The 273509-nt window shown below is 37.6% G+C and overlaps 5 protein-coding genes and 1 pseudogene across 8 annotated transcripts; 3 read left to right on the forward strand and 3 right to left on the reverse strand.

The window, feature by feature from the left end:
• Positions 1–22827: 22827 nt before the first annotated feature.
• Positions 22828–88463, forward strand: LOC127634774 (suppression of tumorigenicity 18 protein-like). Of its 2 annotated transcripts, XM_052114452.1 has the most exons (22): positions 22828–22973; positions 37435–37550; positions 40323–40371; positions 46954–46984; positions 49078–49271; positions 54587–55273; positions 65557–65691; positions 66489–66579; positions 67057–67149; positions 67448–67647; positions 69072–69271; positions 72735–72983; positions 75094–75200; positions 75416–75478; positions 76932–77000; positions 77510–77572; positions 77960–78040; positions 81285–81506; positions 83278–83366; positions 83611–83714; positions 83809–83952; positions 85288–88463. In XM_052114452.1, the coding sequence occupies exons 3-22, from the start codon at positions 40323–40325 to the stop codon at positions 85426–85428; spliced, it is 3012 nt and encodes a 1003-aa protein (XP_051970412.1). In that variant the 5' UTR covers positions 22828–22973; positions 37435–37550; the 3' UTR covers positions 85429–88463. The 2 variants fall into 2 exon arrangements, with proteins under 2 accessions (XP_051970412.1, XP_051970414.1); XM_052114454.1 differs by lacking the exon at positions 76932–77000.
• A 5995-nt stretch (positions 88464–94458) lies between these two features.
• Positions 94459–114761, forward strand: LOC127635282 (protein-L-isoaspartate O-methyltransferase domain-containing protein 1-like). The gene is made up of 6 exons (XM_052115194.1): positions 94459–94621; positions 98184–98688; positions 99964–100066; positions 106570–106741; positions 109082–109205; positions 110747–114761. Exons 2-6 carry the CDS (start codon positions 98382–98384, stop codon positions 111118–111120), a joined length of 1080 nt encoding a protein of 359 aa, XP_051971154.1. The 5' UTR covers positions 94459–94621; positions 98184–98381; the 3' UTR covers positions 111121–114761.
• Positions 114762–120456: 5695 nt separating this feature from the next.
• Positions 120457–190130, reverse strand: LOC127635086 (gamma-1-syntrophin-like). Of its 3 annotated transcripts, none has more exons than XM_052114867.1 (19): positions 190102–190130; positions 151557–151669; positions 144255–144304; positions 140440–140574; positions 139672–139728; positions 139521–139578; positions 139391–139434; positions 138269–138310; positions 137935–138037; positions 136946–137028; positions 135759–135889; positions 135136–135265; positions 132385–132423; positions 131861–131977; positions 127590–127661; positions 126458–126610; positions 123466–123558; positions 122403–122513; positions 120457–121479 (listed from the first exon to the last, which is right to left on the reverse strand). In XM_052114867.1, the coding sequence occupies exons 3-19, from the start codon at positions 144279–144281 to the stop codon at positions 121297–121299; spliced, it is 1578 nt and encodes a 525-aa protein (XP_051970827.1). In that variant the 5' UTR covers positions 144282–144304; positions 151557–151669; positions 190102–190130; the 3' UTR covers positions 120457–121296. The 3 variants fall into 3 exon arrangements, with proteins under 3 accessions (XP_051970827.1, XP_051970826.1, XP_051970825.1); XM_052114866.1 differs by lacking the exon at positions 190102–190130 and adding an exon at positions 166877–167150; XM_052114865.1 differs by lacking the exon at positions 190102–190130 and adding an exon at positions 160883–161630.
• LOC127635088 (zinc finger protein SNAI2-like) lies at positions 171742–174994 on the forward strand. The gene is made up of 3 exons (XM_052114868.1): positions 171742–171987; positions 173162–173674; positions 173884–174994. Exons 1-3 carry the CDS (start codon positions 171909–171911, stop codon positions 174063–174065), a joined length of 774 nt encoding a protein of 257 aa, XP_051970828.1. The 5' UTR covers positions 171742–171908; the 3' UTR covers positions 174066–174994.
• A 61895-nt stretch (positions 190131–252025) lies between the features above and the next one.
• LOC127634769 (ubiquitin-conjugating enzyme E2 variant 2-like) lies at positions 252026–264096 on the reverse strand. Its single transcript, XM_052114446.1, has 4 exons — positions 264042–264096; positions 260395–260543; positions 258640–258765; positions 252026–252874 (listed from the first exon to the last, which is right to left on the reverse strand). Exons 1-4 carry the CDS (start codon positions 264055–264057, stop codon positions 252728–252730), a joined length of 438 nt encoding a protein of 145 aa, XP_051970406.1. The 5' UTR covers positions 264058–264096; the 3' UTR covers positions 252026–252727.
• A 2339-nt stretch (positions 264097–266435) lies between these two features.
• LOC127634768 (DNA replication licensing factor mcm4-B-like) lies at positions 266436–271634 on the reverse strand (annotated as a pseudogene).
• Positions 271635–273509: the final 1875 nt, after the last annotated feature.

Here is a 273509-nt window from a genome sequence, read left to right on the forward strand (position 1 = left end):
TTTCCCGCATTCAGATTCCTCAAGCCTCTTTTGTATGATGTTTGACAATGTTTTTCACTGTGCTGGACCTGCCCGGACTGCTGGAGGTATGTAAGCTACTGTTTTTATTCTTCATAGAGACTTAGGTTACTATTAGATCATTAGCTGGGTTACGTTGAGTAAACACATGAGGACAGGAACACAACCAGTAAAACGTTTGGATACACTTGAGTTGTTTCTCTTTATCTTAATAACCTTTTGACCTAAAGGCTTACGCTTATATGCTTGGAAGTTATTTTTAATTGTGCCTATGTGTGCATTTCTTTCAAACTTCAATGTTTTATTTAAAAACTATTTTTTTAAATGGATGAGTTGGACCAATTAGTAAAGGAAAAGCAGCAAACAAGTGTCCAGCATACATGGGAACCCCTTCAATGCTGTTTAGCGTCCGAGGTGGATATCTCATGAAGTTGATAAGAGGATGCCTTTGTTAAAGAAGCTAAAATGTAAGGTAGATTTGCTTTGTTTAACATTATTGGTCACTACATACATACTACAATACTTCCTTTTATGTCATCTCATAAGTTTGGATGACTTAAATGTAGAAAATAGTAGTAAATAATGTGTAGGTGTCCAGACTTTTGACTAGTAGTGTAATACTGTATGTACTCAAATCTGTCATTTAGTGGTTGTCAACTCATGGGTCACAACCCAACAATGGGTCACAGGTCAGTTTTTAAGGGGCACGGACAGCAGGAAAAAAAGTGCAATGCTAAAAGTGAATAATTTAATGCAAAAAACAATATAGTTGTGCATTAGTTAAATAAAAAGGTTCAATTGTTTTTTTAAAGAGTGGAGAAATCACTTCTCAATTCTTTTTATTGTTTACGTTCAACTTGAGAGTTGTTTTGCACAAATTCGATTCACCTGTCTCTATAATAATGGTAAATGGTCTGCACTTATATAGCGCCTTTTTAACTTTAGCAATATTCAAAGCACTTTACACTGCGTCTCTTTCACCCATTCACACTCACTCACATCTTATGATGGCAGAGCTGCCATTGGGAGCAACTTGGGGTTCAGTGTCTTGCCCATGGACACTTTCGGCATATGGAGTCATGTGGGCTGGGAATTGAACCACCAACCTGCTCTACCACCTGAGCCACAGCCGGCCCGGCTGATATTAGTTATACATCTAATACTAATACAATATTTGGCCCAGTTTTTCTATTTGTTAAGATGGTAAATCACACTTCTGCTGTTGTTTGTCATTTGTATTTACGTTATTGACGATTTTTGCTATTTAGCCTATGTCATGGAAATTATTTGGGGGTTTATGCAGTTCATGGTAATAGTAATGGATTTCAATGTTTGATTTTAGGTACATTTGTCTGTACTTTTGTATGATAATAATTTTTATCATAGTTGGGTCTCTATTGGATGTCCATTGTAAAATCGAGGTCCTGATGGAAGACCAGCTGAGAGTCATTGATTTAAGATTCAATCCTGTGTGTTTTGGATGCGGATATAAATGATACGGCTTTTATCTGATCTCTGACTAAAGCAAAAGTGTTTCCTTGCGAATTCCTGGCACTTCTTTAAAATGACCTGAAGGCAAATGGTACAGATTTATACTGCACAAGTTATATACAACCGCAGCCCAGCCATTGCTCCGAAAACTAGGATGCAGATCAAAGGATTGTTTTGATCTCTGCTTGGCATATTTGTTTAACCTAGCCAGTGATTCTGCAAAGTGCACAAGCTTTTCGGTGATATGCAGAGTACCCCTTTATCCTTCTTTCTCTTGTGTTAGCTCTGGATTTAAGTACTTTCTGTATTTAGGAGACAACTGGATTTGCTAGCTTTTGAAATTTAGTTGCCCACTGCTTGCAGTCTTGGCACTCCAAAATAGATAACTAGGTATGTAGCAGAGCTAATCCTGATCGGCCTTGTAATAGTATTTGTGGACTACACTGCACCCAATTAGTGCATAATGTGTTATTTTTTGTTTCTGCTAAGTTGGATTAAATATGAAAATGTGGTTGTTTTTCTCTCTCTTTGAGAATGTTTACTTTTTAATCTGCATATTTATGTTTCCCACTACCCACCCCTCCACCCATTTTTGCATTTCCTGCCAAATTCGAGCAAGCTGCATTCAACTAGCTGTTAGTTGAGTGTCAATCGAGACGGTGTAAATGGGAAACTACTCTATGACAAATAGCCATAGAGAAAAATAGGGTGAAAATGTGCTGAGGAAAGCCGGGGGGGGGTCTTAAGGCTGGCGAGATGAACGTAAGTTTAGTGGCAGGAGGAAGAGAAGAAGGGTAGATGGTTCACAAGAGAGATAAACCTGGAGAGTCATACTGCAAATGTGTTTTACAGAACACAATGAAAAGAGCGGACAAAGCCATTGTGCCAAATTCTTTTGGAAAATGGCAAAGCAGCTCTCCAAGGTCCAGCACCATGGAGAAGCCGGATGAGCCTTCGGAAGTGGCAGAGGAGGCGAGCCTTTCCAACAGCACCTGTGAGTTGCCCAAGAACAGCAAGAAATGACCACCGTGACTAGGGATGCGCAAAACTACAAGTTTCAAAATCGACAAGGCTGCTAATGAGTCTTTAAGGAATAGTTCACTGAGCAATTACAATTCCCTCATCATTTACTCATCCTCATGCTGTTCCAAATCGAGTTTCATTCTTCTTTGGAACACAAAAGGAGATATTAGGCAGTACATTAATCTCAGTTACCATTCACTTTCATTGCATCTTTTCCCCTTACAGTAAAAGTGAATGGTGACTGAGGTTGTCACTCTGCCTAATGTCAACAGAGAGAAAGTCATACAGGTAATGGAGAGAGTTTTTGGAGGAGGAAAGAGCTTTTCCAGTGTGGATGAGAGGCGTAAACGTAGAAAAAAACTATATCTTTTATAATGATAACTTATTACTGTGGACGTGATGACCGAATTATCATTTTTGGGCGATGTCTTTAAGGAAGCCCTGTATATTTAGGCTTATTTTTGGGTCACCTGACCCCAGTTGAAAAGGTTTCTTAGGGCATGTGTACAAAAGATGTGTTTGTCTGTTTAAAGTCAGTTAGGCCATGTCCACACAAAAACGCTTTCGTTTGAAAACGCATTGATTGCGCAATTTTTATGCTTCAACCGAAAATCAAAGCATTTAGAAAACACTCTCCATTACTGCATACTTTAGAAAACAAAGATGCGAGAAAACTGAATATGTTTTTGTTTGAAAATGCATGCATTTTGCTATGTTTTAGCATTTTGTGGCATTCTTAAGGGAATGATGACTTTGAAAAACTACAAAATTAGTTTTCACAGAAAATGGATTAGTGTGGCTGTGACATTAGGCCAAGTCCACACTAAAACATTTTCGTTTATAAGCACATTTATTTTGCTAGGTTTTCACCTCTCATCTATACTAGAATGCTGTTTTCCTCCACCAGAAATGGAGCAATGAATTAGTGGAGAAGGGTCTGTCTACTTCCTGTAAGATTCCTACAAGACACACCCACTACAATGCACGCCCACTAAAAGTTATGCCCCACCCCCTTCAAATAACCAGTGAAATGCTGAAGTTTTGCAACCATTGGATGTCACATTCATACCCTGTGTTTGTTGTGTTTATTTGAAGTTATGTAGCAACCCTACAACTACAGCTATCCTTAAACCTAACCACAAAAATTTAAAAGTGTCAAATTATTAAATATGCCACAACTTTCTGTTGAAAAGAGCCATACCGAAATATCACTAGGTGGCGACAGAGTGGAGAAATGTGATGAAAATTAAGAGGAGATTAAGCTAGTTGTATGCTAAGCTAACAGACTAACCGGTTAGCTTGTGAGCTAACTGGAGAAAACAAAACAGAAAAGTGTCAAACGCTGAGTTCGGAACTACCCATACTACTCTTACTACTTCTACAATATATGTCTATGGCAGAAATGGTATTTCTGAACTCGGCCAAAGTCTTTTTAGCAAGTCAGTCCACTGTCGGCCATCTTTGGAACGCAATTGGGAGCCTATTTCCACCCATGCAAGTGCAACTCCTATCTACTTACATGATTTTAAAGTTGGAATATATTGCATAATGTCTAAATTCAATAATGTGGATGCTCAAAAACGATGTGAGACATGACACAACAGCCAAAAATTTCCATTTTAAGATGCACTGCTGTAGCAGCAATGCTTTAAAAGGGAGGAATTTGAAAACACAACTTTTGTGAGAAAGTTTGAATGTGCAAACTGTCTAAGAGCTAAAGAACAACACACTGTTAGCATGCTAATTAAAGCACAGCTAATAATAATAATAATAAAATATATACAGTATAAGAAAGAATCTAGATAAATTAGTTGTCCTCACTAATCAACTACTTAATTTTGGTCCACTTTACAACCAAAAAGTGTGATGCATCTTTGCTGTCTCATGGAAACTTTGCCCATTTCTCTTGGCTGCTGGTGTAATTTACCACGTCATGTTTTTTGGATGCATTCATAAGCCTACCTCCCCTGGTAAACACACAAACAGCATTGTTAGTGGTTTGAATTCCTTTTGAAAGAATGCAGAGAGAGAGAGAGAGAGAGACAAAAAAACGGAAAAACAGAGTAAATGGTAACTGAAGTCCCGCAGGAGGTCTTTTAACAGAAGCCAGTATGATGATTGGACTGTGTGACAAGGATGTTTGTTGCGAGCCAGGTGGAGTGGTTTACCGGGCGCGCTTCAGTAAACTGTATTCACACGTTAATGCAGCTGCGATGTAACTTTTATTTGTCTCGGTCTGGTGCCGAGAGCAATAATTATAGAGCACTTTTGCCAACGTTAAGACCAGCGACATCAGTAGATCAAGCAAATGTATAATTTCCAAATGGATGAATGTGGATGGTTATGAACATAAGAGTGTGCTTGTTGTTGGTGATTTATTTTATAGCTGTTTATATGAAATAGTCTATTTATTCATCCAACAGCACAGGGGTGGATTATGACTTGCAAAACTAGGGCCCCGGGGCCAGTTCTCTTTTAGGGCCCCCATTCCAATTATCTTTTAAAGTTCAGATCTATGCAATCAGTGTTCATTTAAGTCTCTTTTACCTGGTCTGCTATTTACAGTCAGATTCATTCAAACCGCTCACCCGAAACATGCTCGCTGAACAGCCATTGTTCTTAAAGAGACAGTACCATTTTAACGTTTGTTATACATAATGCAAACTCAGTTTAAATACTACAAATTATGCACACAAAATGCATACATTTACAGGGGCCATTATAAATGATGACATATTTTAACTTCATTAAACACTTTAAATATTGATGAATTTAACAAATACAACAGGCTCCTACAGTCTCTATGCAAGGGTTGGTTGAAATTTGGCAAAGAGTTCAGACAGTTGTGTTTTCTAACTCATCTAAATGATGGGGTGTGTTCCATTCAGAGATAATCATCCCAACACCCTGTTTCCTTCAAAGACTTGACCCTCCGTTGTGAGAGCTTCAAATGGCTGAAAGGTGTGGGGCTCAAAAATAGTGGTCATTTTGTCATTTTTGGGGAAATACTGTTTGGAATGATCCAAGAGCTTGGCTACCATTATTATTCTTCCATCAAAAAGCCTGGCGAAGGCATCATTTAAGCCTTTTTTAAAGTGTCCAGAAATCCCCTAGACTACATTACACTGACAGAATGTTTAAATGAGCTGTCTGTTTTTCAATGTTCATGATCTCAAACTTTAGCTGTCAAAACCTACACAAAAGCCCTTTAATCTGCTTTAAGATGCTTTCTTTTTTATTACTGTAAAACTGTGGAAACATTTCTAACTTAAAGCATTTAAAACCCATTTAAAACTTCCAGACAATGTTTTGTCAGACCAACATTATAGTGCGTCTCAAAACACTTGACCTATCTAGTTTAATCAGTACTTTTGAACCACACAAAGTAAAATATCAACATTTTATTTGTCCCAACCACCTAAACCAAGTTATTTTTTGTAATGTATGGCAAAAATAAGGTTAAAGAGTTGATCACAAATTTAATTAGAAACATAAAGGCAAAAGGCCCTCATAGTCACAGGGACATGTTGAGGGGCCCTTGAATAAGCTGTGGGGCCCACATATTTACAACCTGGCCTCATAGTGAAAACGTGACTACTGTATATACATATTTGCAAAACTTGTTATACGTGTCTCCAAGTCAAATTCCCTGATATCGACACACTTTTACTCAAACACATTTTTTGAAAAACAACAGATTTGAATGCTTGTATTACAGACTCACCTACATATATACACTTATTCCAACATAGCTTTCATGGTAGCTCACTTGATAGAGTGTTGGACTTGGAGTCAGAGAACTGTAGCTGAAGTCCAGCCATGAACTCAAGCTGTCATGTGACATTACAGTCATTGAAGCAGCACAACATGGGGTGGTTGCTTCAGAAAATGTGCTTTTTCATTTTGCTTCTGCATTTTAAAACACTAATGGTTACATTTAGTCATTGATTTGGTAAGGATAAAAATTCACCATAAAACCGCGTCTGAATACGACACCATGTTACTTGCTTTTGGCGCCCCCAGCTGGACATTTCACTAAAAACCTGCAGCCAAACGTGACATACAGCACATACATTTTGAATTGCAAAATGTTTTGTCATGTTTACGTAAATTACATGAGACCAGGCTGCATATTTAAGAATATATAAACATTTGTTTTCAAAGTTGATGGGCCACGATACCTTGCAACCCAGGTAGACAAGGGTCCCTGGGCACTGGCCCTGTTGGCCCAGTTCATAATTCACCTATGCAACAGCTCTGTTTACCACTTTCCCTTTATCCGAGGAACACTGAATTAACATTACAGCTTTCGCTGTATTAATGTCAGCTCAAATTTCAAAAGGTTTAGCGTTTGCTAAAGTTAACAATGAGAGAGCGTACTATTCATAAATCTGTTATAACTCTAACATCACAACAAATTACAATTTTTTACATTTCATTAAAAATGTATTGCAGCTGGTATGTTGCGGGTCATTCCACAACATCAGTGCATTTCCTTTCTTAAAAAGGATATTTTAAATGTAATTTTAAAAAGATTTTAAACATTCTATCAGACAGATAATGTATTTAAGTGTTAAGAAATTGCACTTTGCCATCTCAAGAAAAGTTTTACATTTTTTATATTATGTATTTTGGGATGTTGCTATGCCTTTAAAATGGTAACAGTGTTGACAGTTTTACAGTTAATTTACTTTAGATATAACTACATTTTTCTCAAGGTCCTGACATTAAGAGGATTATTTAATGCTGATATTTCTTCAAATATCCACTTTTTTTAATTGTCATATGTTGCTGAAAACCATAGTAACACGAATTACAATTTAAGATTGTCCCCTACTGAAACAAAATGTAAGATAAACTGATCAAACAAAACAGAGAGGATGATGATGTCATTTTGACAGGTTAGATTCATTTATGTATTTATTTATGGAATTGTACATTATTTTAATGAGAGAGAGTTGATGGTAACAGGGCTGACACATAACTTATGTCTTTAAAATATTTACTGTATATGTCCACTAAATCTTTAAATATAAATAGAGAGAATAAATAATATCACTATTTTATTTCCAAGTCAAAATGTGAATATTTGCTAATATAATATAAGCCCAATAGAAATCAAGTTACTGGATTTAGCTGATGGGTTAAAAATGATAACTTATAGAATAGAATCATTTATTTTGGTCACACAGCATACACACAGTTTTTTTGCATATATACAGTGAAATGTATTAGTTTTCACATATCCCAGCTAAGCTGGGGTCAGAGTGCAGGGTCAGCCATGATACGGCACCCTTGGAGCAGATAGGGTTAAGGGCCTTGCTCAAGGGCCCAACAATGGCATCTTGGTGGTGCTTGAACCCCCAACCTTCTGGTCAGTAACCCAGAGCCTTAACCGCTGAGCCACCATTGAGCCACCATTGAGCCACCACTGCCCCTATACATAGCCCTTATACATAATAACATGACAAAAAATGGCATCAGCTAATCATTGTTGAAGTCATTTTTACAGATATGTTAATTAGAGACACAAAAGGCAGAGATTTTGCAGAATAACCCTGTTTATTTTGCACAAAATGTCTTTTTTTTTTAAGAAATGATGCATATTGGTACAAATTCGGCCACAAAATCTGTGCTGAATATAATTTGCACAGCACAGTTCCGACCTTGCTTGCCAGTTCTGAGCACTGTAAAGCTAAAAACACAGCTGACCACCCCGATCTGACACATTTTGCCAGGATTGTAGAGCATCACTCCACTACTGTGATCCAGACACAGCAATCATTTCTTTAGCATGCCGAAAATGCACTCGACTTCACCTCACATCTGGATATGTGCCAGGTTATAACGCTCTTCTCCATCATTTTATCATTTGAAACTGCTGCCATGTTCAGTCTACTGCCTGCTTTCCTAGGGTGATATTAGGGTTATTTGTAGCAGTCAAACAGTATTGAGTTTTTTGGGAATCAATCAAAAGCATAATGTGCCTAATTTATTCAAGTTGCATCCAATGTTTCTCATGCCTCCGAGACACAGGTTCGGAAAGATAATTTGGGTTTAGAAAGATGTCTTAACCATTATCTGTCTCGATTTGTTTGTCTTATTTTTCTTTTGTGTCTCTTCTTTCAAACTAGTAGCCTCGGCCTTCATTTAGTCATCGGATCCACCGCAGCATATGTCCATCCTATCACCTGGGTTGTACATTTCTCAAGGGTCTCTCTTGTAGCTCTGGGGAGGCCCATTTCAATGGCTAGTTATCTGCTCTGCATTAATAGCAACAAAGCCATTGTCATCTGCACATTTTGGATTGCCATTCTGAGCCTATTGAAAGCGGCTGTCCCCTGAGACAATGCTCCAGTCACTGCCATCACCCTGCATTACCAATTGTTCTGTGCTTTCAAGAGAGTTGCCAGGTTGAATCCAGGAATGGATGGCAAAAAGTGAACAGAGCAGACAAACCATGTTCTGTCAGGAAGAGATAATTCCAGAGAATTTAATAAACTGGACCCTGCATGGATGTTTTAAACTTTTGTAGCACAGGGTTCCAGCTACTTTTCCAGTCCTCCATGATTACGGCACTGTGATGTTTAAAGAACAAATATTCTTATAGGGGTTGGACTCACAAAGATGCAAATGATAATATGCAGCTGTTCAAGCATATAATTGGCGAGACCAATTGTTGTGCGATTAGCGTTTTTACTTGCTGGATGAAGCCGAGCTAGAATATCTAGGTCTGCTAGATGACTTTGCAAAAAACAAACTGATACGATTTCAGTCACACCAAAGCATTTACATGACAAATTATTCCGTTTTAATCCGTCTGCAATCTAACTTCAGTGCATGCAGCTGTAATGAGTGTTTGTTTATCCATTTACAAAATTGTCAATTTGCCCATGTCATGTTCATAATTTTGCATATTCTTGGGCCCATGGGGTTCATGGTAATATTAGTGAATTTCAATGTCACTGATCTGAAGGAAATATTTTGGATGAACAATTTCGGAACGGTTTTAGGTTGCCACTTGATGTCTAATGTAAAATCTGTGTCCAGAAGCAAAACAAATTGAAAACCGCTAATTTAATACTCATTTAATCCAGCATGCTTTAGCGAGAAAATACTATAACTTACATGGCTTTTATTTGATCTCTCTAAATAAAGCAGAAGTGTTTCATTGCGATTTCCATTTTTTTTCTCTCCATTGTTGAGAATCACGACCTTCAGTATGGATTACAAAAACTGGTCAACTCTTGTCAACTGGATCTTGGTCAATTTTGGTTTAACTGCTTGGATTGATTCGGTTTTACTGGGCGGTAGCTCATTGTGTTAGCTCTTCAAAGAGTGCACCATCTTGTTTTCTAACTCAAAAGTTACTTACCCAACATCCTTTAGAATCGAATAGTTACAAAATGGAAGAAAGTGATGTTGTATAGTGTTTCTCTAGTTTTAAGCCTGTTTGGGAGATGCAACTGAGCAATCCAGTAGTGTAAAATCGTATCCGGCCTTGGTTCTGTACTCAATTTCTTAGACTCTTGTTAAATGGTTTACTTGCCACTTTTGGCAGCATTGGCTGAAGATAGCGATGGCATAAAGACTGGCCTTGATCCGGATTAGCCATGCAACAGCATGATGTAACTCTTTGTTTGCGTGGTATGTTCTATGTATGCCACATATCACTAAACTCCCGATTTAGGATGCTTTTGACCAGTGTGCAAAAAGCCAGACTTGGTGGAGAATTGAATTGTTAAGACGAATTAATGGAGGTCTCAGTGATGTTTCAAATATCAACATTGACGTAGATGTTTGACACAAAATAGACACAGAGACAACTGTTGACATACAGAGAGCGTATAAAGCTATCAAATTAATGTGTATAACAGGGCCGTTTCTGAGCATTTGGGGCCCTAAGCGAAATCCTACATCCCCATCCGGATCCAGGCCCACCCAAGAATGACACCACAATACAGTACAGATTGTAGTTTGTGCCTTCATGAAGACAGTAAGTACACAGACTCTGTAATGTTGCGATTCACCTCGGCGCTGGTTGGTTTGGTTCTTGGTTTTCAACTCTTTAATGAAGATTTTTTTAAAAAGTGTATTGGAAGAAATTAATGGGAAAAATACTTCCGCAATCCAGACTGCTGAAAAAGTGGGTGGGCACTGTTGTGCTCTATTGAGCCATAATAGTGTCCTGAGTCTTACTCACAGGTTTTTGAATATATATATATATAGATAATAAACACTTTGCTTTGCAGGACCCCCTGGTGGCTCGGGGCCCAAAGTGGCCGCTAATATCCCTTATAGCTAGAAACGGCCCTGGAGCATAGCATAATTTAAATTCTTTCAAAATCAAATTATATGTCGAAAAATGTTTGTTCATATTGACATCTTTGAATTGACATTAGCATGACATTAGCATGTCACACACTTCAGAAAATAATTATATATCAAATATAACAACCCACCTAACAACAGTTAACAGTTGAACGTTGTGAATACGCAGTAGTTTACATTTCATGTTGTTGCAGGTTGACAGCTGTGACCATAGCAAGCCCTATTTCGCCTCTGTCTTTAAAAGTAGAAGAAATGTCTGCATTTTACTGGAGGTTTAGATGCTTGTTTATCACTTTTAAATACCATCATCTTTGCCGAAATCCCCTCTCAAAAGAAGCTTTCACTCGCTGGAATAAATTCAAATTAAAATTTAAATCCCTCTTTGCATTCCTTCAGCCTCTTTTAAAATAGCTGGCTCCTTTTAGAAAGCTGTTTACGTAGTGATCTGTTCATAATCCAGTTTGTTTCTGAACGGCGAAAAAAGGAAAAAGAAACACTGAAATCGTATTATCAGTGTCTTGGAGAGATGATGCGAGAAGTCAGAGAGGGGTTTCAAAGTACTAAATCTGAGAAATGAAATCTGTTGCAGTACTTTGATGGAACACGTGCATTTGACTTGCAAATGCTAATAGTACATTGTATCAGCGAAACTCTGATGTATCTGATGCTTTTGTTGTGTTGCCTCAAAAAATGTGACAATGCCAAGCCTGAACAAATCAGTGAAGTGTATCTGAATATCATCGAGAGGACACATTTGCCATGATTCCTCTCGCTAAAATTGGTATCTGAACTTTGAACGCCATTATAATTCCCAGTCACCTCAGCAGACGCACGTTCGTCTGTTCAGTCTAGTTTTCCTGTACTAGGCTCCATTTTGTTTGGAAATACTGTTCAAACACATTTCAAACAAACAAATCAACACTGTCAGGCGACCCACCTGTTTTTTTCCCCAGCTCTCTTCAGATGTATTCATTTGGCTGTTGAAAGGACAAATAACACGAGAGACCTTATTAAGGTTTTCTTTGAGTACACTAGATTGGATTTATTGTTAGCGAACAAATTATAATTGTATCTCCTAAAAAGTTAGCAAAGATCTAAACAAAGGGAAATCAATGGCACAGTCCGATTAATCACACCAAGCGTGCTACTTGTGCCGAAGAAACTTACCTCATAATCAATGTCTTTGTTTTGCTCAAAGGGCATTTGCATGCTGATTCAGTGTGCCATATTGGATGCAATCAAAACATTGTCATCCACATTAATAAGAGGGTTATTTGGACTCTCAAGTATGCCATTGAAAAGCACGGGCACACTATGGCATTATAGCGCTCCAGTATTAAAGACCAATCTCGGCATGATAAAACTACACAGTGCATGAAGGGTTTAGGGGGTTTTGCCAAAAATATTTTTCATATTTCATGATCATATGGTGATTTGAAAATGCCTTGCTATAGGGTTCAGATGAATGTATGTATTCATATGCTTCATATGTGACAGATTTAACTACTGATGTTGATGCAGTCTAAAACCAAAGTTGTGAATAATCCTACTGTTATCCCGTCCCACACAGTCAACATCACAGAATTCTAATTTACATTTGTTAATCCTTGTCATCCACTTCTGTTATTTATTTATTGTTTAGGTGTAATAATCTTAGTTAATGTTAAAGCAATATTCCTGGTTCAATAACATTTTAAGGGATAATTCAGCCAAAAGTGGAAAATGCTCTCATCATCTCTCATGTGTATGAATTTCTTTTCTCTGCTGAACATAAAGAATGATTTTTAGAAGACTATTTCAGCTCTGTAGGTCCTTACAATGCAAATCAACAGGGTCCAAAATGTTGAGGCTCCAAAAAGCACATAAAGGCAGCATAGAAGTAATCCATAAGACTCCTGTGGTTAAACCTTTATCTTCAGAAGCGAAAAGATAGATGTGGGTGAGATCAATTTTTAAGTCCTTTTTTACTAAACATTCTCATCCTTGCCCAGTAGGTGGCGATATGCATGAAAAATGTGAGTCAATTGTATGTGGAGTGGTGGTGGTGTAGTGGTCTAAAGCACATAACTAGTAAACTGGTAATCAGAAGGTTGCTGGTTCGATCCCCACAGCCACCATCATTGTGTCCTTGAGTAAGGCACTTAACTCCAGGTTGCTCCGGGGGGATTGTCCCTGTAATAAGGGCTCTGTAAGTCGCTTTGGATAAAAGCGTCTGCAAAATGCATAAATGTAAATGTAAATGTTGGTACCCATTCACTTGCATTATGAGCTCTGTAGGACCTCACAATGCAAGTGAATGGCTTTGTTTGTGTTCAGCAGAAGAAAGAAAGTCATACACATCTGGTATGGCAAGAGGGCGAGTTAATGACAAAAGAATTACAATTTTTGGGTGAGCTGTTCCTTAAAGCTCAACCGACAGCATTTGTAGCATAATGTTGATTTCCACAAAACAATATTTTGACTTGTCCCTCCATATAGAATAGTTCACTCTGGAAACTAAGTAGCTTTGTTCCTAAATCAGTTGAGCTACCTACATAGATAGCAGAAGCATGCTCCCAACGCGACGGCTTTTCAAAAAGATACATAGCTAAAATATGCTGCCTTCTAAGATGCCATTTTAGCCAAATTCTGTGGCAGCATGATATGCATCCTTCAATGGACTCCGTGAATAAAATCCAAGATACCTTATGAGTCCATAGAATATCTGGTTATACATACAGTATATACCCTTCAATGACAAAAAATAGGTATGTACATTTTTTAACCACTATTTTAACAAATATTTGTCTGTGCTGTATTGCCCTGCATTTATTTCTATGTGTATTAGAGTATTGCGTTGTTAGCTTAGCAACATGTTAACATCAGACATAAATATGATTAATAAGTATGCAATGTGCTTCATGTAGAGAGTGATGTATGTTGCATGTTGTTGTTGACTTTGAAGACTGTTCCAAGATCTGTGAGGTTCCATATATGATAGGATGATCCCTTAGAAAGCAACTGCATATGTCGGCAGTAGACAGCAAGGCAGCTCATTGGGTTTGCTCATTTGACTAGCTGTCATACCAATTTTTTTTTTGTATGTACTGCTAAATTATGATTCAGTCTTTAATAGTGTATATCTATATTTTGTGTCTTCATTTTGCTGTATTATCAAGTATTTTGGGCATAGAGGATGTAAAATACATTGCATCTATGGACAAACTGGCATTGGATCTCTGTTATATGTGCACACATCTGCTATTCTGCCAACAGGTCCATAGAGGGACCTAGTTAGGAAGGCATAGATAATCACTCGAGGCAGCGCTGGAGACCACCTTGTTAACAAGGTCTCACACATTCCTGGAGGACATGAGGTCGCACCTAAGTTTCAGAGTCCAAAAGGTATGGCATCTCATATGAAATACTGAAACCCCCCTAAAAAAAGGAGAACCTTGTTGTCAGTGTCTCTGACATTTTTTATCTGTGAATCTGTTACTCTGAACAATCTGTTCTCCTGGTATCGGTCAGCTTCCTATAATTAGCACTTGCTCGGGAGCGTTGATTGAAAGAGCAGGCATAGACCGGTGAGTCTCACAGGTGTTTTTAAACCATTTGATACACTATCAGTGACACAGATGGAGTCCATTCCACTTATTATGCACCTTGATAAGACTATTTGCAACACCTGAGCTTAGCTGAGTGTGTCATGACAATGGGAGTGATACATTTCTTTCTAGGCAGATTTTGTCATTTGAGGTCTGTTTTAAATATAATTGTTCATCCAATAACAAAATCTTCTTCTCATCCTTTTATGAGCATAAGATGTATAGAAACATAGAAGTACTCTAAAAGTAACAAGCACAATATAACAAGTCTTCTGAAGAAATACAATAATGTTGTATTAGGAACAGAATGGAATTTAAGTCATTATTCACTGAAAATCTTGCCTTCTGCTGTATCTCTCAAATCTTATAAATGAAGATGTCAATGATGGCAAACAACAAGTTAAAGTGAAACAAATCATGATGTGCCAAGCTGAAATATGCAGAAAATAATGAGATTAATGAGAAAAGTTTGCTCTATTCCTTAAACAAAGCTATCATATGGCTACAGAAGAATATATCGCACAATTAATATGGACTACATTTATGGTACTTCTATAGTGCATTTTACAACTTCTTTATGGTCTCATAGAAGTGCGTTACATTACCTACATTTTTGCTAAATTATTTTGATTATGCTCCTTGTACTTTTTGTGGAAATTTCCTGGTAAAATGAACTCTAGAGGTGCTACAACAACAATGATTTTTATTCCCTTTCACACCGATATTCAGTAAAAGGGTAGATTATCAGTTCATAAACACTTTTTTCTTCGTTCCTCAAACAATGTTATCTTATGACATCTAAACAATTGTAATGCAGCGCATAACTTGTAAAGCAATACGTTTTAATTAGGGATGTCCCAATACAGATACCACGCTCGTGCACTGTTACTTGTACTCGTAAAAATGCTTTCATCCCACAAATGAAAACCACGTTATGTCCTAGTGAGAATATTTAACCGCAAAAGCTGCGATTAATAAGATAAATATATAGTTTGCATGTAATTCAAATGTGAGCGCTTGTGAATTTGTGGAGAAATTGCTGTGCTGACGCCGGCTGTTCATACCTTTTAAAGCTCTTCCTTGGCTTATTTAGGGAAAACACCATAATGAGTGTTGTGCGCACTGTTTGTAGCAGATGACAGTAAACAGATTGCAAATTCACATTGTAGTGTGAAGCACATACAATGTACATACTTATTTAATTTAATTGTAGCCTTTTGTGGTTTAATAATCACTTTGAGACACATAGCGACCAGCTTTTCCAGAGTGGGAGGCTACTGTCATAATGTCAGAGCGCCTTGGACAAAACAACACAGAAACACTTCAAAATAAAAGCTCCGTCAAAATAAATGCTCTGTCAAAATAAAAGTTCAGTCAAAATAAAAGATCTGTCAAAATAAAAGCTCTGTCAAAATAAAAGCTCAATCAAAATAAAAGCTCTGTCAAAATAAAAGCTCTATCAAAATAAAAGCTCAATCAAAATAAAAGCTCAGTCAAAATAAAAGCTCAATCAAAATAAAAGCTCTATATCACTGCTGTAAAGTTATGTAATCACTGTAATACTACTACTAATAATGATAATAAAGTAGTAATTGTATTATGATTAAGCATCTTTGATGCTCTGTTATGCAGCACTTTATTTGACAGAATATAACTCCAATGTTGTATTTTGGATTGTGCAGTGAGGTTCTGTATATAAGCACTTCATTTGATAAAACATAATACATTAATATATTGAAACTTAATTGCTATATTTTCATTTGAATAATCCATCCATCCATCCATCCATCTTCAACCGCTTATCCAAAGTCGGGTCGCGGGGGCAGCTGCTCCAGCAGGGGGCCCCAAACTTCCCTATCCCGAGCCACATTAACCAGCTCTGACTGGGCGACCCCGAGGCGTTCCCAGGCCAGTGTGGAGATGTAATCTCTCCACCTAGTCCTGGGTCTTCCCGAGGCCTCCTCCCAGCTGGACGTGCCTGAAACACCTCCCTAGGGAGGCGGCCAGGGGCATCCTTACCAGATGCCCAAACCACCTCAACTGACTCCTTTCAACGCAAAGGAGCAGCGGCTCTACTCCGAGCTCCTCACGGATGACTGAGCTCCTCACCCTATCTCTAAGGGAGAAGCCCGCCACCCTTCTGAGGAAGCCCATTTCAGCCGCTTGTACTCGCGACCTAGTTCTTTCGGTCATGACCCAACCTTCATGACCATAGGTGAGGGTAGGAACAAAAATTGACCGGTAGATCGAGAGCTTTGCCTTTCGGCTCAGCTCTCTTTTCGTGACAACGGTGCGATAGAGCGAGTGCAATACCGCCCCTGCTGCCCCGATTCTCCGGCCAACCTCCCACTCCATTGTCCCCTCACTCGTGAACAAGACCCCGAGGTACTTGAACTCCTTCACTTGGGGCAAAACCTCATTCCCTACCTGGAGTACGCACTCCATCGGTTTCCTGCTGAGAACCATGGCCTCAGATTTAGAGGTGCTAATCCTCATCCCAGCTGCTTCACACTCGACTGCCAGCTGATCCAGTGAGAGCTGAAGGTCACGGATCGATGATGACATGAAGACAACATCATCTGCAAAAAGCAGCGATGAGATCCCCAGCCCACCGAACCGCACACCTTCCCCACCCCGACTACGCCTCGATATCCTGTCCATGAATATCACAAACAGGATTGGTGACAAAGCGCAGCCTTGGCGGAGACCAACCCCACATGGAATGAACTTCGACTTTGTGCCGAGGACCCGGACACAGCCCTCGCTTTGGACGTACAGGGATTGGATCGCCCTAAGAAGGGACCCCCACCCCGTACTCCCGCAGCACCTCCCACAGTCTCTCCCGGGGGACCCGGTCATACGCCTTCTCCAGATCCACAAAACACATGTAGACCGGATGGGCATATGCCCAGGCCCCCTCCAGGATCCTTGCGAGAGTAAAGATCTGGTCCGTCGTTCCACGGCCAGAATGAAAACCGCATTGTTCCTCTTCAATCTGAGGTTCGACAATCGGCCGAACCCTCCTCTCCAGCACCTTGGAGTAAACTTTACCAGGGAGGCTGAGAAGTGTGATACCCCTGTAGTTGGCACACACTCTCTGATCCCCCTTTTTGAAGAGGGAAACCACCACCCCGTTCTGCCACTCCTTAGGCACTGTCCCAGATTTCCACGCAATGTTGAAGAGGCGTGTCATTTGAATGATATTTTAATAAATTTATGTATTTAATGTAATGTTAAAATAAAAAAACTAACAAAAAAACAGGTATCTGACTCGGTATTGGCGAGTACCAAAAATGAAATTATTGGTACTCGTACTCGTTCTCAAATGGTATCGGGACATCCCTAATTTTAATGTTTGTATTACATAAGCAACTAAATTTAGAAGCTTCTTTAAGTGTGATGAAATTGCAAAATAGCTCAACTGATAGAGCTTTGCACTTGCTATATTGCAATTCCTATAGTGCATGCAAGTAGATACATGGGTCTGAATGTCAGCGAAGCACCATAAAAGCACTTAGTTGCTCCAGCAGTTGCATTTTTTATATCACATTGGGTTTTATAAAATTGTCAGTTAGGTTTAGGTTTAAGATTTAGGGTAGAGAGGTTGGTTTTGGAGTCTTATGGATATTTAGAACTCAATACAGAATTATCCTTCAAAACATCATCTGTTTGGGAGAAAATGTAACTCACTTTTAGCGCCACACATTGGACATTTAACCTCAGAACTGCCGCAATACATGTAATGAACCACGTAATATCCCTTTGTTGCTACTGTCATGCAGTTTTCATGAGATCAGGATGCTTCTGCATCATGACATCCCCTGGCCACTATCTACTTTCAATGTTTGGAAAAGTAGTGTGAACATTTCACAAAATTACTCCTTTTGTGTTCCACTGAAGAAAGTAAGTCGTGCTGTTTGGAACAGCATGAGAGTGAGTAAAAGACAGAATTTTCATTCTTGAGTTAACTATTACAGTAGGCGCCTAATTGGCCATAAGAAATAGATTATCACGGACCAAAACTGCACAACTGAGCTCTTAATGTGTTTGGAGCGTTCTTCAAAATTCTGCAGGAAATCTGCATGTAAGCATTTATATCTAAAGTGTAGAGTTATTTGTCATGTAGTACATGTAGGATTGACTAAGCCACATAAACAACAGGATCCAGATGCATTTAACTTTGCTTACATAATTGGTGGACTAATGCAAAAAGCTTTTAGACATTATGTGTGACCCAGTGTGATACTTTTATAAACGCAATCAAACATTTTCTCCAAACATGCCGTGTACTTTGAAAATCGTGGACCTTTGTGTGACATGTCATTTCAATTTGCCCACTTTAGCTCTAATTTTCCCTCTAATATACCCCTATTGTGGGATATTTTTTCTATAAAACCCCAAATCAAACTCCCAGAATGCACTGTTATTCTCTTGCTGTTTTTCCAAAACAACATGCCCTTGATGGAAGCGTATGTGGATGTGATAATATATGCGACTTTAAAATACAGAATATTCAAGGATTAAAATTTTTTTTGCTTGTCCAATGAGATTTTGATTTATCAAGACTGTTGTTATAAAGTTGATCCACTTTAAGACTTATTTAGGGGACATGTTCTTGTCTTTTGCCAGCTGTCACAGTACATAACAAGAGATCAGCGACATCTTGACCAAACACGCTTGAAATCAGATTCCCGCAGTATACTGATCTTTAGGAACACACAAGACAGGTTTTCCATTAAATAAGATGCTTGTAGCCAGGACTCCTTAGTTGTGTTGCAGGAGATTACGGAAGAAAGAAACATGTCGTTTTATGTCATAAGTGCGTTTGACGGCCAACCAATCTGTCCGCTCGCACATATAGAAGTGACAAACCTCCTTGAAAGCAGTTGCTGAATTAGACTTTCAAATGAAATCTACAACAAGATCAACTGCCAAACCTTTATAATGACTGTCCCCGTTCCTCAAAATTCTTGCTCGGCTGATGAAAAAAACTTGCCGGACACTGAGCTCATGCCTTATCCTCTGGAGAAAAGAACAAAACAGATATAAGCTGTCTCCGAACTGTGTGTGTGTGTGTGTTGGGGGTGGGGGTGGGTGGGGGTGGGGGGGGTTGGCAGGCACACATGCAGAGACACATCAGATGGGAGCATCTTGCGGGCCCCTCGTGCGTTTTCACTCATTTTGAGGACTTGGCCAGGGACGTCCCTCCTCAAACCCTCTCCTCGCCCCCTCCGCCATCCGCCACCCTCCCAAAAGTGTGGCGCTCTTTGTCATTGTAATCCGGCCTGTATTTGTTAAAGGCTCTCTCAGTGTTTGCTCTTGCAGATGGGCGTATGTTTGCCTGTGTGTGTGTATTTACAAAAGTCAGCGGGCTCGAGAGCGAGGTGACATCACTTAGGCTTTTGTCACACTGTGTAAATGCGATATCCTCAAACCAACCCCCTCTACCTTTCCCTAGAGTGACAGTCGAAAGGGAAGAATTACACCTCATCACTCGGATAATTACTAGTCGCGCTTCTGGAAGTCATCAAACAAAATCAAACCCATGGGCGGGGTCATTCTACACAATGGCTGCCATTTGTGTCCATCATATAAGTGTGTAAAAACTCTAAAAAATGCTCTTATCATTAGGAGGCCTTTTCTTGGCCTTTCCCCAGCCCCTTTACTTCTTATATAATTAAATATGCACATAAATAATAATAATTATAATAACATCATAATGACACCATCCTTCCAAAAAGTAAACTCATCAAGGACAATTTCATGTCTCCTTTCTTATCACTTTGTCTTATGTTTTGTTGTGATTATGAGTGGGGGACGCTCTTAAAATGTCAACACTGTTACAATCATTTTGTATAGTAAATAATTGACAATTAATCATTAGATACCTGTAGAAATACTAGCATAAGATTATCTCTCTGTGAAACACCTTGGAGTTAAGTTGTCAACCCTGTGGACAGCAGTGAAGCACCATCCCCCACCTGTCAATCAACCGCTGTGCTAAAAAAAGAGTGTACTCTTTGCCAGTTATGAGTGGCTTAAAATAGAAATAACCATCAGATCGGAAAATCAATCACACATTCGTTTTGAAGCGCGCAGCACACGCACACTATATATTTATTTAAATAAATCACAGCCTTTGTGGTTTGATATTCAAACTTCGACATATCGAGAATTTAATTAGATTAATCATGCATTCAAACATACATTTTCATCCCAGATATGTCAAATTCTGTGACATTCCTCATTCTATATCTAATGCAATTGTTAAGACTGGACTCAGTGATTCCATCCATGTTTTCCTCATCGTCGAAATCATACAGCCCTGTATCTGTTAATGGTGATATAAGCGGACTATGATCAATGAATTCTTGAAAATGTATTTACATACCGAGGTGTAAAGTCCGCATCACCATGCTACCACCTCAAGGTGTGAATTCATAAAAATAAAATGCTGTCCGACTGTTGTCGTTGTCTAAAGTTTGCTACTAAAAAGGTTTTGTTGTTAACACTACAGCAGGGTTGGAATGATTTTTTTTTTTTGCAACATATCAATACTTGTACATGTTACAAAAACCTTGTCAGCAAAACATTTAACAGTTTTATTATACTAAAATATTTTCCAGGACAAATAAATATTTTCCAGGACATTTAGGCATTTTTCTAATTTTCCATGACCTTTCCATGACTGGAAAACTGCATTGCAAAATTCCAGATTTTTTAGGATTTCCAGGGTGTGTGGGAACCCTGCATAATTATTTCCAGACATGTATTTATCCACATTAATATTTCAAATGATCTCAAAAATGTCCATCCTGTTATCCTGATTTTTTGTATCGTAAAAAATGTATAATGGGAAATTGGAGTTTTATAGAAATTCTCCACCAGTAATATTGTCAACCCTCTTACCATCAATCACGTAACCTCCCAAAAAGCAACATTATGTCACAACATATATTACATTTCATTAAAATGTACATTCTTAAGAATCTTAAAATTTCAAGTTACCATTTATTTTTGCATTGACAACTAATCATTGAAAACTGGATATTTTTCTAAATACCTCGTCAGCTTTGTAGTAAAGTTGTCAATTCTGTTACATCAACCCTGTTACTTCTAAGAAAGCATAATTATGTCCCAACATGTATTTAAATTCATTCAAATGTATATTCTAATCTTAAAATGTCCGCTCTGTTACCATGATTTTGTACAGTAAACAACTGATTATTGAAAAGTGGATTTTTGCACAAATACAGCATTAAATTCTCTCGACCACAAAGCTATTTATGTCATGTTAAACTGTAAAACTGTCAACACTGTTACCTCTCGTAAAGCATTATATATTAACATTTTGCTCGAGATAGCAAAATGCAATGTATTAATTAGCTTAAGGAAGATTACGCACATCTCAAAGGTGCAGATGCACTGTTATACATCAATGTGTATAGAAAAACAGGGAAATACGATGGTACACTGCTAATGTTCCAGTTAATTGACAACGTTTCAAACCTCAATGGGTCTTCGGCAGGTCAAACAAACATCCCATGTTTTAAATGTTTCAAATGCAATGCATTAACACTGAAACACACTATTTATCTTACAGAACTTGTTAAATGTGCTTATTTACTTAAAAATCACCTTGAAAAGGCATTTCATCCCATTTCGTAGAAAGGCACAGCAACACTTCAGTCGTGAAGCAATTAGACCTTAAAAGCAGCATACAACCTTGACGTAGTACATATGAACAGAAAACAATGCGAGATTCGATTTGAAAAGGCCAAAGAGTGCGAATAAAGGGGAAAAGAATCCACCAGGTCGACCTCTCATTACATATATTTCTGCTTTTTGTTTCCGTAGCAATAAAGTGGCAGACATTGGAACTGGTCTGTTGAACCATTGTTATCATCTCTGACCATCTGCTACTGAAGGCTGACATTCCATCTCATTTGCATGGTAACTGATATGGGGGGAGGAGAGAGAGATTGTGGGTGGAGTGGGATGGGGTGAATAGGGGGGGTATTTGGAAGGGCATATGCCCAAACACCCATAACAACACTATACAACAAGTGAAAGTTTTTCTTTTTAAATTTGTATTCAATTTTTTATGTAAGTTATTCCATGCAAGCATGCACATAAATGCACATGCATGCATGCACGGTCAGGATAAATCAGTGTGTACATGTACAGAAAAGGTCTGGTCCTCCCCTCTGTGCACTGGTTTTTATGTTTTGCGGATGTGGGAGTGGAGTGCGTGTGTGTGTGCGTGTGTGCGTGTGTGTGTGTGTGTTTGTGGTAGTGGAGGGGTTGCTGTTGATGTGCAAATGTGCATCATATTGAGTGCTTGTGAATAGGGAGGTGTGACGTAGAAAGGGAGCAGAACGCAGGTGCTTATCTCCAGGCTGTCACAGACATAGTGTTTCATATTCCTGGGGACTACCTTTCAAAAGCTACCGGCTCCAGCGCTCCAGCATCAACTGAGCAGGCACAGCAAAGAATCTGCAGCTAACTTTCAGCATCAGTAAAGTAGGTTGGTTTACCGGATGTTTTTTGATATGACAGTAGCTGTTGTGTGTTGTCTGAGGTTGGGTCTTATCAAGCTGTGTGTGCTAAACTTAAAGGAGATGTGATTGTGGTGACAGCTTAGTACAAAAGAAAAGTTTTTATAGACTGGAAATTTCGATTTTTTTTTTTTTGTGTGTCAAGCTTTTTAAAATTCGTGCACATTTTTAAACTCTCTTGTTTATAATTTTGTTAGTAAAATATATTTTAAAATGTATAATTTCATATATATTTCTCAAAGTTGTCCCAGTGTTTACATATTTGTTTTATTTGTTTGTTTAGATTAGCATTTTTCTTCATTGAAAGTGAAATTGCATGTGAGTTTTATTCGATCTCAGACTTGCAAGCACAGATTAGATAGCACAAACTGTTAGGGAAGATGAATGACCTATTTTTTAATCACACAGATAACATTAGATGTTGTCTAAATGAAATGCCCCGTGTGGGGTGGAGGGTTTAATCTAGTCTTAGACATGTTAGCAGCATTGTGTGTTAGCACACAGCTTAGACAGGTTGTTGGGAGCTTTCGGTAAAGCAGCTGATCATCACACACAGCCCTTCCTGTCTTTCCTCTCAAACTTTCAGGCTTCAGGTTGCGAGATGGAACTGCCTTTAATGTGGTGTCTTCAGGTTTTACTGCGTTTGGTTTCAGTGCGCTTTTGCAGTGACAAACTGAAATATAAGCTCAAATAATGTTTATGGAATACAGATAAGATGCGCTTTATCATTGTGCATTTCCTGAAACTTTGATGTGTGAATGGGAAACTTTGAATGCAACTCGCTGAAACAGAGGTTTGTGTAAGTATGCATGCAGGATGAGGATATTCTTTTTAAATATTAATCTCAGAAATAGTCAATAGTACTACAGCAGATGTTTATTCTGTTTGGGATCAAGGCAGGTGACGTTATGACCTCACTAAGTCGCACTTAAGTCATTGTGATGTCTTTGCAGTCTGAGCAGAATTACATTTTATAAAGCATATCTGTTATTATGCTTAAGTTGATAATTTAACTAAGTTTTTAAAGGTTGCCAGGGTTTTTTTTAATTTTATTTTTTTTTAGGAAAACATTCACAACAATAACTTGGATGCATTATTTTCGGTTGGAAATATCCCCTAATATCTATTCACTTCAGTCAATGTTTCATTCTCATCATTGCATTATTAATAACAATCAGTAATACGTCTCATACTACATTGTGATAAATATATCAGCAGATTACGGTGTAACGTTTGACTGTGCTCTGTGAATGCATCTTTTTGAAGTCAAAATGTTACAAATAACTTAATGCTAGAAAATGTATTAGTCAAACAGACCATTTACCTCCCGAGAGGATTGCTGTTTTATCAATAAGTACAATTGTTTTATGTTTTTTGAACTAAAAGCCCCATAGAGACGTCAGAGAAAGCGATACTTTGAAAAAAGTTGCGTTGCTATTTTTTTCATACTCTATTAAGAAAAGTTCTACCTTAAACACAGACTGTATATTTCAACTGAGCTTTTGAGAGGCACATTGTTTTGAATCAACAGAATTACGTTGATAAGCAAACTGATGAACATTTGATGCATCTAATATGGAGATTCTAGCTCAGTTTGACAGCAGCAGTTTTATCCTCTAGTTTGAGAGGGAACTGTCCATGGTGCTGTTGAACACACTGAGCTTGGTTCAGTCCTTAACAAACGCTGGTTCTCAGATAGATGTTCAAAAATAGGCCTGGATGGTTATTATGACCCTGTTTGAGGTTGAAAGTCATCTGGGATCCGCCTTAAACTTCCTGACCTTTTGACCCGCTGTTTCACAGCCATTCTTAGAAAATATCTGATAGTGTTGAAACACAACAGGATTAAAACTAGAATCACACATTAGAGCATGATCAAACATTCGGGTTCAGTGTTAACTCGGATTAATACTGAAACATCAACAATCAAGGATTTTTGTAAATACAACCGTATAAAACCCTCAATAAATGTACAAACATGAAACCAAACATGAACATCGCAATTGCGTATCCATGTAACATCTTGTTACCTGTTTTGTTTTTTCCTCTCAATCCCCCTTCCTCAAACCCATTCATGCACAAACTTCACTTGGTTAATCCAGGCAAATGAATTTTGTGGGTTTAATTCAACAAGGTTTTAAAAATGTTCCATCTGCTGTGGAGCAGCTGGTGATATGTAATTAATTACTTAACTTTTGAACAGTAGTCCAGGAAAACAGAGCTGTGTGTGTGTGTGTGTGTGTGTGTGTGTGTGTGTGTGTGTGTGTGTGTGTGTGTGTGTGTGTGTGTGTGTTTGAGACATGAAACTGAAATCAGGTTCATGACATGGAGATTACACACAATAGAGCAATGTTAGAATTTTCAGCGACCGTTTGGTGCGATGGCTTCAGAATTACATTTGCAATTAACGTAAAATGTGTTTTCAGAAATTGTAATTAAAACAAAAGGCACAAATGCTCAAACAGCATCATAACTGGAATAAATTAGGCATCGAAAGCACCTTCTGTTGTCGAATCCTCAACATCTGATTGGCTTCATCATTTGAAAGAGATTTGAAGTGATGTATAAATTGTTTCTTTGATGAACTCCAATCTTTAAGCAGATATCAGGTGCAATCATAGTGCAAGCTTTCATTGGACAGATAGGACTTAAATAGGACTTAAAGACTTGGCAGAGGTATAAATAAGTGTGAAACTCTGCCATTAAGATTCATTTGAATTCTAGCCATTCAAACAACAGTATGAGTAAATAAATATAAAAAAATGTGTGAAAAGTAAATATTACAATTTGTGGGGAAAATTCGTTTATAGAAGCGTTAAACGATTAAAATGGCAAAATCAGTGTCATCTCATATTAGTTTAAGATGAGCTTAGTAAAGATTTGAAGTGATAGAAGAATATACATATAATGATAAAGAAGATGAAGTTTTGTTAAAGCTTGAGTGGACCACTTTACCTATATTCACTCTTAACAAATAGATGAATAAATCAAATGTGTGCAAAGTAAAGGATTCAAGCTTTTGCCCTGCCACGAAAAGGTAGGGAGCCACGTTGAGTAATAAAAATGACATGGGCCTTTTTAACACTCGTCACCCCCACCCGTGAATATATTTCAGCATCTACCTTGATAGCAGTGTTACCTCATTGGCTGCGGGTGTGTTTGTTGGCCTAACTATAAAGGATCTGACTGTACCCTTGTGGGTTGTGAAGAATTAGGATTTATGAATTTATTTCCTCTGTTGTATTGTTTAAACAGCTTTGGTTCAGTTTTGATCCTTTCCTCTTGCCTTTGAGGCTGTTCCATGGTGTCAGCTGTTGACTGATAGTAAGAGAACTGCCTCACAGTGTGAATGAAAGAGAAGTAGTGGTTGGTAAACACTGATAAGGGATAAATAGAAAGCGGTCAGGCAGAGATAGTTCGGTGGGAGCCCTGATTGTGTGCGGTCTGGTAAAAAGAGATTCTGAGCCTGTCCTTTTTTATTCTTCTACCCATGTGCTTAATGTATTCATGTCTTATAAGCTTAGAATTTAATAATGTTTTAATTTATTGTTACCTTAAGCTTTTTTGTTTGAGTAATTTACATGATATTTAATATGCATTTTATAGTGCACGTTATTTGCAATTCTAAGTCACTTTGCTTCTTTAGTGACACACAAATACATTCTAACATGTATATTTTGCTAATTGCATTTGCTAGTTCCATCTTCAACAACTGAATATTTAATGACACAATTGTATGTTTTATTGACACTTCATATAAAAGCAGCCTCCTCCTCCTTTATTTATTTATTTTTTGACCTTTGCTTTACCACCCCTGAACATTATTTTCCAATCCGTCTTTTATGAGATTAGACAGACCTTCAGAAGTCATACCTTGAGGGTCACCATGTGGGATATTTCTACTGAAAATACATTGTGCGTCGCTGTCTAATGAGATTGGTTGGTAAATGAATGACACAAAGACTGAAGGTGTGTGGGGGTGGGGGTGGGGGGGGTGTAACGACGGGGGGGACAAAGCCAAAGCACTCAATTTCCCCCTCTCGCCATGCGACACAACACCAAGACACAGTATTAACCTGATCCCACCTCCTTGACTCTCCACAAACAATACCATTCATGTTGCTGTGAAAAGCTATCGTGGACGGGGTAAGTCAGGTGGTCTTTCACTGCCCTGCTGACTGTGTCTTATTCTATACGTACATCTGTGTTTGCTAAGACAGAGAGTGAGTGAGTGAGTGGGGGGTGTATGTTGGAGAGAAGGATGTTTTGGTGGAAGGAGGGTTTGATCTGTGAGATGCATCAAGACAAGTGCGGTGCTTTTGTAAGCTGTCATTTCCAGGGTCGTGTTTGAGAGCTCTGATGCTCGTGGAAACACATTTAAAAGTCACAGTTGAGACACTTAGCTTCGGTTTATTGTCTTTGGATATTACTCTGCACTCTGATTAATGCATGGTTTGTCTTGACTTGTGTGCTGTTACTTTTGTGTTTGCTTCTTGTTGTGAACTACGTTTATTTGGGAACTAGTCGTTTTTGTTTTAAGAACTTATTTTTGGATGACTGACTGTCATTATCTTTTACTCTTTGAGTTTTGTGGCATTGAAAACTGAAGTAGATTCTTTAAAATCTGAAGTTGTCCAAATTCCCGGTGGCTTGTTTCGTCTGGCTAATTTAATGGACTTTATGCTGTATGGGTTAAACAGGTTTATTTTTCCTTCAGTGTATAGTTTGATTCTGCACTTTTGCTTTATTAAAATTTATAATTTTTATTTATTTATTTTTTCTCCCCTTTTCTCCCCAATTTGGAATGCCCAATTCCCAATGCGCTCTAAGTCCTCATGATGGTGTTATGCCTCCGAATCTGAGACGTCAATCCATGCATCTTATCACGTGGCTTGTTGAGCGCGTTACCGCAGAGACCTAGCGCGTGTGGAGGCTTCACTCTATTTTCCGCAGCATCCACACACAACTCACCACACACCCCACAGAGAGCGAGAACCACATTATAGCGACCACAAGGAGGTTACCCCATGTGCAGGGCTGGACCGGTAATCTGGCATACCGGGCATTTTCCCGGTGGGCCGAAACACTTTGGGGCCGATCAGGGGCTGACTGGCCATCGGGAGAACCGAGCGGGCCGGTGGGTCGGCCACGAAATGGCCTGAATTGGCCGCGATAAGCTAAAACGAGCAGCTGTGTTATGCAGAACGGACCACAAAACGGCGCCGCAATATGTAGAAAAGGCAGCGAACACCAGCCCACTCAACTTTTGGCCCAGTTGCTATGTAAAATCACGGGCCGATTTCTCTTCCCAGTCCAGCCCTGCCCATGTGACTCTACCCTCCATAGCAACCGGGCCAATTTGGTTGCTTAGGGGACCTGGGTGGAGTTACTCAGCACGCCCTGGATTCGAACTCGCGACTCCAGGGGTGGTAGTCAGCGTCTTTGCTCATTGAGCTACCCAGGCCCCTAAACTAGCAGAATTAAAGTAAAACTTTTCTATAGGTTATCGTGAGCATGTTGTTAGCTGGAATGTTTTTACATTCAATATTTAAATTATATACATTTTTAAATATTACATTTTTCTTCTTGTCTTAAAAGTTTGGCATGCATTTTAGAGATTGCGTAAATATAGATAAACATTTAGTTTATTATTTTGGGGGATAGTTATTCATAACAAGTACGTGTGGTTGTGATGTGAAAACTCGCATGCTTTAAATGCTGCTACAAAATACTGTAACAGTAAAAACAATATATGAAGTTGTGGCCAGTCATATTTGTGAATATGAATATTCACATTTAGAGATTTTGAGATATGCATATTGAAATAGTTGTAATTTATATCAAAATTTATATAACATTTGGTCCTTTAAAAAAAACAATACGGCTATGAAAAGATGGGTTAGGAGTGTTCAGAGACCATCTTCTTTATTAAATCCCAGGTTTAGGTCAAATTTACATTTTGTTAAAGATTATTCATTTCATTGATGCATATACAGTAATCATATTCAAGTTCCATCTGCCGAACTGGCAAGCTTGTTTTAAACTCATAATGTGGCTTTTTTTGACCTTTAAAGTAGAAAATAGCCTGACCTCACTGTCAGGCCAACCATGTGTGTTTGTGCTGTTGGGTGATGCGCTTCTTAAACAGGCATTAGTTACTTATATAAAATACCACAATAATGGAAATGTTTGAAAATGGTCTTGAAGTTTATTTCTTACAACAGACATTATTTCAAACAATATTTTTTACAATACTGATAATAGCAAGCTTAAGTTTATGACAAAAGTGTATGCGTCCATTCTATTTATTAGAGGATTACAGAATGAGATTTCATAATTCCATGATCCCTCCCACCCTGCACCCCTTTTGGACATTTTAGTTAAATCAGAATTCCCCAGTAGTCATGTTTCTAATGCATAAAATACTTAGGCTCAACTCTTTCCAAAACAAAGCTTACTCAGAGTGGGAATTCCTATGCCAGAGGTAAATCCGAGTTAACATGGATTTAGACTGGCATGAGTTAAAGAACTAGAGTTTTTAATCCAGGTGTCCAGAGGATTTCACCATACACTGGTAAAAATCACTTCAGACTCCCCAAACAGCCTGAGCTACAGAATCCAGAGTGCAGACACCTCTTCCTGAAATGATGACAACATCAGCAAAGATGTGCTGAAACAGAGGTCTGCGGTGCTTGTGTTTGTTTATATGCCAAAGATGACTCTCCGCTGAATTATAGACCTGCTCATTTTGGTTTAAATCAGAATTTGATGCCGTTTTTGTTCGATCAAAGGTTTTTGCTTTCTCAGCTTGAGTTATGAGCAGTGCCGGATCAAGTGTAGCATCTTGAAAAGACTTGTTTGCTAACTTTTTCTCACAACATGTTTATAGTTGTTTACTTCTGAGGAAAGCAATTTATACAAGTGAATATAAATTTCAAGTGCAATTCACCCTCACTTGCAATGCCAGATTTTTTGGGGTTAAATTTTGTAATCTGAGCTCAACAGTGTCATTGGCCGCTAGTTTTCAAACATATGCCTTGAAGGGCAACTTTTGCTGTATTCCCTCCATCTCACACCCCTGATTGGAATGATTAAGCAAACAGGAGGGACATTGTTTGTGGAAGATGAAGAAGCCATGGTAAAAAAGAGTTGTTTAATGACAGGAACAGCTGACTCATTAGGCAAGAGCAGTGAAAGGTAATTAACCCTGGGAAAAGTACAGCTGCCATGCGAGCTGTTCATTTTAGTGCAATCTTATTAGGAATCAGGAGTTTAAAGGGTCTTCTCCTTGTAAACCCAGCCCGTGATATACTTTCCCCCCCTCTTTTTAATATATTTTTTTTTTAACCAAAGGGCTTTAGAGTCTAGAGTCCTGCCTTTTGTGTTCCAAGATTAATCTCAAATGGTAGCCAAGGCTTCAGCAAATTAAATGACCACCTGATAGTACTCATGCATCCTCTGTATTGAGATACCTTCCCTGGTCTGAAACAATGGCCCAGATCAGTCTGTGCTGATAACAGAAAACAGGCATGGAAGTTGTCCCTGCTATCACGTGACCTTGATTGTGACATCTCATTTTCTTTTCAGATCCCCTTTTATGCTTCTCTCAAACCACATTAAGAGAAGATGATATGTTTGCTTTATTTAAAAAACAAACAAACTTGAATTTAAAAGTAAAAGGCTATGCATTTGCCAAGCATAGTTAATGTATTCACATTGCTTAATATGTTTTGTATATTATATAGACAAACTTTTTAAAACATCATTAGAAAAACTACAAACCACTCTGTCCTCTTATAGGCATAGTTTAGCCAAAATGGTGTGGTGGTGGTGTAGTGGTCTAAAGCACATAACTGGTAATCAGGTAATCAGAAGGTTGCTGGTTCGATCCCCACATCCACCACCATTGTGTCCTTGAGTAAGGCACTTAACTCCAGGTTGCTCTGGGGGGATTGTCCCTGTAATAAGTGCACTGTAAGTCGCTTTGGATAAAAGCGTCTGCCAAATGCATAAATGGAAATGGAAATGGAAAATGATGCCATTGTTTACACATCCTGATGTTGTTCTAAACCCATATTATTTTCTTTATTCCATATAAAGCAGAGTGTTAGCCTCATTCACTATTCACCTTATAATTATATGGGGAAAAGATGCAATGAAAGTTAAAGGTGACTGAGGCTAACAGTCTGCCTGACATCTCCACAGAATAAAGAAAGTCACACAGGTATGGCACTTTCATTTTTGGGTGAACCATAACTTTAATAAATGACTTACTTTGACTTAATCTGATAGCAGAAAAGAGTTCTACCACTATATAACATCACATTTCAGTGCATGTGCTTGCTTTAAAGTCAAAAGATTCAAAGGTGTCTGACTCCGTTTATGCCATATTTTCCATATTATGAACATTTTCCATCTGCTCTTTTTCCCATCATTATAAATAGCTAAAATGGCTAATGGCATTTTTCAACTGCATATTAAGCATTTTTACGAACTCTTTCAAAATGATAGTATTTACAATGTCATGGGCAAATTATAAAAAACATTTTGCCATTTAATTAGGCCCAAAACGTGGATGCAACTTTTCAGCTGTGTTAAAAGAGCAACTATAATACTGAAACCTTAAAACATCACATAGGAAGTTCTTGAGTGTGTAATGTCTTTCTCTGGCTTTTTATTTGCCTTAGAATGAGTCGTAACAATCTTAACTTAAACTGTAAAAGCTGTGTTGATCTCACAGTGAATTCAAAAACAGTAGAGTTGCGTCTGAATATCCATGCTTCTCTACTGTATAGTATTCCAAAAACAGTATGCCAATAGAGTAGTATGTCCAAATCCACAGTATTCATGAAGCAGTAAGCGAGAAATACCAGGATGACATATTATTTCCGGCGAGATTCTGAAGTGTGGATCAACTGGGCACTTAATGATCCCATAATCCCTCGAGAGCTGAGGCGATGCCACGTTCAAGATGCTGGATTTAAAAGAACGGCGGTATGTTGCGAGTTGGACGACTTGTCTTAACCTTAAGTGCTATATAGTATATACCAATATAACTGTTCCTTGTACTTAAATGGTGCTTGTTTAACAAAACCAAAGCAGACAGTTTTCGTGGTTGTTGTTCTTGCGTCATATATTCGGGTCATGAGACAATGCCCACGCCCCGGATGTAGTATGTCCGAAATCTATTCATACTACTCGCATGCATACCTAAAAGAACGTACTGTTTTGCCAACAGATAAGTACGTCCTTCATCACATACAGTAAATACAGTGAGAGTACACAGTTTCGGATGCAGGGCAAATTTACTTTTCTTTAGCTAAACTTGGTCTGTGCTTACCGAAATTTGAAGCACTGCCCCCGGTGGCCGAAACATGAAGTGTTTTTGGACACATGTGAGCTCCAGATTCCGCATGAAATGCAGCAGAGGGCTATCAAAAGTCAGTTGTAAAGTGAGTTGTTTTTAGCTGCAAAGAATACAGAATACAGTGAAATGAAATGCACATTTCATTAACTCGACCCCCTAACCCTAAACCTAACCATCAATGGAGCAAACATGTATTCTTTAGAGGGAAAGTTAAACCTCCTGAATCCCGCTGGTCACTTTACAACTTATTTTTATAACGCGAGTACTAACTAGTTTCAGTGTGGGACGAGAACCCGAGTCTACCACAAGGCTGACGCAACATGCTTCCGTATCGCCACAGGAAAATGTAAACATAGTTGAACCGATGCAAAAATGTCAGGAGAAACGGGAGATGCCGCTTGTCAGTAACTCTGCATTATGGGGAAAATGCCAGAGTATTGGAACATTCCAACTTCCTTTGTGATCATGTTGCTTGGGGTGCACCTTACCTAATTTAGTGCTCTACTAAATGATTTATTTTATTTAGTTTATTTATTCATTTATTTTATTTGGTCACTTTTGTCTAAATGTTTGTGAGTATTAACTTTGCAGCTTTACGAATGCTTGATTTTATTGCGAACAGCCTTTTTTATCATTTGTTTTGCTGTCAGATTTCTCATCAAATAATTTATCAGATGAGAAATGCTTAAAACAGTTGGAAACAATTGTATCTTTGAAGTTCCTCCCACATTAGACCTAGGGATAGATGATGCACTTTAAGGTAATTATGCTGAAACTAATTATGCTTGCCCTAGAAAGAAAACATGGCTTCATATTCCAGGAACCAACAGAAGTTAAAATAGCAGCTTTTGAGTTTTTAAATTTCACAGTTTAAAGTCTCTGGCACGAACTGTGGGAAGTGAAATATTGCATTTACACACACACACACACACACACACACACACACACACACACACACACACACACACACACACACACACACACACACACACATACACACACTCACAGACACACGCACACACACACACACACACACACACATACTCACACACACACACACACACACACACACACACACATACATACAGACACACTCACACACACACATACACACACTCACACACACACACACACATACTCACACACACACTCACTCACACACACACACACACACACACATACATACAGACACACTCACACACACACACACACACACTCACACACACACACACACACACACTACACACACTCACACACACACGCACACACACACACACACACACACACACACACACACACACACACATACATACAGACACACACACACACATTGGTGCAGCTATCCTTATGAGGACTCTCCATAGACATAATGATTTTTATACTGTACACACTATAGATTCTGTCCCCTAAACCTAAAACTAACCCTCATGAAAAAACTTTCTGCATTTTTATATTTTCAAAAAATATTGTTTAGTATGTTTAAGCAAATTAAATTATGGGGACACTAGAAATGTCCTCAAAAACCACATTTATAGTACAATACCCTTGTAATTACAAATTTGTAACCTAAATAATTGTCCTGGTAAACCACCCAAACCCACCCACCCTCAAACACACACACACACAGAGACACTCACACACATACACACACACACACGTACACACATGCACTCACACATACACACATACATACACACACCCTCTCACACACATACACACACACACACACACACACACACACACACACAGAGACACTCACACACACACACACATGCACTCACACATACACACACATACACACACCCTCAAACACACACACACATGCACTCACACACACACACACACACACACACACACACACACACACACACACACACACACCTCCCACCCCTTTAAATCTGGTGTTTTTAGGCAGAAGGCCTATAAAATAAACATACAGATACAATTTAACTATATATGCACATAATCAACAACAAGCACAAGCAAAATCAACCAACTTTTTTGTCAACATCATGTTTTTGTTTAGATTTCACAAGTCTTGTTTTAACTGAAGCTTTGATGTCCATTAAATTTGTTTTCATTAGAGTTGACAATATTTGTAAACAGTGTAAAAAGTATCAACGCAATAATGTAATTGATTCACCACAACTCCACCCAGTTCAGACAGTTCAAAGAACAGCCTTGATAGGGGACAAATTGTAATACATTTGTTTGTTTCACACCTTTTTATTTCAAAGAGAAGGTAAACAAAGCCCAAACCAATGAGCATTCAATTACAATTATTTTCTTCTTTTTTTTCCTTCAACCCCCCCACCAACAGTAAGACATGTAAGGGGTTTGAGGGGTAAAAGAACAAAATAATTTATTAAGGTGCAACAGAAAAATACTTAACATGTAAAATGAATGTGGAAATTATTCCTGGAGTAAACTATAAACACACAAGTTACCCCTCCTCTACCCCACCACCACCATCCTAGATCAGAGTGTAATTGCCAGTAATCAGGTCTGTTTGCAGCTGATAAAACCTCTCTGAATGCATGGAACCATCTTCGTGTGATGACTCAATTACGCCCGAAGTGGCTCATCAAACCTGGACCATCAGCAGCTTTAATAAATAAGGAGGCACAAACTTGCTGCAGGCGCATTGTGATTCCATTCATTCCATAATTAAATCCATTCCTGGCTTAACCCTTTTCCAACCAGATGCTGCAGATGAACAAAAAGAGGGTGAGAGAGAAACAGAGAGAGGGAGAGATAGAAAGAGAGGGAGTGACCTTGCAATGAGACCCGGTGTCTTCATAACTCTCTATGTGCGATACTACCCGAGACAGGTGATTTAGAGAGAAAGGGAGGCAAAGAAAACAGGGAAAGGTGATTGGAAGGAGGGAGAGAGAGAGAGGGAGGAATCTGGGTGGAGATACAGCTCAAGGTCTTTATTTATTCAATGTTTAGTGCCACATAGCGCTTATTACATAATTACACTGGAAGTACAATCTAATCATAACAGTCATTCAGGAAGGACAAGGCTATTGAGTGTGTTTTGAACGTTTATTTATTTATTTTTTTATTTTTGTACATATTATTTCAAAATTGTGGCATAACATCTTAATTTCATGTGTGGTTATATATATAATTTTTTAGGTTTAATTATCAGTAGCTGTCCTTTGTGCAGCTAAATAAGATTTCAAAGAGTGATTGTGATGCTTTGTTTGTTTGTTTGTCAGGTTTTTATTTATTACAATTTTTTGTTAGCTTAGCATTCATTGACTAAGATTGCACTCAGTCTTAATGAGTGTGTGTGTGTGTGAGTGTGAGTGTGTGTGTGTGTGTGTGTGTGTGTGTGTGTGTGTGTGTGTGTGTGTGTGTGTGTGTGTGTGAGTGTGTGTGAGTGTGTGAGCGTGTAGTTATCACTTTGTGGGTACCAAATGTCCCCATAAGGATAGTAAAACCCAAAATTTTTTTTGAAAATGTAAAAATGCAGCAAGTTTTCTGTGAGGGTTAGGTTTAGGGGTAGGGTTAGGTTTAGGGGATAGAATATAAAGTTTGTACAGTATAAAAACCATTATGTCTATGGAAAGACATACATGGAAACACAACGTGTGTGTGTGTGTGTGTGTGTGTGTGTGTGTGTGTGTGTTTCTATTAGGATTAACTTAATTATTGGAAATTTCATTAGCTTCAAAAAGGAATCTTTTTGTATGGCTTTAAGGTTTACCATGAAACCTTTGTTTTGAACAAATAATGCCTATTGACGTTTAGAAAAGTGCAACTTTCTCTTTTAACTTAGACAGGGCTTTGGGAAAAAGAGCAGATGGGTTAGGGCAAAGTGCACTGTCCGCATATACACACACACACACACACACACACAGACATACACACACACACACACACACACACACAGACATACACACGCTGCATCAGGAAGCACGATCTCCTTGGAGACCAAGAGGCCATGCATAATAGCGGCCCAACCCTCAGAGGGACACTGCCTGCGTGCAGAAGAGGCAGAGAAACCCCCTTGTAATGAGTTAGCAGATGACGGGCCACTCAAGGAGTGGGCCGTCTTTCTTCTTATGCTAATGAGAGGGGCCCACTCCTCGTCCCCGGCCCCTGTGCTCGTGTGGTGGTGGGGGAAAAAGACGCTGGGAGTTTTTAGCCATAATTACCACAAAGCTTTCTCTCTCTTTCACAGAGCCAACAGGCATGAATGGCTCACCTATAGCCAAGCTCAGGCGTTGTGTAGCGCAGTGTTAAAATTGTCCCCGATGCGCACAATCACACAAAACTCTTCCCGGATTAACCATATTAATTACACACGAGCTATTTGATTTTTGTCGAGCAATTCATTTGCATCTTGTTAAGAAAGCCACATGAGGTCTTGTCTGTTAATTCGCTCCCAGGCTTCTCACCAGCTCCGATTAGGGTTTTTGCGTTAACTCCTAAATCCAGTTTTCACCAAGAGAAATTGTTACTCTTCAAACCGCATGCACTGTAAAATGTTTCGTCAGGTACCACAAAAATGTGATTTAACTGGTTTTATATTCACAAATATATGATTTAATATGACTTGTCAACCTGACTACATTGGGTTGTATCAACGAAATGCACTTTTAAAGGGCAAAAGTTCAACCCAAAATGAAAATGCTGTCTTTATTTACTCACCCCCATGTTGTTTAAAACCCTCATGACTTTCTTCTGTGGAACACAATAGGAATAGGAAATGGTCCTGACAGCATCAAACCCACTTTACTTTTATTGTATGGAAAAAAATATAATGTGAAAGTGAATGGCGACTGAAGCTGACGTTCTTTGTGTTCAAAGAAAGATCCTATACTGTAGGTTTGGAACGAATTGAGGGTGGGCAAATGATGACAGACATATTTTGACTTTTGCAATTCGTCAGAAATGTCGATATAACCACAATAACATTTACTGTGCTTCTTGTGACTTGGTGATCATGCGTTCACTCCAGGACACATTTGTGATTTAAAAATGGATTTATATTCTGTAAACATTACAACATTACAAGAGTAATACTTTTGTCATTTTCTGCCCTCAGAGCATGAATGTCACACCCACGTCTTAGAAACGCTGAAGAAAAGTGTGTGCAGTAGTCGGAGCGGCCCACTGGGACCTTTCAGAACATCTTATTCATTACAGGGCGAAGGAATAAAGGTAAAATTAGTTTTTGTATTCCTGTTGTGGATAGACATTGTATACATTGGTTCGGTCAGTTTAAGCATTCTTGTTCATGGATTGATTTGTATCAGTTTGTGGACTGACATTAAGGTTTATATTTACTTTCTTGTTTATGTGTATTTACTTCCTGCATAATCATTTTAAAAGTCATTTTAAGTGATGTACCACACTGTAAAAACTGTTTTAAACTCAAGTAGTTGGATACATAACAGATTTTTCTTTTTTAAAGTCAACATTTTTAAAGCAGGAACACAGGAAATATCTTTCTCTAGTTTTTTTTATTTACCTTGTAATAAAGTATTTATCTAAATTTGTAAAGAATAAAAATTATGTTCAGCCGTTAGGAGGAAATTACATGTATCTTATATGCACCACACTAAATTATGATGTTGTGATTTTTTTATTTTCATTTTTATTTATTTTTAAAATAAAAATATTAGACACAATGGAATTCTATGGGGCAACTGTTACTTGCCTTTATGTGTATAACTGTCAAACTATATTATATTATTTATTTGATAAATATTTATATATTGTTTACTTTTTATTATTTTTATATTTATAATATATTTTCTATTTTTACACAATTTCAAGTAAGAAAAATATATTATAAATATTTAATATGTATTTTATATTGTTTACTTTTTTATTATTTGTATATTTTATATTGTATGATTTATTTTATATTTTTAACACAAATTTAAGCAAGAAAATATATTTGATAAATATTTCATAGGTATTTTATATTTTTTGCTTTTTATTATTTTTATATTTTCTAATATATTTTCTATTTTTAACACAATTTCATGTAAAAAATATTTGATAAATATTGAATATTTATTTTATATTGTTTACTTTTTTATTATTTTTATATTTTATATTTTCTAATATATTTTCTATTTTTTAAACACAATTTCAAGTAAGAAAAAATATTTGATAAATATTTTATATGTATTTTATACTGTTTAATTTTTTATTATTTTTATATTTTTTATATATTTTCTATTTTTTAAACAATTTCAAGTAAGAAAAAAATTTGATAAATATTTTATATGTATTTTATATTGTTTAATTTTTTATTATTTTTATATTTTATATTTTTTATATATTTTATATTTTTTAAACACAATTTCAAGTAAGAAAAAAATTTGATAAATATTTTATATGTATTTTATATTGTTTAATTTTTTATTATTTTTATATTTTATATTTTCTAATATATTTTCTATTTTTTAAACACAATTTCAAGTAAGAAAAAATATTTGATTAATATCTAATATGTATTTTATATTGTTTACTTTTTTATTATTTTTATATTTTCTAATAAGCTACACAGTGCATGTTGACATATGGTTTGGTTTTGTAGGGTGGTAACGGGGGTAATTCAAGGGATTGCTACAAGCCAGCTATTGCCTGATCACACTGAAATCTTTCCAGCACGTTTAGAAAACATAAAATATCTAATTACTTAACCCTCAAAATCTGTGTAAACCTCATCTCACATTTTTTGGATGGCAGTTTTTGAAATAATGCCTCATTCTCATCAGGCTAATAAAAGAAGTCTTTTTGATTTGCACAACGAATTTCAAAATGAGATGAAGCCAAACAATACGCAAAAGCCTCTTATTCTCAGTTTTTAATAGTTTTAGTTTCAAGAGGTGGCCAAAAAACCCTGTACGGAAGTATCAAGCCACTTCTGGCGTGTTGCCTGAGTTAGCATCTATGTGTACATGACCGCTCGAGTGTAATGAACTAATCAGGTACATTAGTTTTTACAGAATTTAATCTATAGTGTTTGGGAGTTGTTTGTCTCAATAGGGGCCCCCAGTAATCAAAAGTAATGAAGCTATTACGCGTCGGGAGCTGGGAGAGGGCCGGCGTGGCATTAAGAGTGGGCCACATAAAAGGTTTATTAAAGGAAATTAGGGTCCATCAGTGCCACACCTGCTCCCCCTATTATAAATGTATGACAGGTCAGTGGCTTCAATCACAACAGCCAAGCCGAGAGAAGGGGAGAGAGGAGTCGTGTTTCCCATTATAAGTGAAGTAACAGCCTAGCCAGTGACTCACCGAGCTCACCAGACCCTCCGACCGCTATAGAGCGCCATCAGCCCAGAATAATTACATTTAATAGGTTTTATTTGGGATCAGCATGGCACTGCAGGCAGAGAGAAACACACAGAGAGAGAAAGTGAGTAGGTGCAGCGGTATTAACAACGCTGTTTGTCTAAACACACAGTACTGCACCACACTACTTTTGTTAGTAGCGTGATTTTGCATTATTATATCGGAGTGACTGTCTCACCCTTTTAAAAGTAAAGCCCTGTCTATCTGTACTCGTGGATTTTGTTATGAACATGAAGAACTGCTTTTCATTTGTAGTAAAGTTCAATGACCTTTCTTTTTGTGACGATGCCACACTCCAGAAACTGCTGAATTGATAGGATTACTTCTGTAACTACTATTATTTAAAGTAATCCTATCATTTTAAACTTGCCCATTTGTTTACCGTCCTGAAGTTGTGCCCCTGTGCAGATATGGTGTTTGTGAAATAGCATCCAAAATAAAGTGCTTGCAATGTGATAAACTCTTGCATGACACTAATCTACTTGTTATTAATAACCTAAAGGAGTGTGGCCATCACTCTAATGATGAGATCCTTTTGAGATGAGTTATGAAACAGGATTATACGTCTCTCTAATTGTAAATTGCTATCTGTTATTAACTTTTTGTCTGTTTTAATTCCAGATGGAGTCTGACAGTGAAGAGAATCGAAGTGAAACATGTGATAGTGCGAGTAAGTACTTTAACACAACTTGCAGTACAGGCTTCTAAATCTATACAAAATAATTAAAGTTTTAATATAATATAATATAATATAATGTAATATAATATAATATAATATAATGTAATGTAATGTAATGTAAAGTAATATAATATAATATAATATAATGTAAAGTAATATAATATAATATAATATAATGTAAAGTAATATAATATAATATAATGTAATATTATGTAATATAATTTAATGTAATATAATATAATATAATATAATATAATATAATGTAATGTAATATAATATAATATAATATCATGTAATGTAATGTAATGTAATGTAATATAATATAATATAATATAATGTAATAGTAATATAATATAATATAATATAATGTAAAGTAATATAATATAATATAATGTAATATTATGTAATATAATATAATGTAATATAATATAATATAATGTAATATAATGTAATATAATATAATATAATATAATGTAATATAATATAATGTAATATAATGTAATATAATATAATATAATATAATGTAAAGTAATATAATATAATATAATGTAATATAATATAATGTAATATTATGTAATGTAATATAATGTAATGTAATGTAAAGTAATATAATATAATGTAATATTATGTAATGTAATATAATATAATATAATGTAATATAATATAATGTAATATTATGTAATGTAATATAATGTAATGTAATGTAAAGTAATATAATATAATGTAATATTATGTAATATAATATAATATAATATAATGTAATAGTAATATAATATAATATAATATAATGTAAAGTAATATAATATAATGTAATATAATGTAAAGTAATGTAAAGTAATATAATATAATGTAATGTAATATGTAATATAATATAATATAATATAATGTAATGTAATATGTAATATAATATAATGTAATGTAATGTAATATAATGTAATGTAATGTAATATAATGTAATAGTAATGTAATGTATATGTAATATAATATAATATAATATAATGTAATGTAATATATGTAATATAATATAATGTAATGTAATATAATATAATATAATGTAATATATATGTAATATAATGTAATGTAATGTAATATAATGCAAAAGTAATGTAATGTAATATGTAATATAATATAATATAATATAATGTAATGTAATATGTAATATAATATAATATAATGTAATGTAATATAATATAATATAATGTAATGTAATATAATATAATATAATGTAATATTATGTAATATAATGTAATGTAATGTAATATAATGCAAAGTAATGTAATGTAATATGTAATATAATATCATATAATATAATATAATATAATGTAATGTAATGTAATATAATATAATATAATGTAATATGTAACCTTAATGACACTAATTCTCTTTAATGAGATTATCTCCTAAATTTAATTAAAGGAATATTCCAGTTAAGCTCATTCAACAGCATTTGTGGGGTAATGTTCATTACTACAAAAATATATTTTCACTCGTTCCTCCTTTTCTTTAAAAAAAGAAAATATCTTGGTCCCAGTGAGGCTCTTACATTGTAAGTTAATGTGAATTTAAGTGCTTTTATAAAATTATTATATGTGTTTAAACCCTCCAAAAATTGGTCCCATTCACTTCCATTGTAAGTGCCTCACTGTAACCTCCATTTGTGCTTTTTTAACCACACCTATCATTTCTAACGACAATTACTTTGTCTTCGGGATTACTTTTATACTGCCTTGTGGCAGCGGGGGCGTGGTCAAGTGCCCGTCCGGAGGGAGAGGAGCAGTAAGGGCACTTACACCTGAGCCAAATTATGATTAACACCTGTCTCTAATTACAGTGAGCACGGGGAGAGAGACATACACAGAGCAGCTGCATGTCATTCTCTCTCTCTCTTTAACCAACGTCACCGGCTGTTATCCCTCAGTGCGCCCCAATAAGGCTGATTGGGGACCGGGTGTGCGTTGTTCCAGCCCGGCCCCACCCTCCTCCGCTCTACATGCCTTTATGTGCTTTTTGGAGCTTCAAAGTTCAGGCCACCAATTTATTTGCATTCAATGGACTTGCAGAGCTGAAATCTTTGTGTTCAGCATAAGAAAGGTGATCTGAAGAATTCTAGGTGAATTTTTTGGGCAAGTTTACACTTTATGACAAGATATAAAGGCTTATGATAATTAAAACCACACTCCCAGACATAAAGTATGATGAATTGTATTGTAACTCATCAAGAATGTTAAGAGTGCAAATCATTTTCTCCTGGGCCAAAATTAAGGTGCAATTAGGAAATGTATTCAAATATAAGTATGTAGTGTAAGACTATACACATTTTGCATGTGGGAATATACTGGTTCACTTTAATAAAAATAGTTAACAATCACAGCTCTAACAATGTGATATATTCAAAGCCAGACTGTGAACTTAGTCTCAAGAGACACACAGACAAAGAGAAAGAGAGACAGGGAGAGAAGGAATGTGTGTAAGTGTTAGAGAAATCTCATTCACACCTTCACCTCAATCCCACGGTAAAGACTCAATATAAAAACCATCATGAATTTTTATCGGCATATTAAAGGGCCAGGCACACATGAGAGGTACAGTACGACGCTTTAAACACTTGAATAATGATGTCCCCAGTCATGCTTTCCATTCAAAACGGCCTCCTTAACTCGTTTGAAAGAATATTGCCACATAATGAAGTCACTGTCTCTGCATAATGCATCGCCGCGGCAACTGCGCCTCTCTCCAGCTAAATAGGATTAATATTAAAATTGACAGATCTGACATGTGACTGTTAAACTAACACTTCAGATCAAATGTGCGTAGGGAAGTGGATGCTCGTGCAAGGAAAGGAGGGTCATGTGAGGAAGTGGGCCATGAGAGTGACAGAGTTTGAATGGCTGAACTGTGGTATTATAGGAAATGTGTTTACCTTGTTTGTGTGAATCAGTACACAGCAAATTATATGCATACATGTTTATTAACAAGCGCTTTAACAACAAACAGCTAAATGATAGGAGACTTATAATATGTATTATAATACAATATAATATAATATAAAATTTAAGCAATATCACACTCACAACCGTGCTATATGTCACTACATCAGCACTGCTGTGATTCGGCCACAGGCCGAGTGCTGTAGGTAATCACAGCAGTGCTGATTTAGGGCCATATAGCACGATTGCGAGTGTGATATTGCTTATATACGACAGTTCAATGAACAAGTACATTTAAAAAAAATTGGAAAAACTCTGTACGGTCATAAAAACGAATATGTGCATGAATCCTATCAGAATCTGCGGTTGCTGGTTCAAAACAATGATGCGTCCAAGCCTTTGTTAGCAAATCAAAAAGTTCACTTCAGAAAAAGTATCACGGCTTGTGCTGTTTCAAACAAGTTATTGGATAAACAAGGATAGATGTGAGTGTGTGTGTATGTGTGTGCGTGTTTTTGTGATTTACGAGGACAATTTTGTAAGTTACAAACTGGTAAATACAAGGTTATTATGCTATAAATGTGATTTATGAGGACATTTCTAGTGTCCCCATAATTCAAATCGCTTAAAAATCATACTAAACAATGTTTTATTGAAAATGTAAAAATGCAGCAGGTTTTCTGTGAGGGTTAGGTTTAGGGGTTGTGTTAGGTTTAGAGGATAGAATCTATAGTTTGTACAGTATAAAAGTCATTATGTCTATGGAAAGTCCTCATAATGATAGGTAGACCAACATGTGTGTGTGTATGTGTGTGTGTGTGTGTGTGTGCGTGTGTGAGAGAGAGAGAGAGAGAGCGAGTGAGAGATGGAGCATGTGTGATCCCCTGTTGTCACTCCCAAGCAGAGATGCTGTCAGCCTTCTGAAAATCAGCTTACTCAGTTGGAAAATAGTGGTCCAAGCGAGGGTATTTCTCCCTATTTTGCGGTAGCCGGTGCACAAGAGTTGATCACTATAGAAACCGCAATGTCCTCCGCCATTTTAAACAGCACGCATTGTGTAATTAATCAGTCTGTTGTGTCTCTCAGCTGTGATGAGCCGCAATACTGAAGTTGTTCACTTAAAGCCATTTAAAGCTATTTCCTAGCTTTAGTAGTGTAGTAGTAGTAATACAAGCGATCACAATGAATAACAGATTCCCTTCACGTCGCCAACTGGCTCATATTACATACAAAATGATCTTTTGCCACCACCTGCTGGCTAACATATGTAATGTAAATAAAAAACATGTAAAAAAAGACAAGCAGTAGCTCTTAACACATATGCACTGCTCTTACACTTTAGTATAGAACAGCATGAACACAAACGGAGTGATACACACACACGCAGTGAAGCGTCAGAGTGCTGATGGAACCATCAGAGCTAATGGAACGTCTCTCGTCCAATCAGATTTCAGGAACAGAACTAACTGTTGTATATAATATAACATGATATATATATATATATATATATGATATAAGTAAGGAATAACGACGGAGAGGGGTGCTAGGGTGCTTTCCAAAGCAAGATTAATTATTTGTTTTGGAGTGCAAGGGCACTTTTAAACAGAATCTGAAATAAATGTAGGATATTATAGACATTGTTTGTTATTCTTTTCTGATGTGCTTATCCAGTGTCACTGTTTTAATTGGTTATTTTGTTGTGGAAGCCTGTACTGCTCTTTGTAATAACTAAAATAATTTGGCAAAGTGATATGAAACCATTATGCAGTCAAGAACTGGAACTACTTCATGCGTTTACTGAAAAATTATTGCACACATTATTGCAACTAGGATAAAGCATTCAACAGACCCATAATATAATATAATATAATATAATATGACACAATATATAATATAACATCATTTCATATAATATCAAATAATATCATATAATATAACATAATATATATTCATTAATAACATTTACCAATATTATTACACAGTAAAAATAAATGTCTGTAACCTAAAACATGCTTTATGTGGTGAAATCTTGAAACCAAGATAAAAATCGATCAAATAAATCCATAGTAAGAGTTATGGTGCAAACATTAAACTTTATATAATATAATTCATTTTTGCAGTTATTGCATTAAGGATACTCTAATCTCACCTTAAAGGAATGTTCCAGGTTCAATACAAGTTAAGCTCAATTGACAGCATTTGTGGCAGCATAATGTTGATTACCACACAAATTCATTTCAGCTTGACCCTCCTTTTCTTTAAAAAAATAGATAAATATTGAAGTCCTTTTTCTTTTCTTTTTTTTTACTATAAATCTCCACTTTCAAACAGCCCTCTTGAGTGCTCTTCACTCTGAAAAGTTCTTCTTCTTCTTTTGTTTTTGGTGAATTGTATTCTTCGTGCATACCTTGCACCTTCTGGGCAGGGAGGAGAATTTATAGTAAAAAAGGACTTCTGTTTCTCACCCACACATATCATATCGCTTCTGGAGGCATGGATTTAACCACTGGAGTGGTATGGATCACTTTTATGCTTTCATGCTGCCTTTATGTGCTTTTTGGAGCTTCAAAGTTCTGGCCACCATTCACTAGCATTGAATGGACCGGCAGAGTTGAGATATTTTTCTGAAAATCTTGGTATATGTTCAGCAGAAGAAAGAAAGTCGTTCACATCTGGAATGGCATGAGGGTGAATGTATGATGAGAGAGTTCAAAACATTTTGCTGAACAATTCCTTTAAGTCGTTAATCACTGAAAATCTAAACTTCTGCCATAGCTCTCAAATTGTTCAAGAATATGCATATTGAAACTTGGCATCACAAGGTGCATCTCGCCACGTTTGATATCAAAGATAGCAAACGCCATTGATCCTCATGTGTCTTGTAGCTTTATACACACAAGCTCTCTTTAGCACACAAGTTTGAAGCTTGACAGCATGCGATCACTATATGCTTTCACAGTATGGAAATGAGCTGCATGAACATTCTCCAAAACATCTTCTTTTGTGTTCCACCATGCAAGGACAAAAACAATAAAATCATAGAGTACCATAATGCATGAGGGTGAGTAAATGATTAAAGAATTTATATTTTTGTTCAATTGAACTTAAAACAACCCAACTTTTTCTTGTTTTGTGATGTATTGTATTGCATGCAGTCACCTGGACATTATGGCTACAAACCCAGCAGGACTTTACAAAACCACTAATCTTTACAAAATAGGGCAATCTGATATTGGACAAGGCCAGCTGCATCCTCTCATCTGGCTGTTTACAAATACCTGAAACCAGGCTTATTTGCATCCATGTCAAAGGATGAAACTGGCATGGGTCTTTTGTATAGATTTGCATCCTTTTTGCTACTATCCATAACCATATTTTCAGAACCCTGATCACACAAAAGAAGGTAAAGGCGTGGGATTGGGGGGTTTATTTAGGTTATTATATTTTTAAGGATTTGATGTGCCACGAGAGCTCTCTCCTGACAGTGTCTATCACAGAGTCAGCTAAAGACTTGTTGTGTCCGTTTGAGTGTGACATTTAAGCGAGAGGTGTGTGAAGGACCATAGACAGGTGGCGGAGGGGCCGGTCTCACCGGTGGAAATGTAAACACATGTGTTTACTCTTCTCTCTCTCTTTCTGTTTGCAGTTCTGCCTGACTGCATTGCTGAGGCTCCCAGGTAAGGCAGAGTTCACTACCCGCTTTTGAGTGTCAAGTCGTTCGTCTTTTTTTGACTCCCTTTGAGAATGTGTAAAAACTACATTTAAGAAATGTTCAGATTATCAACAGTGGCTCCAAACAAGTATTTGTACATTTCAGCTTATTTTAAATGTTTGAATAGTGCATTAGAGTGATATCTGCAAGCATTAAGATGATAAGATGCAAAAAAAAAATAAAGAAAAATTATTATTACTATTACATATGTGTGTGTGTGTGTGTGTGTGTGTGTATATGTATATATATATATATAGTTATAGTCTTTTTTTCCTTTCATTTATTATTACTATTACGTGTGTGTGTGTGTGTGTGTGTGTGTGTGTGTGTGTGTGTGTGTGTGTGTGTGTGTGTGTGTGTGAGCGTGTATTTATCACTTTGTGGGTACCAAATGTCCCCATAAGGATAGTAAAACCTGAAATTTTTGACCTTGTGGGGACATTTTGTCAGTCCCCATATGTGACATTTAAGCGAGAGGTGTGTGAAGGACACACACCTCTTGTGGGGACATTTTGTCGGTCCCCATGAGGAAAACAGCTTATAAATCATACTAAATTATGTTTTTTGAAAATGTAAAAATGCAGAATGTTTTCTGTGAGGGTTAGGTTTAGGGGTAGGGTTAGGTTTAGGGGATAGAATATAAAGTTTGTACAGTATAAAAACCATTATGTCTATGGAAAGTCCCCATAAAACATGGAAACACAACGTGTGTGTGTGTGTGTGTGTGTGTGTGTGTGTGTGTGTATGTATGTACAGTATGTATATATGTATATATATGTATATATATATATATATATATATATATATATATATATATATTAATTACTATTTTATTTATTTATTCTTTGACGTGCACCTTAGATCTTTTCTCTGAACTGACATTTTTGCATTTGATGTCCTAGCGGTGTAACTAGGTGCAGTTTAGCACATTAACTATGAACGAGTTCCACTAATGTTTGAGAACCAGAAAGAGTCCTAATAATTTTTTTGTTAATTTTGAGCTCTATGTCTATTATTTAAACATCAACAAACAACTTTTGGTGAAAAAAGAAAAGTTTGTGCAAAAGTGTGAAAAGTGTGCTTGTGCATCTTTCTTCAAAATAAATGTCACTTGTTTGAGATCCTGTCGTCTCATGCAATGAAATGTGTTTTTTTGTAGCTTAATTGTCTAAATACTTTTTTGGGCCACTGTACTTGATGTGAATAGTTACATTCCTGTTATTGCAAATTGAATGCATAATTTTCATGCAAGTAATTTTGTGTATATCACAAAACAGCGTTTTTATGATATAGAGCTAAAGCAAACATGTAACTCTCTGTATCATTCCTTATTATGCAGCGTAATAGCTGATAATAGCAACAGATTTCTCATTGAAAATAATGAGCCGGTTCGTTTTTGAGTGTTATGGACACTGTGTTCACACATAAGTTCACACATGAGGATCTGTGATCTGAATTTCTTTGTCACACCTTGAAAGAAATTTCAGATGTTGCTCTGATGAGCTTCGAAACAGACTCATTGCCTCAAAGCATTTAAAGTCAACATGAAACAGATTTCATCCCATTTTACTTCCATAATGTGACATTTTTCCAAATAAAATTAGATCAAACTTTAACTATAGCATATGCTGCTTCCATGGTTCCAGTTAGAGTCAAAAAGTGTCTCAGGCCACATCCACACTAATCCATCCAAATTTGAAACCTCTGTTTTCAGTTTCATAACATCATTTTCCAAGCATGCAGTGAAGGAGAGCCTCTGTCTTTCGGTGGACGAAAACGCAGTTCCGCTGTGGATGAGAGGCGTAAATGTAACATTTGTTGAAACAATGAATTCATTGTTGACTCCCCCAAATTACAATCCATTCAGGGCCATTACTAGTGGGGTGAAAGGTGGTAACGATTCTAGGGTCCCACAGATCCAGGGGTTCCCCCAACAAATGTGTTAGAAGTTTAAAGATTGGATTTCAACCAATCACAGACTCAGACACAAACAATTGAACAAAGTGTTTTGCATTTTTGATGTAATCCAGCCAATAAAATTACACCCCTCTTGATCAGTTTGCATCTCGTAGTGGGTAAAAAGCGGGTGGCTGTGGAAGGAGCCCGTGGGGCGCCAGTCAACAAGAGGAAATTGCTCCTTATGAAGCCCCGGCATTACAGTCCCAGCCCCTTCCCTAGCGAGGGGGATGGCAAGGAAGACCTGGCAAACGCTCAGGACAAAGACGCGCCCAGGAACACTGACACTCCAGCAGGTAGACAGATGTCCTGTTGTTTTGTCTGTTTTGATGAACAATTGACGCTGAATTTTAAACTACCATCTGTTGCATTCATATATTTGTTTCCCTCCTCCTCCATCTCCATCTCCTCTCCCCCTCCTTTGGTCCCTCAATCAGTCCACCATGTTTGTCTATCACATATCACAGCTGATCTGTCCATACTTTCCTGTTCTGCCACTTTTTGCTGTTGTCTTTCCGCCGGCGTCCAGATTAAGCAGATTTCCTCCGCTTGCATCGCAGCTTGTATGTTACTTCTTTGGATTAAGACTCGCTGCCGTTAAAGTAGCTGCAGCCTGGTTGATTATGCAGCCTGCAAAAAGTGCTTTTTTATAAGCAAGTGTGGTTGCTTGCATAATTATGCAAATAAAGCAACTGAGAATAGAATGTACCAAATGATATTGTTCCTCGTTGACAAAAGCGAGCGATCACATCCTCCAACAACAAAACATTTTTGGCAACGGTGGAAACGGAAACTTTAAAGTTGATATTACGCTTTAAAGCAGTCACTTTCCTGTGAAAATAAAATGTTGCTATTTCCTAATGAATCAAATTATGAGCATGTTGGAAACTATACCCATGCTTTACATGTGTACCTCCACACCCCTATAATCTGCACTTATTTGGAATATTTTTAACGATGTAACCAAGCAACTAACGTAATTGTCCCTTTCGAAAGCTTTTGTTAGACCATCGCACGCAGCTCAAATATACATAATTAGGCATAATGTGCACGGCTCATTATTGGACACATGTGGGTAGTTAAATAGACAACAGAAAAGCTCAATAAATTGAAAAGGATCATTGGAAACTGAATGTATTTGTTTCCCTGCATCCATATTATCCACAACAATCATAACCTTGTTTTTTAATTGTGGAATGATTAAGGAAATCTTGTTTGTCATATTTCCCTGCAGTCTTGCATCATGTTTACTTGCCAAAGAGCTATTGGAAAATGTATATGCCTTGAGGAGCTACTTAAAAAAGAAAGAAAGAAAGAAATAGGGTTTAACGGACATTTCAAACAAGACTAGGAGTGGATGGGGACTGGGACCGAAGCAAAGGAAAGTGACAAAATGAATGGATCTGGATGGGGATTGATGGGGAATTTCATGACAAAATGAAACTAAAAAACAAGAGGAATGAAATGGGTGTAAGGCTTCCCTTTGTGCTGTTCTGTGCGTGTGTGCGTGTGTGTGTGTGTGTGTGTGTGTGTGTGAGACTCCAGCCAAGCTTCTGGTCTCCATACACACAATGGTAATGGCTATTCTGGAGTATAAACCATTCACCTGTTCCAAAACACAAACCATTCTCTGCATCCAAGCATTTCGCCCTTGTTCGCTCCAGTCTTTTTTTTTTTTTTTCACTGTTCTGTTCTGTTTTTTTTTTGTTTTTTTTGGTGAGGCCTGTGGCTCCATCTGGATAGCAGAGAACTCCTAATCGCCTGCACTGTTAATTGTGTCTTAGCATAACTGGCGAACTTTTCATCTGCGCTGGACAGGATTGCAATTTCACACTTGGAATTCAAACTGCTGACAAAAGTGACAAAAATAAGGAAAATCAGCTACTTTTAAGTGTTTTTGCTGAGGAATATGCTGGGATTTGGTTTATGCATACAGAAGCTTAATTACCCCGCTTCATTAGTTTTTTTACTATAGGAAAGAAAACATACAATATCGCAAAATTATATTAAATGGAGAGCAACTGGAGACTTTTGCCCAAAACATTTTTCTGTCAATAACAACTAACCCTCAAGTTGTTCCAAACCCTTATGACTCTCTTTCTTCTATGGGGCACAAAAGGAGATATTAGGTAGAATGTTAGTCACAATTCACTTTTATTTTATGGAGAAAATATGCAATGAAAGTGAATGGTGACTGAGGCTGTCAGCCCTTAAAATTCCTTTTTTGTTGTACAGATGGAAGTATAATGACCGAATTTGGATTTTAATTGAACTATCATGCTTCCCATATATAGAGTACAAGACCCCAGTTTCAGAACAGATCTCTACAATATTTCAAATTGTGGTCCGATTGACCAAAATACCAGTCAGAGATTTTAATGTGAAATATTCTCACTAAATTCAACCAAGACCAAATTATCTGAGCTAGGCCATTTACATTAAATACATATTCAAGGTTTAATACAAGTTAAGCTCAATTGACAGCATTTATTAATAACAATAATAATAATAACGTTTATTTTATATAGCGCCTTTCATCAAACTCAAGGTCGCTTTACAGGATGAGAGTAAGCGCAAAGTAAAAAAAAACAACATTTTAACCGGTTGAAGAATCAGAGAAGCATAGGTCAAGAGATATGTTTTGAGATCGATTTTGAAATCATGTATGGAGGTGAGATCATGGAGGGTCTGTGGAATAGAGTGCCAAAGTGAAGGGGCAAGTGTGCAAAAAGCCCTACCACCTAGTGAGGTCAGTTTGCAATGTGGAATGAATAGTAGGTCCAAATCAGAGGACCTGAGTGAGCGGGATGGGGTGTAGTGGCAGATGAGATCAGTGATGTATAAGGGGGCAAGACCATGTATAGCTTTGAATGTTGTAAGGTGAATTTTGTATTGATACGATAGGAGACAGGCAGCCAGTGTAGCCTACAAAGTATGGGAGTTATGTGAGGGGATTTCTTTGAGTATGTGAGAACCATAGCTGCTGAATTCTGGATGTATAGAAGGCCAGAAAAGAAGGCATTACAATAGTTATGTCGAGAATTAATAAAGGCATGAACAAGAGTTTCTGCATCTCTGGTGCTAAGAATGAGGCAGAGTTGCGCAATGTTACAGAGATGATAGAAAGCAGTTTTTGTGAGAGAGATGTGTGTGTGGAAAGAGAGTGTGGGGTCAGTGTGAATGCCAAGATTACGAACAATAGCGGAGGATCTGACCAGGGCATCATTTATATCAACTAACTGATCAGGGAGACGAGATAAAACACTTGGAGACCCAATTATCAATGCATTAGTTTTATCAGTGTTGAGTTTTAGAAAGTTACTGGTCATCCATGAGTTGATGTCCTTAATACATTCAGATAGGGAACTTGTGGGGAAGGGGGCAGTGTGCTTAGAGCTGATATAAAGTTGAGTGTCATCAGCATAGCAGTGAAAGTTGAGGCCATGATGGCGAATGATGTGAACTAGGGGAAGCATATAGATGATGAAGAGCAATGGACCAAGTACAGAACCCTGGGGGACACCTTGAGAAACAGTAAAGTAAAGTAGATTTAAACTGATGTATAGAAATGTAGTGTTGGTGGCCAGAGAGATAAGAAATTAACTAGGGCAGAGCAGTGTCTGAGATGCCATTTGTGGCATAATGTTGATTACCAGAAAAATATATTTAGATTCATCACTCCTTTTCTTTAAAAAAAAAGAAACAAATATCGAGGTCACAGTGAGGCATTTACAATGGAAGTCAATGGAGCCAATTTTTGGAGGGCTTAAAGGCAAAAATGTGAATTCTATAATTTTATAAAAGGACTTACATTAATTATGTTGTTGTAAAGTTGTTTAAATGGTTGTTTTTGTGGGATTACAAGGTTTATGGTGTTATGTCGTCATGACAACAAAGTTGTAAAACTGGATATAACTTTACACAGAAAAGGTTAGTAAGTGGCTTTATCAAAATGCAATCATGTTATTGTTAACATCTTGTGACTATACTTTTGAAACAATGAGTATTTTGATGTTTACATGAAAGAGCAAACTCTGAGCTGTATAGTAAATCTGAGCTCTGTTATAGTAACATTCAAAACTTATACAATTGTGTGCCATTCCAAAAATAAAAACGGACAAGGTTAACCACCCGTCCCTCATACAGCAAGCACAAAAACTATAATTATCAGCACAAACAGAATCAAAATTGAGTTTCCATGCAAGCATTGTGCCCTTGTATTTGTACAGTGCCAATGCGACATTATGCTCAAGTTTGGCATGGTGTGAGCGAATCAGAAAGTGCACTCTAACCCCTCAAAGCCTGGTTTCCATTTTTGGCAAGCAGCGGGTGAGATTGTAAATGCCACTGAGCTCTATATCCCCCATTTAGGGATGTTTTTTGTGGGGATTAAAAGCAGAAATACTTTATACGCTCTTTAAGACTAGCAACTGTTTGGTAAGGCAGAATGATCCCATTAGAAGCTCCTGAAACCGCATGTGGTGGCAGCCAAAATGCTCTAATATCTAATCAACTCAGCAGTTGCATATGGTTTGGAGTGTGGCGTATAAGGCCCTGTAAGAGGATAGATGTATCTTGTACTTATTATGTATTTTGAACTTTAAACCCTGGTACCCAAAGAGCTTTAACCTCAGTGGGTAAGTTTTAGCGAGATCAGTATGGGATTGTAAATCGGTCCAGCTGACAGTTTTCTATTGTTAATCATTGACTCAATTACTTAATGTAATCGGGTCTGTTATGATTCCAAAAAGTCATTTAAAGGTGATTTTAAGGGATAAAAGGTCTTAGATCTGTCTGATCCTTTAAAAAAGGAATTATTCACTATATAAACCAGTCAAAAAGTCAATAAGCTTTATGGATTTCTTTTTAAATGTAGTAGTGTAGTACAGCATATCATGTTTCTTTTATGATTGGCATTTATATCTTTATATTACAGTATGTATTCTTACTTTGATCCAATATGGATGAGCAGTTGGATGTGAGGACATTCTTTGTTTTCATTATGTTTAAACATTTTTGCAGTGCCAGTTTGAAATGCAGTTATGAAACGTGAACAAATGTACAGTTAAATTATACATTTTTTATTTTTGGGTTTCATGCATTTACTCGTGTTTATGAATTATCTCATATATAGTGTAAATTTGTAAGGAAATTAGATTCATTAGAAAGAGATGATGATAACTAAAATATCCTTGTCCATAGAGTACATGTCCTCAACCTGCCTAAATATTGAAAAAAAATTATATATATATATATATATATATCAGCAGGCTACTTATGAAATTTCAACATTTATGAAAATTATACATTTCTGCACTCCTCTCCTGACCAAAATTAGCATACCCCATTGATATCTCAATGTGTCAAAAATCACACAATTTTTTCCCACTTCCACTACCAACCTCAATAAAATTTTGCAGAACTTGAAAACAGTCTGTAAATATAATCTCAATTGTCCTCAATTACTTAATGTGTTTTTTACTGAGGGGAATCTTTTTTTAGTTTTTTTGTTTCCACTCTATCAAAGCATAAAAAAATGTTCTTTTCAACATCTGTGATGATCTCATTGGTCAGTAATGTCTCACAACTTTCTCTTTCTCCTTTGTCTCAGATGAGTACCTTAATGGTGGTGATGTCCTGGAAGACACTATCTATCACAATGCAAAGTCCCACCACTTGTCATGGTCGGAACAAACAAGCGAGGGTTCACCAGACCTGGTGGCTCAAATGTCTGAACACCAAAACGAGCAAGAGGAGGAACAGAGCCTAGACTTTGAAAACAACCAGGAGGACATCAGAGCCGGTTATCACCTGTCCTCAGACCAAGCTGTAGAGGAGTGGAGCAGTCCTCCATCTCTAACTAAGGTCAACGGCATCCATCACAGTCCCAGTCCACCTGCAGAAGACACCCTTATAAAGAGACTCCGATTAGGGCACCAAATCCATGAAGATGCCCTTTCTTTGTACATTAACAAAAACAATACAGGATCTATGATGGAGGTGTTTGGTTTTTCGAGGGAGTTCAGCGATAGTGAGGAGGAGCTCCAGACGCCCAGGATGGAGGAGCGAGGAGGTGTTTGGGGTCCAGGTCTAGTGGCCAGGCATTTGGAACTGGACAGGGCCCGACTGAACCTCAGTCTTCTAGAGCAGGCCATGGTGCTACAGTCTGAACATAGACAGGTCCTCCACAGTGCCTACAAAGACATGGACCGCTTTCTCTTGGAGCAGATGAACCATGAAAGGAGGCAGCAGAAGATGCTGGAGATGGACAACAGAACTCTGTACCACAGCAGCAAAGGTGAGATTCACTAGAGCTTTGGTGCTGCTTCACTGCAGTTTCACTAGAGATTCTTCACAGATTTATTACAGTTTTAGTTCAGGCTCTAAACAGTATGTTTAATTCCAAATGTACTACAGCTTCACCACAGCTTCAGTACAAAATCATCACAGGTTTACTGCAGATTCATCCTAAAATAACTATTAATGACAGATTAATTACAGTTCTCTTACGAGAGGTTCTCTCGTACTGTGTAAGCTAGCTTACGCTACGGGAAAGATTCATCTTTTCTGAGATATTGAAGCCAAAAAATTATCCTTAATTTTGTATCCATTGTCAACGCAGTGCGGCAGCTGCAGACCTTGAGCTAGCGAGCTCATTGGTTGCTCTGCGGCAACTGCTGCAGCCTATAGACGAGCTTGGGCGAACTCGCATCCAATGAGAGGCGTCCGCGCGCTCACTGCATCAAAGCCCGCCAAAAAGGGCATGACTAGAGTGCATATAAGCGTAGTGCGTAGGCTGGAACCCTGATTTTCATCTCTTCAGCGAAGCTCTTCGCATCACTGAACCGGAAGCCGCGTCGCCGTTCGAGGGGCATCAAGCAAGCGTGGACAGCGCTCGAAGAAGCCGGCCGTCTTCGCCACCTTCAGCCGTCCTGCGAGCTACGCCATCCAGCGACGTATCCTTTTTAAAAGCAAGCTAGTTTTTAAAGAACTTCACAAAAGAGTACGAGCGTCTTTTTTAAGATGCCTCGCTCCACTTGCGCCTCATGACACGCTCCTCTCAGCACCGGAGACCGCCACATCATCTGCGCTCTCTGCCTGGGACTGGGGCATGCAGAGCTCGCCCGCCAAGGCGGATGCGATCTCTGCGAGGAGCTGCCGATGTCGACCCTGCGGGCTCGACTCGAGCGCTCAGGACCGAAGCCGCCGCGCCGCCTTCCGTTCAGCCGCGCAGAAAAAAGCGCCACTCTCAAAGGCTGCCGGAAACAGTGGTAGAAGCGACTGCCTCGCCGGAGCCCATCCCCACCCACCCGGGACGCGCAGTTGCCGCCGAGCGGCTGCTCTGCTGCCATCTCGGAGGAAGAAGCGGAGGATAAGGGCTGTTCCATCATGGCTTCAGACAGCGAGGAGTGGTCAGGCTCACACGCCTCCTCCTCGGCCCAGGAATCCAGCAGGACCCACGCCGGAGTCGAAGGGGAACAAACACGCCTCCTCACACAGGCCGTCGACCGCCTCTGGCTCGAGTGGTCACCGCCCCTTGAGCAGGCACCCAACAGACTTGACGGCTGCTTTCTACAGAGCCGCCGCCACGCAGCACCCGCTACCCGAGCCGCTCCCTTCCTGCCGGAACTCCACGCCGAGCTTTCCAAATCATGGAACGCCTTTCTCGCCAGGGTCCGATCCCACGCCTCCACCTCTCTTGCTTCGGTGGACGGCGCCACTGAGAAGGGCTACGCTTCCATCCCTCCGGTCGAGGATGCGGTAGCAGCACACCTTTGCCCGCCCTCCGCGAGATGGCGGTCTAAACCAGTGCTCCCGTCTAAGGCCTGCAGAACAACTTCCGCCTGTGTTGGCCGCGCCTATTCCGCCGCCGCCAAGCTGCATCTGCTCTGCACTCTATGGCCATCCTACAGATCCTCCAAGCGGACCTTCTGCGGGAGTGGGATGAGGAAAGCAGGCATCCAGAGGCGGTTGCAGACATACGGAGTGCTACGGACCTCGCCCTCCGCGCTACCAAAGCTGCAGCCCAAGCTATAGGGAAGTGCATGGCCGCGCTGACTGTGACCGAGAGACATCTGTGGCTAACGCTAGCCGACATGGGAGAAGCAGAGCGCTCTACGTTCCTCAACGCACCGCCTCTCCATCCGGTCTCTTCGGCTCCGCGGTGAGTGGTATCACTGACCGGTTTTCAGAGGTCCAAAAGCCACACAAGCCATGAATCTCTTTCTGCCTCATCGCGCTAGCTCCTCTGCAGGCCGCCCACGTGAGCCTCCTGCACGAGCCTCTTCACAGCGCCCAGCTCAACAAAGCCAGACTTCTCAGCGCCGACAGGGCAGCCGCCCTCGATCGCGCTCAGACAGCCGCCGCGAGACCGCCGCCTCAGCGGGCCTCGGACTAGAATTGCGCTGAAACCTGAACAACCGAAGTCCTCCTAGCTTTGTTGACAAAACGACGGATCAGTCCCGCTGTGGCCGGACCAGCGTCAAAGCTTCGCCCCCTGTCAGTCCCCTTCCTTCAGGCTACTACAGTGTTAGATTCAGCAGCCAACAAGCCGGTGATAATGCCCGCTTGCCTGCGCTCAAACACTGTTTTCACGGCGACCCAAATAAACCTGGTAAAGAGCAAGCATGCCATATGTGTAGAAAATGTGCCCACAACCCAGTGTTCACCTCTACACACAAGCATTACACATCCCGTGTCCATACCAGAGAGCAAACATGTCTTATGTGTAGAAAATGTGCCCACAATCCAGTGTTCACCCCTACACACAAGCATTACACATCCCGTGGGCTCTATCACGGCACACTCACATAAAGCGGTTACTGAACCGCCGAGTGTTAGGGTTAATAAACGCACCCACCTAATCCGCAGCGCGTGCCCATTCTCTGGCCGCTCTGTTACACGACCAGCCTTATGTGTAGAAAATGTGCCCACAATCCAGTGTTCACCTCTACACACAAGCATTACACGCTCCGTGTCCCCATCAGAGCACACTCAAAAGCGGTTACTGAACCACTCGAGTGTTAGAGTCAATAAATGCGCTCACCGAATACGTGCGCGCGCCCATTCTCTGCCCGCTCTGTCACACGGCCAGCAAACACATCTCTGTATGTAAGTCCCGTGCCCGTGACTATGCTTGCGTATCACTTAACAGACATGACTCTTTCCCCATTCACCTCAATCGGGAAGTCACTCACAGAACAGCCTGTCCATGCTGTCTGAGAGCAGTCCAGCATAAGCACAGTAAGCGGCCACACATTCTGTTCAGCTGCTGTGTGCGGCAATCAGAGCGATTTGGCCACTCACCCTCTAACATTACGCTTCAAAGCGTGGGAAGATATTCCAGGGATATCCGAATTGGTGTTAAGCACAATAAAACAGGGCTATTTGCTACAGTTCGATCGCCGTCCTCCTCGCTTCAGAGCGCGGCTCGAAACTACTGTGAACACGGAAGCAGCGTGCATGCTTCGTTCAGAAATAGCAAACCTTCTGTGCAAAAGGGCCATAGAGAGAGTGCCGCCTCCCCTGAGCGAGTCGGGGTTTTACAGCCGTTATTTTCTTGTCCCCAAGAAAGACGGCGGCCTCAGACCGATATTAGATCTCAGGGTTTTGAACAAAGCGCTTGCAAAAAGACCGTTCAAAATGCTTACAACCAGGACTGGCCCAACCGCCCGCTTTACGCCTTCCCTCCCGTCTCGCTATTGCCACAGGTAATGCAGAGGATCAGGGAAACGCGCCACTCGGTGCTCCTCATAGCCCCGCGCTGGAAGAATAAAACATGGTTCCCGGAGCTTACGCAGCTGTCACTGACAGTGCCGTGGCCCATCCCAGTGAGAGCAGATCTCCTCTCGCAAGCTCGCGGAACGATCTGGCATCCCCACCCAGAGCGCTGGGCGCTATCAACGACTACCCGTCGCTTTGCCAGAAGGAGTAATAAACACCATCATACACGCTAGAGCCCCCTCCACGAGAAGACTCTATGCGTCAAAATGGTCTGTGTTTTCAAAATGGTGCACCGACAGAGACCTGGACCCACGGACATGTGGGGTGTTGCCGCTGCTCGTGTTTTTACAAGAGCTGCTGGATAAGGGCAGATCCCCATCCACGCTCAAAGTGTACGTGGCGGCCGTCGCGGCGTTCGCTGAACCCCTGCACGGCCAGTCACAGGGTAAAAACGAGCTGGTCATCCGCTTCCTCAGGGGAGCTAGAAGGATGAACCCTCCGTGCCCCCCATCGGTTCCTATCTGGGACCTTTCTATAGTTCTCGAAGCTATGAAAGCCCCCCTTTCGAACCGCTTCAATCCGTGGATGTGAAACACCTCTCACTTAGAACCGTTTTTCTAACTGCCCTATCATCAGTTAAACGGGTGGGAGACCTTCACGCGCTATCTGTCAGCGCTGCGTGTCTTGAGTTTGGACCAAGTGACTCCAAGGTCATTTTAAAGCCTAGACACGGCTACGTCCCCAAGGTGGTCGGTACTCCTTTCAGAGCACAGATCATTTCCTTGTCGGCGCTACCAGCATCTGATAGCGAACGCGACGCCAATCTCCTTTGCCCAGTCAGAGCACTGAGATTGTATACTGCGCACTCCGCATCTTTCAGAAGCTCCGAGCAGCTTTTCGTTTCGTTCGGAGGGCGCACCAAAGGTCTCACCGCCTCGAAACAGACACTGTCCAGATGGATAGTGGACGCTATTGCTGCCGCGTACGCGTCAAAAGACCTACCATGCCCGCTAGGCATTAAGGCTCACTCCACTAGAGGCATGGCCTCCTCGTGGGCATGGTCCAGCGGGATTTCCATTCACGACATATGTGTGGCAGCGGGCTGGGCTTCCCCCTCCACCTTTGTCAGATTTTACAATCTGGAAGTACCCGCTCTGCAGGCTAAACTGCTAGCGGTTTAATACGCTACAGCTCCCCTGGTGAGCTGCATTAATGGGACACAGTCCACACAGACCGGCACCGCCGCTCTGTCTATGTGCTTATGTACTACACACACACTGGCCCGCACTCTTGCCGGCCAAATATTAATTCCCCACTCACAAGGGCTCCCCGGGTCCCCCTTAATTCCCTGGGGCTCATGCAGTGGATGCTTGGCGCGCACGGCGTTGACAAAGGGTTCCCGTGAGCGTAAGCTAGCTTACGCAATACGAGAGAACCTCTCGTAAGAGAACGAATCGGTTACTAACGTAACCTCGGTTCTCTCTAGATGAGGGAACGAGTAATGCGTAACCGGCCGTGCTCGCGCCACGAGCGATTTTTCGCTTCATTCAATGAAAACCAGAGTTCCAGCATACGAACTACGCTTATATGCATTCTAGTCACGCCCTTTTTGGCGGGCTTTGATGCAGTGAGCGCGCGGACGCCTCTCATTGGATGCGAGTTCGCCCAAGCTCGTCTATAGGCTGCAGCAGTTGCCGCAGAGCAACCAATGAGCTCGCTAGCTAGCCCGCTCAAGGTCTGCAGCTGCCGCACTGCGTTGACAATGGATACAAAATTAAGGATAATTTTTTGGCTTCAATATCTCAGAAAAGATGAATCTTTCCCGTAGCGTAAGCTAGCTTACGCAATACTCGTTCCCTCATCTAGAGAGAACCGAGGTTACGTTAGTAACCGATTCATTTACTACATATTCACTACAGTTTCACTGCAGCTTCATTCCAAAATCTCTACAGATTCATTACAGTTTCAATACAGATTCACTAGTTTCACGACAGTTTCACGACAGTTTCACCACAGATTCACAACAGATTTACTAATGTTTAATTATAGATTCACTACAGTTTCACAACAGATTCACTACAGTTTCACAACAGATTTACTAATGTTTAATTACAGATTCACTGCAGTTTCACAACAGATTCATTACAGTTTCACAACAGATTCACTGCAGTTTCACAACAGATTCATTACAGTTTCACAACAGATTCACTGCAGTTTCACAACAGATTCATTACAGTTTCACAACAGATTTACTAATGTTTAATTACAGATTCACTACAGTTTCACAATAGATTCACTACAGTTTCACAACAGATTCACTACAGATTCACAACAGATTTACTAATGTTTAATTACAGATTCACTGCAGTTTCACAACAGATTCATTACAGTTTCACAACAGATTTACTAATGTTTAATTACAGATTCACTACAGTTTCACAACAGATTCACTACAGTTTCACAACAGATTCACTGCAGTTTCACAACAGATTCATTACAGTTTCACAACAGATTTACTAATGTTTAATTACAGATTCACTGCAGTTTCACAACAGATTCATTAGTTTCACAACAGATTTACTAATGTTTAAATACAGATTCACTACAGTTTCACAACAGATTCACTGCAGTTTCACAACAGATTCACTACAGTTTCACAACAGATTTACTAATGTTTAATTACAGATTCACTACAGTTTCACAACAGATTTACTAATGTTTAATTACAGATTCACTACAGTTTCACAACAGATTTACTAATGTTTAATTACAGATTCACTACAGTTTCACAACAGATTCACTGCAGTTTCACGACAGATTCACTACAGATTCACAACAGATTTACTAATGTTTAATTACAGATTCACTGTAGTTTCACAACAGATTCACTACAGTTTCACAACAGATTCACTGCAGTTTCACAACAGATTCACTACAGTTTCACAACAGATTCACTGCAGTTTCACAACAGATTCATTACAGTTTCACAACAGATTTACTAATGTTTAATTACAGATTAACTACAGTTTCACAACAGATTCGCTACAGATTCACAACAGATTTACTAATGTTTAATTACAGATTCACTACAGTTTCACGACAGATTCGCTACAGATTCACAACAGATTTACTAATGTTTAATTACAGATTCACAGCAGTTTCACAACAGATTCATTACAGTTTCACAACAGATTTACTAATGTTTAATTACAGATTCACTACAGTTTCACAACAGATTTACTTATGTTTAATTACAGATTCACTACAGTTTCACAACAGATTCACTACAGTTTCACGACAGATTCACTACAGATTCACAACAGATTTACTAATGTTTAATTACAGATTCACTACAGTTTCACAACAGATTCACTGCAGTTTCACAACAGATTCATTACAGTTTCACAACAGATTTACTAATGTTTAAATACAGATTCACTACAGTTTCACAACAGATTCACTACAGTTTCACAACAGATTCACTGCAGTTTCACTGCAGATTTACTATGTTTAAATACAGATTCACTACAGTTTCACAACAGATTCACTACAGTTTCACAACAGATTCACTGCAGTTTCACATCAGATTCATTACAGTTTCACAACAGTTTCACTACAGTTTCACAACAGATTCATTACATTTTCACTACAGTTTCACAACAGATTCATTACATTTTCACTACAGTTTCACAACAGTTTCACATCAGATTCACTACAGTTTCACAACAGATTCACTACAGTTTCACAACAGATTCATTACAGTTTCACAACAGTTTCACTACAGTTTCACATCAGATTCACTACAGATTCATTACATTTTCACAACAGTTTCACATCAGATTCACTACAGATTCACTACAGATTCACTACAGTTTCACTACATTTTCACTACAGTTTCACAACAGTTTCACTACAGTTTCACATCAGATTCACTACAGATTCATTACATTTTCACAACAGTTTCACATCAGATTCACTACAGTTTCACAACAGATTCACTACAGTTTCACAACAGATTCATTACAGTTTCACAACAGTTTCACTACAGTTTCACAACAGATTCATTACATTTCACATCAGATTCACTACAGATTCACAACAGATTCATTACAATTTCACTACAGATTAACAACAGATTCACTACAGATTCACTAGTTTCACAACAGATTCACTAACAGATTCATTACAGTTTCACTACAGATTCACAACAGATTCACTACAGTTTCACAACAGATTGACTACAGATTCATTACAGTTTCAAAACAGATTCACAACAGATTCACTACAGATTCACTACAGTTCCACAACAGTTTCACAACAGATTCACTACAGATTCACTACAGATTCATTACAGTTTCACAACAGATTCACTACAGATTCATTACAGTTTCACAACAGTTTCACTACAGTTTCACAACAGATTCACTACAGTTTCACAACAGATTCACTACAGATTCACTACAGATTCACAACAGATTCACTACAGTTTCACTACAGATTAATTACAGTTTCACAACAGTTTCACTACAGAGTCACATCAGATTCACTAGTTTCACAACAGATAAAATACAGATTCACATCAGATTCATTACATTTTCACTACAGATTCACTACAGTTTCACAACAGATAAACTACAGATTCACATCACATTCATTACGTTTTCACTACAGATTCACTACAGTTTCACTACAGAATAACTACAGATTCACTACAGATTCATTACAATTTCACTACAGATTAACAACAGATTCACTACAGATTCACTAGTTTCACAACAGATTCACAACAGATTCACTACAGATTCATTACAGTTTCAATACAGATTCACAACAGATTCACTACAGTTTCACAACAGTTTCACTACAGTTTCACAACAGATTCACTACAGATTCATTACAGTTTCAAAACAGATTCACTACAGATTCATTACAGTTTCACAACAGTTTCACTACAGTTTCACAACAGATTCACTACAGTTTCACAACAGTTTCACTACAGTTTCACAACAGAGTCACTACAGTTTCACAACAGTTTCACTACAGATTCACAACAGATTCACTGCAGATTCATTACAGTTTCACTACAGATTCACAACAGATTCACTACAGATTCACTACAGTTTCACAACAGTTTCACAACAGATTCACTACAGATTCACTACAGATTCATTACAGTTTCACAACAGATTCACTACAGATTCATTACAGTTTCACAACAGTTTCACTACAGTTTCACAACAGATTCACTACAGTTTCACAACAGATTCACTACAGATTCACTACAGATTCACAACAGATTCACTACAGTTTCACTACAGATTAATTACAGTTTCACAACAGTTTCACTACAGATTCACATCAGATTCACTACAGTTTCACAACAGATAAACTACAGATTCACATCAGATTCATTACATTTTCACTACAGATTCACTACAGTTTCACAACAGATAAACTACAGATTCACATCAGATTCATTACGTTTTCACTACAGATTCACTGCAGTTTCACAACAGATTCACTACAGTTTCACTACAGAATAACTACAGATTCACTACAGTTTCACTACAGATTCACTACAGTTTCACTACAGAATAACTACAGATTCACTACAGTTTCACTACAGATTCACTACAGTTTCATCACAGCTCATTTACATCAGTTTCACTATAGCAAAATATTGTAGATTCTTAATTCTTGTTTCAGATGTATGAGTGTTTAAAAACTGTTCTAGATCCACAAAAATATGTCAGTCATGCTTCAGACTGTATCACATTATAGCATTGCATTTTCAGCACAAGAAAAGAAAGAAACAGAGAGACAATTTGAGCCAGAGGGATAGATGAGAAAAATCCTCTTAATGGCTAAAAACATTTTGGCAACAAAATGTTTGATTGTAAATAACCAAAATGTTGCAGAAGAAGAAAATCATCTCTGGAATATGGAATGATGGATTTTGATCGGTATCAACCAGATATTTGACCATGAGCATAAACTAAGTCATTAATCTGAGTAAGGTATCTCTGATGTGAGCTTTAAGCACTTTGATTCTTGTGATGACTGCTGTTTAATGGGTAATCTCTGATGATAATCTCTCTATGAATGAATGCTAAGAAATCAGTGCCCCTAGTAAGACCACATCCTTAACTAATGTTACAGATAAATACACACATTCTGTCTGCGTGATATTACAACATCGGGTTCAGAGAAATGTGACTGGTTGAGATTAAAGAGAAAAAATGAAAATTCTGTCATTATTTACCCTCATATTAATTCAAGCCTGTATGTCTTTCTTTATTTCTTTATTCACCATAAGTGGCAAGTATAGCCATCCATATGTGCGCTGTATTCCAAATCTTCTAAAGCCTATTGATAGCTTAGTGTGAAGAACAGACTAAAATTTAAGTCATTATTCACTGTTAAATTTGAAAAATGCTGCAATCAGACAAGGAGTCAATGAGTTGAATTAAAGTATCGAATTAGTGAACAGATCATATTTTTTGAGCCGGTTCATTTCAGTTCAACCAGTTGATCCAGTTCACAACTCAAAATTTTTGTTCACAAATCAGACTAATTCAATGATTCGGTCACAGCAGTTCTCCAGTTAAAGGCTCTCTGAAGGGGAAGATAATCAGCGAATAACGAATAATATGTCATATAGACTGCTTTTATGGTGCTTTTTGCTGCTTTATAACAAAATGAGCGTGAATAAAAAAATTACAGAATTTTTTTCAGGCAAACTATTCCATTAACTGCACATTCTTGAAGAGCACTGTCTTTATTGTTTATGTGTGTGTGTGTGTGTGTGTGTGTGTGTGTGTGTGTGTGTGTGTGTGTGTGTGTCCGTGTCCAATGAAGACTCTCCTCGAACGGAAAAGAAAGACATCAAATGTCCGACGCCGGGCTGTGATGGGACAGGCCATGTGACAGGTCTCTATCCACATCACCGGAGTCTATCAGGATGTCCTCACAAAGTCAGATTGCCCCCAGAGGGTGAGTGTGTTCTCACGTTGCGCATCACTTCCTGAGAACATTAGACACACTTTCCCCCTGTAGCAGTACAAGACAAACAAAACAGATACGATTAGTGATAACAACGCTGATCATTTTCTGTCCATAAATATTCATGCCACTCTAATGATCAAGGTCTAGTTGTACAAACACTATGGAAAAAATGTGAAAGAGTGATTGCTTAACTAACCGGCCTCTATTATTTTTAGCCTATTTCTGCATATCGACATGGTATGAACTATATTACATTTAATGTATGCTATGCAAATATCTGTTTATTTGTTTCCATTTTGAACAATAAAGAAAAAATACTGCAGAACTGATCTAAATTTGTCTTTTTTATTCTGAAGAATAAAGCGGCACTTCAGCACAGAACTACCTGTACATTCAATGCTCTGAAAAGTTAAAAAGTAACTGGTGAAAAGTTACTAAGGATACTGGATAGGACTATAACACATATGTGTGGGTCTCTTAAATGGTGAATGGTGAATACCAACAAATCATGACTTGTTTGTAGTCATGGTGTGTTTTTGCACGTTGATATTTGAAGGGAAAGTAGAATTTAAAGTGTTTTAGGAGTGCAGAACTGCATGTGAAAGTTCATTTAGCATGGAAAGTAAACAACTCCAGTTAAAGCTTATTTGAATGTGTTTATCCAGAATGTGCCACCTGAATAATTTCTGATTAATTATTGTTTATTTTATTTAATGTCTGTTCTTTAGCTGGAAAGCTTCATATGATATGTTCTTTTGTAAAAACATTATCCCTTTGTTTCCTAGTCCTTGCCATGCACGAAAATGTTCTGAAGTGTCCGACCCCTGGCTGTACAGGAAGAGGCCATGTCAATAGTAACCGTAGCACACATAGAAGGTAAGCACAATGAAAACAGCCTCGTAAATATGCTTATACTCAAATTCAATTTTCATGCAAACATCACTTTTCATTGTAAGCAGTTTTGCTTAGATATGTACATGCACATTTAGAGCAGCTGTAGGAAAAATATGTTGTTTATAATAATGTTACATAGACAAATACACCACCTTGGAAATTTTACCTAAAGAAGATGTGTGACTGCACTATTGTTGCACTTTTATCCACAGTAACACTGAATTCATCCACCTTAAAGGGTCACAGACACATTCATTTACCCTAAAAAGAGAGATGAGCTTGCAATGAAAATGTAGTTACTAAATAATAAAACATTAAGTTTGCTACTAACAATAAAGTAAAATGTTAATGCACCCAATTTCAATTAAAATATAATGTTAACATCCCAAAGGAGGCTTATAAAGAACTGACTTAGGTTTACTGTAAGACTTATTTGCGATGTCTTATTTCATATCTTAGTCTTTCAGGCTGCCCGATAGCTGCTGCAGAAAAGATCTCCAAACCGCAAGAGGATCCTACGAAGTGCAGGCCGACAGCGGAGAGAATGGCTAGGTAATAAACCTTCAATTTCTAAACCTCTATAAAGAGAACCTACAGGCAGATCATTGTCTTGAGGTCTTGTCACACTTATGAGCATCAAGCAAGATCATAACCAAGGTCCTGAGGTATTCAAATCACCTTTCTGAGAGATTGATTACAATTTGTGAATGGCAAGATAAATGGTCACTCAGCTGGAAAATCATTGCTAATAAACTTAAAATGTATCCTTTGACGTGGTTCGAATGATTTGTAAAGTTGTAATTTAACAACTACTTCTTTTCCTCGTTTTCTGACATACTTCTTCATCCAGACCTTTGAGAAACATGGAGAAATTTGACTTCACGTACAGATTTGCACATCCCATGGCCACGTTGCAGGCCAGTATGGCCAAAGACATGGAGAAGTACAGCAAAGGCCATTTCGATTATGCCAGTTTTGACGCCCAGGTCTTTGGCAAACAAGCCCAGATGGCATCCGACCAGAACCACGAATCTTCACACTTTCCTGACTGTGAGTGTCTATTTAATTTAAAATCAAATGTTACTTGGCATGCACTGACATTAATGTTAATATATATTCTTTACACAATCAAGAGTGACACCACTGAAGCAGTTTATGTTCAATCTCTTATTTGCATGATATCTCAGTCTTGTTAATGGTGTTTGCTGAGGCAATAAAAACACTCTTACTATTGTCCATAAAGGGATAGGGATTTTTCAAAAGCCCTAATCTTAAAAATTGGACTTTGATGTGTAACTTGTCCCCCATCATTTGTGCTATGGACAAGAATTGAGAGTCATGTTGAAGAGTATCAAAGGCCCTTTCAACATTTAATCATGTGTAGCACATGCCCAACTTTTTCCCATCATGTTTCCCGTCTCCATTATTAATATTTCCTTTAATACTACTGATGTCTTGCATTGATTTGCTCACGGTGACGGTCTGGGAGTTGAGAGAAAGATTTGATCCGGGTAAAACTAACTATGGTTTTACTATATTAAAATTGTAGTAACCTGCAGGTTTTTTGGTGGAAGCCATAGTTTAAATGCAGTTAACCATGGTATTACTACATAATATGGTGTTAATATAGTAACCATGATTAATTTTGTGGTTACTATTATTTTACTACAAAATACTAAAGTGATTCTAAAGTATGTTACTGTAGTAAAACCGTGGGGCTTTTTTGTAAAGGAAATGGTTAGAATTTAAATTTTACTAGTGCATACCTAATTACTAATATAAAAATAGCACTTTTTTCAATGCTGATCTCAAGAATTAGATTAATTTGTGTCCTGCACATGATTAATTGTCGAAAGGGCTTGTGAAATGAAGAGTAGGCACTCATATTTACAAAATTTGTGGCTGATAAAACAGGCTAAGAAATCCCAATGATTTTTTTTACTTGAGCCATTTAGCAACCACCAATGAATCAACCAAATTGCCCAAGCAACCACATAGCAACATGCTAAAAACCACTCAGAGCACCTTAGCAACTTAGCATAGCAACACCCCCTAAGTGGTGGTGGCGTAGTGGTCTAAAGCACATAACTGGTAATCAGAAGGATGCTGTTTCGATCCCCACAGCCACCCAAATTGTGTCCTTGAGCAAGGCACTTAACTCCAGGTTGCTCAGGGGGGGATTGTCTCTGTAATAAGGGCTCTGTAAGTCACTTTGGATAAAAGCGTCTGCCAAGTGCCTTTGATAATATATAAATAAAACACCCTAGCATCGTGATAAAGATTTTTCCACAAGCAAGCCCACTCACATATTCCTCCCAAAATATACAAATCTTGTTTTATGAAATTAAACTGTTTATCTACATAGTTGAGGGTTACTGTATTTGTCTCAGCATAATATGATTACTGTAATTTATGCCTCTCTATTTATGTCTCTCTATCTTTATCTGAGTACTTATTATATCTATCGTTCTCAGCTTCTGCTCAGTTTCCCTGTTTTCTGGATCCTGGTGGTCATTTGCTTGTGCCTGGAGACAACAGTCCTAATCACCATAAACCCCAAAGCAGCACCCTCCAGTCCAACATCGCATCCGCAGCCATACTCAACCTCTCCACACGTTGCCGAGACAACGGCAAGGCCCTGCCCTCCGGCCAGCCCCTGGCATCATCCACAAAGGTAATCAAATTAGATCACTCAGAAAAAGGTATTTAATGTGGTCATTCTAAAACAACTGTGATTTGTGTATGAAAAAGAGAGAGTAACATCAAAAGACACTTTTTGGCACAGAGAACTGTGTTGCCTCTGGTGGCACAACAACAAGAGAGACAGAGAGCTTTATTCTTTTCTTTTTTTTTTACCAATGCTGGCCCTAAAGCTTTAATGTACACAAAGGAGAATTTGTGTAATCACATTAAAAAGAGCTGGGAGGAATACAATAACAGCATCTTTCTCTATGACAATTCTAAGTCTTTTTGTAAAACATGTGGCCGTGCATTTGATTTCTACTTGTGCTTATGGTAATGTTGGAGGGGGGAAGGTTCTCTTGTCTGCTTTTTCCACTGCAGATGGTCGAAGACATTTTGCTAAGTAATATATTATCCTAGATAAGCTTGCGCAGATCCTTTGGCGTTGATCTCTAATGGGCGATCTATGAGAAGTTGGATTAAACCAATTGGTTAGGGGATTTATCGACACTACTCTTTTATTTAAATTTAAATATGGAAAGTCCGTTTCGGGCATCAGATGGCTTATGTTACACTGTAAAAATAGAAATTTGAATCAGATTTTCAAGTCTCTTTTTGGTACTGATACTTAAATAGAATATCAAACTATCACTAAGTATAAATGTGTTACAAAAAGTGTTACATTGTCAAGATTTTTGGCTAAACGTTCCGATGGAGTCATGTTGGTAAGTGCACATGCTTCAACACATTGAATTGGGCCATTTGTGTGGGTGAAATGTGTTTAACTCCAGCTTAAATCATTTGTCTTCTCTCAAATAAAAGTGGCAAAAGGCCAAACAATAATATTGAATCTTGATAATGAAGAGTATAAGAACAGAAGCACTTATGTTCAAATGACCCACTTAAACTCACTGAAATATAATATAAATATAATTTAACATGTTGCTAATCACTGTGAAAATTTGAATAAAAACTATTGATGTGCATCAGTTATACATACATATATATATATATATATATATATATATATATATATATATATATATATATATATATATATATATATATATATGACCAAAAATGAATTAATAACATAGTAATCCATTTTAATCATAACTGTAAGGGTCTTCTTCTGTTATGCATTATTTGCAACTCAACTGAAATTTAAAATAAATGTAATTTAATTTATCTGGTTAAAAAGTGCAAATACAAATCAAATTTTTTCTTCCAAGCCTTTAATAGAATAAGAAACCATACTGCTTATCAATTATAAAACAGAAAATGAACAACGTGATTCATTGTAAAGAATTAGTAAAATACATAACGGCCTATTATAATCCATTATACATTTACAATTATGTAAGGCCCTCTAAGAACTGAAGTTAAAATGGTATCATTGAAAGCATTCATTAAATTAAACTCACTGAAATAAAATATAAATGTAATATAACATCTTGTTAATCACTCTAAAAAATGCAGATATAAATAATATTTTAGTCTTATTTACTTTTGAGCCTGTAATATAATAACAAAATATTGATACACATAAATTCTTAAAAAAAAAAAAAGAAAAAGAAAAACACTGTCAAGAATTTATTAAATAACAAACTTTAATATTGGATTTACAGCCTAATGGCTAATACATATGCATCAATGCATTAAATTGTGATGCAATGTGAGCAATGTTTGAATCCGGCTCTCAACACTGTGTGACTTGTTTCTACTCTTTGCTATTTAAAATGTGAAAAGACCTTACTATAAGGACTGAACATAGTATATCATTGTATATCAATAGTATCATTGTAAGCACTCATTGCTGCAATGACCCACTTAAACATTTTAGTAACACTTTACAATAAGGTTCCATTGGTTAACATTAGTTAACAACATTAGTTATCATTAGTTAACAATGAACAATAATTATTGAGCATTTATTAATCTATAGTAATACCTAATACATTTACTAATGTTAACAAATGGAAACTTACTGTAAAGTGTTACCAACTTGTTTGGCAACAGTAATTACATTGTAATACACTAGTAATTACATTGTAACTAGAGACAGCCAATATAGTTGAATTTCTTTAAGTTTACCAGCTTTTTTGATCAAAATCACATCTTCCTCTTAAACACTGAGTGATAAAACTGAGAGAAACTTGCAGAGAAACTCACAGAAGTATGGTGTGAAACGCTTCACACACCTACACACCGAACAGATCATTCGTAGTCCCAGCACTCAGTGGGCAGAGAGCAGGTATACTGTACGAATTGAGCAAATGAATAAAACAGTGTTAACCGATCTGTCATCTGCTGATGTCTGCATTGAAATGTCTTTATGCATGTTAAGTATCTCCATCTCCCTGTTTGTGCCAAGTCCCTTGTTTTTTTCTTCTTCTAAGAATATGGCTTATCATCTTGCAGCGTTTAATGAAAGTGTGGGAGAAAGATGTCACCTCAGTTGTTTTTGGAGCTGGAGAAAATGTCAATAGATGAGAACAACTCTGTCGCATCTTGTGTGGGGATTAACTCGATAGGTGCGCCGTAGGTTGGTTCCAGCTGGTTAGGCAGAGTTAGATTTAGTTCCACATTTGGTTTTTATCGTGATTAATTCCTTTATAAGCTCTCTTTTGTTTGTTGAGCTTCTAAAAATATGTGTGGAACAATTGGGTGTCATGTGTTTTCAAGCAGTTAATGAGTACCATAACAAAATCAAAGCTTTTCAATTTATGCCTTAATGGTAGAGACCTAAAAGCACTATATGTGTCATCTAGAAACCAGATAGTACAGCTTTCACTGGAAAAAAAAGCAGAAAAAATACAGGATGATTATGCCATGTCCATATCTATGTGCAAAACTAGAAAATCCACATGTATTTATAATGTGAATTGTCACTTACATCGCATAATATGGCTGCAACATTCTAAAGAAGCTATTTAATTTACTAATGTAACCGTAAATTTAAGCGCAGCGTAGTTCTAGCGGGAAGACTAGCAGCTGTACATCATCACACCATTAGCTGGGTAATTCCTAGCCAATCACATGTAAGCCATAAGTCTGCTCACAATCTATCACATTGCTACAACCTCCACCACCCCACCACCACCAGTTGAGTCCCGTTCTGCGGGGGTAGGCTCCTCGCCCCTGCCTCCTATCTCCGGCAGGACATGACGGTTCCGAGTACAACTTCTTCGGACCGCCAGACGGGGCTTACGCCAAAGAGAGACATTACTGTTCTGTTTTATATTCATCAATGTCATCTTAAATTTTACTCAAGTCTGTGAGTCTTCCTGGTAGAAAGTACAGCAATTATTCTTGGCTGTAGTATCAGTAGGGAAATTTTAGGAATGCAAAAAAATGCATATTTTTGTAAGTTAGTGAAAAAAGAACCCTAGTTGTAAAACACTTTTGTCAACTATTGATATAAAGTTGGTTTCAAACTCTCATCCCTCTTTCAGGACACCCTTATTGAGGTAGACGAGAATGGAACACTGGATTTAAGCATGAAGAAGAAGAAGAGAGAGAAAGCACGGGACTCTCCTGTGATGCCAGCGTTAGGAGATGCTCTTTCAACCCCGCCTGAACCTTCCTTACCCAAAGCAGCGGGTATCCAGATCTCCCCGGCCATCTATCGTGTCCTCTATGAACAGGATGCCTGGGACACACCATTAAACTTTAGCAAAACACCCGTCCAACAAGACAAAGAGGTGAGCCAGATGGACTAGATGTTAAATTCAGTTTAATAACACTTACAGCAAGTGAATGTGGATATGCATAAAAAATGTGTATGAAGAGGAAAAATGTATTGCTTTGAGGTTGCTTTTTTAGAACTCATGGGACTTAATGAGGTTCTCAGTTATGCTTAATTTAAGTATAAACTTGTCAAGATGTTTCTCCTAAAATGCCATAGGAGAAATAAAGATAGAGACCAATGCATTAACATTAGCATGGATGGCTAAGATCATTTGTACTGAAAGATTTTGATGAGAAATATTTGAGTTTATATTTAAATTTGTGTCATTAGTGATTTTTTTTAAGCTCAGTCGGCAGCATTTGTAGCAATGTTAATTAACACAAAACTTCATTTCGACTCATTTTTATTAAAAAAAGAACAAACCGAGGTTACATTAAGGCACTTATTATAATAGAACTGATTGAGGTCATTTTCTGAAGGCGTAAAAATGAAGCTAATAATTTTATAAAAGCACTTAACTCAAAACCTGTTGATTATTTGAGCAGTAAAGTTGTTTAAATCTAAATTCTTACGGTGGACTGCTGTTCTAGGCTGATGAACTTCTAGTTATTTGTCACAATGTTTCATCGTCATGGCAACAAAGTAAGTATGCGATTTTATCACACTAAATATTGTTTATGTCTTATGGCTATACTTTTGAAACAGTGAGTATTTTAACGTTTACGGATTAGCCCCGTTTACTTCCATTGTAAGTGCCTCACTGGAATACAGATATTTGTTTTAAGAAAAGGAGGGACAAATCTTAATAATATTTTGAGGTAATCAGCATTATACCACAAAAGCTGGTGATTGAGCTGAACTTGTGTTGAACGCAGAATATTCCTTTTAGCAAAAATCTCAGTTTGCCCTTCATTTAAAGGGATATTCCAGGTTCAATACAATTTAAACTCAATCGACAGCGTTTGTGGCATAATGTTGAATACCACTAACATTTATATCGACTTGTTCCTCCTTTTCTTTAAAAAAAAGCAAAAATCCAGATTACAGTGAAGCAGTTACAATGGAAGTAAATGGGAGCCAAATTTTGAATGTTAAAATACTCACTGTTTCAAAAGTATAGTGACAAGGCATAAAGGATATGCATGTAAACATGCTTTTAGTGTGATAAAATTGTTTACTAACCTTTTCTGTTTAATGTTAGCCAATTTTACAACTTCATTACCATGACGATATAATGTCAACAAACCCTAAAACTCTAAAACGACTGTAAAAATGACAATTGAAACAACTTTACAGCTCAAATAATACATGAGTTTTAATAGAAGAATTAATGTAAGTGCTTTTATAAAATAATAAGCTTCAGTTCACATTTCAAAATTGGCCCCATTCACTTCTATTGTAAGTGCCTCACAGTAACCTTGATTACTGTTTTTTTTTTATAAGTGAAGGAGGACCGAGTCAAAATGTATTTTTGTGGTTATCAATAGTATGCCACAAATCCTGTTTATTGAGCTTATATATATATATATCTCATCACAGTAGTAACCTGAATGCATTTGGTTACACCAACAAAACTAATTCTACGTTAGATCAGGTAGATTAGGTAGAAATAGCTCCTTTAAGTAGCAATATGCAGGTTACCACTTTTTACAGTGTATATCTTCTATAGCTGATTGGTCTAGGTTGATGCCAAATTAAATGTCTAAATACTCTTTTGCTTTAGCATGTACATTATACAACCGCAAGAACATATTTAACACAATGCACATTAAATTGCAGAAGAATGTTTCTGAAAAGCTGACCATTTTTTATCCTCTTTGGAATCAAAGAACAAACCCAGACTGTTATCTGTTTGTCTGATTCTCCCTTCGACATCTGGTGCACAAAGATACTTACCTAGTAGAAAAATCCAAAGGTTTTACACCCAGCTTGACCATCATAGTACAAGGGGCTTTATGGTAGTTAAAATGCATATACAGTTTGCTAAGTATACTTAAGCAGCATCAAACCCTCTCACAGACTATTAGAGCTTGTGTGTTTACAGAATGCCGTGTTTGAGGGACCTTCGCCGTTTTTAATCTTTGATAATTGCACGTTTTGACATTTTGTCCCTTGTCTTTTAGATGGATGCATTGGAGAGGGCTTCACTCGAGGACAAAGCGTACAATGGAGATGTGAACATGACAAAAAACAAGATGCTCATAAGAGAAAACAAGAAAGAGCTAATGAGGTATTAACATTTTCTGGAGTGCCAGATTTGTACCTTTATTCTGTTTGGGGGTCTCTGGGTCACACTTGCGTAATCATTTAGTTACATTTCATTTACATCAAGCGATCATAAGCTCTGTGCATCTACAAGATACTTTCATATTCTGGTCCACAGACATCTAGAGACTGAAATGGGTTCATCTGTGCTCAGAGTAATACATCTTCTTCTCTTTGCAGTTGTCCGACACCAGGTTGTGACGGTAGTGGTCATGTGACAGGGAATTATGCATCACATAGAAGGTGGGGAGCCCTGCCTATGTACACCATTTTTATTTATGTTCCAATCAGAGTTGGGAATATGCAAACTAAAATTAGTGACTACCATCTGAACTAAAAAATGTCAGTAGCATGACAGAAGCTAAGCTATGTTCACTATAGTGAAGCTTTTCGGTAACGAGTTACATTTTACAACGAGTAGCACTGCAGAGTCACAAAATGCTACATTTGCCACATTGTATTGCTAACATAGCAATGGAGCCGAGGAAAATAAAATGCGTTACCTAAATACGTCCTCTCTCTTATGCAAAACCAAATCGTTTGAGTGAATCGGTTCTTTCTGACAGCTCTTGTAAATTAACCAGTTAAAATAAATGATTCCCTTATACTTAGCACTGGGAACTATGATTCATTTTTGGGAGGGAGTTGGTTCATTCGGACAGTTCATGTAAAGGAACTACTTCACATAAATGATTTACTGATTCACTTAAAGGCACTTTTTGTACATGGGAATTAAAGGGATAATTTGCCCAAAAATGAAAATGGTGTCATCATTTATTCACCCTCATGCCATCCCAGATGTGTATGACTTTCTTTATTCTGCAGAACACAAATTAAGATTTTTAGAAGAATATCTCCGCTCTGCTGGTCCTCACAATGCAAGTGAATGGTGACCAGAACACAGAAGGTCCAAACAGGGTATAAAGGCAGCATAAAAGTAATCCATATGACTCCAGTGGTTGAATCCATGTCTTCTGAAGTGATATGATAGGTGTGGGTGAGAATCAGATCAATATTTAAGACTTTATTTTTCACTATAGATCTCTACCTTTGACCAGACCCGACCAGTAGGTGGCTGAATGTGAAAGTGAATGTAATTTCCGCCCCAGAATGTTGAAGTGAAAGTGTAGATTTACAGTAAGAAAGGGCTTAAATATTGATCTGTTTCTCAACCACACCTATCATATCTCTTCAGAAAACATGGATTAAACCACTGGAGTCTTATGGATTACTTTTATTCTGACTTTATGTGATTTTTGGACCTTCTGAATTCTTTCTGGGTCCTTCTGAGTCACCATTCACTTGCATTGTGAGGACCTACAGAACTGAGATATTCTTCTAAAAACCCTTGTTTGTGTTCTACAGAAGAAAAAAAGTCATACACATCTGGGATGGCATGAGGGTGAGTAAATGATAAGAGAATTTCCATTTTTTTCATCCGATTGTTATATATAAATAAACTATTTTCATCTTTAAATAGCTTCAATGTAGTTAGCTACTTTATGTTAAGAGTAGCTCGTAGCTTGGGAAGTTACAGTTTCATAGTAGCTTCCCCTACAGTACACTGGTTCCAAGGGCAAAACAAAATATGAGCTATTTGTGTTGAAAATGAAAGACTGAATAAAATAAAATTAAATGTTGTCATTTAAAAGCACATTTTTGACAATATATGTGTCTCCTGTTTTTATTTTTTTAGTGTATCTGGGTGCCCATTGGCTGATAAGACTCTTAAGTCACTAATGGCTGCCAATACTCAAGAACTAAAGTAAGAATGACCTAAAGTTTTAATCCAATAAATATTATGCGCTGATTCTGAACGTGTTCATAAAGTGTTCTCGGATTTATTCATTTCAACCTAAAATTTTGATGTTGATTAAATATGAATGTACATGAATGCATATCAATTTTTGGGGTTTAAAATTAATGTAACATTTAGTTTTATTTACATATTGCATTCAAAAGTTAATTTAAAGTGGTTCTGTAGTACGAAAACTGAATTTTCAAAAGTATGAATATTCCATATAGTGCCTCAGTTAATATGACATCACTAGCTGCATACATAATGATTATGTAAGAATTAGCAAAATGTCAAAAAAATACTTTTAGATGTTTAGCAGGTCACACTGGAGGACATCAACTTTCCTAAAGCATTACATATCAACTACCCATATACATATCATTATGACTTTCACATTATGATTTTGCATATGCTATTATCTGCATATTTATCAACAGGTTCATTGTTAATCTCCTATCTCATTTTCCTGTAAACAGGTGCCCAACTCCTGGCTGTGATGGTTCAGGTCATGTGACAGGAAACTATGCGTCTCATAGAAGGTGAGATTAATTAGACAGCAAGACTCTCTCAGTAGAATAATCAAGAAGCAAAGACAATGGTACATAAACTGTAATGCTTGTATTATATAGTGTAATGTCTATATTCAAACAGATAGCAAAGTCTAATTATAGTCATGGGACTATAACTTACTGGACATCACTCAAACGGTTTAAATATTCATATTTAAAACAAATAACCACTACAGAATATATGCTTCGTGGTATTTCACGACTGCTGAGGTAATGACCTCTTTTCAATACAAACACGACAGGTGTCAAAGCCTGAAACATCACGCCATAAACTCCATGACCATATCATTCCCACGCACACGTCTGCACGCTTCAACTTCTGAAAGGTTCCTCACATATGTCATGTTCCTTTTCCAGTCTGTCAGGCTGCCCTCGTGCCAGAAAAGGATCCTTGAAGCTCACGCCAAGCAAGGAGGACAAAGAAGAGCCAGAGATGAAGTAAGACAGCACGCAAACAATGACAACCAAGTGTTAAGTGTTTATATTCAGACTTGTGTGAATCAACAAGTTCCTACTGCACATAAAATGTCTTTTAATAGAGCGTCATTTTGCAAAACACTTCTTGAAGGAATGTTTTGGGTTCAACACAAGTTGAGTTCAATCGAATGCATTTATGGTAAACTTGTGGGTTACAGTGAGGCAGTGGAAGTCAATGGGGCCAGTCTGTAAATGATAAAATACTCACTGTTTTAAAAGTATAGTGACTAGACTTATACATTATATGTGTTAACATTGTTTTAGTGTCCTAAAATCTCTGTTCTACATGATCTTTGTGTGATAAAACCACTTAGCGTTATGTTGTCATGGCAACAAAGTGAAATTTTGGACATAACTTTAAATAGATAAGGTTAGTCTGTGATTTTATCATGCAAAAAATATATTAACATGAATAATGTTTATGTCTTGCGGCTATAGTTTTGTAACAATGTGTATTTTAGGGTTTATGGACTGGCCCCGTTCACTTCCATTGTAACGCGAAATAAACCTATACATTTAAATCAATATACTCTATACTCTAAATTCTATATTTTATAGAATAATGTGTATCACTAGGCCTAGAGTAGAAGAATATTAAGAAATTTATAAGAAAAAAAAAGAAAATAAATAATGATATATTAAAGGAAATAAATGAAAGGGAATTTGTTTGCCCCCACTTTGTTTATTTCAGTGGCATTTTTGTCACTTTCGAGCCCCTGTTCATTTCTGACAATAGATGAAAGGGAGAAGTTGCACTGGCTAATGCTTTATATATTACGAAAAGCTAAATGCAAGTGTTTGTCAGTTATCCATGATATGTTTTTAAAAATAGGATTGTTGTGCATTTCGGAATGTGGGACATTATTTCCTAGAAATATGGTTCAAAAATATCATCTGTTTAATTCAGGGAGTTAACTGTTTACTCGTGTTCATTTAAGATCACATTTAATTACAATTAATGCAGCCGGTCGCTCTTTAAAAACATAATACTATGCAGACAAAAAATTATTTAATTGATTCCAGCCTTAATTCTGAAGAGTGATGGCTTTACTACTTTTGCATCTGGGCTAGTAATTAATTTTTAATTACTATTGCAAATACGAGAGCTTAGGAATTAGACAATAGCAGGTCCACACACATTATGGATGGATGGATGTAGAGAAATAGGAAAGTGTAGGATGGATGTAGGAAAGCAGACTCTCGTTGCATCTGTAATGTCAGTAAATTATTGTACATTTTCAGCCATATGGTCCATCTCTGTTGTTCGCCAATTCCAGACCTGGACTCAACAGTCATTGTTGGAGTTGTAATGTCCTCTTGTTTTAGACACAATATTAGAGCTAAAAACTGCCATTACAACCTTTCCCATATAGGCCTGAAGACAAGCTATTTGTACTGTCCTAGATATAACCTCTCACCTTTTCCAATATGGGCTATCAGAGAAAGGGTCAGCCACCTCCAAAGCATGTGCCCCCTCAACCAACTAACAACAATTATGTGCAATTTATGCCATTCCATTACTGCCCTGGGGGGAAAGTGAACAGCAAAATAAATTGGCCGACTCCACGCCGCTCTAGTCCTCAACGTCTGTGGGCACGTTAACCTCGCTGCCCGTAATTATTTATCAGAGTGCGCTTCTACGAATAGCGACTTTCCATGCGATAGCCCTTTTGTCTAGTTTGAATACATTTTAATCAACATTTCAAAGGATTAATCTTCTTAATGGTATTTGAAAAGTCTTCCAACTAAGCAAAATGGGGGTGGAGGGAATTTACGGATGTGTGCATGCTACGAAATCACAAACAGTGGTGTGGGGTGTCGAAGTTTTAGCCATCAAATGATTTAGTTTTGTGTTTACAAGAGATGTGTTTGGGCGTGCGTTGGGGGAATAAGCACCAAAACTAGTCCAGTTCTATCTCAAATAAGAGATTATCTTAGATAATTAGAGTGCTACTGTTTTGTGTTTTGGACAACAGTTGAGGACAACAAAAGGGGTCTGCAGAGGGGGTTTAATTTAAGCAGGTCGAGGGGTCAGGTCGCATCTGTGTGTGTTTTGGCATGGTGACCCAGAAATCTATACCAAACAACTGTTGTGTTGCAGATTACAATACATCATAATGACCTTGTTCCCCTTGCCACCATCCAAAGTCATTAAATCACAAAAAATTACATGTGCATGCATACTTCTTTCAGCCATATAATGAGCACCATATATTGTACTGAATATATGTAAGCTACTAGTCAAAAGTTTAGACACACTTTCTCATTATTTGTCCTTTTTTTCTTACAGTGAAAGTCAAATATTTAATCCCAAGTTTTTCCCAGCTAACTGAGAGCATGCATGTTACTCCTCAGATAGCCTGATGAAACAAACTACTTTTCTAAAGAAAAAATAAATGTATTAATTAAGTTAGTGAAAATATGTGCTTCATTCTTGGAACTGGAATTGGAAACACAATTCAATGTAGCAAAAAATAGACGGAATGTTTTTTACAGAAAGTTTTTTAATAAAACTCAATAGGAAATTGCTAACCTGATTTAATATTTTGTTGACTAACATGCATTTGTGGGGGAAAAGGAAATAATAAACTAAACAATAATTGCATATGTAACAATACTTTGAAATCGGCTATTTTGTAATAGGAGTCAATCAGTCGCCTTTTCAAAATTGAGGCTCTGTTTTGCCCAATGTTCACAATTGTGACCGCTTAAATGTTTACTTGTCCTGCGAGCATGATTTATGAGCCTGAGCAGTCTTTTAAATAATTAATTAATAGACCCTATAAACATTATCTGTAAACGAAAACATTGCAGATCTATGTGTATTATGACAGGTTTGACTTGCCTACTTTTACGGATCTTTGACACAGACATCATCTTTCCGAGGTGCGCGGTGGATTTAAATGGCTCTGATCATGTGCCTATTTGCACCATCCATGTAAACACGTTCACATGAAATCAAGACTGTCTGGACTGTCGTTTACAGTTAACATCTCTTTATAAAATACATCAACAACACTTTGTAGACCCTTCATTTTCAGTTAAGAGTAGGATCATAGAAGCCTTAAGATCAAGTGATTTCTAAGACGATAATAAATATACATTCACTTGTGTGTCCAGACTTTTCATTTGTAGTGTATATCAATTGGTTCTCTACAGAGAGATCAGGTTGGATTATTCTGTATTTCCTCTTGTGTGAATCTAGGTGCCCAGTGGCAGGTTGTGATGGCCAGGGCCATGTGTCGGGCAAATACTCATCGCATCGCAGTGCGGGAAGCTGCCCCATTGCCAACAAGCGGCAGAAGGAGAGTTCCATGAACGGATCGGCCTTCTCCTGGAAGGTCTGTAAGCAGGAGCTGCCACACTGCCCCCTGCCTGGCTGCAATGGGTTGGGTCACGCTAATAACGTCTTCATTACACACAGGAGGTGAGGATACTATATGATAACCATTAACTGCAATTCTGACTTTATCATTTACCTCATTCATTTTTGACAGAAAAGTTAACTGCCTCTAAATGTCATTCATATTTAGTATTAAAATTATATATAAATAGGCTGACAAATAGAGCCAGAGGCATTTGAGTTTGAGTATAATTTCAGAAAATATCTTTTTTTTTTTTCCCTGCAAATACTTTTTTTTAATTATTTTTATCCTGTCTAAGGTCACCTCATATGCTATAAAGTGCAATGAAAATAAAATATGTTGGCCCAACAGCCATAACATATACAAATGATTCATTTTAATTACTGTGTACGACAAAAAATACAAATTTTAAGGTGAACTTAGAGAGTTACATAAAGTAAATCAATAATCGTGAGATCCTTGAACTTCTTTAGCTTACAAATCCTTAAAATTAAGAATGAAAGTACTACTAAATCAAACGATTAAGTACAAAACTGAGGTTGTGTAGCTTGTTTAAAGGAATATTCCGAGTTCAATACAAGTTTAACTCAATCAACAGCATTTGTGGCATGATGTTGATTACCACACAAATTAATTTTGAAAAGCTAAAATCTTGGTTACAGTGAGGCACTTATAATGGAAGTGAATGGGGGCCAATCTGTAAACATGAATATATTCAATGTTAAAAACGTATAGCCACAAGACATTAACAATATGTCCGTTAAAATTATTTTAGATTGCTAGAATTGCTAACTAACATATTCTGTGTAAGTTAAAGCCAATTTTACAACTTCATTGTCATGACAATGTAATGTCAACAAACCCTAAAACCCTAAAATGACTGTACAAATTCAGAAACATTAGTAACTCTACAGCTCAAATAACACATGAGTTTTAACAGAAGAATTGTGTAAAGTGGTTTTATAAAATTATAAGCTTCATATTTCTGCCTTTAAACCTTCACCAAATTGGCCCCATTCACTGCCATTCACTTCCAGTGTTAGTTTCTTACAGTAACATCGATTTGTGCTTTTTTAAAGAAAAGGAGGAACGAGTCTAAATTTATTTTTGTGGTAATCAACATTATGCCTCTAATGCTGTCGATTGAGCTGAACTTGTGTTAGATCCGGAATATCCCGTTAATGCCTGGCCTCAGTAATTATTTTCTTTATAGCCAAGTTAATTAAGTAGAAACAGTGATATAAATGTTCATTTGAATTGCTATATGGTTGCTGAATCTTATTCATGTTTTCTAGTTGTGCTGACATAAAATGACCATAAGTTGAATTGGTAAATGTCTGCACTTATATAGTGCCTTTTTTAAACCTTAGAGGTTACCAAAGCGCTTTATGCTGTATCCCATTCACCCATTCACACACACATTCACACACACACTCATACACCAATGACAGCAGAGCTGCCATGCAAGGTGCTAGCCTGCCATTGCGAGCAACTTGGGGTTCAGTGTCTTACCCAAGGACACTTTGGCATGTGGAGTCGTGTGGGCCGGGAATTGAACCGCCAACCCTGCGATTTGCGGCCGACCCGCTCTACCACCTGAGCCCTGTACTTGAACCCTGTGCATGATGCATAAAATGCTACGTATATATTTTAAGCAATTCCAACATATTTTTTTCCAGTGTATTTTAAGTAAAGATAGCTCAGTTCAAATAATTGTGGTATCTGGGCATTTGTTTTAACTAAAAATAATTTATGATGTGTTATTGTAATTAGGGGAAACTACCTAAAATTGTAGGCACTGATCTGTAGAGTTTGTGTTTTCTCCCCTAACAGTTTGTCAGGATGTCCGTTAAATGCCCAAAGTATCAAGAGAAAGCTCTTAGATGAAGAGATGATGAACATCAAACTGAAAACCAGCAGTGGTGAGTGATTCAAGCACTTACAACAAAGCTAAATGCTGCTTTCTGAATGTTAGACCTGCTGATATTATCATAAAGAGTGAACTGTTCAACTTTGCTTTTCTCAAATTGATGTAACAAATAAATATCTATTGAAAGCTCCAAAAGTAACTAACAGAATTTAGTTCAAATTTAGCAAGAACTGTCTTTTAATCATGTTTATTACAAGTGTCAATCAACAATTCCTGGTTTGCGTCTGGTCATACAGGTATCGAAAACAATGAAGACATGCAGCACTTGGATCATGAAATAAAGGAACTCAATGAATCGAATCTAAAGATAGAAGCAGATATGATGCAGCTTCAGACACAGGTAAATAACATGCAGTGAACAACTAGAGATACTCTTTTATTCCACCTTGTCGCTGAGCTTAAGATCTTGTTTTTGCCCCATCCTGTCTCAACAGATCTCATCCATGGAGTGCAACTTGAAGACTATAGAGGAAGAGAATAAAATAATCGAACAGCACAACGACAGTCTGTTGAAGGAGTTAGCGCATCTTAGTCAAGCACTTATCAACAGTCTCACAGATATACAGCTGCCACAAATGGTGAAAATGATATCATGCAGTACCCACACAATTTCACTGACACACATCGTCATGCAGATTAGCCATTATTAAACTGTTGTTTTTAATCTCTGTATTCTAAAAGTCCGAAAGAAATCATTTAAAATGTCTAAATCAACCTGAATGCATTCGGTTACACCAATGAAAGTAGTTTTAACAGTCAGACCAGGTATAAATATCGAATTGAAGTAACAGCAGCACTTTTTTAGTTTTTACAGTGATTTCTACTCAGATACAGTTATATGGCACTTTTCCACTGCATGCTACGGTTTGACTCGCCTCAATGCTACTCACTTTACGTTTCTGAATTTGCATTTCTATTGCAGTTTAGTGCCATCTCAACGTGGGTGGGATTATAGGATGTTTGTCATAGTTGCACTGCCTCTACTGCCGTGACATCATCTTAAACACGACACAAACTGACCAAAACAATAACACGACCGCTAGCTGTTAGCTGTTAGCTGCTAGCTCATAGTGCTCCATAAAACAGTTGTAGCAAAACAGTCCAGGGCACTCTCCCTCCCATTGCTCACCGGTTTAGATAGCGTCCATTTGGTCGAACCACTTCCACTTTTCCTTGATGGTTCTGTAGTCTCTTTTAAGCTTTGTTAACTTTTCCCTACACTGTTGGTAGGTCCCGTGGTAGCCGTGTGCGGCCAACAGCTGAGACACTTCCTTGAGAAACTATTTTGTTTCGCTCATCGCTAACGAGTGGACCGTCTGCACCTCGTTTATTGACCACAGCGTGGTTTTGCGCACAGCCATTTCTTTTTTCACAATTCGAAAGTCGCGTGAACAAATGATACTGTTATCGCTGTTGCTAATTTTAAAACTAGCGGGTTGATGTCACGTGTCGGAAATCCAGTGACACTGGTAGTGACGATTCTCCCTGACCAATCAGCAGGATTTTGACTTCACATTTAATATCGGCTCGGCTCGCTTGGAACCTCGACTGAGGTGGTACTAAAAAAGTATCAGGTACCAGGAACTATCCACAGTGGAAAACCCCCCAAAAAGCGAGCTGAGTTGAGTCGAGTTGTCCCGTGCAGTGGAAAAGCCCCAATAGTTACTACTAAATTAAAACTGTGGTGACTTTGTATTAGCTGCTATTGTTATCAAAATAAATAAATAAAAATAAAGTGGCAGAAAGGATCTGAAAGACTGTTAGACTGTTTGTAGGAGATTCCATGTTAACTTGATATGATTTGAATGTAGTAACAGTAATTGTACAGACTATATGCTACAGTATAATGTATGGTACATTTTTATACTGTAAGGAGTCCTGTTTTCTAATATTTGCATCTTAATTTTTTCCAGGGTCCCATAAATGAACAGAATTTCGAAGCTTATGTGAATACATTGATGGATATGTACAAAAATTCCGAGCTCGAGTATTCTCCGGAATGCAAAGCCTTATTGGACAGCATCAGACAAGCCATAAAGGGTATTCATGTATAAGGCCAAACACTCTCTTTCCAAACAGTTTGATCATCTGCGGAGGGCTGGCTTTGTGATCTGTGCAAGACATATCTTGTAAAGAAAATAATAATAATTATAACTCCATTCCATGATGAAATCATTGCACTGAAAAATACCAGCCACATTTTCTAATGCTAAATATTTCCACTTGATATGTTCTTTTAAGTAAGATTTTACCTCCTTTTGCACTTATTTATTTCCTATGGTTTGCTTGACTTAATTTCGTAGTCGTTCTTTTGCGCATTATTATATTATTGCTACATATTATCTTTATTCATCTGTACTATTTATCACACAGCAATCGTATTTATTTATTTATTTATTGGTATCATAATTGTTTAAATATTTGATGCAACTCCAAAATGCAAGGCCAGTTTTACATATTGTGAATATATTTAGAGATCATTTGCATTTGTTGTACAATATTTGGGAGTTTTATTAGTTCGAAATATTTCACCTGCATTCAGTGGCGTTTCTAGCTTGTATGGCGCCCTGGGCGATTGGAGAATTGACTTCAAATGCAATCTAATGCAAAGCGCCCCGTGCCACCCCCAGCAAGCTGCCCATGTCGCCCATGCCTAAATCTGCCACTGCCTGCATTTTTGATTACTTTTATTAACAACTGATGTCAAATGTAAGATTAGTCAATTTGCGCCACCTGTTGTTGAGCAACTGTTATTGGTCTGTTAGAGCAGTATACCCCAAAGTTGTTATTTATTGATTTTTAAATGTGTTAAATGCCACTGATTAATTGAAAAATGACATAATTTGTTTTGAATCATGAATTTGTGTTCCAATTACTGAGCAAAAGAAAAATTTTGTATCTGAACTCAACTGTACAAGTACACTTGACCAGAGCAAAAATCACTTCATCAGCGTTGAAGAAAAACTAATTCATGATATCCTACTTTATTTCCTTTTCTGTTCATATGAACTGCCTTTGGTGTGCACATCCGTGTGTGCATATATGTGCCTAAATGTAAATGAGTACATGGAATATGATATGTTTTGTGGTAGAGCAGTATTATGTGAATGGTGAGTCATTTTACTCTGCAGTATTTTCTGAATGAAAATAAGCCTCTAAACTCTGTTTACCAATCGTTTATACACCATTTGAAGTATGTAACAATATTCTTGTAAAATGGGGATCAAGTGTTTTATGATCAGGCAGGCACAATAAGGTTTAGATTATTTGTATTAGCCTAATAGGCTTCAGAACTCCTTAACCTTTATGAAACAAACAATGGTCTCTAAATTCTCAAACATTTTTGGAAATACCTTGATGTTCCTTTAGTTTTATGAATAGTATTTTCTTAGCTGTTTCTCAAAGCACTTCACTCACTATTTATTCAATGTTATCAAAGCTTTTTTTCATGGTTATTATAGCGTATGCCTATTGTTACACCACTGCAAGCGATGCCACGTACTAGATCACTCCAATAGACTTTATTTAAAGTAGCGCCATATTTGATTTTTGACGGGAATGCAAGGGGGGGGGGGGACGTGTCCAAGATGTCCAAAATGTCCAAATTGGGGCCAATTAGCCATTTTCCCTCCCGGTGTCGTGTGACTCGTTAGTGTTACAAGGTCTCAGGTGTGAATGGGGAGCAGGCGTGTTCAATTTGGTGTCATCGCTCTCACACTCCCTCATACTGGTCATTGGAAGTTCAACACACCTCCAAGACGACCACTGCCTTGTTAAAGAAGCTGAGGGTGAAAGTGATGGACTGGCCAAGCATGTCTCCAGACCTAAACCCTGTTGAGCACCTGTGGGGCATCCTCAAATGGAAGGTGGAGGAGCACAAGGTCTCTAACATCCAACGTGAAGCATTTATCCATGTTTCCATTGATAATGGTGTAACTATTGGGGGGTTGTACTTGCTTGTTTTGATTGCCGGGCCTGCGTTAAAGACACAGACTATCCCTTGCGGCCGCTATTCCATTCCCGCCAAAAAATAAAGATGGCGCTACTCCGCCTGAAGTCTGTAATAACCAACGGCTCTGCCTATTCTGCAATTGTAAATCGAAAATGCAGTATAAATAGCTTCGTTGATTTATTGGGATAGATCAAATGTTTAAATTGCATTTTAAGTCAATTCTTTACCAAAATGACCTTAGTAGGCCTATCCATATTTTCCAATAAAATACAAGGTAGGCCTACTACAATACACTGTATTATGTTATTACAGCAACATTCACAATATATTACTGCAGAATAACTTTAATAGCAACCTGCTACAGTCCATAATGACTAAATCTATACCAGTTGATTTCCTGTTTAAATGCATGGGCCATTGCATCCCAGAATATCTGAGTGCTGTTACTGAAGGCATTTGTTATTTTATTACCAATGGCCTCGCAGTTGCAGCAGCTTTAAAACTTTTCCTAAAAATGCATTTTCCTAACCCCTTTGCACTTTTTCTGTTATTAGTGTTTATAGCAGAACAGGTTATATCCTTTATCAATTCTGTTTTCTTTTCCTGATCAGCACAGGTTGTTTTGAAGGAGTTTACCATAGTTTTACATTGTTCTTTGATGATGATTAAAATGCATAAGCAAATTTACAGGTCATCCCGAAGGAATAAAATCACTATATTATCTGATCAGAATGAGCATAATGAATTGTATTCTTAATAAACATAATCAAATCTTTTTTGTTACCATCCAAACTAGGGTATAATTTATAATAAATTCTGTTAAATTATTTTTAATTTATAAACCACAGATTGTTTGCTCAGGAAGTTTTGTGAGGAATATTTATTTTTTCCTTTTTGTATTTGATGTTTTGTAATGTGATATGAAATCTTTTTGTCTGTGAAAAAAAAAAAACAAAGAGTATAATACACAGAACTGTAAATTATATAGGTTGTTTTTGTTTAAAAAAAAAATTTTTCATTTTTGTTTTCAGTTCAAGTAGTTTGTATATCAGGATTTCCTTACACTTTTAAAATTTCATAAGCAGTTCTGCGCTGTGTTGTACAGTTTGTGTATGGTAGAAATAAACTATTGAAATGATCTGCATAGCACCCAGTGTACAGTGGCTCATATCAAGACTAGATATGAGTACAGATATTTAGTTTTCCTGACATGGATTTATTGAACAGCTCATAATCAATCTTTATACACAGACAATAATCAATTATGTAGAGAGTATGTGAGTACTTTTGTATGATCCACATCAAGAGTTAGATTCATTTTACATATACAAACTGTATAAGGGAAAGTGCATGCTTTCTGCTCACTTGAAACTGCTATGTGGAGATTTTCTGCATAGTTAAACAATATACGTAATTATAAGTAATTACCATTGGGCCATTCAAAATTATACTGTCTTGTCATGAAATGCTGTGAGGAACATTGTAAGCTATTGAAAAGCAATTTTCATGTCTACCAGTAGATGGCATATGGATGCAGCTTTGAGGCACAAAAGATTTCAGGCCTTCCTTAAAACCACACTGTACTGTAGTCAAGAAGGACAACCCTAGTTTCAAAGCAACAAAAAGGGTAAATATAAACACAGAAGTAGTCTGATTGGTTAACTCAGTGTACAATGAGATCATTAAACAGTTTTTAACAAACTTCCCTCACCAGACACCTCATGTGCCCATGTAAATATTGGTTTGTTACCCTTTATAATTATGATAGCATATGTTATGATTATGTGAGGTCTATGAGAGTAGACCTAATTTATGAGCCTTAGATGAGTTGCAAATTATATCTAATTATCTCAAGAGAGGCACAGGTTATCTGTTAAACCGTCACCTTACAAACAAAACCAACAATTATTATAAAGATCCATGACAAACTTGACATCAGGTGCGAATTGAGGTAGTTTGGTGTTGCTTTTTGAGTGAACTATCCCTTTAAGCCCATACACTCTACTGAATCTCACAGTGGGATGTGTTAACATGCCTTACTGATAGTGATCTAGAGCAAGATCATGAATATCCATCCAACTAAATCAGAGAGCTGGAGTTCTGGTATAGGGCACAGAACAGCTATAATGTATGCAAAAGCTCAGATGCCCCCTGGACTGCATACAGTGCTGACAGCTTTAACCCACTGTGAGAGTGATCTTTTAAAGGAACCTCAGGGCATATTATAATACTGTCTCTCCTCATTAGAAAATACTGCATTGGAAATAGTTTCACTTTATTTAAGAAAGTTTTCAGTTGACTATAATCCTCATATAGATGATGCATGAAAGTATGCTGTTGCTTTCTTGATCCTAAAATGTATAAAAAGTGTCCTGTGTGTCCATTTTTGGCCTAAATGTTATGCATAAAGTGGTGAATTGTTTTCGCAAATGTTTTGGCATTAAAAGGGAGATCAATAATTATTAATACAGTATCTCACAAAAGTGAGTACACCCCTCACATGTTTGTAAATATTTGATTATATCTTTTCATGTGACAACACTGAAGAAATGACACTTTGCTACAATGTAAAGTAGTGAGTGTACAGCTTGTATAACATTGTAAATTTGCTGTCCCCTCAAAATAACTCAACACACAGCCATTAATGTCTAAACCGCTGGCAACAAAAGTGAGTACACCCCTATGTGAAAATGTCCAAATTGGGGCCAATTAGCCATTTTCCCTCCCGGTATCGTGTGACTCGTTAGTGTTACAAGGTCTCAGGTGTGAATGGGGAGCAGGCGTGTTCAATTTGGTGTCATCGCTCTCACACTCCCTCATACTGGTCATTGGAAGTTCAACACACCTCCAAGACGACCACTGCCTTGTTAAAGAAGCTGAGGGTGAAAGTGATGGACTGGCCAAGCATGTCTCCAGACCTAAACCCTGTTGAGCACCTGTGGGGCATCCTCAAATGGAAGGTGGAGGAGCACAAGGTCTCTAACATCCACCAGCTCTGTGATGTCGTCATGGAGGAGTGGAAGAGGACTCCAGTGGCAACCTGTGAAGCTCTGGTGAACTCCATGCCCAAGAGGGTTAAAGCAGTACTGGAAAATAATGGTTGCCACTGAAAATATTGACAATTTGGGCCCAATTTGGACATTTTAACATAGGGGTGTACTCACTTTTGTTACCAGCGGTTTAGCCATTAATGGCTGTGTGTTGAGTTATTTTGAGGGGACAGCAAATTTACACTGTTATACAAGCTGTACACTCACTACTTTACATTGCAGCAAAGTGTCATTTCTTCAGTGTTGTCACATGAAAAGATATAATCAAATATTTACAAAAAATGTGAGGGCTGTCCTCACTTTTGTGAGATACTGTAAATATTATAATTACTCCTAGTTTTCATATGTACAGTAGGTAAAAACAATATATATATATATATATATATATATATATATATATATATATATATATATATATATATATATATATATATATTTATTGTTTAACTGTTTAGGTTTTACCATCTTTGTGGGGACACAGTTCCACTGAATGACAGATAATTTTACATTTGGACACTTTGTAAAGTAGTTTGACCATCATGACCTGATGTTCCCAGACCTCATTTGGCAAGACACAGCAGGATCCTACAAGAGCATTGTGACTATACAGTTCAAACTTAAAGGAATATTCCACATTTAATACAAGTTAAGCTCAATCGACAGCATTTGTGGCATAATGTTGATTAACACCAAAAATTATTTAGAATCGTCCCTCATTGTCTTTAAAAAAAAAAATAAAAAAAAAAAGCAAGAATCAATGTTATAATGAGGCACTTACAATGGAAGTGAATAGGGCCAATTTTTGGAGGGTTTTAAAACAGAAATGTCATTTTATAAAAGCACTTACATTCCTTATTCTGACAAAAATTGTTTAAATTGTCATTTTTACAGGACAGTCATTTTAAGGTTTGTTGACATCTTATCGCCATGGCAACGAAGTTGTAAACATGGTTAGTGAGTGTTTTAATGTTTATTAATTGACCCAATTCACTTCCATTGTAAGTGCCTTACCAACTCAGATTTTTGCTCCTTTTTTTATTTTAAAAAGTTAAAAAAAAAAAGTTTTTGTGGTAATCAATATTATGCCACAAATTCTGTCGATTGAGATGAACTTGTATTGCATATTCCTTTAATGTCCATATCTATACATTGGCTCATACTTATACCTATTACCCAACTAAGTAATTTCATAACAGTAAATTCCCAGCTGGACTAAGTCGATCCCACAAAAAGAGGTCAACAGAGTTGGATGGCCTATGGGAAGATATAAAGTTTCCAAATGTGTCAGCATTGTAAGTGAAAACTTTTCGAGTCTACTGTCATATGACAAATGCTTCAACGGATTTCTTATTCAGGACTATATTTATTCCAGACAGCAAGTAGGTATGCCTGCGTATAGTCTAATTTAGCATGCAATGGTGCAACCTTTTAGGCACATGGAGAGTGTTTGGATGTAAACAAGAAGGCATGAACATCTTTTTCTCCAACAGTAACATCTGAGGTGAATTATTTGATGTGCAGCAAATGCTGATCCAATTTGATTTCAACACAAATTTCAATGCCAAAAACGTAATCTTCATAAATCAGTCCACTAACACACTAACCTACATTGACTTCAGGCTTAAACCATCATCGTAACCTCAAATTGCTAAAACTTAGTAATAATCGGGCATATTTTGAGAGTTCTATGTGATTTAAACAGCTTGTGTAGGCGTTTTCCAAGACTATTTGGAGCTAGCCACAAGGTTTTAGGTTTTAGCTCCCAATTAATCTTGGGAAGGACAGGTTTTTCTGACCCATATTCCGAAAGTCCCGCCTTTATTTGCAAGCTGTTTGTTGTGCTTGCTACATCAAACTGAATGATTTCTCAGTTGTCCAATCGCTGAATGCTTGTATAGCATACTGTATCTTTTGTAGCATACTATAATAACTTATTGGAATACGGGTAGTGGAGAAAATAGCCGCTGCCTGGTAGAATGGCACTTAGCATGAAACTGTCTAAAGAAATGGGCGGAGCTTAAAATGAGTCAAAATAATGATCTTATTTTAGCATTTACATTTAAGCATTTGGCAGACGCTTTTATCCAAAGCGACTTACAGTGCACTTATTACAGGGACAATCCCCCCGGAGCAACCTGGAGTTAAGTGCCTTGCTCAAGGACACAATGGTGGTGGCTGTGGGGATCGAACCAGCAACCTTCTGCTTAACAGTTTAGTGCTTTAGCCCACTACACCACCACCACTCCATACACACTTCACTGTGTATTTTCATTTTATAACCTAAAGGCCACTTATATAATAACCAAGGTAACCTAAATAATCTAAAATAAGCCATTAACTGCAAACACATGTATAAAAAAGTCTCCAAGAATGCTAAAAGTTCAAGGCACTACAGCAGTCCAGAATCTTTTTGGCCTTGGTTGTACTTAACACCCTCCAGTGCTTCAATGTACTGATAAAATATAAAAATGAACTGTACAAAATTATGTATCTTCTTTGACCATCTACATTAATTAATAAAATATGTACTTAAAATACTAAATAAGTTAAGTTCATAACAAATGTTATTTTCTGAGGGCACCCCCTGCATCTGGGCAACTGAACATATTTTTGTGTCATGTGACCTTGTAAGCACTATTCATCATTTATATCTTGCTGTGAAAAGGAGAAGCCCATGGGAAAAGAGGTAAGTATATTTTTATACAAAAAGGTGTTTTTGCTAGCTAAAGTACATTTTGTTCATTTGAGGTTTACTGACTGTTGTGCCAAAGCAAATTTATGCATGTTTGTGTATATCCAGTGTATGTATAAATACCCATAATTTGATTAGCACAATATTAGCCCTGAAGTATAAGTGATTTTTCCAAAAATGATCACTATGGGGCAAAATGAACTGAACAGCCAGGGGAAATTGAGCCACTGGTTTTAATACAGAACTGTTCTGTTTATAATGTTATACTGCAAATAAAAGAGGACCTAAAAGGACCTTCGCTATAAGTTTTTATTGCAGCTATAGGTTTAAATCAAAACTAATTTGCAGTAAAAGAAGACCTAAAGGAGGGTTTTTTTGTTTTGTTCTGGCAATTAGGCATTATTAGAAAATATTATGTATTTAGGCTATGCTAAGTAATTTGTCCAGTTTGTTCCATCATTTACATGCAATAACAATCTTCAGTAATTCATCTTACCCCCATATGGTTCATCTTACCCACTGACCAGGAGTAATTAACCCCTGGGGCAAGTTGAGCCAATGGATCACATTTTCTATAATGGAGTGACCATTTGCACTAGGTGTAAATAGCACCTGCCACATAGCGTGGCTTTTTGCACTCAATTATTATAGTGGAAACACTCAAATTGAAGACAAACTATATTTTCAAGTGCCACTTCAATGGCGTAGTGTCTTTACACACTGTATTCTTGTATGGACGTCCCCATTCTGCCCCCGTTTTTTCCATCCTGTTTTAAGTGTCCACTCTTAATATTTCCTTTACTACTAATAATAATACATCAAATTAATTGATAATTTGCACTTAGTGCAAAGAAGATGCATTTTGGTTGCTACTTACACTTTTCTATCGAAAAGGCCATATGTTTGTGGCTTTCTGTCACATACTCATTTTTATAACATCAAGTGATAGCAGACATGTTAAAATAAAGGAAGCTCTTTTCCGTTTACCTCTGTCTATTTTTTCCTTATACAGGAAACAACATATGTAAACATTGACTCATCTTACCCCACTCTAGGTTACTTTCCTCTGCACTGGTCAAGATGTACTAATCACATGTTATTTCTGGACGTGCCATATTATTTAATAATTTTACAGAGATTACTGGTGCACGGTTTTTGTCTCACATACCGTCCTTAGAATGAATAGATTTATATGATTATACTTCTTGTTGCCAAAATGTCTCCAATAAGAATAAATGTCCTGAGATTTGAATGCAACTCAATGGAGGATTCGACTTTTTGAGCCTCCGAGCGCCCCCTAGAGGAAGAACCTTTAGCGGTCTCATAGGAGCCCGTTTTTAAAGCCCGCAGCCTCGTTTCCGTGAACCACGTGACGTGTGTTTACATCCTCTCAGCTGTTCCTCGAGAAAAACAGCACTGGATCTTCAAAGCCACCTAAATCTATACATCACACAACAGCCTTGCGTTTAAAACATCAACGCCAATGTGCATCCACTCTGCAGCTGCTTGTTTGGCTTGTGCAAAGCGAGCCTGATTCATGGCGTTAAAAAAAGGTCAGTGAACATTGTTATTTCTGCGGAAATGTTGCCGACATTTTTGTTTTGTTGTTTGCGCTGAATTGTGCAGCTTACCAAGATGTGCATGTGGCTAAATAGCTAAATGCAAACCAAGTGTCTTGGTTTAATGCATGCATTGTTTTTATTAAACAGTCAGCCAGGTCAAATACATCAAATCATGGGTTTCGATGAAGAACATTTTCAGCAAAACCATGTGCACGTGCTTATTTTGATCTGAAATCCACAACAGCCACTCACAAACTGGGGATGCAAGTTTACCAATACTTAAGAGAAAATAATAACAAACTGAAACATAATATCCTGCCACTGAAGCTCTTCATTTGTGATTAATTTGGCTTTTGCTGGTTGTTGTCGTAACAATATAACAGAAGGCCACACGCGCCGTTTCACAAAATATTATACATATATATAGCCTTATTGCATGACTGTCACAATGTATGGAGTTATTCAAGTAATGTATTTCTAGTGACTGCATGCAAATCCTGTCTCAGAGATTAGCCAAATACAGCTTCCCCCCTTTTGTTTAGCTTACATGTTTTTTTTTATTATTATTGTTTATGTCATCGCATAGTTTCTCAGATGTCATCTTTGGACTTTAGAAGTACCGAAACGGAACACTGCACACGTCGCAATATTTTTAACGCAGGACGGACGTCCTTTTAAGTCCTTTAGCGGGATCTGAACTGCGTCGTGAACGCTGCTGAGTTTTATTTATATGCTATACAACTGCACTTCTCATCGTCAGTCACCGTCCACATTATGTATATAGCGAGCGTGACGCACAGTAATGAACGCGTCGCAATGATGCTCTTCTGTTAACTATCGAGTGAAATATTACTATTTTGTGGCGTGTTGGCGCCATCTTTGTTTTGAGGTGAGAAACGTGGTGGTGCTGTTGCTTTAAATGTCCATCTTAAACTGGAAGATTTGTGCCTCATTAAAATATTAAGGGTTTTTAGGTATATACATTTACTGTATATCAGCGTGTACTAATACATGTAGAGACACCTATTTCAATTTAATATAATTATAACGTAAATATTATACAATTTAACCATAATCATAATAATATAAATAATAATCTATTATTATTAAAGACGACAACAACAATAATAAAATCTACAATATCTGTTATTATTGTATATTAATATTTGTATAATTATATAATGAACATAATATATGTTATTGTTTATTATTAACAAAAATGATACAAATGATTATTATTAACAACTTTAATAATAAGTATACTTATAGTTATTGTTGATTTTATTATTATTCATTTTTAACAACAACAACAACAATGATGTATTGTTGTGTATAATAAATAATAATATAATTTAAAACTTTTTCTTGTTTTTATTATAATTATTATCAATAATAATAATTAATACTATCTACAATAACTATTATTATTGTTTTTATTATTGTTAACAAAAATAATAATATGAAATGGGTGTATTATTGTTAATAATAAAAACAATAATAATGGTTATTGATGACATTATTATAATTACTATTTATTATTATTATTATTATTGGTGTGTTGGGTTTCTCAGTATTATAACACTCAATCTTTAGTGTAGTTGAGTTGATCTGAGCTGGTGTCTTCCAGTTTCACTGGGTCAGACAAACACATATCACACACAATGCTATAGACACATGAGTGCATGAGTCAACCAAGGGCATAGGCTTCCACTTAGACTATATGTGCAACATATGGCTTCTTGAAACTCAACAGTCTTAGATTTTCCAGGTTGTTGCAGATGTGCATTTCTGAAATCCGAAGACCCACATTTTTTTTTAAACCGTTTATGTATGGATCCACATTGACAGCACTATATATGTGGGATTTTACCATATAGGGCCTTATAAGAACCAGAATAAGGATGTTAAGATTTCTTTAATACTTCAGTATTGTGTACTCACACCATTAGCGTATAATGCAACAAGGGGTGCTGATGTCAACTGATTATAGTAATAGACCTACCTGTCTCTGTTCAAAAATAAAATAATGACGATGCCACCTTTTTAAAGCTATTTATTTGCAACAAAATTTTGCGGACATGTTCTATGTCAACTGCCCTATATCTTAAAATCGTACGATGTGTGCCTGCTTTTGTTTCAGGATTTGGTTCAATGCAACTCTAAACATTAAACCATATAAGGAAGATGGCTGTATTTTTGCTTGCCATCTTCTCTTGAAAATCTCTTTGTTAATTGGCAGGTTAGGTACAGAGAAACGTTTAACTGGTTTTTCCTCCAACAGAGCGTTTGGTGTAATGAGGTAACAGTGCAATGTTGCAGCCAGCATGTTTAAGCATGTTAATGATGGATCAGCACAGCTTTATAACGAACTCTTTCTGTTCCAGTGTGAACTTAAAAACAACTCAACAGTTGCTCAGATTGCTGGAATTGCAGTTTGCAATGAGGAAGAATCCATTAGTCCAGTTGAATACTATACCAGCTTTATTCAGATGTACTGTTTTTGTTTTTATAATGGGTGCTACTCTGTTTTGTGTAATCTGATGTACAAGGAATCTCTGTAGGGTTGCAATCAGGTCTTGTACAAAACAGAGTAGGAGGTTTGACCCAGTTCCCTCTCTGCAGTATTTTTAGTGCAGGAGACACAAAGGCCAGCAATACAGGAACAAGCTGAAAAGGAAGACAAATGCAGTAAAGAAAAAGGGAAGGGGGAAAAAACAAGAATCACTCACTAAAGCCAAGATGCACAGAACATATGAAAATGAGCCTGTTATGTAAACATGTTTCGTTACTAAATATGGTCCTTGGTATAGCTGTGTCAAGGAGTCCGCTCTAATTGGAGTACAGAATGGAGATAATTGTATTGTGTATATCCTTTTTGTTCTCATTCGGACACGTGCTCACTGAACCATTGCAAATAATCCTCCTGTTTGCTTGTTTAAATCCAGAAAAAGTTTAGGTCCAATAAAATTCTTGTAGTTGCAGCAATTCAGCTTAAGTCAAGTACCCATGGGCTGATGAATTTAAATGCATGGAAATTCTGAAACCTACAGACCCATTAGCAGCTCAAATGGCAGTTATAAACATTGCCTTGCTCTTACTTTGAAAGGCTGGTAAAGTAAACCTGTATTTTTAATGAAGTAGGAAGCAAATGGTTAATTGAGATTTAAAGCATGTTTGTATGCATTTATTAGTGGTGTTTTGTGAAAGCAAGCATATAATCACTATTTTTATAGTTTATACTAAGGGTTAGGGATTTGAACAAAGCCCTATGTAGTAAACTTTGACACGTAAAGACCATACTTCAGTTTACTAGAGAAAATGTAAAAAACATAGTTCTGTATAACTCTACATTTGGGATGCACAAAGGCTTTCCTTTGCAATATTAAAGCTGCTTGCAACAGTCAAGTAGCATCAGGTACATGCTACACCTACCTGTAGAATCAAAGCCAGCTGGTATCATGTGGCATGGAAGAACTCACACAGTATGGCTCCTTTTTCCTTGAAATGTTCAAGAGTGAGTTCTAACTGTCACCCTTTGTTTTTCAATTCTCAGATCTTGCTGTACACGAGAATGGTCTGAAGTGATTTGTGTGGGACACAAGACATCCCGAGTGGGCTTCACTGTGGAGAATCACTCAAACACTTCCATCTGGATGTGAAGACCGGACCTGTCTCTCACCTCCTCCTGCATTTTTTCTTGAAGTTTTTTTGGTTTCTTTTCCATTTTTTTTTTGGTGGCTGCGAGGGGATCATGGGGGGAGCCGTCAGTGCTGGTGAGGATAATGATGAATTGATTGACAACCTGAAGGACGCCCAGTATATCCGCACGGACCGCGTCGAACAGGCCTTTAGGGCCATAGATCGTGGAGATTACTACCTGGAGGGCTACAGAGAAAATGCCTATAAAGATCTAGCATGGAAGAATGGGAATATACACCTCTCTGCACCATGTATCTATTCGGAGGTGATGGAGGCTTTGAAACTCCGGCAGGGTTTGTCTTTCCTTAACCTGGGCAGTGGCACGGGATACCTGAGCACCATGGTGGGCCTCATCATTGGTAAGATGCTCTTTTGAATCTACAGGGTATAGATTAAAGCCTTCGTAGACTATGGTGACTTTAAAAGGACAGTAAAGGAAACATTATATAAAATATATAATTTATTTGAAACAATAGTTATTGTGGAAAGTCCTATACAAATAAAATTAAATTGGACTCATTTAAAGATACTTATTAAAATGGACCTATCTAAAAAAAAAAGTACTATTGCAATACCTTTTATCTATTTATATTTTTTTGGACAAGTAACATTATAAACAGAAATTTTAATAAATAAAATTGAAATACTATGGAAATATCTTGTTTTTTGGACAAGTACCATTGTAATGGTTTTTATTTTTGTATTTTTTGCTAATACCATGTTGCTGTTTTGTTTTTAAGTACCATGGTTATAACATTTATTTTATTATTTGATTTTTTTGACAAGTACCATGGCGATTACATGTTTATTTTGACATGGTATCGTAGTAACACCTTTTTGACAAGTATTGTAGTAATACCATGTTTTTTGGACATAATACTGTAGTAATACCATGTTTTTTTTAAAGACAGGCATATTTTGTGGACATGGTACCATTGTAATTACAATATAATTAACAATAAAAAAAAGAAACAAATTATGCACCATAATAATAACATGTTTTTGGGATATGTACCATGGTGATCCCACGTTTCTATGGACATGGTGCCATGATAATATCATGGTTTTGGATAAGTATTGTGGTTATACCATGTTTTTGGGATATGTACCATAATAATAATAACATGTTTTTGGGATATGTACCATGGTGATCCCATGTTTCTATGGACATGGAGCCATGATAATATCATGGTTTTGGATAAGTATTGTGGTTATACCATGTTTTTGGGATATGTACCATGGTGATCCCATGTTTCTATGGACATGTTACTGTGGCAATACCATGTTTTTTTGGACAAGTATATTGGTAATACCATGTAATCCTTTGAAGTACTTTAAAGTACCAGTATTAGGAGTATAAGTACAATGCTATAAATCAATGCTATATATTCAAATTCTAGTTGGTGGTATTCAGATTGGTAGGCCTCTAGATATACATTTGAAACCAGAGATATTTGGTTATTTGTTTGAATTAATTTTTACATGGTAATAGATTTTGCCTTTAAATGATTCCAAGAAGATAATATACTTGCAATGATTTAATTTAGTCTGCTATTACACATATACATTTTGTTTATGAAATTGTGATGTAATAGTGTAAAATACCAGTATTTTGATTCTGTTTTTAATTGCAGGTCCCTTTGGAGTAAATCACGGCGTTGAGCTCCACAAGGATGTTGTGGAATATGCAAAAGAAAGACTTGATGACTTCATTAAAAACAGCGACAGCTTTGACAGGCATGTTCACATTTTTCATTGTTCTTAAAAATTGTGTCATCCTGTACAGTTTTAAATTCCTTTGAACAATTTAGTGTTAACTTATAGACTCTAAATGGAGAGGCACCAATCTCGCCAAAAGTTATACACGTTTTGTTACCACAATATCAATGAAAGGGATTTCACACCGCACAACAGATATTTTATATTCCATCTACAGTGATGCAAATGACATTTGAATGAGTTTCCTTGAGGAAATCTTCCTTTGTAGAAAGCCAAAGTGTACCAACACATTAGCCCCTCCACAGTTTTTGGGTCAGGGGTTTCAACGTCAAAGTTTGCAACTTTAACTTGTCAGCCCTTCCCATTAATTTTCTATGTAAACCAGATGATCCATTTGCTTACCCACAACAGAAATCTCAACTGAGATATATACACAGTTCTGCAGACATACCTATCACAGCCAAATACTGTGAGATAAGAGAGTCCCCAACAATATTAGGCAGGCAACTGGGCTTCCCTGATGTCTCTCCCTTGCATTAGCTGCTTAAAAACATAAGTTTTGTCAGAAATCAAAGCAAGAAGCTTTTCACCACAGCTTACACTGTTATTGAGGTCAGAAGAACTGGTATGGCGAAACAGCTAATATGACATTTTGTACGAACTATTAATGCTTTCAAAGAATCCATAAAAGCCCTCTTGTTTTATAATAGAAAGCCATGTGCCAAAAGGTTGTTTAATCAAAGCTGTTGCTTTTTGGGAGCTCTCTTGTTTGGATCACTTTATTGGATATCTCCATGATAACTGATGCCTAGTTGCCGTAAGCAAATAAAAACAGTCAAGTGTCAGTGCTACGTATGAACCGATGCTAATAATGTAGTTCAATATCAGATTTCTCATGTCTTGGCATTTAATTAATGCTCTATCAGTGAAGAAAGAAGATAAATCCTTGGTTCATTGCACAACATTAAGCCATAGAACTAATTATTATATATATATATATTTTTTTTTTTTTATGCGAGTGCTTTCTATTATAATGCTAGGGTGTTGCTATTTGGTTGTTAGGGTGTTCTGGGTTATTGCTTGGTGATTGATTACTCGTCCTGCACCGTTTGTGCTACAAACTTGAATGATAAATTGTGTGTCTTGTTTAGGAGGATTGTATAACTTTTCTAAGCGATTGGATGTAATATTTTTAATCAGATTATAAAACTAGAAAGCATAATATTTAGATTTACATTTGAAGGAGGGACCCGAGACCATATATACTGCAGGGACCAGAATATAGTGCGGAGCTGTACACATACGAACACTGCTGCTGGTGGGGAAAAATTTAATTTTGGCATAAATTAAAATCAATTACAAAGAAGAATGTGGTCAAATTAGTTTTATTATTAATACTACAATTTGCTACAAAGTGGTAGCTCACCTCTGCTTCAAACAATAATCGTTAAAGTCTGCCTAAAGCGTAAGTTGCGCTCAACTTTACTTTCATATTGTGACATATTTCCTAGTGAAACGGCTTATTGAACAAGAACAAAATGTAGGGCGGAGATTTGATTTTATCCATCGGTTGCTGATTGGATTGTGAAAAGTGGGGGGTGGGGGGGGGGGTTGCATACCGGAATGGAGGCAGATCTAAATTCGAGTTTGCAGTCGACACAAATACACACCTCTTCTACCATGCTGCTTGAACCAGAGTCGGTTACCGGTGAATTTGAGCAGCGATCTCAACACATTGATGATCGAACTGACAACATACAACCCCAATTCTGAAAAAGTTGGGACAGTATGAAAAATGCTAGTAAAAACACCCTTTGCTTTATTGAAAGCTCTACAACTACACATTATATGTTGTTTTACCTTGTGAATTTCATTAATTGTTTGAAAATGAACGTAATTTCAAATCAGATGATTGCAACATGTTCCAAAAAAGTTGTGACATTCGAGTGTTTACCACTGTGAAACAGCAACATTTCATCTAATAACACTTAAGCATTTAGGTACTGAGAACAAGTTTAAGTTAAAATTTTCCCCTATTCATCCATTATAAAGGTATTTAGCCACACAGTTGTACAGAGTCTTTGTTGCCATATGGTGTGCTTCATAATGTGCCACACATTCTCAATTGGAGACCGGTCAGGACTGCAGGCTGGGCAATCTAGCACCCGCACTCTCTGTTCACACAGCCAGGCACTTGAAATCTGGGCAGGATGTGGTTTGAAATTGTTCTGCTGGAAAATGCAGGGATGTCCCTGTGAAAGACAGTGCTGGATGGCAGTATATGGTGCTCCAAATTTGTACATATCTGCATTAATTGTGCCATCACAGCTATGCAAGTTATCCATGCCATGGGCACTTGACACCCCTAGACCATACAGACACTAGCTTTTGGACATGATGCTAATAATGGCTTATTCCTCTTTGGCCCGGAAAACACGATGGCTGTGTTTTTCAAAACACTGTTCCAATGTTCTATTTTCCATCTAAGATGAGACCGAGCCCAGAGAAGTCGGCAGCGCTTCTGGACAGCGTTGATGTAGGGCTTCTGCTTTGCATAGTAACTTCTGAACTTGTATCTGTGGATGCAGCAGTGAGTTGCTTTGACTAACAAAGGTTTACTAAAGTAATCCCAAACCCATGTTTATGATATCCATGATCAGAGATCACGTGCATTCAGAAGCTGTTTTCGTCATGCCCTTTACGCACAGAGATTTGACCGTATTCCTTGAATCGTTTTAATGTATTGTGGACTGTAGAGGGTGAAATGCAGAAAATCCTTCCAATTTGTCTTTGGGGAACGTTGTTCTCAAAGTGCTGGATTATTTGCTGAAGCATCTGTTGGCAAATTGTCAAGTCTCGAATGATCCATACTCTTGAAGGACAAGGCTGTTTTCGGCTCCTTATATACTATGACACGATTACCTCACCTGTTAAACATCTCCTGTTTCACATTGCCTTATTTTAACTCGTCAAATTGTGACTAGTCTTAAATTGCCCCAGTCTCAACTTTTTTGGAACATGTTGCAATCATCTGATTTGAAATTACTATACATTTTCCCAAAAAAATATCAATGAAATTCACAAGGTAAAACATCATATAATGTGTAGTTGTAGTGCTTTCAATATAGCAAAGGGTGATTATAATTTACAAATCACAAATGTTTGTTTAAATTAGCAGTTTTCATACTGTACCAACTTTTTCGGAATTGGGGTTGTTCTAAACGCACGTGCACATCACGGTCTTTTCTTATGAAGAGGCTGTAGCAGCTTGAGTAATGAGTAAGTAAAAGATAATTTTTAACGGTTTGAATCCCAATACACTAAATATAATGGAAAAAACACTTACTCGTGCTGTACTTCCCAAGATACCTGCATGAAAAAAATATGAATAAACTGTATTCAGTAGTGATCACCCCTGCAATTCAGGCGTGAGATGTCTCGAACACATCCGCAAATTTGCCGTTATTCCTTCTCATTCTAAATGTAAATTCAAGCCAGCTGCCCCGTAACCGAGAGTTTGGGTTAAGTCAGTGGAGCTCACATCACTCATCTCCTTTGAGATAATGGTGTTGAGGAGATGAGGAAAAGTTTCTGTGAGCGATTTCACTGTTCTATACGATTCGTTATGTAACCACATACATGGATATAATAAAAAAAGATGCGTGGAATAGAAATTTCGGCATTTCGAGTTAGTTTAATTTGTACATTGATAGTTTGTTCATCTTATTCATGATATGATGCAATGAGCACTGTTGCAGTTCATATAAAAAACACTCCCCCCTATGAATGTGCATTTTTAAGGACAAAACTGAATTTTTTTTTAAATTCGTAGTTTTACAAGTAAAATGCCTCATCTGTGATCATATATGTCAAAAGACATGGCCAGACGTGCAGTCCACCAATAACTATACTGTGCAGCCGGAAAGTATTCACAGCGCTTCACTTTTTCCACATTGTGTTATGTTACAGCCTTATTCCAAAATGGATTAAATTCATTATTTTCCTCAAAATTCTACAAATAATATTCCATAATGACAACGTGAAAGAAGGTTGTTTGAAATCTTTGCAAATTTATAAAAAAAAAAAAAAATGAAAAAAAAAAAAAATCACTTGTACATAAGTATTCACACCCTTTGCCATGACACTCAAAATTGAGCTCAGGTGCATCCTGTTTCCACTGATCATCCTTGAGATGTTCCTTCAACTTGATTGGAGTCCACCTGTGGTAAATTCATTTGATTGGACATGATTTGGAAAGGCACACACCTGTCTATATAAGGTCGCACAGTTAACAGTGCATGTCAGAGCACAAACCGAGCCTTGAAGTCCAAGGAATGTCTGTAGACCTCCGAGACAGGATTGTATCGAGGCACAGATCTGGGGAAGGTTACAGAAACATTTCTACAGCATTGAAGTTCCCAATGAGCACAGTGGCCTCCATCATCCGTAAATGGAAAACGTTTGGAACCACCGGGACTCTTCCTAGAGCCGGCCGGCCGGCCAAACTGAGCGATCGGGGGAGAAGGGCCTTAATCAGGGAGGTGACCAAGAACCTGATGGTCACTCTGACAGAGCTCCAGCGTTTCTGTGTGGAGAGAGGAGAACCTTCCAGAAGAACAACCATCTCTGCAGCACTCCACCAATCAGGCCTGTATGGTAGAGTGGCCAGACAGAAGCCACTCCTCCAGTAAAAGGCACATGGCAGCCCACCTGGGGTTTGCCAAAAGGCATCTGAAGGACTCTCAGACCATGAGAAACAAAATTCTTTGGTCTGATGAAGCAAAGATCTTTGGCCTGAATGGCAAGCGTCATGTCTGGAGGAAACAGGCACCGCTCATCACCTGGCCAATACCATCCCTACAGTGAAGCATGGTGGTGGCAGCATCATGCTGTGGGGATGTTTTTCAGCGGCAGAAACTGGGAGACTAGTCAGGATCGAGGGAAAGATGAATGCAGCAATGTACCGATTGAACATCTCTGGAAAGATCTGAAAATGGCTGTGCACCGACACTCCCCATCCAACCTGATGGAGCTTGAGAGGTTCTGCAAAGAAGAATGGGAGAAACTGCCCAAAAATAGGTGTGCCAAGTTTGTAGCATCATACACAAAAATACTTGAGGCTGTAATTGGTGCCAAAGGTGCTTAAACAAAGTATTGAACAAAGGCTGTGAATACTTATGTACATGTGATTTTTTTTTTATTTTTAATAAATTTGCAAAGATTTCAAACAAACTTCTTTCACGTTGTCATTATGGTGTATTGTTTGTTGAATTTTGAGGAAAATAATGAATTTAATCCATTTTAGAATAAGACTATAACGTAACAAAATGTGGGAAAAAGTGAAGCGCTGTGAATACGTTCCAGATGCACTGTATATAACAATTAGCAATAATTAGAGCCACAGCAGTAGGAACGCCCACTGGCGACTTCTCAGTACAGAGACTAGCGACATGAAGCGACAAGGTCGCTGCATGTGTGTACATACAGGCTTCAGTCAATTCACCAGAAGAGCAAGTAATTGCATTTTGATTACAAAGATTACAAAAGGTAATTTTTTAAAAATGTTTATAAAATAGCCAAATTGCATCATTCATAATCGTTCATTAGACCAGTAACATGCATACATAAAATATATAGGGTCAATTTCTTATTTCATGCTGACTTTTAATATCTCACAAAGATTCAATGCAATGAACTTTGCACACTTTGGTTTTCCCCACCACAGAATTTATTTCCTTATTTCCTGCTTTGTAATAAAAAGCAATAACTTGACTTAATAAGTAACATATTAATTGTGAAGGTTTCAAATCAGACCACAGAAAATCCATCTAAATAGCCATTGAATGCTGCCCACTATGCTATAGTGACTATGGTGTTTAAATTTCAGGGTCAAAAGCTCTACTGTTTGAGCTCGACCCTCTGCAAATCATGCAACTAGACGCTCACAGAATTTGAGGGGAAAAAGTAACAATCTTTTTGGGTAAACAATATTTTTATTTTGCATCAGTTTATATAATACGTGACTCTGGAGCATGGCCACGTGATTAGCACAGCATATAAGGAACATTACCACGACCCTGACAATGCATAACATGGCAACCCTCTAAAGTTTAAGCGCTTGACATTTGGCATCAACAAAGCAGATGTCAGACTCTTTGTACATATATAATTTTTTTGCAACGCTTTTCGTCGGTGGGAATTATGTTTAACGCACTTCTGTGTGATTAAGTTCAAATTTGTTGTTGCATGTTATAATTTTTAATGGCGAAGGTGACCAAAAATGTCACTGCAAAGCCCTGAAATAGACTATTGATTTGTTGTGGGCTTTTTTTGACTTGAGCCAGTAAGCATCTACCCAGAACACCCTAGCAATCATGTAGCAATGTGCTAAAAAATCATTCAGACCGCCTTAGCAACCACATAGCAACACCGAAGATAGCAACAGTCCTAAGAACATTTATATGTGTTGTTACCAGAAATTGACATCAGATATATATATATATATATGTGTGTCATTTCAGGTTTGAATTCTGTGAACCACACTTTGTGGTGGGGAACTGCCTGGAGATTTCATCAGACAGTCATCAGTATGATCGTGTTTACTGCGGGGCTGGAGTCCAAAAGGACCATGAGAACTACATGAAGATCCTGCTGAAAGTTGGAGGGATTTTGGTCATGCCAATAGATGATCAGGTATGATTCATTGTTCAAATGGAGGTGATACTTGTTAGTTACACATGCATTTAGGAAGACAGAATTGTATATATGTTTTCATGCTTTTTGCTAGGGTTGCCAGTTGCCTACGATATCAACATTTCAGTAGTCTGTACCAATGCCTGTAAAAGAGTCTCAATACCAATTTTGATGCCACAGAAAATGGACAATATGCTATTGAACACACTCCTTTAGCCTATTTAACAACGTTTAATGTATTAATGCAGATATTAAATTAAAACTATTGCATGTTTCCCCTGAAGTTTCTTTATTTGTATTATTACATTAAATACTACATTGTACTATTCAGTATTTTACATTTCTGTCGCTATTTCTTTAATTCTCCCATTTAGCTTTTATTTTGACATGACGTCTTTTCCGTTCTGTGTTTTTGATGGTAGTTTTACACTTCCGGTTAAGAAATTGGTTATATGGCCCAGATTATTGAAGCACAAAATGCTGCGATTTAATTATATAAATATATAGTCTGCAGGTGCTGTGTGCTTTACAGTAAATGTGTGCTCTCTTCTGTCATCTACTACAACAAGCACAGCATGTGACACTCATAAAATGTGGTTTTTGATCAGTCTGTGTTTTCAGCTTATAAGTGGCTTCAAATAATTCAAATGTGTGCTGAAGCTCGCAGCACATGCAGACTATTTAATTAAATCACCGATTTAATAATCGCATGGTTTAATAATCCACTAGGCCACATCACTATTTTAATTTAATTAATTGTGCATTTCAGTGTAAAAGGAGTCACAGAAAACAAGGTCAAATAAGTGTGTGAGTATTTGAAAGCAGCCGTCTGTCAGTCAGACAGCTGCGCGGGGACCGAATTGAGTCGGTGCTCGGTACTGCGGAAATACTGGTATTGTTACATCTTTTTTTTTTTTTTATTTAAAAAAACTTTTATTTACTTTTGACGCTAATTTGTGCAATTACAATTTAAGATCAGTCAACTGAAAATAGAAAATAGCATTTGAAAGGAATAGTTAATCATGCATGTATATAGTGACAAGGGGGTTTCAAGCTATCCCTGCGTGCACAATATTCCAAGACTTCAGAAGCCATATGATAGATTTGTGAAATTTCGGACTGAAATTGAAGTCGTTTTTCACGAAAAGTCTTTCAAACCTTCTGCTTTTGTGTTTAATAAAAGAAAGTCAAACAGGTTTTTGAATGCACTGTTCCCTTAATTCTGAAATGCAAATACCAAATGTGTAGAATTATGTTTTCAAAACTGTGATAACACATATATATTGGAAGCCTAAATATTGATGGCCTATGTCATAATGAATAATGTATGAAATGTATTGTGTGTAATATATATATTATACAGGGTTGGAAGGGTTACTTTTGAAATGTATTCCACTACAGATTACATGCTGTAAAATGTAATTTTTAACCTATTCTGTAAGATTACTCAAGGTCAGCAATGTAATCTAAATACTTTGGAGTACTTCTTCAGCACTGGTAGATTTTTTTTTCACTTGTTTTGACTATAAAAACTCCTCCAGTACAGTAAGACAAAATACACATTAAAAATACATTCTCTGAAAAACCGAAATATCTTCTGCAGTGTTGTTTGTAAAACAAGATTAATCAAATTTGATCATATTTCAAGGATTTTTTGATATTTTTTACAGGAAAACAATACAAAAATTATTATCAAGAAAATGATTTTTGCCCTAATATCAAAGGCCTTACTAGAAAAAAAAGAAATTGTGATCCAACATGAATTTTCTTGATAAAAAAATATGATACGTGTCTGGTAACGTGTGCATGTTAAATGGCTAGAAATAGCATTTTAGCTTAGCATAAAGCTGATAATTTACACAAGGTTTATTTTATTTCTTCTGCTCCAAACGTACTTCAAACGTTCTTCTCTGTCTGCTCGTATGAATACATCATAAGAAAGTGTTTCACCACTGTTCAAATGCACTTTGTATCGCATCATTTATATGTATAAATGTTTTCCATCTGAAAGGACTAAATATTAAATTAAACTAATGACAATAAAATGCAAAGAAATCTCTTCAGTAACCAAAATCCTTTTTGAATGTAACTGTATTCTAATTACCAATGATTTAAATTGTAACAGTAGTGGAATACAGTTACTTTTAAATACATAATCCTGTTACATGTAATCCGTTACTCCCCAACCCTGTGTGTATGTGTATATATATATATATATATATATATATATATATGCTTGAGTATATCTATATACAGTATACAGCAGTATTTTGTCTCTTATTTCAAACATTTGACATATTTATTAGCATAAGTTCTTCCTTTGTGTTCGTGTTGTTACAGCTGACTCAGATCACTAGAACCAGTCAGAGTTCCTGGGAGAGTAAGAACATCCTGGCGGTGTCATTTGCTCCTCTTGTTCAGCAGAGCAGGACTGACGGCTGCAAGCCTGATGCTGTGGATCTACGTGAGTCACCTCCCACTTTTATGACTTCATACTGTTCTGTCCAATCAGCTGCCCCTCCAATAGTTTCCAAGTTAGCCATCTAGTAACATACCAGCTTCAGTTCATAACCCGATTGTGGTTTTGCTATTTGAGCAAAATTTTCCAAAAACATAATTAACCCAAGAACACAATGGATGTGGCAATAAGTCTAAATCAATCTATTATTGGTGTTCATTCCAAAGACTTAATTTTTCTGGCTAAATATTTAAATGCATAATAAAATGGAAAGCAATAAATAAGTACAATCATTAAACTAAATAAATCATTAAATGTTTATTTTAGCACTAGTTTGCTTCCATTTTAATTTGTTATTTAATCATCTTTGGGTTGACTTTTCATTTAAGCACAAACGTCATGTCATCAGGGGCGAAAATTTCATCAAAATGTTGATGACATTTTAAGAATATATCATTTTTATGGTTCTAGTTACCGGCATGTCGCTAAACGCCAGTGGCCGTCAATTTCAGAATAATTTTTTATTGTCCTTTTTCATACCACAACAATGGCTGAGCTTGGTTTAAACATTAAGATATTCCTTGTTAACTCTTGCAAAAAAGGTTGCCAGCCAAAACTTGCACAATGACTTAATATTAATCCATATTGAATATATAAGGGCCGAAATTAAACTTACATTGGCTAAGCAGTGACATGCCAATAGCCGCAATCCTGAAAATGAAAAGACACAAAGCTCTTGCTTGAATTACAAAAACAACCCAAAGACACACTAAAATGAAAGTGAATGCCAACTAGTGCTAAAATGAAATACAAGGGCCATTTATTGAGTTATTTAGTGATTTAATTATCAATTTAATGATTTTACAGTTTAACGATTTCATTATGTAGCCTATTTAATGATTTATGTAAATATGTATTTAACAAGGAAAAATGAAAAAGTATTTTAAAATCATACAAAAGACTTTTTCACAAGGGCATGAGCTAATGGCATAATAACTCTGAATGCCCCAAGCTGATCTGTTAGCCAATCAGCTCGCTCAAATATGGTATGTTAAATTTGCTCAGTTTGCAAGTAAGCTGGTTTCATTGCAGCATGCTGCAAGTTTTTTTCTGAAACCCTCCACCTCCCCAACTCTACTTGTCTAGATCTGCTACATGGAGTTTGTATTTGTCTGATTGTGCAGAAGCATGCCATACATGCTTGATGTTGCATGTCTTTTCTAACTGTGCAGCAGCAGCATGTCAACATGCTTAACTCAGTATGTCTGTGGATGTTCTAGTAGTAGCAAGTCTCCGTTACTCTGCAGCAGCATAGCAGAACTAGTCTGCCAAGATCAGTATGCTATTAACACCATACCCACATTAATGATTGAAATGACATTAATGACTAAGCCAATGACATCACTAACATTAAACCTGGCGGTATATTTGATTTGGAAGCTAATTATATTTGAGAACTCCGAGAAAGTCGTCCAACCAGAGTTGGACTCTGCATGGCTAATGAACAACAGTCACATAAAAAAAAAATTCTCTTCATCTGTTCTCAGCCCCTTTGACAGTGAGGAGTCTTCAGGACCTGTCACGAATCTACATTCGCCGAACCCTCCGCAACCCGACCAATGATGATAGCGGCGGCCGTAACACCACGCAAAGAGCGTCTCAGAAGCGCAAACGCAGGCGCTGTCGGCGCCGGCGCCGAATCAACACCTACGTCTTCGTCGGGAACCAGTTGATTCCTGAACCCATGGACAGCGAGGAAGACGAATGCATTGAAGAGGAGAGCAAAGAGGAAGAGCAGGAGAAAGACATTGAGCCTATCAAACCCGAGGAACCCCAAGTCAACCACCTGAGAGACAAAATTTTTAGTCTGCCGCTACCAGAGTCGTTGAAGGCGTACCTGCTGTACTACCGTGAGAAATAACAGCGCATATAACCGCTCATTCAGTCTACGAATTAATTGGTGGTGGTGGTTTTCCTTCTGACATCTTCTGGCCCTGAATTTCATCGTTTTTTTTTGTTCACATTTTGAATGTGATTTTTGAAGATGGAGGACCTAATGAGGACCATTGGTGGTTGAAAAGCTTCTAGCTCACCTTGTTTGTATTCAGAGAATGAGCTTGCTAAAATTGTTTGGCAAATGTAATTGAAGAATTGATATTTTTCATAGGCTTATCTTGTAAGACGGAATATTTGATGAAACCAGTAATGACAGTTTTCTTTGTTTTTTCCATTGTAGGGAGAATGAAAATCTGTAGTCATTATTTTGCAATTGATTTTTGCCTTTGTTTAGTCTCCGACTTGGGAGTTTTTGCTGTTTATGAAGCTAATGCTTTCAGTATTTCTTCGGACTGTTTTAGTGAAGTTCCATCTAGAGATGATTTCTGACCTGTGTGTCGCATTTGTACTTTTTTCACTTTCTAGTCACATTTGTAATTACTGATATTGAGCGGCCTCTTAATAGATTATGTAATTCTTTGGTTGTTCTTTATTTTGCCTGCCGGTCTTTCAAGGCAACTCGACCTGAAGACGTGAAGTTCACTATCTGCTTGTGATCATAAAATGTAAGAGACGTCACTGTTTGTTTCGGTTTGTAATCGGTGATTTCACACTGTCGTAACTACTTATTTGCAATATATTGTCAGCATAAGAAATCTGTGGCTTAATTTTAGTTATTGTAATGATTTGAAATTATCGCTTGACTCTGCATACGGAAGAAAGGAAACGTCCCGTCTGCCAGTGGTCATCAGAAAGATTGTTCTAACCCTAATTACCATGTCAGGATGTTCAAACAAACACCGTTCGAGGGAATCGGCCTACGAATGGTTTACTTATAGTTGCCTCTTCACATTAAACTAGGATAGAAGAAATTATTTAACATTGAAACAGCAACTGTAACATTCAGGCCAGAAACATACTTGCGTACTACGCAAGTACGTCAACACAGATGTGAGCGCTTGGCCAACACCAGACTGAACATGCGTTCTTGCGTTACTGTGGCGGTAACCAAACTCAGTGCTCAAGGGGACAGTAGAGTTACCTTCAAAAGTCAGTGCCATTACACCGGATGTGATAATATTCAGGGAAGTTTCTATAAATGTACTGACTTAAACTTGCTCCGCAATATTCCCTTCAAACTGGTGCTCCACCATGACAGTAGCTGACTTTAAATAGGAAACTCGCCATAGAAGTGGATATTCACACTGATGTGCACTATAGTGTCCCTTGCAGCAATGTTGAGAATGCAACGCTTCAAGTTATGAATTGCCATCTGACTAATTTTGTAAAGCAACAACACACGCAAATCGACCTTGCGTAGCTAGAAGTGTCTGCGATAACTACTTGCGCAAAGTATGCTTCGGCCATTATTAGTCATGAACAAAGCAGTCATTGCGTGAAATACTGATAATGATTATCAGATGACGATTTTGAAACATACAGTGTTGCAGGTAAATAATTACCTGCAACACATTGTGTCTCCCATTATTTATACTGAAATGACGGTGATAGGGAAAGCAGAATGTAAAATATTAGCCAAAATTATGCTTTAAATTTGGCCTTAAAGATGTCAATGTTTGTTGTAGTTTGTTGCCATTGTCTGTGGAATAAAAGGAATATTCTAGTTTCAATACAAGTTACGCTTAATCGACAGCAGTTGAGGCATACGTTTGATTTAACACAATTGTTCCTCCTTTTCTTTAAAACAAGCACAAATCTGGGTTACAGTGAGGTACTTACAATGGAAGTCAATGGGGCCAATTTTTTAAAGTTAAATGGTCTGCACTTATATAGCGCCTTTTTTTAACCATAGCGGTTACCAAAGCGCTTTACACTGTGTCCCATTCACACTCACATTCACACTCACTCACACACCAATGACGGCAGAGCTGCCATTCAAGGTGCTATCCTCCCATTGGGAGCAACTTGGGGTTCAGTGTCTTGCCCAAGGACACTTCGGCATGTGGAGTCGTGTGGGACGGGAATCGACCCACCAAGCCTGCGATTAGTGGACAACCCGCTCTACCACCTGAGCCACTTTTGATACTCACTGTTTCAAAAGTATAGCTACAATACATGAAGGTTATGCGTGTAAACATGATTTTAGTGTGCTAAAATCACTTCCTAACCTTTTCTGTGTAAAGTTAAAGCCCATTCGTTGCCATGATGATGATGATGTAATGTCAACAAACCCTAATATGACTGTAAAAATGACAATTTAAACAACTTTAGAGCTCAAATAACACATGAGTTTTAACAGAATAATTAATGTAAGTGCATTTATAAAATTATAAAGTTCACATTTCTGCCTTTAAAACCCTCCAAAAATTGCCCCCATTCACTTCCACTGTAAGTGCCTCATTATAACCCAGATTTGTGCTTTTTTTTTAAAAGAAAAGGACGGACGAGTCGAAATACATTTTTGTTGTAATCAACATTATGCCACAAATGCTGTTAATTGAGCTGAACTTGTATTAGATCTGGAATATCCCTTTAACATCTATCAAATACATATTAGATATTTTTTCTGTCATATATAAACATGCTATAAAATAGGCTATGAATTAAATGTTTTTCTTTTGTGTGCAAAATTCTTAAAACAGAAAAAAACCTACAGGGCAGAATAATTTTTTATATTGATAAACACCAGCAGAAATTCTAGAAATAATGTTTTGATATTTTAAAACATATTTCAAGGCTCATAAAAGGAACACAACAGAGACGTTTTTGTGTTTTGTTTGTTATTGAGAGAGCAGTACAACACATTTAAGTGTATGTAATACTTACTACTGACTTTAATGGGTCACTCAGCCTAATCTTGCCTCTATCATACTGAAATTCTTGGGCCAGATGGTTTTCTTTTTCCTACTTAAAATAAAAGCCGTGTCCATTTCTGTCATATTAAGTTCAGAACTCGGAAATAAAAATGTATCAAAACATTGAGGTATTCAGAGGGTAGAAACCGCAAGCAATAATAAAGCCACAGATACTAAATAGAGGATCTATTTTTCAGTGTTATTCACATTGCTCATCGATCCAAAAATGCACACACTCCTCACACATGTTGGCGTCTGGGGAACCAGTCCATTGAGTTTGTTAAATAAGGGGCTACTAGAACATTCCGCAAAGTTTAATTCCTTGAGATCAACAGCATGTTTTCTTACAGACGCTCCCTGCTGCCGGTACAGGGGAGTGTCTTTTTTCAAGTGTATCACTGACTGTTTGTAATTTGATGCTTTGTTTCTCAACCATCTTTTCATTAAATATATTTATAGCCAACCTATGATGTTTTTACTTAGCTGGTGTTTGTCATTTGAGTGTTACGTCACAAAACATTTGGAAGCTTCTGATATTTACTTTACAAACCACAAATCATTTTAAATCACTTTTCTTTTTTTTTCTACAGTTTTCCTCTCCTGGAGACTTTTTTTTTTTATTGTTGAGCTCAGATAATTAAGACTATACGGAGGACTTGGAGAAACACTTAATAATTAAAGTAAGAAATCAATGATCGATTTATTCATTCAAACATAAAAATGTTAATACACGAGTCACTTTTTAAGGCACAAATTAATAGACATTATAAACTGCCTGATTAATATTTAGAAATATAAATAATTGTAAGAATATAAAAATAAATATATTGACAAATAAATACATATTTTAAATGGTTTAATTACTAATTTAAAATGTGAATATACTATTTTACATATGCCTACTTATTTGTCCATTTAAAAAAAAAAGTGATTATTTACATTTTAATATTTGCATCAATAAATTGATCATTCATTTTAAATTATTTTTTGTCTTATTTTTATTTGTTGTACTTCTAATACTCCATACAAAAACACATTTGTTTTTAACTGCAAACTAATGCCGTGCATTGCATTTATTTACAAACAGTGGCATTGCCAAGGGTGGGCTGGGGTGTGCCCACCCAAATTAGACCCAGGCCCATCCAGAATAAGAGATTATTCTTTGACTAAAATTATTTTTATAAAATAGTTTAAAAATGCATAAACTCTGATTACTGAGAACTTTTTGAAAGCGCTGATTCTCTGTTGTGAAGGAAAATTTGGTAAAAACAAAACCCGATGGGAAAAGTTGGCCCATCCATTTTTATGGGGGCCCACCTAAATGTTATTTCCTGGCTACACCCTTTTTTTCAATGTGTGTTTTCCCCATCAACTTTAGAAATTAACAATACAGCAAAAAACAAACCGATAAGATTCCAATGAAAAAACTCTATATTATGAAACCTTTATAATCTATAAACCTTTATTTTTAAAAAAAAGACATAGTTTGCTAAAAAATTAAATAATACTTTTTGAACTCTTTACAAGTACCATCTTTTTCCAAAGATATCTCACCTTGGTTTAAATCACAAAGCTTTCTTTTGCATAGACTTTCACACTCAAGGCTTATTTAACATCAGGACAAACATGGGCTATGACAAAATATAAGATCATTTTAATACTTCTGTTTATGTTTTAGCAAATCTGAAGGTTTCTACCTTACATTTTGGTTGGCCATATGGTGCGTATTCAGTTGTTAAAACCTTCTGGAACTTTACCAAAAAGTCCAGATCACCTGTTTTCTTGTGTCTTAAATTTGGGTGAAAAATATATCTATATCTGTATATATTTTAACACGAACACACACATTAGCACAAGTTTTACATGTCTAAAATGAAATGATCGAAGCTTTGGCTATAATGTTCAATAATGTGTTTTCCTCGGCTCATGACACTAGAATGTGTTAGATGACAGTTAAGTATGAACATGAGCCAGTCATTTTTAAAGTCAATAGGAAATGGCATTCATAACCTATTTCAATTCCTGAATGTGATATACTTTCGCGCCAAACAGGATATTCAATAGAGGAGAAATTAAAAAGAAATTTATGATGAATTAATTTTATCCATGGGGAACTGATATACAGTGAGGAAAATAAGTATTTGAACACCCTGCTATTTTGCAAGTTCTCCCACTTGGAAATCATGGAGGGGTCTGAAATTGTCATCGTAGGTGCATGTCCACTGTGAGAGACATAATCTAAAAAAAAAATCCAGAAATCACAATGTATGATTTTTTAACTATTTATTTGTATGATACAGCTGCAAATAAGTATTTGAACACCTGAGAAAATCAATGTTAATATTTGGTACAGTAGCCATTGTTTGCAATTACAGAGGTCAAACGTTTCCTGTAGTTTTTCACCAGGTTTGCACACACTGCAGGAGGGATTTTGACCCCACCGGGTACCACTCATCTCCACTACAAATAGGAAAAAGAGGCTACAATTTGCAAGAGCTCACCAAAATTGGACAGTTGAAGACTGGAAAAATGTTGCCTGGTGTGATGAGTCTCGATTTCTGTTGAGACATTCAGATGGTAGAGTCAGAATTTGATCCATCATGCCTTGTTACCACTGTGCAGGCTGGTGGTGGTGGTGTAATGGTGTGGGGGATGTTTTCTTGGCACACTTTAGGCCCCTTAGTGCCAATTGGGCATCGCTTAAATGCCACGGCCTACATTGTTTCTGACCATGTCCATCCCTTTATGGCCACCATGTACCCATCCTCTGATGGCTACTTCCAGCAGGATAATGCACCATGTCACAAAGCTCAAATCATTTCAAATTGGTTTCTTGAACATGACAATGAGTTCACTGTACTAAAATGGCCCCCACAGTCACCAGATCTCATCCCAATAGAGCATCTTTGGGATGTGGTGGAACGGGAGCTTCGTGCCCTGGATGTGCATCCCACAAATCTCCATCAACTGCAAGATGCTATCCTATCAATAAGGGCCGACATTTCTAAAGAATGCTTTCAGCACCTTGTTGAATCAATGCCACGTAGAATTAAGGCAGTTCTGAAGGCGAAAGGGGGTCAAACACAGTATTAGTATGGTGTTCCTAATAATCCTTTAGGTGAGTGTATATATGTTGTATATACTAGTATACTATATATATATATATATATACTGTATATACTAATATACTATATATACTATATATATATAGTATATACTAATATCTATATATACACACTGTATATACTAATATACTATATATACTATATATATATATATTGTATATACTAATATCTATATATACACACTGTATATACTAATATACTATATATATACACTAATATACTATATATATATATATATATATATATATATACTGTATATTGTATATACTAATATCTATATATACACACTGTATATACTAATATACTATATATACTATATATATATATATTGTATATACTAATATCTATATATACACACTGTATATACTAATATACTATATATACTATATATATATTGTATATACTAATATCTATATATACACACTGTATATACTAATATACTATATATATACACTAATATACTATATATATATATATATATATATATATACTGTATATTGTATATACTAATATCTATATATACACACTGTATATACTAATATACTATATATATATATATATATATATATATATATATATATATATATATATATACAGGTGAAACTCGAAAAATTAGAATATCGTGCAAAAGTTCATTAATTTCAGTAATTCAACTTAAAAGGTGAAACTAATATATTATATAGACTCATTACAAGCAAAGTAAGATATTTCAAGCCTTTATTTGATATAATTTTGATGATTATGGCTTACAGCTTATGAAAACCCCAAATTCAGAATCTCAGAAAATTAGAATATTACATGAAATCAATAAAAAAAAGGATTTTAAATACAGAAATGTCGGCCCTCTGAAAAGTATAATCATGCATATGTACTCAGTACTTGGTTTGGGCCCCTTTTGCATTAATTACTGCCTCAATGCGGCGTGGCATGGATGCTATCAGCCTGTGGCACTGCTGAGGTGTTATGGAAGACCAAGATGCTTCAATAGCGGCCTTCAGCTCTTCTGCATTGTTTGGTCTCATGTCTCTCATCTTTCTCTTGGCAATGCCCCATAGATTCTCTATGGGGTTCAGGTCAGGCGAGTTTGCTGGCCAATCAAGCACAGTAATACCATGGTCATTGAACCAGGTTTTGGTACTTTTGGCAGTGTGGGCAGGTGCCAAGTCCTGCTGGAAAATGAAGTCAGCATCTCCATAAAGCTTGTCTGCTGAAGGAAGCATGAAGTGCTCTAAAATGTCCCGGTAGACGGCTGCGCTGACTCTGGACTTAATAAAGCACAGTGGACCAACACCAGCCGATGACATGGCTCCCCAAACCAACACAGACTGTGGAAACATCACACTGGACTTCAAGCATCTTGGATTGTGTGCCTCTCCATTCTTCCTCCAGACTCTGGGACCTTGGTTTCCAAATGAGATGCAAAATTTGCTCTCATCAGAAAAGAGGACTTTGGACCACTGAGCAACAGACCAGTTCTTTTTTCTTTAGCCCAGGTAAGACGTTTGACATTTGAAGCCCATGTCCAGGACCCGTCTGTGTGTGGTGGCTCTTGATGCAGTAACTCCAGCCTCAGTCCACTCCTTGTGAAGCTCCCCACACATTTGAATGGCCTTTTCCTGACAATCCTCTCCAGGCTACGGTCATCCCTGCTGCTTGTGCACCTTTTTCTTCCACACTTTTCCCTTCCACTTAACTTTCTATTAATGTGCTTTGATACAGCACTTTGAGAACATCCAACTTCTTTTGCAATTACCTTTTGAGGCTTTCCCTCCTTGTGGAGGGTGTCAATGATGGTTTTCTGCACAACTGTCAGGTCAGCAGTCTTCCACATGATTGTGAATTCAACTGAACCAGACTGAGAGACCATTTAAAGGCTCAGGAACCCTTTGCAGGTGTTTAGCTGATTAGAGTGTGACACTTTGAGCCTACAATACTGAACCTTTTCACAATATTCTAATTTTCTGAGATTCTGAATTTGGGGTTTTCATAAGCTGAAGGCCATAATCATCAAAATTATATCAAATAAAGGCTTGAAATATCTTACTTTGCTTGTAATGAGTCTATATAATATATTAGTTTCACCTTTTAAGTTGAATTACTGAAATTAATGAACTTTTGCACGATATTCTAATTTTTCGAGTTTCACCTGTATATATATTGTATATACTAAAATCTATATATACATACTGTATATACTAATATACTATACATATACTGTATATACTAATATACTATATATATATATTGTATATACTAATATCTATATATACACACTGTATATACTAATATACTATATATACTATATATATATATTGTATATACTAATATATTATATATATATGTTGTATATACTAGTATATTATATATATATATATATATATATATATATATATATATATATATATATATATATATATATATATACTGTATATACTAATATACTATATATATATGTTGTATATACTAGTATCTATATATATATACACACTGTATATACTAATATACTATATATATATGTTGTATATACTAGTATACTCTATATATATGTTGTATATACTAGTATACTATATATATATGTTGTATATACTAGTATACTATATATATATATATATATATATATATACTGTATATACTAATATACTATATATATGTTGTATATACTAGTATACTATATATATATATATATATATATATATATATATATATATATATATATATATATATATTGTATATACTAATATCTATATATACACACTGTATATACTATATATATATATATATATATATATATATATATATATATATATATATATATATATATACTATATATACTAATATACTATATATATATATGTTGTATATACTATATATATATATATATATATATATATATATACTGTATATACTAATATACTATATATATATATATATATATATATATATATATATATATATGTATATACTAATATACTATATATATATATGTTGTATATACTAGTATATTATATATATATATATTATATATATATATATACTGTATATACTAATATACTATATATATATATATATATTGTATATACTAATATCTATATATACACACTGTATATACTAATATACTATATATATATGTTGTATATACTAGTATACTATATATACACACACTGTATATACTAATATACTATATATACACACTGTATATATGTGTATATGACGGAAATAGGGTCAGTTTTTATTTCATGTTGACTTTAACAGGTTAATAGGGTGATAGTCCTTTATATTTCTTAGATGGGCAAGAGGGACATACAAATAAAAAAGGCAATTATTTCATTTATTAGCAAGTACTTTTTCCCCCCTCGAGAAAGGTCACATCATACACTTCCATTCATCAAACCCAAGTTCTTCATATTCACTTTCAAGATTGGACCTTAATAAAGGACTTAAAAGTATCAAAATAGGAACAATATGAAAATAACAATCACCCGTTCTCCAGTCTGTTGTTTGTCTGGGTAGTAAGACAGGAGTCAATGTTAATAGTGTTGTAAGTTTTAAAATAAAAAACCATCAGGAAAGAAAATATGCTAGAGCCATTAGATTTCTTACATTAGTTACAGATGGACATTCTGAAAGATTCATTTCTGGTGTGTTTATGGTACAAATAAGGTATCTGGTATTACTCTCATAAACTAAATAGCTATTTTACAAAAGTTTCAATAACATTTATAGTGGCACTCCATGGCAGTTTCACAAGAGGTTCATACCAATCGATAACCGGATTAAATAATATTCTAAAGTATACACGTAAAGAAGTGTTAATATCCTTTTAATGCAAACAGATATACCGCAATATCAAAAGGGAGGAGTCTAACTGTCTAATGTCCCAGTATCTGTAGCTGAAAGGGAGGTAAGGTCCATTTTAATATCGTAACCGTGTGGTTTCCTTCGACTAGAAACTTCAATATAACTCATAATTCAGACATTCATATTCCAGCTTGTTCGCATCATGGCTAACATTTGAGTCTGATTCTCATCCAGATGAAAGCATACAGAGGTTGTAAATGGATACTTGAATTGTCTTTTTGCTTTGCAAAGTGGACATCCATCATTTGCTCATTGTTTTACCGTTTGACTGTCTGGGAGGAGTGAATCTGAAACAAGAGTCTGTCAGCTCGTGTACTTTACTTTTGATATCTGTGATGTGGCTGTTATTGTGGGCGCTGAGGAGACCACTGGAGTCATGGCAGCGTTATGGCTGCTGACAAACATGGGATCCAAACAAGCCACCTTGGCAGCGAAGAACGCATGGATGCAGTGGAGAACCGCAAAGAGGTTGGAGAACTCCAGTTCCTGGACGTCACATGTAGACATGCAAACAAAGAAATATTCATGACTTAAGTGAATCTGTGCCCAGATGGCACATGCACATTTCCAACATGTCTGAGCGTTTCATCTGGAAAGCATCACATGCGAATTTGTGTGTATCTGATAAACACATCTAACAGGGACCAGACAATTATTTAACATGTATGTTTATTATGTTATGAATTATTCACTGCTACTTTTCTATTTCATATTGATTTTATTTTATTATTAAGAGCAATAATCTTGCTAAGATTGAGAATGTATTCATATTTATTAATGATACAAAAATATTAAATAAATAATAAATGTAATAATATAAAATGATTTATTTTACTGTAATATTTTATTATTATTTATATACTTCATTTTTATACAATAACAATATTATTATTTTATTATTGTAATGTAATTAATTGAAATAGTTGACATAAATGGATAACACATTGTGTGCTTGTATATTGTTAGAAAAAAAAATCCAACAAAGACAAAAAAAAACCAATAAATAAATGCCCCTCAAAATCAATTCCAGGTGGGAAATCTTGTCCCTTAATATAATTGTTCATTTTTGTCACTGGCCTATGGGGTACAAATTAATAAAATGTTAATCTAAATCCCTTAAAATCTACCTAATTAGCTTTTCTTTTTACCTGCTTCATAAAACGTATATTTTCCTGTGGCAAGGTTGTGATTTTATATCTTTTTTAATATGTTGTTAGAAATTAACAAGGTTGCTACACAGAGTATTATATAAGCATTCCTGGTAGCATTGCATAAATTCATAAAGGAATGTAATACATACTGAAAAGGATGAAAACATGTTTCCATTTTTCATATAATACTAAGTACACTAAAATGCTATAAAGCCCAGTGTTAAAACAAAACTTAAAAAAGAAAAAGAGCACATTTACCTTCGCTTCAATAAGTTTCGTATCCTGATTCTGGAACAGAAATTTGATTTTACTCTTGCCGTCATCTGATGATCCTTTAAGCTGAGAGAATTTATGTCGCCACAGCACCGCCTACAATGAGGTTTAAATTATGATTATTTATAACTCTACACACAAGAAAAAGTGGCTGAATGTTATTACTCAGATAAAATTCACCATCCCAATATTCCAATTTTGAAAATGTTTTCATGACATTTTTTTTTATTATTTAATTATCCTCAAAGATAATCTCATTAGATTCACATTGATGTAAAACAGTAAATGTTTTCATTATTTTATTTAGCAAAAATGAAAGGCAGTATAACAAATATTACCATGATGTAAACACTTTTTAAAAAATGTAAAAAATGTCCAAGCGGGGGGTATTTCTCCCTATTTCGTGGTAGCCGCACAAGAGTAATTCACTATAGAAACAGCGATGTCCTCTGCCATTTTTAAACAGGGTATCCAATGTGGAAACTCGGTACGTGCCTAGAGCTCTGTAATCAAACAGTGCTTCGTGTCTCTCAGCTGCAATGAGCCTTAATCCTGAAATTGTTAATTTAAAGCCGTTTAAAACAATGTCCTAGCTTAAGTAATGCAGTGGTAATACGAGCGATCACGGAGTGGTGTTCTATGTAAACAATGACTAACGGATTCACTTCACGTGAATCTTCAAATATATATATTTGAGAACCGGAACTAACTGTTGTATATATACAACAGTTAGTTCCGGTTCTCAAATCTGATTGGATGAGAGACGTTCCATGAGCACTGATGGTCTGACAGCATCAGCACTCGTGATGCGTCACTGTGTGTATCACTCCGCTTGTGTTCTTGCTGTTCTAAACTAAAGTGTATATATATATATATATATATATATATATATATATATATATATATATATATATATATATATATATATATATATATTATAAAAATATTTTTTGTGAAATAAATATTGTTGACAGGTTTTTGTGAAAATTCACCCAAATATGCATTTCTGTTGTTATAATTTTTCAAGTCAACTATTGGCTAGGCTCACCTTTGACGCGGCGTCGAAACACACGAACCCCATGCTGAAATCGATGGTGAGTCCCATGAGATGGCTTTCCACAATGCAAGCGTATGTTTTACACTGAAACAGGAAACACTTGGCAGCGTTAATAAGACGAGGAAAATGAGCAGAAACAAACATCTACATCTCTTAAGTGTTTAATTAGTAAATTAAGCGTTGTACATAATTATCTGGGGAGATAAATAAACAGAAGCAATTTTTTGGCACAAACCATGGTCAGGTTTTTGCCGCATTTGTTTGGTTTAGTGGGACAAATTGGCAGCGATTTTATTGGCGCTACCCAGTTGCCTATTAATGTGGAACAGTTTAAATATTCTTCAGCAGGACATTGCCCAGGTTTCATCTTCCTAAATTAATCTATGGAATATCCTGCACATGCATGCTGTTCTTGAAATATACATAATCAGATCTGATTCATAAATATAGGGAAGACCAGGGAGAGTTGTCAGTCTTTTTACTCCGGTGAATATTTCTCAGGGTAGGTTTATTTTTGAAAGCCAATTTCTGTAGTGACACATACCTTAAAGTCTAGGCTTCAAAAAAAGTGTCTGAACATTTGCACCAATATTTCTTAAGAAGAAATATACAGTTAATTGGGCATGTTGGGCAAAAATGTTAACATTAAAACAAATATGAAGCACAAAACAGTTCATGAAAAAGCTACACTTGAAAAGTAACATATGAAGAGGATATAAATGTAATAATTTGTCCTGAATGTAATGACTATTGGTCATGAACATAATAAAGGCCCTTAAATGTGATCGTATTTGGTCCTTATTGTATGCCAGGAGGGTGATTGTTCAATTTAAGGTAGTTTATGTTTGTGTTTGTAGATATGCACTGGTTTTTTGTATGCTGATGATAGTTAGTAACGTGATGCAAGTATAGTTGATTAAGGTAAATAGAGCAGTTATTTACTTTGCATTCAGTTCAGTATGGTTTAATGGCAAATGGTCTTCATTAAAGAAGTTCTTTATCATTTTAATAAGATAAATATATGGGGTTATACATTTCTAAACAATACATTTTTATTGGTAAAATGTTCACATTTATAAAGTGCACTAATCGTTAATCACCACACTGAACATCTCACTAGTCATTCATTAATAAATGGCCAGTTGGAGCTGTAAACACTATAACTGATAAATGGTTAATTGGTCTAAAATGTAAAAACAATTCATCATACATTTAGGAGCACAAAGAATTACATTCTAGGTCTTTATTACATTTATTAAAACTTTATATAGGACCAATAATATTACACTTAGGGACTATATTACATTTAGGACCAATAGATGGTAAATGGTAAATGGTCTGCACTTATATAGCGCCTTTTTAACCTTAGAGGTTACCAAAGCGCTTTACACTGTGACCCATTCACACACACACATTCACACACTCATACACCAATGGCGGCAGAGCTGCCATGCAAGGTGCTAGACTTGCCATTAGGAGCAACTTGGAGTTCAGTGTCTTGACCAAGGACACTTCGGCATGTGGAGTCATGTGGGCCGGGAATCGAACCACCGACCCTGCAATTAGCTCCCGACCTGCTCTACCACCTGATCATTTAGGACCACATTCAGGGCCTTTACTTAATTTAGGGCTATTTATTACATTAAGGACCAAAGGTTATTACATTTAGGGCCTTTGTTACATGTAGGACCATTATTACATTTAGGGCTTTTATTATATTTTGAACCAATAGTTACTACATGTAGGGCCTTTTTTACATTTAGGATCAATAAATATTACATTTAGTGCAGTTATTACATTTACAATCAATAGTTATTAAACTTGAGGCCTTTATTTAATTTAGGGCCATTTACTACATTAAGGACCCCAAGTTATTACATGTAGGGCCTTTTTTTACATTTAGGATCAATAGATATTAAATTTATGGCCTTTATTAGATTTATGATCAATAGTTATTCAATTTATGGCCTTTATTACATTTAGAACCACATTTTTATTACATTTGGGATCAATAGATATTACATTTAGGGCAGTTATTACATTTACGATCAATAGTTATTACACGTAAGGCCTTTATTACATTTAGAACCAAATGTTTAATACATTTAGGGACTTTATTACATTTAGTACCACATTTTTATTACATTCAGGGCCTTTATTTAATTTAGGGCCATTTATTACATTAAGGACCACAAGTTATTACATTTAGGGCCTTTGTTACATGTAGGACCAATTAATGCCTTTGGGCCCACAACAGACCCATGCCTGGATGGTGTTCTTATTGTGTTCAATCATTTACCCAACAATTATAGTAAAAATATGATGATATGATGAAGTCTGGAGCATAGAATTCACCAAAAATCAATCTAATTTCAGACAGTTATGAACTAGAGTTTAAAAAATCGACATAGATAACCACTGCTACAGAAAATATATATTGGTGTAATTGGACTTTTGACTCAAAACCTTACAGGTAGTGAAATCTAGCCCTTGTGACAACTTCCCAAAGTGACAACTAGCCCCAGTTTAACCTATGCCATGTGGATTGCTTTGCTTCAGCTTTAAATCTACAATTACTACAACACTAATGTCTCAAAACAAAAGTGAGGTAATGAACAATGTGTTTCTTTCTCTAAGCAAGTACTGAATCACAAATCAGATTTAAACTCTCATTGGCACGGCCCACATCACTCGGAGGTTGTTCCATACAGATGGCAGCCAACTTTGTCTGGCAGGTGCAGTTTTATTTGCCACAATCAGATCTGTGCCGTTTCCGTTTGCCGTGCCAAAAAGACGTGCATGAGCAAGCTAGCCTTAACATCTCCACTGACATTCCTTCATTTCATTTCACCGATTTTGATTAGATTTCACTCACATTCATTTTATTTCACTGTGTTTCATTTAGTTCCTCTGAGTCAAACTTAATTATGCTGAGTTTGAATGAAGTTAACTTAAGTGAAGCAGACGCTGGGGGTTTCAGTACCTGTATTCGCTCCACTTCAAAGAATGTCGCCATCTGAAACGCTTTCTCCCAGTGAAGCAGCTCACATTCGAGCTCCACGCTGAAGAAGATGTCCTCTCCAGAGTCCGTCTGAACGCTGAAGCAGTGCTTTCGTTTGTCTACTAGCTCATTGTCCTGAAGGAAATAATATATTATAGATATATATATTATTCGTTTTTTTTCCGCCAGCTCTGCATGAGAGAGCGAATTGGATTACTCCCTCGGCCAATGTGACAAATATAGCATTTTGTGATGCTACAATGCTACTTGTTGGAAAATGTATCATGTTACTGGAAAAGCAACACTATTGTGAAAATAGCTTAACCACTGTCACGCAACTGAGTAGTGTCGCTAGTTTTATTTAACTCCTCCCCAACACTGTTGCAGTCTCAATTATATTCTTGTCCCTAAATATGGCCCAGGTTCCAGCTTCAGTGTAAGTCTATGGAATATTTTCAGCTGTTTTGGTAATGGTAAATGGTCTGCACTTATATAGTGCCATTTTTTTAACCTTAGTGGTATTCAAAGCGCTTTAAACTGTGTCCCATTCACCCATTCACACACACATTCATACACCAATGGCGGCGGAGCTGCCATGCAAGGCACTAGCCTGCCTTTGGGAGCAAATTGGGGTTCAGTGTCTTGACCAAGGACACTTCGGCATGTGGAGTCATGTGGGCCGGGAATCGAACCGCCAACCCTGCGATTAGCGGCCGACCCGCTCTACCACCTGAGCAAAAGCCGTTTTCTCAATCGCCAGGCAAAAATTGTCAAAACAATCTCCGACTCCGAAAATAGCACACTTCGCCTAAACTAGTTGAACATTTTTAGGGTCTCATTCATGTCTGTAGTACAAGCAGTGTGGGACGAGTCACATGCCAAAGTTGAATACTCTTTTTAAAGCTTCCTTCAAATCTGTAACCATAATTATGAGCAATAGTAATAGCGATGTCTTTCATCAACTAAACATACAAAACAACCATCACAAAACAAGGACCATGGTATATTTTGAAGCATAGGTTAGCATCTGACACAATCACTGAAATATGGTACCACCACAGCACTTTTGGTAAGGGTTGCTGGAAACAGATGTTTCAAGTACTTTAACTCATACCTTAAGAATCTTAAACATGATCTCAAAGACAGTAAAGCTCTTCTCCGCTCTGGTCCAGTCCCAGGTAGTGACCTAAAGGAGATGAGATTACCGTGAATCCTCAAAAAGGTCACAGATAGGACGTTATACAACTCAGTCAGTGAACACATAATTGGCTCTGGGTCATGTCCGTAAAGGGATGAATCAAATGCTACATGAAGTAAACGATGTCCTGCTCAAAGATGAAAACAAAAAACTTGAGAGAACTTGTAAACAAGAATGAGTCACGCACAGAATCGGCAGTAACCTTTAATACCCAAAGGCCAGTGAAGATGGATTGGGAACTCCGGAGTGTTTACTGTTCAGACTCAAGTATCTCACAGCGGACTTTTGAAATGTCAGGATACCAGTCAAAAACTGTGCTAGAATAAACAGATGCATTGACATGGACATTGAGAGATCATCAAAAGAACTCCTTGAGGCTTGTAAGAAGACATACAGATACACTGTTTGGCAGCAGTGCATCAATTTCTTCTATTCATTGACCATTCATCAGTTATTCCTTGCTGAAAAGACCAGCTAAAGCTCCCTTCACATGCTATCGGGATTGTATCATGAATACCAGTTAATGACTACGAAGTAGCACATGAATGCCTCCTCAAATCGTAGTTATGACTGGGAATAAATAAATAATTTGGAAGACCCAACTATTAGTGGTTGACCAATATATCACCAAGGTGGATAAACGGCCGATAGTTGCTATTTTTAAAGGGATAGTTCACCCAAAAGTGAAAATTCTGTCAGCATTTACTCACCCTCATGCCATCCCAGATGTGTATGACTTTCTTTCTTCTGCACAATACAAATGAAGATTTTTAGAAGAATTTCTCAGCTTTGTAAGTCAGAACTTTTGACTCCAATGGTTAAATCAAAATCTTCAGAAGCAATATGATAGGTGTGGGTGAGAAACAGAACAATGTTTAAGATTAATCTCAATTTAACTTAATCTCCAATTTCAGATGGTAAAGTGAAACTAAACAGGCACCACATACGACTTTCAGATGTAAAAGTGAAAGTGGAGATTTAAAGTGAAAAAAGGACTTACATTTTCATCTGTATCTTAACGACACCAATCATATCGCTTCTGGTGATATGGATATAACCACTGGGGTCATATGGATTACTTCTATGTTTCCTTAGTGTGATTTTTAGAGCTAAAAAAAAGGTCTGATCATAATTCACCTGCATTGAATGGACCTACAGAACTGAGATATTCTTCTAAAAATCTTGTATTCTGTAGAAGAAAAAGTCATACACATCTGGGATGGCATGAGAGTGAGTAAATGATGAGATAATTTTCATTTTTGGGTGAACTATCCCTTTAAAGTATCAACATCAGGCAATACATTTTCCTGTTTACCAGATTAGTATTGCAAACCACAACAGCATTGAGAATCGCCTGCTTGCATGTGAAGGAGCCGTATGAGATGTGAATTGAACTGAATTAACATTTTTGACAATATTTACTAAATATCAGACAAAACATTTTAAAAGAAAAGAAATCCTTTTAAAAATATAAGATTTATGTGCATTTTAGATGGGAGAGAGCATCAGTATTATAGTGGTTTTATATCAACCTATCTGCCACCCTGATCTCTAGATTTCAGCATCTGCCAAAAAAACAACGGTTGACCAATACCAAGTATCATTCCCAAGAGTTGGGATGACTCAAAAGCTACAACATGTCAAAGTTACAACATAAGCAACACTTTTCAATATGGCAAACAATACTGTTTCAGTAGAGAAGGGTAATTATTCATTCTGAATTATTTAAGAAATATTCCACGTTCAGTAGTTAAGCTCAGTTAGCAGCATTTGTGGCATAATGTTGATTACCACAAAAAATAAAAAATAATAATAAAAAAAGCAACAATCTAAATTACAGTGAGACACTTACAATGGAAGTGAATGGGACCAATCCATAAACATTAAAATACTCACTGTTTCAAACGTATAGCCACAAGACATAAACATTATGGGTGATAAAATAAAATTGCTTACTAACCTTTCCTGTGTAAAGTTATGCCCAGTTTGTTGCCATAACGATAGACGACATAAAGCTATAATCCCTAGAACCCTCAAATGACAGCGAAAACGATGATTTAAACAACTCCACAGCTTAAATAACACACATGCTTGACAGAAGAATGAATGTAAGTGATTTTAGAACATTATTAGCTTTACAATTCTGCCTTTAAACTCTCCAGAAATTGCCCACATTCACATCCATTGTAAGTGCCTCACTGTAACCTCAATATTTGCTTTATTTAAAGAAAAGGTAATCAACATTATGCCACAAATGCTGTCGAATGAGCTAAACTTGTGTTGAACCCAGAATATCATTCTAATAAATCATAAAGGTAGTTTAAAAGTCAAATTTGATTACCCAATGGTGGAACAGAAAAAAAGAGCTTTTGTAATTGTTCATTGTGGATTAAGTTGCTTTAGTTCGGTCACTTCCATATTTTGATTACGACTTTAATGCATGCCATGTCATAATAAGTAATGCCCAAATCAGACTGTTGGAGCTTCCCAGATGCACTTAAAGCAGTAACAGCCTGTGACAGAACACATGCTAGTGATCAGCAATGCTAGTCTTTTCAGCAAGGTTCTCCAAGTTAACACTTGGTTATTCCATGAACTGGCTTTAAATTAATGTGTGAACTGCAATGTTCTTGATTCATGTCAAATTTTCTTTTTCAAAATGCTTTGAAAACCGACACCGACTCACATTTTCTAACCAACCCTTGCCCCTAAGGCAGCATGTCAAGTGTTTATTGCCGGGAGCGGAGAGCACCTGAACAAGCTGGAATAACCTAAGAGAGCCTTTTGGAGTGTTGTAAGAGTTCTCAAATGCAATTGTGCATCTGCGAATCCCATTATACGTTTTCGCATCCTAAACTTTTCATCTTCTTCCAACTCCGCAGTCAAATTACAATTAATGGCAGATTGGATGAAGCTCTTTGATGTCACTTCAGGATAAATGAATGAAGTGCCAACCACTACAACTGCCAAGTGCTGCAATTCGTCATTTGATCAGGACTGTACCATTGGATGTAAAATATGGGGGGAGTCCAAGTGTTAAAGACATTTGTTTATCATTTCATGATGAGTCATTTGTGAGGCTTCCATTTAAATCACACACTTCCAGGATTATCCTTCATGTTTAAATCCAAATTATGCCCCAGAATTATGATGGAGGTGTGTTTAAATTAGTTGCTGATTGCATGTGGAGATTAGATGTTAGTGAATGGAGGTGCTAGAGCCCCAGTTTAAGTGATTTACAGATTTCACTTAACAGATCTGTTAATTTTGAACGGATTAACAGATTTCATAAAGTCGATAATAACTCAAGCAAATAATGTGGATATTAACTGCTCAGTGGTGAAAAAACAACAACTATTCTTTACAGGAATAGTTCACCCCCCAAAAATATATTCTGACATTATTTACTCATCCTCATGTTATTCATAACACATGTGCTTAAAATCTTAAAATCAAACATGACAATAATTGCAATGTCAATGACGATTGGACATAAGAAACATGAGAACCAATGACATCTGATGATATCAATGAGACAAAATGTGAATAACTACTTAATATTTAGTCAGTTATTCACACAAAGCTATCATATGGCTTCAGAAAGTTTGGATTATAGTATATAAATAAAAAATGGTAAATATGGTTTTGTGGAGTTTGACAGACATGGTGACTATGAACTGTAGCTGCATGTAAAAGAGTTGGATGAAGAATCTTCAAAATTCTCCTTTTGTCTTTCACAGAAAAAAATAAAATAATGTAAAAAAAAAGGAAATAAAGATTTTTGTATGAACAATAATGTATATTTTTAGGCGAAATATTCCACAGTTCTTCAGATAAGTAAAATAGCTAACAACTGATGCTCAAATAAAGTTAAAACTGTAGTTAGATTAATTGTTTTTAGATTGTTTAAAGATAAAATTGTACATAGTGTAGAATAAATATATAGTATAAATGCACACATATACAGGATATATATATATATATATATATATATATATATATATATATATATATATATATAGTATAAATGCACACATATACAGTTTATATATATATATAGTACAAATACACATATACAGTATACAATGTATATATATAGTAAGTATATACTATTTATACTGTATAATCACATTAAATTAGCTATTGCAATGAAAGGCTGTTGATGTATCAAATCAAGCTAAACTCACTGGAGGTGCCGAGAATTTAAAGAGAGACGAACCCCTCAAGGCAAGAAACTTTGGTGTGTACATTAGATCCTGAACCGAATCTTGCTCTTTCTCTTCCACCCAGCCCATATATATGATCTGAATGACAGAAGAAGAAAAAACAGAGAGACAGAAATGTCATAGTGAACTCTAATTAGTCTGGGCAGAATCAGCCAAAAGAAACAATTCTCGCTATGCAAAAACAAATCAAACTTTAATCATTGAATTAAGCCCATTCAAAGTTTGATCATTACGAATGTTACAACAAGCTCCCTGCGTAGGGGGTCGCAGACTAAAATTGGACACTCCGGCCAAAGTTCTGTCAGTCAGGGTGAGTGCGTCATGCAGCAGGAAGAAGGGTAGCTGTCATTGTGTGGCTTCATTCATGTGTGCTGACCATGTCACTCACTCCTTAAGGGCTTTATTTGTGTCTCTGCAGGCATTTTGTCACCCTTTTAAAGTCCAATTTACAACTGGGATTCAATCCAGATTGGATGATTCCTTACCTGCTGGTTTACTGGAAAGTTCCTGTTTGTCTTCTTAACCTGCAATAGAATTATAGAGATTTAACATGTACATTAGATTTTTAAGATATTTTTAAAAGGGGCCATATTTCTAAAAATGCTATTTCAAACACCTCATAAATCATAACAAAAAGCCAGTGAAATACTGCAATCTGCTCCACAGACAATGACTGATGACTGACCAAAATAAAGCTCTGCGATGCTCACCGAATGACCTTTATAGTGTCTCAATTATTCAAGAAGCAGATAAAACCCTGGCCAAACATCTTACGTTTTTCTTCTAAACAAAGACACCAGTGTTTATCTAGAGCTCAGGTCCAAGAGTTGCTCCCACTGGGATGCTTTATTCTCAAATAACATTCGTTATAGCTTCATTCATTATAGCTTCATGACCGCCGCCTCACGAATGAGTCTAATAGTGCCATTTGAATGTGAAATGAGGTTCTATTTTCTTCTCAGGAAATGGATTGAAAGCTCATCCAGATGGTCTCGCTGCAGGATAATCCAAACTAAACAGATTTTAAAGAGCAAATTTATCGTATTTCAGAGGATTTGGGGCCAGATACACCCTACACTCAAAAAAGATGTCTGCAAGATGGAAGATGGTGGATTTTTGTAAGGGGACTCTCAAAAGTGACTCTTTATCCTATTGGAATTAAGGGTGAAACCCATCATTGTGCAGGAACTGCCATTTTAATTCCTTAATCTAGTGCAAAGAGGGGATTACAAAACATGGCCTGCCTGGCAAAAATAAAGATTTATGAAAAATAATGCATAATGTCTTGCCGAATTTACCTCCATCATTCATTCACATTCAAATTGAGCTCCCGTTGGTTCAATACACTCTACTGCATGCTCCCAAGAGCCAATGAAGCACTATAAATCTGTGTACATTGCACTGCCATACAGTGGCACAAGGACCTCTCAGTCCAAACGAACAATGAAAGCTTGCGTTGTCGGTGCAATTTATCAAAGAACTACAGTATAGAAGTCACAACATTGGAAAAGAAATAAGGGGGAAACAGGATCAGAAAGGCTAAGATCACACCGCAACTGAATGTAGCCCATATCAGACACAAGTCTGAACAGCTGACACTCATTAACTGACCTGCATGCATATAACACTCTCTGAGAATGAGTATAACAAACACAAGTTCATTATTTTAAAGGGGTTATGAAATGCTATATTACAAAAAATTATTGTATTATCCTCCCTGAGGTCTACTGATAATGTCAGTAAAGTTTATTTGCACAAAAACTATCATAAGTTTAGTAATAAATGATCATTTTCCTCCCTGTCTCTGGTCCTCTGACTGAAACACTCTGTTTTGGCCTCAGCGTCTCCTTTAAACTTATCAATGTAAACACCCACTATTCTGATTGTCTTACATTGTGCAGCCCCTCAAATTCAGCCATATTTGAAACTCCATCAGAAGAGAATAAACATGCTTTCTCCACAAGGTATGTGATCAACGAAATGTATATATCAACGTGTGCAGCTGTCGCTGTGGCACACTGTCTCCGTATTTATATCCGTGTCTCCCGCTGAAAAAATGTAGATGCACTCTACAATATAATATGAAACAGCCTTTCTGTGGGCACCTCACCAATATATATATAATAATTAGGGCTGTCGATTTAATGCGTTAATTCAGTGGGATTAACTTGACTAAAAATAACACGTTAAATAAATTTACGCAATTAATCGCAATGCCGCCCGGACCGTAATATGGAAGATTCCTGAGAAATGCAAACTTGTAGTACAACCTGTTTACTCCAGAGGGCAGTAAGTGAAACTTCAGCTGTGTGGGCAACGTACAATTTATACAGTGAAGAAAAACACATTCGTTACGTTCTTGCGTTCAAAACACTTGATGGAGCGCAAATTTGAATTAAGGGATCTCAAGATGTTTTCTAATTATGAAACTATATTTAACGTGACACAGTGACCTAAACATTTTATGTTTATGACGCAACGCACCCGAGACGCTACACAAGCATGTCTGACGCAGGTGTACATTGACGGATCCTCAAACAAGCCCTCATAATGAATCTCGAACTGATTGACAAATTCACTTGTGAAATGGATTGCTGTGAACTGTATGCCAATGATTGACTTATGATCAATAATATGGTAATAAACAATACATTGTATTCTAAAGCCTGCTTTTGTATTGTCTTATCAATGATTAACTCTTCTGCCACAAGAATGTAATGCACTTTAATTATCTGAATATCTTTTTATTATATTTATATATGTGTGTGTATATATATATATATATATATAATTTGTAAATATTTAAAGATAACTATGTATCATTATTTCATCATTATATATTTGCAAATATTTGTATATGCGATTAATCGGGACACCATGTAATTAATTTGATTAAAAAATGTAATAGATTGACAGCAGCAGCAGCAGCAATAGCAATAATAATAATAATAATAATATATATAAATTCATTTTAAATACATTTTTACAAAATTATAAAATATTTAACATATCAAATATGATTATGTACATTTAATGGTTGTTAAAGTTCACACAAACATGATGTTACATGAGAAATTCAGATTTTATTTCCACACTGTCCTTCCCAAATAAAGGTAAAAAGCCCATAAAATAATAATAAAACAATTTAAATATGATCACTTATGGTTTTGTAGGAAAAGGTCCTACCAATGATAAATTATCACACTTTTACCATGCTGAAACTTTAGTATACTCACATTGTGCTTGGTTAGAGCAGAAATGTTAGTAGCGATTGCCTGCAGCCAGTCAGTGCATTCTCCAGCACCGGGGCACTGAATTACCCCACTGCAAATGCCATCCACCGCAATCACTTGAAAGGCATTTTGCCTGAAGAAATTAAAATATGTGCACACGGGAGACATTATACAAAACACACACACAAAATGAACCTAATTCTCCTTTTCCAATTCCCCTTAATTCAAAGTAATTTAAAAAACAGATTGATTTAATTTAAACCCATTTAAGAGTTTTCAATTGCGTTCCACTTGCCTCATTTCAAAGAACTTAACCTCATCAAAGTTTGCATTTGGTATTAAAGGTCTAATGTGTATAATTTGGGAAAGGCTGTTGAATGATATAACCCGTAAAATACTAATCAAAGAAAATCCTGTGTGACCAGACTACAAACATTTATTATAACGAAGAAGTAGCTCTCAAGACATGTTGGATTTCAGGATGAAAGCAAAAGCAAAATACGTCACATTGGGTTGTGTAATTCTACAAACTACAATAACTACTTTCAAATCTATATAAAAAAGCAAGCAACAAAGCAAAACACCCAAAGCTTTTGCAATTTCTGTGCAGGTCTTGCTCGGCTCACCTGGAAATGTCAGTACCTGGGATGTACTGGGACAGACGTGCGTGCAGGAGGGGGATCAATCGAAGATCTATCCATCTCTTCTCCCAGCGCAGACCGGGAGACATCGGCCAAGACGAGCACGACAGAGTGTCCTGACATAAACACAGAGAACATTAATGATCGACAGACAGACAGATAGACGGACGGATATATGGACAGACAGTTAGATAGATTATAGAAATACAGACGGACGGACGGACGGATATATGGACAGACGGATGGACAGATAGATAGATAGATAGATAGATAGATAGATAGATAGATAGATAGATAGATAGATAGATAGATAGATAGATAGACAGACAGATGGAGAGACGGACAGACAGACAGATAGACAGATAGATAGACAGCTAGACAGATGGAGAGACAGACAGACGGACGGACGGACGGACGGACGGACGGACAGATAGATAGATAGATAGATAGATGGACCGACGGACAGACAGACAGACAGACAGACAGAGAGACGGACGGACGGATGGACAGACAAATAGATACATAGATAGATAGATAGATAGATAGATAGATAGATAGATAGATAGACAGACAGACAGACAGACCGACGGACAGACAGACAGATAGATAGACAGACAGACAGAGAGACAGACAGACAGACAGACAGACAGACAGACAGATAGATAGATAGATAGACAGACAGACAGACAGACAGACAGACAGACAGATAGATAGACAGACAGACAGAGAGAGAGACGGACGGACGGATGGACAGACAAATAGATAGATAGATAAATAGATAGATAGATAGATAGATAGATAGATAGATAGATAGATAGATAGATAGATAGATAGATAGATAGATAGACAGACAGAGAGATGGACGGACGGATGGACAGACAAATAGATAGATAGATAGATAGATAGATAGATAGATAGATAGATAGATAGATAGATAGATAGATAGATAGATAGATAGACAGATAGATAGACAGATAGACAGATAGATTATAGACATACAGACAGACGGACAGATATATGGACGGACAGATATATGGACGGACAGATAGACGGACGGACATATATATGGACGGACAGATATATGGACCGACAGACAGACAGACAGATAGATTCATTTTATTTTGTCGAATAACCTGCATTTGTTTATTTAATTAGTATTTTCAGATGTGTACCGTATTGTTGGGATGGTAGTTCAGGTGTAGACCACTGTCACACAATGGAGATGATGTGCCACTGCTCTGGTCACTGGTTATACCTGAAAAAATACAATTTACATGTAAAAAAATGTCCTTCAGTGTGAACTTTTACTTTACAAGGCTTTAAGATGTTAGTAGTTTAGCTTAGAAAAGTGACGCTCTCCTTTAAAACAGGGGTGTTGATGATTAACCGATGATTGATTTATAGCCATTAAAAATGGGATTAATTAACTAACTTATCAACCGTTGAATGAACCATATCTCATATATTAAGTATATTTGTTAAAATTGTAGTTAAACAGTTTTGCTCCGGTAAATATTTCTCAAGGTAGGTTTATTTTCTAAAGGTCCATTTCTGCATCGCCAAATACTTTAAAGTCTTGGCTACAAAAAAAGCTCTTGAACATTTCCATCGTTATTGCCCAGGAAAAAAGATATTGTTCATTGAACACACATTTGTGACAATGTCTGCTTTTTAAGCCCATATTAAATAGTGGGACAAAAGAATTCATGAAGCAACAAAAATGGTAATATACAAAAGTATCACAACATTGTTTTGGCCAACAAATATAACGAAGTAACTGATATGACATTTAAAAAACATGTGACATAAAAATGTGATAAAATGTGAGAATGTGCCCCGACCTGAGTTTCATGAAAAATACTTTTGTCCTAAGAAAACTATTAAACCTTTCAGTAAAAATCTGCCTTCATAATATAGTTGGCCCATACTGACGTATGCCAGTGTGGTTTCATTCTGTTCACTCATTTATCCAAGAGCTATAACAAAGATATGAAATGAACCATCATTGAGAAAACACACATTTGCGGACTCACAATTGGACTGTTATATCCACATCTTATCATTACTAAAATATAGTCCCTGTGACAACTAACCCCAGTCTCATGTTATATATTATTAAACACATTATCAGTGAAAATCTTGTCTCAGGACACAGACGTACATGAGCAGTCTTCAGAGAGAGGCAGTTTCAGAAAAGCAGGCGTCCTCTTCAAGAAAGACACAGTCAGAGTCACCTCCTCACCGGCATTACGCAGAACCTGTACCTGAAAGAGATGTTTTTACTTGTACATTTTTTTAAAAGATTCATTCATATTCATTTCATGTTTATAAAACAGTCTTGTCAAGAAACAATGAAGGTGAGTCAAAAACACTCTTCTTCTTACTGTCACTTTAGTTGGTGCACGGTACAAAAGTGTACAAACCCCTTCTAAAGTTGTCTGTTAAAGAACATTTTAAAATGAACCTTTAACCCCCCCAAAATGACGGACACATACCGCTTCTTCATGGCGATAGCTCCTCACATTAATGCCGTTTATCTACAGTAATCACAACACAAGAAAAACAATAATAGAGGAAGTGATGAATAGATTCGACTATATCATCCTTTACATGCCTGTGGCAAAATAATATGCAATGGGCTTGTTTTACTTGACCAAAGACAAAGGATATGAAAATTAAGGCTGCAAGCATATTTACATTTACATTTATGCATTTGGCAGACGCTTTTATCCAAAGCGACTTACAGTGCACTTATTACAGGAACAATCCCCCTGGAACATCCTGGAGTTAAGTGCCTTGCTCAAGGACACAATGGTGGTGGCTGTGGGGCTCGAACCAGTGTCCTTCTGATTACCAGATTACCAGTTATGTGCTTAGACCACTACACCACCACCACTCCACATATTCTGTACATATTCTGACAATTGTTCTGGGAATATCATTGCCATTCCTGAGAATTCCCTTATCATTCCCATATCATCAAAAATAGGGGGAAATATCCAGCACTCTAAGAAGAAAAGGTTCCATATAGAACCCCAAAGGGTTCATATTTGGAACCCCTAAACGTTTCTATATATAAACCTGAAGAACCATTTTTTTTCTAAGAGTGTAGGAAATGTAAGCGCGATGTAGTTCTAGCGGGAAGACTAGCAGCTGTACATCATCGCACCATTAGCTGGGTAACTCCTAGCCAATCACATGTAAGCCATTGCTTTATAAGTCTGCTCCCAATCTATCACATTGCTACAACCTCCACCACCCCACCACCACCAGTTGAGTCCCGTCCTGCACGGGGGTAGGCTCCTCGCCCCTGCCTCATGTCTCCGGCAGGATATGACGGTTCCGAGTACAACTTCTTCTGACCGCCAGACGGGGCTTACGCCAAAGAGAGACATTACATTTCTGTTTTATATTCATCAAATAAATATCATCTTAAATTTTACTCAAGTCTGCGAGTCTTCTTGATAGAACTATTAAACGTACAAACTGATACTATGAACAGCTTGAGTCATTTTGAATAAAAGTGTCTGCTAAATGTAAATCTTAAAATATTTTAAAGGGTTCTCAATATGGACATCTGAGCTCATACTTAGTAGAAACACAGAAAAACATAATACCTGTAGAATTCCATCTCCAATAAACAGCAGTCCAGAGAGTTCAGCTGTAAACGTAAAGAAAGAAGTTTAAACCCATAAATAAGCACTTGTTTTTGAGTAAGTGTGGAGGAAGAGAAAATAAACAGTGTACCCTTCTGTTCTTTTGATATTTTAGATATCACAACAGGGATTTTGTGTTCGGCACCACCCTATGAAAAAATAAAGACACAGTTTTTCAAAGTGTCAAAAAATAGAGAGCTGAGTCAAAGCTGTGAACATCAGTGGCATATGAACAAAATCACCTTGATACTCAAACCAAACCCTCCGATTGTTTGCCGTCTGATCGTTACTGTTCTTTCCTGCAAAACAAAATCCAACGCATCAGTATGTTGATGTACATAAGGCATTCTACCTTTCATTTTCATTTCAGTCCATGAAATTGAGAAGGTTCTTAATTAAATTTAATTGCCTCCTTTTCATGTAGATTTCCCGAGGGAAAACGGCACCATGCCAACAATGCTAGTAACTTAATTAAAGAGCCGAGAATACAACATGATCTGTCTGTTACTCTAGTGCAAAACATTGTTTCCACAATGATGCTAATGATAGATGCATCATAATGGTCTACTTCATCAAAAAAGACTTAGCCTTTCTAAGAATCAAAGTTGGAACCCACGAAAGACACACACGAAACAGGATTAAAAATATCAAAAAATAGTTCCGACGCATTGTTTTGATGACGCACTCCAGTGCTGAGAATGTTGACTCAGTCACAACAAAAGGACAAGTTTTCTTTCCTTTAGGCAAGATATTTTGATGGTAACGCCTCCGGGTCATGTTTTTACAAATTTACATAAACCGTGACTGAACCGAAGTAAAACTTTGCAATTAGCAAATTTTGGAGTTAATATATTCTAGATGAAAACAATAAGATATGAATCGCCATTTTTTCACAAATGTAGGCATATTAACGTGTTTTCTAAGAGACCAGGTTGGCATGAACACTTTATTTACCAATCAGGATCCAGGACCGGTGCTATCTGTTCTATAATGTTGATTTTGTAACTCACACTTGAGTAGAACGGTTCTCCAGTAACACAGATGACGTCTTGCTCTTGAATGGTGAGAATATCTTTGGCCAGGTGCAGACGGATATTGAAAGGTTCCTCGTTACCATCTTGCAACAAATAAATCCCAGTCTTTGTCTGAAACAGTCAAAGTCACACAAGCATCTGTAATCCACAGCTGACAAAACCAAGTGAATTAGCCAAGAAATTGATGGGATGATAAATAGTCAGGCATTGTTTCAGGACTGATGTTTCTGTGCAAATTGCAGTGTCTGTCAGAGATTTTTCGGAAAGTTTCCAATCGATCAGGTCGTTGTAGAATATCAGGTACGATTTTAATTCTAGACCATCTGGATTTGGCTATCAAATTGAAGATGTTTTGCTACTCATCCAGTGGCCCCATCAGTTCTCTAATGGTGGATTTAAGATCTTCACACCCACACAATGTCATAATGATCGATGATACTTATTGAATAAGTGACAAAATGTCTAAGATAAATGGATAAAGCCCAGATACTCTTGATTGTAATTCAACTTAATAGATTGACTGCCGGAGACTTAAAAATGGAGTATCAGGTGCAGTTTTATTCTGCATTTAACACCATGGCCTCTTTTTCAGTTGACAAATGTTTGAGAAAAATTATGTAAGAGTGTTGTAATGTACAAGGCCTTTTACTGCCTTATAAAATGAAATTTTGATTAAGGAGATTTTTTCTGCACTAATCCTTTAAAATGAGACCGTTAGGGTGAATTTAAATGGCAGCACTTCACTTCAACAGTCTTCATAAAGCACTTAAACTCAATTTTCTGGTGTAGCAGAACTAAATTTAGAGTAAGGGGTCATTGACAAATAAGTTTGTCCAAGATGATATTAAAAGAAATCTAGTTGAAAAACACTGAACTTTTCTGTCATGAATATCAAGAAGCTTTCTCAAGTTTGTTCTATTTGACCTGAACAAAATGTGGCTTTAAAAAAAAAAAAAAAAAAAAAAAAAAAGAAAAAAGAAGGAAAAAAAATAATGTTTTTGAGAAATAATAATCAAGGATTATTCCAAACTAGTTCTGTAAAAAAAAAAAAAAAAAAGGAATGAGACTTTTTTATTATTATGATGATGATGATGATGATGATGATGATGATGTGTCTGGACAGTAAAACACCACTAGGCACTTTTTTACTTTAACCAAAGAAACCATTAAAATGGCTTTAAACTCAAGAAACTGTAAACAGGTTCATCATAGTAGAAGTGTATTCATGTAATTGTTTAGTGTGAATTGCATTTTGAATGTATTTCCAATAACTTGAAAGGTTCAGACAAAAATGTGTCATTGTCCCGTAAATAACTGCAACTACTTTATTTTGTACACCAACTTCACTTGTGGCCAGTAATACCCAGTAATACAATATTGTGGGCTCTATTGTGTTGTAAGCCAAGTTCCTGTTTGAATAATTGGTACAATGTCAAAAAAATAAAAGTTCTTTATTAGCAGGTATGGTTCCATGAAGAACCTTTAACTTCCAATATCCATTGCACAAAGGGTTCTTTAGAATAGAAAAATCTAAATGATTCCATAACTTCTGTTGCTAGGACACATGGAACACCAGCTGCCCTAATGCTTGATTCTGTTGCCATGGCAATCAAGTGTCAGCCATTTATAGTGTACACTTGAGATTTGCAGTCAAAACACCATACTCTGGCATATATAATGTCCTTTCTACAAGTACAGTTACTATAGTTTGTCTAGTAAGATTGCAACAGGAATGTATTAATTCGACAAATTCATCAATATGAAACACAAAAGGATATTTTAAGAAGAATGTTAGCCTCAGTCACCATTCACTTGCATTGTATGGAAATAAGACTAACATACTGTCTAACATCTCCTTTTGTGTTCCACAGAAGAAGAATAAGCCACATAGGTTTGGAACAACATGTAAATTATGACAGAATGTTTCTTTTTTGGTGAAAATCCTTTACAAAACATGGCTCATCATCGCTTTATAAAAGATGACAGCTGCAGGAAGAAGAATTGCACACTATTTCTGCGCAACGTGTTGAAACATCATGTTTAAAAAAAAAAAGTAAAGCACTGGAGAAATAGATAGGAACACCTCTGTCTACATAAACAAGACTTATTTTCCTCTGAACGCCCAATCTTTGACAAGCTGTCTTTCGTTAGTAAACTTGTGCTCTCTGCATTCAAGTCAGTGATGCATAACTGCATCAATATGCTACACGCCATTTAATGATATATTAATAAGACATACAGATTAGTGGTCGACCTAATGATGCAGATATATAGATATTGAGAGCAGGGTGGCCAATAGTGCTGATGTGATGTCCAAAAGTTTTCGACTACATTGGAAATCTAGGATTCCCCCTATTTAAATCTGGAAATGAATAGAAAGTTTTAGGTTTTTTAACAATTTAAAACAAAGAAAAGATACTATTTAAGAATATTTAAGATTCTACACCATTTGTCACTTATCGTTTTTAGATTTGTGACACTATGTTAATGTCGGACAAAAGGTTAGATTTCCTTGCTTCCATTGAAGCAGGCTAGATTATTAAATCATGCTGAATAACATGGGTCATCAGGATGTGCAAAATCTTGTGAGGTTCATTGATGTCATTAAGAGCGACATAGCAAATCCTAAGAAATTCTAAAATTGATTTTAATGGAACATTTCGGGTTCAGTAAAAGGATTTTTGGCATAATGTTGATTGTCCCTTCTTTTGTTATGCTGATAATATAAATTCTATTAAAGCATATAAAATATATATATTTGTTATTATATAAATTTTATATAACTAAATTTAATAATAAATAATAGAATTACTAAATTGCAATCACTATGGTAATAATGCAATAGTGCATGTTTTGGCGAAAAGGTGGTTTTAGCTTATCTTACACACACACACACATATATATATGTATATATAGTTTACCTTACATACTATATATTCGCATATGATGAACAAAGCATTGACGGTGTTAAAATAATTGATTGTTCTGCACAAAATTATTGCACAACTATATTTAATTGTGTAATTAATTAGGTTTAGTATAAAAGAGAATAGCTTTAAATATTTCAATGTCAGGTAAATTACAAGCATTTATAAAGTTAGGCACAAAACTAAAATTAACTTGCAATCAAAAGCAACACTATACGATCACATTTCAGCACTTCACATACTGAAAGCAACGCTTAAACAACACTTGAAGTGCATTGCCACATGTTCGTGTTAAGTGCAGTTTTGGGAAATGCATGTTAAAAAAGGAAAGATTGCAAGTAACTTCGCACATACAGTTACGAGTTAAGATCAATCGTTATTGTAGCCCAGGTTATTATATCGGTCTACTACTAATGCAGATGGTCAAAGCATGAGAGTTTGACTCATTTTAGATTTATATGTACAGCATGTCATTTAACTTTCTGTGACAGATTATGATTTTTTATTTTTTTTATTCTCATAATGAGTCATTGTTATCATCAAAATATCAAAAATACTCCAGAGATTTTCACCTTTCTCTAAATCTGTGTTCGGTAAAATAACTTCAGTCTCTAGACATGGGAATTAAAGCAATTGTTTTAGACCTAACATCGTTGTGCCCCAGTGGAAAGTCTACAAATCCATTTATTTGATCAATGTGTTCAGGCTTCCCTTCAGCAAACATTAGTTTGGGTAGAGTTTCCTTCAACAAACAGCACAAAAACAGATCTGTCACAAGTTATCAGAGCACAAAATACTTTATCAGCTTGATCTGAAATAATAAAGCATGTGTATTATTATTGTGGAAATTGCAAGACATTTTACCTCTTCATTTGATGTCTTGAAATCCATGTGCTAAGGTCAGGGAAACAGCCCTTAGAGACGAAAATACGAAGGGAAAAACACTTTAAGTATAATTCAATTATGACAAATTACATTTGCAAATGTTAGATGCCACTGACCCTTTAATGACAAACGCTGCTCGCTATGAAACTGACAGATGTGGCAAAGTAAATAAATAAAATAAAGTCATTACAGATAAGTGGGCACGAAGATAAAATGAATCATGGTGTAACTGTTAGTTTGTGAGAGCTGGAGAAATATTCTGCCTTGTCTTGCATGAAGGCGCACTTAAGATGTGTGCAGAAATCTAATCAAAAATGTTCACAGTAAATTTGTTTTGACAAATATCAACAGCATCTGGATTCGCAAAACGAAGAAGACGAGACATCTTGAAATGTGCAGATAGTTTATGTGAAATACTTCTAAAAATCCTCGCTAGCATGTGGATGGCAGAACAGATTAACCAACTGGAAACCAAGTGCTTCTGAACACGAATGCAAATGTGGCATTTCAAGTTGCTCGGAGGCATGCTAAATAATTCAGAGAGTATTATTGTCAAACAATATATCAGCCTGTTTTTGGGACGTCTCTAAACGTGTACTGAAAATTCTGGTTTGTTGCACATGGCCTGCTTGAATGCTTCATTGTGCAATAACATTATCAGCTGCAAACTTACCCCTCTATCTGCAAAAGGGCTGGAAATCCATAAGTAATTTTCTTCTATAATAATATATTTTTAAGATGTAAGAATCTTGTCAATAATAAACCACTTTGAAATGATTGAATCATAATGATAATTTAATTCCTTTTCTGTTGGACTCAGTAAAGAAGCACCAAGAGTCTAAATGATGACACAAAACATGCAAATATGTGCAAAAGAAGTATTTGTACTGTAATGTATGTTATTTTAATTTTAATTAACATATATTAAAGGCAGTACAACAAATACTACCAAGATGTATACAGGGTTCACAGAAAATTTCTGGAAGTAATTTTTTTTAAAATAATAATAATAATAAAAATGAACGTATGCTGAAAATTTTTTTTGCTGTCAACTTGAAAAGCAAAGAGTAAATATGTTCCAAATACAATTTTGATAATTTCTTATGGCTTTTGTTGAACTACAATATAAAAGACATGCAAACATGTTATCATTATAAAATCATGCTTACTATTTATTTATTTCTGTATGTATTTTTTTGCACAAAGTATACATGGTAAATTGCTTTATACATGAACTAAAGCTGCCTTTTTATATTTTAGCAGTTAGCTTAGGGTTAGGTTAAGGTTAGGCAAGGGGATCATCAAATTTGGGGGTCCTTGGCATAATAAAGTTTTAAAATCTGTATTACATATTAAATATATTATTGTATGTAATTTGTAATAAAACAATTTTTTTTTTTAAGTTATATACTTTAAGAGAGTTACACATCTGTCAACTGCAAGAATAGCAAAAGACTTCCAGAGGTAAGTGGTGCATCATAACTTTCGACCAGAATTTATATTGTCATAAATGAAAAACGCAATGACATAAAAAGAGGATAGTAGCATAGAATTTTGAATAACACCATGTCTACACTGGAAACCACTGGTGTGTCTCTGTAAGTGGCATGTGTCGTAAGATATTACTACTGCTTTACATCATCTCGAAATGTTGACTAACACAAACCAACCAACCAACCAATCGTAAGTTCAATGCTAGACTTCAGGAATGGTGAAATGGCCATAACCATCAAATTTAATCACCCATGGCATTTTAAATATAACGTGATATCCTGAAAGGTTCAAAATAATTTAAGGCATTAAAGGGTTAAACGTCTCAAGTGTGCAATTTGTGCCAACTGAAAGGAGTCTGGAGTGAACATTTGGAGGTATTACCCCTTTATCTGATTCTTTTCTCCACATATTGTGGATATTCCCAACACAGGGACAGCATAAAAAAAATTATCCAATTTAATCATTGTGTTCTTGCTCCGAGAGCAACTGAATTTTAAAATGTTAGAGCATCTCTCCGTAAGTGGCATGTGCCGTAGATCCCCTCATTAATGAGACAGTAAATTGGCGACCCTTACATTTCAGATTTCCCATTATATATCAAAAATTGACGAATGTGACGAACCTTGTCTGCCCGTGGAGTGCACTTAAGGGAAAGCAGCAATATGAGGCTCATAACTGAGAGGATATGGGTCTAAAAAGTAGGGACGGTGAGTGCTACTTGAGTACCATCTGTCAAAATGAGCTACAGCCCCCTCCAAACCACAGAGCTGGAACAGACCTTGCAGATTGTTCAGAATTTCCACCACAGATCGATTCCAGATAAGAAAGTCCTGGCAGAATACACAAGGCCTTCAGAAAGCGTCTTTATAAATAATTAATTGCCGCGGCAAGAACCAGTTTTCCCTAATAAACATCTCTATCTGAGGTCCACAGGTCTTTCCACTTGGGTGCCATCTATAGTTTCCTTCATAGAGAGCGAGAGAAGACAGTGTGTTTAAAGTCAGGCTTATGAAATTTGTCTTCTTTTGATGGGATACAATGTTCTTTGTCATCTATCAAAGACATGGCGGAGAAATAAATGGAGAAAGCCGCTCAATAGTCAATCAGGGTGTAGAACATTTAAAAAATATTCTATTATGTTTTATTGACTGTATGAAGGATGAATTTGCTTTCATAGTCACCTAAGGCAGTAACAGAGGGGCCCAAACAGATGTAGTATAACACAAACCACCAGAGAGGAGAATATTTGTTTTAAAAACTAGTTTCTAAACTCCTCGATAAAGTACCGTGAGAAAGCCAACAAATGCTTAAAGCATGCTTAAAATCATACAAAAACCATTTCATATTGGGTCATATTTCACCAAACATTACATCAGAAATAAAATCAGAAATACTATTTTGCATAAAGTAACAAGGCCAGCACTTTACATTAAGGTTGCATTCATTAACATTATTCAGCTACATTACTTTAAAGGAACGTTCCGGGTTCAGTACAAGTTAAGCTCAATCGACAGCATTTGTGGCATAAATGGAAGCACAACGTAGTTCTAGCGGGAAGACTAGCAGCTGTACATCATCGCACCATTAGCTGGGTAAATCCTAGCCAATCACATGTAAGCCTTTGCTTTATAAGTCTGCTCCCAATCTATCACATTGCTACAACCTCCACCACCCCACCACCACCAGTTGAGTCCCGTCCTGCACGGGGGTAGGCTCCTCGCCCCTGCCTCCTATCTCTGGCAGGATATGACGGTTCCGAGTACAACTTCTTCGGACCGCCAGACGGGGCTTACACCACAGAGAAACTTTACATTTCTGTTTTATATTCATCAAATAAATGTAATCTTAAATTTCACTCAAGTCTGCGAGTCTTCCTGATAGAATTTTGATTACCACAAAAATTTGTTTCGCATCATTCCTCCTCTACTTTAAAAAAGCAAAAATCAGTTTTACAATGAGACACAATGGAAGCGAATGTGAATTCACCACATTTTTGGAGGATTTAAATGTGACTTCCATAAAAAATTATGTTCAGTGAAAAGTCATAATAACATTGCAATATATGAAATTGTAACTATATCAGATATTATTCATAAAACACGGGTAATACATGTGGTAATTTTTTGTAATTTCTGGGATATTTTTGTCAATTTCTGTGGCATATTTACCCGTTAATTTCCGACACTATTGGCATTGTATCTTTCTAAGGTATTTAAAAGCTTGTTTTAGACATATAGTAGCAAGTAAACAAGATATCCCCACATATATGTCAAACTACATTGTGTTCATGTTTGACACAGTATATCCCACACATATCCCAACTAAGCTGGTGTCAGAGCACAGGGTCAGCCATGATACGGCAGCCCTGGAGCAGATAGGGTCAAGAGTCTTGCTCAAGGGCCCAACAGTGGCATCTTGGCGATGCTGGGGCTTGAACCCTGACCTTCTGGTCAGTAACCCAGAACCTTAACTGCTGAGCCACCATAGAAAGTCTTGAAGAAGCTAGAGAAGGGGGGACACCGTCGGCAGTTGATGCAAGCTGCTGTGCTAATGATGCTGCGCGTTTTAGTTTATAAAAGAGATTTAGCGCTTATAATTTTCTTCTTCCCAAAAATTCAGAAAGACAATGTATTTTTTTGTACCCGCCCATCTAGCACCAACAATCCTCCATGCGATTATCTAATCAGCCAATCGTGTGGCAGCAGTGCATAAAATCATTCAGATACGGGGACCATGGGGAAACATTTTTATCTCAATTATTTGGACCGTGGCATGATTGTTGGTGCCAGACGGGCTGGTTTGAGTATTTCAGTAACTGTTGATCTCCTGGGATTTTCACACACAACAGTCTCTAAATAATTCAGAATGGTGCCAAAACAGAAAACATCCTGTGAGGGGCAGTTCTGTGGATGGAAATGCCTTGTTGATGAGAGAGGTCAACAGAGAATGACAAAGTCTACGGTAACTCAGATAACCTCTAGACTTGTAAGCCTTAAATGAAATGACTGTTGGTGATAAATTAAAACAAAATCAATGTTATGTGGTTATTTTATAATATCTGTGTCTTCTAAGCTGTTATATGACCTATTGTCAAGATAATGGATGCAACGGTCACGTCTTATGCGCTTTGCACTGGAGCACAACCGCATAGAAAGCACACCTGAGGTAAATTAAGCTTCATTTAAACTATAGCGTCTCAAACTCCTTTCATTTATTTTATTTTAGCATTTATTTTAGACAAACTACGTCAGTACTCTGCTGGTTTGCAATGACTGGTGGGTACATTTCCCTCTCCACTTCCTGTGAAGTGATGTATCGATGCACACTTATTCCCTGTGCCATTTGAAGTGCCCTTTCAACTGAACAAAAATGTTCCCATTGGATTCCCATATTCCAGTCTGTCATTGTTCGCACCTGTTTATCGTTTGTAATCATCCTGTCCTTGTGTATTTAAACCCAGGTGGTTTAAATACACAAGGAACGTCTGCACAAGGTGACCAATGAGGTGAAGAAGAGGTTGGATTACCAGGTGGCGCTTCAGAATCTGCATCGCCGCATGGAGCATGAGCACTTGGTCAATTGGGTTGAACAGCCTGCCATTAAAGCCACTGAAGAAGAAGAGCGTTTCAGAGCCCGGCGGCAGGGAGACATATTGGCCAGGGATCTTCAGATCAGAAATGCACTTTGCAATGCTTTCTTTCTCCTGCTGTGGGGTGATGCTTTTAATGACGCTCTGTTCAACCCAATTGACCAAGTGCTCCTGCTCCATGCGGTGATGCAGATTCTGAAGCGCCACCTGGTAATCCAACCTCTTCTTCACCTCATTGGTCACCCTGTGCAGACGTTCCCTGTAGTTGGTCTCCAGCAGTATAGCCACGTTATTCCTCTTGGCATCGAAGAGCATCTGTCGTCCTTCAACTCTCCACTGCTCCTTCTTCTCATCCTCAATGGCCTGAGTCAGGTTGGTCATGGCCAGATTCTTCACTTCCTGGGCCTTTGCCACTTTCTCCTCATTTATTTTGTCTGCAAAGGCGGCAACACTGGGTCCAAACTTCTTAATGCCACAAATGAAACTACCACGATGGGCAAACAGAAACTAAAACATGAAAACATTCACAGGCACACGAACTGGGAAAACACGGCAGGAATGAACACGGGAAGACAGGCACGGGAGCGAACATCAGAACACGGGAAACATCAGCGACATCACAACAGTTGAGACAAAGTAGACCTTCCAGAAACATCAAAACAGCAGGAACAACGAACGACAAGGGAATGGAGGAACAGCAGGGTTTAAATACACAAGGACAGGATGATTACAAACGATAAACAGGTGCGAACGATGACAGACTGAAACATGGTGACGGTGACACGGAAAACACGGGGCAGACAACCAGGGATCGTAACAACTACGGAGGACCCTAATGGTCGACTGGAATGAACATTTATTGTAATGTGTTACCAGAAGATTAAGCCTATTTTTTTTTTTTTACACTGTGACATTATTTTCATGACAGTTAAGCACATTTTAGTGGCAAATTTTAATTATCATAAAATGTCCATTTTAATTTCTGTAAAACAGAATCTTATAAAACACGTTAAGCAAAAACAGTGTATTTAAAAATCTGCATAAATTAAAGGCAGCACAACCAATCCTTCCATGGTATGTAAATGCTTAACTGCATAATGCTTAAGATTTTTATTTTTTTTGCATTAGATTAATGATAATGCAGCATTAAAAAAAAAAAACATTTTCATACCAGTAGGCTACTAGTGGACTACAAATGTGCTTAATTCTCATAAAAATAATGGCACAAAGCAAAAATTCTTACTACAAATATACATTTAATTTAAATGCTAACCATTTTTTTCTTTTGATTTTTGCTGTTAAAAATGACCCTACATGTTCTTGACAGGTTACATGTGATACAACCCAAAATATTTGCACTATTATAAAACTATTACCATATATAAAGTTCAGTACTGTGGTGTTTAAACAGAACACTGTAATGCACAGCTAAAAATCAATACCAAGGTCATTCTTTAACACTTCAGGGCTCGCAGAAGGTTAGGAGCAAAAATAGATATGTTGTTGGGTGTTGTTCATTGCGAATACATAATTTACTGTGTGTTGTGTCTGTTTTTTACATTCTGTCACTTTCATGGCTGGTATTCAGTTGGTTTGCACAGTCGCTCCAATTGCTACTCTGTAAAAATTAGATTTGATTTGCATCCAAACAGGCCAGTGCAGAAATGTTTTTTTTTTTTTTCATACAGGCACCTCATCTGTTGGGCATCTCCGAACAGTTCCTCGAGTCTCGTGGGGGACGTTTCTGAGAAATTGCAGCATTTATAGGTTTTTTAGATTGTGATGTACATTATGAACACAGTGTTCCCATTTTATTCCAAGTATTTTGTATTTTATTTTGTTCCCAGAACCACATGAGACTACACAGAATAAATAACATACCTATATAAAGTGCACGTGCAAACGTGTGCAAAAAGTACGGGGACAGTACAATAAATTACTAACAATGAACAGGACAATAGACACAGTAAGGGACAGTGCAGCTGTCTTTTGTTGTATGTAAAAAGAGCAGCGTGATCATTCCTTAAAATATTTCATTTTGTGTTCCTTGGTCAAAAGACAGTCAAACTGGTTTGGAACAACATAAAGGTGATTAAACAATGACATAATTGTCATTTTGGGTTGAGCATTCCTTTAAGATCAACTACTCAGCAAATGAGTCGATTTGTCAGGCAGCAGCATGAGTATTTTAGGCTTACCTCCAGGGAAAGATCTTCAGCACAGCAAGCATGGAGGTCAAGCCATGGAGAAGAATGCAGGGGAGCATATGCAGTCGCTGGTTCAGGGCTGATGTTTTTCCTTTAATTCCTTCCTTTATTCCAGTAAAGCAAGCAATGGGAACATGATGAGAACATGAATTTAACATTCCACCATCAATATACATTTACAGAGTGCAAAGTAGAATTATCTTAGATTTTTCTAAAGGATGGTTATAGGAATAGTTCACAGAAAAATGAAACATTCTGTCATGTTTTAATCAAACTCATGTCATTCCAAACCCATTTGATGCTTTCTGTCTTTTTGTTGAACACAAAAGGAGATTTTTTGGAAGAATATTTATACAGCTCCTTTTCAAACAATTGAACTTGATGAAGACCATTTCAGTCGGGAAGACACGCAGTCTTGAGTGAAGTTTAAGATACTATTTATTTGATAAATGTAAAACAGAAAGTAATGTCTCTCTCTTTGGCATAGGCCCCGTCCGGCGGTCCGAGGGATTTGTACCCCGAACCGTCTTGTCCGGAGATAGGAGGCAGGAGCGAGGAGCCTACCCCCATGCGGGACAGGGCTCAACTGGTGGTGGTGGGGTGGTGGAGGTTGCACACTGAAACAGCAATGTGATAGATTGTAAGCTTACAATGGCTTACATGCGATTGGCTAGGAATTACCCAGCTAATGATGTGATGATGTACAGCTGCTAGTCTTCCCGCTAGAACTACACTGCACTTCCATGTCTGTCAAGCTCCAAAAGGGACAAATAACAACATAAGAGAACCATAAAAGTAGTCCATATCACTACATGTGGTTCAAATTAGACTTTAGAGCTCCAACTGTGAATAACGACTTAAATAACTGCTTCAGAAGACTTGGAATATAGTGCTTGAGTCGTATGGATTACTTTCAAAATGTATATTTTCCTTTTTTGGAGCTTGACAGTGGTCATGTCATAATGAACTATCTTTGTATTGAACAGTCATTCTTCAAATCTTTTTATTTAGTTTTTAATTTGAGAAAATAACTGTATACAGGTTTGGAGTTATTAATGACAGAATTTTAATTCTTTGGATGAACTATTCCTTTTTGTATGTACATCAGACAAACGTTGAATGTTATAAAGTTGCAACTTGCTCTTTAGGATAAACTGAAAATGTACACATTTTGAAAGATTTAACAACAGGGTGTAATGTATTCTTGCTGCCTAGAGAAAGGCTCCATCTTCCAATAGTCCAATTGTCCACTAATACCAACGGTTTTATTTTTCTCACGTTTGTTAAAAGAAATATTGAATCCTGGCAATGTGATTTGGTGGGTATTTGCCAACATTCAGAGCAAAACAATTTAAAGCAATTTACATCTACTTCCATGTTGCGCGCACAGTCATTTTCTAGCTCATTCCCTGAGAGATGCCATTTTGTGGTCAATACAGTCAAATTAAAATGCCAGACTCCCAAACAACAAAATTAGCGCTAAGACTCATAATATTTGTACATAATTGCTTCTAAATAATTAATCTTAATACATGATTCTGGTCTTGCTGTGAACAGTTAATTGGTGCATGTTATTCCATACAAAGAAAATGAAGATATCATATATATATATATATACAGTGAGGAAAATAAGTATTTGAACACCCTGCTATTTTGCAAGTTCTTCCACTTAGAAATCATGGAGGGGTCTGAAATTGTCATCGTAGGTGCATGTCCACTGTGAGAGACATAATCAAAAAAAAAAAAAACAGAAATCACAATGTATGATTTTTTTAACTATTTATTTATATGATACAGCTGCAAATAAGTATTTGAACACCTGAGAAAATCAATGTTAATATTTGGTACAGTAGCCTTTGTTTGCAATTACAGAGGTCAAATGTTTCCTGTAGTTTTTCACCAGGTTTGCACACACTGCAGGAGGGATTTTGGCCCACTCCTCCACACAGATCTTCTCTAGATCAGTCAGGTTTCTGGGCTGTCGCTGAGAAACACGGAGTTTGAGCTCCCTCCAAAGATTCTCTATTGGGTTTAGGTCTGGAGACTGGCTAGGCCACGCCAGAACCTTGATATGCTTCTTACAGAGCCACTCCTTGGTTATCCTGGCTGTGTGCTTCGGGTCATTGTCATGTTGGAAGACCCAGCCTCGACCCATCTTCAATGCTCTAACTGAGGGAAGGAGGTTGTTTCCTAAAATCTCGCAATACATGGCCCCGGTCATCCTCTCCTTAATACAGTGCAGTCAGCCCTGTCCCATGTGCAGAAAAACACCCCCAAAGCATGATGCTACCACCCCCATGCTTCACAGTAGGGATGGTGTTCTTGGGATGGTACTCATCATTCTTCTTCCTCCAAACACGGTTAGTGGAATTATGACCAAAAATTTCTATTTTGGTCTCATCTGACCACATGACTTTCTCCCATGACTCCTCTGGATCATCCAAATGGTCATTGGCAAACTTAAGACGGGCCTTGACATGTGCTGGTTTAAGCAGGGGAACCTTCCGTGCCATGCATGATTTCAAACCATGACGTCTTAGTGTATTACCAACAGTAACCTTGGAAATGGTGGTCCCAGCTCTTTTCAGGTCATTGACCAGCTCCTCCCGTGTAGTTCTGGGCTGATTTCTCACCTTTCTTAGGATCATTGAGACCCCACGAGGTGAGATCTTGCATGGAGCCCCAGTCCGAGGGAGATTGACAGTCATGTTTAGCTTCTTCCATTTTCTAATGATTGCTCCAACAGTGGACCTTTTTTCACCAAGCTGCTTGGCAATTTCCCCGTAGCCCTTTCCAGCCTTGTGGAGGTGTACAATTTTGTCTCTAGTGTCTTTGGACAGCTCTTTGGTCTTGGCCATGTTAGTAGTTGGATTCTTACTGATTGTATGGGGACAGGTGTCTTTATGCAGCTAACGACCTCAAACAGGTGCATCTAATTTAAGATAATAAATGGAGTGGAGGTGGACATTTTAAAGGCAGACTAACAGGTCTTTGAGGGTCAGAATTCTAGCTGATAGACAGGTGTTCAAATACTTATTTGCAGCTGTATCATACAAATAAATAGCTAAAAAATCATACATTGTGATTTCTGGATTTTTTTTTTTAGATTATGTCTCTCACAGTGGACATGCACCTACGATGACAATTTCAGACCCCTCCATGATTTCCAAGTGGGAGAACTTGCAAAATAGCAGGGTGTTCAAATATTTATTTTCCTCACTGTATATATATATATATATATATATATATAGAAACGTACTCTCACTTTCAACTGCTTCTATTTTCAGCAAACTTAATTTGCTGAACATAAAAAGATTCAACAACTAAGACATAAACTGAACAAGTTTCACAGACATGTGACCAACAGAAATAGAATAATGTGTCACTGAACAAAGGGGGGGGTCCAAATCAAAAGTAACTGATGTGGCCACCAGCTGCATTAAGTTCTGCAGTGCATCTCCTCCTCATGGACTGCACCAGATTTGGCAGATCTTGCTGTGAGATGTTACCTCACACTTCCACCAAGGCACTTGAAGTTCTCTGACATTTCTGGGGGAATGCCCCTAGCCCTCACCCTCCGATCCAACAGGTCCCAGACGTGCTCAATGGGATTGAGATCCGGGCTCTTCGCTGGCCATGGCAGAACACTGACATTCCTTTCTTGCAGGAAATCACGCACAGAATGAGCAGTATGGCTGGTGGCATTGTCACGCTGGAGGGACATGTCAGGATGAGCCTGCAGGAAGGGTACCACATGAGGGATGAGAATGTAGTCCCTGTAATGGACAGCGTTGAGATTGCCAGCAATGACAACAAACTCAGTCGATGATGCTGTGACACACCGCCCCAGATCATCACGGACCCTACACCTCCATATTGATCCCGCTCCAGAGTACAGGCCTTGATGTAACGCTCATTCCTTCGATGATGAACGCAAGTCCAACTATCACCCCTGGTGAGACAAAACCACGACTCGTCAATGAAAAGCACATTTTGCCAGTCCTGTCTGGTCCAGCGGAGGTGGGTTTGTGCCATAGACGACGTTGTTGCCGGTGATGTCTGGTAATGACCTGCCTTACAACAGGCCTACAAGCCCTCAGTCCAGCCTCTCTAAGCCTATTGCAGACAGCCTGAGCACTGATGGAGGGATTGTGCATTCCTGGTGTAACTCGGACAGTTGTTGTTGCCATCCTGTACCTGTCCCACAGGTGTGATATTAGGATGCACTGATCCTGTGCAGCTGTTGTTACACGTGGTCTGCCACTGTGAGGACGATCAGCTGTCCTTCCTGTCTCCCTGTAGAGCGTCTCAAAGTATGGACATTGCAATTTATTGCCCTGGCCACATCTGCAGTCCTCATGCCTCCATGCAGCATGCTAAGGCACGTTCACACAGATAAGCAGGGACCAGTTCAGACATTCAGTTTAAAAAATATGCATTCCTCTTTACTGTATAGCCTGTACAGCTGAAAACATCTAGTTTTAGGCTTGCTCCATGGACATTTCACCAGGAAAACAGAGCTCACACATGCTCATACGCCCAGCAACACTTACCACTTTGGCCACTGGGGGCAGTGTTTGGAATTTTGGTAAGAACGGACTGATTTCAGCTAAGAAAATAACCTGCTGTGTCTGATTTTACCATGAGATCAGTCTACAGCGTCTGACAGACGGTGCTGTGCCTGATTATAATTAAATGTTTATTTTCATTTGGGCGTTTTCGATTAACAACTGATTAACACACAAACACAGAAAGAAGTCAAGAGTTTGACTCGTTCTGCTGCTGTCTGGGATATTTATGTCCTATCAAGGTCAATGTATTTCACATTGTTTTTTTTTTTGGTTTGTTTTGTCAAGCATACGAGTGAACACGCTCCCATGAGGTGCAAGCCAAAAACAAAAACCCAACACATTTTATCTGTGTATTTCACAGATGAGACACAGAGGGAAAAAACTGTGCTTTTCCACAGCCTTCAAGCAATGCCACATGCTTTGTCCCATACAAACTGGTTGCAACTGAGGGGCTTGTTCAAATAATATGTCCATTTTTAATTCAATTTCAATTCCTTCTGCCAAATTAAAATGTTTAAACATGTACTGTATTCACATGGCTTTTTCCTACTATGCAGCCTATGAAAAAAGACACGTTTACAAAGACAATTTTAATGACATTTTATGATGTCTGTTTTAATAACTGACAGCAATACAAGTGACTCCGCTGTTTTACCCTGCATTTCAAATAAAAAAAGAGCCTTTGTATAAAAGCATTCAAAAAGCCTACATACAGTAAAAACATGTTTTTGGACAATCTTTACACTTTTTTCTGTTTACACTTTACCACATAAACAGCATACCACCATATTTAGTAGTAGTTTGTACAAGAGATAAAAAAAATGTCAAACTTTACATCCACGCTGAATAATTACAAGATAGAAATGTCACACTGACTCACAGTTTTGTTCGGCCAGATCAAGTATTTCTCAGCTTTCCTGACACAGTTGCTCTGTTGAACATGCTCTGAGCTAGCCACGCAAAGGTCGCTCCAGAAAGTCCAGACATGACGTTACGGTTGATTAAAGTTTCACACAAGCTTTATCTTTTCACATTATCTTGCTCTGACATCTTATTGCAAGAAGTAACCAGTTCTGTTCATAAATTGGGGGCTTGTCCGGGATCATATGGAGCTGGTAGTTGCAGGTGAGTATCGAACAGAGAGTTGGATGGGTGACTCCTCTGGAGAGATAATCTTACCACATTGAGAGAGCAGCAAAAATTAGCTAAAAGGTAGCTACCATGGGACAGAGTGAAAAGGGCCAGGGACGTAACGTCACCTGAAGTCTGAAAATGCCACTAGTTAGCGATAACACTAGATAACCATGAAAAACAAATATGCAGTTAAACTTAAATTATATCAGGTAGCAAATCTATGAGCACAGGCACTGGCAGGGGCAGGTCAACAGGCAGTGACAAAAGAACAGCCTCAGTGGCTGTGAGCACAGGCAGTGACAAGGGAATAACCTCCATGGTCGTGAGCACAGACACTGACAGGGGAATGTCCTCCATGTTTGGGAGCACAGACAGTGACAGGAGAACGGCATTCATGGCCGCAGTGACCGTGGACACAGGCAGCGGTACGAGAATGGCCTTCTTGGCTGTGGACGCTGGCAGCAGCAGGGGAATGGCCTCGGTGACCGTGGGCGCTGAAAGCAGCACAGGAACGACCTCTGTGACCATGGATGCTGTCAGCAAATGAGGAGCAGGCGTCTGGCTCCTCCTCCGCCTTCTCCGGGCGGTGATAGGTTCATCACAGCAGCAGGGCCGGATCGAATACTCAGCAGAGCTCCGTGGTGAATGCTAAGAACAACGCGCAACAAGCATGTCCAGAGTCCCGCATAGCAGTTCCCCAAGCCTTCCAGTGAGGCGCATGATGATGTAAGCCACCTTCATTCTCTCTGACAGGAAAGCAGAGGGCTGTGACGTGAAGAACAAGGAACATTTTGAAAGGAATGTGCTGCAGGATTCAGCCTCACCTGTATACGGGGCTGGAGGGGGAATGCAGGCTTCAAAGCATCCAGGAGCCAGAGGAACCGCTGGAGCCAGTAAGGAAGCTTGCTGAGATAGGCCAGCATCAGGAGATAGGTGGAGCTGCTGAACAAAGGAGGTGAGCTCGGCGAGCTGCGATGCCATCATCTCCAAAGCCTGGTTTGAGGCAGCGATTTTATCTTAATGACGTCCCAGCAATACTCCCTGCTGAGAGAGGGCTGAGCAAAGAGTGGATTCCTCTGCTGGGTCCATACTTGACTGGATTTTTCTGTAATGAGCTGACAGTAAGACCAACAGACCCAAGAACAGAGGAACAGTTCAAAGGATTTATTAACAGCAATTAGAGCAGTCCCTGAGTTGTGGAATCTTCCGTGGAAGATCCGCTGACATGCTGCAAAGTGGAAAGCTTCCACACTCCTGACATACTGGCAGCCAACAGATACAAGAGACAGGACCAACTAGGCAGAGAGAGTGAGGTTGATACTCAGCATGAAACAGCTATCTATAATGTAAACACAATACAAACTGCAACAAACTACATGCAACATTAAACAATCCAGCAAAGGACATGACACACAAGATAATTAATATAGGCATGATCAAACAAGGGTCAGGTGCCGCTCGCAGCTGAAAGTTGGCATGATCAGCGTTCCCATGGAAACAATCAGGGTTCCCATGGAAACGCTGACTCTGAGTGCCAGCGGCACCTGAAACACACGAGGGCAAAAAACATCTACACGCTTGGAACAAAACAAAAAGGGAACGATGATGCAACGGTCCTCGTCAAACAAAACCCAACCTGACAAGGTGGCAGGATGGTGACATCACTGGAGAGCGCACAGCAGTAACTCGCACATGGCTGTAACCAACAATCAGACCCGTTCGTTCACACATAGAATGAACACAAAACATGACACAATTAGGGGACGATGATGTCACAGTCCACGTCAGACAAAGCCAAACCTGACAAGGTGACAGGACCGTGACAGCAACATAGCGTAATAATTTTGTCAGCCATAAAATACATAAACTAAAACTAAAATAAAAACTAAATGTACTGAAAAACCTGAATGGACAAACTGAAAATAAAACAGAAATAAAATCTAAAATAACTAATAATTACAACTATATGCTACGAACCCTGCACCTCACCAAACCAGATCTAGTTTAACCAAAACAGAAAGTTTAACCAAAATGAAAATTCTGCCATCATTATTTACCCACCCTCATGTTGTTCCACACCAAGTCCATCCTATTTCCATAGAACACAAAACTAGATGTTATAGCCAGAATGTTTGGGACTAGAGCTGGGAGAAAAATCTTTAGTCGATATTTATCTATATCTCAGGATACACAATATGGAAAAAGATTAAACGATTTCTGAAAAAATAGTGAAAGTTTCTGTTGATTTAAAAAACAATGTCCAAAGTAGTACACAAATTTACAGCTCTGGAGAAAATTAAGATACCACTGCAAAATTATCAGTTTCTCTGGATTTACTATTTATAGATATGTGTTTGAGTAAAATGAACATTTTTGTTTTATTCTATAAAGTACTGACAACATTTCTCCCAAATTCCAAATAAAAATACTGTCATTTATTTGCAGAAAATGACAACTGGTAAAAATAGATTCAGTGTTTTCAGACCTCGAATAATGCAAAGAAAACAAGTTCATATACATTTTTAAACAACACAATACTAATGTTTTAACTTATAAAGAGTTCAGAAATCAATATTTGGTGGAATAACCCTGATTTTCAAACACAGCTTTCATGTGTCTTGGCATGCCCTCTACCAGTCTTTCACATTACAGTTGGGTGACTTTATGCCACTCCTGGCGCATAAATTCAAGCAGCTCGTCTTTGTTAGATGGCTTGTGGCCATCCATATTCCTCTTGATCACATTCCAGAGGTTTTCAATGGGGTTCAGGTCTAGAGATTGGGCTGGCATGACAGTGTCTTGATCCGGTGGTCCTCCATCCACACCTTGATTGACCTGACTGTGTGGCATGGAACATTGTCCTTCTGGAAAAACAATCCTCAGAGTTGGGGAACATTGTCAGAACAGAAGGAAGCAAGTTCTCTTCCAGGATAACCTTCAAAAAGACGAATCTGCCCGATTCCAGCTTTGCTGAAGCACCCCCAGATCATCACTGATCCTCAACCAAATTTCACATTGGGTGCATTTTGCTCTGATTCTGAATAAAACTCTTTCAACACACATTTGGTAAGGATTTATCCATCCATGGCAGATATACTAGATATAAATGCACAATTGATAATTATTTATTCCAGGGGTAAAATACTCATGCAGTCACTTCTCTCTCCATGTCTGCGGCAGAACTTGGCAACTTTAAACTACTGCATATATAAATGCACATTTGATAATTGTGTTATTTAAAAATTACTGAGCAGGGCAGTGTACTTATACAGATTTCCAGATTTGATTCAGTTTGTGCAATTTGCACATTTCTACCAGTATACAGTCTTAACCGATATATCATCAATACCAATTAGGGACTGATAGCCTCAGACACCGTTCAGTTTCATTGCATCTTTTTTTAATAAAATGTAATAGTGACTGAAACTGAACATTCTGCCAAACATCTCCTTTGGTGGTCTAAAGAAGAAAGACAATCATACGTGTTTGGAACAACATGAGTAAATTATGACATACTATTCATTTTTGTGTGAACTATTCCTTTAAGTGGCAACAATGCCAATGAGCTTCAGTAAATTAGTGAATGGCACATTTATAGACTGATGTCCTGACCTCTCTCTCTCCTTAAGATAGATGATTTGGCAAGGCTTGTTTGAAAGTACCAATGAGGTGCCAGAAGAAACCTAATGGATACAGGAGATTCATTATGCCAACAAATATGGCTAATTACTGCCACTGTCAGAAGCAAACAGCAGACCAAGCAGTATTGTGAAGAAAAATAAAGGCAAAGTTTACTTTGTTTATTAGTAACAAGTCTTTGTGCTCAATTGCCAGAAAGACCAGCCATTTAAAATCAGAATAAATAAGTTGTTGCAAACATGATGAGATGTGTTGAGGCTTTGATGACAATCAAAATAAATATTTATATGTAAAAACATAGGTTTTTTTAAGAAAGTAAAATGTACTCAGAATTAATAATTTGAGTCAAAAAATAGAGAAAGTAAAATACATTTTTAGCAAGTAAACAAACAAAAAAGGACCATGGTACAACCATGTATTTGTATATGGTACCAACTGCATACTGTATATCATGGCTCAAGAGACATAACTCATTTATGCATCATTCAGTAATCATTTTCTCCATTGTTTCTTTTAAAATTCCTTAGAAAAAATAAAAACAGAATTAACTGAGAATTGTTGACACATTAAGTGTATGAAGCTAAACAAATTAATGAGGATACTTGCATGGCTCAGATAAATTGGTGTTAGAAGATTTTAATGAGGAATGGCAAATCCGATCCATTCTGAAACTCTTGAGAAGACACATGCGAGGTTACTTTATCTCAGGAGAAAAAGAACGCATTCATGAAGCAGCAAACTTAAAAGAATATTCAGAGTTCAATACAAGTTAAGCTCAATAGACAACATTTGTGGCATAATGTTGATTACCACAAAAAAGCATTTAGACTTGTACTTCCTTTCCTTGAAAAATTCAATAATCTGGGTTCCAGTGAGGCACAATTTGTTAACATTTAAATACTCACTGTTTCAAAAGTAAGGCCACAAAAAAAAAAAAATTATATATATATATATATATATATATATATATTAATGTAATAAAATCGCTTAACCATTTTTGTGTCAAGTTATATCCAATTTTACAACTTGACGATATGAAACCCTAAAATAACTGTAAAAATTAAGGTAACAACTTTACAGCTCAAAATAATACATGAGTTTTAACAGAAGAATTTTTATGGTAATCAGCATGATATCACTAATGTCTTAAAACAACTGAGATATTAAAGAGATCTAATTTGTGATTACACCTAATAATACCTACAAATAGACAGATAGACAGCCTGAAAAAAAATCTGAACATGTTTTACAGACTGATAGAGACAGACAGACCGACAGACCGACAGACAGACAGACCGACCGACCGATAGATTAAATAAGTAGTTCACATATCAGGTTCAGTGCACCAAGGTTGAAAAAACTCAATGATGCTTGTTGCTAAAAACTACCGCCCTGCCCTTGAATTCTGTACTTAACCCTCAGCTGCTCAAGAGCTGCTGCATTTAGAGCATCAGCATAACTGTGAATGAGAAAGCAAAGAGACTTTATTATGCATGACCCATTAGTTTATATTCTCACCACCTGGCCATGAGCATGTGTTCTGAGTGCGCTGGTTTCCTCACAGACTCTACTGAGCCTAATATCGATGCGAAGTGAAGGCATGGAGGACACCTCATTCTGAAACCAATCACGTCTTAAAAGGTGCTGCATCATTTCGAGGCATTCCAAGAGGTGGTGTACTGTGTGGTGTACAGAATTTATTTATAGGGATAGTTCACTAAAAAAATGAAAAGTCTGTCATCATTTACTTACCCTTTTCTGAAAACCAGTGAAACTGTATTGCTGTCACAGTATAAAACAAGCCATACATGCATAACCTGCAACATATGAGTATTCAGCTAAATAACAAATATCATCATCTGGAAAACAAAGACTAAGATGACTATTGTTTGCGCTTGACAGGCCTGAATTAGTATGAAAGCTTAAAGCTATTATTAGTTTTGTCTTTGACCATCCTTGCATGCATGCAAACACATTTCACATTCAGACACAACATATGGTCTATGACAATCTGCATCCAAATTAGAAAACGCACACCATAACACACACGCACCGGCTCTGAGGCACTTTAGACACAGTTCTAGAAAAAAATATTTTTTATTACAAATCCACTTAATGTATCTCCCACTAAAGAAGTTCTGCATGTCTTCTCAGCATATTCTTACATGATGTTGCAGTATTTTCAGTATAATATTCATGCAAAATATCAAGAAGGAATTTACAGAGAATGGATGATGTAATTTGAATGCACTGTTTGTGGGCTGTGCCACTACATCACCATCACCATACATCAGAAAACTCCCTACGTCTTCCGTTGGTTGTACAGATAGTCCCGCCCTAAACTCATTCCATTGGTTAAGCAAATGCTGTCATGTCGGGCTTAGAATCAACCTACAAATGGCATATTTATATCTGAATATGGTTGATTTTAATTTGAGATAGAAAGAGTATTAAGGAATAACTCAACCCAAAAGTCCCAATCGCAAACACATATGACTGACTTTCTTCTGTGGAGCACAAACAAAGGTATTTTGAAGCATATAGAGTATGAGGTGTTTTTGTTGAAGGGGTCCAAAAAAGGACTATCATGAAGTCCTTAAATAACAGATTACATAAAATGAATCCATATGACTTGACTCTGGTTTAATCCAAGTCTTCTGAAGAAATAAAATTGGCTTGGGTGAGAAGTCCTTATTCACTACAAATCTTGACAGCAGGTCCAGATCCACAGTGAAGACTTAAAGGAATAGTTCACCCAAAAATGAAAATTCTCTCATCATTTACACACTCTTATGCCATCCCACATGTTTATGACATTTTTTTCATCTGCTAAAACTCAAATGAACAGTTTTAGACATTTTTAAATTTTGAGAAGAATTTCTCAGCTCTTGTGGTCCATACAATGCAAGTGAATGGGTGACAAAATTTAGAAGCTCCAAAAATCACACAAGTCAGCATAAAAGTAATTCATAAGACTCCAGTGGCTAAATCCATATCTTCAGAAGCGATATGATAGGTCACTTCACTTTTTTTTTTTTTTTTTGGTGATTCACATTCTTCATGCATACCACAAACTACTGGGCAGGGAGAAGAATTAAAAGCAAAAAAGGACTTAAATATTGATCTGCTTCTCTCCCTCACTTGTCATATCATTTCTAAAAATATGGATTAAAGCACTGGAGTCGTATGGATTAATTTCATGCGCATTTATGAGCATTTTGGAGCATCAAAATGTTGGCACCCATTCACTTGCATTGTATGGACCTACAGAGCTGAAATCTTCTATAAATTATAATTTGTGTTCTGCTGAAAAAAAAGCCATACACATCTAAGATGGCATGAGTGTGAATAAATGATGAGAACATTTTCATTTTGGGGTGAACTATCCCTTTAATGACTGAAAGGTATGTGGTGCAAAATGTAAATTGCAAAGCAAATGTCATGGTAACATAGTGCAAAATCTACCTTGCCAAACATTTTGATGCATCATTTGTTACACTCGATCTTACGAGATTTCAATGGAAATGATGCATTACAGTTTGCACACTAATTTATCCTGGACAGCATCAACGTCAAACCAAAGTCCATTATCATCCTATTGCCGTTATATGAACCTCATCCCTTTCACTGTTTAGCTTTCTTTATAACTTGTTCCTCTGGAATCACTGCAGTTACTAAACCTTACCATCTGCTCCATCATGTTTAACGAGATATGTCTGCTGGAGACTTCCGTCACCTAATGGATCAAAAGAGCAGTGTGTTACTATTCAGGATATTCTGTGTGTGTAACCCTGAAAGCTGCAGTCACTAGGATTTAAAGCGAGACAAAACAATAATACGTGCACTGCAAGTAAATACAAAGATTTGATGGTTGTCACCTTGCCCTCTTAAAAAACGATGTGGGCTGTTGAGGGTGGAATTCTCTAAAAGGAAATGATTGGTAATGCTAAAACAGGAAAAATCTGCTGTAAGCCACTGTACATCCAAGAAGACGAAAAGACAGAAGTCATACAGATGTTGATTCAGTCAAATATGTAATCCTCAAATAACAGATGCATCAAACGTAAAATATTGATTAAGCGCATGAATATTTACTGTATTCTCAATATGTCATTCAATGCAGCAGCAACTCAATTATCTTAAAAATCGAATCTATGTAAGACTCTGTGAATGTCTTCAAAAGCAAAAACCACTTTGCTCCTGTTCTGCACAAAAATCTATTTTTGTTTCCTACTTTCTTGACAGATAAGCTCAAGACCAATTCTCAGCTCCCATCTTCTTCCCTCTAATTATCTGTCTGCATGTAGATTTGTTCTGGGTGGCTGACAACTTCCTGAGAATTTTCTTTTTGAATACCACTTTCCAACCAGTAGTTAACCGTTACAACACAAGACATCCTGCTAAGGTTTGTGAACCTTTCTGATTCCATCTCAAAGAAATCTGAGGGCATCTTTTTAATAAGGAAAAGCCACAAGACATTCACCAGCTGTCTGGAGGTCACATTTAGGTTGAGTCAACAATGCACACAACAGTCACTCCTACCTCGGCACGGTGAACCATTATCACTATTTAAACAGTGTTTCGTGTTAATGAGGCACTAACTGGTGTTTGTGCGTAATGAGCAATCTGTCCTAGTCTTGGTAGATCACGCTGGCAAAACATTATGATAATGCTGGCCTGGCACTGGGTCTACTCTTTCCTTGAGTCACTTGCTTAGTAGCTATTATGAATGTGAAGGCATCCATATCCATCATGCATCAATATAACTGGATGAATTGCAACAAAAAGATGACAGCTGGCCATCTGACACTTGTGATGCTGAGTTAAGTTGGTTTTATTTGAAAAGTGCTTTTGAAAAGTGCTCCAAAGCAGCTGTGCAGAAAATACCCCCAATGAGCAAGCAATAGATGGAAAGGAAAAACCCAGCAAATCCAGGAAACAGAACGTTCCTCCAACGTTAGTTTTTTTTTATGCATTTGGCAGACGCTTTTATCCATAGCGACTTACAGTGCCCTAATTACAGGGACAGTACCCCCGGAGCAACCTGGAGTTAAGAGCCTTGCTCAAGGACACAATGGTGGTGGCTGTGGGGATCGAACCAGCAACCTTCTGCTTACCAGCCCAGTGCTTTAGCCCACTACGCCACCACCACTCCAGTTTATGGTCCCCAATTGGTAATTTTGAGGGGAACCAACTAGAAATGTTCTTTGAGTTTTTTTTTTAAAAAACAACATTCTCAGAACGTTACAGGGAACCAAGAATTGTTGATTGGTAACTCCCTAAGATAGTTATGTAGAAGCCACCTTGGGATGAACCAGACTTTGCTGAAGGAGTCATAATAAATGTCCATATGCCAAAAATTAACTATCTACAGCATATTTACATATTTGTTTAATGAATTACTCAATTATATTAAATTGAGGACAAATTGGGAGCTTTAGGGTATGTAGTAAACCCTTAATTAAAAATGATGGGCGTTCCAAAAGGCTCATGTTTGATGAAGTGCCAACCTTGGGACCATCTGACTATTTTACCACGTCAGTACATTAGAACAAGGATGGATATGGTCTTGTTGGCTGGAGGCAATGTGGTTCTTTTCACCTGATGTGAATGCAACATCTGACACAGCAAAATGTGCATCAAGAAGAGGCTGTACTGGATTCGTGGTCCAGCATCTCTAATGCTGCATAAAGGCTTCATACACTCAATTTGGCTCTCAAGTTTAGGCAACAAAGCCTCATATTCATATTTTAGTTAGCTAGTTAGATTCTTGATCTGATTACACTCGCTATACCTCCATTATTAGATCTATTTCATGAGTGAATAATTTAGTTAAAGACAGTGTGAAGGTCCTTCAAAACCGTATCAATTGCAAATCATGCGCCAATTAATATATGCGTTCAGTTAAATGGAAATCACAGCGCTTGCAAAACTGCCTTTTGGTCTAATTAATATAAAAAATCTTACCTGATATTTATCTAACAGGTGGTGATTTGCAATCGCTTCCACTCATCCAAGTTCATAATTCTCCCATCCTTGGTTTTGTCATCACTGTCTATGGGGAAACGAGTGATCAGCCCTCAGATCATAACGACCACACCGTCTCCATCCGCAACCGCTTGGCAAAATCTTCCGAAACGGGTCCTTTAAACTTGTTCTTAGATTATATTCCAGTAGCAGGCGAGACACATCTGCTGTCTTGTTCGCCAGCATCCTCCGCAATCTAAGCCATGCTACAGCGCTTTCCATCTAAATCTCTCCCGCTGTCGCTAGGCATCCTGAGCAATGATGACCGGTTGAAAATCAACTAGCGAGGTCCGATTCGCGAACGAATCGTTCCATTGAACCGATTCGTGTAAATGATTCGATCGAGCCGATTCGCAAAGCGTGACCTAGCCTGGAGTCTAGGATTAGCGTACTGCCACCAGTAGACTATTTCTGCAGTATCACTTAAAGAGTATGCATAAGTGTACAACATGTACCTGGATGGTGCACTTCTTCAACTGACACTTCATGCACTCTGTGCTCATGGCTTGCCATACCTAGCGGAAGGGGCAGAGTTACCTGGCCCTGACAAGTTAATTGTTAATAAAGCAGAACGTGGCAACTAGTGAAACTTCTGTTAAGACAGTACCTTAAAAATGTGACTTGAATACTACATTATTTGAATTGTACGTTATTTGAGATACAAGTACTGTGGCTAACACGCTAAAGCTAGCAGCAACACATTGCAAGCGTTTGATGCGTCACTTCAATCAGCTGTTAAACGGCGAATGCTTTCGTGAAGTAAAACAAATAAAGACATTAAGTATTCCATTTGGGATGATACTACACTTTTGATTTTGTATTTTTTGTTACTGCATGGCTGAGGGCTTAGTGTAGCCAGGGCTGGACTGGTAATCTGGCATACCGGGCATTTTCCCAGTGGGCCGACGCACTTTTGGGCCGATCAGGGGCGTTAGCTCCATCGGTAGAACAGAGCGGGCTGGTGGTTCTGCCTACTTTACTATGACTGTCTGTGCTTTTTGGAGCTTTTAAGTGCTGATCACCATCCACTTGCATTGTATGAAACTACAGAGTTGAGATATTCTTCTAAAAATCTTTGTTTGTGTTCTGCAGAAGAAAGTCATAGATATCTGGGATGACATGAGGGTGAGTAAATTATGAGAGAATTTTCATTTTAGGGTGAACTATTCCTTTAAAATGCTGCTTGAAGACTTCTGGGAACACCTCTGAGCGATGCTTCCTAAGGACTCCCCATTGCTAATCACAAGTGCCTTTCTATGTCTCTCTCCACTCGACTGCTTCATTCCTTCATTATTCACCAACACAACACGTCTCTCCGTCTAAATCTGATACGGAGGGTATTTATAATAGAGAGTCAATGCTGAGGGAAAAATATGTTACAGGCACGAGAGGGTGGCACTGTCACCGTCATTCAGTATCTTCCCAATAAAGCTATACGTAACACAATGTTTCAACTCCATATTTAAATATCACCTAAATGACTGAAGTTTACTTAATTTTACAGATGGTCTACGCAAATGCCTCCATATCGAGGCGTATTCTGTGATAAGAGTGAGTCTACTATAATTGAAATAAGCTTTTGCATACTATTTTAATAAGTGTATTAAGTAGTCTGTAGACAGAATGTCCTCTATATGCTGTAATAGTCTATCTTTGTCTGTATTTCTGCCTGGATTTGACATGCAACTTATAATGTTAACAAAGGGTAATATGGTAAAGACGCTGACTACCAGCCCTGGAGTCACGAGTTCGAATCAAGGGCATGCTGAGTGACACCAGCCAGGTCTCCTTAGCAATGAAATTGGCCCGGTTGCTAGGGAGGGTAGAGTCACATGGAGTAACCTTCTCGTGGTCGCTATAATGTGGATCTCGCTCTCGGTGTGGCACACGGTGAGTTGTGCGTGGATGCTGCAGAGAATAGCGTGAAGCCTCCACACACGCATCGTCTCCACGGTAACATGCTCAACAAGCCACGTGATAAAATGCGTGGATTGACGGACTCAGGCGCGGAGGCAAGATTCTCCTCCGCCAGCTGGATTGAGGCTAGTCACTACGCCACCACGAGGACATAGAGCGCATTGGGAATTGGGCATTCCAAATTGGGGAGAAAGGGGGAAAGTGCCCCCCCCCCCCCCCAAAAGGTGTAGTGGTTAAAGATCCACCTGATAACTAAAAGGCTTGCCTTTGAGAAATTCACTTAACCTCAAGTTGCTCCAGGGAGATTGTCTCGGTAATAATAGCCTACTGTAAGTCACCTAATTTAAAGGCGTCTACTAAAGATTACTTATCTATACAGTGTCCTCACAGATTAACATTAATATAGCGCATATATTGTCATCACACATAATGCTGGATATTATTTCTTTCTTAACTCATCTAGAAAGGCCATTACTATGATCTCTTGAACCAGAGGTTATAAAGGAGACAGATAGTGCTGTGCTCACTATTATTTTCCGCCATCTCTGCAAACACACTACAGTCTCTGTTTGCCATTATATTAATCATGCCTGATACAACTGAAGTCAAGAACACATGGTCAAAAAAAATACAAATTCCTGGCCAAAAATATTTGAAACTTGTTGTAAATGTTTTAAATAGCAAGGTTGAAAGAAATATATTTTCTAAATCAAACATGTATTTTCTTAAAACATTCAAATGTAAAAATTATGTCAAGGATAAGAAAAAGTCAAAACATTTGAATAAAGAAAATATCATCTCACTGAAATGTGTGTGTGTGTGTGTGTGTGTGTGTGTGTGTGTGTGTGTGTGATGCAGTTTGAGGTACAGTATATATAGGTATATATATATATATATATCTTCTTTATTGTAAACAGTGTATAGAAGGTATTAAATGTATTAAAGACAAGTGAAGGTTAACTTTGCCATTCCAACAATAATATCAGACATAAACTCAAACACATACAGAAAAATAGACATTTTTTAATGTCATTGAGAGCAGAGATATGAATGCCCTTGCTTTTGCATTCACTGAGAACAAAGCTTACCTAATTAGTTTTGGCAGATAAGAAATCTGAAGAAAATCTGCTTAGGGTGTGCTGTTTTAATTACTCAGACATCCCGAAGACAATAGTCCCTATAGAGAGGTGCTTTCTTTATATTAATAGCAACTATATGTGCTGCTGTTATCTCCTTTTTTATGCTAATTGATTTTATCCATTTTTCATTTTTCTTATCGATGCTTGTGTTGGTGTCCTGTCCTACTTGAACAGCAATAGCCAAATCATTTTGTATACACACACACAAGTTGCGTCCTTTAAATTTATTTAATGGGAAGACTCATTTATATCGGAACCCTCTAAATCAGACTTGATACAAAGGGAGATGTCATGTATTGTAGTACTGTGACATTATGGCCATTACGGCCATTATCTGTAACTTAGTTAGCTCTGAAAACAATCTTTGTTTCTGTTTTCACAGGAATGCTCATCCAAAATCAGCTCCCCATTTATGAATCGTTTCATGCTTTGTCCTAAAGGTTCAGCTAATAGGTGTGAATAGGTCCTATCAGCATGAAAATGTGACTTTACAACACAATGAATAATGGGCCAGAAAATGATGGACACTTGAGTCAACCTTTAAAATGCATGAATCGCATTCAATGTTTTGTTAATTGAAATTCATACATTTTAAATAAGTCTACACACCCCACCATTGGGGCCACTCAGACACGGACATGTTCTAAAATCTAGACTTTTTTATTTTTAAGTGTGAATCTGACTAAATGTCTTAATCACTTCAGACTAAGGTAAATGCACAACACCATTCTGAACTTTTAATGGCTCTAATCAACCATTTTATTTTAAATATAGTTTTTTAATCTTTTCATAATTTTTATGTATGCCACTACAGAATATATGTATATAATATTATATTTAAATATTATACATAAACTAATAAATTACTCATTCAAACAGACATGCTGATTATTGGATTTCACAGCCCTTGCTTTTAAAAACATTCTATTTATATAGTAATTATATATATATATATATATATATATATATATATATATATATATATATATATATATATATATATATATATATTAAAATGTCTGCACACTGCCATTTGAGTGACATTTAATTTATTAAGACTGACGCACCTTTTCCAGCATTCATAGTAACCCTTATCAATCAAGTAGGGGTTCACTATCAAGTTAACACAAGAGGGCGCTAGTGAACTGCTATTAAATCAGACTTGCGCTACTATTAATTAATATTTATGTATTGTAAATTAAATTTGAAACTCTGTCAAATCATTCAGCTTATAAAAATTATTTTTTTTAAATAATTTTAAACAGTTTAATTTAAACATGTATCTTACACGTAATTTATTTTACTAGCATTAATAGTTTTCCATCAGTTAAAGCAAACAACACCAAACCAACAAGACACATTGGTTTACACATTTGATATGTTTACAAATCAGTTTGAACCAAAAGTTGGCTAACATCAAGAACAACATGTTCTATATTGCTTTTCACTTTTCGTCATTTTTCAAAACCCTGCTCGAAATATTCGTGGATATTTATTGGCATTCCAACAATCTGTGTGCTTTCATCTGTGGCAAGTCTGAACATTATACACATCACGAGCGTGAACACCTGCCTTGCTCTGCTCGGCCGCCTCAGTCCCGTGCTATTGATTGGATCGGAGCTCATGAATATGCAAGTTTAAAAAGCCCATCCCCGTGCACCAAAATTAACACATCTATTTTGATTGGATCGGAGCTCATGAATATGCATGATTGAAAAGCCAAGCTCCGCCTTTTGCACCTGATTGGAAGTATTTACTTGTTTTTTGCACCGAGGTGCAGGAGTTGTAGAGTAGCTCTCTCTCTCTGCACTGGAAGATGAAGCCCTGCTGGACTGTGCAATAAGGATTACAGACATAAGAGAGAGAAGAGAGGACCGTTATATATTTACCAGGCAACTTTCAACATTTATTTCAGGATGCCTCGTTCATTCCTCGTAAAGAAGCATTTTAACGCAGCCAAGAAGCCGAATTACAGTGAACTGGAGAGTCCAACAGGTAATTCATTTTGCAGTTTGATGCAGAATCACAGCTTTTTCTTAATATTCACATTTGAATGCCTAATAGTTAAGATTTCAAAATTAGTTGAAGTGCACTGGTTGTTTTATACTGCACTTATTCTTAAAGTTATGGCACATTGAGTTGCATCACACTCAAGAAAGTTCACTGGTGTAATTGTATGTGCTTATTGATTTGACTCATTGCTCATTTTCTTATTAATACTTCTTTTTCACTTGTACACTTAAGTCCAAAAATCCCATTCAAAAAAGGGCGTGTGCAGTATTACAAATGGCTTGCAATTTGGTGCCATTCTCAAAAATCTTAATGAGCTTAAAACTGAGTTTATCCATAAAACAAACTGTTGAAAAAAAAGTTGGATGTTTGGTGAAAAGTGTCTGTACTTTTCCTTAATACTCAACTATTTGCACTCAGTGCAAAAAGCATCTTCTTTGCACTCTAGTGCAATTAGTGGCAGATACTCTTGCACCCATGTTTAAATACTAGCATACACTATAGGGGCATCACTGCAGAATTATTATTGTTTATTTGGAGTCGACAGACACCCTGCACCAACTCTTAACCCTCCCTTACAAAGATGTTGTACAGTAATCATAGTTTCACCATGGTATTTTACTAGTAAAATCATAGCACATAACCGTTAATCAGAAGGTTGCTGGTTCGATCCCCACAGCCACCACCATTGTGTCCTTGAGCAAGGCACTTAACTCCAGGTTGCTCTGGGGAGATTGTCCCTGTAATAAGGGCTCTGTAAGTCACTTTGGATAAAAGCATCTGCCAAATGCATAAATGTAAATATTAAGAGTAGTATATCAAGGGGTGGGATTCGAACCCAGATCTCCAGCATGACAACACATACACATACCATTGTTACATCCAGACCTTCTACAGCTGTATATGAGTCGCAGTTAATCATAAAATCCTGTTTCCACCAGACTATTGGAGTGCAAATAGTCACTATTGGAGCGCAAAGAGTTGTCCAATCTCTTAAATCCACTAAATGTCTAACCCATTAACTTGTGCCAGCCTGATATCAGTGATGTCTGCACATGCAAAACTTCAAAACATCACCTCAAGTCAGGTTGAATTAAGATGTGCACCCTCTTGTCCACTGGACCTAACTAATGTGCTTGCAATTTCCCTTCTATTGCAGTGTTTATTTCTCCATATGTACTAAAAACCCTCCCGGTGCCTGTTATACCTCAACCTGAAGTCCTAAATTCCGTGGCATACAACCCCATAACCATATGGACTACAAGCAGCCTGCCCCTGTCACCCCTTCCCAGCGATCTCTCCCCCATATCCGGATACCCCTCTTCCATTTCCGACACATCCTCCAATAAAGACCACAGCGGCTCCGAGAGCCCCAGGAGTGACGAAGATGAGAGAATACAGTCCACTAAACTCTCAGACGCGGAGAAGTTTCAGTGCAGTTTGTGTAACAAGTCTTACAGCACGTATTCTGGACTCATGAAACACAAGCAACTGCACTGCGATGCACAGACCCGGAAATCTTTCAGCTGCAAGTATTGCGAGAAGGAGTACGTGAGTCTCGGGGCCCTAAAGATGCACATAAGGACACACACGTTGCCTTGCGTTTGTAAAATGTGTGGGAAAGCCTTCTCCAGGCCGTGGTTGCTGCAAGGGCATATTAGGACACATACAGGTGAGAAGATCACACAATCTGAATAATATGAGCTCGTTCAAACACTTTATGCCTGTTTATAGTGTAATACTTCCCATATGCTATGCATTGGTAAATGTTTCATGTCAATGTTCAACAACTGTACATTTTGCTTGATTAAGCTTTTGACTTATCGTTGTTGCAGCAATGCTTTAACATGCACTGACATGCCATTTCATTCATTTCGTTAGGTGAGAAACCCTTTTCATGTCCCCATTGCAGTCGTGCATTTGCGGACAGGTCCAACCTCCGAGCTCACCTGCAAACCCACTCGGACGTGAAGAAATACCAGTGCAAAAACTGCTCCAAAACCTTCTCGCGCATGTCACTGCTGCACAAACACGAGGAATCTGGCTGTTGCATTGCGCACTGAGACAAGCACATCATTCACAGACATTGGTATAACAGGGCTTGCATTGACCAAGTGCCTTCAATTGTGAACACGAATCTCGGACATGTTCTTCCTGTTCGTATATTTGTGGTCAACTGGATACAGAGCATAGCAGATGCATCCCAAATCATTGCTCCTAACTTTGACTATTAAAATGCACAGCCCCTGGGTCTGTATCTTAAGGTGTCATTCAAAGATCAGATTCCAGTCTTGTCCACGCCCATTCAAAACCAACCCAAAACAACCTTTCCAAGATGCCTTGTGAGTTTGGTTCCTGGAGAACCTTCGACACCCTCAAAAAGGAAAAGGCAAAAAAGACTGTTTGCTGGATCCCTGGTGGTATTAACTCAACATAAGAGCCCTTTCATTTCAGTGTAAAAGCAGATTAATTCAACATGTCATGTGGCCATCATGTGTGTTCCATTTAAACAGTATTAGCCCTGTCTGTGTCGGGTTGATATGTACTGTACATTTGTTTACAGCTATGTACTATTTGGGAGGTTCTATACACTCTCTAATAAGCAATACGTTGTACCAGTTTTAAGTCTGTGACTGATGTTTAAGGGTATGACAGTCACTTTTTTACTTTGTGGTTCTTTTTTCTGTTCTGAGAGGTAATCGGTCAGATATTTTCACAAACCAATGAGCTGGAGACCAAAGGAATAGCCATTTTTAAACAGGGAACAAGTGCAAAATGATGTTTTCTTGAATTAAAAGTATTTAAACAATTACCCAGCACTCATACATGCAAAACCTTGCCATGTGCCTTTTTCATCAGGAACTTCTGAGATTTTGCCATATAATTGTTTGATTGAATTTTTTTGAATGTATATGACACTGATATGATTGTACTTTGTATTTCAAAGTGTAAATGGATGGTATGATTTTGTACGAAAATAAAATTTACACTTTTTGAATAACATGTAGCAATAGTCCTTATCTTTTTGGCATTCATAATGTTTTAAAACGCACCAGGAATGATTGTCTTGGCTGTTCATTTGCAAAACGGGGGTCTCGTTGTTAAGCTTTTAACGCTTGCATTGAATAACAGTTAGCTTAAAGTTTACATTTACACTGTATTTGCAATGTTATGCAAATGATAAGCCCCTTAGCTAGAACATTTTACAGAAATCACGTTAAAAGTGCATCATTGTTTCGGCATTGTGTTGTTAGTGCTGATGAACCTGTTGTGGAATCATTTTAAATGTTAATATACTTTTTAAAACATTCATGGCCTTTTGATGAAAAGAGCTGGGTTATTAACTGTTGTATTTAGAATATGGTTTGACTCACTCATGCAGTAGTTAACAACAACCTGGGAGTCCATCAAAGCACAGTTTAAGTATTTCATGATGCAAATGTGTTTGCAGTTTGCTGTGATCTGTCTTCGGAAAAAGCAATTTAATGAAGTTTTTATGGATAATGAATTGAAACATCATGTGGGTGAAGATGTTATTTATTTTCAGAATAAGGTTGGTTTTCTTTCCTCTAGCTCTAGTAAAAGCTTTACAGAGTTTGAACACAAGATTGTAAGTTAACCAAATTGCAACAAGAAGCAACTTCCTTAGACACTTAAAAGGAAGCCCAACTTTCTCTGGTTCAAATGGGCAACATTTCCGCCAATCCATTTATCCATAAAACAAACTGTTGAAAAAAAAAGTTGAATGGTTGATGAAAAATGTGTCTGTACTTTTCCTTAATACTCAACTATTTGCACTCAACAAAAAAAGCATCTTCTTTGCACTCTAGTGCAATTAGTGGCAGATAATCTTGCACCCCTGTTTAAATACTAGCATACACTATAGGGGCATCACTGCAGAATTATTATTGTGTTTATTTAGAGTCGATAGACACCCTACACCGACCCCTAACCCTCCCGTGTAAAAATTTTGTACATGAACCATAGTATCACCATAGTATTTTTCACATAAAATCATAGTAACCACGAAATTAAACATGGTTACTATTAACTGCTATGAACATGTTACTGTAGGAACACCATGGTAAGTACATCAGAACTATATAGTTTTCACCAAAACGCATAGATATTACAATTACAGTAAACCATGGTTAATTCTATCCGGATCATGTGCCTTTTTCATCAGGTGAATGTAAAAGTTGTAAAATCCCCCACCCCCAAAAATATTCCAATAGGTAGAGTGTTGGAGTTTGGGTACTTTGGGTTCGGATAGACATGCATTTATGTATACACTAGCAAGGTTAGAAATATCTAGGAATTCCAAGGAAGACTTCCAGGCCTGGAATGAATTAAGTCCTTGAAAAATTCATTGAAAATCAAATCCTAGTTAAGCTTAGCTCTAAAATATTTTAATATAATTTCATACTTAAAATTGCTGTTTGTGAGTCTAATCTCTTTTAAACGCTGTTCTGTGTGCAATATGTCCTAACGATGGACATTTTTTCCACCATTTGTTTAGTATACATAAAATAGCTCAAATTATAAAAATAAAGAAAATGTGATGGAAAAAACAAAACAAAAACATTGCTAATGGCAACTCTGTACCATTATGGAAAATGCTCCCCAAATTGTTTTTTAATGATAAATTTGAAAACGCTTTCCACTTTGGAAAACACTGACGTTAGAAAACTAAAAGTGGATGTGGTCTAAAATTGAGTGAATCATTATCATGCGTTCTTCAATATTGTTCCTAAAAATAAAAAATATCTGATTTGTTCTGATATATCACAGACATCATTAACCAAACATTATGGAAATCCATTGGTGAAGCAGTTTCAACTGTACTAGACAACTTTTCTTGTGTCTCACAATGAAAGACGAAGACCAATGCTCACCTAATGTCCTACTGACTGTAAAAGATGCTTTCTGTGTTCGTTCAGTGATTTTAAAAGCAACAAGTGGCCATATGAACCTGTCCTCATGAACCTGTTCTGTTCACAAACAAACCCCAAATGTGACACCTCCTCCCCATGTTGATCTCACTTGGCTGCCAATTTCTTTGAAGACTCCAGGTCTCTGAAGGGGCCACTATGGCAAAGCCAGACTGGCTCTCACACATGTGAAAGTCCTTTACTGGATTATTGCTCAGTAACCTCACAGTACACAGTGGGCCAGCACAAACCTACAGACCAAAGACATTTTTTACATTTGGTGATGGTGATTTAGTGATGTGATTTACTAAATATAATGCCAGTCTGAAATAAAATAGCTCTGTTGCAAACATCACTATATCTTAAAGTCAACATGAAATCAAAATTGATCCAATTTCCTTTTTTAATTCACATTCCCGGTCTTATTGTACACTATTCATTGGTGCACACTATTCTAAAGAAAATGCTTGGCCTCATAATCTTTCACCAAAATGTATCAACTTGTTCCACCTCTGTAACCACGTTTCTTTTCAGCTGACAGACTTGCAGGATAAAATCTACCTTCTTAGAGAGGAAGAAACCATTTGACTGGCATGTAAGGTGACCAACCACAGTGTGTTGTGTTTTTTGTGCTTTATCTGAAATCGTAGAGACAACCCAAATAATTCCCGATGGATAAAATCAAGTCCTGTCCTACTTTTGTTTTATCTGAAATATGTTGTGAACACCAGTTCAGGTTGACATAAAGGCTATTTGTGTAGGCGTTTAAAAGGTTTCAGTACAGTTATATAAGAATGTATTGTATTCCAATGTATTGTAAAAATGGCTAAACATCCTAAATTATTATTAATATTATTATTTCTGATGCATTATACTAAAGATATTCAAATACTGAGGATACTGGAAACATGAACTAAAATCACAATGAAAGATATGTTGACTGAAGAGTACAAGAAGAGGCCTGGTGGATTTGGAAAAACACATGTCTCTTTCATTCTCTGGGGCTTTATCTTTAAAAAAATCTGACTCGTCGATGCACTATTCCAGGATTTCAACCTCGAATCAGACAGATTAGGCCCTCGGGACCCCCATAATACCATACAGGTGTTCACATCTCTTGTTGTTTTATAAAAATACTAGAAAAGTTTGTAGGTTCTCTAGAAAAGTTAAATATCATCACTTTTCTAGAAAACTGCCAATTAATGATATAATGCTGGCCAGATTTGGCAGCAAATATTTGCTACTTATCTTCTTTTGTTTTTTAGTGATACGCATTCTTCGTACATGTCGCCACCTACTGGGCTGTTGTGCAAATAGGATTTATTTATTCTTTCCTTTATCACCCTTCTGTCTTTTCTTTGTCCTCCCTGCCCATTAGGTGGCGAAATACATGAAGAATGTGAATCACCCAAAAAAAAGCAACAAAAAAACCTCTCGTGAACGCGCATAGGAGGACTGGTGAAAGTGGAGATTTACAGTAAAAAAGGACTTACGTAAATGTTGATCTGTTTTTCATAAAACATAATGCTTCAGAAGACATGGATTAAACCACTGGAGTCGTATGGATTACTTTTATGCTGCCTTTATGTGTTTTTTGGAGCTTCAAAGTTCTGGTCACCATTCACTTGTATTGAATGGACAAAAAGAGCTGAGAAATTCTTCTAAAAATGTTCATTTATGTTCTACAGAAAAAAGAAAGTCATGCATATCTGGAATGGCATGAGGGTGAGTAAATGATGAGAGAATTTTCATTTTTGGGTGAACTATTTCTTTAAATGTCTTCATTGCTTCCATCAGTGATACAAGTTGTCAAGGGTGGTTGCTGGTTGTAATGTAAACTAAAAGTTATTGGCTATTTAAAAATAAAATAAAATAAAATAAATAAATAAATAGACGAGCCCTTCAGTATATCCCACTCAACCTTCCACATGTATGTCAATACAAGGAAAAAACTGAGCATGTCAAAGCATTTAATTTTACTAGTATGTCCATGTAACCACTTCCCTGACACTGTTTTAGTAAACAGGTTTTTTTTTTCCCCTTTAATTTTTTTATTTCTCAGAAGAACATGTGACAGCACCTGCTACTAATGCAATTTACCAAAAAAAAAAAGAGAGAATTTTTTTTTTTCCAAATCATTAAAGCCCCTTCTTAACTTTCTGCTCTTTCGTAATGTTCATTGAACTTTTGATGCCCCACATCATGTCAGCTGGCTTCACAAGACTACCATCACCATAGCTCGAGGACAGATTCTACAAGGTTCTAAAGGAAGTACATTATCTTTGTTAGTCTGTTTCTCTCTCTTTAAGCTGCTGACTTCACACTAACGCAGCCACTCCTCTAAACGGAACAGATTCAATTAGAAAGTTGATTGAAGGCCTGTTTGTTCTGGTTAGTGTGCGATAGAGAAAGCTTGACCTGAGGAGAAAGATCATTATTTTCCTCAGTTGCATAAAAGGAGGTTTACTGGTTTAAAAATCATGTTAGTGTGGAGTCCATTCTTTTGTTTTTAACACATTTTATGTACAGTTAATCTTGTGCTTAAAGGAATAGTTAAAAATAATTTACTTTCCCTTATGCCATCCCAGATGTGTGTGGCTTTCTTTCTTCAGCAGAACACAAATTAAGATTTTAAGAAGAATTCCTTAGCTCTTTTTGTACATACAATCCAAGTGAATGGGTGCCAACATTTTTAAACTGCAAAAATCATACAAGTCTGCATAAAAGTAATCCATATGACTCCAGTGGTTTAATCCATGTCTTCAGAAGTGATTTGATAGGTGTGGATGAGAAACAGATCAATATTTATGTCAATTTGTACTATAAATTATCCTCCCTGCTCAGTCAGGCTGCACTTTAACTTTTACATTCTTCTTCTTGTGTTTTTGGTTATTCACATTCTTCATGCATACGCCCCCTACTGGGCAGGGGGATGAATTTCAAGCAAAAATTAACTTAAATATTGAACTGTTTCTCACCCACACCTATAATATCACATCAGAAGACATGGATTTAACCACTGAAGTCATCTGGATAATTTTTATGCTGCCTTTTTGTGATTTTTGGAGTGTGGAATGCACATTTTGAGGTATCATTAGAACAAATGCGTCATGTAGTCATGTGCACATTTTTAATAGGTTAAAGAGTGGGTATAAATCATTAACCCTAAATATGGGAAATATAAATATTTCAGTCAATCGTAGTAATATTCAATTATTTTGAAAAATGTGTACTTTCTGTTTTGGCAGAGGCTATTTGCACCAACTGTAAATAGCAACAAAAAGCATATTTTTTTTGCACAAAGTGCAAAGTGGCAGATACTATTTGCACCCCTAATGAACTACTAGTCCCACAGACACCCTGCACCAACCCCTACCCCTAACCCTAACCCTAACTTTCCCTTACAAAAATGATCATGGTTTTACTACAGTAACCATAGTATCAACATGGAATTTTTTAGTAATTCACAGTAACCAAAAATCAAACATGGTCACTACATTAACACCAAATTACTGTAGTAACACCGTGGTTAATTTCATTAAAACTATGGTTAATTTTACCTGGATCAAACCTCTCAACTCTCCAACATTCACTATGACTAAACAACTGCAAGGAAATCCACCTTTATATTAATTATTGTTTATTATTAAATCATGTATTAAAGGAAATATTAAGAGTAGAGATAGGTAACAGGATGGGAAAAGTGGGACAAAAGGCACAGTTTGTCTTCAAGTACTGTGTTTCCACCAGACTATTGGAGTGGAAATAGCCACGCTGTGTAGCAGGTGCTATTAACGCCAAGTGCAAATAGTCACTCTGTTCTATTTTTGTATAACTTGAGGAATTACTCTTAAGAATGATTTAAGCTGATTAATAAAGATAAAAAAAAAATCAACCTTGGGGTTTTATCCCTACAATCAAGGCAACTTTAAGTTCTTAGAGCAACATGCAATGCTACGTATGCTAAACACACACCACAGATATACCTGAGTACTAATTAATATTGTGTTACAGAACAGAGACAGGTAAATGAAAAACATGAAGATTAACTACAGTAAATAGACAATGCATCAGTTTTTCTCAGGTCAGTTTTATAGTTTGGATGGCTTTGGTTAGTTGTTTACATATAGCTAGCTGCTAATTGCTAGCAGTCACAAGCCAAAACAAGGCTTCTGTCAAGTCACTTGTTTTAACAGCGGGATAAAAAAGGGAAGGAAACAAAACAAGAAATACTTCAATTCCAAGCAGCAAGACGTGTATGCACTTGCTAATCAGGCAAATATCATTACAGTCTGCCGCTAACCTTAGAGGTCAGACTGATCATGTGATGGAAACAGTGCAATCACATGCCTCTTAGCCAATTACAATCGATATCACCGAACTCATACCAGGGTCCTCTACTCTAAATCATCTCTTAAATATTTTACTCTGTTTATCTGCTAGACCCTGTTTGGTTTGTTGACCTATGTATGATATGTTATTCTTCCATTTGAGAATTTAAAATCTCTAAGACTTGGGTACAGTGTACAACATTTTACAGAAATGATGTTGTGACATTTGTAGAGACTAGAACTCTTTAAACTCAGCATGACATGTTTTTATCTTCTCTTTGTTGATATTATCTATAGATATTCTTCTAAAATTCTGCTAAAGCACCAATCAGTTACCACAATTAACTGTACACTTCTTCCTAAAGTATTAGAAATGGAGGGAAAAAATTACTATAGTACACTATGTTTTTCAATAAGCAATTTAAGCGATTCGGTGCGCTAGATATTGATGTAGTTTCATACACCCCATGGTTTAGTTTTGACCCCTCTGTTGTCATGAGTCTAACAAAAGGAATTTAGGAAAAGCTCATTAAATTAATGTTTAGCCTACACTGTTGGTCCTCAAGGATGAATGAATTTCCTTTTTACCCATTCTTTTCAACACTTACAAATGACCATGAAATTACCATAATACCATGTTTTTTACCATGTAGTATACACTCACCTAGAACTTTATTAGGAACACCTGTACACCTACTTATTCATTTGATTATCTAATCAGCCAATCATGTGGCAGCAATGCACTGCATAAAATCATGCAAATATGGGTCAGGAGCTTCAGTTAATGTTCACATCAACCATCACAATAGGGAAAATTGGTGGCATGATTGTTGGTGCCAGACAGGCTAGTTTGACTGGTATAACTGCTGATGTCCTTGGATTTTCATGCACAACAGACACTATAGTCTCTAGAGTTTACTCAGAATGGTGCCAAAAACAAAAAACATACAGTCAGCGGCAGTTCTGTGGACAGAAACACATTGTTGATGAAAAAGGTCAACGGAGAATGGCCAGACAGGTTTGAGCTGACAGAAAGGCAGTAACTCAGATAACCACTCTGTACATTTGTAGTGTGCAGAATAGCATCTAAGAATGCATAACACATCGAACCTTGAGGCGAATGGGCTACGACAGCAGAAGACCATATTGGGAACTATTTTTAGGACCATACTGTTCCTAATAAAGTTCTAGGTGAGTGTATGTGAACATATGCATATGACTCAATAGTTTGCCCTTCTCTGTTGTTTTAAGTACAGTTAAATAGAATATAGGGAAATCTCATGAAATAATTTTTAGACAAGTGATCACATTGGTCACCCTGGATGCATTCATTTAATTTCCCACCCTCTGGCTAGTTTATGAGTAGTATACAGTTATTTCAGCCTATTATGCTAACTCTATTTTATATTGCTTTACAAATGATTATGGTCTCAACCAAGGGGTCAAGGTTTGACTGGTTAGCATAAGCAGCTAGTAGAAGCCATACTACCCCAACATCGGGGTCAAAGGATCTTTCTCCATTGACAGCCATTGAATAGTAGCCGTATATTCTATCGAAATAAAAACAAATTTCCAAGCAACATATACATTGAAAATATTTCATTATACTACTGTATATTAGATAATTTGCCAATGACAGACATTTTTTAAAGGGGCGATATCCAAACAACTGCTATTAAGATTGTGTATTGTACCTCCTTTGTCAAACCTAACATTCAAAATCTAAGCCTAAACTAATTCAAACTCAGCAGATTCAAAATAAAGAAAACAGAGTTCATGCAATGCATCAAAATCCTCTTTAGAATGAATCATGTCTACTGCCAGATCAATCTCAATTTCCAGGTCTATTCCAAAGCCAAAGAGAAATAGGAAGTGATCGATTTACATTTCAACATAATCAAGCCAGTACCTGCATTTAGCTGAATCGACTTTATCCATGGAGACAAAAGAATCTGGAACAAACAAGCCTTAGAAAATATCCCCCACATGATGGTATTATAGTTAAAAAAGCATGCCCGAACAGCACCGACACACCACCACATGAGTATCAAATAAACACTGCTGGATATCAGATGTGCCCTTTCCGAGGATCATTTATATAACTTCTTAAAACGCATTCATGCATTTTGATTTCCAATGGAATGCTTGAGAAGCCCATAAATTTAAATTCCACATATGGGCCTATCAACTGAAGCTCACGAAGAGGTAAAAAATATGAACCTGCCATAGTGATTGCTTGACCATATCAATGTCGGGTTTTGCCATTTTAGTGCATGTTGCTCAAAATCAGTGCTGTAGATAAAATCTGAGTGCATCAGACATACTGAGACTAAAATGGGTAAAACGTTTGGGATTTTCAGTATCAATACTTGAGCCACAAATCAAGTCGGTCTGCCACATCTTAGCTAAAAAATATATTTTAATGTATGTGTCATAAACAGGTTTGATGCAATAAAGCAGCAAGCGATTAAAGCCATCTCTTCTATTAAATATGTTGTTTTTTTTTGTTCTAGCCAGCTGTTTAACAGCAACAAGCAATCACAAACATCCTCTTCCTGCTGTGCCTTCAAGGGTGCAAAAATGCCATTTGGAATTTGCCCTTAATTGTAGATTAATTAAGAGTTGACTGTTAGTCATATTGCTGAACTAAACCTGTTGCATAAAAAGTAGCAATAGTAATTCTAGTGCCTGGTAAAAGACAGCAATGCTATGATCCATTTCCTTCAGATGTGCACCAGACTGTGCCTATCTGTGTGTGATGCAGGGGTGATTTTAGGGTTTGTAGTGTTGTATATTTCTACTGCTGTGTGTGTAATGAAGTGTGCTGAGTAAGAGAGGTCTGTCAGGTCCAGCTGGAAGATCTCTGACTCAGGAGGATGTGGAATAGACGTTCAGACCCCCCCCCACCCCACCCACACCCCCACCCTCGCGCAAAGCTCTTGAATGCTAGCCTTGAGGAAACACCACCCGAGCCAATTCAGGGTTTCCAACAAAGCTCTGAACATTTTCTAAATCAACAACAATCAAACGGGAAAAGTTTGGAGAGTACATCATATAGGTCAAGATTCTCTAGGTTCTCATTTTCAAGGGAACACCTTGAACATTTTCACTCAAATGAATCCCATCCTTTACAGCTGAAGTTTGTCCTTTCTGTGCCACTAGAGTCACCAAAAGGAATTGCAAAAATCATGACTGTTTTTAAACCGATTCCAGAAAACTCCCCCTATCTGCCATTGGTCAACAAACAGATTGTCCTGCCCCAAACTCGCACCATTGGTTGAATCAATGTTGCTGTGTTGGTGTTTTTGTGATGCTCAAGTAAACAGAGCAATGTTTTGATGGCACCACAGAGCCACAGTGTTTACAGTTTTCATGGAAACCAATTGACAAATGGCTAAATTATACTGTATGTTGTTGGCACTGCATATTAAGCTTGAATTGGAGAAAGTATTTTGACATTAACACAAATTACACACCGATTTATAGGCCTCAAAGTTGTAGGTGGGTTCCCTTGTGAATTAATCACACCCTTTTATAGCCAATCCGGTCTCTTGACAAGTCATAATAAAGTACGAGATGGCAAATTCGTGAGAGATCGTACGAGTTGGCATGTACAAAAAGTACTTTTACACTCGTAGAAAAAATAAACGAAGCAATGAACAATGTTATTTAACATTAAATAGTGTTGGATAGGAGGCTAGCTAAAATGTCATGCCTGTACTGATTTGAAATTGTCTTTATTAATAGGTCGTACAAGCAAAGTAGTACGATATCTTATGATTACATCTTGTACAAATTATTACCAGTTGTCATGAGACTCTGTTGTTAATAACTGTCTAATTTTCACTTTCACTGCACTTTCAGAATCTAAAAAAAGATTCAATCTCTTTCAAGTGAAAATTAGAGAGTATGGATTTTCCATCTGTGTCTGCGAATGTTGTTCATCACTGTTCAGGCGCCGTAGTGTGTAAAATGGAAAATGCATTGTGAGTCATTGCAAAAGTTTTGGGAGTGTTTCAACAGCCCCAAGAAAGGAATGAGATCTGGAGGAAGGTGATGATAATAGTAACACTATAGTGCACTGCGGGGACTTTTGAACATTCTGAATGAATGAGCCAAGCAATTCACTCTGTTTTTTCCATCTGAGTCACTCTTTTCCTGTGTCTCCCTCTCTCTCCAAGCCTGCAGGACTCATTTTTGATTTTGCATCACTTGGCGTGAATCTGCTGTGGATGATATTTCCTAAATATGGGAAAACTCTTTTCCACAAGCTCTGATTCACTCGTATCAGTTCTTTGCAAAATGAGTTCATATGAAAGGGATAGCTCATGAAAATGACAAACTTTACTCACCCTCATGTTGCACCAGTATGACTTTCTATCTTCATTGGAACACAAAAGGAGATGTTAGTGTTAGCTTGCCTCCGTCACCATTCACTTTAATTTTATGGACAAATGTGCAATGAAAGTGAATGGTGACTGAGGCTGTCATTCTGCCTAACATCTTCTTTTGTGATCCACCAAAGATATAAATGTTTAGAACAACATAAGGGTGAGAAAATGATGACAGAATTTCCTCTAATTATTTTTGAGGGAACTATCCCTTTAAAATGGGAGTTTTTTGTTCTGATCTGGCTCACTTGCACCAGTTGTTTGCACAATTAGTTCAAATGAAATCAGCTACTGTAAATTGTGAAATCAACAAGTTTTTTCATGCACTATTACATTGCTTTATCCGCTGAAGGGTAGTTGAATGGTGAATTACAAATTTTGTTGCTTGAAAGCACCTCTGGGATTCAAGATCTTGGGTTTTCGGGTGGATAAGGGGCCAGCACACACACACACACACACACACACACACACACACACACACACACACACACACACAGAGATAACGTCAGCCTGCAAGCCACTAGTCTGTGCCTGCAGCTGATATACCGGTGAGTTATCTGCACTGGATCTATAAAGGGGTCTGGTTAACAGCAGAGGAATAGTACAGATACTCTGCCAAAGACTACAGAAATACCCTGAGTATAGTGGCAACCTGGTCTCATAGAAATGCGTTACAGTACCTACATTTTTGTGGAATGATTGATATATATTGTCACTGTTGTTTTTTGGTGAAATGAACACTAGAGGTGCAACAACAATGACTTTGTAAAATGACAGATTATCAGTTCATAAACACTTACTTTTCATCCTGCTCCTCACACAATGCTATATGACATCGAAACACGTTTACTATAGCGCATGACTTTTAAGGCGATTACATAACCAACTACATATACAAGTTTGGTTAAAGGGACAGTTCTACCAAAAATTACAATTATCTCATCATACACTCACCCTCATACCATCCTAGATGTGTATGACTTCTTTTCTTCAGCAGAACACAAACAAAGGTTTTTAGAAAAATATTTCAGCGTTATAGCTCCATACAATGCAAGTGAATGATAATTTGACATTTGTAGCTCCAGAAAGCACATAAAGGCAGCATAAAAGTAATCCATATGACTCCAGTGGTGAAATCCATGTCTTCAGAAGTGATATAATAGGGGAAGGTGAGAAACAGAACAATATTTAATTCCTTTTTTACTCTGAATACCCAGATGTAAAAGTGAAAGTGGAGATTAGAGTAATAAAAAAGACTTACATTTTGACCTGTTTCTCACCAACACCTATTATATTGTTTCTGAAGACATGGATTTAACCACTTGAGGCAAGATTTCTTCTGTTTCCTTTATGTGATTTTTGGAGCTACAAAGGTCTAGTCACTATTCACTTGTATTGTATGGACCTTCAGAGCTGAAATACACTGGGATGGCATGAGTGTAAGTAAATTATGAGATAATTTTTATTTTTGGGTGAACTGTCCCTTTAAATGCAGTCAAATTGTGCAAAGGATCGGAGTCCCAAAGAGCATGCAAGTCGACACTTGAGCCGAAAGTGTCATAAAAGTGCCACAATATGACGAGGTTGCTTCAGTAATTGCATTTTTCATCGCACATTTGATTATTATGACACTATCGGTTAGGTTTAGTTTTAAGATTTAGGGTAGGGGGTAGAACTCGATAGAGCATTAACCTCATCTGTTTAATAGAACATTTTACTTGCTTTTTAGCTGGGTCTTTTCTGCCATACGGAGGTTGCTCCTTCATTGCTCATTAGACACAGTGGCGCTGAGATTTGCGTTTAAATCTTGTTTCAGATGTTTCTCCTACAGTTCCACAAATTGGACAGTAATTGACATACAGAACGAATGTAGAGCTATGTGAAAGAAAGTGAACAGCATAGCTCAGATAATTTTGTTTTAAAAGAATTTGATGGTATTTTTTTAGTTCATATTGAAATCTCTGACTTTGGTATCTTGGCGAATCTGAGCACAGTTTGAGACATTGTTGAGATCTCTTTTGAAACCCTACGGAAGACACGTGTAAGTTTCTCCTTGCTGTCTGAGATATTAAAGAGATCTCAATTTGGGATTTTTCTTTCCTACAACATGGTTCATTTTGTCTTGTAACACTCAAAAACGATCACTTGAAGACTATTGGCCAGATGATACATCAACTTGTAAACTAACATTCTAATACATAACCAAAAATGTGTTTCTTATCACCATTACATCTCAATCCTAGGAGGGGTTTCTTAGAAGTGTCTACACTAGCCAGATGACATAAATCGAGATATCAAGGAAGAGATAAATTGTCTTGTTTTGGCTGTACAACCGAATGCAATAAAATCATCAAAATCCTATCCGTACTACTTAAAACCTCCTGCAAATGAGCTGACTGTCAAAGCCATGAAACCTACCGGGGCTGTAGCACTTTAGAGCAGATGGATGGAAGAGTTACACTCACTTACAAGGATGCTAAACATCAAAGACCCATGTGGTGGACCTGTGACACTCTCATCTGATAACAGGCCCACTGTGGCATTCTCTTAATCTCAAACTCTGATGCTCTTAAACCCTTTTATTATGTCTGACCATGGCTGGAATCAAGAGCACTGATAGTCCTGACTGAACTTTAGGAATGTGCATAAAGTGAGAGAGAAAAAACAGGCATGGATGGACAGATTAGCAATAAATAGGCAACAGTGATTTCTTATGCTAGCTATGGCAATCATCACCAACATTACGATTTTTTCATACTTCGAGTTTGACACTCAATAATAAAAGATGTCACAAGACTCACCCTACATTGTTCGATTAACATGGGTGATCACTAAAATCGTGTGGTTTGTTGAGGACAGTGTTGGAGAAGCTACGTTGAAACTGTAGCTTCCAAAACTACAGTACAAGCTACTCATAATAACTTACTCATAAAAACCAAATATTAAAGGAATTGCTTTTTTTCATTCGGCTTGTTTACATGAACTGTCCATTAGAGCTGATTCACTTAAATTATTAGTTTTTTTTTCCAGCGCTACATGAGAATGAGAAAGGACGGTTTATGTAAACATGCTTAATTACTGTCTCTGCTCCACTGCTGCATTTGCAATAAAATGTGACAAATGTAGCATTTATGTGATGCTAGATCGCATCTTTTATTTCAGAACTCCCTAACACTGGTTGAGAACATGTGTGCTATTACTGTTCTAAGCGATTTGACTTCCGATTTTTGGACCAGAATGGGCTCTTTTAACGTGGCCAGTCAGCAACCACCTAACAACCACCCAGAACACCCTAGCAACTGGACAGCAGCATGCTAAAAAAACACCAAAGTCCTTCAGGGGTAGGCAACTTAGTCCATTTAGCAGCCATCTTGGAATTGCTTCCGGGGAGGTTTTTTCTATGGATACAAGTGGCATAAAAGTCCAGCTACTATCTATTTCAAAATCTCCAAAAGAGTTGGTTAAGATTATGATTAAATAACATATTTCAAATCAGCAGTCAAATCTGACAACGATAGTGTCATAAATTGTGCTTCTTTAGCTTTAAACGTTTTTTAGGCTGGTTCGGCTAATGCGCACCCACATTCGCGAGTTGACTGACAGGCGATGTCTGTATCTTAAAGGTGATTGGTTTGGGGCTTCCTTTTTTATATCCACCATATTGAGAATTCCAATTTGTCCCATTTATTTTAATAAAAGTCCTCCATCTCGGGCTAAATATTCAGAATATCTTAACAACCACATTGCAACACCCTGGCAACCACCTACAATATTGTAGAATCATGGCAGCGAGTTTTGTACGGACAAACAACACCCATGTGAAAAGGACCTTATTCAAAATGGTGCCATCTGTATCGAATTAATTACATGCGATGCCCATTGAGTAATAGAATTATTTGCATATATCAGTATTTAATGAGAAAAGCCCCAAAACAAAAGATGATTTAATATATGGTAATTATACAATAATTATAGATGGGTGGTCAGTGGGTGGGTGGATGGATGGATGGTATGGATATATATACAGTATATACACATATTGTTTGAAATTGCTTGCTCTTATAATAGAAATTGTATCAGGGGGTGTGATTAATAGAATTTGTTTTATGTATGTTAATACCATGGTACTGTTTGATCACCATATCCATATAACATGATATTTAAATGGATTTGTGAGGTATTTCAAAGCATACCATGGTCTTTGCAAGGTATGTTTATTTTATCCCATGGTACATTTTTGTAGACAAAATCTGATGCTAAAACACACAAAACAGGTGGAAATAGTAAATTACACTCACGTGTAAAATAAAACATTCCAGGACTGAAACAGCCGAGACTGAAAATGTCCATTTCAACCTCTTACAAGTGCAATGTAAGTATTTTGATAGTTAAAAGCCCCATTTAACCATCCATCATCAAAACACAGTCACACACACACACACACACTTATCTGCATTGGCCGAGGGCTGCAACTCGTCCGCAGTAATGCACCTCTTATGTTGGAGAGCAAAAGCTGACCTTGTCCTCTTTGCTGTGGGTCTGTGGGTTTTGGACTTGGGAACAGGAACTCCCAGTACAGACAGTGTGTCTGCAAGTCCAGAGCCTGCTCCACAGAGGAACACTTTGTTCAGCGCCACCAAAGAAAACTTATGACAACAAAAACACACATTCTGGAAAAATGAAAATTTGAGAAGGGCCCCCTCAACCTTTCTTTTCCTTCTTGTCTTTTTGAGTGTGTGTGTGTGTGTGTGTGTGTGTGTGTGTGTGTGTGTGTGTGTGTGTGTGTGTGTGTGAATCGTGTGCTTGGCTTTCAGTGGTAAATACTATCTCCCTCACCTCCAGTGGGGCAACAATAATATAACCCAGAGGAAAAGTGTCCAAAAAGTTAAAACTACAGATAATGAATGAGTCTGAGCTGAGTATAATGATTTGTATTGAAAAAATGAATGACATGCATTTGGGTTTGAATTATAATTTTATGAACAGAAGGCTTTAGTAAGAGAAAGCAAAACACAGAAATTTCTTTGCAGTTAGTTTGGGTTCATTGCTTAAAAAAAAAAAACACCTTAAACTAGCTGGTTTGCTGGCCATAGCTGGTCGACCAGCTGGTCTCCAAGCTGAAAGTGCCCAAAACTCTCTAAAGCCAGCGAAAAGTACAGCTTGACCAGACTGGGAGACCAACAAAGACCAACAAACCAGCTTAGGTTGGCTTACAATGGAGTTTCTTTTCTCCTCTTTTTCAGCAGCCTAGTCCGTTCTTCTTGGAAAGAAATGTGACCCATAAGTGGTACATGTACAGTTGATAGGAGTGGGTGAACAGTATAAAGGTGTTGCAACTGTTTTGTAATCATACATCTTTGTTTGCTGATTATGATTTATGTGGAGATAAGAGCTTCAGCTGCTTTGGTTACATTATAGCAGCGCCAGCATATGGAGATATAATTGAATGTATAACTATAATTAAAAACTGTTTACACTTGCATTTTGTGTTTGGGCAAAGAATATTTATCCTACAGAATGAAGTGTCTAAATTATGTGTTATAGTTCAGTTATAGACATGAAAAGAGGTTGAAGTTTATTGAGCAGTAGTAGTAGTAGTAGTAGTATGTAAGCGGAGACATTTGATTTCGTTTGACCCTGGTCATGGAGTGGATGTGGCCCCTTTAAGAGTTTTGCGTCACCGGAGTTTTGCGACACCCATTTTCCGGCACTCTCTCGTTTTAGAGGCGTGGGAATGAAAATTGTGTGGGAGATCTCCTGGTTTTGTTCATCGGTTGATAATTCTTTGGGTAATTCTTTGTAGAATTCTGCACAAGATGAGCTTTATAAGTGTTCTCACATGCACAATGTGAATAGGAGAAACAAGTGCACACAGAACATTACAGTGAGACAGAATATAAACCAAGGTAAGAGTTTAAATAAATATACAAATAAAAGAACATATAACAGAATGGCATATATATATATATATATATATATATATATATATATATATATATATATATATATATATATATATGCAAGTGGTAATGTATAGGGGTAGGTACAGTTATTGAATTAAATGTGTGAATTTACATATGTACATAAGATATGTATTTACATTATTGCACTATGTGGGTGTCCTGAGGCAGTTTAATTGTTCATGAGGATAATGCCATGAGGGTAAAAACTGTTCTTGTGCCTGGATGTCCTGGCACTGAGTGCTCTGTTGCGCCGGCCAGAAGGCAACAGTTCAAAGACGGAGTGGGCAGGGTGTGTGGGGTCCAGAGTGATTCTATCTGCACTTACAGATCTTGGATGGTGGGCAGGGGGCACCAATAATTCTCTCAGCAGTCCTGACTGTCCATTGTAGATTTAGTGGCTGAACCAAACCAGACAGTTATACTGTAGATGTACACAGGACAGACTCAATGACGGCCGAGCAGAACTGTTTTAGCACTGTTTTGAACTTCATCTGGTGAAGGAAGTACAACCTCTGCTGGGCCTTCTTCACAATGGAGTCTATGTGGGTGTCCCACTTCAGGTTCCGAGAGATGGTAGAGCCCAGGAACCTTAATGATTACACTGCTCCCACAGTGCTGTTTAGGATGGTGGGGGGGTGTAGGAATGTGGGGGGATTTCTCATTAAGTCCACTATCATCTCCACTGCTTTGACCACACCAGACAGCAAGCTGCTCAACCTCCCATCTGTGTGCAGACTCGTCACCGTCGTGGATGAGGCCGATGACCGTAGTGTTGTCTGCCAACTTCAGGAGCTTGACAGTGGGGGCTTTTGCAGTGCAGTAATTCATGTAAACGGAGAAGAGCAGTGGAGAGAGAATGCATCCCTGAGGAGCACCAGTGCTAATAGTGAGGTGCTAATAGTTTCCCCAGTCTCACTAGCTGCTGCCTATCTGTCAGAAAGCTGGTGATCCATCAACAGATTGTGGTGGGCAAGGAGAGCTGGGATGTGAGTTTCCCCAGTCTCACTAGCTGCTGCCTATCTGTCAGAAAGCTTGTGATCCATCAAAAGTGGGCAAGGAGAGCTGGTCCTGTGCAGTCCCACAGCATCATCCACAGACCTGTTTGCTCAGTAAGCAAACTGAAGGGGGTTCAGCAGGAATCCAGTGATGTCTTTAGGTAGGCCAAAATCAGTCTCTCAAAAAACTTCATGACCACAGATGTGAGAGTGACAGGTCTGTAGTCATTAAGTCCTGTGATTTGGGATTTTTGGGGGGCCAGAATGATGGTGGGGCATTTGAAGCAGCAGGGAACTTCACACTGCTCAAGTCATCTATTGAAGATCTGTGTGAGGATAGGGGCCAGTTTGTCAGCACAGACTTTCAGACCGGCACACTCAAAAAAATATTTTAGCCTATTTTTAAGATATATCCATTTCAATTTAATAACAATTTTCCATCTAATTGAATTGCCTAATCTTTAACCAAATAAAAATTATAAATCTTAAATCTGCAGGTGAAACATCATCTGGGCCTGCAGCTTTCCTAGTCTTTTGTTTTCCGAAAGACCGGCACACATCCTCCTCACAGATTATAAATAAAGATTAAGTAGCAGGAGGGGGGATGAGGGGGGTTCCAGGAGGTGTTGATTTGTGTGTAGTGAAGATTAGAGCGGGGGATGGGTGTGAGACTGGGTTTCTCAAACCTGACGTAAATTCATCAGCCATTAGTTGAGTCTCTACAGAGCGAGGGGAGGTGTTTTGTACTTGGTGATGCTTTTCAGGCCTTTCCAAATAGATTCAGTATCATTGAAAACTGGAATAAAACCCAAAGAAGTTATTTTTGCATCCTGTTTTGATTCTTTACAACTGACCAGCTACATATACATACATACAGATATATACACACACACATATATATATATATACAGTGAGGAAAATAAGTATTTGAACACCCTGCTATTTTGCAAGTTCTCCCACTTAGAAATCATGGAGGGGTCTGAAATTGTCATCGTAGGTGCATGTCCACTGTGAGAGACATAATCTAAAAAAAAAATCCAGAAATCACAATGTATGATTTTTTAACTATTTATTTGTATGATACAGCTGCAAATAAGTATTTGAACACCTGAGAAAATCAATGTTAATATTTGGTACATTAGCCTTTGTTTGCAATTACAGAGGTCAAACGTTTGCACACACTGCAGGGGGGTTTTTGGCCCACTCCTCCACACAGATCTTCTCTAGATCAGTCAGGTTTCTGGGCTGTCGCTGAGAAACACGGAGTTTGAGCTCCCTCCAAAGATTCTCTATTGGGTTTAGGTCTGGAGACTGGCTAGGCCACGCCAGAACCTTGATTTGCCTCTTACAGAGCCACTCCTTGGTTATCCTGGCTGTGTGCTTCGGGTCATTGTCATGTTGGAAGACCCAGCCTCGACCCATCTTCAATGCTCTAACTGAGGGAAGGAGGTTGTTCCCCAAAATCTCGCAATACATGGCCCCGGTCATCCTCTCCTTAATACAGTGCAGTCAGCCCTGTCCCATGTGCAGAAAAACACCCCCAAAGCATGATGCTACCACCCCCATGCTTCACAGTAGGGATGGTGTTCTTGGGATGGTACTCATCATTCTTCTTCCTCCAAACACGGTTAGTGGAATTATGACCAAAAAGTTCTATTTTGGTCTCATCTGACCACATGACTTTCTCCCATGACTCCTCTGGATCATCCAAATGGTCATTGGCAAACTTAAGACGGGCCTTGACATGTGCTGGTTTAAGCAGGGGAACCTTCCGTGCCATGCATGATTTCAAACCATGACGTCTTAGTGTATTACCAACATTAACCTTGGAAACGGTGGTCCCAGCTCTTTTCAGGTCATTGACCAGCTCCTCCTGGACATTTTAAAGGCAGACTAACAGGTCTTTGAGGGTCAGAATTCTAGCTGATAGACAGGTGTTCAAATACTTATTTGCAGCTGTATCATACAAATAAATAGTTAAAAAATCATACATTGTGATTTCTGGATTTTTTTTTTTAGATTATGTCTCTCACAGTGGACATGCACCTACGATGACAATTTCAGACCCCTCCATGATTTCCAAGTGGGAGAACTTGCAAAATAGCAGGGTGTTCAAATACTTATTTTCCTCACTGTATATATATATATATATATATATATATATATATATATGATTGGGATTCAAAAGTCCAATTGCAGCAAATGTTGGTCTCAAACAGCTAGTTCAAACCCCTCTTAAATTGAAATAATGTTTGTGAATTCTACCCTTCAAATAAAAGCATACTGTGACAGGGTGGAGGGTGGGGCCGGGTCGTGATTATACACACCCGGTCCCTTATCAGGCTAATTAAGCCTCCGAGAGGGATAAAGGCCGATTGTGGATGGTGGTGCGACGAGAGAGAGACCGTTTACGGACATGTCCGTCGTGTGTGTGTTTGTCTTTTGTTTAAGTTAATCATTAAAATATTGTTTATATCGCCAGGCCGGTTCTCACCTCCTCCTTTCCGTTGAACTGCTTTACACATACATAACCAAACATTTTGCATTTTGTTGAAAAGCCTGTAAGAGGCTGTTTAATGCAGGTGTAGATGGACCAGAGGTGTAGATATTGTTTTGCTGGTGATGGAGAGAAGTTATGAAGTTGGTGAGTAAAGGGGCAAGTTATCACAAAAACTCAATGTGTTTTCAATGAACTATATCTTTTTACCGGGTAATAATGGTGAAAATGTTTGTGGCATGAGGGCCGTGGTCATGTGATGGTCTGCGGTAAGGCTCATCACCTGGGTCGTAATCATCTCTAACACCTGTCTCTCATTATAGTGATGGCCGAGGGAGACCTGAAAGGCATGCCTGAGCATCAGAGAGGGAAGAAAGTGACCAAGAGAGCACGACAGCCTCAAACCAAGAGAGAGAGTGTTTGAGATAATTACGACCCAGGTGATGAGCCTTACCTCTCTCCCTCTCCCGCAGACCGACACATGACCACGCCCCCCCCCATTCCACAATGTTCAAAAGCTTTTTTTGTAGCCAACACTTTAAGGTATTTGGAAATGCAGATATTGACTTAGACCTACCCTAAGAAATATTTGTCCCTGGGGCAAGTTTACCTATTTAAATTAAATTTATTTATATTCAAGACAATCAACACTAGGTAACATTATATAGATATAGATAGATAGATAGATAGATAGATAGATAGATAGATAGATAGATAGATAGATAGATAGATAGATAGATAGATAGATTTTTCATGATTTTTGTTCAGACGGTCAAAAATGTTAAGATTAATTGGCTAGAAAAGTAATAGCATATGTCTCCTCAACAAGCCCCATAAATTGATATATCAATCCAGTCCATAGCACAAATATTGAAGGACAAGGTATGTACCAAAGTAGTCCCATACCCTCAGAATGAGCAAATAGTGAAAGAAAGCAATCAAGCAAGCAAGAAAGAAAGGAAGATTTTCATCACCCCAGGCTACAGTTATCCACCTCCACCCAGTTCTAGTCTGACTCATGCCACCTTGCAATAATTTCAATGCTTTCTTTTCTGTTTAAATCAGTTCTTTTTACTCCATCATGAAGCAATACCCAACTACCCACCCTTGTTCATGACAATCCATTTGTCAGTGTTTGTTTCAGAACAGAACCTGGCTCTTAGAAGTTCGAGCCTGTCATTCACACATCGTCACATTGCAGCAGGTTATCTGCTCATAGCGTGCTGCCACGCGTCATGCTGCACCTGATAGTCTTCACGCAGCATTCCTCACTTGAGAAACAGAAAGAATGGGCAGGTTTTAACACGACCGCCTAGACACTCATACACTTGTTCAGTGGCTGCAGGTGTAGCTTAAATCACATGTAATGCTGCAGCTCCAGGCTTGTAGGTGAGCCGCATAAACTATGCGCCTAGCTGTCTTCATCTGGGCTTTAAGGAGGAAACAAATGTAATTTGATGTTTAGAGCCACAAAAAGCGAGACGAGAAATGTGTACGTTTGTTGCACTGTTTAATGCTGATCGCTTTGTAGATTTTCCCTCGAGCATCATTCAGGGCAAAGAGAGGACACATTTATGCATTGAAGTCGATCACTTATGTAATGGCACACCGACTTGCAGACTCCCCAAAAATTGAAAAAATATACAATCTGAATGGCTTCTCTGTCCTTTGCATATTTATGATGGAGGCCTTGCAGTATCTGTCAAATTCAAAGACAAGGATTGTGTGGAGATCCCAGGATAATTGTGCAGTGTTTTAGTGAATGGAATGATTATGGTAAAGTGCTCTGGATTACGGTTATTACTACCTCTAACTGCCAAATGCCTCTTTAGCCACAAAGCGCCAGTTTTTTATGCTTCGTTCACTCTACACCCAATACTGATTTGGTTTTCATATCCAATCTTAAGGACTGACTGTCCATGCTGTCATTTTGCATGTAATGAAATGAACTCAACCAGTATTTCTACATCGGTTGCCATAGTAGTTGATAAATGTCTGCGTGACTAGCGTCACCAAAACAAAAAATAATGACCATCTTCCGTTGGTCAAAAAACAGATATTCCTGCACCAAAATCACAGAATGGGTTGAGTCAATTACTGCATCCATACTTCCCTACTGGGACGGCTGTGGCTCAGGTGGTAGAGCGGATCGGCTGCCAATCGCAGGGTTGGCCCACACGACTCCACATGCCGAAGTGTACTTGGGCAAGACACTGAACCCCAAGTTGCTCCCAATGGCATGCTAGTGCCTTGCATGGCATGGTGTATGAGTGTGTGTGTGAATGGGTGAATGAGACACAGTGTAAAGGTAACTTTGGTAACCTCTAATGTTAAAAAAAACTGCAGACAATTTACCTACTATATTGTATGCCAAAGCAATAAGTCAGAATCCTCAGTATTCATAAAAGTGTAAGTGAGAAATACCCAGATGACCTACTATTTCTGGCGAGATTTTGAAATGTGCATCAACTGGACACTATACGATCCCATAATCCCTTGGGAGCTGAGGATATGTTACATTCAAAAATGATGTTCTTTAAAAAAAATTCGAAAGGCACTTTTCAACTGTTTATTTGTAAATATATACAAATAAAGTTGTTATTTGTGCTTAAATGGTGCGTGTTTAACAAAACCAGAGTTGATTATTTTAACGGTTGTTGTTATGTCATAAATTTGGGTCACGTGTCAATACTCTCGTCACCGGATTAAAGTAAATAATTTGCATAAATACCTAAAGAATGGACGGTTTCACCGGCCAAAAATTGCATCTTTCATCAAATACAGTACATACTGTGATAGTACATGATTCCGGACGCAGGGAATGTTGATGTGTCAAACTGAAAAGATGCGACTGACGAAAACAATATATTGAAATGCTTTCTCTCTTTTTTCAGACTACAAACTAAACACATTTAAGAAATATATACACCATAAACATACACTTTTCCATCCTGACCAAAGCAATCGACTCTGTATCAAATTAATCCATGGTGGAATTAATTAAATGGTGAATAGCTTGTAGAAACATAAACTGTGCCAATTTATCCAGCAGTGGGTAAAGGAGAGAAACATCGCCTTCAAATCCAGAGACAGGGCTCTCTACAGCACGGCCCGATCTAACCTAAAGAGAGGCATCAGAGAGGCAAAATCGAACTACAGGAGGATGATTGAGGAACACCTGGGCAGTAACAACAGCAGGCAGGTGTGGCAGGGAGTCCAGCACCTGACCAACTACAGGGCCAAACACGGAGCTGCTGAAGGTGACATCTCGTTGGCAGAGGAGTTGAACCTCTTTTTTGCCCGTTTGAGGTGACACCACCAGAGACAGCCACACCACACCTCACAGCTCACAGCAGCTTAAGTTGCACAGTGGAGGAGCATGAGGTGAGGCGCACACTGCGGGCCATCAACCCAAGGAAGGCTACAGGGCCTGATGGCATTCCGGGACGAGTGCTGAGGGACTGTGCTGACCAGTTGGCTGGAGTCTTTACCAGGATTTTCAACCAGTCCCTGGCCCAATCCACTGTCCCACCCTGTTTGAAGTCCTCCACCATAGTCCCCCTACCCAAGAAACCCCATATTTCCAGTCCAAACGACTATCGGCCAGTTGCACTCACACCTGTGGTGATGAAGTGCTTCGAAAAACTGGTCCGGAGGCACATCACAGCACTCTTGCCCCGAGGCCTTGACCCCAACCAGTTTGCCTACAGAGCGAACAGATCCACAGAGGACGCCGTAACCACAGCCCTCCATACTGCACTGTCCCATCTGGAGCAGCAGGGGAGCTATGTGCGGATGCTCTTTGTGGATTATAGCTCAGCATTTAATACCATCCTCCCACACAAACTAGTGGCCAAATTGAGGGACCTGGGGCTGCCACACACCACCTGCACATGGATCAACAGCTTCCTCTCTGGGCGTAGACAGAGGGTCAGAGTGGGTAATCACACATCTACGGCCTTAAGCCTCAGCACTGGCTCCCCCCCAGGGCTGTGTGCTGAGCCCCTTGCTCTATTCCCTATATACATATGACTGTACCCCAACCCACCACGGCAACACCATGGTGAAATTTGCTGATGACACCACAGTGGTGGGGCTCATTTCTGGGGGGAACGAGTCTGCCTACAGGGATGAGGTGGAGCGATAACAATCTGCTTCTGAACACCGCAAAGACCAAGGAGCTCATTATAGATTACAGGAAAAAGAAAACAATCATTCTACCACTTATTATCAACGGGGACTGTGTGGAGCGGGTGGCAGACTTCAGCTTCCTGGGAGTCCACATTGAGGAGGGTTTAACCTGGAGCAAGAATACCTCTGAGCTAATAAAAAAGGCCCAGCAGAGACTTTATTTCCTGAGAGTACTCAGGAGGAACAACATCACACAGAGGTTGCTGGTGTCCTTCTATCAAGCCTCCATAGAGAGCTTGCTGACATACTGCATGTGCGTGTGGTACACCAGCTGCACAGTCTCTCACAGGAAAGCGCTCCAGAGGGTCATCAACACCGCACAGAAAATCACTGGCAGCCCTCTCCTCACACTGGTAGAACTATACAGTTCTCGCTGGTTTAAAAAAATACAGAACATTTTAAATGACACCTCTCACCCAGGCCACCACCTGTTCAAACTGTTACCATCAGGCAGACGGTACAGAGCCATCAGGGCAAAAACTAATAGACTCAAAAACAGTTTTTACCCATCTGCAATAACTGTAATTAACGCTGCTAAAGTGAACTGAACTGATTGCAGGATTGGTACAATAAGTATGACTGTGTATGTGTATATGAATGCCTGTTCAGGCTGCTTTATTCTTCTTTTAGATACTATTTATTTACTGTTTTTTAAAAATTATATTAGGAATGATGCACTGGCTGGTTAGCACTTTAAAATCTTTTCGTTGTACATGTGACAATGACAATAAAGTTTTCTATTCTATTCTATTATATATGACCAGACAAAGTTTTGTTTTTTAAGATTTGTGCCTTTCAACTGTATGTCAAATTTCCATCAAACTGAATTGAATCATATTTAACATAAAATTATGAATTAAGCATAATGTGAAGAATTCAATGAAAAAATACATCACATTTATGCTTAATTTATAATAATAGGGTAACACTTTATAATAATGATGTATTCATTAAACTTAGTTAAGATGAACCAACAATTAATTATGATTAAATGCTTAAAATTATTATTGTTCATAGTTAGTTTATAATACTTAATCTACTAACTAATGCTAACAAACAGATCCTTCTTGTAGAGTTTTATCAGTAAGAGATGGGATTACTCAATTCATAGGAAATTTCTCAAACATTTAAAATGTGTAAATCTTAATAATTGCTTAAAATATGTTTTTATTTATATATTTTTGAGTGTATGTAGGTGTCCACAGGCTCATGTTTGCACATGTGGACAGTGAGACACTTCCAAGCTCCACTTTAATGTTTTTACGTACAGTATCTGTAGGCTTCCTCATCACATGAACTATACTCACAATCATTTCCAAGAACATACACATATTCCAAGGAGGTGATTTGCACCTGTTGTTATTGGCTGTCAGTGAAATGTTTTTTGAGAGCACAAAGTGGATTTTACATCACAAAATGAGTTTGTCAATAATGTTAACATGTAGGTTAAAACAATGATGTTTTGAGGAGTGGAGATTGCTGAATGTGACATGTCGAGACCTGTCTCTGTGTGTGTGTGCGGCCTGTGGCAGGTGCATAGAGGAGGCAGATAAAGGGATTTAAAACCTGCTGAAATCTGTGAGGGCAAGTCAGAGCTGTTCCACACACACACACACACACACACACACACACACACACACACACACACACACACACACACACACACACGTGCATACGATACTTATGAGGACTCTCCATAGACATAATGATTTCTATACTGTATGAACTATAGATTATATCCCCTAAACCTAAAACTAACCCTCACAAAAAAACGTTCTGCATTTTTACATTTTCAAAAAACATTGTATAGTATGTGTGTGAATTATGGGGACACTTGAAATGTCCTCATAAACCACATTAATGGCATAATACCCTTAACAGTTTGTAACCTAAAAAAAATACTTTGTATACCTCCCAATTTACCTCACTTTTAGCACCAGATAGTGAAGACTGCTGCGATATGTGTAAAGAACCATGTCAAATCTTTTGTAAAAATGTCACCACAGTCATGTAATTTTCTTGAGATCAGACCGGTTGAAGAATTAGCTTGCTGTAGGAAGCATAAAAAAGGCTTTGAATTAGAAAACTATTTTTGAAAAATTCTATTGCAGAAAAGTTTTATGACAAACTACAGTTTACTGAAGACAGTGAATGTGTGTGTGTGTGTGTGTGTGTGTGTGTGTGTGTTGACTCAAATCCTAAATTCTCACAGCTATCTGAATATGCTTGTCTTGTCATGTCCAGACAAACCAGTGTAATTATACCTCCATCAGAATCACCTGTGTGAAGGTCTATCGGTGCCATCACAAGAAAGTAGCTTTCAAAAGACAAACAAAGAATGATCATTATGTGTAGCTGGTGGATTGAAAATAATCACCACAGGATACAAAAATATATTTTGGGGTTTTATTCTGATGGCTGTAATATACAGGGAAAAAAAAAGAATGATAATAAATCTTAGTCAAATTAAAAAGCGGTAAAAATTTAAAACCGACATTAAATACAAAAATGAAATAATGTTCAACAATATACAGTATAATGAAATTCGGTAGAGGCTAATGTCAAAAGAAAACACAAAGATAGCATAGCTTATATGATTCCGCATACATCACCTTAATACATGCTTGTATCATTCACAGCATTTTATGCATTTAATACATGCTTAAATCACTCAAAGAATTCTATCATTTTTTACCAGGCTTCAAGGACATGTACAAAACCGGAAAACACACTGGGCTATAAAGAATTAAACAAGATATGATTAATACTTAATTTACATACCCAGTTCTAGCATGTGTGCACAAACTTGGCCAAACTCCACACATGCAATCCATATGCATCCTTCAAACATAAACCTGTAACAAACACTCAGTTTAAAATACAACTCTTCTGAACACATATTTCATGCAATTTATGAGCATTTCAGTAGTTCATGTAATCCTGTATTAAGGATAGTGTAAACATGTGTGACTCGCTGTCCGGGGTAAAGGGCACAAGGCTCGAGACTTGACACAAGCTTGCCTATCCTGTGAGTGATGGGCAGGTGTGCCAAAGAATATATAAACAAGCTGGGCTGCTAGCAGAGGCAGCCTCGTGCTATGGTCCATGTTGGGGGATAGGAAACTGGGAGGTGTCGGATAGGAGAGGGCATGCAATTTGAAACACAGTAAAGACAGTGGTATCGGGAGCAAAGAATTGAGTTCACAGAAAGCTGGAGGGACCGTAAAGTGGGGACACCCCCATGAAAAGGCAGGGTTGCCCTGGACGGAGGTGTCAATCTTGACCGCCCAGGCGAACCTTAGTCTCCCTCCTGGCTTGGTTTAATGGATGGGCTTGTGTGGCTAGCAATGCAAGTACCGTAGGAGACTCGGTGGCAACTCAAACTAGCAAGCCCAACCAGCGTTTGAACGGGAAAGGTGCTCACAGCATTCAACGGGGGAGTCAACACGGCCACGAATGGGTGAGCTCATGATACAAATAAACGTGAATAGCTCACGCTGCATTCGGGCGGGAGTTCCCACTGCTGATCGAATGGAAGAGCCCTAAAATAGATTGTGTTGGAGGGGTCTGCAATGCCCTATCATGGGAAAACTGAAATGTTGGAGTATAAAGCAAGGTGCCAAGCTGAATCGTTTGGAGTCAATTTAAACCTGTTACTTTAAAATTGTGTGTAGCGTAAAATTAGGATAGATTGTTGAACGCTTTTAAAATCATGCAGCAATTAAGTTGTATGCTCAAGCTTGTAAATAAAAGTTTGTAATCTAATGATTCGGGCAAAAGTAGAGACGACGGTCTGTAAAATAAAAAAATAGATTGATTTTACCTGCGTCAATCGTTTGTCCTGACAGGAGGAGGGAAAGTGATGTTATAGTGTAGAGATGAGTGGAAGTTTGTAGCAGTGCTTGCTTCGTGTTATCGGGTGAGCTCGAATGAGAGGCGAGACGTGTTTGCGGAATGATTATGAATGAATTGGGACGCGGCGTGTGATCCGCCTCTTGTGGAGCCGAATTCGGCTCGTGTCTGTTCGGACAGAGGCTGTGTATAACAGCAGTGTGCTGTGGAATGGTTAGAGCGAGTGCTGCACAGCAGCGAACTCGCGTTAAAATGTCTGCATTGGTTTGAAAAGAAGTTGTAATTAGAGTATCGGTTGATTGGAAGGAGTTCGCTGTTGCATGATTACCCCTGTTTTCGAATGGAATAAATCACACTGCGAAGAGCATTTTGAAGGGAGAACGATAATAATATTAATGTTAGAAGTTGACAAACAGAATGGATCACGCCCTAAACGAACTGTGTGGCATGGTAATGAGGCTGACAGGAATCACCTGTGTGGGAGAACCAGAATGAAACACTAGGGAGCACTGGAATGATGATTGAATTAAAGAGTTAATCTTTTGTTTCCCTCGCATTCAAATGAAGCTGTAATATAACTCGAGTGGCATGAGCCAAGCAGCACCTGTTCACGGAGGCAGGCTTACTCGATGGATCACTATGGCTGGAAAGTTCAGATAAGAGAACATATGAGCAGTCATGGAGAACTGTTTGACATGTATACAGAGCGGAAGCAGCCAGATTGCAGAAGAAAATTCCTGCTATAAACTGCTTCGGCGAATGGAGCATAAAAGAAAGACAGAGTAAGAATATAACACTTAACAAGGTAGCCGTCAATACTGCAAAAACAAATTTACATTTACATTTATGCATTTGGCAGACGCTTTTATCCAAAGTGACTTACAGTGCACATATTACAGGGACAATCCCCCCGGAGCAACCTGGAGATAAGTGTCTTGCTCAAGGACACAATGGTGGTGGCTGTGAGTATCGAACCACCAACCTTTAGTGCTTTAGCCCACTACACCACCACCACACCAAAACAAAACAAATGAGCTGCTGTGGCAGCTTCTCTTGAATAACGAGATTGTTTGGATGGAAGAGCTGTTCTGGTGAAGGCGAATGCTTTGCTGCGATGTTGCATCTGATGATCTGAGTCATTTGCATGGGTCTGTTCGTGGACAATGGATGGGGCCGAATGCTGGAAACTCGCAATGCTAAGCAGCTGTTTATATACTCTTACTCTGGCTGTGTGATTGGTCAGATTAAATACACTTACTCCTCCCAAAACTTGTTAATAAAATTACATTTTGTGTAAAATTTGATATTTACCCAAGAATTTTCAATCGATGAACAAAACCGGGAGCTCTCTTGCACAATGTATGTTCTCACGTTTCCAACCAGCACACATGGGCAACATGAGAGAGTGCCAAAAAGCAGGTGTCACAAAACTCTGGTTCTTAAAGGGACCACATCCAATTTATTATAAAAGATAAAATGATGGAGAAATTTCATGACATTTCTCCACTTTGCCACATATGTAAATGTTTCAGTGCAGTTTTAAGTTGAACTTGCTGGTTCTTTAATAAAAATGACCTTACATTGTTCTAAAGGGTTGTCCAAAGGTATTTACAGTTTGTGAAATTTTGTTGTTTTAGCTTGCACCATTCAAGAGAACAAAAGTCATTCATGCACAATTTTCTAAAAAGTCTGATAGTTATATTGGAAGGCTCATCCATTGCATCAGATGTCAGCTGAAGTCTTTGAAGTTGTTTAATCTTTTGATATTTGGCAGTGACTTTCAGATTTCCGAGCAATCCTCTTGGTGTCAGGACAGATGAGACACGGTCCGTCGCCCGGTCTTTAAAAAACAGAGTCATGCTGAATGAAAGGGACATTAGTGAGGACATGTACCTGCATGGGAGAGCGGACAGCTGGAAACAACTTGTGCAAACAAAGGAAGGTGCAACTTAAGAAAGGAAACTGACAAAAGCCTTTTTTAATGAGGCATTGGGGTGGAGAGGGGTTTAAAACACACAAGAAAGTTGTTTCTAATCCTACAGTTGCGATTTTAAGACTATGATTTTTCCCATTCATATGTATACGTGCATATGTATATATGAATGTATAAACAGTATGGCCTATGACAGCATTACTGGTAATGTAGAGACTGTTTGTTCAAGACACCTTCTTTACCAAGCAGTTCATGAACAAGTGCTATTAAACAAACCCAAAGTAAACAAGATTTTTAAACAAAAAGTCAAGCAAAGATGTTAGCCACCTGTTTAGCCACCTTTCTTGACCCAAAGACAGCTAAATCAAAACCTTTTACCAGTTTTGAATGATTAAAAATGAGTTATTAATATACAGTATTTGACTACAACAGTAACTACAACAGCAATGTATAATTGCAAACTGCTCCAAACATTACATTAAATTATTACATTACATTATTACATTTTTCACATTAATTTAGCTATGCTTATGCTTGTAAATCACACTAGAACATTTTTTTCTTCACTCAAAAATGTAGCATTTTGATGATTAATGCATAATTTAAAAAACGATGATGTTAGGAAACTGAAAACAGTTACCATGAACTGTTATAATATGGTAAAGAGCTGCATAAAGATTTTTCTAAATTTATTCTTCAGTGTTCCACAGAAGAAGAAGAAGAAAAATTATGGGTTTGGAACGACGTGAGAAAACAATCACGTAAATAATGACTTTTTGGGCTGAACTATTCCTTTAATATAAACCTAAACCTCTGTCCTATGTGGGAACAGAAGCATCTTAAATGATAAATTACCCCTAAAACCTGTCCTAAAGCCCTCACCTACGCACACAGTAATAATAAGATCAGGTGAATTGTTGAGTAAGCTTGTGAATAACTTGTGCCGGTGGAATTTCCCATTGTAAGAGAGCATGATGCCACAAGCGTGCAATGAATCACTGCTATACAGTAATGCTTCGGCGTCTCTTATGAGGGATCTGAACGGAGGGTGTGTATCAAATGCTCTTAAAAGGGAGTTATAACATGTATGACCAAAAATGAAACCACAAAAGCTTTGTTTATGCAATTCACCCTCAACACAGAGGAGACACAGGAATTATATAGCTTACCATTTAACTTGAGGTGGCAAAATATAAAAGTAGCTTTTTTAAAACATTTTATATATGCTAAATACAGTATATGATGACATTAAATCTGTGCCACACAAATGGCAAAGAAAGATACAACTCGCTTACAGTTGTTTTCAAGAGGTAGCCGTTAGCATATTGCTAAGCTAACAACACAACAAGCTACTCCAGTCAGCAAAAAAAGCACATAGCACACACTAATATGAAGTGAAATTATTTAAATAGATTGAGATATTTTTTGCAATGTTTTTCTGCAAATAAAGAGAATCCTATTGCCAACAAACAAACAGACTATAGACTTATCTGGCATACATCTGTGAGTCAGTACAGTTTAAGAGTTCAAAGGGCATTAATTCTCCTGGTAGCATCTGACTTTTAAAAATGATAAACAAAAAAGGATACAATCAAATAAATAAATAAACCTTTGACATTTTTCAAGAAAAGGTGGGAGAACATATGACATTTTATCTGTGTGTTTTGAGCATTTTACATTGAGGGACTGGTCTTGTCACTAACAATTAACTTTAGTAACCTTTATCTTTAACCTTTAATTTAACAACGCATTCAGCTTGAAGCACCAAAGATACGGCATTTCAGTCGGTATTAATCCATGTCAACAAGTCTGACTGATAAACATCTCATAATGAATGTGCAATCTAAAGGGCTAAAGACTCAGTGAACTAATTGTAACATCTACACTGTGTGTACCATTTTAAACTGTGCAAGAATGGGCATAGTTTACACTAGTTTACTATTATGGTGCTGCCCATTCTTAGGAGATAATCGTTACTTTTCTGAGGCCCTTCACATTTCAAATCATTCCAACACCCATGAGTAAAATGACTAGTAAGCATAGACTTTTCTAAGCATAATAGTGGCCTTAAAACATATCTGGACAGAAACATACTTTATGCAAGTACGTATATGCTGATGTGAGAACTTGGCCAATGCATTGGTGCGGTGGAACATGCATAACGCATGTTTTTGCATTACTGTCATTTTTAACCAACTGTTCCCAATGTTTTTAGCGTATATATGAAGTTCACACAGGTGTCCTAGCAGAGGGTAGTCTAGTTCATCACATTTACTATGGATATGTGTGACCAACGTCTGACATCCAGAAAGTGTCCAAATACTTTATCTTAATTTTGGACAGTATATTTTTGTACCTCTACACATCTGTTTAGCTGTGAATTTACTGACTGAGCACTGTGCTGCACTTACTAATTGCATTTCTGTAATCTTGTAAATAAATTTTTGTGTTTATGTGTTATAGTATAATATTTATGACTTTTTATTCTCATTTCTTGTTCTTAATTGATTTTAAAATTGATTTTTAGGTATCTTGTATATTCTTCATCATTTCATTGTGTACTTTGTCACTTTCTAATGCAAGAACACTCATCCTTTTTAAGCATGTTGTTCTAATGATTTTAATCTTTATTTTGAACAGTATATTTATTGATTATTAATTTAAAAAAATAACCGTTTTTTTGAAATGTGATATTTTCTTGGAAAATGTGCTTGTGTGTGTTTTTTTTTCTTTAAAATAAATGCCACTGGGTTTGATATTTTCATATATAATTTTGATACTTAATAATGAAATAAGCACTATAGATCATGTAGATAGATAAATATAGGTTGGGTTGCCCATTTTTAGGGATGCCGTTGAACGTTTGGCTGCTCAAATATGGGCGTTTATCGAAAATTAGCATTTTCACTAATTGTAATTCAATTGTTGAAATCAGGAATGGTTAGCTGTACTGATGACCGGACGTTCTCCTTTAGGATTTTCTGGTAGAGGGCAGGCTTAATGTTTCCCTCAATTATTGCAAGTCGCCCTGGCCCTGAAGCAGCAAAGCATCCCCACACCATCACACTACCACCACCATGCTTGACCGTAGGTGTGGTTTTCTTTTTGGGGAATTCTGTGTTTGATTAACGCCAGATGAAACGGGACCCCTGTCTTTCAAACAGCTCCACATTCGACTCGTCAGTCCACAGAGCATCCTCCCAAAAGCTTTGAGGGATGTCAAGGTGTGTTTTGGCAAAATTTAGACGAGCCTTAATGTCCTGTGTTAGCAGTGGTTTTCGCCTCGTTACTCTTCCATGGATTACATTTTTGGCCAAGTATCTTTCTGATGGTGGAGTCATGAACCGTGACCTTTATTGACATGAGAGAGGCCTGCACTTCCTTGGATGTTGTTCGTTTCTTTTTGTGACATCCTGGAGGAGTTGTCTCTGTGCTCTTGGAGGAATTTAGGAAGTTTGGCCACTTCTGGGAAGGTTCACTACTGTGCCAAGTTTTCTCCATTTGGAAATGATGGCTCTCGCTGTGGTTCTTTTGAGTCCCAGAGCCTTTAAAACAGCTTTGTAACCCTTCTCAGACTGATGTATTTCAATCACCTTTTTCCTAAATTTCTTTTGATCTTGGCATAGTGTGCTACTGGGTTAAACCTTTTAGACAACTTCGTGATGCTGAAAAATTATATTCAGGTGTTGATTTGATTGAACAGGGCTGGCAGTAATCAGGCCTGGGTGTGTATGGGGGGTTGCTAATACTTTCTCACACAGGCCCAGTTGGTACTGGAAAACAGTTTTTGCTTAAATAAATAACATTATCATTTAAAAACTGTATTTTGTGTTTACTCGGACTGCCTTTGTTTTATGTTAGATTTGATTACATTTTTGAAACAGTTTAGTATGAGATGTACACAAAAACAGGAGTTTTGAACAGCAGTGAATGATATATCATTTTAATGCTAGTTAAAATTCCTTTTTTGATATCAAGAATGGGTATTTACGTGAGTAATGATGTCATTTTGATAAAGAATTAGCATTTTAACTAGTATAAATGTAATTACTGATATCAAGAACTGCCATTTTTACTAGTGAACATTTTATTGTATATATCTATAATTAATTTCCTGCACATAATTAAATGTTGAAACGACTTGCGATAGATGTCTTCATTTCAGCCAAAACACGGGACACCCTGGATAATAGGGTATAGTAAGCAACCCTAAATAGATTAAATATTGAAATTGAATGGCTGCACACGGGGTCACACCCATCTAGCAAATCTGGGGTGTTAAAGCTGATTGGCTGCAGCTAAAGCGTGCGTCTCTTCAAACTATCTGCCATGTGATTCTCTCACACTTCAGAGCTAGAGCTCCTCTCTAATGACAGAGCAAGGTAAGGCCAGGATAAGAGTTAGGACACGCATACACACACTGACAAGCCCCTACATTCCTCAGCACAGAGCACCATGCCCACCGCAAGTTAAAACACGCTGCTGCGAGTCATATCTTTCTCTCCCACAAGCCACCGGGGCAGTGGCATAGCTTTGGGGCTGGGACACAGCGATCGGTCTGTTCAGACCTGTAGGCTACAAAACACTTCTGTGTTCCAGCAGAGGTTCATGACACATGAAGACATGCACCTGTTTGAGAGCTGACAGAGGGAGGGAGTGTGTTTGAGAGGAGAAGGGAATGAATGAGAGGGTGATAGGGAGGAGAATGTCAAACACTGTGAATGTGCGTGTTGACGTGTCGTCTAACACTGATAAAACCCACTTATTTAGTTTATACAAAACGATTATCTAATGTGTGACCAAAGTCTTGATGTTTATTTAAAATGCTGTGTTTTGAAAAGATATTAAAGGGAGTTCATGTGAAATCTTGCGATACTTGTACATTTACTATTTCAACCCCTAACCAGTTTTTGTTAAATACAATTTGTTAAATACAATACAACATTTCTTAAAGTAAATGTTTTAATGGCCTTAACTGTGGAACCCTATCTTTAGATTTCTAATATATATATATAATCCATCCATCTTCAACCGCTTATCCGAAGTCGGGTCGCGGGGGCAGCTGCTCCAGCAGGGGACCCCAAACTTCTCTATCCCGAGCCACATTAACCAGCTCTGACTGGGGGACCCCGAGGTGTTCCCAGGCCAGTGTGGAGATGTAATCTCTCTACCTAATCCTGGGTCTTCCCCGGGGCCTCCTCCCAGCTGGACGTGCCTGAAACACCTCCCTAGGGAGGCAACCAGGGGGCATCCTTACCTGATGCCCAAACCACCTCAACTGACTCCTTTCGACGCAAAGGAGCAGCGGCTCTACTCCGAGCTCCTCACGGATGACTGAGCTCCTCACCCTATCTCTAAGGGAGAAGCCCGCCACCCTTCTGAAGAAGCCCATTTCGTCCGCTTGTACTCGTGACCTAGTTCTTTCAGTCATGACCCAGCCTTCATGACCATAGGTGAGGGTAGGAACAAAAATTGACCGGTAGATCGAGAGCTTTGCTTCTGGCTCAGCTCTCTTTTCGTGACAACGGTGCGATAGAGCGAGTGCAATACCGCCCCCGCTGCCCCGATTCTCCAACCTCCCGCTCCACTGTCCCCTCACTCGTGAACAAGACCCAGAGGTACTTGAACTCCTTCACTTGTGGCAATACCTCCTTCCCTACCTGGAGTACGCACTCCATCGGTTTCCTGCTGAGAACCATGGCCTCAGATTTAGAGGTGCTAATCCTCATCCCAGCCACTTCACACACGACTGCCAAGCGATCCAGTGAGAGCTGAAGGTCACGGACTGATGATGACATGAAGACAACATCATCTGCAAAAAGCAGTGATGAGATCCCCAGCTCACCGAACTGCACACCTTCCCCACCCCGACTACGCCTCGATATCCTGTCCATGAATATCACAAACAGGATTGGTGACAAAGCGCAGCCTTGGCGGAGACCAACCCCCACATGGAATGAACTCGACTTTGTGCCGAGGACCCGGACACAGCTCTCGCTTTGGGGATGTACAGGGATTGGATCGCCCTAAGAAGGGACCCCCCCCACCCCGTACTCCCGCAGCACCTCCCACAGTCTCTCCCGGGGGACCCGGTCATACGCCTTCTCCAGATCCACAAAACACATGTAGACTGGATGGGCATATGCCCAGGCCCCCTCCAGGATCCTTGCAAGAGTAAAGATCTGGTCCGTCGTTCCACGGCCAGGATGAATACCGCATTGTTCCTCTTCAATCCGAGGTTCGACAATCGGCCGAACCCTCCTCTCCAGCACCTTGGAGTAAACTTTACCAGGGAGGCTGAGAAGTATATAATTATATTATATTATACTATTATATATAATATGATATAATATAATAATGCTGTATATACATTTTATAAATATATATATAGACAGACAGACAGACAGACAGACATATAGACATACAGACAGACTAAGATAGATAGATAGATAGATAGATAGATAGATAGACAATGATAGATAGATAGACAGACAGACAGACAGACAGATAGACAGACAGACAGACAGACAGATAGATAGATAGATAGATAGATAGATAGATAGATAGATAGATAGATAGATAGATAGATAGATAGATAGATAGATAGATAGATGCTGAACAGCTGTGGCCCAAACGCCTCAGATAACTCGCCCGACACACAGCGTTACAGACAGGAGATAACACCTGTCCAGACAATCCAAACCACCTGCTCTTTCAAACTCTCCACAAACACTCCCCTGCGCAGCACATGACATGAAAAACAGCGGAGAGAAAGAGAGGGAACACACCCTTGGTAGTCACCTTACACTTGAATGAAAGAATCTGTGTGCATTCCACAGGTTCTGGAGAAGAGATGTTCCTTGTAGCCTGGGGCAGAGATTCTATCTGTGATATTTAAGCAAGCTTGCTTATATTTCATAATCTGTTGAATTTAAACACTATTAAAATGTTACACTTTAAATGTCTATTCTAATAATGTTAAAATTAGATTTGGACCAGTGTATGTGTGTTTACAGTATGCCAGTGGTGAATTCTCAGGGCCAGCAAAGTCTTCTCTGCTGGTTTAACATGCCAAATAAATCAATATTTTCATCCTTTCATTCTCAATCACCTTTTTGAATCGCTTTCCACTCCAAGGAGAATTTAATCCTTGATGCTTACAAGCGAAGTGTGACAACTGTTTCACAAATCGCACTCCTGAAGCCCGAAGCCGAAGCAGCAGGTGAGTCTGAGCTTCACCCCGTCAGGCCTTCAGAATTTCCAGGTGGGTGTGATCTTTAGGATATGTCCCAGTTGAGGCCTTCAAGCTGGCCTTGAGTGACGCAATCATGCTTTATGTGATGTATGTAATTCAAGAGCGAAAAGCGAGAGATCTTACTGACAAGTCGGCTGTCATCACTGCTGGTATCGCCATTGAGAAATAGATCCTTCTGGATTTAAAAACACGAGATGTTCTGCATGACCGTGTTATTGCTTAATTTATTAAACAGGAACGGAGGACTGATTTTCACTTCAAGTAAATTGATAAATGCTTTTTGCGTTGTTATAGCAACATCAGGAGTTTTCTAAGTGTAAATTAGGCTGCTTGAGCATTCTGTGTCGGATCAAGTTTTGAAAAGTAGTGGTGCTGTTACATTCAACTCGGAAAGTCCGATTTTACAACTTGTAGGCTCGTGCAGAAGTTCTCAACTCTGATTTCGGCGAGATGCAGGGGCATGATGTCACACAAACATGGCGACACTCAGGGAGATCTACAAAGTAAGTGATAAACATTCACTTTATTAAGTAATATCGTTTAATGTTTCCACATGACATGACATTAAAGCTTGTTTAACAAACGCCTGCAGAAACAGAAGTATAAAACATGGTAAATTATAATCTCTTTTGTACACCTGTAGCACAAATGCTAGCGCTGCAGGATTGTTTATCAGTTGGGTTGCTAGGAGACATCTCTAATGAGAGGCAAACCCCTGCTAAGCTAACGGGAGCATTGCAGTTCCGAATATCGGGGAATGGAATGCATTTATGGTCGGAGATATCAAATAGGAATATCCCTCATCCAGCTTGAATGGAACACAGCACATGTACCCTGACAAAACAAAATTTATTGCAAGCAACATTTAAATCGCCAATATCATTAGATCGATTTTTCCAGGTATTATAGACCTCCTTGTTAGATTCATATGAAAAATTGTGATTTTGAATTTCTGTTCAGGAGACGTTCATTTCACAAAACAGTCATGCTGCAGTTAAATGAGGCTTGCTTGAGCATTAAGTGTCATTTCAAATTCTGGCTTTCATGTGTGGACGTGTTTTTAAAATGTCAATAGGTATTATAGGTTAGCTGTGACATAATGTATGATGCCCAAAGGCATAGGGTGTCTTATTCATTGTGAAACTGTGTTTCCTTAATGGCATGAATCACACCGAAGGCCTAGACTTTAAATGCACGGCCCGTCAGTCTAGCATGTGTGCCTGGCTGTCTTGTTCGATGGGTGTGTCTAAATTTCAGTGTGTGTGTGTGTGTCTTCTGAAGGTGTGTGAGATATTGTGTCTTGTTGCCACCACCTGGTGTACTGATGTGATGCACCTGCAAAGATATGTAGCTTTAAGAGCTGGAATCATGAAAACTAAAAAAAGCTGAAGTGCAAATAACAATATAGACAAAATCAGTAGGATGACATCATTTACATATTCAAAAATGTAATTTATTTATAGCATTTCTTGATGAATTTTAATAACCTTTGTTTTGATGACACATTTAAAATACATTCTTGATTTCTCCTGGGTCACGAGCTTGCTTATTAAGCTTTTCAACTTTATTGTATCATCTATTTTTAGCTTTAAATATAATAAAAAAATAAATAATCTAAATATAGAGTAGCATGGTATGCCATTCAGAACTACCTTTACAAATGAGAATATGAAAAAGCATGCCAAAATAAATATATAAATAAAATTAAAAAAATTCCAATATGATTATTTTTAAGATTTATGCATTAAAAATGTTTGAAAACTTTTTCATCAAACTGAAATTAGGGATCTTTAAATAATCTAGATTATTAAAAATTAAGTATAAACGTGACATTTTTAAATGTAATTAAATATTTTGCTTAATTCAGAAAAAAAAATCAGAAATAATTATTATGAAGGAAATTTTGTCATAAAATTGAAATGTGCAATTCTTAAAAATAGACTGAAATATTTTTTTGTATTTTTCAATTTTGTGTAAAATAAAATCTTTGCAGTCCAGTGAAATAATGAGTCAAAATCGAAATAAACATACAGTGGTACATACATTAGGTCATTCTAATAAACTCTGTATATTATATACATAGCATACACACTCCTTACTTGAGCCCTAACAATATGGTAGTATGCTATGCAGATCATATTGAGAGAAACTTGGAAAAGACACATTTGCTCACAGGGGAGAAGGTGGAAATCAGAAATCTAAGATCATTAGCTTTGCTCGCAATTGTATGATGAACCGGCAGTATTTGGGTTACAAAAGACTCCAATTCACATTTCGCGAGGAAGCTGGGAAGAAGCGAGAGACAAAACGGACCGTTTCAAACACGTTAACCTCTGGCATCACTATACAAAAAACACACACCCATATTCACAGGGCTGGATTGGGAAAAGAAATCGGCTCTGGATTTTACATGACAACTGGCCCAAAAGTTGGGGGGGGGGGGTGATCCAAAAGTTGTTGAGTGGGGGGATTCACTGTCCTTTTCTGCATATCGCGGCGCCATTTAGTGGTCCGTTCTGCATAATGCAATGGCTCATTTTTGATTATCGCGGCCCATTCGGCACGTTTCGCAGACGAACCACCGGCTGCTCGGTTCTCCCGCTGGCCCCAAATCTCTCTGATCGGCCCCAAAGTGCGTCGGCCCACCGGGAAAATGCCCGGTATGCCAGATTGCCAGTCCAGCCCTGCATATTCACCAAAACACTGAATTGTGTTTTTTGACATTAAACACACAGTTTCATATGATAAAAAAGATTTGATTCGTTGACATGATTATTTATGTGTTTGTTTGTTTCATGTTTCTGTTGACCATTACAATGATTTATTTACGAATTGAGCTCGGGCAGATGTCAAGAATAACATAGAATAACAACTTAAATAAATGATCATTTATAAAAACCCATCTTTAAAACGTTCCATTTCTTAGGCCTATTTTTGAACAAATCCTTTTTTACAGTGGATTACAAGATGGTTTACTCCCTCACAAGTGAAAGATGCGACCCAGGGGAGCAGTCGCAGGAACACTGAAGGGGTTTTCTGAATGGTGTGTCTCTGCACTTCCTGTTTGGCATGAAATCAGAAAGTGGGAAATTACGGAGTCTGCAGTCGACCCTGCCAATACTGGAACAATCCAGCTGTGAGTGAGTGCAGGAGAGAGAGAGAGAGAGTCTAGGAAAGCAAGATAAAGAGATTGTCTTTAAAGGGATTTCGTAATCAGTTATTTACCCTCATGTTGTTCCAAACCCGTATGAATTTCTTTCATTCGTGGAACACAAAAGTAGTTTTTTATGTGTCCAAGTGCAAATGCAAAGTGTCCAAGGTGCTCTTTTCAATACAATGAAAGTGAAGAGGCATGGCTCTTCATTATTTCAAGATTTTCAAGACAAGATTTTGAGTGAATAATAATTTAAATTTCAATCTGTTCCTCATGCAAAGTTATCGTACAGCTTCAGAAGACATCAAACTTAGCAGACGAGTCACACAAAGTACTTTTATGGTGCTTTTTTGTCCTTTGTGAAGCTCAACAACTCGAGTCCCCATCCCCTTTCAGTGTATGGAAAAGAGCAGCTCAGACATTCGGCTAAACTTCTCCCTTGTTGTTTGGAATGACATGAGAGTATTTTCACTTTAAGCCAACAAATTTAATCGGTCTAATGTGAGAAAAAAATGATTTCGCAGGATTTATTAAAAAAGAAATAACACGATATATGAGATTGTATTTGTGTACATGTACATTTATGGCAATGTCTAAGTCTGTGATTTCTTTAACAAGCCAATAATGTCCCCACCGCAGTCAGCAAGATGTATTCTCGCCACTCTGTCTTGCTCTAATTGTTTCCAGATTCGTGTAGGAGGTCAAGCCCCACAGTGCGCGGCCCTGCCAAGTTTATAAACACAGCAACGTTTCCAGATGGCCAGCGGCTCCAGCCTGGCTAGCAGGTTGATTGGGTGCAGAATAATAGCAGGTGGAGAGCAGACAATGAATTCCTTGACACTTTAGACCTCTCGCCCTCTCTCTCAGTCACTCAACAGCACACAAGTCGTTTTTAGGAATAACCATTAGAAGCCTCCAGCAGTTCTCAACATGGTATTTACTGCAAGGAGATTTTCGGATTTCCTTTATATTGACTCGAATGTTTAAAGTTCGTTTTTAATTTATGAATCCATTAGTACATGTATTATTGCACTTTTTTTAAAAACAGCATATTATCTAGTTTGTATATGTTAAGACTTATGTTAAATATATTTTTATAATGAATTCCAACTGCTAAATAAATCATTTTAACTACTACAACATAATCCATTGGTTAGTAAATTGACTGAGGCAGTGAAACATTATATTAATGTGGTCTTAGTGGAGTATTTTAATCATTTAAAAATGATTTTAAATCAACATAAAATATTTTTAATTAAGAAAGGAAGGCAGGATAGAAGAAAAAAGATGAAGAAGGAAGGAAGGAAAAGGAAATAAAATGGAAGGAAGAATGAAAAATGAAGGGAGGAGGAAAGGAAGGATGAAAAAATAAAAAGAAAGAAGGAAGAAAGAAAGACATAGGGAAGAAAGAAAGAAAATAAGGAAGGAAAGAAAGAAGGAAGGAAGGAAGGAAGGAAAATGGAAGAAAGAATGAAAATGAAGGGAGGAGGGAAGGAAGGATGGAAAAAAGAAAGGAAGAAAGAAAGACATAGGAAGAAAGAAAGAAAGAAAGAAAATAAGGAAGAAAAGAAGGACGGAAGGAAGAAAGAAAGAATGAAAAATGAATGGAGGAGGGAAGGAAGGATGAAAAAATACAAACGAAAGAAGGAAGAAAGACATAGGGAAGGAAGAAAGGAAGGAAAGAAGGAAGGAAAGAAAATGGAAGAAAGAATGAAAATGAAGGGAGGAGGGAAGGAAGGATGAAAAAAGAAAGGAAAAAAGAAAGACATAGGGAAGAAAGAAAGACAAAAAGGAAGAAAAGAAGGACTGAAGGAAGAAAGAATGAAAAATGAAGGGAGGAGGGAAGGAAGGATGGAAAAAAGGAAGAAAGAAAGACATAGGGAAGAAAGAAAGACAAAAAGGAAGAAAAGAAGGACGGAAGGAAGAAAGAATGAAAAATGAAGGGAGGAGGGAAGGATGAAAAAATAAAAAAGAAAGAAGGAAGAAAGAAAGAAAGAAAATAAGGAAGAAAGGAAGGACGGAAGGAAGAAAGAATGAAAAATGAAGGGAGGAGGGAAGGAAGGATGAAAAAATACAAAAGAGAGAAGGAAGAAAGACATAGGGAAGAAAGAAAGAAAATAAGGAAGAAAGGAAGGAAAGAAGGAAGGAAAGAAAATGGAAGAAAGAATGAAAATGAAGGGAGGAGGGAAGGAAGGATGGAAAAAAGAAAGGAAGAAATAAAGACATAGGGAAGAAAGAAAGAAAGAAAGAAAAGAAGGACGGAAGGAAGAAAGAATGAAAAATGAAGGGAGGAGGGAAGGAAGGATGAAAAAATAAAAAAGAAAGAAGGAAGAAAGAAAGAAAGAAAATAAGGAAGAAAGGAAGGACGGAAGGAAGAAAGAATGAAAAATGAAGGGAGGAGGGAAGGAAGGATGAAAAAATACAAAAGAAAGAATGAAGAAAGACATAGGGAAGAAAGAAAGAAAGAAAATAAGGAAGAAAGGAAGGAAAGAAAATGGAAGAAAGAATGAAAATGAAAGGAGGAGGGAAGGAAGGATGGGAAAAAGAAAGAAGAAGAAAGAAAGAAAATAAGGAAGGAAGAAAGGAAGGAAAAGAAGGAAGGAAGGAAGGAAGGAAGGAAAGAAAATGGAAGAAAGAATGAAAATGAAGAGAGGAGGGAAGGAAGGATGGAAAAAAGAAAGGAAGAAAGAAAGACATAGGGAAGAAAGAAAGAAAGAAAATAAGGAAGAAAAGAAGGACGGAAGGAAGAAAGAATGAAAAATGAAGGGAGGAGGAAGGAAGGATGAAAAAATACAAAAGAAAGAAGGAAGAAAGACATAGGGAAGAAAGAAAGAAAATAAGGAAGAAAGGAAGGAAAAAAGAAGGAAGGAAGGAAGGAAGGAAGGAAAGAAAATGGAAGAATGAATGAAAATGAAGGGAGGAGGGAAGGAAGGATGGAAAAAAGAAAGGAAGAAAGAAAGACATAGGGAAGAAAGAAAGAAAATAAGGAAGAAAAGAAGGACGGAAGGAAGAAAGAATGAAAAATGAAGGGAGGAGGGAAGGAAGGATGAAAAAATAAAAAGAAAGAAGGAAGAAAGAAAGAAAGAAAATAAGGAAGAAAGGAAGGACGGAAGGAAGGAAGAAAGAATGAAAAATGAAGGGAGGAGGGAAGGAAGGATGAAAAAATACAAAAGAAAGAATGAAGAAAGACATAGGGAAGAAAGGAAGGAAGGAAAGAAGGAAGGAAAGAAAATGGAAGAAAGAATGAAAATGAAGGGAGGAGGGAAGGAAGGATGGGAAAAAAGAAAGGAAGAAAGAAAGAAAATAAGGAAGAAAGGAAGGAAAAAAGAAGGAAGGAAGGAAGGAAAGAAAATGGAAGAAAGAATGAAAAATGAAGGGAGGAGGGAAGGATGAAAAAATAAAAAAGAAAGAAGGAAGAAAGAAAGAAAGAAAATAAGGAAGAAAGGAAGGACGGAAGGAAGAAAGAATGAAAAATGAAGGGAGGAGGGAAGGAAGGATGAAAAAATACAAAAGAAAGAAGGAAGAAAGACATAGGGAAGAAAGAAAATAAGGAAGAAAGGAAGGAAAGAAGGAAGGAAGAATGAAAATGGAAGAAAGAATGAAAATGGAGGGAAGGATGGGAAAAAAGAAAGGAAGAAAGAAAGACATAGGGAGGAAAAGAAACTGGAAGAAAAAATGAAGGGAGGTAGGATGGAAAAAATTAAAAAGAAAGAAAGAAAAGAATAGGACGTAGTTATTAGGGTTCATATGAAAGTGTGATAAAACGATTTTTAAATGTAATTTTTGTGCCACTAACAGCACCAGACCAAATTACTGTTTCCAAACAGTTTTCCTTAGAACTCCCCAGATAACTATTAGTTAGACAAACAGTTATTCACGCCCCAAACTCACGCTGGTTGAGCCAATGTTGCCGTCGGACTGCTCAAACAAACAAACAGAGATGTTGCGACAAAGCACCAGAGTCGCAGTGTTTACACTCCTCAGGAAGTACCTATAAATGGCCTTCTTATAACTGACTCTGCAGATTAAACCAGAATATGTGAAGGTATTTTTACATCCAAAAAATGACACGCCTCACATTTAAACAATGCCTTATTGTTTAAGTATTACTCATATATTCCATACTGTATCATATAGCATGAGAATCATAACAGTGTGCTGACACTCGAATCTGTCAAACAGTTCAAGACAATTCTGTCATGACATCGGCTTTTTTGTTTTATGTCATGCATGTCTGAAATCCCGACATGTCTGCTACACTGACTGAAGGAATATACTTCATACTCTGATAGGTGAGATTTTATCAAGGGAAGCAGATTGTAGACAATCAGTATCCACTCACACAGCCGTTACCACAAACTTCTCAGAAGAGCAGTCAGAAATCAAGAGTAGAGGGAGGAATGGATGTGGGAAGAGAAATCTGGGGAGCTCCTTTCATCGACTGTGGTGTGCTACACTTGTTTAAGCCAAAGTCCCCCTCCTCCTCTCCACCTACACCTCTCTCTCTCTCGCTCTAGTAGACTCCAGATGTGCCGTGGCTCCAGCATGGCTGACATATACAGTAAATCGGCATCCGTGGGCTCGTCAATCTGTGGGGTACTGATCGAGTGAGCTCCAGTCCAGAGGAGCAACGCAAATGTAAGGCCCAACAGCATCACCAGCCCCCACCGCCACTGTGGGAAGTTTGGACTGGAGATCCCTAGAGCTTTGAGGAGGTAGAGGAGAGGGGGTTTAGTGGATGCCGTTGGCGAATCAGAATCAGAAAACTTCTGAAGAGTCGAGAAAACAGTGCCACATGCAGCAGAGATCACTGGGCTTGCACTTACTAAGTACCATGCTATTACCATGTTTTTTGGACATGGTTCCACAGTAATTTCATGGTTTTCTTGACATGTTCGCTGGTGTTTCTATGTCTTTCTGAATATATACAATGGTATTACCATGTTTTTTGTGGACATGGTACCATAGTAAAACACTGATTATCTTGATTTTTACCATGACAATACAATGGTACCATGGTAATGCACTGGTTTTCTTGACATATGCCATGTTAATACCATGTGAACTTGGTGCCATGTAATACAATGGTTTTCTAGACATGCACCATGGTATTAAATTTTTTTTTGGTATGTGGTACCATGGTAATAGAATGGACTTCTTAACAGGTACCATGGTAATACCATGTTTTCGGAAATGGTACAATTTAATACCATGGTTTTCTATCCATGTGCCTTGGTAATACAATGTTTTCAGACATGGCACCATGGTAATATACAGTGTATTTCTTATGTATATTTTACCATGTTTTTTGGACATGGCACCACAGTAATTTAACGGTTTTCTTGACATGTTCGCTGGTATTTCAATGTCTTTCTAAATATGTACAATGGTATTACCATGATTTTTTTGTTTTTTTTGGACATGGTACCATAGTAAAACACTGATTATCTTGATATTTACCATGACAATACAATGGTACCATGGTAATAGATTGGACTTCTTAACATGTACCACGGTAATACCATGTTTTCGGAAATGGTAAAATGTAATACCATGGTTTTAAATCCATGTACCTTGGTAATACAATGTTTTCAGACATGGCACCATGGTAATATACAATGTATTTCTTATGTATATTTTACCATGTTTTTGGCCATGGTGACATGTAATACAATGATTTTCTCGACATGTACCCTGGTAACATTATGTTTTTGGGCAAGTACCTTTGTAATACAAAGGTGTTCTCAATATGTCCCATGGTAATACCATGATTTTTGGGACATTTTTCCATGGTATTCTCTAAAGTAAAATGTACACGCTATATTATACATAAATAGTAATCATTCAGTCCCATGATATTTGCCCAAGTACCATTGTATTGCCATCTGATACCATCACTTAAACATGGCGTCACCATAGTAATACATTTTTTGTAAGGGGCTATGAAAAATAATTTATTGCATATGCTACAATGTAATCAGCACATTTCATGAATGTTTGCAGTAAGAAAACAATTACCATAATATTACCCTTTTTTTAGTACCATGATATGTCAATATAATAATAATTCAGATCCATCTCATACCATCACTGTACCACGGTACGGCCACACTTTTCTGTAATTAATGACTTTAATGCAACAAATCAAGAATGTTTGTATTCGTGATTTATTCCATACAAAAGTTCCACCCTCATTTAGGTTTAGACAAATATTTGTATACACTTAACGTGTGATAGGTCGAATGGTCTCAATTTAGTCTTTCAACACCCTCTTCCAGATGTAAATCGTTCATCATGGCGCAAATGTTGAGCGTTCACATCGTTTGTCTGGTAAGCTTAATGCAAATTCTGTTCACTCCAGTCCAGATGAAATCAGGCGCACCTCAGGGACGAATTGAGGTGAAAGAGCAAGAGATGGAGTAAAAACAAATGTTCACTTTTGAACAAGACAATAAACAGGGCGAATGAGAGCGCTCAGATGTTTCAACACTTCTATAAACACACTAGAGAGTTCGAATTGACCAAGAACTGGGCAATGCGTCAATGACGGGGAGAGCTGGAAAGGTTGAGAAAGATTTGTGCTGATGTTAGATAAACTTTGAGGAGGTTAAAGCAGTCCTTACTCACTCTGTTGATGACGTCAGATGACGCAGAGCAGTGGCGATTTAGAATGTGCAGTATTCGAAAGCACGTTAGATATATTATGAGAGTTGAGTCAGATTTGCAGAATTAGGATCATGGACCGAGTATGTGAGTGAGCTTGGTTGGGTCTGGCTCTGTGATAAGAGCTGACTGACTCAAACCCTGGGAAAATGAGTGGGCTGGAATGTATGAAGAAACAGCATCTGCGCATCAACACACACACATACTCAAATACGCACGCACAAATGTCCATACATAAATGCCTGTATAGTCTGCTGCATTCATGCAAGGTCTCTCTCAAAACACCACCATGAATATTTATGATTGGAAATTCGTATTTTTGCACATGTCATGAAATGTCAGTCACTTCCATGGTGTAAATCTAAGTACAATGGAATTATCATTTGGTACCATGGAACCCAGCAGTCCTATATAAGTGGATAGCTGTAGTGCTTTCACTTACAAAAAAGTACAAATTAATGTATCAATAATTGAATATACCAATGGTGTATTTATGTGTGTGTGGATAGTCGCTACTCAAACCCCATTCTCTTAGCGTTGACAGAAACGTGGGTGTAGAAATGTGTCGCCAACTTCCTGTGGGATCCCTGTCCTCCATCGCACATATTTGGGGCTCTGAGAGTATGCGAGTAATCGACCCAGGCGTCAGCAAGCTGATTATTTTCATTGACCCATGTCTGTCTCCTGCAGGGCCTCTGACTGCGCATGTGAATTTGTGTGTGTGTGTGTGTGTGTGTGTGTGTGTGTGTGTGTGTGTGAGAGAGAGAGAGAGAGATAGTGTAAGCAAACAGACAGAAAAAAAGTGTTCTGAAAGATAATGATCAAGAAAATGCAAAAGGAAAAGACAGGCCAGGATAGTTTTAGGAGGGAAACAGGTAGAAGAACAGAAAAGTATAGTATAGTATATTATATTATAGCGTATAGGATAGCATAGCATAGTGTAGTATAGGAGAATAGAATTGTATCTTAAGGTACAAAAATAGTACAGTAGATTACAATATAGTATAATGTAGGGTATATTTAGAGAATAATATAGAATAGTATAGTATAGGAGAATTGTATTTTATAGTATATTAGAATATAAAATGTTGTAGTACAGCATAGTCAGGGTTGGGAGGACTACTTTTGTAACATATTCCATTAGATTACTCAAGGTCAGTAACATATTCTAGATACTTTGGATAAATTCTTCAGCACTGGTAGATTATTTTCAATTGTTTTGACTATAAAAACTCAGTAAAACAAAATACATGTTAAAAATACATTCTCTGAAGAGCCTAAATATCTTATGCCGTGTTGTTTCTAAAACAAGATCAATCAATTTGATCTTGATTCAAGGATATTTTAGATATTTTTACAGGAAAACAATACAAAAATTATTATCAGGAATATGATTTTTGCCCTAATATCAAAGATCTTACTAGAAAAAATAAATTATGATCCAAGGTGATTTTTCTTGATAAATAAATATGATCATGTCTGGTAACATGTGCATGTAAAATTGCTAGAAATAGCATTTTAGCTTAGCATAAAGCTGACAATTTACACAAGGTTTATTTCTATTTCTTCTTCTCCAAACGTACTTCAGACGTTCTTCTCTGTCTGCTCGTATGAATGTAATACATCATAAGAAAGTGTTTCACTGCTGTTCAAATGCACTTTGGATCGCATCATTTATATGTATAAATATTTTCCATCTGAAAGGACTAAATATTAAAAGAAACACATGACAATAAAATGCAAAGAAATCTCTTCAGTAATCAAAATACTTTTTGAATGTAACTGTATTCTAATTATCAATGATTTAAATTGTAACTGTAGTGGAATACAGTTACTTATATTTTGTATTTTAAATATGTAATCCTGTTACAATACTCCGTTACTCCCCAACCCGGAGTATAGTATTGTATAGTGTAGCATATTCTAGTATAGTATACAGTAGGGCAGTAGAAATATAGTATAGTGTAGTATAGAACAGTATAGTATTGTACAATATAACACAGTATTTTTAGTGTAGTATAGTATAGGGTTGCGGATTAGAAACGTATAGGACAAAAAAGAATAGGATAGGGTAGGGTCAGAGAATAGTATAGTATAGTTTAATATAGTACAGGGTCGGAGAACAGTATAGTATGGTATAGTATAGTAATGTATATTGTAGTGTAGTATAGGGTTGCGGATTAGAAAAGTATAGTTCAATAAAGAATAAAATATGGTAGGGTCAGACAATATTATAGTAGTGTATAGTATAATATAGTACAGGGTCAGAGAACAGTATAGTATAGTACAGTGTAGTGTAGTATAGTGTTGTGAAGTAGAAAAGTATAGTATAAAAAAGAATAGAATAGGGTAGGGTCAGAGAATAGTATAGTAGAGTATAGTTTAATATAGTTCAGGGTCGGAGAACAGTAGAGTACAGTATAGTATAGTATAGTAGAGTATAGGAAAATTGTATATTATATTATAGTATAATATGTTATAGTATAGCATAGTACCATATAGTATAATATAGTATGTTTAGTATAGTATAGTGTAGTGTAGTATACGTTTGCAGATTAGAAAAGTATAGTAAAATAAAGAATAGGATAGGGTAGGGTCAGAGAATAGTATAGTAGAGTATAGTTTAATATAGTTCAGGGTCGGAGAACAGTAGAGTATAGTATAGTATTGTATAGGAGAATTGTATATTATATTATAGTATAATATGTTATAGTATAGCATAGTACCATATAGTATAATATAGTATGTATAGTATAGTATAGTATAGTGTAGTGTAGTGTAGTGTAGTATAGGGTTGCGGATTAGAAAAGTATAGTATAATAAAGGATAGGGTAGGGTCAGAGAATAGTATAGTAGAGTATAGTATAACATAGTTCAGGGTCGGAGAACAGCAGAGTACAGTATAGTAGAGTACAGTATAGTATAGTTTATTATAGTGTAGTGTAGTATAGGGCTGCGGATTAGAAAAGTATAGTATAATAAAGAATAGGATAGGGTAGGGTCAGAGAATAGTATAGTAGAGTATAGTTTAATATAGTTCAGGGTCGGAGAACAGTAGAGTATAGTATAGTAGAGTATAGGAGAATTGTATATTATATTATAGTATAATATGTTATAGTATAGCATAGTACCATATAGTATAATATAGTATGTATAGTATAGTATATTATAGTGTTGCGGATTAGAAAAGTATAGTATAATAAAGAATAGGGTAGGGTCAGAGAATAGTATAGTAGAGTAAAGTTTAATATAGTTCAGGGTCGGAGAACAGTAGAGTATAAAATTGTATATTATATTATAGTATATGTTATAGTATAGCATAGTGCCATACAGTATAAAGCATAGTGCCATAACTGCAGTATAGTATAATATAGTTCAGTATACTACAGTACATTACATTACATTACAGTATAGTCCTCCGCCCTGCCACAATAGTATAGTACAGTATAGTATAGTGCAGTACAGGGATGGGGAATAGAATAGTATAGTAAAATAAAGTATAGGATAGGGTCGGAGAAAAGTATTGTATCTTATAATATTGTATACTGTACTAAAGTGTCTGAGAATAATATAGTATGGTATAGTATATTGTCAGAATAATATAGTATATTATACAATAGTATAGTACAGGGTAGGAGAATGGACTAGAATAGGGTAAGGTAGGATAATAGTATAGGATAGTGTAGTATGAAAGGAGAGGAGAGGACAGGACAGGAAAGGAAAGGAAAGGAAAGGAAGAGGGTAAAAGAATAATTAGGTAGAAAAGAGAGTAAAAGTGTAGAAACAGTTTTCTGGGAGGGCTGAAAGAGAGAACGTGCGATGTGGCTCCAGTAAGGCGGGCGACCCGGGCAGGTTGATGAATGTCTTGGGCTCAAGCATCATTGCCACCCAGAGCTCATGAGGGCCAGCCACAATGACTTACAGTCTCCTGGACCAAACCGCCACCCCTCCTTCAGCTCCCAAACTTTCCCATACACATACACACAGCCCTCACTCCCTCTCCCTCCAGTCCACAAACACTGAGAATCTATCCTGAGACTCTCAGGAGCATATCTCAACACCCTGGCCCTCATAACTCACATTAACACACTGATTTTTCCTGTTCTTCCCAACAACATATAAAATACATACACAAATGCAGACACACTACAAATCTGACATACTGTTTTGCTCCATGCTCACAGAGGAATGCTTTACAAGAGTGTTTGTGTTTGTGCCAAGTGAAATGTGTGTTTCAGGCAGCAGTGAGGTGGAGCATTGGACATTTAACTATTGAAAGTAGGGATGAGTCAAAGCTGACAAATGGTTATAAGGAAGCCCTTCATAATTTAGGTTAGTACATCTGACCCTCTCTGGACATAATTTTTAGGGGGTGTTAAAATAAGATGCGTTAAAATGCTAGACAGAGGGCAATGGAAAGGAACAGTGTAGGGGATCATGTAATTATTTTTAAATTTGGACTTGAACCTGACACTGCATCTTAAAAACTTAAAGCTCATAGCAGGCGCTCAAGAAACAGCGCAAGATATGATGCATCGGCCAAAAATGTTTGTCTGCATGTGTATAGCTGTAGAAGCGGTGCTTTAAATTGAATCAATTTAAAGAGGGATACTGTTACTGTACAGGTAGCAGAGGGTGAGAGCCAACATCTAAATAAAAGCCTTGATGCTGGCAACTCGATCAATGCATCAAAAGGTGTAAAAGACGAGTTGAGGAAGAGCAGAAATCAGCCCTAAAATACCTCCTGAACACGTCCCAGAATCCTAGATTCTTCCTTTCAAGATCTGCTTCCAACAGGCTCTGCTGATCCTGTAAGCACCTGGAGCTACAAAGCAAGTTGTCATGTGTCAAACCAGTCAGGCCTGATCCAATATCAGCTCCTTCTATCATATAACTACCTTGAACTTATGGTTCAGATCAGACCATGTGATTCATATTGTACACTTAGAGCTGTTGAAACCCGACAGTTTAAATCTCAAACTTCTAAGAAACAAAGTATAATTTACAAAATAACACGCTGTTATAAGGGGCACTTCCATGGAAGAGCTAGCTTCAAATCTGTGAAAGATATGCAAGAGTTTGCAAGTGCAAATGCAGTATACTTTATATGCAGTAGCATGCATTATCAATCTATTATAAAAATGTACAGAGTGATGTCCATAAAATAGTGGGATGGTTGGAAGGAAATTCTGACCATTAAGTGCACATCATTTCCATTAACTTCCTCATTGTTGTCAAAACAAACTTTATTGCCTGCTATATCGGTTCTTGGCCAAAATAAGTTACAATGTGTACCAGACTTTATATTCAAAGTCTAGCTTGTAAAACTAAAATCAGCTCTCTACCTTAGAAATGTGATGTTTGATTTTAAACAGGGTCCGTTCAAACCAAACGCATTCTTATGTTTTAAAAAAGCAAGATGCAACGCAATAAATGTAACAAAACACAGGTGTCTCAGGATGGGTTTTTAAAAGTTGAGGTTCTTTTTACTTGACACGGCAAAAGCAGAGCATCTGCGCGAACCGCTTAAAACAGCTAGAAGCGGCACAACGATCAAAAATGTCAGTCTAGCGCTTAATATAGAAAAACAATTCAAAAACAGCACAGAAGACTGAAGCCAAAATCTGAACTGGCTCTGTTTAATAATGTGATAGTAACATACAACATTCTGCAATATCTTAATCTTATTTACCCATCTGGTAGAAGTATCACCTTAAAATGTCGCTCTGTTACCAGCGTCCTGACCAACAGTGGCTAACAATAAACTATTCAGTATGAATAATAGCAATTACCTCCAGCTAAGGATCTAGTTATGCTCCATTAAGACGCTTATAAAACTAGACTGCAATAGCTTGAGGAAAGCAACACTGTCATAAACCCGACTCCCTGTTGCTCGTACAAATTGTACAGCTCTCCCAGTTATTATCCCTTGGCCGTGACAATCCCAAGAATTTTGATTTCAGTGTGTGATCCTTAGCGCTGTTTAGCAGTTATTCAGGGTGCCAATAAAACAATTCATGTGTAGAGCCACTGATAAAATGGCTTTTTTGGTACAAACAAGTGCTATGGCAATACCATAGTGCAGTGATGGACGAAAGATCCTTGCCATATTCATATACCATGGGAAGGTACTGTGAAGTATTTTTAATAATACCCTGCTGAAAAAAAACACATCTTAAACCAGCCTAAGCTGGTTGGCTGGTCATATCTGGTTAAAGCTGGTCTTCTAGCCTGGCTAGGCAGATCTAGCAGGGTCTTCCAGACTGACCAGCTAAAAGCTATTATCTACCGCTATGGTAATGTCCAAAAAAAAACATTGTACTGCCTAATGCATGTCCAGAATCAAATATCACATTTCTGAAGGCAAAGAGCAGAAGTAGAATTTTGCTTTTCATCCTAGTCTCACAAGTTAAACATTTGACAATCGGTATAAAGCCTGGTTAATTTGGTAAAAACGTATTTTGGCCACAAACTGCCCACTTTGACAGAAAGAGACCAGTTGTCTACCATGCATATCATCCAACCACAAAACAATGCAGTAATGTGATTGGACTTTTGAACACTTTTGTGACACTTGGGGGAATGTCTTTCTTTAAACAGAGTCTGATAGTGACTCTGAATCATCTAACAACACAGCAGTGGTTCAAAGGCCGCTTTGACAGTAAATTCACAGTCTCCCCCCAACCCAACTACTACCTCAAACCATCTCTCTTCTGTCCTTTGAGTGACTTCTCCTCACCCCTTCACCCCCAACACACACATTCTGTGAAAAGCAGGCCTGTTGTGTGGCACAGCCATGGCGGCAGACTCTGTCACGTTTACAAGCCGTTCCGCCGGCCCCCACTGTGAGGCCGTCTCCAAGCCCCTGCTCCCACATGAACTATAAAACACTTGCCTCTCACACCAACCTGACCTTAACGGCTCGCTCGCTCTAATTGTGCCATTGAGAGCTAAATGTGCTCTTTTGTGATGGGCAGCCATTAGATCATGAGCACTAATTGGCTCCCTGTATCTCTTTCCACTGCTAAAAGTGGAATTTATTGCGGTAATGTTTTGTGTAAGTGCGCAGGGGCTTGCGTCTGGCCATTAGGATGTGTGTAATTGTGATGTGCTGAGTGTGTATTAGCTTAATAGGTTGTGGATATGTAACTGTGAAGTACATGGTGTGTATAAGTGTTTAAAAGATGTGTAACTGATCCACCGAGTGCTTGTGTGGCTTGAGTATACTTTACAAAACAAATATGAGGTTACATTTTCAAAACACCCTTATGGGCTGAAATGACTAGTTAGTTTTAGCTTTTAAATCTAAATAAATGAAGTTACAAATCAATAAAATAAGACTCATTAAAGATCATTAAAAAAATACAGGTCTGAAATACAAATTATTTGTACATATAGTTTTTTCCCACATATGGAAATGGGTTTAAAATAAAGTTGTGCTTGCACCAGCAATAAACCAGCATTCTCTTAGGTCAAAGGTTAAATGCTTCGAGCTCTGAGAGATGCCAGTAGATGAGTTTAACTTGTGATTTACAATGAGTCCTGACAAGTTACGCATTCGGCAAAAAAAGATAATCTACTAAATAATTGCTTCTCCACTCCTAGCAGAAGCAGAATTACAATATCTTCCATTTTTGTAACAGGTATTTGGTTTACCATAAAATCTTTGGCTAACAAGGGGCAACAATTATGACAACCAATGGAAACCTGTTGGACAACAATCATTATTCTTACATATTCATAATTAATAACATTTTCAGGAAACTAAAATCCTAAATTGGGAATCTCACCACTTCTAAGAAACAGTCATTTTAAATTATTGAATTAAAAAGTAGGACAGAGGTTAGGGCAGACATGCCTTTGGATTAAAATCTCTGGCAGTGTTTAATTGCAGGTGTTGTTTCTTTTGATAAGAACTGCAGGAATCACATTCTCAAAACATATTTACTATACTTGCAAATACCCAAGATATTTAAGAAGAAAGCAAATAACAGATTTCTGTAGCATCACTATAACTGTTGTCTATACCATGGTTTAAAGGATTAGTTCACCCAAAAATAAAAATTTGCTGATAATTTACTGTGATAGGGTGGAGGGCGGGGCCAGGTCGTGATGCTACACGCCCGGCCCCTAATCAGGCTTAGAGTGGGATAAAGGCTGACTGGAGACTGCAGTGGGACAGAGAGAGAGATTTACGGGCAGCTGTCCAACACCTTTGTGTGTTTGTCTTTTTGATTAGTTTTTCATTAAACTATTATTTATATCGTCAAGCCGGTTCTCACCTCCTCCTTTCCATTAATACCTTTATACTGGGGCTGAAATCCGGGAAGGAGGAGGGATGGCATATTCACCCCAACGGAGCAGCCGCGGCCATCCGCCGGAGTGAATGGCTGCCGACCGCGAAGGGAGAAGGGGCTCCTAACAGACCACCTGGAACAGTCAGGGCCGCTGCCAGGGGCGGAGGAGACCCCTACCAGCCGCTGAAACGCGGCAAGCTATGAGACTGCCGACTGCGAGTGGGGAGGGGCTCCTGGCCGACTGTGTTAGGCACGCCCCTGCCCAGGGTAAGAGGTGGGGTGGATGTACGTCATACCGGGGGCTCCCTGGCCTGAGAGAACGCGAGAGGAATGTGACAGGGCGGAGGGCGGGGCCGGGTCGTGATGCTACACACCCGGCCCCTAATCAGGCTAATCAAGCCTCAGAGAGGGATAAAGGCCGACTGGAGTCTGCAGTGGGACAGAAAGAGAGAGATTTAAGTGCAGCTGTCCGACACCTGTGTGTTTGTCTTTTTGTTTAGTTTTTCATTAAACTATTGGTTCTCACCTCCTCCTTTCCATGAATCCCATGAATTCATTTCAGGCCTCCTCCTTCAAACAATGCAAGTGAATGTATCAAAAAAATCCACATGACAAATAAAGTTCTTCTGAACCCAAACGATTGATTATTTTTAGAAACAAAACAGACTTTTTAACTTTTTAAATATTTGAGATAATGTAGGGGTGTACTGATATCCAGGTTCTGCGCGATAAGCCACAGCTTCAATCGCTCATGATCATGTATAGGCAATCGATGAAAAGTTAATATTTTTACCGCCGTGCATTTTCTTTGGGGTTTCTGAAGGATGAAGCATCCAGGATAGACACAGCAAATTACCATTTTGAACAATACACTTATACAAATACAAATCTACAGCAAAGACAATTCAGCTTTTGAAAGGCGCTGCTCCTCTTGTAAACAATGATGCGTTTCCTGACTCCTCCACGTGACGCGTGACCTTATCAACGAGTTTACGCCATCTCTCTCACGAGCGCGCGTCACAGAGATGTACGGAAGTGAACATTTGTAGTTAAAACTCATCAAGATACATCTTGGATGGCCTGAGGGTGAGTAAATTATCAATAAATGTACATTTTTGGGTGAACTATTCCTTTAAGGATTTAAACAAACCCCTAACCTTAAGTGTTAAACTATAGTGGGAAACTCGTCTTGCACGTTTGTGCTACGAACATTAATGATACCTCAAATTTCTTGAGGAGAGTTGAGTGTTTGAACTTACAACTTTTGCCTGATGGATGATAAAATGGGCAAAAATATATACAGTGAGGAAAATAAGTATTTGAACACCCTGCTATTTTGCAAGTTCTCCCACTTAGAAATCATGGAGGGGTCTGAAACTGTCATCGTAGGTGCATGTCCACTGTGAGAGACATAATCTAAAAAAAAAAATCCAGCAATCACAATGTATGATTTTTTAACTATTTATTTGTATGATACAGCTGCAAATAAGTATTTGAACACCTGTCTATCAGCTAGAATTCTGACCCTCAAAGACCTTTTAGTCTGCCTTTAAAATGTCCACCTCCACTCCATTTATTATCCTAAATTAGATGCACCTGTTTGAGGTCGTTAGCTGCATAAAGACACCTGTCCCCATACAATCAGTAAGAATCCAACTACTAACATGGCCAAGACCAAAGAGCTGTCCAAAGACACTAGAGACAAAATTGTACACCTCCACAAGGCTGGAAAGGGCTATGGGGAAATTGCCAAGCAGCTTGGTGAAAAAAGGTCCACTGTTGGAGCAATCATTAGAAAATGGAAGAAGCTAAACATGACTGTCAGTCTCCCTCGGACTGGGGCTCCATGCAAGATCTCACCTCGTGGGGTCTCAATGATCCTAAGAAAGGTGAGAAATCAGCCCAGAACTACAGGGGAGGAGCTGGTCAATGACCTGAAAAGAGCTGGGACCACCGTTTCCAAGGTTACTGTTGGTAATACACTAAGACGTCATGGTTTGAAATCATGCATGGCACGGAAGGTTCCCCTGCTTAAACCAGCACATGTCAAGGCCCGTCTTAAGTTTGCCAATGACCATTTGGATGATCCAGAGGAGTCATGGGAGAAAGTCATGTGGTCAGATGAGACCAAAATATAACTTTTTGGTCATAATTCCACTAACCGTGTTTGGAGGAAGAAGAATGATGAGTACCATCCCAAGAACACCATCCCTACTGTGAAGCATGGGGGTGGTAGCATCATGCTTTGGGGGTGTTTTTCTGCACATGGGACAGGGCGACTGCACTGTATTAAGGAGAGGATGACCGGGGCCATGTATTGCGAGATTTTGGGGAACAACCTCCTTCCCTCAGTTAGAGCATTGAAGATGGGTCAAGGCTGGGTCTTCCAACATGACAATGACCCGAAGCACACAGCCAGGATAACCAAGGAGTGGCTCTGTAAGAAGCATATCAAGGTTCTGGTGTGGCCTAGCCAGTCTCCAGACCTAAACCCAATAGAGAATCTTTGGAGGGAGCTCAAACTCCGTGTTTCTCAGCGACAGCCCAGAAACCTGACTGATCTAGAGAAGATCTGTGTGGAGGAGTGGGCCAAAATCCCTCCTGCAGTGTGTGCAAACCTGGTGAAAAACTAGAGGAAACGTTTGACCTCTGTAATTGCAAACAATGGCTACTGTACCAAATATTAACATTGATTTTCTCAGGTGTTCAAATACTTATTTGCAGCTGTATCATACAAATAAATAGTTAAAAAATCATACATTGTGATTTCTGGATTTTTTTTTTTAGATTATGTCTCTCACAGTGGACATGCACCTACGATGACAATTTCAGACCCCTCCATGATTTCTAAGTGGGAGAACTTGCAAAATAGCAGGGTGTTCAAATACTTATTTTCCTCACTGTAAATCCTTTAACGACCTACAGTACACTGAAGTAGGGGCCTGAGCCATTTCTACAGACTAAATATCATAGAAACTTGGGGGTGGGCTCTTTTGAGCATCCACCTAGCAACCACCCAAAACACCCTAACAACCACATAGCAATATGTATTATATGTATACAGTATATAACTGTATTGGAACACTTTGGCAAGCATCATTCACGTTTTCTTCCAAAAATGTAGGTCCCATACAAGTTAAGCTCATTCGACAGCATTTGTGGAATTATGCTGACTAGCACAAAAACTACTTTCGGCACGTCCCTCCTTTCCTTTTAAAAAAAAAAACAGTTACAGTGAGGGACCTTCAATGGAAATAATGGGAGCCAATTTCTGAATGTTAAAATACTTGTTTCAAAAGTATAGCCACAAGACATAAATAATGTGCATGTTAACATCATTTTACTGAGATAAAATCACTTACTAACGCTGTAAACCTTAAAAACAACCATAAAAACATCAATTTAAACAGTTAAAATGAATGTGATTTTATAATATTATAAGATTCACATTTCTGCCTTTAAACCCTCCAAAAACTGGTCCCATTCACTTCCATTGTAAATGCCTTTTTTAAAGAAAAGGAATAAAAAACAAAATATTTTTTTGTGGTAATCAACATTATATCACAAATGCTGCCGATTAAGCTTAAGTTGTACTAAACCCAGAATATTTATTTAATGCTTTGCCACATTATTAGCAATACTAATGTAAAATACAGACAATAAATATAAATGACACATTGGCAAATTCCCTTTGATAATATAACAATGCTTCTTGACCCTTAAATAAAGTCATTACAATGTGGTGCAGCCACCGAGAGAGCACAAAGGGGCACATGATGACAAAATAAAGTGGAACAGAATAAGTAATGAGCATGCATGTAGAGCTGAAACAGATTCCTTTAATAGCCATCCAGCTAACAGGAGTTCAGTGTCTGGCCCTCACTCATAATTACTGGCTGTTTAGATTTTAAGGTGCACCCTAAGCTAGAACTTTGTCCGAAAAGCCGAAAGAAGCTGGGGAAAAAAATATAACTCGATGTATTCTGTGTTCATAAGGTTTCTGATAGCTCTAGAGGTTTCACTGAGCAGAACTATTTTTGACAGAGGAAAATCTGCCACTTGTTCACATATTTAATCCAAATTCATATTAAACTCTGCCTTTTGAGGAGATCACATTTGACTTTTACCATTTTCCATTATAGAGCTGAATTATAGCTGTTAAAAGTGCTGTGTCAAGCACATGGCTGTCCAATCTTGGCAGGTTCATCTAAGAGACATTTGTTGCCTTCCAAAACTGGTGCATGGTTTTAAGCACAATTTCATCATTATGACATCAGTTGAGTAGGGAGGTATGGTTCACTTCATCAGTGGTTCTCAACGGGTGGTTTGTTACTCAAAAATGTATTGCAGGTCTGTTCTGCAAAAAAATAAACAAATGCAAATAATAAAATACGACTAATTATTTAATCATGCATAGTTATGACAGCAAAATAAATAATCTTATCAACTTTTAAAAGGGTGGAGACATCCGTCACTTGGTAGAAGCTATCCAAATTAGGCAGATATTCCTCAATTATAATGTTTTTAAATATTACAATATTTCAAGGGCATTTTTATATAATACATTTATTTAGATATTGTGTTTGGTCACCTCTTGATGTCTAATATGTCAAATATGGTTTCTGAATCAAACCCAGTTGAGAACCACTGAGTTAAGTTACAGTCATTTTTATTCAGTCATAATAGGGGAACAGGTATTGCCCCAAGTGAAGGAGTTCAAGTACCCCGAAGGTCTTGTTCATGAGTGAGGGGACAATGGAGCGGGAGGTTGGCCGGAGAATCGGGGCAGCGGGGGTGGTATTGCACTCGCTCTATCACACCGTTGTCACGAAAAGAGAGCTGAGCCGAAAGGCAAAGCTCTCGATCTACCGGTCAATTTTTGTTCCTACCCTCACCTATGAAAGAACTAGGTCACGAGTACAAGCGGCCGAAATGGGCTTCCTCAGAAGGGTGGCGGGCTTCTCTCTTAGAGATGGGGTGAGGAGCTCAGTCATCCGTGAGGAGCTCAGAGTAGAGCCGCTGCTCCTTTGCGTCGAAAGGAGTCAGTTGATGTGGTTTAGGCATCTGGTAAGGATGCCCCCTGGCCGTCTCCCTAGGGAGGTGTTTCAGGCACGTCCAGCTGGGAGGAGGCCTCGGGGAAGACCCAGGACTAGGTGGAGAGATTACATCTCCACACTGGCCTGGGAACGCCTCGGGGTCCCCCAGTCAGAGCTGGTTAATGTGGCTCGGGATAGGGACGTTTGGGGCCCCCTGCTGGAGCAGCTGCCCCCGCGACCCGACTTCGGATAAGCGGTTGAAGATGGATGGATGGATGGATAACAGGGGAGAAGTTTTTATTTTGAAGATCTGTATCTTGTATCTTAATTATACAAGTTGCACAGATGAAAAGCACTGGCTTTCTGAAAATGTGTCAGTTGTTTTATAATACAATCTAAGACTCTTATACAACTCCTGTAGTTTTCCTTCTCTGAAGAAAAGGGAAAGCAGCTCAATTGAAAATACTAGGGATGTCCCGATACTAAAACTGGAATCGGGTCTGATACCACGCTCATGTACTTGTACTCGTAAAAATGATCTGATACCATCTAATGTACGAATGTCGTTACGTAAACATTCAGCGCACAAGTTAAAATCTTGTGAGATTATTTAACAGCAAAAGCATTGATTTAATGTGATAAATATATAGTTTGCATGTACAGCAGTTTCAAATGTGTATCAAATTTAAGATAGTTTAACTCAATTAATTTATTGTGACACAAAGTATTTAAGTAGAGCTCATATTATAACTACATATTGAGGTTATTCATATTCATTGTGTGGAACCAATGCCCACCTTTGAATTAAGTTAAACCCACAAAAAAAAATATTCTTCAGTATCGGCATGTCAGTACAATCTTAAAGTAAAATTACAATTCTGTCATCATTTAAAAAACAAAACAACTTAGCAAAAGTTGCAATAAGATCCAGATATCAATGTGCTATTGTATCAAGGTCAAATGCTGATTTCCACCCCTAATTTTAGTAGTTGGTTATTGGACAATCTTGACAATCAACTAACAGCTGATGATTATAATAGAGGCATTTTTTTAACATTATTGGATGCTCACTTGTAATAAGCAGCATTTAGGCTGGTTGAGAACTATTGTACGAGCATTAATGTGAACCAGATGTTGTGCTTGTGTCATGAGAATGAATGGCTCTATTGGGAAGCAGGCAAAGTCTCGTGGGACATTCCTTACAGCGGCTCGGACGATTGGTCCATATTGAAACAACAAGGCCAAGGTAAACGCTGATTTTAAGGAAGGTAGTTGTGTGTGTGTGTGTGTGTGTGTGTTTTGGGGGGAGAATTTAGTCTTGGACGGCAGAGCCTAAAATAAATCGTTAGGGCTGAAGGAGGAGCTTAGCTCATCCTCTAAGGAAAACAGAAAGTTTCGCAAATGACTGACATGCATGATGACTGTGGCGCCAGGCAAGTGCAGACTGCTGCCCACTTTCTGAGGCTTCATGGGAAACGGGGAGTATCGAGGGAGCCAAAGTGTTTTTGCGCTGATGTCACAGAGGGCTGCAGCATAATTTGCCCTTTTCAGCACATTGTTTAAAACTCACTTTCTACACCAGCGTGGCTAAATTCCCTGTTACCGCACTGTGGTAAGACCTGTTTTTACTGCTCAGAGCTGGTGTAATAAACCAGAGTATTTGAGGATACCCGCAAAGCATGCACTGTACTGCAGAAAAGCTTGTATGAAGGATAAGCTGTATATAAGCATGAATGTTGAAAGGGTTATAAACATGTGACTGCACATGAATATTACTCAGTATATTACAGGCTACTTACCAAATAAAAAAATAGACATGAAAAGTGAATATGTGAACATGTTTTAAATATAAGACAGGGATATCACAATATAACTATGTTTGGAGCCAATCAGAACTATCCATTAATAAATTAGGTGTGGGGCTCTAGACAAAGGAAACTTGACCATGACACAGAATTTTCCCTCAGACTTTACTGATGCACCCCTCCTTCCAAGCCGCCCTCTTAAGTTTCTGTCATTTTAAAAATAAGAACTAATAGAGTGGGAAGCAATAATTATGGGGCCAAATACACCTGTGACATGCAAAAAAGGGTCATTGTTTCAATGCCACATCATTTCATGTCAATGTGTCAAAGTTTTCCAAAGACATGGCCTCACTTTCTGTCATCCCATCGTTAAATTTACCGATGCGTTACACTCCAGCGGTTTGGTGTATCAAAAAGATTTTAACACATTTTTGACCAACATGGTCTGAAGATGGTCTGACCCAAATTTTGGGAGGACTAGATAAAAGCTGTATGAGTATGAAAAAGTACACTTCCCTGCAAAAGTTTGGAAAAACTAAAACATTTTTGTTCTTGACAGAAATGTATGCTTCTCTTCACCTCTGATCACCTTTAAATTGATTTACAAAAACTCTACCTCAAACATTAGTATTGGTGCAAATTATTAATAATGTTTGGAAAAACTGTTTTAAAATTACATTTTTACCCTCGATGGCTTCGCACCAATGTTTAGCAGTCATTACACCAGTAAACTAGGAAAATAATGCATCATGTTTTCTTTATGCAAATCATCTGCAAATCTGGTACTGAAGAAGCATTTCTTTTTGTTAGGAAAGCTAAAAAAGTTGCACTACTTAATTAAGTGTGGTTACTAGTCACATTTTGTTTTTAAAATTGGTCAAAAAGAAACAAATCTCTCTAGAAATGTACAGTCGTGGCCAAAAGTATTGGCAGTGACTTAAATGTTGTGTTTCGCAAGTTTTCTGCTTCAGTTTTTGTGGTGTTGATTCACATTGTTTCTAGATTATTGTGCAGAGTGATCAGATGTATTTTAAAAAATTGCAAAAAGCTTCATTGTCCAAAAAAATGAACTTTATCACAAAAAACAAAATTATACTGTTTTTTTGGCCCTGGCACAAAATGACCAGCTAACAATATTTTACTAATCATACAGCAGCACCTGAGAAAGTGTGAACGAGCACTAGTCAGCTGAAATCACTCTATCATTCTGATTGTATTGTAAGAGCAGACTGATTGCTATAAAAGGATGGAAGAAGTGCTTCCAATCATTGTGATCTTGTTCGCAATGTTACCTCTAAAGGAAAACATCGCTTTGCATCAAAATTGCCTCACATGCAAGGAAATTGCTGCAAAGAATATTGCACCTGAAAAGAACCATTTACCGGATCATTAAGAACTTCAAGGAGAGAGGTTCAACAGCAGTGAAGAAGGCTTCAGGATGTCCCAGAGTGTCCAGCAAGCGCCAGGACCGTCTCCTCTTGAGGAGTCAGCTATGGAATCGTGTCACCACCAGTGCAGAGCTCAATATTGGCAGCAGGTTGGTGTGAGTGCATCTGCACACACAGTGAGGCGAAGACTTTTGGACAATGGCCTGGTGTCAAGAAGGGCAGCAATGAAGCCACTTCTCTCCAAGAAAAGCATCAAGGCCAGACTGAAATTCTGCAGGAAGTACAAGGATTGGACAGCAGAAGACTGATGCAAAGTTATTTTCTCTGATGAAGCCCCCTTCCGACTGTTTGGGACATCTGGAAAATCAATAGTCCGGAGAAGAAAAGGAGAAAGCTACCATGAGTCCTGTGTCGTGCCAAAAGTTAAGCATCCTGAGACCATCCATGTGTGGGGTTGCTTTTCATCACAGGGAGTGGGCCCTCTCACAATTCTGCCCAAAATCACTGCCATGAATAAAGAATGGTATCAAAACTTCTCCCAACGATCCAGGAGAAATTTGGTGATGATCTGTGCATTTTACAGCATGATGGAGCACCATGTCACAAGGCAAGAGTGATTATGAAATGGCTCAGAGATTATTACATTGAAATTTTGGATCCATGGCAAGGTAACGCTCGGATCTTAATTTCATAGAGAACCTGTGGTCAATCCTCAAAAGGCAAGTGGACAAGCAGAAGCCCACAAAGTGTGATCAACTCAGAGCACTAATAAGGTGAGAATGGATCGCCATCAGTCAGGATTTGGCCCAGAAGCTGATATCCAGCATGCCAGATCGAATTGCAGAGGTTATGAAGAACACAGGTCAATACTGTTTTCCAGCATACCATAGAAACATGTGAAAATATAATCTACAAATACTGAAACAGCAAACTTTGCAAAACACAAAATTTATGTCACTGCCAATACTTTTGGCCACAGCTGTATATATTTTTTTAAGAGAGAGAGAGAGAGAGAGAGAGAGATGGTTGTTACAAGCACTACTGTCTTGAAAGAAGAAATCTAACTGGATCTGATCAGGATAAAGAAGAAATTGTACCGACCATGATGCACAACAATAAGGACAATTACATCGGAGTCTTTAGTTTGAGAAACAAACATAGGTCCCAAACTGGCAGCTTCAATGAACAGTACAGGCTCAGGACCAGTTTCATCTGCAACAGTGAAGAGAAGACTCTAGAATGTTGGCATTGCCTACGTGTCAATGCTGCAAGTGTAGGATTCTTTGATGAACAGAAAGTTTGAAGATTACAGCATTTATTTAAATAGGAATGGTCACTATAAATGTTTTAATTTAATGCATCCTCGGTAAATTAATGTCTAATTTTTGTCTAATTAATGTCTCAAACATAACATTTCATAATGTTTCCATACAATTGAAGGGTAATGTTTTTGACTAAATTTCAAATAGCAGAAAAACGTAGTCGTTTGGAATTTGAACCAATAGTACGATAGGAATAAAAGGAAAAAAGGCTTTTGTTACTAGGCCACTTGGTTCAAACATTAAATGCTGAAATGTACACAAAACACTGAACTGATGGTGGCGCTAGACAGTTTTAGATAGAGACCCCAAAATGGCCATCGGGAATGTTCAGACCCTTCACAATTAGTGTGACAAATTTCACAACTTTATACCATACTGTTCTATGGGCTGCCATTGACCTCCAGCCAGATCTCGATCTCTCCCTGTCTCTCTGACTCTGTCCGTCTCTCTCTCTATTGTTCTCTCTGCCTGTCTTTCTGACTGTTCTGACCTTCAAATTACTATTAACTATTTTATCAAAGTTCACCTTGACAAACTTTACCTATTTTGTGTAATCGTTCTATTATTGGTTAACCCAATTAACCACGTTCTGCTACATTTTGACAGTTTGCACTCTGTCACCACATTCACTTGCATCTGTTATTCCAAAGATTACAGACACAATTGCATTGATTAGAACAAACCACTGCTCGGAGCACCTCTTCCTGATGGCACGTCCTGTGCCTGTCCAAGCCCCGAGAATATAAAAGTGGCAGTCTAAATTGAGCTGCTGCTTCAACAATAGCTGGAAAGAAGAAGTGTGACAGAGCTTTTCCTCTATCAGAGGGGCAGACGGCCCTGTATTGTAAGCACTTCCATCCTGTGAAAGTCCCTTGGAACAGAGAGAGAGTCCTCCACCTGCCAGGGGCCCAGCTCCATCTTGAGTAAAAACAAACAACTAAATCTGATCTCAGATCAGTTGTAGAGGGGAACGAGGACACACAACACCCTTGCTGTAGGTACAGTCTTACAGACTCGACTCCGGGGCCCCTCCTCCAGCTTGACTGGCGCCAGTACTCAATGGGCCTTGCACTTTGATTATTTGTGTTAACAGTTAATTTAGCACCAGAGACACATGTGCCAAAGCTGCCTTCACTTCCTCATGCATCACCAACAAATGTGACTTTTATGGGGTTTTTTGCACAAAGCCAGACCTTCCCCCTCTACATTCCCCAAGTCATCACACACACACACAAACACCTCCCGTTTGCTGGCGTCACTCATAATACTCCGCCGACCAACAACTGCCTTTAACACACACAGCTAATGGCTTCCACATCTTGCATGATCAAGTTATTTCTGGATCTTCTGTTCCCAGTGTTTGCATTATCAGGATACATTTCATGTCAGAGTGTGGCTGCGTTCGGAGACACAGAAGCTCTCTGATGCCTTTAATCAAAGATTGCTTTCATGCAAGAATAAAACACACCAGAAAGTTTAATGTTTGCATGTGGTCAACTGTCATGTATACAAAAGAATTATTGATATAGTGCATAGGTCAACCATCAACAATTTAGTTGTAATAAGCAACTAAATTTGTTTGAAAAAACCTATATACACATCAAGTGTTTCTAAATGATGGGCCGAGAAAGAGAGTAAGCATGATTATGGAGTGGGAAGGTTGGATGACACTGTAGTTGGACATTGCCTGTGCTGAGAAAGAACTAACCGGCCACACACATGAGCTCATGCCAGAGTTATGTTGCATTTCAAGGCCACAGGAGCCTCTGAAACATCCTGACTCCACTCGCACTCTGTCTCCCGTCTGAGCCGCGACCAGCTCCATTCCCTCCAGTGGTGAGGAACATCATCCAAAACCTCAGAGGAAACACCACCGTGCTCTACAGAGAAGCTTCGGGTTGTCTACTTCTTTTAAGGCAGAAAAAACTTGTATGATTTTATGAGCCTTTCAAAGAAAGAAACAGACTACATCTAATACTGTTGGCATTGAGGATGCAGTGATAATTTCACATAACTGCATAAAAGACACAAAGTTTGCATTTGACCACACATGCATTGATTTTGCCACATTTATGCCTCTTATCCACACTGCAATGGCATTTCACCAGAGACTTTTGGAAATGCTTTTTAGTACCACATACTTTCGAAAACAGTGATGTTAGAAAACGAGTTTTCAACCAAAAACAAATTAGTGTGGATGTAACCTATCTTGGCCTATAAGTTACAGTCTTGGAAAGCACAACAACCTTTACAAGAATGAGCAAAATTGGAGTTTTGTTGCTTTTAGTCCATTATGATCAGCTTTTGAGGCCATCGAAATAGTATACTCCTAAGTTGACAAAAGTAACTCTTAGCAGATATATGCATTTAAAATGTGAGTTTCTCACTTCCTGCTAAATGAGTCAAAATTATTCATAACTTTTCTTCAACTTACAGGCATATTACATTTTTTTGTCCAGTAAAACAGCTGTGATGTAAACTAAATTCTATTAGCAATTAATTGAAAGGGCTGTGCCAATATTTCAGTACATCAACATTGCACTTGTCAAGACACTTCAGATCAAAGGGTCTTTAAAGGAAGAGGACTGCATTCAATAAAGTTTGAATGCTTAAGTCATGGATTGTGTTATTGTCTGTATCAGGCCATCACAGGTTGGCAGGTTCATGTCTCTTATCCACACTGTCTCCTCTTTCCTTCCCGGTATTGTCCTACATCCTGTGGACCATTTCTGCAACCTGTGCCACAACAGGGACCAACTGTCGTCACAGACACTCTGTCACCACAGTATTTGTCCATAAGCCTCATGTCTCCAGGTTTATAGCTGGGTCCTTTGGAACAGCTTGTTATTAAAGCACAGTAAGTCTCATTCTACTCATGAACACCAAATTGTCTCCATTGTTGTCATTCAATGAGTAGGTCATCTGATTGGATGATTGGAAACCACTCTGTACACGTGGAGTACAGGTCCATTCGTCATGTTTCACAAAAGATGGACTATGAAATCTGCATGAAAATATATCATATAAAATATATCATATATCAAAGCCATTCAGAAGATTGCTTTACTTTAATTGGCTCTACAATATTAAGTCAGGTCAAACAAACCAAGTAGCTGAGTAGCCCTCTTTGATTCAGCATACACTTATCCAGTTATATGGAAATATATGGCACCGGATTTGAGGTTTCTAAAGAGACATTAACAGCAATTCTACTGGCGACAAGTGCTATTACTGACGGCACCAGCGCAAGAGACGGATTACAGCCTGTAGGGCCAGCGCGAGTGACGCTTTGCGGCCGTACATCTGGGATTGAATTTAAGTCTGCTTAAACACAGTGCACAAGAAGCCAAAAAACTTTTCATTTAAGAGCAATTAAGTGGATCAGAGCTCCGTTCCCACCCCGGCCCACTTTTCTTGCTTCCCTCACTCCGTTTTCACCCTTGTTTTATTAGCCATTTCCTCTCTTCCACAAGCAGCGAGAAAGATTACTTTCCCTTAAAAAAAAAAAGCACACTTTGAGACACATTGCATAAACACACACTCACACACAGAGACAAACACACAGGAAGACCACCGAGACGAAGAGGGACCGGGGCCGTCCCCCTCCTCCAGAACCGAGGACAGGGGGCTGAAACGCTCTGAGCGTGCTGTGTTGCTCCATTTATGGGCGGTAATTAAAAACATCCAGCGGTAATTTAATAGCGCTCACAAGCCAGAGACACAAAGTCTGCTGGCTTTGCCCTCTGAATAAATAACTTGGAATGGGATCCGTATACAGCTTATTTGTTCTTCCCCTTTCTCCTCAACATGAGTTAATATTTTCTTTGCCCTCGTTTTACAACAGAGGACAAAGTTTTAAAAACATTTGAAAGTATAGGATAGTTTTAATTAGGTCAAACGATACATGTTTGAAAATCCTTTGGGTTTAATAAACATTTTGCCATTATACACTGGTTCCCAGACCATTAGGTGTATAATAATATATTCCAAGAAGAAATTACATAAAACTTTGATTCTTATATATTCAGTATAATCAATCTAGAGTGTATATATAAAGTCTACACACCCCTGTGAAAACAGCAGGTTTTTGTGATATAAGACTTTTTGCACCTTTAATGTAAAAATTACAACCTATGCAATGCCACTGAAAACCAAAGTGACACATTTCAGAGAAAAAACTAAACAAATAACACTTTGAATAACCTAACTGCATAAGTGTGCACATCCCTGAACTAATCCTTAGATGAAGCACCCTTTGATTTTATTACAGCACTCAATCTGTTTGGATAGGAGTCTGTTAGCTTGGCACATCTTGACTTGGGAATATTTTCCCACTCTTCTTTGCAAAAACGTTCCAGATCTGTCAAATTGCAAGGGCATCTCTTGTTTACAGCCCTCTTCAGGTCCCCCCTACAGATTCTCTATAGGATTCAGGTCTGGGCTCTGGCTGGGCCCTTCCAAAACATTCATCTTTTTTTTTCTGAAGCCATTCTTTAGTTGATTTGAATGTGTGCGTTGGATCATTGTCATGCTGAAGGTGAAAGATCTCTTCATTTTCAGCTTTCTAGCAGATGCCAGAAGGTTCTGTGCTACAATTGACTGGTACATGGAGCTATTCATGATTCCCTCCACCTTCACTAAAGCCCCAGTCCCAGCTGAAGAAAAGCAGCCCCAAAGCATGATGCTGCCTCCCCCATTGCTTCACCGTGGGTATGGCGTTCCTTTACATACCCTTTACAATTTTGGGCAAAAAGTTCGATCTTGGTCTCATCAGACAAGAACAATTTTTTCCACATGGTTTTAGCTGGGTTTGGATGTTTTTTTGTTTTGTTTTTTTTTCGTCAGAAAAGGTTTGGTCTTGCCACCCCGCCCCATGAAGAATACAGGAGATAGTAGTGACATGTAGGGAGCAACCAGCACATGCCAGAATGAGCTGCCGCTCATTTCATGTTGTTGTAGGCCCCTTGACAGCCTCCCTGACCAGTTTTCTCTTTGTCTTCATCAATTTTGGAGGGACATCCTGTTCTTGATAGTCACTGTTGTGCCATACTTTCTCCACTTGTTGATGTCTTCACTGTGTGCCATGGTATATCTAATGCCTTGGAAATGTTTTTGTAGCCCTCGCCTGAGGGATACCTGTCAACAATGAGATCCAATTGATGCTTTGTTAGCTCTTTGTGGCCCATGACTCTTGTAGTAGCATGCAAACAAGAAGATGTTCAGTTGAAGACAGGTGTGTAATATTTCACATGAGCTTGATGATTGGTTGATTCTGAACACAGCCACATCCCCAATTATAAAAGGGTGTGCACACTTATGCAGTCAACTTATTCAAAGTTTTTTATTATTTTTCTTCTCTGAAATCTGTCACTTTGGTTTTCAATGGCATTGCATAGGTTGACATTTTTACATTAACGGTGCAAAAAGTCTGATATTATTTATCTTTATTTTTTTTTACATCACAAAAAAACCTGCTGTTTTAACAGGGATGTGTAGATTTCTTATAACGACTGTATCTATGCATATTTGTTATTTCATTTGAATTACATATTCAATCTATATTTTAGAATCTATGTTATCAATTAAAAAATGTATAATGGTATACTTTTGAGTAATATATATATATATATATATATATATATATATATACACACACACACACACACAATCACTCACCAGCCACTTTATTATCTACACCTGTACATCTTCATATTCATGCGATTATCTAATCAGCCAATCGTGTGGCAGCATTGTTATGTATAAAATCATGCAGATAAGGGTCAGGAGCTTCAGTCAACCATCAGAATGGGGAAAAATGTGATCTCCGTGATTTAGACCGTGGCATGATAGTTGGTGCCTCAGATAACCCCTCTGTATAATTGTAGTGAGAAGAATAGCATCTCAGAATGCTCAACATGTCGAAACTTGAGGCGGATGGGCTACAACAGCAGAAGACCACGTTGGGTTTCACTTCTGTCAGCCAAGAACAGAAAACTAAGTCTGCAGTGGTTCTACCATTTGTGTACCTCAGCAGAAATTCAGATTTGTAAGACCAGGCGATGCTTTTCCAGTTATCTACTGTCCAGTTTTGGTGAGCCTGTGCCCACTGCAGCCTCAGTTTCCTGTTCTAAGCTCACAGCAGTGGTACACGGAGGGGTCTTCTGCTGCTGTAGCCCATGCACCTCAACGTTCGACATGTTGTAGGTTCAGAAATGCTTTTTCTGCATAGAACTATTGTAACGTGTGTTTATTTGGGTTACAGTCACCTTTAACCATTTTTGGCTATTCTCCTCTGACCTGTCATTAACAAGCCGTTGTCTCCCACAGAAATGCCACTAGCTGGATGTTTTTTCCCTGCACCATTGTCTTTACATTTCCAGAGACTGTTGTGTGTGAAAATCCCAGGAGATCAGCAGTTATAGAAATACTCAAACCAGCCCGTCTGGCACCAACTATCATGCCATGGTCTAAATCACTGAGATCAAAAATTTTTCCCAATTCTGATGGTTAATGTGAAAATTAACTGAAGCTCCTGACCCATATCTGCATGATTTTATACATTACACAGCTGCCACATGCTTGGCTGTTTAGATAGTCGCATGAATATGTAGATGTACAGGTTTACCTAATAAAGTGGCCAGTCATTGTATATATACTGTATATAAAGCATTACAATTAGTATTAAATAATGTTTAATTAAGTATTTATGTAAAGTTATTCTAAGGAGCTACCAAACTTTCAACCCCAGTGATTTGTTGTTCTCATCTCAGTGACGTATTGATTACTCTGTGATATCATAAACTTGATGTCATGGTTTGCATCTCTGCAAAGTGTTGTGTAAATAGACTAGCAGACTGTCTCCAGTAGAAATGTACAATTGCATCCCATCAGTCAAGAGTGAGAACAGGTGACAGGGGGACATGAGAAGACTCACATATGATTTCAATCTGCCAGAGTTTCTCACACTCTGAAAAAGCCATTCATGTGTATCAACATCTGCAACAAAGCACACTTTTGATACTGTATAACTTCACTGGCTGTCAGTTTGGCACTGAACAAAGCAAAGATGGTGAGAATTCATTGATCGTTTGTTTATGTAAGGGAAACACTTTATGATAACTTTAATATGTATTTTGCAAACATTATATAGTGCTTAAAAAATGTGTATATCATGAACATTCAAATATGAAAACATATATCTTAATAATAATTTATTAAAATCTTTTTCTTTCCATTTAAACCAGGAAAGTTTTCATTTACAGACTTCAAAAAACAAAGCAATGAGATAAAATGAATAATTAAAAGGAGTTTTCCGGGTTTAATACAAGTTCAATCAACAGCATTTGTGGCATAATATTAACCACCACCAAAATGCATTTAGACTCCTCCCTCCTTTTCTTAAAAAAACAAAACAAAAACATTATCTGGATTACAGTGCGGCACATATAATGGAAGTGAATGGGGCCAATCTGTAAACGTTTCAAAAGTATTGCCAAAAGACATGAACGGTATGAGTGTTTACGTGATTTTTGTTTGATATAATCACTTACTAACATTTCCTGTGTAAATTTATAATAAATCTTAAAATGTAGTTGTCACAATGATGCAAAAACAACTTTAAGAAGTTTAACAAGGGAATTAATATAGGTGCTTTAAAAAAAAACATTTTTTAAAAAACAATTCTGCCTTTACACCCACCAAAAATTGGCCCCATTCAATTCGATTGATAGTGCCTCAAAGTAACCTTGATCAACATTATGCCACAAACAGGGCTGGACTGGGAAGAGAAATCGGCCTGGGACTTTACATAGCAACTAGCCCAAAAGGGGGGTGTTCGCTGTCCTTTTCTGCATATCGCGGCACCGTTTTGTGGTCCATTCTGCATAACGTGCCGGCTCATTTGAGCTTATCGCGGCCCATTTCGCGGCAGACACACTGGACCGCCCTGTTTACCCGATGGCCAGTCCTCCCCTGATTGGCTCCAAAGTGCTTCGGTCCACCGGGAAAATGCCCGGTATGCCAGATTACCACAAATAAGGTCAATTTAGCTTAACTTGTATTGAACCCGAAATATTTCTTTAAGATCCTGTAAGCAAAAATGCGACATACCAAATACTATAAACTTGAGGTTGAAATTTATGAAAACTACAGAATTCAGCTTTTCACTCAAATTGTTATGCTGATAATAAAAAATGCAAAACAGAAGGATTTTTACTAGTGTTCTCAGACTTTTAGACCCCACTGTATTTTAAAAAACCTACATTAATGTTTCTTGATATTTCTAACTATTTGAATGTTTGCACACCGAATCTTAGACCGAAAACGACACATGAAATAATGTAAACACACGATTTTATCTGGGTAATATCATTAACGGCTTATTCATGGCCTATTCAGGCGGCTGTGGCTCAGATGGTACAGCGGGATGGCGGTTCAATTCCCGGCCCACATGACTCCACATGCCAAAGTGTCCTTGGGCAAGACACTGAATCCCAAGTTGCTCCCAATGGCAGGCTAGCACCTTGCATGGCAGCTCTGCCGTCATTGGACACAGTGTAAAGCGCTTTGGTAACCTCTAAGGTTAATAAAAAAGCGCTATATTAAGTGCAGACCATTTCCATTTCCATGAACCGATTGGCACATGTAGAATTTTGCCCATAGATTTCACACACTCATTGCCAAGGTACTATCACAGTACTTGTTGTAATTAAAGTGACCTTTTTTTATCTTTAAAGGCAGCGCTTTCACACATGCTGACCAGACTGTTTACATCAATGAAAATAAATGATAAAGGCATGTGACTTTATGGTCACAGTTGTCATGCAATCTCAATGACAGCCCAGTTGTGTTAACATCTGACACACATTCGGTACTTTCTTTAATAAGGGACTTTTGCCTGTTCAGTAGCGGTTAATTCAGGATGAAAGACCTTGGACAGAGACAAACCGCTTCCAAGTGTGGAGGATAATGCTCCAATTACACTCAGCCTGAGACACAAATACAGCACAACGCAGCCAAGAGAAGCCATGAGACAACCGCTTTGGATCTCACTCTGTTGTCAGATTTGCCTTTGGCAAGGTCAATAAAGCATGACTTTTTTCAAAATATAAAAATAATGCATTGCTGCAGCTCTGGGGCACAGATGCAACAGTCATGATAGCGCACTCTAGTGATCAGACTTGATACTGCATGCACAGAGAAGCGTGCATGTCTTGGCATATAGCGCCTCTTAATGACAGCCAGTTAGAATGACACGTCAAAGCTCAGTTTGATCTTTAGAATTCGTGGAGGGTTTAATGTTGAGCATGAGTATAATGTGACAGTTTTTGTTAACCTTTGTGTATGAGGGAATATTTCAAAGAACACAAACATACTAGATGCATCGTGCAAGGGCATACTTTGATAATTTAGACAAGCAGATCAGAAAAATATGTTCAGGGTGAAAAATGCACTAGTTCCCCAGTACTCAAGACGCTGTATTGTTCAGATCTCAGAGGAAAAATTTCATCGCATTAAATAACACAAATGTCAAAGCATGTGGCAACAAATGATGCAAGAGCTTTTATCAGAACAAACTTCTGAGGCATTTTCACAATTCCTGGTGTCAAGGTGAATTTTAATGGATGTATGAAGTAACTTTCCCTCAAGTTCACACATGTCCCAGCAGAGTAACCCCATTAACTAGGACATGGTCCACTAATGCTTGACAACCAGAAAGTGCAGTTTTGAACAGTATATCAGTTGTTTTATCATTTGCACTTTATGTAGGAATGTTATTTAGTCTGTGTTGTCTCATGTGGTTCTGTGTTTGTCCTATGTTGTTTTGTGTAGCACCATGGTCCTGGAGGTATGTTGTCGTGTGTCACTATTTACTGTACTAACTGTATATGGTTGAACGACAATAAAAACCACTTGACTTGATACACTGCCATTTAATGGTAAATGGCAGTTGAAGATCAGAGACCAACATCTGATCCATCTATCATATTCAGACATAAGCCAATCAAGGAGACACACATGGGCCTCCACACTCTACATGCAAATAACAATGATGGTGACAATCATCACAACACATGAGTAAAAAGATATGAATTATTAGTATATGACAAATAACTAAAATGGCATCTCTCACAATAGCTTTATCCAACCCTTACGTAAATTCACCTATAGTATACTTTTACCACAGTAACCATAATCTCACCATTGTTTTGACCTCAGTAACTATGGCATTATTAGTAAAACAAAGTAATAATACAGGAATACCAAAGTTTTGTTAATTATTCTGCAAAAAACACCAAAAAGTTTTTTGTAGCTACAGTTTTACTATAGTAAGTGTCCATGGTTAATTTGTGGTGTACAAGTACCATGGTTTTTAACATGGTTTCCAGGGGCGTAGTAATCTGGCATACCAGGCATTATCCACTTTTGGGCCGATCAGGGATGGACTGGCCATTGGGAGAACCGAGCGGGCCAGTGGATAGGCCGCGAAATGGGCAGAACGGATCACAAAACGGTGCCGCAATATGCAGAAAAGGACAGTGACCCCCATTCTTCTGGTAAATCTGGAGATCAGAGTATGTTAGCCCTTCAAGTGTAAAAGACTCAAAGCTCAGAAACTAAGTTTAATGGCGCAATAGAAGATAAAAATGAGAATCTGAAAGAGAACGTGGACTCGAAGGCCTAAAACCAACCAAATGGTGCTTATACTTACAAAAGAACAATGATCTAAATATGTTGCTATGGCAGTTTGCCAAAGCATACATGTCTCAGACTTGAGGCAATGACTGTCCTGGCCAAGCCATACAATGTGTCATTTTCATTATACATAAAGAAATCTGCCGAAAAGAGTCATATGCATCTAATAAATAGAGAAAAATATGTTTACCTGGTGAACATTAAATTAAATTGCTCTCATCGAGAACATTCACATATTTACACTGATTATTCGTGATTAGCCAACAACATGTAAGGCAAATGGTTTAATTGTGTGCATGTAAACGCACTCCTTAATTCAACTGCGTAATAATTAAAGTTTGAGTTAATGTTTCAATATTCTGGAAGTACCCTGCAATAAAATAACTAGAGTAAGAGCAGTGTGTGTTCCACAATGTTTGTTTTATTATTCTGAAGATGGCCTTGGTGTCACTAATTCAACTTAATTATATTTATTTTAAAGAAATAAACAAAATGAACAGGGAGGAAAAATGCTTCTTAGATGCATTACACAAGTCAATCAAAAGCAGGGTGATATATACGTGGATCTGAAAAAATGTCGAGGCCGTAAGAAATTGCCACTACATAGATTAATTTGCACAATGACCAGCCTATTAATTTTGCTAATGAAGACTTTAGTGAAATTGTCATAACCAAAGCATAAAGGAACAGTTCAACAAATCCCTAGCATTCACTGGAATTACAATTATTAAGAGTACCTAAGGATTATAACAGCGTTTCTAATGTTAGAATTAGTAATAGTTTGTTGTAATGATAGCTACATAACAGCATGCATTGCAGTTATAGGTGGAGTTTTAAAGCACTGTGGTTAAGGGCAAGTTTTGTACATCAAATCCTTGCCATTTACACAAAGCGATTCCAAAAACATAATCTTAACACCGTCCAAACTCAGTCTTTAATGGGATTTTCACAGTACGTCATCTAAAAATGTATTTAAAACAGCAGTGTATACATGTTGCAGCTAATCAAAATAAAAGGAAAACGTAATACATGCATTTAGGATGTTACCTTTTATACGCCACAACACACTTTAAGAAATAGTTGCATTTATTGTCTTGATCAGTTAATTGGCACTGGCATGAAATGCATCTCTTTGAGCTTTTACTGTAACATTTAGGTTTAGTTTGGCATACAATTATCTGTACGATCACTGTGAGTAAGGCTGTGTGATTTGAATCAAATGATTCATGCGATTTGAATATATCTCGAGCCTGAATGGCAAGGGTTTGCCGTTTTGTAACATCTCAGCATATTTCTGTGGTGACATACAAACAGAGTCTGACAGTGGATTGGAGAGTCACATTTTAATGCACCTGTCATGTTAAGTGCGTGGTTTGATTTGAGAACAGAACAAAGCATCCGTGTACAAGTCAAGAGCTTTCGCGCTGAAACAAACAGCCATTGTGTCAAATACAGACATTAAAAATAAAAACAAAAAGAGTTCAGAACCACTCCCACCCGTGTGATACTACTAGTAGACTACAGGCACACTTTTAGGACCCTTAACAATATTATCAGTGAGGGGTTCAGATACATACACACAGAATATAAATTCAGTTAACAAACAACTTCAGGTGCTTTTTCATTTTAATACGCATGCCGTCATAGATGCATCCTAATTGTTTGTTTTGGTGTCCAGTCACTTAAAATGTATAGATCAATATAAACCTCACAGTTCTAACATGCCTTCTGCGTCTATGCAGACAGGATTCAGTTCAACATAAAGCTTGTGATTGATGTAATGTTACTGGAAGAGATTTGTGCACTTGCAATATTAAAATACAATTGAACATGGTGCCAACACATTATAGACATTTTCCTTTCTTTGTTTCTCAAGCTAAACTATTAGAAATGTCCAATCTTGCTCCTGCAGGAGACTGTTTTGACAGTGGAGTGAGCAATATATGATTTTGTTTTGTTTTCTGATGATTTACAAGACATTTCTAAGAGAGTAAGGTTTAAGACAGAGGGTCATAATCATTTACAATTAATTGCTGTATGTCTGGCCTTCCGGTGGTTGAGGAAGCTTCATATTCTCTTTGGACATCATAAAACGCCTTAGCTCTTGAAGAATGACTTTAATGCTATATGAGTTTTGCCATTTTGCTAGAATTGGTATGCTACGTGCATCCACCTGTAACGACAGAGGAGAAAGAAAGGGAGGGGACATGCAGAGGAGAGTTACGTAGTTACAGATTGGCTCAATATGGGAGTTGCATACTTCATTTGAACATGGCTACAGTACGTTTATGTTGCACTAGTAATCTGCCACAAAAATACATTCATATAAACGGATTTATTAAAAGAATGTTCTGGGTTCATTACCATTAGTTCAGCTCTATCGATAGCATCTGTGACATAATAGTTTAAAGCAACAACCACAGTTACAATAGCGCAGTTACAATGGAATCGCATGGGGTGAGAAGTAAACATTGAAGTGTGCATTGTTTCCAAAGTTTAGCCACAAGACACAAGGCTAGCGTATACTCAATTGTTCCGTGTGCTGTTCTTTCTCGATCCCATATGGACACATTCGATGCACGCGCACGTCGACTGCTTTGTGATCCTCTTTAACACATTGCCCTACAGTTCACACCAATCTATTTTGCAATTAATCAATCTGTCTGAGATAATGCCTATTCACACCAAATTTATGACAAAGTTGCAAAGCAAACTGCCAAGGAAAGGTCTATTCACACAGAGACCGAAAACAAATAAAATGAAAAACACCAGTAGGCGGAATCACTATTTTACAAATATATTTATTCTAGTTTAATGTATGGAGCTTTCAATGAATGCTATTCATGTTTTTAAATGCAGTTCAGGCATTTATTCACCTAATTTGGCATAACTGTTTCATTATGTTCTTTCCATGTTTTTGATGCATTTTGAGGAATATAGAATCTGTGTTTTGTGCAACTGAGCGGAGAAAAAGTGCTGTTGCATTCGTCCGGTGTCTTCTGTATTATATTTATGCACATATTTTACTTAGAGTATATTCCAAACGAACTCCCAAATCCAGCTTCTCCAGTTCTTTAAATACAGTGATACACAAGATACAGTAATATAAACACGTAAAATAATGTCCATTAAGTAAAACAGGTATAGCATAAAATATGATGTAACAATTATAAATAATATTAAGACACATCCTCGTGGTCTTTATTGCGTATTAGCATTGAATTCAGAGTTTCTTGTGTGTGGTGACAAAAAGTGCACTGTTATAGGAATATGTCGTGTTACTTTACCCTTGCTATAAAAACAGCGGTATTTGGCAATTTGTCTACACTCTTAGTAAAGTAGCCTATTACATGAAGAGTCTTCCCAGTTTACTATGAGCTTAGTCCAAACCAGGCATGAAAACTGGTCAGGGGTAAAAAAGGTGAGAAGAATACGGCAGCAAAAAAATCCAATCCAATCGACATTATATATACTGTATATAGCACATTTTAATTAATCAGGTGCGTGTATGTAGCACGAGCGCACAGAACCGTATCCGCGGGCGTAAAAACAGTCCTCGCAAGGGAGCATTTCTGCTCCAGGCTCAAACAAATTGAATTATTAATGCAGAACGGATAATTGTTAATTTATCATTAGCCTACTGCTTCGCTAAAAATGGAAATTCAGCATTTAAAGCATGCCATAAGTTAGGGTTGGGCAATTGCCAAAGAAATCTGAATTTTGGGGCTAAATGGCGATGGTATAATCTCAGTATTTAACTTTTTTTTTTTCCTTTTCTTTTATTTTATTTTTTTAAATCTGTATTTAATTTAAACAAAAAAAAATTCATATCCTGGTAAATATTGTCCTACAAACAATGTTCATATTGAAGGCTATGAAAACAAACAGTGAATGCAACCTTTCAGTCTATCCAAAAAAGGGGTCAAATCACATTACACTAACATTGCAAACATTACGATCTAAAAACAAAATAATGCTTTTTAAAGAAGTAGTAAAATTTACTAAACTTAAAATGAAAATAAAAACAAAACTGATATCATAGAAATACACTTGTAGGTTTGAAATTCTCTAGCACATTTATGTTCACCATCAACAACAAATATTCAACAACAAATATATTAGCAAAATCTATTTATTATTTAGTGTTAATGTATATTTTAGTCAGAATTATTACGCTCCTATTCTATTACGCTCCGTCTGTTCAGGCACGCATGCTCGTTCACGGAAGTTTAGCCTGCTGAAGGCTCGCCACTCATGACAGCAAAATGGAAATATTTGCATAACTTTCTAACATTTACAGATGGAGAATATGTCTGTGGAATCAAGTAAGTTATGCACTGAGGAAATTATTGGAAGTCACTTCGTTAAATATTATTAATAGAGGTATATTTGTTTCCACCAATCGCTGCACAAGTTAAGGTCACGTACTGTATGAAAGCACGTTAGTCGCGAGCCCTCCGGAACCCATAGAGAATGCAAATAACATTGTAAGCTAACTTACCTCAGGCTTGCTTTTCGACGTGCAGAACTGTCTTTGTTCGGCAGTGTGTCCAGTTGTCAGATTCGCGGTGTGACTTTGAAAAAAATTCTGCCGTACTCTCTGACTCGGATTGGCTGTCAGTCGGCATTAGGAATGATGATTGGTATTTAAAGCCGCGAAGTTTATGGTAACTATAGATACATCACACACACCCCAACACCCCCCCTCCCCCCAATGTTTTTCATCGGATCTGCACAAGTCACGTAGGTGACCCATTTTGTTTTTAAAACGGCGAAATTCGCCGAAAGGTGAGGAGTTTTCATGCCTGCCAAACGAATTGCTGAACCTCACTGCCATATTTAAAGCCAAAGTAACATACACATTAAATAATGTGCATTAAGACATAACACCAGGTACAGTATATTATAAGAGGTATCAGCTTTATTATTAGCTGCATTCTAGCATTAAATTTAGAGTTTTTGCGCATGAGACGAGTAAAAGAGCACCTGTGTTTGCCAGTTGGTTACCGCCACCAAAGCGCTAGATTGTGCAGCAGCACCTCCGAAGAAAATGTCAAACTCTTCTCTCTTCGATCAGTTTTCATTGCAGTCAGAGAAAAAAAAATAATTGTCGGGGGAGGATTTGTCGGACCCAGCGTGAATAGCCCCATGGGAATGCATTGTTCCTATTCCAAAGCTAGATCGGAATGAACATTAGATCCAAAAATACAGTCTAGGTGGGATTTTCTAAGGACATCCCTATGTGCATGTTTTCATTTTATTCTGGATGATTTGAACATATCACTTTAGAAGCATTGCATAATAACAGCGTTTTTGGTGCGCTGCATCAAGTTAAATGTAGTTTGAAACTTGCAATACAAGAACAAATAGGAGACCTCTGCAGCCTAGAGACCTCTGTATTCAGAGTTGCGCTTCAAGCTGTTTGAACGCAAGAACGCGTCCTCTTGAGATGTCTTAAGTGGTTTGTTGTGTGAACAGCAATGCATTGCCTGTACAGCTAGAGTTGCGCTTACTGCCCTCTGCTGACTGAGATTCATATAAACATAAAAGTGGTACTTCAAACTTAAACTGCTACGATGGTAGGAAAATTCCTTATTATGGCCCGGGGGAATGATTAATTTAGTTAAAGCGTTATTTTTTATATAAATCAAAAATCACAATTAACACAATAAATCAACAGTGCTAGTTCTAACGCTTAAAAAAGCTTGACAGAGCACCACGAATAAAGCAGAATGCAGGTAACTCAAGGCACGTTTTTTTACTTCTGAAAGTGATGACGTAACTATCTGTAAAGAACGGTTTACAAGGAGCAAATTTCACTGACAGGAACTACATCAATAACAGATAACCAGAACTTCATTCACTTAGAAAGTAGTCCCACCTCAAAAAGGACGATTTAAAGAACATTACAGCACAAATAAATATGATTTTGATAAATTCATGTTAGTGCTTCAACAATATAACACTTCACATTTCTGATTTTAAACCCTCTGGAACAATTAATCTGCACTGTAAAGCCATATTTGGCAATTATATTACATGGGAATGTGAGGTAATTCCAGTATTTACAGGGGGTGGTCAGTGATTTTATTGCTGTCCGAATCCGAAATGTGTTTTTCTTCCACGAGAAAATTCACGGCCAAAAAACATTTTTTTTTGCCGTAGCAATTTAATTACTGTACATAATCCAAAAGCCGTTCTGGAAATCCTCTTTGACCACTGCCAAGTGCCGTACGTTTGCACTGCACGTGGTAACAGCTCTGACAGTAATTTACAGTTGTGAAAGTTGGATTGTGTAACAGAAATGTTTTAAATAATTCACAATAATAAATTATGTCGCCACTCCACCACAGTGAGTGGGAAATCGAAGTAGAAGGAAAAATGAGAGCCAGTTCACGTAAACTTTTGAGATTGTCGAAACACTGACAGATAATTCCAAATGATGTCAGTCATTTTGATAGATAAAACGTAAGAAAACCATTTTTACCATAGCTACTCAAATTTCATTTTAACTATCTTTACTGTCCTTGATATGTGTGGCTTCTATATCTCCTTGCGTGCGCTTAGGAGAGAGCGTGCAAGCGGCGCAACTGAAGAGATGTAGGTGAAGAAACATGCGTACCCCCATTGACAGATTTATTTGGATGCGTTGATAAACAGTCTTGTCCCTACAGTTTGATTCGTTTAATTGCTCTTTGCAAGAGCTTTGGCTCGCTCATATGTGCATTGTAAATGTCCGCGGCGCGGTTCCCTCATGCTTTAAATTTATTTTCACTTTAGCGTAATTCCAAACATATTTAAACACAAATACAGAGGACACAGTTTGAGGATTGAAGGCCAACTGCAATCATGTGATCTAACAAAAAGCCTTGCTTTTCCTATGTGATTTAATTTTCATACGAACGCATGAGTTTTATCAGAGCCATGAAAATTTACATTTACAGACGTCATCCTGAGAAACAATTGCCGTCTAAATAGGGCATTTGTGTCTTAATGTAACAGTGATTTTTGCTTTTAAAAAAAAAAAATTTCTTCAGGTGTTAAATCACCATTATATCACAAATGCTGTGGATAGAGTTTCACATATATTGAACCCAGAACATTGATTTAGGTTAAAAAAAAGCTAAAGCAGACAAAAGTTTCAACTGGAAGAGCAAAAAATGCTTGCTATGAAACAAATTGTTTCTCTGTAACATTTCAACATCCTAAACCTTTTCCAGGACCAACAAGTCAGTGTGACAACAGCATACTGCTAAATTGTGGGCAACACATTTTGTAAGAGATGCACAAACAGGCTATATGTTTTTTCTCTCCACTTTCGCAGGGTGACCTTCTTAAACTTCCCCTTTGAAATGTACCTAGTAGGTAGTGAATTGATGGAGCATTACAATAATTATGGTAGTGTGCAATTGTTCCAACAAGCTAGCGTTCAGGAGCTGGAATTTAGTTACTCTTACCAATATAATTCTATCAAAAAAATTTATAATCTTCAGATCATGGATTTTAAAGACTGTGACTCAATTTCCCAGTGTATGACATTTTTACCAAACCTTAAGAATAACTATGACCAAATAGGTTTCAATGATAGGACAATCATCTGTGATGTAATAAACAGCTGCTACTTTACAGTGGATTCTTTTCCATCCCGTTTTCAAACCACTTCGGCAGAAGTGTTTTAGATTAAATATTGGTTAGAATTTTTTATAATGCACTCTGGAAAATGCTCCCTCCTCTGCCATACTAAAGCAATACTGACCCAATTACCATTGGATGTCACTCTGAAAGCACTTCTGCATCATTATTACATAATTATTATTTTATATAACAATTTAACATTGAAATTCAGTTAATTACATTGGCAATATGCTGTTGCAAATTACTTTAGACCAAATTAAGAGGATGCTCAAAATGATGTGTTATAAAGATGATTGCACTTACCATCCCATTGGAATTATTTATTCCATTCATGCTAATTTTTGTTACAAATCTAACAGTCGGTGGTAATTCAGGGTATTTAGGTCCGCACTCCACTTTCAGGCTGTATATCCTGTTTTCGTAATTAGTCTGAAAAACAACAAAAGGTCAAAATTTAGAGCTGAAATTCAAATGGTAAATTAAACGTGAACTGAACTACTCATTAAAAGAAAACAGACCTATGAAACTATGAAGCTACTCAAGCAGGAAGCAGCAGTGTTCCATTTAATAGATTTTTGTTCCACTTTAGATCATGCTAGTGGCAACAAGACCAAAGAGTTTACAGGGTTCCCACACCTTTTGACCAATTAATTTACCTTGCATGACATGGCTGATAAAAAAATATATATATATTCCTGAAGAAGAAAAAATTAAATTAACTGACTATATCACAATTCCAGTAGGTCAGAAGTTTAAATGCACTAAATAAACTGTGCCTTTAAGCAGCTTGAAAAATTCCAGAAAATGATGTCAAGCCTTTAGACAATTAGCTTCTGATAGGTTGTGTACTGGATTGGAGGTGTACCTGTGGATGTATTTTAAGGACTTTTTGCTTGACATCATGGGAAAATCAAAAGAAATCAGCCAAGACCACAGAAAACAAATTGTGGACCTCCAGAAGTCTGGTTCATCATTAAGAGCAATTTCCAAATCCCAGAAGGTACCATGTTCATCTGTGTGAACAATAGTACGTGAGTATAAACACCATGGAACCAAGCAGCCATCACACCTCTCAGGTATAAGACACATTCTGTCTCTTAGAGATGAATGTTATTAGTCCAAAAAGTGCAAATCAATCCCAGAACAACAGCAAAGGACAGGTAGACAAGTATCTATATCCATAGTAAAACGAGTCCTATATCGACAAAGGCTGCTCAGCCAGGAAGAAGCCATTGTCCAAAACTGCCATAAAAAAGCCAGACTACAATTTGCAAGTGCACATGGGGAAAAAGATCTTACATTTTGGAGAAATGTCCTCTGGTCTGATGAAACAAAAAATGTAAATGTTTGGCCATAATAACCATTGATATGTTCGGAGGAAAAGGGGAGAAGCTTGCAAGCAGAACACCATCCCAACTGTGAAGCATGGGGGTGCCAGCATCATGTTGTGGGTGCACTTTGCTGCAGGAGGGACCTTCACAAAATAGATGGCATCATGAGGAAGGAAAATAATGTGGATATATTCAAGCAACGTCTCAAGACATCAGCCAGGAAGTTAAAGCTTGGTCACAAATGGGTCTTCCAAATGGACAATGATCCCAAGCATACCTCCAAATGTGTGGCAAAATTAATTAAGGACAACAAAGTCATGGTATTGGAGTGGCCATCACAAAGGCTCCCCAAAACATTTGACCCAAGTTTTTAAAGGCAATGCTACCAAATACTAACACAGTGTATGTAAACTTCTGACCAACTGGGAATGCGAAGAAAGAAAGAAAAGCTGAAATAAATCATTCTCTCTACTATTATTCTAACATTTCACATACTTAAAATAGTGAATGTTTCAAGAATAAGGTTGGATGGTATGATGGAGGCACGTTGGTGCTCAATGCTTCCAATTAGTAAAGGAGTTTGATATATGCAATATCTAAAATACAAGCCTGATTTCCAGGTCACCGCTTAGGCAGAATTAACAATTCAATAAAGTAGTAATTTGTCAAAAAAGTTAGTCATCAGTGTTGCAGTCGCATTTAATATGATTAATAAGTGAAAACATACTCGCGCAGGTCCAATGATCATCCCTGTCCACCGTGTGAGCGTCATGTCCTCGTCATCCTCTAAACCCCAACTCACTGTGCCATCACCAACACCCTTCTGCCCTTCTTCAAGCTCTTCCAACAAACGAAAATTACGAGGAACTTTAACTCCTGCAAGAAGAAAAAGATCATTCATAAACAAGTAAACAAGACAGTGTCTTTCTAGGAGCAGTCAGTTAAACTTTTATAGTTTTATTTGCAGTGGAGTAAATAAAATGATATCAAGCACTACCAGAAGCTAAACTTCTGCTAAAACTACTTTAAACAACATTTTGATAATACAGTTAATTTTACATGAGATTGTTTGGAATATTAGCATTTTTAAAAACTGATCTGCCACACTGCAGGACTATTTAAGTGAACTCCACGAGTGATAAAACAGTGAAAAATGGTTACAGCAGTTGAAATATGGGTCAATGACAATATACAAATTTTTCGTCCTAGTAAGTCATTCAAAAATACTTACATTTAATTCACACACAACGATGTTTCAATTTCATTGATAAAGTCTTAGTTGGTAAAAACAAAAAGTATTTTTTTAATTCTCATTAAAAGCTGGAATTCTTAAAAAAAAAAAAAAAAAAGTACATGTTATATAAATTAAATACCACAGTGAAACAACCATTTAAAATATAAATAACGTTTGAAAAACTTTTGTCCATCAAAGTCACGTGGTGTAATCAACATGTAGGTTGCCTTACAAAGCCTTTTAGACCCTCATGACTGGAGTGTGAAGCTTTAAAGAAAATATCAGATATTTTGACATTTTTATAAAAAGGCACATTTTATTCAGGTCATGTGGTGTAAACGTAAGATAACTTTATTCAAAAATTAAAGATATTTGTAAAACGTTTCATTTTTAATTTTTTTAGATTTAATTTTTAAATTAAACCTTATTTGTCCATGAACCATTTACACTTTCACTTATACTGTATGCATGTTATCTGGTTGTCGACCGATGTGGGCTTTTCATTGATATCCGGAGAGCAGATATAAATGCTGATAAACCAAACAGTTTAGCAAAAGCAAATGTACACTATTTCTAAAGAGAAACAAACACTTGTTTAAAAATGCGATATTTACTCTAATTTGGAAAAACACAACAAAAACAGAATGTGCTGACAATCCATTGACAAATCAACTGGTAGATTTTGGAACCGACACAAGGAAAGTTAAGAGAGCACAGTTATCGACCAATGCAGAGAACCACAAATTGCCAAACAATGGCCAATTTATCGGCCTGACCTTTTTCAGGTCTATGACTAAAGTTAAGCTAAAATATTGAAGAAATAATAAATGTTCATTAATGTTATTTTTCAACTACAAATGGCATTGCACTGCCAGAATAACAACAAAAGAAACATACTGGTACTCAGAATATCAGAATGACGACAAACATTTCAATACAAAAGCAAAATCAGATTCCCTTTTTAGTTCGTAAGGCAAACCTCTTATTTGAGGAACATTTGATGTTTTGACCCAGTGGAAACCTTAAATAAAAATAATCTAACCAACCAGAGACAATAATAATATTAATGTGTGCACATTAGATTCAGACTAGAGAAATCAACCCTGTCCTATCTCCTTGTAAGGTATCAAATGTGCAATGTTTGTAACTTGTGCAGTCAGATGCCAACGAGCCATCAACAGTTTGTTTTTTAATACAAAAACTCTGATGTTGAAAAAGTGGAGGGAAGATTTACATGTCGTGGTGAGTGTCTGAAGCAAAAGCTATGGGATTATATATATTATACACACACTGGCAGCCACAAGTTAGGAATAAAGTACAGATTTTGATCTTATGGAAATTAATTCTTACTTTTATTAACCAAAGTGGCATTCAACTGATCACAATGTATAGTCAGGACATTAATAACATGAAAAATTGCTATTACAATTTGTTCAGAACTTCTTAAACTACTTCAAAGAGTTCTTATAAAAAAAAAAATTCTCCATGTGCAGCAATGACAGCATGGCAGATCTTTGGCCAGATTCTCAGGTGATATTTCACCCCACACTTCCTGTAGCACTTGCCATAGATGTGACTGTCTTTCCGGGCACTTCTCACACACCTTACAGTCTAGCTGATCCCACAAAAACTCAATGGGGTAAAGATCCATAATCTTTTCCAATATTTTCTTTGCCCAATTTAACCTTTTCTTTTTGTATTTCCGTTTCAAAAGTGGCTTTTTCTTTGCAATTTTCCCATTATATCTGCACCCCTGAGTCTTCTCTTTACTGTTGTACATGAAACTGGTGTTGAGCGGGTAGAAGTCAGCTGAGGACATGTGAGCTGTTTATTTCTCAAACTAGAGACTCTGATGTACTTATCCTCTTGTTTAGTTGTACATCTGGCCTTCCACATCTCTTTCTGTCCTTGTTAGAGACAGTTGTGCTTTGAAGACTGTAGTGCACACCTTTGTATGAAATCTTCAGTTTTATTGGCAATTTCAAGCATTGTATATCCTTCATTCCTCAAAACAATGATTGACTGATGAGTTTCTAGAGAAAGCGGTTTCTTTCTTTTTTTAACTAATATTGACATGAAGACATGTCAGTCTATTGCATACTGTGGCAACTCAAAAACAAAGACAATGTTAAGCGTAATTTAATGAACCAAATAGCTTTCAGCAGTGTTTTATATAATGGCAAGTGATTTTCTTGTACCAAATGATCAATTTAGCATGATTACTCAAGGATAAGGTGTTGGAGTGATGGCTGCTGGAAATGGGGCCTGTCTAGATTTGATCAAAAATGACTTTTTCAAATAGTGATGGTGCTGTTTATACTTTGTGATCAGTTGAATGCTTCTTTGGTTTAAAGTACCAGTTTCCTTCCGAAACAAAAAAAAATCTGTACACTATTCCAAACTTTTGGCTGCCAATGAGTGTACACACACGTGTGTATGTGTGTGTATGTATATATATATATAAATAAATGGTTCAAATGACCATGGTTAAAATGAGTCGGACATTATTATATACCTTCATGTTATTTATATACTCATAAATACACGTTAAATGCAATATTTAAATGGAAACGACATCACTGTAGGAGTGTCGTTATTTGCGCCTAAATATCCCTATTACACAACAAATCGCAATTTTCTAATGTTCTATGATATTTAACATGATTAAACGCCTCAGTAAAAGGTTTGTTAACCTGCTCAGGATCTGCTTTGACACACAGACATCAGTTAAAGGCCCGTTTTGTCATGACACTGAACGGAAACAGCAGCAACACGCGCGTCAACGCTCCGCCTCGCCTCACATTAGCACTGATACACCCGCCCAACTCCATATTTATAGCATTTAAATTATATATTCTGATCATAGAGGAGCATAATTAAACTAGATACATGCCCATAAAAATTAAATGAATGATTATATAAAATATACGGTGTGTTATTTTTAAACGAAAGGTATTTTTGAGGGCCGTTAGCTCGATGCTAATACACACACAGTTGTGTTAAGTGAAGTAAATAAAGATATTTGAGCGCCGCAAACCTCTCAGATAATTATATGGGTTTGTGAAGCGTGGGGTTAGCGGTTCTGTTATGAAAATACTGCCGCGGAACAAGTTGAGGATTGAAGAGATTGTGAGACAAACCTGAGGAGGCCGCCATCTTCTCCAGCCCGAATCCAAAAGCGCACGATAGCGTGACGTCGACGGGTCAGGTGACTAATGCGTCAGCTGTAGCGGTGCTGGATAGCGATGCCCGATTCACAAACGAGTCGTTCTTTTATGCCGTTGTACTAATTCGGTCGAATCATTCGCAAAATGTGTAAAAGACAGATTATTAGAAGTGGGAACAATTTCGTTATAAATACTGATAATTAATATATAATAATACAAATAATAAGCATTGTTTTATATGAGTAATACAATCGCGAACATTATTGTGTTAATTATGTCATTAGATCCATAGCAAATGTTGAAACTAGACTCCACACAATTGACGCAATATTACCAAGATTAATCAGTAATCAATAAAGTGAGAGACAATTTGACTACAAAAGTGAATCAAGAAGTTTCACGTAGGAATTTCTGGTGATACTTTTGAGTGATCGTTTTTAACTGATTCATTGAAAGTAACTGTCCGAACGAATCGATTCGATAATAATAATGAAAAACAATTGGTCAACAACGCTAGTGTTAGAGGAAGTGAGGAAGGGGCGTGGCACCCGTGCAAAGACACTAGTCTAGAAGACTAAAGAATTATAATTATATTGATTATTAATTATACAGTGGTTAAATTGGCTTTTGTAGGGAGGCGGAGCCCTTATTTACCGTGAATGGTCATCATTCAAAATCCCGCCGTAAAATGACTTAGGGTTTTTACACCAATGGGGCTCTTTTTCCAGTATTAATGTGTAAGGTAGGGTTGAGTAGTTATTCAAACAAAGACAAATACTTTACAATTCACTTATTTTATTATAATTTTTTATCTTGAATGTTAACAGGCAGGCAACGGATTTCACCCTCGTAAAATGTATGAAAGGAACATGTTTGAAATATTGCAAGCCAGAGACGAATATGTAAATGTATTTTTTATTTGTACAATTTAGAAACGTTGAAGCCCCTTCGCACCTGTATGTAAATGTAACTCTTGCAGTAATTATTTATCATATTCATGCAGCCTGTGTTATTCTGTTGAGTGTTGAAAAACCATCGAGGAGAAACGCATCATGACACTTTTAACATGTAAACGGGTAAAGAAGAAAAAAAAAAAGTAAACTCGCCCGCTTTGCAAAGAAACATTAAACGTTCTATAAAGTTTTTTTTTTATTATTAGTAAAACTGAATAACAAATTAACAGGGAAGTAGAGTTGGAAAAAAAATTATAATCTCCGCCTTTATTGAGTTTTGTAATGCCTGATAGAATAGTATCTATCTTTGAGAGCAATATAATACTTTAGGCAATTGCAGAATAGTCCCATTAGTCACAGATACACTTCAGAAAATTGAGTACACAACTATTTCTGGGCTTAAAAGTTACAAAAACCAAATCAATGCAGAACATTGTATCTCAAAAGCATTACAATGTGAATATTCTGGGTTCAATACAAATTAAGCCCAATCTACAGCATATATAGTATAATGCTGATGACCAAAAAAATAAACAATTTCTACTCATCCATCCTTTTCTGATAAAACAAAAAAAAAAATCGAGGTTACAGTGTGGCACCTACAATTTAAGTGAATGGGGCAATTTTTTGAGGGTTTAAAAAGCAAAAATGTGAAGCTTGAAATTTTATAAAAACACTAGCATTACTTCTGTAAAAAAATAAATAAATAATAATAATAAATAAAATCATGTATTATTTGAGCTGTGAAGATCTTTAAATCTTTATTTTAAATGGTTTTAAAGTTTGTTGACATACTATTGTCATGGCAACCAAGTTGAACATTTTTAACAAAGAAAGTAAGGGTTAGTAAGTGGTTTCATCACTAAAATCATGTTAACACATACTTTTACGTCTTGTGGCTGTACTTTTAAAACAATTCGTATTTTAATGTCAACAGACTGGCCCCATTCACTTCCATTGTATGTGCCTTACTGTCACTTTTTTATTTTTTTATTTTAAAGAAAATTCAGTTTTCTATAAATCAACATTATGCCACAAATAATGTCGATTGAGCTAATATTCTCTCAAATGCTAATACATTGATTTTAAGCCATTCCTTGAATCTTTAATGACATCAATTAAGTATTGCATAAAAAAGTCAATTGATTCATTTGGGCCAGTGAATAGATGTGGTTATCGTAGCCAAACTATTATTTCACAACAGTAATAAAACAAAATGCATAGAAATGTATTTGTGTACTGTTTGCTTCGGATGAATATATATATATATATATATATATATATATATATATATATATATATATATATATATATATATATATATATATATATATATATATATATATATATATATAAACAGCATTCATGTAGAAACTATAAATACAGTTATTTTTAAGAAATAAAAGGCTTCTTTTGATCAACAAAACGTATTTATTGTAACCAGAAAATGATTCATACATATCATTGCTATTAACAAATATTGCTCTAGAGACACAGAATTGAATAATTGACATAACAAAGCAGCAAGGTGTGTTTAAAGCAGTCGGACAGTCTTTCCTGTGATGGTCAGGTAATCTTCATCAGCAAGTGTCCGAAGTGCCTCATCAAACATGTCCTTAGTGATGGCTTGAAACAGGAAGACAACAACGCTTGTTAAATATTACAAGCTTATAGATATTTTTGGTTTCCCTCTGTAAAAATTGGGCAACAAGCAAGCAATTTACATCAAATGACAGCAAAACATAGAGAAGCTTATGCATTAGATTAGCTATATGAAAAAGAGCAAACAATATATCATGCTTACAGCCTCTGACTGGCCACAAAGATCATCAAACAGCTGTTGGTACTTCATAGCTGGCGTTTTGCCCTTTGCTTGAATAAGTTTCTTCAGGGGCTGGGCCACTTCCTCTTTACGCTTGCGCGCTGTAGCGCTCATACCTGTCCAACAAACCAATCAAAAACATCAGATCCACACTACTTTGCATATGATTGCATATGATTCTTGACCACTTGACTTGACCAGTTAAGGATAAATTGGGTAATTAAATTGAACATAAATCAGAGTACACTCACCTAAAGGATTATTAGGAACACCATACTAATACTGTGTTTGACCCCCTTTCGCCTTCAGAACTGCCTTAATTCTACGTGGCATTGATTCAACAAGGTGCTGAAAGCATTCTTTAGAAATGTTGGCCCATATTGATAGGATAGCATCTTGCAGTTGATGGAGATTTGTGGGATGCACATCCAGGGCACGAAGCTCCCGTTCCACCACATCCCAATGATGCTCTATTGGGTTGAGATCTGGTGACTGTGGGGGCCATTTTAGTACAGTGAACTCATTGTCATGTTCAAGAAACCAATTTGAAATGATTCGAGCTTTGTGACATGGTGCATTATCCTGCTGGAAGTAGCCATCAGAGGATGGGTACATGGTGGCCATAAAGGGATGGACATGGTCAGAAACAATGCTCAGGTAGGCCGTGGCATTTAAACGATGCCCAATTGGCACTAAGGGGCCTAAAGTGTGCCAAGAAAACATCCCCCACACCATTACGCCACCACCACCAGCCTGCACAGTGGTAACAAGGCATGATGGATCCATGTTCTCATTCTGTTTACGCCAAATTCTGACTCTACCATCTGAATGTCTCAACAGAAATCGAGACTCATCAGACCAGGCAACATTTTTCCAGTCTTCAACTGTCCAATTTTGGTGAGCTCTTGCAAATTGTAGCCTCTTTTTCCTATTTGTAGTGGAGATGAGTGGTACCCGTTGGGGTCTTCTGCTGTTGTAGCCCATCCGCCTCAAGGTTGTGCGTGTTGTGGCTTCACAAATGCTTTGCTGCATACCTCGGTTGTAACGAGTGGTTATTTCAGGCAAAGTTGCTCTTCTATCAGCTTGAATCAGTCGGCCCATTCTCCTCTGACCTCTAGCATCAACAAGGCATTTTCAGCCCACAGGACTGCCGCATACTGGATGTTTTTCCCTTTTCACACCATTCTTTGTAAACCCTAGAAATGGTTGTGTGTGAAAATCCCAGTAACTGAGCAGATTGTGAAATACTCAGACCGGCCCGTCTGGCACCAACAACCATGCCATGCTCAAAATTGCTTAAATCACCTTTCTTTCCCATTCTGACATTCAGTTTGGAGTTCAGGAGATTGTCTTGACCAGGACCACACCCCTAAATGCACTGAAGCAACTGCCATGTGATTGGTTGATTAGATAATTGCATTAATGAGAAATTGAACAGGTGTTCCTAATAATCCTTTAGGTGAGTGTATCTTATTCTTCTTTCACTCCTTCAGATACACTAAACTAAATAAATAAGACCAAACATGAACGGTTTGTTTGTAGAAGATCTCCACGTCATACCTGTGGTGAGGATAGAGATGTCCACAAATCCTGTTCTAGGATCAGTTGCAGACTGCTTCAGTGCCTCTCTGTGAAGTCTCTTGGCTTCTTCCACATCGATGTACTCAACTTTATTGGAGAAACGCACTTTAGCGTGACCTTCAGCCAATCTGATGAGTGACTCTAGCTGACGGGGATATGCAGACACCATACCCCTCCCCACTGCCGATCTTGCGCATGTCTACATATGCCTACAGAGCACAAATTAAACATATATCAAGCAATACAGCATTAAATACATCTACAATACAACAGGTACCCTGATCTATACTATATACCTCAATTAGGGCCTGACTAGCCTCCTCAGAAAGTTTGGGGTGGACAGATGTTCGAGCAAAAGCGATGTAGCACGCTGAATGACAGCACGGCCATGTCCAGATATTCCTCTTCAATTTGGTCTTCACTCTGATAATACAGAGCCACCAGGTGATGGGCGAGACGTCTGTCATACGCCTCATCCTGAGGGTCCAGCATCAGGAAGATTAAATCAAACCTATATTCAAGTTAAAGGTGCTGTATGTGATTTTTTTTCATGGAAAAGTATGCAAAAAATGTTCCTACTCCCTTAAAGATATTAATGTCCTGAGATGTCTCACCGGTCGCTGTGACAGCTGTAGACTTTGTAAACAGCAAAGACAAATGTCTTTGACGCTTTTCACCTGTCAATCATTTTGATCGTTCTCAAACTGAGCCAGTCTCAACCGCTGAGCACCACTGGTTTAGGCTCTGGGTTACTGACCGAAAGGTCGGGGGTTCAAGCCCCAGCACCGCCAAGATACCACTGTTGGGCCCTTGAGCAAGGCCCTTGACCCTATCTGCTCCAGGGGCGCTGTTTCATGTCTGACGCTGCGCTCTGAACCCAGCTTAGTTGGGATATGCGAAAACAACTGCATTTCATTGGCTCTGTACCTGTACTCTGCACAATGACAAGAATTTTATTTTATTTTTTTATTTACTGTTGTATTTGAAGTGGATAGAAGCTATGATTCATAATGTTTGTCAGTTGAGGGCGATATTGTGCCACTGTTGAATTTGAAAGCCACAGGAATAAACAATGCAGCTCTTTTGCTTGGTTTTGCTCTCAAAATTACCTTTGGAGGGCGGGGTTTTGGAATGTGGGGGCGTGGCTACAGGGATGGGATCGTAAGGAATCCGGTTCCTCTTAATGATTCCAGTTCCTTTAGTTCCAGTAACGATTCCAGTAATTCTTTTAAAAGAATTATCTGGAAATGAGAAATGCAATTCTTTTTGTATTTACTGCCTGTAACCAAATAATGAGATCATTTCAGGCTTCTACAGAGCAGATACATCAAATCAGAAATAAATGCAATAGCCTACAATTCTTGTAAAAGGTGTGTTTGCAGACTTTTAGATACACAATTGCAATCCAATAATATATCCTAATTATATTTTAAACAAATCTAAACCAACAAGAAATGTGATGGCATATTTCATTCATTCATTTATTCTTTTACAAAATTCAACAAAACTTTTGTATCTTTAATTATACATTGTCATACGAACAATCTGTACACTGCTTGATCATTAAATAACCGATAACACTTCCAGAGACAGTTTAGAATGTGTTTTGTAGCCTAATGTTATACTTCAGGCTAGTGGGACTTAAACAGTTCTTATTTCATTTTGAGTTGGACATAAATAAATGACAATTCAGTATAAGATTACTTGTATACCGGACTATAAACGGAAGCGCTGTAGATTCAACAGTACCTGCTCCTTTGAATAATTCTTTCGGGAATCGAACTACACCGGAAGTCCATACGTTTCGCTCTGTAGATTCAAAAGAGCCGGCTCATGATCGGGAATCAAATACACTGGAAGAGCTGTGTGTTTTACGCTGTAGAGTCAGTAGAGGTCAGCGCTGCTGCAGAAATGCACTGCTGGAAAACCTGTCAAGAGTATTTCAGGACGGTATTCCAGCCGGCAGCCGCGTCGGTGGAAATTTCACACTGTAGAACCGTTAATGGAACCGAAAGTCACAAAGATCATACGATTCCTGAATTTTTCAAAGAATGGAACCGGCTTTGAACAAAAACAAGTATTCGGTTCCCGATCCTACGGCTCAGTCACATGAAAGCTTCAGAATGCTAAAATCACTTACAGCACCTTTAATTTGTTTTGTTTTATTACTCAACCTGTAGTGTGCATTTTCCATTTACCGTTCTGATTTGTTACTAGTAGCACCTAATAATCATGCATAAAAAAATAATAATTATAATAATAATTCTAAAGTACATAGTTTTCTTTAAAATGGGATGTCCTCATATGGGGACAGCAGGACTAAGTTGTGAAATTTTAAATAATACCAAGCTACAGAAAGTCCGATTTTATTCCATCAAATTGTTCATTATGTTTCCAGGATTGTTGGTCATTCAGGTTAACACATTACAGACATTACAGCTGATTTTCTGTAAAGTTGCTTTCAGTTGCTCTTTTATTAAAAAAATATATAATAATTGTATTTTAATACTGTATAATTCCACATCCTGGGAAAACCTCACATAGAGCAAGTCAGCATATCTAATAGCAGCCATTTAAAACTTTTACAATATGAAAATAATATCTTGGGTAAAATGTCAGCAATTTGATTTAGTAAATGATTGAACACTACTCATAATTGTTGTTTTGTTTCTGGATTTGGTGTTGTGTTCCACTGAGACTCCACTGGATTGGCTGCTGCGAGGATGGAGGTTCGAGTGTTGAGCTGGCAAATTATTCCAGCCTAGTACATAAAAACTGCACTAATTATCTGTTCTAACAAAAACGTAATCGTTCTCAGAACAACTACAAGTAAAACCTTCAGATTTTTACCTGGTTCTTTCCCTCACCTTGGCAATCGAGAGCGCCTGCTGCTCCATAACTTCATGCAGCACTGATCGTGTGTTGTCGCTCATCTTGTCAAACTCATCGATGCAGCAGATGCCATTATTGCTGAGCACAAGCGCTCCCGTCTGCAGTACCAGCTGTCGGGTTTCTGGATCCTTCATCACACTGGAACCCTTCCCGGATGTGTACTGCCCACATGGAACGAGGTTATACACGTACTGGAGCAGCTGGGACTTGCTGGTGCTCGGATCACCACAAAGCAGGATGTTGATCTCGGCACGGAAGTTTCCACGACCCCTTTTGAGTGAAGTCCTTACGGGTTCCACCGAATAACTGCAAGAGGATGCCCTGAAAAGAGAAGCAGAACTTTTATTAACCTCTTCAACTCTGGTGCATTTTTTGGCCACAGTTTTTGAAATTCTATTCTATCCCCACCCACAGACCAACCGGTTAGTAGAGTTTAAGAGGTTAATGCACATCCTGGAAAAGAAACATTACCAAATATCTGTTGTCACCTTTTAAGATACTTTGCTAGGGGGGGAAAAAACATATTTACTCTTAACTTGAGACAAACTTTCATGGCTGACCCTCTTTTCCAGTGCTGGTTAAAATGTCAGGGGTGTCTAACGGTTTGAAAGGTTTGACTTCCTCCACAGCTCTTTAAACTAGAAAAATCTCACAAGAATGTAAAATTCAGAAACCTTTGACACAGGTTGCCGTTAAGTGAACTGCAGCCAGCTACCTGTTGCTAGTGCTTGTGCACACACTCCATAGGGAAGTGAGCATCGGCCAAAACAATGACGTAACGTACAAAGAGACTGAATGTGATTCACCGGCATCATGCTGACAGATGAGGTAGCATAATTAAAATGACAGTTATAATTGTTTTAGTGCAAAGTTTGAGACGGTATATTATATTCGACTCTCCAGAGCTGGAACCGGGCTAAAACAAAGTGTGGATATAGGTCTGACTATGCGAGACTGTAGTTTGAAGTAATACATTTTCTTTGCGTGATACATTGACTGCATTTATACGATAGCCTAACTTGGCATTAGCTAGCTAGCCAGCTTTATCAATAGCGGTTAGCTAAATTTGGTGGATGATGACCGTAGCTGTTTATAAAATAGACTGTACATTACAAATATGTTGAGACAATTCAGTTTTAATGTGATTCCATCACAACTGTCATTTTGATATATTGATGCGCTATTGTTTTTTAATAATATAATGTATATATTTTCTGTACAACCAAGTAACGTTACACTAATGAATGGAGCTTTTTGCATCATCTTGAACATTTGTCTAGCATTCATTTAATGTGTTATAGTAGTTTAGCTAAAATGACACAGATCAATCCTTATGGCACTATTTTTCACATGCTTTGCTGTTATGTAAGCTTACCGGTCCAATAAGAAGAACGCCAATTCAGGGTCTGTTTTGATCACCAAAACCGAACGAAGGTCCCTCCAGGAATCAAATGCTCTGCCGATGTTCACTCTAGTTTTCGCTCGACCACGATCACGTTCCCGTTTAGCAAGAGGGTACTCGGTAGATAAATGTTTTTTTGGTTTACTCTGAGTTTGTGTAGGAGTCGGTGTTGTGCTGGGAGCCGGACGTTTGCTGGATTTAATCTCTAAGATAACGTTACCTAGTGTTGCAGTTTGTTGTCGCTGTTGAATAGCTATTACTGTCTGAGGCAAGGCTCTCGGAAGTGTGCATAAACGTCACATCCTTTGGATTTTCCTGGCAAAAGCGACCCGCTCCCTTCACATGAAAATCAGTCTACAGGCTTTATTAGGCAACCTAGGAAGTCCGGGAAGGGCTAATTTTTTAAGTTGCGTTACAAGTCGTTCACACATTGGCAAAAATACAGAGCCACAGTTGTAATAAAAATGCTTTTATTAACTATAACATTTTCAAAATACCAGACACTGTGTCTATTGTAAAATCATGAATCATTTGAGTAAGGTTGATAATGTGTAATTTGAATAACCTTTTTTGTGGCGCATACACAGTGTTGTCTCTTTTCCTCATCAGTGCTGGTTAAAATGTCAGGGGTGTCTAACGGTTTGAAAGGTTTGACTTCCTCCACAGCGCTTTAAACTAGAAAAATCTCACAAGAATTAAAATGGGTGGCGTCGGCGTTACGGTCTGCGCTACGAAATCGAGGAAAGCCCGGTTGACCTATGCGCGTTCCAGAGATACAGTGAGCAGAGCGA

This window comes from Xyrauchen texanus, chromosome 42 (assembly GCF_025860055.1).
Source record: "Xyrauchen texanus isolate HMW12.3.18 chromosome 42, RBS_HiC_50CHRs, whole genome shotgun sequence".
Lineage (NCBI taxonomy): Eukaryota > Metazoa > Chordata > Actinopteri > Cypriniformes > Catostomidae > Xyrauchen > Xyrauchen texanus.

Excerpts from the sequence above, each read along its gene's own strand:
- LOC127635088 (XM_052114868.1), top strand. The coding sequence starts at position 171,909 with ATGCCTCGTTCATTCCTCGTAAAGAAGCATTTTAACGCAGCCAAGAAG. Across the intron at positions 171,988-173,161 it reads TGAACTGGAGAGTCCAACAG|TGTTTATTTCTCCATATGTA; the intron begins GTAATTCATTTT and ends CTTCTATTGCAG. Across the intron at positions 173,675-173,883 it reads GCATATTAGGACACATACAG|GTGAGAAACCCTTTTCATGT; the intron begins GTGAGAAGATCA and ends TCATTTCGTTAG.
- LOC127634774 (XM_052114452.1), top strand. The coding sequence starts at position 40,323 with ATGGAGTCTGACAGTGAAGAGAATCGAAGTGAAACATGTGATAGTGCG. Across the intron at positions 72,984-75,093 it reads CCGTCCAACAAGACAAAGAG|ATGGATGCATTGGAGAGGGC; the intron begins GTGAGCCAGATG and ends CTTGTCTTTTAG. Across the intron at positions 78,041-81,284 it reads AAAGAAGAGCCAGAGATGAA|GTGCCCAGTGGCAGGTTGTG; the intron begins GTAAGACAGCAC and ends GTGTGAATCTAG.
- LOC127635282 (XM_052115194.1), top strand. The coding sequence starts at position 98,382 with ATGGGGGGAGCCGTCAGTGCTGGTGAGGATAATGATGAATTGATTGAC. Across the intron at positions 98,689-99,963 it reads CATGGTGGGCCTCATCATTG|GTCCCTTTGGAGTAAATCAC; the intron begins GTAAGATGCTCT and ends TTTTAATTGCAG. Across the intron at positions 106,742-109,081 it reads TCATGCCAATAGATGATCAG|CTGACTCAGATCACTAGAAC; the intron begins GTATGATTCATT and ends GTGTTGTTACAG.
- LOC127635086 (XM_052114867.1), bottom strand. The coding sequence starts at position 144,281 with ATGGATTTCAAGACATCAAATGAAGAG. Across the intron at positions 139,435-139,520 it reads AATATCAAAAGAACAGAAGG|CTGAACTCTCTGGACTGCTG; the intron begins GTACACTGTTTA and ends TTACGTTTACAG. Across the intron at positions 123,559-126,457 it reads TTGAAGTGGAGCGAATACAG|TGTAAAACATACGCTTGCAT; the intron begins GTACTGAAACCC and ends TTCCTGTTTCAG.
- LOC127634769 (XM_052114446.1), bottom strand. Across the intron at positions 258,766-260,394 it reads TGATCATTGGACCTGCGCGA|ACTAATTACGAAAACAGGAT; the intron begins GTATGTTTTCAC and ends GTTGTTTTTCAG. Across the intron at positions 252,875-258,639 it reads TAAATAATTCCAATGGGATG|GTGGATGCACGTAGCATACC; the intron begins GTAAGTGCAATC and ends CTGTCGTTACAG.